This window comes from Thamnophis elegans, chromosome 5 (assembly GCF_009769535.1).
Source record: "Thamnophis elegans isolate rThaEle1 chromosome 5, rThaEle1.pri, whole genome shotgun sequence".
In the NCBI taxonomy this organism is placed as follows: Eukaryota; Metazoa; Chordata; class Lepidosauria; order Squamata; family Colubridae; genus Thamnophis; species Thamnophis elegans.
In genome coordinates, this window is record NC_045545.1 from 22,141,824 (window position 1) to 22,384,219 (window position 242,396).

Genomic DNA, 242,396 nt, shown 5'->3' on the forward strand with positions numbered 1-242,396 from the left:
AGAGAAAGATACATTTTCCCAAATGCTAAAGTTGTCCTGAGCTATTTCCTTGTCATTCTCAGCCACTTATGTGCAATTTCCCTGACACTGGCAGTTTGGTCTGCTGATCAATAGGGCACTTTAATATGTCCTTCTGGCCCCATTAACACTTTTTTCTAAACCCTCAACTTAAAATTGAACTCATAAGTATTTTCTTCAGCCTGGTGTACTCCAGATGTAGAACCTTTGCATTTGGCCACCACACGTCTGGTCTATCATCACATTTCCGTTCTTCTAAAGCAGTCCAGTTAATGGATACCAAAGCGACCTACCACATTATAGTATTTTCTAGTTAAAATCTCACCCTCTGCTGCCGGCCATATACCATTAACTTGAGACTGATGCCAGAGCTACACTTTTTGCTTGCCCCATTGCCAATAAAGGTCACTTGCCACTTCTTATTGTGCCTTGGAAAAAATGACCATGTACCTGCATATGAAACAAATGAAAGCCAAGGAAGCCACTGCAATCATCAGTAGCATAGATCTTTCCTTCCTGATATAAAAGTGGAAAAGAAAGGCTCAAGTATTTTGCTTCTAAAAGTGCTAGAGTTCCCTAACTTCAGATTCTGAATCACGAGATATACTAATCAGAAATGAAATATTGAGTGGTAAATGGCATGTTAATTATTGTTTGCATGTGAACTGTTCTTAGATTTAAAAACAGCCCTGCCCTTCACTAAAGTTGAGAAAGAATATGTCCCTCTTTAATAGGCTCGATTAAATCCTCACTTTTGCTGCCTTAAGAATGCACTGTTGTTTTTAAAATTGCTGGGGCTGTACTTATCTCTCTCTTAAATTTCCAAACAATTATCTTCTGTATGAGTGTTTCTCAATCATGATGAATGTATGTTGCTTATTACTTTTATTATATGTGTCTACGTTATTGTTTGTATTCCCCCTCCCTGATTTTATGTGAGCCGCCCTGAGTCCCCTCAGGGAAAAGGGCGGCCTACAAATGTTAATAAACATCTAAACATGGCAACATTAAACTGTGTGGACTTCAACTCATAGAATTCCTCAGCCAGTATTGCTGAGGAATTCTGGGAGTTGAAATCCACACAGCTTAAAGTTGCCAAGGTTGAAATACACTGCTCTTGTACCCTGTAAACCAGGACTGTCAAACTTGCGACCCATGGACCGGATGCATCATGCGCTGGCCATGCCTGGTTTAACAAAGGGGAAAATAAGTCCCAATACATCACGTGACGCCACTGTGACAATGTGAGTTTGACACCCCTGCTGTAAACTAATATTGTATTTCTTTGTTTTCCCAGAATGCTTTGGGGTTGGAACTTCCCATCTCATCATTGCTGCCTCAAGACTTGGTGGAAACACAGACTTATTCAAGCATCTTCTTATATTCTTTTGATGCTTGCTATCCATCTTTTCATTGTTGTTCTGATTACCATGATCATTTAGTAAATTTTTTCAAGGAAATCATTCTAGATCGGTGCCACCTGGGGTAACAACTGCCCTCTTTGATTCCTTCACACACATCTGCCACTATGCACCAGGATTGCTCCAGACAAATGAAACCTTATCTAGCCTATTTCATTAATAGCATTCCTTTATAATTCTGAAAATAATAATGATGAGGCCTCTATAACAGCTGCCGCACATTTCTTTTAAAAACAAAACAGAAATATTATGTAATGGGAACTTTCCCAAAATCAACCAGCTAATTCTGCTGCACAGTAAGAGTCACTTGAAGTCTTTATGTAGAACAATAAAACACCTGCAAACAGATTTGAACATTTGTATGTATTTTATTATCTGCCTTCTTCCCTTTGTATTTTAGGTCTCTTCCCCCTTTGCCAAACCAGGTGACACATCTGGGCTGCGGGCTGCAAGTTTGACAGCCCTGCCGTAGTAGGTTCATCCTAACTTCAAATGGTGGCTAGGAAACCAGTAATAAGTCAAGGACTACTAATAATTGAATTGACGCTGTATGCAGTGTGCTGCTATAGGAAAAAGCAAGGATAATTCAGTCATGTGACATTTTATATCTTTCCACTGCCTTTTGTCATGGGCTTGGATTCAGACTGGGACTTGCTTGAACAGATGGTGTGGGGACTGAAAATCTCTCATTTTGTACTGGGTTTTACCCATGGTTCCCAGGAATCCAGCCATTGTCTAGCCAGGTTATATCATTTATCAGCACAGCTGTCTTGAAAAGTACTTACTGTATTTTTCAGAATATGCCACTTTTCCCTCAAAAAAGAGGCTGAAAATCTGGGTGTGTCTTATACACTGAATACAGCATTTTTTGCCTCCTGAAACCCCACCCCCTTCACCAAAATGGCCGTGCAAAGCCTTTAGGAGACTTCCAGAATGCTCCTGTGGGCTGGGGAGGGCAGAAATGAGTGAAAAACGCTCATTTTTGCTCGTTTTTGGCCCCTCTCCAGGAGCACTCCACAGGCCTCTTAAAGGCTGTTCATGCCCTTTTTTTGGAAAAAAAACAGGCCATTTTCGGGAGGGCTGCAGAGTGCAAAAACTTTTTTTAAAAATTTGCCTCTTCAAAATCTTGGTGCGTCTTATACTCCAGTGCCTCTTATAGTCTGAAAAATACAGTATATATGATAGACTCTAGATTCTACAAAGCGGTGTTGTGCAGAAATACCACCTACATCTACTCCCAAAAAATTCACAAGAAAAAGAATGAGAGAGTGTGAGAGAAAAGATCTCTGACTGATCCCTACATTTTAAACTGAAAAGCTGAAGAGAAAGAGTGATGCCAGAATACCAAATCTATACTGTTACCAAATCCATCAAGGCAAGACTGTTTCGGCAGTCTGCATTTCTCTCATAGTTTTCTTATTGACTGTTATGAACCCTGCAAGTTTAATGTATTGGCAGCTGGTCTTTCAACACTAATAACTATTCTGATTAAAGCTCTTTAATTTTTTCTTTCTAAGACTGTAGCTTTCATCCAGTGATGAAATTCATTTTTTTTTACTACTGGTTCTGTGGGCGTGGCTTGGTGGGTGTGAGGTGGCTTTGTGGGCGTGGCTTAGGGGCATGGCACGGGAATGATACTGCAAAATCTCCATTCCCACCACACTCTGGGGCCAGCCAGAGGTGCCATTTGCCGGTTCTCCAAACTACTCAAAATTTCCGCTACTGGTTCTCTGAACTACTCAAAGTTTCCACTACCGGTTCTCCAGAACATGTCAGAAGCTGCTGGATTTCACCCCTGCTTTCATCTCAGAAAATGGTATGCTATTTGTTTAGAAATATTTTTTTCTTTTTCAGCATTATAAATATTTGGGGGAGGGGAATGACAGAAGCATGACATCACAATGCAAACTAAATTCCTTATGTAATTGCCTGTGATATTGGGATACAAATACAAAAGGCACATTTTGCCATTGTTGCCTGAACAACTGTGGTTATAATGGCATAAGTCATACATTGTTCTAAACCACACTAGTTTCCTTGATTTGGGCTTAAGGTAATGTATGACTCTTATGATGGGTTTGTAAACCCTGGTTTACGGCTTTAGTAAGTTGTATGAACCCAATCACCTATGATATAGTCCATAAAACTTGATTAAATCAGGGGTAGTGTTAATGTAGCATTTCAATCCAGCCAATTTAAGTAGAAAAAAAAATAGCATTAGATTTCATGAGTACCAGAGTTTCAGCAGGTATTTGCCTTCTAGCTGCACGCTTCCGTTTATTTTTGTCTAATTTCCTGTTGATACGTTTGTGAAATAACAGAGAAATTGGAGTAGGGATTTAAGGAAACCTTTGTTATTACATGCAGTGATATTAGTGCCCATCTAGAAGGAGATTATTCTGCTGATAAAATGTCCTGTTTTCAGTCTCCTTCTATTCGACATACTCCAGAACACACTGTCTTGCAGCACAAGTCTCACCAAATCTGATGGATTTGCTTCCAAGTAAATAGGCACATTATTAAGCTGTGTGTCATTTAACCATCTGCTTGGCAGCATTTATTCTGAAAACTTGCCAACATACAGTTGCCAAAGCAGCACATATTAATATTTGAGAACAAAAATGATAGTTTAATACTGTTTCATTTCATGTTTAGGGAATTGATTTCCATTGCCTTATTATAGATTCTATATTCGGATTTTATACTATGGTAGCATTGAGCAGAATTCCTGTTAGTCATGCTAAAAAACATGTACCTTGGGGCAGCTAACGGCCCCAAAGGGACATATTCTATTTATTTACTTATTAAATTTATATGCTGCCTATCTCACTGTCGAGTGACTCTTGTTAACAGCCACGGTATAATGACACATGCACACATACCCACCAAATAACAAATGGTACTGAATTTCATGAAAATCTGCAATGGGATTTTGTTTTGCTTGCTCATCCAGAGTTTTGATTAACAAGACATTGGTTTGAGTGACTACAAAGTGATAATGTTTATTTTTATGCTGTAAAATGATTCATTAGATTGCTGCAATCCAGCCTTCAACTATTGTGGGCAAATGTTTACGGTTAGAGAGATTACACACAGTTTGAAATTTAAGGCTGACTTGTCATTGACTCAAATGATGTGATCAGATTTGATCTATGAAAATTCTAATGGATGGTGCAAGGTTCATTCTCACTTCATAGTGAGAGCTCTAATCCATATTTTGTGCTATGAGTACAGATGTAATGGAAAAATAGTTTCTGTATGCTTGCTATATGTTTGTCAAATTATTTTGTAAAAATCATTTTCTTTGCAGAACCATGCCATTGTTAAACTGAAGCATGCATGACATACCTTTGTTGAACCAGCATTAATATGTGATTTGATTTTCATTTTTTATATTTGTGGATCTTCAAATCATCTTAGCAGACATAAAATGCTCAGAAAATTATCTTGCCTTTTTCACTTAAATTAGTGATATTGCATATGTGGGAATATGGGCGGTCAACTGAAGACAGCTCCACAAAAGCGGATCCAACTGCTTTACAAGTATAATAATTTAAAGAATCTGAAATAAAAAGGGAAATATTTTGTTCCAATAAAGCAATATATAGACTAAAGATCTAGATAAAATTGAAATAATGATTTTTTTTAAAGAATAAGATTATGGAATTAATTACAAAGTACAAACAACTTGTCATGGGAAATCAATTCTGTTTAGATATTTAAAAGACGTAGATAAAGAATTTTTATGATTTGAAAAACATTAGGGGAGAGTAAAGATTTTAGGTAGAAGAAAGATATGCAGCTCTGTACAAAATGTAATGACAATAAAAATACCAAAAAAGACTTTTGAAGAATGGAATCAGAAAATAGTACTTGTAATATCAACAACGAGAGTAATGGTGTCTGCTTCATGGATAAACTATGTTTAAAATATATTATTGAAGAAAAGTAACTTGTAGAACAAAAATCTGACAAAATAGAGATGATATCAAAACTAGATTTATACCTTGCAGACCAAGGTAATGTATAATAGAAATTGGTTTTGAATTTACAAAAGGGGCTTGTTAAGAAGACTATGCAGTGGGACAAAGAAATAAAGGGAAATCTAATCTTGCAACAATATTTGAATAAATTAAAAATTAGGACTATTAGAAATGAACGGAAGCAATATAAAATTGATATATTTGATCAAGGATAAAATAAGATATGTTATTTCTAGCAACTATTAGAAATAAAAGGAAGGAATATAAAATTGGTATATTTCATCAAGGGTAAAATAAGATGTATTGTTACTTCTAGCAACCCTTTATAAACTTTGTGAGAGAAGATCAGGACTGAAAGGACGATGCTGTATGGATTTATTTACAGATAAGATGGGCTATGAGATGAAAAAAAAATCAATGTAATTTTAAAGAGGGTGAAGAATTTCTAAATTGGTTTATACTCGTTGAAATAAAGGTTGCAAGTCACATTTTATATATTTCTTTTTCTTTATTATATTCTTATTTTTCTTTTTCTTCTTTTTTCTCTTTTTCCTTTATTTCTACTCTGCTCTATTTTCTTTTCTTTCTTTGAGTTTAGTTTGTATTAGATTTTAATATTATAATAATAGTGGCATTTCAGGTAATGTGTGTTCTCTGTCATGCTTTATGCAATACATTTTTTTAAGGTAGAATTTTCTTTGTGGAAGACAAATCGAAGCATGTTTGTTTTTCACTCAAACAATATATTTCAGTGTATCCATCATAATATATAGTCCTTTTTGTTTTTCCCCACTTTTCAAGGTAATAGCTTTGTTTCTCTATTTTTATGGGAGGAAAGTCTTTATACTGTAAGTTTATATACAGATGAATATGTGTGCATAGTATACAATCATATAATTATTTTATTTTTTATTTATTACATTTCTATGCTGCCATCTCACTGTTATAGTGACTCAGGGTATTTACTTGTAATAAAATTACAAGTTTAAAAAAAGAAAACAATTAAAATTAGAAAAAAAATGAACAGAAAAGCTAAAAATCAAGATGATGGACCCCTTGAGAATGAAGATTTTTATTTGGTCAGTCATATCAGAAAAGGCTGTTCTCCTGGATCTCACCAGTTGAAATTCTTTGCCTATGGAATTTGAAATAGGCCCTTTCTGCTGGCATGAGTGTGGAAGGTTAATCCCATTGGGGTGAGATGGTTCCTCAGATACCCTCAACCCATGCCATAAAGGGCTTTAAAGCTGCTGAGAAGTCAAAAAGAGCAAGGATGAATACCAGAGGTGGTATTCAGCAAGTACTGGCCAGTTCTGGAGAACTGTTAGCGGAAATTTTGAGTAGTTCAGAGAACCGGTAAATACCACCTCTGACTGGCCTTGCCCCCATCTATTCTCTGCCTCCCAAGCCCCAGCTGATTGGGAGGAAATGGGGATTTTGCAGTATCCTTTCCCTGGAGTGGGGAGGGAATGGGAATTTTACAGTACCCTTCCCTTGCCATGTCCACCAAGCCATACCACGCCCACCAAGCCATTCCACGCTCACCAAGCCACGCCCACAGAACTGGTAGTAAAAAAATTGAATCCTACTACTGATGAATACATTACCCCAAACCTGTTCCCGCCAAACACATCATCTACAAGTGCGACCAATGCCATCTCTGTCCCATAACCAGGTCTGAAACCTGACTGAAGGGGGTCTAGATAATTTGTTTTATCCAGGACCCTCTGAAACTGCAGCACAACCACTTTTCTTCCATGTCCCCTGAAACTGGATGGAAATTGTCCAGACAGATGGGATCTAGTGAAGATTTCTTATGGAGGGAACAGACCAAGGATTCCTAAAATGGTGCTGGGAATATCCCTTCTTGCAGTGATGTATTAATTACTGCTTCGACTCACCTGTAAGTCACTCTTCTGGAGACCTTTAGCAACCAGGTGGGGCAAGGATATAATAAACAAGTAGTTGCAGTAACAGCTCAAAGGACCCTATCCACTTCCTCAGGTCCAACACTCTGCACTTGGAGTCCAACCCGAGAGAAAGAATACAAGTAAACAGAGTCCATACAGTAGTTCTAATTAGGAGTGGACAAAGAGGCACTCAATCCTATGCACTAATAAATATACTGGACTATGAAGTGCTATTATTGATGAAAAAGAGTAGTAATCTTTAGAAACTCTCCATAATGTTGTTGTAATAACAAAATCATTGTGAATCAAATCAACTTTGGAACTACGTTTGTGCAGTAAGTCACAGAACTGGCAGATATTACAGATGATTAACATCAAAGCTGATTGTTTTTTTCCCCCAAAGCCCATGGATGAGTCACCAAATGCATTTTAAATTTGAAAGTAATTAAATTAAGAATTCCTCAGTTATAGAGTTCATACATTCAGATAATGCATTTACACGTTATTGAAGTTTTTAAATCTGAAAGGGACAACACTAGGTTTTTAGCTTTTCTATTTAATTCTTCTAATTTTAATTGTCTTGTAGGACTTTTTTTTTAACTTTTTATCTTATTGCAAGACACTACATCAATGAGATGGGCGGCACAAAAATTTAACAAATAAATAAAGTAAAACACTCTGGAAGAGCTACTAGAACTTGATGAATTGCTCATCATAGTTGTCAAGATACAATTTAACCAGGGGTGGGATACTACCGGTTTGACTAGGAGCTCCAATGATCAGCTTGGAGCAAAATGGTTCACCCTGACAATCAGATGGGCCCACCCGCCCACTTGCACTATTTTCCTATCTTTATCTTTTCAGCTGATTCGTGCGGCAGAGCTGATTGTCACACGAATCAGCTGTGTTACTCCTCTGAAGAACCTGGGAAGTGAAGAATTCGTCAAACTGAACATGGGCATGTGAACGCGCAAATCATGTGATCACCAAACAGGTTGTTAAAATGGGGAGGATCCCACCACTGAGTTTAAACAATTGCCAAATTTCAAAATCTTTTCCCCACCAACTAATGTGAAACGTGTGTAGAGAGTACTGGTCTGAGTGAATATTCTGCCTTCTTGACTGTTTATTTTTTAAATGTTGTATAATAAACCACAGCTCTGACTTTCAAGGTTGCCAACAATTAGTAATGATGCTACAGCTACTAGTAACTGAATGAACTTGAAAATACCTTGGTGAAGGTATTCTCTCTGTGTCTCTGTCTCTCTCTCCATGTATTTCAAATATACTTTATTTCTGGGAAAGGGACAAGTTTAATTTGACCTCAGCAACAACACGAGGACCCTGTGCTAGAGTGGATTTTACATTTTGATTCTTTAAAAAAATCCTTTTGAATTAATAACTCAGCATTTCTTAGCAGCTTGTTTTCCCTGGAAGACCTGATATTCCTTCTATAGAGACCAATTAACTGAGGCAGTGTTTTCCTCTAATAGCCAATTATATTAATTACCAGTAAAACAATGTGTTTGCTTTGCTTGAATCCAACCAGTTGGCTTTGTCAAATGCTTTGCATTTCAAACTATGAAAGTCTACCATAACAACTATCTAGAATCAGCAAATGAAACAAAATTCCCCTGTGAATGTAAAGGGTCATATGCTGGCACTGGATCAGGCAATTAAAATAGCTTTTTCCTCTTGCTGCTCCCCTTGTTCTATTTCTAGTCCTCATTAATTTCTTACACTTGAGTGGACCTGTTAATGGAGATGCATTGCAGAGATTTGGATATTTTCTTTCTCTCTTTTTTCTTTCTTTTCTTTCTTTCTTTCTTTCTTTCTTTCTTTCTTTCTTTCTTTCTTTCTATCTTTCTATCTTTCTTTCTTTCTTATTCTTTCCCCTCTCTCTTTTCCTTCCTTCCTTCTTCCTTTCTCTCTCTCTCCCTCCCTCCCCCTCTCTTCTTTCCTCCCTCCCTCCCTCCCTTTTTCTTTTCCTTTCTTTCTTTCTGGCAGGCTTCCACACCATTGTTAACTGATAGATACCAACCCAAAAAGTGAATCCTGTTGCAATGACTTTATGTCCTGAATAACTGAGTCGATTTCATTTTTCATATGCAAGCAAGTTATGAAAAATATGAATTTATTCAAGCAAATATAAACTGGGCTGCAATTAGTATCTTTCTTCACTCAGAGTTTAGCCTTTATTTTTAACAGTAGCAATCATTGAGAAATTCTCTTGGGGAGAACTATAGCATGGAACATTGTATCTTTTTAACCACCTACCTGTCACGTTCAGCATCCAGCCAGAAACGTTGGTGCCTGATGCAGTTTGTTGTGGAAGAGAGCCGATATATATATAAACAGAAAAGAGAAAAGGACTTTAATAAGGTCTTTATTTTCCTCTTTAATAAGGAAATGAGCCTTTTTCTTCTGGTGCATTTCTTCCAGCAATGAAACCTCTTGATGGAGATGCTTGTAGGGCACTGGCTCTGATGCTCTGTTAGCCCCATTTCACTGGTATGTTGCATTCACATACTGATTTGCTGCACCAAATCTGATGAGTAGCGGACTCTACCATTAGGCTGATGTAGGCTGTTGTAGACAGCTGAGATGAGAAGGGAGCAGGTGTTTGAAGGCAGAACAATGTCAACTAAGTGCCCTGACTAGCCTGGAGAACAGTTTCTCATAGCTAATGTCAAAATCAGATTTAAGTGCTGGTCCAGTCAGCTTCAATCCACCCTTGTCACCTTTTGGTCAGACCTTCTCTGCTTAAAATGTATGCAGAAAATGCTCTTATTTTGATGGACTCTCCTTGTTTTCCCTTTGTGAAATATAAGATCCGATTTCTCACCCCTACTCTAGAGACTTGCCATCACTCCCTATACACCCCTCACTTTGTTTTCCACTGATGTTTCTTCCTCACCATTATTTTGGCATCTCAGATGTTTCTCCCCGACCTGCAAGCTGTCAATGAATTCGTGGCTGCTCCCTTGCTCTCCTCTGCAGAATTTGCTCATTATGGTGAAATAGGAAAGATCAGAGTTCACGTTCAGCTTTCTGCATCACATGTAGGGGTGTCTTAATTGTGCTTCTTGTGCTCAGTGATGCTCAACAGGCAAAAAGAAGCTCGGAGAAATGGAGAATATGAGAAGGATGAACTTGCAATAATAATTAAAAAATCCACAATTTTTTAAAAAAGAATTTCCTTTTTTCTCCACAAAATATAGTTTCCGGAGTAGTAGTTAGATTAGTCTGCTACAGCAAAACAGCAGAAAGATTTGATTATGACACACATTTTTACAGATCTCTGTTTGCTTCTTTATATGCACAGGGTATAATCTTAAGAATAAAGTGTAGGGAGAAGAAAGGGGTGGAATAAAGGTTACAGATTGGCATCCATTGTCGTTTTCAGCCAAACAGTCCTATGACATAACACAATCTTACATTCACATTCTGTTTAACAAAGGTTGGAAATCTTTCTACTTTTCTGGTTATCAGAAGTAACTATTCTGACCCCCCTTTTCGCTCGTTCACAAATGACAGTCAGACAGAACTTCAAAGGAAATATCTTTATCAGTCCTGGCTCAAGTTGGCTGTGAGCCCAAAAATAAATGTAGATAAAGTCTCTGGCAAAAAGTTACACAGCAAAAGCAAAAACAAAAAGCTCTTACAGCAAACCAGGTTTACAGAAAGCAAATCACTTATCCAAGTGCCTCTTTGAATCTTGAAACAATGAACCACACACGATGAACAACGAACCACGAACGTTGACTTCTGCAACTAAGGCGTGTCTTTTATCTGCAGAAAATGACCCTAACGAGCAGCAGCTGCCCATTATTCCTGCATCCCGACGCAACTCACAGCAAGCTTCTGCTGAGTCGCAACAGGTAACTATATTAATACAAGGAGTCCACAGATAACTTCTGGTGGTGTTATTGACACTGTTTCATCGTTGACGTAGGTCTGATGTAATCCATATTATATTAAGAGACATGGTGGCTCAGTGGCTAAGACGCTGAGTTTGTCGATCAGAAAGGTTTGCAGTTTGGTGGTAACGAAGTGAGCACCCGTTACTTGTCCCAGCTTCTGCCAACCTAGCAGTTCGAAAGCATGTAAAAATGCAAGTAGAAAAATAGGGAATACTTTGGTGGGAAGATAACAGTGTTCTGTGCACCTTCAACATTTAGTCATGCCAGCCACATGACCATGAAGGTGTTGTCGGACAGCGCTGGCTCTTCAGCTTTGAAACGGAAATGAGCACTGCCCCTAGAGTCAGGAATGACTAGCACATATGTGTGAGGGGAACCTTTACCTTTAATCCATATTATTGCATTTCACCTCTAAGCCACTATTTAGCTCATGAAGGGATGAGGAATATCTTTTGGCACTGATTTGTGGCCTTATTGGCTTGCATCTACTGTTTTGAAAGCTTTGGTCATATGAACAGATAATAACATTCACTGTACTGAATGTTCTGTTTTGGATCATTCTCAGTACAAAATGCTGCACATCTGGCCAAGTGGTTTATGATTCACAATGTATATTGTTGTTACAGTAAGCTTTCATCTTGAGGGTTTCATGGTGTTCATTATACTTTTCATTGCAGTGTAACCCATCAACGGAGCATGTAAACTGTCCGCTGAGTGGATGATGGAACAGAATTCCCAGCTTAGCATATTTTTCAAGGTTGACTATGAAAGCATTTTAATACTTTGCATTGCATTAACCTCTGGATTCTGAGACACTTAAGCCTTTGCTACAGCTCATGAGTTTAACGCCTGCAGTTTGTCTTGCTTATAAAACAGTGATATGAATTGTTTGATTTCTGAATCCAAACATTTAGATCTATATCTGTCTCCACAGCACATAAAACCTGGAGGAAACAAAAGGGCTTTTTATGTTTAGCTTGTTTATTTGCAAATCCAACAGTCCCTGGGTCCTAGTCTTGTCACATCTGTGCTTGCACACATATGTATAAGCATGGCACCCAGAACAGCAAAATATTTCTGAACATGGTTTCCCCCTTAGGAGCACTAGGTGACACTGTGGAGCAGTATTTGTGTCAGCTGGACAGCCCTGAGCTTTTAGGCTTTTGTGCCGCTGTATTCTGAAGAGGTCTACATGCACAGTCATCCTCATTTCATTCTGTATTGTAAAATCTTCGGTCACAAAATTACCTGTTGGGATGCTCAAACCTGACTGCTCCTTTGTGGGTGAAGGCAGTTTGCATTTGATCAAAATACATAAATAGAGGGAATCTTCTTTTACCAACTGCCTTCTTTAATGATCGTTCACAGTTACTACGGTGATGAATTGTGATCAGTTCTTGCATTTACAAGACCTGTCGTTACTTTTAAAGCCCTACATGGTATTGGACCTGGTTACTTGAGAGACCGCCTCCTGCCAGTCACCTCCCAAAGACCTATTAGATCCCACAGACTAGGCCTCCTCTGAATTCCATCTGCCGGCCAATGTCGGCTGGCGACTCCCCGGAGGAGGGCCTTCTCTGTGGCTGCTCTGGCCCTCTGGAATGATCTCCCCGTTGAGATCCGGACCCTTACCACCCTTCCGGCCTTCCGCAAAGCAACTAAGACCTGGCTGTTCCGGCAGGCCTGGGGCTGTTGAACTATCCAGCCCCCTTCGAAGTTATGACTGTTGTTGTATCTTAAATTTCTGTTTTCTATTTTTATTTTTGTACCCCTTCCCCTTCTGATTGTTAGCTGCCCTGAGTCTTCCGGGAATAGGGCGGCATACAAGTCAAATAAAACCTAAACCAAAAACCTAAACCTAAACCTTTGCAGGCCTGTAAAGCAAAGGAAAGCTGAAGTAAGATCATAAGCATAGTCATGGTTTCACCTCATGATTGCTTTGCTTAACAACCAAGTTGCACTTCCCAATTGTGGTCACTAAATGAGAATTACATGTAGCTTTTTTTAAAAAAAGTAATCTTGATAACACAGGTCATTTCATTTCATCATGGCTGCCTTTTTCACTAATAAGGTAACATCCAATCCCACACCCAAATATACACATACACAGGTAGACATTTTTCATCAGAATGTATTTCTGGTGGTTTTACATATTTTCCTCTTCATATCTTCTTTTTTTTCTTGCGAGAGGCTAATGTCAGCTACAAAATTTACAGAAATCAATCAGCTTCTAAAATGTGTAGGTCTGTTTATAAGAAGGAGGATAAAATTCCCAAATGGTATCAAAAGCATTGCTTATTGTCTTCTGAACTACATTAAGATCCTACACGTGGGCAGCTTTAGGAACTGACTAGCTTGTTGATGGTAGAAGAAACTGATTTCAAATCTGACTACATCTTACTGCAGCCTTGGAAGCAAATGTTTGGACAACATTCAAGAAAAGCGACAAAGATCCGGTTCTCTGAATTGCATCCCCCTACAAGTCCATTAACACTAGTAATTATTCAAGAGAATATTAAAATAAACGAATAAATTACTCACTTTGAACAGAGCAAAGGAAAATAAGCCTGGACATCTCATATTAATCAGTTAACAATTTTGAACAGTATCACGTTAATCCACATTACATTGCAGTTTTAATTCAAATTGTTTGTAACAAATTAGCTTTAAAAAAAAAAGAACTTCTGGCTGATCTATCAACATAGATTACGCAAACGAGAGCCAGGGAAGATATAAAGAAGGGCAGGTAATATAAATTAGAAGGGCAGGTGATGGCTGACAGCAGTGTTTCTCAATCTCAACAACTTTTAAGACTTCTGGACTCCAATTCCCAGAATTTTGGGAGTTGAAGTCCACACTCTTAAATTTGTTGAGGTTGAGAAACACTGATCCGCAGCTTTGGAAGAGATACTGCGGAGCCCCCTCAGGTGATGGATGAGATCAAAGAATGCGTAGGTGAAAAGGAAAATGAGCAATCCTACAGGAAACATGGAGCCATAAATTTCTTTACTACCATGAAAGAAAGGAAGTGAAATTTTTCCACCATGGGGAGTCCTAAGATTGCGATTTCCCACAGTGTAACAATTATTTCCCTCTCTTCATGCTTGCTAGAGAAAATATATACCAGGCCCACTAATTACTTTTACTGGCACCACGAATACAGTACGTTCCTGGGTGAACAGCCTCTCTCCTAAATTCTGCAACTTCACTGATTTATGTTTCCTCACCTTCTTTAAATTACTGGAATAGGAGGGGAAAAAATGGTGAAGGAGTAATTTATTGGGGAAGCATTAGCTAACAGTAAATAAACAAGCTGGCCTAAGGCTCTTTGCTGTAATGTATGATGCCTGGGAACCGTGGCGACAGAGGAAGAATTGTTGCTGCCAATTGGTGGAGAGTCTCGCTGCAGGTAGATGGTTCCTGCTGTCAGCCACTGTCTTCAAAGCTGCCACTGTTGCTGCAGGAAGGAAATCGCAGTGTACTCATGGGATCCGACACATAACCTGTGGAAAACAAAAAAGAAGAAGCTTGGGTACTCATCGCAAATGCTGCTCAGCCTAGCTAAAGCACCTTGTCTCTCTTCTTCCCAGCTTCATCAAGCCTCTGTATACAGAAAGCAAGCACAGAGGGCTTCCCTGGTAGCAGAAATGCACAGATTTGCTGCCAAATATAAAGATCTGCTTCGGCCGCATCTTTTACGACCCGAAGTCACCCCATTCAAAGTCATTTCTTTTCCGGAAAACGACAGAGGTGGGATCTGACAGACAGACAGGATGCCATTTGTATTCACAATCACGCTAGCCATTTAAGATGATGGCCGATAGGAAAGTGGGAAACGTTAACACAGAAGTCTCACACTTCTGTTTGATTTTTAAATATACATATCTTGACCCTGAATGGAAGATTCGACTGGTCAACAATAAGCTGTCTGCCAGAAATAATTATGTCCTTAATCTTGGATTATTACTGTTACAAGTTTATACTATAAGTACCTGTTTGCTTATTAGAGCATTTATCATCTGGGCCATGGGTTAAATGTCATTGCTTCAATTATTCCTTTTGTGCAATATATGACTGTTTAGCCTAGTCACCAAATCTCTGAACAAAGACCATCATGGGTGAAGACTACTTATAACATAAACAAGATTTTTTTTTGGGGGGGGGGGGAGGAAGCCCAGCAGTGGTGAAATTCAATTTTTTTAAATTACTGATTCTATGGGTGTGGCTTGGTGGGCATGGCAGGGGAAGAATACTGCAAAATCTCCACTCCTACCCCACTCTGGGGCCAGCCAAAGGTAGTATTTGCCAGTTCTCCGAACTACTCAAAATTTCTGCTACTGGTTCCCCAAAACCTGTCAGAACCTGCTGAATTTCATCCCTGAAGCCAAATAACAAAAAAAGCCCTCCTCTCTAATTGCAAAAGGCAAGATCCCAATTCTTGCTGATTTGACAAAGTAAATGATTTCTCTCACTGCATCCAAATGAAGTCCTGAGACAGGCTGCTCCATTTCTTCTGGCTCCTTTATCTAAAGTACTGGTGGGAGTGTCTTTTTTTCTATATGGGCCCAGCATGCAAAGACCATCAAGTAAGTCTGCCATAAGCTCCAGATTCAAGGAAAATTTGAGAATATGTTAATATTAAAGTGCTATATTTCTTCCTTGCCTAATCTTAATACCAGAAAACTCATTAGTTTAATTCATGAGAATATTGCCTTACTTTGGAGCTTGTTAGATGGTACCTAAGACAACTAGCAGTACTGTGTCAAGGTTCTGGTAAGTCCTGGACATAAGTAATGCTAAGTGACCTCAAAGGTGGACAGGCCTACTTCTTTAGCAATTGCCTCAGACAATGATCATTCACAGTTTTGGCTGGTGAAAAAGTAACTTTATTTAGCATAACAAAAGTCTTCAGTTGAAACAGATCAAGGTCTGGTCAGTTGCAGGCAGCAGCTAAAGTTCTAATCAAGTAATTAAGGTCACAGAGCTGAGCTTGCAGTTAGCACTTTTTAGATAAGTACTGCACTGCAGAGAGAGAAAAAAGCAGGTCAGGAGGAGATCGCTTATTAAAGGAATCTATCTGGTCTGCAAAAAGGAGAAAAAGAAAAAAAAAACAGACGAGACACAGGACATTGTAGGAAAGAACTTTAGTTGAATTGGATGGCAATGGTCTTTGCAGCCCCACTCCCCTCTCTGTTACAGGGTTCATCTAGAAACTGTCATTTACCAATTGTTTCACAGAAACCAATTCAGGCACAAAAAGAGGATTACCTGTATTTAGCAATAGCAATAGCAATAGCAGTAGACTTATATACCGCTTCATAGGGCTTTCAGCCCTCTCTAAGCGGTTTACAGAGAGTCAGCATATTGCCCCCAACAATCTGGGTCCTCATTTTACCCACCTCGGAAGGATGGAAGGCTGAGTCAACCCTGAGCTGGTGAGATTTGAACCGCTGAACTGCTGATCTAGCAGTAGCCTGCAGTGCTGCATTTAACCACTGCGCCACCTTATTTAGTTTAACTTTAATTAAAGCTAAGCCACTTGAAGGTATTGCACAGCTCAAAGAGAAGCAACTGAGCCGTGATGGCGCAGTGGTTAGAATGCAGTATTGCAGGCTAATTCAGCTGACTTCCAGGAGTTTGATCCCCACTGGCTCAAAGTTGATCAGCTTTCTATCCAAGGTTGGTAAAATGAGGACCCAGATTGTTGGGGACTACATGCTGACCAGTGGTGGGATTCAAACTTTTTTACTACCAGTTCTGTGGATGTGGCTTGGTGGGAGTGGCATGGCTTGGTGGGCAGGCTTGATGGGCGTGGCAGGGGAAGGACACTGTAGAGATTTAGAGATTTTTTTTTTTTAGAGATTTTATTAATATTTGTAGGCCGCCCTTTTCCCTGAGGGGACTCAGGGCGGCTCACATAAAATCGGGGAAGGGGAGATACAGACATTAAGATAAGACATATAATAAAATAATAAACAACATACATTCATCATTCGGGAGGGGAACTATCCTTGTCCCCAGGCCTGACGGGCGAGCCAGTTCTTCAATTACCATTCAATTACCATTCCCTCCCCACTCCAGGGGAAGGTTACTGCAAAATCCCCATTCACTCCCAATCAGCTGGTACTCAGGAAGCAGAGAATAGATGGGGGCGGGGCCACTCAGAGGTGGTATTTACCAGTTCTTTGAACTACTCAAAATTTCTGCTACTGGTTCTCCAGAACTGGTCAGAACATGCTGACTATCACCTTTAATGCTAACTCTGTAAACCACTTAGAGAAGGCTGTAAAGCACTGTGAAGCGGGATATAAGTCTAAGTACTTGGCTATTGTTATCTCCTATTAGCACCATTGCTGATTTCTTATTTCTGGATGCTTTAAGTTTGGAGGATCAATTTCATTCCAAAGAAAACACCATCAGTCCATTAATACAGTTTATTACTATTGAAGAGGACTCATATTTTACCATTTTGGTCAATAGGTGAGCATTGAAAATTTCTTCTCATCTCTTCCAAAGAAAGGCCTTGAGAAGACTGCTGACCAGTGCTGAAAATTGTAGAAAAGAGAAATAGTGAAGAAGAGTACCATTTAGAGCTTGCTTCAAACCAGTATGATTTAAAAACAAACTACTCTCATTCAAAATATGAGGATGCCTTTTACAATACAAGAGCTGCACTGTAATAGTGGAAGGAGGAGGAGGAGAATATGGTTATAGAGAGAGAAACATTTCTGGAATAGCTTGTTTCTGACCTTGAGCTCTGCCCCAACGTCTGAACTACTTTCAGTGTTATTAGCAATCTGAGGTGATAGGTCCAGCACACTATAAATATTTTATTTACATCTGTACTATCAGGTTTGTGCATGCTAATTTCTTTGCTAAACAGAGCATTACCCTTTTGTAGCAAATCCCAATATTATTCACCGTAAACACATTCCTTTATTCTTGGAAGTGATCAGATAGAGCCAGCCTTTGCCAGCTGCTCTCAGTTGATGGGCAACTATCATTATCAAGTATTCCCTGTGAATGAAAAAAGAAGCTGCCCAACTGCCCATTAATAGCCAGGTAATTTGTAGAGCACATCTGTGCTGTGTCAAAGTCAGGAATTATTTGAAGTAATTTCAAAGAACAGTGTCTTCAAAGAACCTTTGGTGAAGTTGTGGCTGAAAGAACAAATTCAAGATTATTTCCAGCAATGCATCATCCAGGGTGATTTTGATCACAGTAATTTCAAACTGATGGCAGGTAAGAATTTCATAACTTCAATGGCTGGCTTCACACTATTGGATAAATAACTTAAATGTTTATTCTAAAGATGCCTTTCAGGAAATAAATCCCATTGAAACACAAGTGGCTTAATAATAAATAAACATTAGCTATCTATCGGAACCTTTACAGGCTATTTTTATAAGATTCATATTGTTCTTTTTCTTGTTCCTAAAATGTGCCTGCTTTCCAGTTAAATGAATATATAGAAATATATATATTATTATATAATCAGTTTGTGTTGCCTTGGGTATTAATATTTCCATCCGTTTGTCTCTATACAATCTGTCTCTTACATATTGTTTATCCATCTGTCCATCCATCCATCCATATCTGGCTTTTCTGATAATAATGCCAATGCTGAGAAATAAAGGATTAATAGTTGTTTACTGTCAGACTATATTTAATTAGGCTCGGATGCCAAGCCCAAACTTGTTGCTTTGAAAGAATTCTGTGGATCCTGTGGAAATATTTGAAAACTTTTGGTAAATGTTTTTGGGAGTGTTAAGAAGTATTTTCTGCATTGCAAGAGAGATGCTTTTTAAAGTGTATTATATTGAACATATTTGAACTTATATATTTTTCTGTGTTTACCATCTGGAATTTTAGAATGAAATATAGGCTAAATTACTTTTAATACTTGAATATGCAAATAATACATGAAACTAGCATCATATTAAAACCAGTTAATAATATTTGCTAATAAATATTCAACCATTTCAAAGCAAAGACTATTCTGAAACAAGTAATTCTTCTTAATAGCACCATTGTCCAGATTAGCCACACTGTTTCAATATCAATCTTTATTATTCTAAAACCAAATATGCTTGCAATGGAATATGACTCATCAGTTGAAACCCATCCATATCCTGCAAGTCCTGCATCTCTACTCTGTGGGTAGTAGAAGAATGAATTCGTGTCATTAGTGTTGCCAGGTCTCTACTGAATTGAAATGGTTTGTTCATTTATTTACTTAATTCAATCCATTTATTCTTTCTTGCTATTAGAGAAGCCATACTTTGTCTATGTCACTAATCCGACTTCACATTTACCTAAATTAAAACTAATGTGTAGTTACGAAAGTGTGCCCAGGCAACAGAATCTAATGAGTGTCAAGGTCAAATGCAAAACTCAGAAACACTAATATTATTTAAAATAGCTCTCAGAGTTGACATTACCTCAGACTCTACCAACACACTTTCCACTTCTTTTCAGAGAAGACTATTTCTTGGTGGAGAGATATTATTTAGTAACATTATTTGGAGCCGTCAGGTTAGAATGTTTATCAAAAGAGAAGATAAGATGTAGCTTTTAAAAAAATGGTTCAAACCCATGGCCCAAGTTAGTTACTCAGTTTATAGATGTATCAATTCATCTATGGCAGGAGTGTCAAACTCAAGGCATGTGGGGCAGATCCGGCCCACAGGGTGCTTAGAACTGGCCCATGAGTGCACCCTGGAAACAGTGAAGTACCGGCTTGCAGTGCCTGTGCCTTCACTGACAGAGGATTGCAGGAGGCTGTCCCAGCCAAAAACGAAGCTCAGGAGCCCATTTTTGCTGGTAGAGCATTCAGGTCACCACAGGAACTCCCAGACATGAGTGATGTCAAGATGGCCATGCCCACCTTGGCCACAATCACCCCAGCCCCACGAGGTCAAACACAGCTCTGATGCGGGCCTCAGTGAAATTAAGTTTGACACCCCTGATCTATGGTATGGTATTCTGGAGTACACTTTGGTGTTCTCTAAGCTTGATTGTTGTTTTGAATTGAATTTTGAATTGAATTTATTATATTTCTATGCCGCCCTTTCCCCAGAAGGGACTCAGGGCAGCTCACAACCCAAGTAAGGGGGTGGGGTTAGGGGATACAAATAGGGAGAGGACCTTGAAGACATTTCATTACCATCAGATGGCTAACATCATCTGATAGGTAAAGATGGTAACCAAAAACTGCTAATCAAACATTCAATGCGCACATATTTGGGCAAGTTAATAAGCTTGCATCTTAACATTTCTAAAATACACCACAAACAAATCATAATCCCAATGAGATTGCTCTCTGCCAGATATTTCAGTCTTAAGAGGGCAAGTATGTTCTCAGAGAGATGTAACTTTATCAAGGTGTTGGTTAATTTACTAGGATTGTTACTGACAGAAATGCAAATAATTTGTTCAGAACATGTTCAGTAACAGAAGGTGGAAGACTGGAACGAGTTCAGAACTAAGAAGGTGATGCTAGCTTCTTTGGAAATGAGGCTTCTGGATGTATTCCATTTAATTAGACTAAATAAATAAATTGGAATGTATTGATTTGGGATCCTGCTGATATTGTCAGAGCATTCTGTAACAAGAGCCAATTCATATTTCAGAAGTGGGAAAAAAACAAGTATGAAATAAAATCATCACTGCCTTGGTGTTTCTACTTTATTTACCAAAGGTGGATTCCAGTTGGTAAACATCTGAACAGAATTTGTTATCTCCAGATTCTGGAACCTGAGCATTTCTCCTTTATCAAGTACACCTTCTCTTCAGGTTTTCTTAGGTTACTTCTCCCCCATTTAAATTATTTTTCCACACTATTAAAATGGTGCCTTAGTTTCCAATAAGAGAAGCCATAAAACCATGCAATTAGTTACCAATCTTTTTAATCAAAACCAATGAAACCCTTCATAGCAAAGCCTCATAACTGAAATTGCTTTATAAAAATATTTTTTTAAGACTTGCAATCTTCATTTAAAAGTTATCAAATTTTATTGTCAATCATACTGAAAAAAAATCTACAGAGGCATACTACTAGATGCTGATTGTTGCCTTTCAAACACGTTTTCCTATGAAAAGCCTTATGAATTACAACGGCTATAAAAAACTTCCATATCATGATGGATGGATAACATAAAGAAGGACAGATGTAGCTGCTCTAAGAATATTGGAGATGGGCTTTTAAAATAATTATTTCTCCAGAAAACATATTAACAGTTATATGACATTTATTTAATTAAAAAAATTAATCACATATATAATTTTTATAATGTTTCTTCTCTCTGTCATGTCATAAAGTAACCAAAGAAATCCATGTAACTAATTGCACGTTTGGAAAACAAAAAAATGCATCACCAACTGTCAGGCATAAAAGGCCAGTCCACGTGTGAAGGTTAATTTAACTGATTTATTGCTAAAAGCATATGCACATGAATCTTCTCAACTAAAGATCAGTATCTGGTTAGAGGTAGATAAGAATCAGTGCCAATCAAAGAGGGGCTGGACTTAGTCCCTTTTCGGTTATGTAAGGATTCTAAACTGAATCTTCTTTTTAGTCCACCCTCTGGCTTTGCTATTCCTCCTCCTACACAGGGGTGTCAAATTCACAGCGTCACGTTGCTGTCATGTGAGGTATTGTGAAGATTTTTCCCTTCGCGGAGTGGCGTGGGCGTGGCTTGCATGTGACGCATCTGGCCTGAGGGCTGCCAGTTTGACACCCCTGTTCTACAGTGTCTGAAGACTTATGTAGTAGCTCATAGAAAATAAGACCATCAGAAAGTCACTGTAGATCAGCCTGTTTCCCAAACTGGCGGCCTCCAAAAGGATGTCCAAATGAGACAGTAAGCCTTGAAATTTATAAGATGGGCCAAAATGACATTTTCCTAAAATATTTTTCAAACATCTGTATGAAAAAGAAGTTGCTCAACATTATTTCAAAGAACAGAACTTTAAAAGATTTTGATGAAGTCATCATAGCTGATGTTCAGGCCTTTAGGTAGTTATGGAATGCCAAGAGGTTAAAAAAAAATTCTTGTGACTTTCAATGTACTTCCATCTCTCCACCAGTCTATAGCTCTCTGCTTTCCCATGTTTAATTAACACCCTCACCCCAAAAATACTCTACACAAATTTCCATTGGTATGTATGTATGTATGTATGTATGTATGTATGTATGTATGTATGTATGCATGCATGCATGCATGCATGCATGCATGTTGCCAATAAGGGAGAACACAGAAGATTTTCTTCTGTTTTAAAAATCCAAAGAAACCATTCATCCAATTTCTCTGGCAAATAGAGTGGATTAAGTTATAGACACAGTCAAATTCAGGATTATTTAAGAGAAGAAGGAAACTAAACATACATTTAGACTTTTTAAAAACTTGTTATTGTTGCAAATATATTTAGCACAAATAGTATGTGAACATTCAAGATATGAATTAATGTGAAGTAATATATGATAGAATCCCAACCACTGCATGTTCCAGATTGTAACCTAACACTTATCTTAAAAACGTCTGCTATTATATCACCAATTCTCTTCTGCAACTCATGAAGTTGTTCCTCTTTGTATTGTGTTTGGAAAACACAACAGACTAGAACATTCCAGTTTTCTTTTCGTGTATATTGTTTTACATGCTGTGCAAAGTAAAGAATTACTTGCTGAGTGGTGAACTGTTTTTAACATTGAAATAACCGGCCCAAACTCAAAACACATGGGGGGAAAAGTTGACACCTGCATATTTGTGTTGAAAAGATGCTGAGACATATATCTTGGGGAATTAATTAATGGTTTCAAGGCTAAACCTGGTTCTATAAGCTGTTTACTCTGTCTTTACTCTCAAGCATTAAAAGTCTACTCATTTTTTCCCATTCACTGGAATGAAAATGACAGACTACCTTCACTTTATATCAAATTTATGCTACTTCATTATCATTGTTATTCAGCCAAAGTTTGCAAATCAGTTAGGAAGTATGTTCATTCCTTAGATCAGGGATGGGGGAACTACGGCCCTTTTATCACTTGTGGACTTCAACTCCCAGAATTCCTAAGCCAGCCAGTTTAGGAATTCTGGGAGTTGAAGTCCATAAGCCATAAAGGGGTCATCGTTCTCCACCTCTACCCTAGATGATCAGGTAGTCTCAGAATTCAGAGATGAGAAATGGGGATTTGTGTGTGGGAGCACCAAAATGAAATTCCCATTTGCTGCTTCAAAAGGAATAGATGATGTGAAAAAGCTTTGTTGGAAATCCGGGAACACAGCTTCCCAAGACAATAAACAGATTAGAAAGTCCTTTCTCATATGGGTTATGCATATTTTATAGTTTATCCTTACATCAAAGATAGAAAACTGTCTATCTTCTCTATGTTTTCACACCCATATGTTGAGGCCTATGCCTAATAGACCTACATGAAGGTCCTTCTCTTTTGACTGAAGCATTGGCAAGGGAGCATCTGCTTTATGTCTCCAGATCCTCTAATCCAGTGGTTCTCAACCTTTTCTTCACTACAGACCCCCCCCACACCCTTAAATACCTTTTGTGGCCATGAACCATCAAGACTTAATTCAAGTTTTAAATCACAACATTTCTTCAAGCCTTCGTGGTCCCTCTGTGATGATATCGCAGCCCCCCAGGGGTCCACCTGCCACAGGTTAAGAATCACTGCATCTACGTCCATGTCTATAGACAGAAAATCATAAGGCTACACTGGATGCACAAATGAAACCAGCTGATGTTTTAATTCTCTATTGAGAATTTGATAACAGATTGGGTAAACAATCTACAGTTCCCCCATTCCTATGATTCAATAATGCAATAGGTTTTTTTTTTTAAGGGTACGGTGTGTGTTAGCCAGGGATCACCAAAGCGGCTGGCTGCCTCTGTGAAAGGAATTTTTTTGGGAAGTGTTGTCTTACCTAGAGGATGCCTGAATGCCAGTAGGCAATCAAGGGAGGCTTCTTTCCTGTCCCCCCATGGTTTATTCACTCACAGGAATCAAGCCACCAAGCCTCAGCAGTGTGCAGGCTCAGTGTTTTACCACATGAGCCACCACAGCCCTCTAATGCAAATAACAAAACTAGAGTGACCTGGATAACTTTCCTACACTGGACTTACAAGACAGACTTGTTAAAACTTGGAAAAATTCTATGAGAAGAGACAAAGACAACATAGAAAGAAATCAAGTTCTAGGGCACCATTTGAATGGATCAAATATCAAGATTGTTAAAAGTAAAGGGAAGGAATACAAAGCTGAAGAAGCTTCTTGATGAGAAGCAAAACATCTTCAAAGAAAAACCAGAACATCCTGTTTGCCTCTTGAAAAAGCACCTTTGGGACAACCATGACCTGGATGACTGAGAATCTCCATAGACATTAAGGAATATAAAGATTAATTTGATCAAGGATAAAAGAGATTTGTTATCTATGTTACCCCTTAATGGACTTCTGTTGAACAGGACTGTATGGCTTTGAGGATTTAGATAAGAATGGGAAGAACAGATCATTTGTTTTATTTTAAGAGAGGGTTATAAGTTACAAAAAATTAGTTTATACTTGTGATAAAGGGAGGAATTGTTTCTTTATATATTTATTTTCTTTTTCTTTTCTATATTCTTATGCCTTCTTTCTTTCCTATTTTTCTATTTTTTTCTTTTCCTGAATTTTCTGTTTTTTCTTTTTATCCCTTTTTTGTAATTTATATTTTTTAATCCTTTTAGGGATAATTTATAATGAAATTATTATTAAAAAGGGGAAATAAAAATTCCACTGTGTAGGTATAGTTAGAAAAGTACAACTCGGTCTCCAGTGTTCTCAAAGCACACCCTGAAGTGTAGGTGAAATATAACGGAAAAGAAACTCTAGCTGGGGAATAGGTAATCCAATATGCCAAAGGGTTCCCATAGGAACATCGCATCTTTTATTTATATCTGCTTGGAAGGGCTGCCTCATTTGGAGTCTGACTTGTTCAATGTGCAGGCGGCATCCCCTGAAGTGGGGCTGCTGGAAACTTGTCTCCTGCTGCTAAACTACTACTTGGTGCTCTGAGCCTACTGTCATTCAGTGGTTACTGGCTTCTCATGGTTCATTAAAAACCTTCATGCAACATTTTTAAGGCTCAACATAAAAAAGCATCTGCTGAGAAACATACTTCCCTGCCTCCTGTCCTTGTAAAGCTATAGGCAAGGGCCTCAGTTGGCTTGAAGGAATGGGAGGGTTGCTGCAAAACCCCAGAAATGCTGCCTTTCTAAATATTGTAGCTTCCTGGCAAGGCTCCTGGGCTCCAACTCGGAGGCAGAAGCGTAATGACGTGACCGCCCCCAGATTATTCTCCTGAGAATAGGGCCAGTGGCTGTGACTCCTAGATTTGAAGGAGCAAGAGGGTTAGCGAGCTTGTAGTGATTCCTCCTGGGGAAGCCAGGCCTGCTTTGCTTTTCTAAAGTTTACCTGTGCACATTTTGGAGAACATCTTTCAGTACTACTCTTTGGTTTGAGGCCCCAAAACCAAGCATTTATTAGAAAACCAAGTATTTAATAGTGATTGCCATACCATGTGCATGAATCTTACAAGTGGCAAGAAAATAGGCGCAGTCAGGCATAACACAGGTTATGTAGACAGTAAACACAAGGTCATTCAAAATGGACTCAAGTGTCTATTTACCAATGCACAGAGTATGAGGAATAAACAGGGCGAATTAGAAATTCAAGTAAAAGAGGGCAGATACGCTATTATTGCTATTACAGAAACTTGGTGGGATGAAACCGACAAATGGAACATACAGCTAGAAGGATTTAAATTATTTAAAAGAAATAGACCAAGTAAAAGAGGAGGTGGAGTTGCACTATATGTAAGAAATAACTACATAACTACATCTACAGAAATAGAGCACAACAATGATGAGAACTATCTTGAATGCATTTGGGTCAATATTAAAGGTTGGGGGGAAATGACATTGCCATAGGTCTATATTCCAGGCCAACCAACCAAGCAGAGGAAGTAGATGAACTTTTTGCTAGTCAGCTAACTAAGGTATGTGGGAAGTACACCATAATAGTAATGGGAGATTTTAATTACCCTGACATCAACTGGGAAACAAACTCTGCACCAAGTGGAAGATCCAACAGGCTCCTAACAAACCTAGCAGACAACTTTGTTTCCCCAAAAGTAGAGAAGGGAACAAGGGGATCAGCCATAATGGACTTAATTCTCACTAACAGAGAGGAAATGATAGAAGGTGTTGAAGCCACAGGAACCCTGGGGGCAAGTGACCATGCAATATTGGAATTCAACATTATGCAAACACAAGTAGTAGAACAAAGTGAAACTAGGGTCTTGGACTTTAAGAGAGCTAATTTCAATAAACTTAGAGAGAGCTTGGGGAAAATTCCATGGATGAGAATCCTCAAGGGGAAAACAAATAAAGAAGCTTGGGTAATTTTGAAAAATGAGATTACAAAAGCCCAGTCTAGCACAACACCAATGAAGAAGAAAAATAACAGCTCCCAAAAGAAACCAGCATGGCTGCATAAAGAACTCTCTAACAAATTGAAAGACAAAAAAGATAAGTATAAAAAGTGGAAAGAGGGGGACATAACTAAGGCAGAATATCAGCAAATAGCCTGAGCCTGTAAAGATGAAGTGAGGAAAGCTAAGGCTCACAATGAAGAAAGGCTTGCCACAAAAGTAAAAATTAACAAAAAAAGCTTCTTCCAACATGTTAAAAACAAGAAGAAAGTTAAGGAAACAATTGGTCCATTGCTAGGAGAAAGTGGCAAGAAGGTGACAAGCAACAGAGAGAAAGCAGAACTATTTAACTCATGTTTTGCATCTGTCTTTACACAAAGAGATAAAACAGTCCAACCTATCAAAAACAGCACCACAAAAATCAGATTAGGAACACAAATTGAAATAAGGAAAAAAAATGGTGAGCACCTGTCTACACTAGACGAGTTCAAATCACCAGGACCGGATGGAGTACACCCCAGGGTTCTGAAGGAACAGGCAGACAAGATCTCAGAACCACTGAATTATATCTTTCAGAGATCCTGGAGCACCGGGAATTACCAGATGACTGGAAAAGAGCTGATGTGGTTCCCATCTTCAAAAAAGGGGGAAAAAATAGATCCAGGAAACTACAGACCTATCAGCCTGACCTCAATATCAGGAAAGATTCTGGAAAAATAATCAAGCAATGAATTAGCGAACACCTAGAAGCAAACAAGGTAATAGCCAAAAGCCAACAAGGGTTTGTCAAAAACAGATCATACCAGACTAATCTTATTGCATTCTTTGATAATGTGACAAAATTAGTGGACCAGAGGAATGCCGTCGATATAGTTTACTCGGACTTCAGTAAGGCATTTGATAAGGTAGACCATAACCTACTACTAGATAAAGAATGTGGGTTAGACAGCATCTCCACCAGATGGATTCGTAACTGGCTGACCAACTGCACTCAACGTGTAGTCCTCAATGGAACTGCATCTACATGAAGGGAAATATGCAGTGGAGTACCCCAAGGCTCTGTTTTGGGCCCAGTATTCTTCAACATCTTCATCAATGATTTGGATGAGGGAATAAATGGGGAACTCATTAAATTTGCAGATGACACCAAGCTGGCAGGAATAGCCAACACTCCAGACGATAGGCTCAAGATACAGAAGGACCTTGACAAACGTGAACATTGGGCACTATCTAATAAAATGAAATTTAATGGTGAAAAGAGTAAGGTTCTACATTAGGCAACAAAAACGAAATGCACAGGTACAGTATAGGTGGTACCTTGCTCAGTAGTAGTAACTGTGAAAGGGATCTTGGAGTCCTAGTGGACAACCATTTAAATATGAGCCAGCAGTGTGCAGCAGCTGCCAAAAAAGCCAACAAAGTTCTAGGCTGCATAAATAGAGAGATAGAATCAAGATCACGTGAAGTGTTAATACCACTTTATAATGCCTTGGTAAGGCCACACTTGGAATACTGCATTCAGTTCTGGCCACCACGATGTAGAAAAGATGTGGAGTCTCTGGAAAGAGTGCACAGAAGAACAACAAAGATGATTAGGGGACTAGAGACTAAAACATATGAAGAACGGTTGCAGGAACTGAGTATGTTTAGTTTAAGAGAAAGAAGGACTAGGGGAGGCATGATAGCAGTGTTCCAATATCTCAGGGGTTGCCACAAAGAAGAGGGAGTCAAACTATTCTCCAAGGCACCTGAGGGTAAAACAAGAAGCAATGGGTGGAAACTAATCAAGAAGAGAAGCAACTTAGAACTGAGGAGAAATTTCCTGACGGTTAGAACAATTAATCAGTGGAACAGCTTGCCTCCAGAAGTTGTGAATGCCCCAACACTGGAAGTCTTTAAGAAGATGTTGGATAGCCATCTGTCTGAAATGGTATAGGGTTTCCTGCCTAGGCAGGGGGTTGGACTAGAAGCAATGTTCCCTCTAAATTTTTTTCAGTGTGTGCGGAAAAGTATAGTATTCGAGTGGCACATTTTCATGCCTGAGCACCTGAATTTTTTTTAGCCATAATTGCCATCAGAGCAGATGTTGGGAGGGGGCAAGGAGGAAAAGGGTCCCCTCCCTCTCCCTCAGACCCCCAGGAAGGGAGGGAGGGAAAGGGGGGAAAGGAAAGAAAATGGGAAACAAGAAAAGGAAAGGAAAAAGAAAAGGAAATAGAAAAGAAGGAAAGGAAAAAGGAAAGGAAATGGGAAAGAAGAAAGGAAAGGAAAAGAGAAAGGAAAGGAAAAAGAAAAGGAAATGGAAAAGAAGGAAAGGAAAAAGAAAAGGAAATGGAAAAGAAGGAAAGGAAAAAAGAAAGGAAATGGGAAAGAAGAAAGGAAAGGAGAAAGGAAAGAAAAAAGGAAAGGAAATGGAAAAGAAGGAAAGGAAAAGGAAAAGAAGGAAAGGAAAGGAGAAATGAAAGGGGAAGAGAAAGGAAATGGAAAAGAAGGAAAGGAAAAGGAAAGGAAAAGAGAAAGGAAAGGAGAAAGGAAAGGAGAAAGAAAAGAAATGGAAAAGAAGGAAAGGAAAAGGAAAAGAAGGAAAGGAAAAGAGAAAGGAAAGGAAAAAGGAAAGGAAAGGAGAAAGAAAAGGAAATGGAAAAGAAGAAAAGGCAAAGAGAAAGGAAAGGAAAAAGAAAGGAAGTTAGAAGAAGGACAGAAAGGAAAAGGAAAGAGTGGAAAGGATTGGTACTACTCAAAAATCAAGTCTCAAGATCCCGTGGACCCCTTTGGCTCAGGCAGTCCAATACCACGCTGCTTCCTTCTCTCCCCAAAGCGAAGGGATCGCAGAAAAAAGGCTGAGCCCAGAACGGGGCTTCAGATGAGGCAATGCCTGAGAAACCCCGGACGTGCAGAGAAACGCAGGCTACAACCAGCGAATTCCATTTTCCCAGGAACTGACGAAGCCCCAGAGGACCAATGGGAATTCTCCCTTCTGCAGCGTCATCTATCTCCGGGCAGAGTTTTCCTTGTTTTCACCAATCACCAGATGGAGGAGAGATTTCGGTGCAGAGAGAGAAGGGAGGGAGGGGGGATATTTTTAGTCACATTTAAAGACATTAAAAAACACTGCACTGCAGTTTGAAACTTGTGCGCGGTGTTTTTTGTTACCTGTGTGGCCACGCATGCGCGCAGCTTAGAGGGAACGCTGACTAGAAGACCTCCAAGGTCCCTTCCAACTCTGCTATTATATTGTATTGTGTTGTCTTGTATTGTATTATTGTATACCACACACTTATTGAACATTTGATACCTTTGCAAGAATTGGAAATTGGAAGAGACATCCAATTTGCAGAAAGCATCTTGGCGTTTTCCCTCCAGAATCATCTTACAGCCTGGAAACACTTATCAAATTTCTTGTACAACAAGCTTGCTTTATGAAAGAGATTGATGTACCACTGCACACATGACAGCATAGAGCAAATCAAAGAATTGTGAGCTTGCAGACCGTTCAGCCATGTGAAGAGATCAGGCAAGAAGGAGTAGGGATGGGTTATCAAAACGGAGAGGAAAGCGTGAATCATGAGCTGCAACCTGTAGGAAAGGCTGTACCATCCTTTGCTTGGAAGAAGAGAAGTACAGTAGCCCCGTTTCATATTTCCGACAGCTGAATAATTTGGGCAAACTATTATGACAAATGTGTTCTTGGTGTTGAGATGCTTAACTAGCAAATTTAAAGTTTCCTGGAATTAAGACATAATGAAGTCAATGGGGTTAGTTTTGGAGCATAGACAGACTGATTTAGGAATAAGCTGCAGCTACTAAAAAGGGGAATGAAATTTTAGTCTGTATTGCAAGGCACAAGGAAATAATTTTGCATTAGGCAAAATGACAGCAGGCATAATTTAAATTCTGTATCTAATTGTGAATATTGTTCATTAAGAATGTAAACAAATTGGAATGAGCGTACAAGAAGACGCACAGAATGGCGGCGGGACAGTTGATCTGTGATTGGGAAAGAAGAAAAGAAATAGTTGGAAGAGCTGGATTGTTGAAGGAAACATTAGGATGAACATTTTAATAAGAACAATTCCCCAATGGGCCAATTATCTTGAAGGCCAGTATCTTCAAAAGAATCTGGATAGTATCTATTGAGAATTTGATAACAGATTGGGGTAAACAGCCTACACCCCCCTTTCTACTCTATGATTCAATAATGCAATAGGTGAGTTCAGATTTTACTTCTCTGTGTAAAACTTAGATGGTGAGTAAGTTGCTTGTATGGGATGTGGTGGCTCAGTAGCTAAGACGCTGAGCTTGTTGATCAGAAAGGTTGGCATTTCAGTGGTTCGAATCCTTAGCATTGTATAACGGACTAAGCTCCCGTTACTTGTCCCAGCTTCTGCCAACCTAGCAGTTTAAAAGCATGTAAAAATGCAAGTAGAAAAATAGGGACCACCTTTGGTGGGAAGGTAACAGTGTTCCATGCGCCACATGACCACAGAGACATCTTCGGACAGTGCTGGCTCTTCAGCTTTGAAATGGAGATGAGCATCACCCCCTAGAGGTGGGAACGACTAGCACATATGTGTGAGGGGAATCTTTACCTAAGTTGCTTGTATCATAACCACCTATGGTGGATTATTCTGATTCTCAGCAATATGTAAAATTGAATTTTTAAGATAATATAAAATGTCATCTAATAAATTATTCCATGAAAGTAATATTATAAACAAGACCTGGCATTATTCATATCTGTGTATATGTGCCTATCCTTACGCCTTCATTCACAGCCTCCCTGTAAGTTAAGTGACAGCTCACAACTTACTTTCTTCCTTAAATATCAGTAAGTTCACAAACCTGGCAGAATATTTCTTCTTGTGCTTGAACTCCTCAAAGCATAAATGCCAAGCTACATTTATTAGACCAAAGTGGGTACTTAATGGACAGGATAAAAAGTGGCTGTTGGCTTTTAAGTGTTCCAGAAAAATCTCAATTGAGTTCTGTAAGTTAGAAAACATTTTTCCCCATTTAGTTTACCTTGAATAAATTTGTTTGTATCTAACCTTGAAAAGTTAAGATTAAAAAAACCCCTTTCATTATTAGCAAGTGATTGATACTCTTTTTAAAAAGGTGCATTGGTGAATATAACTGTATGGGAAATTAATTAATTATTGTGTATATTATTTCCTTCCTAAAATCTGGAGAAAACAAAGGATTTCACCAGCACAGATACAGTAAATCCTATAGATGTATTTTACTGTTGCTAGGATCTTTTTTTTTTTTAATTAGAAAAATACTCTCAGGATCTTTTTTGGTGGAACTTGACAGGATAATAGCATTAGATTTGTTGAATTCTACTAAACTGTAAAGTGACGCGTCATCAGCTTCACTTACTTCTCAAATATTTTTCTGTAGTGGAGCTCATCCATCTACCTCTGCTCACACATAAAACCATGAAAGCAAAAGGGCAAGTCAATCAGTTATCTAAGAGACAGAATGTTATACATTTAGCAATGATTACAGACTATGACTGGCTCTTCTGGGTGGAATACAGACTACCTGTGCAAAGGACTATGGTTGCTCCCCCCCAAACTGGATCTAAATATTATTCCAAGATTCTTTCACGTTAGCTAACATGACAATGTTTCACTTAAAGCAGTCATAGTGGTGAATATCTGTAGCCCGGGTGTAGGATGAGGGTGAAGGTTCATTCTCCGAGTTTGTGGGTTGGTTTATGAACATTTTGTTACCAGGTTAGGTAACATCTTCAGCAGAGTTTAGGGGATGTCAGCAGTGGTGGAATTAAAAATGTTTTACTACTGGTTCTGTGGGCATGGCTTGGTGGGCATGGCAGGATACTGCAAAATCCCCATTCCTTCCCCACTCCTGGGGGAAGGATACTGCAAAATCCCCATTCCCAGCTGGATACCACCTCTGGATGTCAGTGTTCTGTTGTTTATAAGGGCTTCAGGTGAGCTTGCCGATCAGGGAAGTCGGCAGTTCGGCAATTCAAATACCTAGTACAGGTCTCCTGCATGAGCAGGGGGTTGGATTAGATGACTTCCAAGGTCCCTTCCAATTCTGTTACTGTTTACTGTTTAGGATCCTATGATGGGTCTTGTGATGAGTAAGGTGTGAGTCATCAGTGAGAGTCTTGTGATGGATCTTGTGATGGAGAAGTTACATCACATGAGGGTCATTGGGAAGTGAAGTGCTGGTTGCGGGGAGCTTGTGTGGATTAGTTGAGGGTCGGTGCTATCTCTGTTTGGCTGTGTGGTTGATTTGGATTCTAAGAGGTTGGTAGGCTGGTTGTAGGTCAATCTGTCTGTTGATGGAACTGCTTGTGGAGTGCCAGACTTTGATGAATACACAAGCATGGTGAGTGGTAGCATGGCCGATGATAAAGCAGTCATCCCCAACATGAACAAATTTCCAATTCTACTCCCCTTCTGCTTGGGTGAAGTCAGTTCTGCATCCATGAGCTCTCTTTTGAAGAACCTTTTCATGTACAATAATGTTTCTTTTAACAACATTAACCCACCATTTCTGAATATCTCTGAAGATAACAAGCCAAGAGTCTCATCTTCCACCTCTTCTAAACACATCCATATGCTAAGCCAAACTGGAAAGTTTGCAGATGGGTCACCATCACCATCTGTGCCTATAAGTTCTTATGGGGCTCGGAAATTGTAGGAATCTGGATGGTTGCACTGGACTAGACAATCTTTGTGTGTTCTATCTTGCCCCTTTCAAAAAAGAGACCAGCTGTAAGAACTTTCAGATCAGTGCTTGGATGAAGGCAATATTGTGAGGCTAGGGGTTTGGGGAAGGAAAAAAAAAGGGTCTGAGTATATTTGAATTGTGGTCAGATGCCAGACAGGAATGAACTACAACATGAGTAATCCAACAGAATCATCCACACCCTGTTCAATTCTCAGGGTTGGTATAGCATCAGTAATACCATAATAAAATTGGAATATGTGGATAAGCATATATATGCACATGTGTGCTAGTACATTTGGCAGAAGGAGACAACTGGGATGCATTTCCATTTTGTGTACGCTCAGTTCATCAGTCAATTTCTCTTTCTCTCCACATACTGCAACCACATCCCAAGGAGAGGCTCATGTGCTATTGGGCCACTGTAAGTTTACTAAAAAAAATGGACATATTTACAGAAGGATGAAATAAGTAATTTCACACCTCCTTAACTCTATATGTGGGTTTTAGGCACACAGGCAAACATCCTTCGTCATTGTGTGCAGCCTTGTAGTTTGTCCAACTCAGATGAGCTCAGAGAGGCAAAGGGTGTAACAACATACTGCAACAGTTGTGAGCACACAGCAGAGTCACTCCTGTTCTCAATTTGTATGTTTTTAAAAAATTAAAGCCTGGAGAAACCATTGTCATTTGAAAGCTAAGTCATTAATCATCTCAGTATGTCGTATAATTGGAAAAAAAAAACACTGAATCTGCAGAAACCATCTTCATTTTAGTTTATATTTTGCCTCCGGGTAACTCTTTCAATGTTTTATTTATAGGACTGGAGTTAGTTAATTTGTATTGCATAGCATTTGAGGGGGAAACTCTTCTGCAACCCTTTGGGTTCTGCAGGAACCCATTTCAACCAGCTAATGAGCTTGGGTGGCGCACTGTTGTGAACATTAAATTACAGTAGCAGGGAAGCTGCTGTGATAACTACTTTCTTCACCCTCTTGGGCATCCACAGTATAACCTAAATGTGCCACTTGCTTATTCTTTCATGCAAATCTATTACATGCTGCAGCATGAAAGGGGAACTAATATAAAATCCTCTAATACTCCCTGAATCTTGTTGCTTTCCTCACAAATTTGTTGTTGTTCTAGCCTCTTGTGTGATTATCAAAAGGAGATCCTCCCCCAGATCCACAGACATAAAAGCTAGACTGCATTTCTTCATGTACGGCGTATAATTTTGGATTTACTTCAAGTCGAACGATATTATGCTATGATATCGATGTTTGACTCATGCTCAGAGTACATTACTGACACTGTAGTACTAGCACATGAACTAAGGGAATGAAATGGTTTGGGATCATCACTTGAAAAAAGGTGGCAGATGATTCTTTAAAGAAGAAGTTGTGGGAGCTTCATCACTGGAGGCTTTCAAGAAGAGACTGTTGTAGGGTCTCCTGCTTGGGCGGGGTTGGGTGGGTGTTGGACTAGGTGACCTACCAGGTCCCTTCCAACTCTGTTAATCTGTATCTATATTAAGACTAAATTATATGTCTACCTGGGATCTTCATTGCTAGGTATTTCAGTAATATCAATATAGCACTTAATGGGCTAAAGAGACTCCTTTGTTGACATAGTTAAAGTTAAATTCACTTTCTCCTGCCCCAGGAAATGAAAATTAGGGCATTAACATCTCCCAAGGTCCACAGTGTTATGCAACAAGATGTTTCAGCAGCTGGAATCTCTGAAGCACAGTGATATTGTTCCCCGCTCTTATTCAATTGGTTTGTTTAGATCAGGGGTGGGGAACGATGGCCCTTTTATGATTTGTGGACTTCAACTCCCAGAATTCCTGAGCCAGCCAAGCAGGCTCAGGAGTTCTGAAAGTTGAAATCCACCTCTGGCCTAGATTGATGTGAGGCACTGAAACAGCATGGGGTCCACCATTGAACCCCTCAATACTTAATCAGGCTACTTGTCTTCTTCTAACTCAAAACTTCAAAATTAAAAACTCTGCTTATGCTCTTTCACCTAAAGAACAGACATAAAGAACATATTTCTTTCTGCTTGAAACACAGGAAAATAGTTTTTTCGCAAGTAGGAAAACTGGGTGGGCAGTTAACCACATTATCTTAGTCATAGAGCGCAGTTTAGGATAATCAAAGTTCAACTTGTAAACAAGCTATAGGTTAACCATATTTTTAGCAATATATCTGAGTGGCGTTCTGACTTTTCCTCTTTCTGCATGAGTAACTAAGATTCACTTCTCTTTTAGTTTCACTTTACTTCCCTATTGTGGTTTGGGAATCATGTATTGTAATTTTCCTTAAATATTTGTAATTTACCCGAAATAACCTTGTGCTGACTTAGGTGAGAAGTTATGACCTGGACTAGTGCACGCCTATATGACGTCTATATGATTTGTAATAACCATTTCAAAGGTATAAAACCTCTGTCAAAATGTACCTAAGGCAGATCAGTTAGGTGGAAATCTACTGGTCTCTTGAATGCATTCAATAATAATAAACCTTTCTTCTCTGGAAAAGGTGTCGTCTCCTATTCTTACGTAAGTAGAAAGGCAGACCCTGATTTTGCCATTACAGCACAAAAGCCCACCAATTCCTTTTCCAATGCAAATTATGGCACTGTTACGAGGGTGAAGAACATCTTATATAAAATTCTGTAGTCATTTATGTCATTACATAGCAGGCTTTCTAGATCTATCATGAAAAAAATATATATTAGTTTCACTGCTGTTGTAGTAACCAATCTAAAAGCACAATTACATTTTTAAAGGAATTTTAAAGAACTGCTTTCAAGAATAGATTGAGGCCATTGGAATTGGTGGAGCAAAAGCAGGATGATAAATGGTAAGTGAAGCTAGAGATTATTTTCCTACTTGTGACTTAGCATTTTCCAGAGTCATTCAACTACCGAGGCTTCAAAGTAACAAGAGAAAAGAGTAATGAGAAAAAGCTTTATATCACTTCAGCAAGAGAAGGAGGATGCTATGAAGATACTTTTAATTCACTATTTGGAAAATGTCCAGAGTCAATGGTAGGTATAGCATCTTAATTCTGGTTGTGGCTTTTATCCTTTTCTGTTATAATGACACCAAGAACACTTAGTAAACAGCTTTAGCAAGTTATAACATTAGGACTAAACCAAGGTTGACATCATAGGACAGCCATTTTGGCGTACTAGTTAAGGTGCTGATCTAGAAAACAGGAGACTGTGAATTCTAGTTCGGCTTTAGGCATGAAAAACTGGCTCAATGACTACAGGTCAGTCACTTGCTCTTAGCACAATTTACCTCACAGGGTTATTGTTGTGGGGAAAGTATGAGGAGGAGAGAGTGTTATTCATTTTCAGCACTAGAGTTATTTATAAAAAAATAAAGGTGGGATAAAAATCTAATAAGTAAGTAAGTAAGTAAGTAAGTAAGTAAGTAAGTAAGTAAATACATTATTAAATAAATAAATAAATAAATAAATAAATAAATAAATAAATAAATAAATAAAAACTCTGTACCGATCTATTTGAAAGACATGAAGCAACAATATTAGCAAAGTCTCCAGTTCTGTCAAAAAGTCAAACAAGTTAACAGCTTTCCTTTTTTAAAAAAATAATAAAACCTTGCTTTCTCCATTAAATTCCCTGAAAACTGATTCCTATCTTCAATTGTCCCAGGATGGCCAATTTCAAAGAATATAATCTCTTTCCCCAAAATTTATACTATGCTAATTTTTTGACTTCTGGAGTTAACTCTTCCTTTTCCTCAACCACTTTCTATTTGAGATCCTGTTCAGCTGGTGATTTGATTTTCAGTCACTTTCCTTTCTTCTCCTATAAGTTTCTCTCTACTTCTTGCCAGCCCCAGGCCTTCCATTTTGAATATATTTTTCAAATATCATCCTGAATTTTGCTTGGTCTTATTTCTCATGGAAAATTGACTGCTTTGAGCGCCAACAATAAGAGCAAATAATATCACACAAATTTTCACGGTATGTGGGAATGACCTTGTCAGATGAATGGTTGATTGGAATGGGCTAAATGATGCTGCCTAGACAATGAACAGATAAGAGAGGACATGGGCCACATCTGCCTAACGAGGAGAGAAAGAAACTCAGAAACAAATCTCCCTAATCTCTAGACCCATGATGGTGAACTGATAGCATGCATGCCACAGGTGGCACGCAGAGCCCTCTCTGTGGGATGTGAGCTGTCACCCCAGCTTAGCTCCACCATGCATGCGCATGTGCCTCTTGCCAGTCAGCTGATTTTCAGGTCTCTGCTGCGCATGTGTGGGGGCAAGGCGCATGTGGGAGTCACACATGCATGCGCAGGAGGTACAGTGCACCCCCCGTGGCTTGTTTTTGGTCCCAGAAAGTTGCAGGGAGGCCTGCTAGGCTCAAAAAGGGGGTCACACATGCATGTACGGGGATCGTGGGGGGTCATGTGAGAATGCACAGGGGGCAGGGCACGTGAGGGTGTTGCACGTGCATTGCATTATGGGTGTGGGCACACTGTCACACGCTTGTGCTTTCGGCATGTGACAACAGAAAGGTTAGCCACCACTGCTCTAGACTATAAAACAGATGGAGTGAGATTTGTACCTTCAGACGTGCAAGATTCTGTTAATGTAGCCTTCTAATAAAGCAGAATTAACTCATCTGATCCTGTCTGCTCTACCTGAGGAGGCTGACATCAATCTTACAAGTTTGATAGTACCAATCTCCTGTCTCCCAAGGTCATTTCCATATACCATACATAAATGGCATAAGATGATTAGGGGCATTACAGAGCAAGGCAACCCAAACATAAACAGCTATGACCTGATGGGCTTCTTTGACTCAGTCAGGGCAGAATCAAGACATGTCCCTTCCCTATGGCTTTCCAGAGAAGAGGAAAGAGGAATTTCTTATACAAAGTTTGGGAAGAAAGAAAAATGAAGATGATGTGCAAAATGGAGTTATGGGAATGTCCAAACAAACAAATATCTAAGGACTGACTGCTTATGCAGAAAACCTGGGAGGGAAGTCTGAGCAAGAAAAGCAGGAAGACATTTGGAAGACCCCCAGATTTAAAGCTGATTTGTTGATAGAATGTTTTGGACCTTCTAGCTTACAAAGGAAAATTACTACCGAGTGTTTTGTTTCTGTGATGCTTTCAAGCATCTTGTTCCTTAATGGGGGTGCTAACAGCAGTTTGACTAGTGAAGAATAGGCCAGACAGTTCTTTGAATCCCACAGACTAAGGGAGGAATCCATGTGGTCTTCATGCTTACCTTTGGGACCACGTCCCATGAGCTCTTGAATTCAGGGCGTATTCCAATTCAAAACGGCTACGCAAAGCAGCAACATGGCTGCGTCCAGGGCATCCCCGGGTGAGTAGGCAGTCTGACGAGGAGGATGGTGACAAGGAACCACTGCTGTTGCTGGAGGCTGGTGACATCAGCTGGATATAAGGAAGAGGACATTATCAGTACTTATTTATGACAACCCCAAAGTCTTTACATTCCTCCTACGTGTCATAGATGCTTTAGATAATGTCCTCAGCTATTTCCATTCAAACTAGTCGTGCTAGCTTTTAATTGTCTAATGGAGGAGGGCCTTTGTAATCTGGGGCTTGGAAAACTTTTTGCTGTATTTTTTTTTGATCCAAAGATTTAAGTCCTCTCTCTTATTACACCCACAGAGTGTAAATCACTCTTCTTTGATCAGCTATTTTTAAAAAGTATGGTTTCTTTGTGATGGACGTAACAGTATTGCTATATTTATTACTGCAATGAGATCATTTCCCATATCATTCTTATAGCAATATATTTAAAAACAATGGCTTCAGTTTATTGGATAGTTGGAAAGTGTATGGCAATTACATCAGAAAGAGTGAGGCCAATCATTAGAATAGGCAAGCCCAAATGTTGATTAAATAAATAAAATAATAGAGCTGCAACTTTTTAATGCTTAAGTTAATACTAGCATGTCATGTGAAGTTTCTTCTGTAGGGATGAGAAAATGTAATTATTTTTTAAAAAAAATTTTTTTTTGCCATCTACCAACTCAGTTTCATGTAAAGTTAACCAGAATGAAAGAAATTCTTAATTTAACAGAATAATGGGATGGGTGTCTGTTAAATCTAAATGTACAATAAATTGGAAGGAATTAGTTCTATGTGTAAAATGTGTTAAATGCATGGCAAAGTGTGAAATGGGATTTTACACAAGGATAACATAGCTTTATGTATGTATAAAGTAGCAAATGGAATTTTACTCATGTATAAAACAACATTTGACATGTACGTTACACCTGAGAAAGGCAATGCTCTAGGTAGTATAGCACTAAAGGGAGGAAGGTGTGTGTATGGGTGTATATAAAATTTACTTATTACTCATTTCTTAAAAAATAAAAAGGAAAAGGAACATGCAAAAGGGAAAACACAGTTGCTACATAAATTTAATATCAATAAGTAGAAATTAATGAGATTATATAGTTCAGTAATGATTGATGAGAAATTAACTAAAAAACCTCCAAAGTATATTAAAATTATTTTAACAATGTGAGAAAGGATTGTATTTCTGAATTGAGTGCTGAAGTCTCTACTCTTTGTTATTTAAGAATATAGAAAGAAAGAAAAAAACTAAACTATTATAAATATTAGTTTCCAAATTCCCTTTTGTTATACTCCGACAGGAGAAAGGAATTAATTGCATAGAGTATGTCACTTTCTGCTAGATGCTTAGTAGACAGGAGAGATTAGAGTGCTTTTATGGTGCACAAAAGCATACTGTGCCCCCAAAGAGATCAAGATTAGAGTCACTGTTAAATAAGAGGTTAGAGTATTTTTATTGGATGTTATTTTATTGATTGATCTTATTTTTTCATTATTTTTATTTATTATATATTATTTATTATATAAATTATTATAAATAAGAATGTCTTTACTTTTATTGTATTTGTATTGTATTTGTATTTATTGTATTTATTTGTCTTGTATGCCGCCCACTCCCGAAGGACTCCGGGCGGCTCACAATAGACAAGGGAAGGGGAAATAACTAGACAAAGACAACACTTTAAAAAACGCAACATTCACAGTTTCAGTGGGGCTGGATGTTTTACAAGCCCCCCGGCCTGCTGGAACAGCCAGGACTTGGTGGCTTTGCGGAAGGCCGGGAGGGTAGTAAGGGTCCAGATCTCCACGGGGAGGTCATTCCAGAGGGCTGGAGCTGCAACAGAGAAGGCTCTCCCCCGGGGAGTAGCCAGCTGACATTGGCTGGCAGATGGAATCCGGAGAAGACCTAACCTGTGAGATCTAATCGCTCTATGGGAGGTAATCGGCAGGAGGCGGTCTCTCGGGTACCCAGGTCCGATGCCATGTAGGGCTTTATAGGTAGCGACCAGCACTATTATTATTATTTATTTATAATAATAAGGTGGTGCAGTGGTTAGAATGTAATATTTCAGGCTGAACCTGCTCACAGCCTGGAGTTTGATCCTGATGGGCACAAAGGTGACTCAGTCTTCCATCCTTCTGAGATCGGTAAATAAAGACCCAGATTGTTGGGGATAATATGCCGACTCTAAACCACTCACAGAATGCTATAAAGCACTAAAAGCTATGTAGATCTAAGTGTTATTGCTATTTATTGGATGTTATTTGGCTGGTTGTTTGAAGACCCAATAGTATTTTGGGTTGTTCCTAGACAAGATGCATCCTTTGTGGAACACTTTGAGCAGTCTCATGCTCAAACATTGAAACAAGATGCTATAATATTATTTATACAAAGTGTATGTGATCCAAAATCATACTTCTTTACTACAATCACTATTTACAAGATATGATTACCCATCTAACCAGCGATGGGTTCCACATTTTGTTACCACCAGTTTGCCTCGCATGCATCTGTTCGCTTTGCAGGTGCATGTGCCCCTTCTGCGCATGCACTTTGCTCATGTGTGTGCCTTCCGTGCCTAAATAGGATGGCATAGAGCCAGGCCAGGTTGGTGGGTGGGCAGGCCCACCTGTGATTTCCACTACTGGTTGGGCTGAGCCGGTCCAAATCGGCTGAATACCACCTCTGCATCAACACATGCAGATTTGGGGATGGCTGCTCATTGTTTGGAACTATAACTATTTTGCTTCCAGTCATCACAAAACCAGTCATTTCCTCCTCCCAATGATGATATTTAAGTAGACATTTAAGTGAATACAAGGCAACCCATAACCCAATGGGTTTTCCTTTTGTAAATATTGCTTTACATTAACAGGAAAACCAAAGGACCATAGCAAAAAAAAGTACTGCGAGTGGGAATGACTTTTGACTTCCAGCTTGTGTTGCTTGTAGGAAGCTGACAGGGAGAATCAGAAATCATTCCTTCTCCTTGGATGATCCACAGACCTGCTTGCCACTTTGCTGAGTGAGTGGGGGAAGAGTAAGGCACTGCAAGAAAAACTGTACTCCTATTCCCCATCCTGGCATGTCTCCAAGAGGAGGGTATAGGGAAGGTGCTAGACAAGTTGTGAAGGGTATCAGGATGCGTGAGAGGTGCCACATGGTGCGAGGAGGGCACACAGGGTTGCAACATGAGTCAGGAAGGTGGAAGGCAAGAACTGTCAAACAAATTGGGGAGGATGTAAGCGGTCTGGCACAGGTCAGGAAGGATGCACGGGGTATCTGAAAGATGCTGTGCTGGTCAAGGAGAATGTATGGGCATAGGGTGAAGGTTGGTGGGGGCTTAGAGGTATGCAACATGGGTCAGGAATGATGTGTAGGATGTGAAAGTAGCTGGCATAGGAGGAGCACAGAGGGAGGTAGCACAGGTGGAGGGAGCATTACCTGATCAACCTGAGAGCTTGTTTGAAGTCTTCCCCATTGCTGACGCTCCCTGCCAGCTTCCCACAGTGAAAGATTTTGCTTGTGGGAAGTTGACAGGGAGCATCAGCAATCATAGCCAAGCTTATACATCCTGCTGGCTTCCCCACTGACTTGTGAGAAGCTGGCAGAGAGTAATGGAAATGACGATCATGTGACTGTGGCTGACTATGGCAGTGCTGAAGTAGCAACAGCACAGCGGCAATGAAGCAGCCATAACTTTCCTAAGTGTTATTGCCATGGGAGCAATGGGTCCCAGAATTCTGTTAGCCACCTGAGCTACCTTTCTTCAAAAATTGTTGCCTTGTGATGCACTGTTTCACCCAATTGAAGGTTACAGACGAATAGACACAACAGATTTAGTAGTATATTATTTTAGTCTAGATAACACTTAAAGGTAAAAGTATCCCCTCGTACATATGTGCTAGTCATTCATGATTCTAGGGGGTGGTGCTTGTCTCCGTTTCAAAGCCGAAGAGCCAGCGCTGTCCGAAGATGTCTCTGTGGTCATGTGGTTGGCATGACTAAATGCCGAAGGCACATGGAACGCTGTTACCTTAACACCAAAGGTGGTCCCTATTTTTCTACCTGCATTTTTACATGCTTTCGAACTGCTAGGTTGGCAGAAGCTGGGAAAAGTAACTGGAACTCACTCTGTTACACAGCACTAGGGATTCGAACCGCCGAACTGCTGACCTTTCTAATCAACAAGCTCAGCATCTTAGCCACTGAGCCACCCTTTTAGATAACACATACATGACCACAAACTTCTAGATAATTATACTACAGCATGAATAGAGCAATTTTCTTTCCATTGGGACTGATATTCTATACTCTCCCATCCACAGGGCAAAGAATTGTAATTTGCACATTTTCTTATTAAAAAGATAATTTCTTAGTGAAAACCTGTTTTTTTTTTTTTTAAAATCCACTTAATGTCAAAGAGATGACTGCCTAAGCAGGAAAATCAGTGAATACAGCCTCTTACCTACATTATTAAAAAGATTCTGTAGGGTGGCAATAATGGATAATTTAATTTTTATACTTGTATACCAGAAGGAAGTTTTTCAAATATAGACAATAAACACATCAAAGAAGTAGCATAAAACTGCTACACTATGACACAGCATTTTTTTAGAAGCAATATCAAAAACCACATTTTATTTCCTGAAAAGGAAGACACAAATCCAAAGAATCTTCATGCCTCAGTCCACATGACTGACTAAGATTCTGCTTAACACCCCTTGATGTGACATTGGAACGCCATCTTGCATTCTTTCATTAACATAATACCTGGCTAGCTAAATATTCCTCTTATTTTGCCTTGAAATGTATACAAGCTCCCCTCCTGGATTGGAATTCAGATGAATGGTTGTCAGTGTACTAGAATAGTGAGCTGTTTTTAAGATGGCAGTTGAAAGTGAAATATTGCTTCAATGAGCTCCAACCAAGAAATACATACTGAACTCTCCCAATAGTATTTCCATCCTCACATAATATGACCTGAGTATTTTACAGCATCCAGACCACATCCGGCCCTTGGGCTAACCCTATCCAGCCCATGTGAGATCAATTAGAAATTAGAAATCATATGTAAGGTAGTGTACTGCAGGGGCAAGTGACGAAGCCAAATTGGGTCTAGCTTTGTGTTGTTGTCACGTTGCTCTTTCAGTCAGCTGGTGGCAGAGGTGGGTTCCTACCAGTTCGCACCTATTCGGTAGAACTGGTTCGTCAAATCTACCGAACCGGTTAGAAGAGGTTCCACCAGTGGACCCGGAAAGCAGGCCACACCTACAGAAGAGGTTCCAAATTTTTTTGAAACCCACCACTAGTCCTTGGATATGATTATTCTACACTATCATGCTCATATTTATAAAACTCACTGCCTCTGTGAAAGGTAAGGATGACTACTGCAATCAGTGCAATCAGAACATTGTGTTGAAGTTGTTTTAATGCAAACCAAAGATGCCTTTTAAAAAACAAGTTTACATCATATTCTTATGCATGCCAGTGCTGTGTGTGAGGTAATTTAAGGTGGTTCTGACAAGTGTCGACGGCATCTTCATATCCATTCACATGGGCGGAAAGCCACTCCCATCTGGTCACATGGGTGGCAAGCCACTCCCACAAAGGAGACCACACCCACAGAGTAGGTTTGAACAATTTTTGAAACCCACCACTGGCTGGTGGCCACAGAAGGGTGAGGAAAGAAAGCACTGTTCTGTACCCATACAGTGGTTGCTCCTCACCTGGAGCAGCCTGAAGAGATGGCAGAGGTAGTCATTGTGTGAAGAGACCTGGGCTTGGCCACCCACCACTGCCTTGGTCAAAGCATGGCCTGGCAGTTCCTCATGTGATTCCTTGGGAAATTAATTGCCTACTTCTATATTATCACCTGCTGCTGATAGAACTTGAAAAGTAAAATGGATACTGGGAGCCAGCATTCTGATCCTCCCACTTAAGAATGGTGAAATTCCTTGGAAACATTTCTAATGAACATACATAGGTGATATTTCTAGGAAGTGGTTGCTAAAATTGAACATGCTTAATGTGCACCAATATTTATCAGTCATACACTGAAGTCAACTTTGGCCAGCTCAACCATTTGTTTTAGAAAATATTCAATCCATTTTTTCCTTCCCTTTGCCCTAGTGAAAGATATCCTTCTCCCTGATGAAATACGAAAACGTGGGTTCAAAATCAAGAATAATAGTAATAGCAATAGAACTTAGACTTTACAGCCCTCTCTAAGCAGTTTACAGAGTCAGCATATTGCCCCCAACAATCTGGGTCCTCATTTTACCACTCTTGGAAAGAGGGAAGGCTGTGCCAGTGAGAATCGAACAGCTGGCAGTTGGCAGAATTAGCCTGCAGTATTGTATTCTAACCATTGTGCCACCATAAAGGAATAATAAGGCCTTGGAAGGGAGCAACTTTGGTTAAAGGCCAGGATATAAATGGGAAGATCATGCATTCTAATCTTGCCTTAGACAAGAAGATATAGCCCCAGTTCTACATGTCTGAAATTAGGAAAATAGGGCGCTGATGTCAGGCTCCAAAAAGCAAGAAAGACACATGAGGTTACTTTTGAGCCATTTCCATTATTGTTCCTCACCTAGAGACAGAGAGCAGGGGTGTCAAACTCGTGGCCCTCGGGCTGGATGCATCTCATGCTGGCCATGCCCACCCCCAGTTTAGGGAAGGAGAAAAAAGTCACGATATGTCAGTTATGACAACGTGACACTGAGAGTTCAATACTCCTGAACTAGAGCAACATTTTGCATCATTAAAGATATACTCTGAGAATTCTAGAGAGGAGCTATCTTGACCCTCTGTCTCCCAACCAAACTATGTAAACTTTGCTGTCTATTGCTCCTCTGGAATGCAGCCGCTTTGTCCTGGGAATCCAGGTTACATTCCACCACACTCTAAACAGAAATTTAGAGATACAGTACTTTCAAATACACCAGTTTTTTTTAAAAAAAAGCTTACTGTGCTTCTTACGTATATCATTAAATGATGTAATAACAATCAGAGGCTCAATAATTTTTGCTAGTTCCATGCTCAGAACTTCTGCTTTATGATCTGCAGTTCTGATAATGTTCCAGTGGTGTGGAAGAAGTGACTCTGGCACCACAGAGCTTGGCACTTTGATGGCATTGCTGATTAATTCTAGTTCATTAACTCTAATATTTGGATTCTTTCATAGTGTAATCCTGAAAGCAGATACTGCATACAATATTTTTAAAAATGGAATACTTTGAATTAAATTGCCTGTAAGCTCTCCTGAAGAGATGCAAATATACCTTGCTTGTGCTAATTAAATTACATTAATCACATTTGGTTAATTAAGCTTATTTAGCTAGGAGCTTCGGTGTGGTCTAGGGGATTAACTGGGAAAAAACTTTCTGCTCATGTACTCATGTCCACGCTACAACGTTAATCCAAACTCCTATCTCTTGGATCACTTTAGTGGTTATAAGGATGAAGACTGAGGTAAATGTAAGACAGTTTAGTCATCATGATGTAGCATAAATTATAGATTTATCTGTTTTATTTCTTGAGATTTCATTTTAGAATGATTTTCTACAGAGATTTGAAGACAAAGGACACATTTTATCTTAACTTGATCTAATTATTCCAGTATGCTTCTCCCATAAAGTGTTTTTCTGGTGAGACCAGTCTGTCAGGGCAACCTGGTCTATCCAACTATGGGACGGAGCATACTGCTTCCACTTTCGCCTTTCAGCCCCAATCCAGGAGCCTTCGCAGGCAGTTGCTTCTGAGACAAACTATTTTGTGTTTGTAAATTTAAATTTAACTCCCATAAAGTTATTCGTGAAGAGAGGGCAAAAAGTTAAATAGGTATAAAATGCATGAGTTAGATTTTTATTCCTAGTAGATTATAGCTGCATTTTGTTACATCAGTCTTGTAACAGTTATCATTACTCTGACTGCCTTTTGATTTCTTGGGATGTAACCAGAGAGGGGATTCTGTCCATTTGTTGAACATTTTGAGAGAACATCCTTAATTATATCTGGTCTACCATACTTGGTCCTCTTTTCCTGTGTTGCTGTCACTGACTTTTTTTTTTTTTTTTTTTTTTGCTAATAGGGAATTTTCATTTGTAGCAAGTCACACAACAGGACTGATGGCATTGTATAATATGACTATATGAAACCATTGGAGACAAAATTTGATTCAGTGCCTTTCAACTGGTCTTCCAGTCTAATGGCACCATGCCAGACTGACTGAAGAGGCATTCTGTAAATAGAGAGTTGTCTTGTAGACATATGGCAGAAGGTGGATCAATAAGACTCTTTCCAATTTGCTTAAAAAAAAAACATGCCTCTTAAAATAAAGGGACTTTTTTTTAAAAAAAAAAAAGTAAAACTGAAAAGCGCAAGGATTTCTAGTAGCTGATCACTTATTGGCTAGATCAGCAGAGGAATCAGATATTGGCCAAGAAGGGTACATTCAGATTGGCTGTTTTTTCCCTGGTTAAATAACAATATTATTATAATCAGCAGGGAAATATATACAGTATGGATGCCTGGGGTGTATACTCTCATTTTCCTAATCATTGTGGTTAAAAAGTTATTTAGGTTTTTACAATGCCTAAGAAACCTGAAAAAATGTTCATACAAAAGTGACAAAGGGATTTAAAAAATAAGATTGCTAAGAACATTAGAGAAAATGATTTCCCCCGAAATCCCCTTCAATTTTCAGAGTTACTCCTTGTTTTCAGCCAAGAAAAATAATGAGGGTTTTAGGTATTTCCAATTATGATGACCTAGCTTTTCTCCCCTTTGTTATAGCATTTATTATACTTCTTTTTCATCAAATTGCTTAGATTGCAAAGAAAACAAATAGCTTAGGTTCCAAAGAAAACAGAGTAGAATATCTCAAAAGTGTATCTGATTTTTTTTCAGTAAACAATTGATGAATCATTTATTTTTCAAAATTAGCCATTCATATTTAGTAACAAACAGATTTTGTTCTTACCTCTATGTTGCACAGACATTCTTCTAATTTGGACACTACTTCAGAAAACTCAGGTCTTCCCTGCAAATGCAGCAAGGCAATAACAATATCAATGTTTGACAATGCCTTTCATATTTTGCAAACTGATCTTTATAATTTTGAAGACTACTTGCTTGGATCTCAAGGTAGCTTAGCTTAAAGAAGTTAAGAAAATATTCTTGTTATCGTCTCTATCCTGGAGGCATTTACAAGTCCCTGGGAGATTGGGTGGGTGAATTGTTTCCCTGAATTATATGAGAGCAAGGCAGAAGAGAGTAGAACTGCCTATTTTATAATCCAATATCATTTTTGGTTGATTCTTTCTTTCCCATCAACTCTATAGTCTTCTCCCACATTACTTAGAATAGACCATAATTTTCCATAGGAACTTTTTAGTGATTATGGAAGGATGTATCTTTCTGTGAACTTCACTAAATGATCTTTCAGTTCAAACTACTGAAAAGAATTGTTTTACAAGATCCATGGTGACAGTGACCTGAAAGAAAATGAGAATGTAAAATACACATTCAAGCAAATAGCCATAACAGTGTAATTTTACACATGTATGGATGAGTCCCAGTTGTCTATAACACTTTGCGATAAAGGGTTTAGAAATAGGCCCTTGAAAATATCAATTTGCTTTGTAGAAGTGGCCAAAAAGAGGAAATTCTATGTACTGGTGATTATTAGAAAATTGAAGGAAAATAAATGGATAGGAACAGATATAATTTATAGTATAGCATTGTAGTGTATCATTCTTGTTCCTTCATTTCAAAAAGAATATGGAAGACTTGGAAAAAGTGAAGAAAGCAGCAATCATCTATAAATCATCTATAAAGAAAGATTGAAGTGTTATGTTTGAAGACACAACCATTATGTTTGAGATAGGGATAGGAAAAAGGGTTAAAATTATGCATTGTATAAAAAAAAACACGGAGAAATTGTGCTCCTGCTCTTATAATACATTGGGCATCATCTAATGAAATGAATTGGAAGACAAAATAAAACAATTCTATATATTTTAGCCCATGGATTTCATATACACAATATATGATGATGACTGTTGGCTTAATTGATTTTAAAACAAAACAGACAAGTACCATTCAGCAAAATAGATAGCTAGAGGAAGCTTTCAGTATACGACATTGTAAAAGGTCCTTCAGTAAGGCTTTGCCTTCACCTTACACTGTAGTACAGTGGTGGGTTGCTCTTACCGTTGCTACCAGTACACTGATTGTGGTCTGTTCGTGCACGCGCCGAATGTGTGCTTGCACGCATGCGCAATCCACTAACCCTTCGACAACCAGCTTTTTGTTGGGGCTCACGCAGGCACCACACGCTGTGCACGTGTGCACACTTTGCCGTTAGGCATAAAAACAAGCTATAGAGCGCAGGCAGGCAGGTGGACCAAACGAGCCACCGTACTGGTACAGTCTCAGTTGCTCCCGGCAACTACCGGTATGTACCCGCAGCAACTGCTGTACCCGCAGCAATCAACATCTGCTGTAGTCAGATGTGGGTTGCTCCCGGTTCAGCCAGGATTGGTAGTAGCAGCGGCGGGAGGTTCTGCCCCCCTGCCGAGACACTTCTGCGCATGCGGAGAAGTGTCGAGCACGTGCACATGCATGAGCAAACTGTAGTAAAAAAATGGAAACCCACCACTGACTGTAGTCTCAATTTTTAGGAGAAGCTATATATTAAAAGAATTTAGAGTAAATAAACCCATAGGCTTTTCAAACAGGTTTTTTTCCCCTTACGTTTTTAATTTGCTCAGTTTCAATGGTCTGCTTGAATTTGTGAATAATATTGCTCCTTTATAAATAAACATAATTTTTTCATTGTTTAAATTACTTTTCTATCTAAAATTTGATAGCACCTTAATGAATGTTAAAACCACCTGGAGTCGCTTAGACATGTTATAAGCGGCATATAAATTTAATAAATAAAAAGAATTTAAAATAAATAAAATATGCTTTATTAAATGCTTTTTTCAGCTCCTAAAGCTTTCTTTCAGTGAAGGGGGGGAAGAATAGCATACTTTAACTATCATATATTGCTCCTCTTAATGCCAAATTGGTGAATATCCAACTGTAAGTGAAAGAATGTTTCACATATTCATAGTTCAAAGCTCACATAAATGGAAATCTGATAGGTTCATGTCTAGAATTTGACTCCATTTTCTATTGTGTAGTCTGGTTGTCATTTAAGATACTCCAAATGGAAAAATATAGTCACGTTTACCCTACCAAACTGACTAACATCTACTTTTTTCAAAAAGGGATCTTTAAAAAAAATGTTGTGATTAACTTTCATTGTGGAGCTGCAGGGATATAATGATCAGAATAATAAAAATGTCAACCCTGCATTATATTTATTTGTTCTTTCTGTTTCCCTTCTAGGTGCCCTGCTCATTCTACTTGCTATGCTGATTCACTTAATATCCCCGTGCCCCTCTTCATGCATGGTATGCTCTGAAGAAGTTACTCTGTGCCAAGGGTTAACATATATACTAGGTAACCAAGTCAGACACTTTAAAGAGAACTCATATTTATTCTGTACTGTAAGTTCACCCAGCCCAGCTGTAATTGTATTGACTGCTTCTTATGCCTGCTGCTGAGAGGTAAATTTTCCGAGAGCTAGCCTTTCACATTTTGACTGAAGAGTGATAGCATTGTTTCATTTCTTTTTGCCTTGGGGCCTTATCCAAACTATTCCAAGCCCTTCAGAGGTAATTGAAAACCTTTGTTACCGAGAACAGTCATTTCACTCAGCCAAACGCTTTAAGAAAAACAAAATAGATCATTTTAATAAGTTTTGTCCACATTTTGTGCAAAGTTCAAGCTGTCCTGGCTAAATGAGCTATCAATTGCCTGATAACCCTGCCAAGGAATCTTTCAGGATTAGCAAGATTAAGTGATGTAGCAATGATACAGATTAGCATCATAAAGTGCATTATAATTCTGAAAAGAATGTCTTTCTCGTCTCCTCCCACCTCTTGATGCTAAATGATCTGTAGAAATGCTAACAAGATACAGTGGCTGTGTTCATTATTATTGCTTGTCCAAGTCAACAATTTAATCAGACACCTGATTAACAAATTTAAAGTAGTGTTTGGTTTGTGTACTGATTCTTGGGAGGGGGGGAATGAGCAGAAAAAATATACCTTAATAGTGGTTAAAGTAATAGTTAATTAATAATGTCATTATGTATTTTTATAGTTTAGATTTTCCCCTCTCTGTCAACAGAACCCTCAAGAAGGTCACAGTGCTTTCTTTTTGCCTATAATGATGTTAAATATAAACTTAGTAATATCCAGAATTCTAAAATGCTCTATTTAGTCCACGGGTGGGTTGCTGCTGGCATTACTGCTGCTTCGATGCCTCAAACTTTTTGCACTGAAAATTGTTCTGCACATGCGCAGAACCAAAAAACATGATGGCGGCCCCATAGGAGAACCAGTTCAGGGGTAGCTGCTGGTTCCAGCGACACAGGCCGGCAAGTTACTATTGTTCGAACCGGTCCGAACCAGTAGCAACCCATCTCTGATTTGGTCCCTGCTTTTCATTACAAAATTGCCAATGAAACTGCCTTTACACAGTAAAACATTGATCTTCCCAGTGATTCAGAGCAAAGGGACAATACAGAAAGGTTCCACTAGATTTGCTCTGAGCATCCTGATGTTTTGGTTTTATTTTGATCAGCTTTTTTTCTCTGGGTTTGCTGTCACTATATTTGCTGGTCCATATTGTCTTAATTTTCCACAGGTCTATCTTAGCTGTGTGTTTTGGAGCTCCTGCTTCCTCCAGAAAGATCAGGTGCTTGATCCAAGATCTAAGTATTAAAACAGCACTGCAAAGTGATCTTAAATAAAAACATAAAAAAGGATAGCACTGTATCTTTGTATGCAAAAGTGCGCCTGAGTAAGACTGTATGTAAGAGGGAAAAAAAGATAGATTATAGATTAATCATGTCAGATGTGGGCTGCAAAATATCTGGATGACTGCTAGATTGCAGCAAGCAGATACATGTTAATTCTTTATTACACTACTAACAGTTTAACAACCACCTCATCAAATATGCCACAGAAAATATAAGCAAAATCCTGGACATGGCAATGGTAGGATCCACATATCATTAGCTGCTGCTGTTGCTGTTGCTCCTCCTCCTCCTCCTCCTCCTCATCATCATCATCATCATCATCATCATCATCATACTTGAGATTAGGCCCTCTCCTAAGAAGAGGAGAATTGATCCTAGTCTTTGGGGAGAATGTCCTCTTTTCAAATAGAAATGGAATGGCAAAGCTTTTAGGAGAAATAGGGAAAAAAGAAACACCAAAATAAGATCATAACTGAGGACTGGAGAAGTGCTGTTGACATTCTGTAGATTGGAATGATGAGGATGTTGTGACAAACCTCCAATGGCAAAAGTGCATTCATTGTAGTCGGGACTTAATGGAGTCAAATCCTGGGCATCTTTGAAATTTTGGGGCATATGGGATCTATCAGAATCAAATGTTGTCCAGGAAGGAATGTAAGTTGTCTGTTAGACTCAGATAATTAATTCAAGGTCTATATGGCATTCAGATCATGTTGACATATGAGAGCTAGAAACATGAAGAAACCAGGCATATCGATTATAAAAACATTCTGTGTTAATGGGCACAGATGAACAATCCTTATAAAAGATTCAATAAGCCAAGGCAACATTGCTGGTCAGTTATAATTTACATTCTTCTTTCGGTCCTCCAAGCAAACCACATAGGTGTACAATTTGTACAAAATATATTCAGTACATGTCCTTTAAGATGGAATCCATTAAAAGGGATCATTTCCCTAGAACAGCACTAAGAAAAAATATGTAGGTTTTCAAGCCAGTCTATGGATTGATCAGAATAACTGAGGTCTTGAAAGGCCCTTTTATTCAAAAAATTCTTATACAGCTTTGTTTTACATCTAACATTTTATGATAAATCTCTAATATTAAGACCACAAAGAGGCAAAGACAGTGGTTGTGTCTGTAAAAATTTACCTGCTATATAAGATCACATTTTCCACTTGAGTCATTCTATACATTTGTAGAATTAGCAGGACAGTAATCAATAGGCTAGGGGGCTATTGGCATGTTAATTTCTTGAAATAGAAACAAATCTCCTTTAAGATGTTGAGCATTGAAAGAACATGTATATGAGACAAGGCCTTACCCATGGCTACCATTGTGCTTGCTTTAGTCTTAATGAAAAGCTAATTTGGCTGTGAAGATGGAAGGACCCAATGATTTTAAACGCTAATCAAAATCAATACAAATTAAACTTGTACTTCCTAAGATGAATTCCCTGACTTTGAAAGCTGTATGTGGAAGAATTGATACCAATTTAATTAAAACACACTGTAATTGAAAGCTGTGTGAAAGTCACTGGTTTCCAAGGAATAATGTAAAATTTTTCTTTATCTGCTCTTAACATTTGTGAGTTCTCATTCAAGATTGTGCTTGAAAGGCAATTCAAAGCAATGTTGAAAGTATTCTATATCATCTTGATTGGTCATGCCAAGAAGCATGCAAAATTGTTATTGCTTTTTTCCTCTAGGATTGCTTCATAAAATCAGAGATTGCTAGAAAACTTTCTGAGGGTGATAGGAATAACTTCTAGACTACACTTGATAACTAAATAGTACAGGCAATTTGATAGTACAGCCAGTCTAATGGTTAAGGCACCTGGCTTGAAACTGGAAGCCTATGAATTCTAAACCCACCAAAGGCACACAAACCAGCTGGGTGACCTTGGGCCAATCACTCTCTGTCAGCCCTAAGAAGCTGGTAATGGCACACCATTGCAAAAAAAGAACATTGAGAAGAAAACTATAAGGGACATGTCTAGACTATACCTGAATCAACATAACATGAATTGACATCCCTCCCCAACAATTGTGCACATCTTCACAACAAAACATGTATATGTCTGCAAACGTGAACAGCATCTTGTAGAAATGTGCTGAACAAAATTGCTAGGTATAAAATATGGTTCAAGACTAAGAAAAATTGCAAGATGGAGAATGCTATTCAGATCATAGAGCAAGGCTAGGCCAAAATGAAAGGTCAGATAATGAATAGATTAGATACAATACAATATGTACAGACGCACCAAATAATGTAAGAAAGGAAGACCTGGCAAAAGAAAGAGGAATATGCTGTAAAAGGAGTGATTCATTCCACTTAAAAAAAAAACCAACACTATAACAAATAGATATATACTCACAGAATGTAAACAAACTCCACCAGCCCTGCCAACTTACGTTTGCTTTATCCCACCTGTAATAATACACCCAAGACACACAAACTCACAAATATTATCCCATTTTAATAAAGGACTTTAATATTTCATCTTTAACCCAAGACTATTGGCTTCTTGTTATAATTGTTTATCTCATCACTATGCAATCTCCTTGGAGGCCAGCCTGGTGAAATCCTCCTCACTTTTGTGTCATTTTACTACTTTCAACTTTTTCCACAAGTTGTTGGATGGGTAGGTGTATCATAGTTGGCTGCAAAAAGAATTCAGATAACTACTAGATCAAGAGGGTGGTGAGCTATGTAGGCTTGGTATGAAATGGATTATCTGGATCATTTTTTTAATCAGGCCGGACTATAGTACTGAGACAGTTTAGTCACATTTGTGTATGATTTTGGATTATTTAAATGAACAACCAGCTGCATTGTATAGCTTGGTTTCTTGTGTAGTTTGATTGCTTGTACAATGCTTTGTCACAAATAATAGTTAATTAGCAATAACTAATAGTTGCTATTTAATTAGTCTTTTGTCTAAAGTCTTTGCTTTAAGCTTTGTGGCTGGACTGTGTATTATATTAGGCAACACTATTAATCTAGCAAATACTGTAATCAAGTCTTGCAGCCTAATGCACCAACATGCTGGAATTCAAGGTCTTGCATCAGCAATCAATCAAATTATTTTCATTTTCAGTGGGCCATGTGTTCTGCTAATACTTTTATAGTGTTTAAAAGCTTGTAATACTTGGATTGTGGAAAAGAGAATCCTTTATCTGTTCTAAGAAACAATTGGCAGGTGTAAGAGAGGCTTAGTTTTACTCCAAGTTTCCTTCATGCTCCTGTAGATTTCAGAGTCCAAACTTGGTTATATGATAAAGGGACATCACAAAAACAGTGCTGTTAACTCACTGTAAAAACCACTGTTTGGCTTGCTAAAATGGTTACTCATTCAACAGTAGCGCTCTAGTCATCCATCCATCATGCTTGCGCTTGTGTGATACACAGGCTAAACTCGGCTAATCTATCCTCCAGAGGACATGATTGAAAGCAATACACATCCCAGCAAGGAACCATTCTCTAATGCATTAATGAGAAACCCAGGGGAAATCCTTCAAGGCATCAATAAACGACAGCATGCTTCGTCCTCCGTCAAGTTTATTACTTTTACCTGAGACAAATAAATCCATATTGTAAAGGGAAAACAGCACATGACCTCCCAGCACAGATAAACATTAGCAGCAGTAAAATGCCATTGCTACACAGGAGAGGTGCCTTTCTGAGAATGTTTGAGAGCTTCAAGTCAGGATTGAGGTGGGGTCACCGAACAGCATGTGGGAAGCTTGTATGGTGCCTGCTTGTCCTATGCTTGAATGAAAGCATTGATGGTTTCTCACATCCTCAGGAAAAGGGGGACTTTTTAAAATATTACAGCCCGTCATCCCCTCCACCAAATGATTGTAATAAGCAATGCATTAACTTGCAATGCCTGGTGAAACAGATGATTTTCTGTTTTCTGAACAAATAGGTCATGTCGGAATACCGTGAAAGAAATTATGAATTCCTGGGTAAAGAATGAATGTTACATGAAGGTTTTGATGAATCTAAGAGAGGGTCTGAACAACTAGGAAGCTGAAAGAGGACTGGTGGTGGCTCAGTCCTGAAAGGAAAGAATGATTGATCATGTTATTCAGCCAAGAGAGGTTGAATGAAGAGATGCCATTGGCATAGCAGAGTGAGGCCATACCGATTAAGACATTGGTCTACTCTAGACATCATATTTGTCTGCCCTGGATGTATTATGGTGATGTGGGATATTTTATTACAAGATTTTCAGGGAGGGAAATATATCTGCCTGCATTTTCAGGGTAGGGAAATATATCTGCCTGCATGAAAGTGTTATTATCCCAGAAGACGTTGATGGCAATGCACCTTTTGGGCCTGCCATTTATTTATTGGGAAAGTCTAGAACTGTATAATCAACTCATGAAGGCAACAAGGCCTCAGCCAAATTCATTCCACAGCCAAACTGAAAGATCATAAGGCATTCTAGAGATTGTGTCCATAATACTTTTCTGCTTGTAATAGGTTGTATAAGCCAAAGATACAAGAGAGAAAAAGAATAATCACTCACCCCTTTCTATGAAATACTGTAAGGTCAATTATAATCTTACCTTAAGGGGAAATGGGGATCTCATAAAGGACATCCATCCAGAATATGTTCTCAAATGCTCTGCCAGTAATGTTAGATGCACAGTAAAATCATTACAAGAAATAAGCCTGTGCAATACTCTGATTTTAGACATCTGTCTCAATAACTGGATAGTGGAAACATTATTTATTTAAAAAAATCCACTTTTATAACATCAATACATTACAACTCTCATTCCAGATGTAAACATTTGGTATAAGACTGTAAAACTGAATATAGATTCTAATTTGAACTAGTTCTATGCCAACATTCTTCAACACAGATGAAAATACTGCTTTTCAGCAAATAGTTGAAATTTAGATGGCAATTCCAAACACTGAATATACAATGTTATTATTTAGCAAGGCTCTTCCTTTGTGACCCAAACTCCTAAGGTCCTTTCAAATGTTCACTGAAATGTATTATGACTTCTTGTTGATTTGGGTACATTATAAATAATCTTTCATTCATCATTTGAACAGCTTCCATAATTGTCTCAATGTCAAATTTTCTACCCATGAGTTGAGGATCCTAGCTATAAATTTCCTTATATTTCCCCCTTTTTAAAATAAGGTGAAAAGGAGTTATAACATTGTTATTTGATTTGAAAAATTAATTATTTATGTGATCTATTTTACTGTGTTTTATTGGCCTCTGTAAACTGTTCAGATTACATAGCAAATACAAATTTTGAACTTGATTTTACTAATCCTTTCATTCGGGGTTGGTTTTTTTACATTTTTATACTGTATTTCTAAAAAAGATATAAAGCCTAGAAATACCATGTTTTAAAAACAGCATTTTTATAATTATGACATAATAGCATGCTGAATGTTTATAGGAACTTATTTGACCATCTTGCTCATTTGTATATGGTGAAGCAGGTTTTTATCCATAAATTATTATTACTTCTCAGTTTTGCTATTAGCTATTCATCGTCTTCCTTTAACAAGAAATACAAGAAATGACTAGTATTAAAACAGAGGATGTGAATTACAAATTTGTGCACATATAGAAATTTAATTATGCTTCTCTCCTCATAGCTGCTCCTGTATCTACCCAAGCTTTGATTATTACTGATGGAAGTATCACTTCAGTAGAAGGGTTTAACCTCTCCTTCCTACTTAATGCAACTTTCCTAAGCCTCAGTACTAATGGGATTAAAGCATTTAATGATGATGCCTTCCTTGGACTTAGAACACTGAAGACTTTGCTGCTGGACCAGAACCAAATATCAAGCTTTTCTATCACATACAGCACATTTCATGAACTTCAGAAGCTTCAGGTGCTGGTGCTAAGCAACAATATTTTAAGTACCATTCATGGCACCTGGTTCAAGAACACGAAGGCTCTTATTAGACTCCATTTAAATGGAAATCAGCTTACCAGTATAAATGCTGACAGCTTTGAGATGGCAAATCTTGACAACCTCAGAATCCTGGATCTATCAAACAATTTCATTAACGCTATTGCAAAGAGAGCCTTCCATGGCCTGCCTCAACTGATGGAAATAGACCTTTCTAGAAACAGGCTAGCTCTTATCCCTGACACATTTTCTCCCCTTGGTCAATTAAAACTTCTTAGCCTGGACCAGAATTGGTGGAACTGCACATGCAAACTTTATGATCTAGCTCCTTTCTAAGACAATATGTGAATTCATCAAAAATACTCAGAATCCTGAAAACATGAACTGCACAGCTTCTGAAAACCCATCAGTAACAAATCTGCTTCAACTCACAAAGATCAACTGTAAGTCTGCATTGAAGCAACCATCCAGAATTTTTAAAAAAGGGAGAAAGAAATATGGGCGAGACATTGCATTGGTAGCACTCTTCTCCTTTGTAGGTAATGATTCTCTTAACGAGGTGTTGCTTGCTCAGTCCCTAGTTTATGTTTAAATTGACATTCTTCACTGTTTATGAAGTTAAAGGAATCACAGAGCGAGACATAGACTCTGACAATGATGAAGATCAATCTTCCCTAACCTGATTTTCATTCAGATGTGTTGTGACCACAACTGCCAAAAGGCAAAGCAGCTTTTGCACAATCTTTTTGCATTTAGGGAAATTTGATGGGAGGACTTTGCCCATTCAGAAAATGGCGGTTCAGGGTTGGGGAGAATAATTACTCCTATAACGTGAATTTGCTAGAAAACTGGCTGCCACTTCTAGAGTTCCCTTTCACATATAGTGTTCTAAATTAGGTTTGCTTCTTTTGTGGGCATGTAGAGATACTTGTAAAAAAAAGCACTCTGCTGCAACTGGCCATAATTGAATTGTCCAAGAAGACCTAGAAGGCCCATTTTGGCCCATCAAGCAGAGTTGTCAAACTCACATCATCATGACATTACATGACGTATCATGACTTTTCCCCACTTTGCTAAACCGGGCTTGGATGTGGCTAGTGCGTGATGCATATGGCCCGTGGGCCGCGAGTTTGACAGCCCTGCCATAGAGACATAGATGATCCTGGAGTCTGCCATTTTGCAACGTGTCAGCTTTTGCCTTTGACTGCAAAGCCAGCCTTGACTTTTCAGAAACCTCCCCCCTCCACCCAGGCATTATTGCTGAGGCAACAAGCTGTCTGCAGCTAGCATTGGTTTATTCTGTGTAGATTCTCTCCCATCCAATATTTCTGTTTTCCCATTGTAAAGGAGTACTTGTATCCTACTAGTACAGTTTATTTTAAGAGGTTTCCAAATATCAATTGAAAAAGTTCCATGCAAATTAATTATTGTTAAAATGTTGTTGGGGGACATATATATATATATATATATATATATATATATATATATATATATATGTGTGTGTGTGTGTGTGTGTGTGTGTGTGTGTGTGTGTGTGTGTGTGTATGTATATGTGTGTGTGTGTGTATGTATGTATGTATGTATGTATGTATGTATATATATATATTATATATATATATATATATATATATGTATATATATGTATATATATGTATATATATGTATATATATGTATATATATGTATATATATGTATATATATGTATATATATGTATATATATATATATATTTAAGTATATACCTCCCACCCTGGCTGGCTGATAAGGAGTCGTTCTCTGTAGCTCAAATGGTTAACTCCCTGCCTGGGAGGCAATGGAGCACAGGTTCGATTCCCAAACTTGGGTATGGCTAGCTGATGAGAGCTAAATAGCTTGAAATAGATCTATACTAGTCTCCCTTTATTTATTTATCAGCATAAATATAACTATATATATATATATATATATATATATATATATATATATATATATATATATATATATATATATATATATATATATATATATATATATATAATATATTATATATGAGGTGGGTTCCTACCAGTTCGCACCTATTCGGTAGAACTGGTTTGTCAAATCTACTGAACCGGTTAGAAGAGGTTCCACCAGTGGACCCGAAAGCAGGCCACACCTACAGAAGAGGTTCCAAAAATTTTTGAAACCCACCACTGGTCCATGGATATGATTATTCTTCACTATCATGCTCATATTTATAAAACTCAATGCCTCTGTGAAAGGTAAGGATGACTACTGCGTTTGTGGTGCAATCAGAACATTGCGTGTGTTGAAGTGTTTTAACGCAAACCAAAGATGCCTTTTAAAAAACAAGTTTACATCATATTCTTATGCATGCCAATGCTGTGTGTGAGGTAATTTAAGGTGGTTCTGACAAGTGTTGTCGGCATCTTCATATCCGGTCACATGGGCAGCAAGCCACTCCCACAAAGGAGGCCACACCCACAGAGTAGGTTCGAACAATTTTTGAAACCCACCACTGAATATATGTGTGTGTGTGTGTGTGTGTGTGTTCACAACAAGTTATTTTGATGAAGTCAACACTGTGGATTTGTTCTTCTGCTCTTGAGAGTTACAATTTCTCATTTCATAAGCTGAGCAGGAGAGTTCACAGTCTCCTCTTGTGTTACGCTGTTCACGTTATAGTTGTTCATGTGGTCTACTTGTCTAAACAAGATATTTGCAACTGTTGGTTTCCAACATGCTACAGGAATCAACTGTCCTATGCTTACTGAGCAGTGTCCTCTCCTGCGCCTGGTATAGGTTGTATTTCATTATTTTGGAATGGTGGATTAGTTGCTTCTTTGATATGACCCTCAGCACTGCTCAGCTGACAATACAATAATCTCTGTCCTTAAAAAAACCCTGCTAAAAATGTATCTATATTTTGGAATTTAAATGCTTGCCTGAAGCTATATCATTGCCTGAAGCTATACCATCTTAGGCTCTGATCTTATTTCATTTCACAAACTAAGAAATATTAAACACACATCGTGTGTGAAAGAGACGGCCAAGGAAAAACAAAAGCTATGAGGATGCCGAAAGAATTGATAAATGATATTTTTCTGCCTTCTGGAGTCAAATAAAAGTGTTAGTTTAGTAGCTCTTTATTTGAAACAATCTATATCAGAGGTGGTATTCTGCTGGTTCACCCAGGTTTGGGTGAACTGGTAGTGACAGCAGCGGGAGGCTCCGCCCACCCACCCAGATGTCATCAAGGACATTCTGTGCATGCGCAGAAGGTTCTGTGCATGTGCAGAAGGGCTGCACGTGCATTCCCAGTTCCAAACTGGTAGAGAAGATGCTATATTGCTATTGCTTTAAAAAAGCTGAAGTTCCATAGACATTTAAACTCATCCTGGGTTTTCTTCCTTTTTGCTTGTATTATTTACTTCACAATCTTATTTATACATTATTGGAACCTATACATAAGCTCAAATTAATTGGAATGCTTAAAAAATTGTATAAAATTAGCAGGGTGGAAGATTGTTCCATCGCCATGTAGTTTTATGCATTGTAGATTTCATGTAATTCTTGAAAAATATTCCAAGCAAAATCATTGACATATATAGATGTAAAAATATGAGGGGATTTAATTGGCTCCCTATGCAACTCTCCCTTTCAGCTACGTTCAAAAATCTCATATTGCAGGATAATCAAATTAGTTATGTTGTTCTATTACAGCTGCATTTCAATGTCCAATAGGAACACTTTTACTGTTCTTACTGTAATACCTTGATAAACTTTCTATTTGTTACAGGAGGTGCTGGTCTAACGTGCCTAGCTTTGGCCTTCTTTAACAGGAAACTTCAGTCTCACAAAGCAAATGGAGGCCCATCAGAAAATTGCTGTTGCCGAGTCCTAGGTGGATCTCAATGTGATCATGAGCCAAGTAATTACCTCACGAAGGGATACTGTAACTGCCACTTAACTTGGGAAAATGAAATAAAAATTATGTCGAGGTTAGGTGCTGGTGAGAAAATGCATATTTACGGACAAATAGTTATCAAGGAACGATAAAACCAGAGTGTAAGTGCACAGGCCCAAAAATTCCATTTGGAAGCATTCAAAGTAAGGATGAACCAACAAAAAACAAGCATTTCTTATGCTTTAAATGTAAACCTCAAGAAGCTTCCCAGAATATAGAAGTACCTCATAAACAGAGTTACCCTTGCAAAAATATTTCCAAAGAACTCAACATTCAGAAAACTCTGGGCAATTTGTGGAAGATTCATTAAACACAAGATTAAAAGATGGTACAACTTTCAATCAAGGTAAGTAATCTTCCAGAAAGAGAAAATGAAAAAAAATTCCCTTCACTGAATATTGTCCTAGTTGATATCCTAGACATAACATATTGCAACATAGAAATGAAAGTGGAGACAATGGGTCCCGGATCCAAGAATATTTGAACAAGAGAAGTTAATCAGAAGTGTAATTAAATCCCATGCCAATATAGCCTACCTGAAACAGAACAATGATTTTGATGTGTGGGACAAAAAACATTGTTAGTAGCTACACAGATATAAAATGAAGTTTACTACAGAGATGTGGAATACAGTAGATACTGTATAATGAGTATAATATACACATTCAGCCATTTTCTTTGATTTTGGATCTCTGATAACAATACCACAAAGATAGTGGTAGTTCCTGGCACAGAAAGTTTGAGATGAGGTCAGAGGAAGAAAGAAAAGCACTTTCAATTGGGGGTAATAGCTCTCAATCATATCAATGAAGGTGATGACTGATAATTGAGTCACTTTGCAGTGAGATGGGTGGTAAATGAATTTAATAAATAAAATAAATAGTGAATGGGAAGGACAAAACCCAATAATCTGTGGCACAAATTGGTATAAAAAGGGAACAACGAAATTTGACATGGTTGGTTGAAGTAAGAAAAAGGGAGGAAAGGGAGGGGAAAAAGCTCAGAGGTATAGAAGAGAAGAAAAATATATGGTGGGCAGGAAAATGGAGTGGAGAACAGACAGTTCAGAAACTTATTGATTTTACCATCATAATATTTAATGAATAACAACAAACTAGGGACATCTTTGGTATCCAGAAGTTATCATATTGTTATCTTACATAGCCGATACATTAGAGTTCCCCTTTTTGGCTTTGTGGACTGGTGGATATGGGGGGGAGAGGGGATGGATCTGCATGCGCGGCAGGCAAGCTCATGCACACAGGCACAGCGACATTTGGTGAAGAGGTGTGTGCTCCAATCTGTTGCTCATGTAAATAGAGCACAAGTACCTATGCTTGTCTGCTGCTTGCACAAGTGGAAATGTGTGTGTGAGCTTGCACGAGTGGGGATGCACATGCATGAAAATGTTCGCCTGCCACTTCTGGGCCCCGTTGCAAAATGCTCAAGGTCTGGGAGTGGGCTGTGGCTGGGGGTGGTGATTATTGAACCCTGCTATACATGATAATTACTTCTGGTCAAGGTCAGTTTTTTAAATGCTAATCATTCATTTCAGATGATAAATAAATGTTCCCTCTGAATGACTGTTAAAAGACAGCACTTCTTCAGTTGATTATATTTGGTATAGGAAGAGAGAAATGAGCCAGTTTGTTCAGAGAAGATATTTTGTGGGGATGGGCATCATTGTTAATGTGGTTCAAACATCTGTTTAATCAGTGTATGAAAACTCCCTCTACATGTGCTAGTTTCAACATTTGCTATTTAGCAGGAATCAGAAGTGACACATGGCAAGGAGGACGTCCAAGGCCTGCCTGTGCTTTGGTACAGGAGAAGCTTGGGAACATTTAGCAAATGAGTTGTGTCAGTCTCTTTCTCAGACTGAGTGTGATGACTGCTTCAGGCTTACAAGCAAGGCACCTAATTACAGCCTTGTCATCGACAACAGAAGAGTCCAAGGAACACTGTGTGCAAGCAGCATTAGGACACGTATAGATCAAAACGTGAATTCTTAGCAAGAAGCAGGAATATTTCTCCACAACTGGACCACTTCCTTATCTCTAAATGCTTCGCTGTGATAAAAATCAAATTGCCCAAACGTAATGGAAGTGAACTATGGCAAAACCATCAAATTGGAGACAGAACAGAGTGAAGATAAGGGCACAAGATCAGCTGGCTGCCATATGAATGCTGCAAATATACCTTTATCACCAGCCATCAAGAAAACCAAGAAGCCCAAGCAGGTTAGATTTTACACACCTGAACTGGCAACCACAAAAAGGGCAAATGTGACAACTAGTGGTTTAAGTGGAAAAATATTTCCTCAGAACAAACAATGGCATGAGCAGACTCAAGGAAACCAATCTCCTACTTGGGCAAAACTGTTTAGTGATTCAGAAGCAAAAAATTAAAGAAAGGCAGCCATCTTCTTCCCATCTCATGGATCCTCCTATAGAAAAAGAGAACGAACCAATTCAAAGGACTAAATAACACAAAAATCCCACATTCATTGACTGTCCAATTAAATTTACATCTTTTCAGGAAAGGAAAAATCCATCCGAAAGAACTTCATCATCAAAAAAGCTTAGAGCAACCCTCACACTCTCAACCCATGAGATTGTTATCTACTTCCCAGATGGAAGAGAAAAAGAGGAAAAGAAAAAAGAATTCAGAACATTCAACTCAAGAGAGGTTAGAAAAGGGCAAAGATGGTATTTCTAACAAAGCAGTGGTTGAAGAAGTGCCGGAAGAAAATGGCAAGGATGGAGAAATACCCACTTCTGCTTCTTTCATAACATGCCTGCCTTAACTATTATCAAGGATTCCTCATCAACCAAGCATTTAAAACCTCTAACTGCTTCACCTACATTCTCAGATAATGTTCCCATTACCTCCCCATCTGCCACTCACCAAATATTGCACCAAATGTAACAAATACTATTTCTACACTGTTGAGTTCTAAAAAGCTTAAGAGGGGCACTTCAGATGCTGAAGTCTTGTCCTTTCATCAGCATTCTCCACAAAAGGAATCAAAAGAAAAATGCCATTGCCTTTCTTCAGCTCCTTTTAGGCAAGCAGACGGCCTTGACTTTCAGAAACCCAGCAATGGAGATTATATGCACTCTCAGCAAATAATGGAAAATAAAATGCATAGTGTGTGTATAGATCACTTCAGAGACCAACCTTTAAAAGGGCAGAATGGAAATTTCACCAGGAAAGATGAACTGGAAGGGCAGGAAAAGGTTAGTGAATCTGAATCTTTGCAAGAAAATCTATCCGGTATGGAGTCTCAAAATGTAGTGGAAGTACCACCATCGAATGCACACCAGATTATCTCCAAAAAGGAAACAGATAGACTCATACCTCCAGTTCACTTGAGTAGCGCGTTGCCTGATTGTCAAGCCTTAAAAGAAGAGCTACAAATTAACAACCAAGAGGAAGATGAAACCTTAACACAGCACTGAGATCAGATTTTAAAACAGAAAGCAACAGTGAGTTGATTCCAATATACCATTGCACTCACCAGGTCTGAAAGAAGAAGCAGCACAATCTGGGGATGATGGGACAATAACAAATCCAACACACTGCATAAAAATATTGTCAAGGTAGCCATTATCTCTGATACATTCAGCATCCCGAGTTCTTCTGAAAATGGAAGCCTATATCTAAATAGAAAGGTGGATCCTCAAAAGAACCATAATGTGCATATGGATAATGACCACAATTTGCAAAAAAAATCTGGATAATCCATTTGATGAAGACAGCACAAAACATAAAGAAGGTAAAATGCCACTAGCTACACATCAAGAGCCTCCTTTGTTAGCAGAGTTTAAAGACGTCAATTATGAGTAACGAACTGAGACATCTTCACTTTCCTGCAATATAAATAAAGCAGAAATCTCAGTTCCCATGCCTACACCGTCTCCCACATCTATTGATTATAAAGAAGAATTTCCTTTGCAAGTGGAACAAAGCAAAGCAAACCTTTCATAACACTTGTATTCTTCCTTAGTCCTCTTCAAAGACAAAACCACTTTTCAGTATGAAATCCACGCTTACTGGATCAGAAATTTCAAATGTTACTGCAATATTTTATGGAAAACAAAGAGCTTGTAAAAGTCAGACCAGAATTGAAAACGAAATGATGTGCGGTAAGTTTTAGAGCTGTGGCATAAATTAGAGACAATAAGCCACAAAATATTTTTTTTAATGTTCAAATCATCAGATAATATATGAATATATTAAATTATATAGGACTGACAGAGGTAACTTGAATGTTAATGGATCTTTATTTAAACTAGAATGCTGAAATCTAACGCAAGTCTACTCCAATTCATACAAAAATTGGAGAGTTATTCAGATTTGGGAACTCAAATTCTGTGCTTCTTCAAGGAAACATTGCTGTTGGAGAGTTTAGATTGTTTCCAAATGCTATATCTGAAAAAGATGCTAGAAATATTCCACCCTGCACTCACTGACCCACCCACAGATTCACAGCAAAAAATTCACTGCAAAAGAATCTGTTAAGAAGACTATTACATGTTCTGTTTGGGATACTATATTTCTCCATCAAAATTTCAAACATTAAAAAAATACTCTGCGAAATGAAGGAAGCCACATGGTTCCTCTTGATAATATATGTGATTTTATGTATCCTATACAATAATGAAGACCTCTGTATTGAAGTTGGCTGTTTTCTCTCTTTTCTTTGAAAAAAGTCATTATCTGTTAACTCAGGTATCTGCAGAATTTAGAGGCTCATTGCGCTGTTTTTTGTTTTCTTTGTTGTTCTAGTTTTTCCCTCAAACACAGTTTATCTAAGTATTTGTCTATATCTAAACCCTTAATTTTGTCCCCTTTATACAATTCTGTAAAAAATTCCCGAATGCCTTTTGAATCTCCTCCTGTTGAAACACCTCCTTCCCTCTATAACTCAATTTGGTTACATTTTGAATTTTCCTTTTTTTCCTAATCTGATAAGCTAACCATCTGCCCGGTTTATTTGCGTTACAAAAAGTGTTGTGTTTTGCATATAATAAACTAGTGGCTACCTGGTCAGAGATCAACATATCAAATTGGGATTTTAATATGGTAATTGCTTCCTTAACCTTTGTATCGCCTGGATTCAATGTTAACTCCAACTCTTTCCCTTAATTTCCTCTTCCAATTCTTTTCATTTTTGCCCTTGTTTATGTCTATGTATTTTCTTTATATTCATCAGTACTCCACTCATATACACTTTGCTTACATCCCATACAAATTCCATGGGTGTACCCTTAGTCATATTCAGAACAAAGTATTCAGATAACAATTTTTACAATCATTAATGTACTTTCATAACGTACCCCAAACTCAGTTTAGATTGTATTGTTTTGTAACAGGAACACACAATGTTAGGTCGAACCTTTTAAGAAAGCAGCAAGAGGTAAGTCTTTGGGGTGGGGGTGGGGGGAAAGTATTATGAAATGCTTAGAACATTTTCACTGATGAATCTCGGGGTAACTACTACTACAATTTTGGAAGCATTTAACAGTGGTTCCAGAGAATGTAGACACTTGGCCAAATAGCAACCTCCATCCTTCTGTGACAGAATAGGGAGAAAAGGAAGCTTATCTGCCACTTTGAATATAGACTGGTTGGTCAATACCATGAAGAAGTGGAATAAGTATGAGAATAAAAGGAAGTTGTATCTTCTCCACTTATATAGAATGGCAGTAGGAAGAAAGTGAGTAGTTTCTAAGCTTGCCCTCCACTGTGGATTTGAAAGGTTAGCTATGCTTCTGAAACCAGCTTAGTAGAATTTAGAATAGAATTCTTTATTGGCCATGTGTGATTGGACACACAAGGAAATTGTCTGGTGCATATGCTCTCAGTGAACATAAGGAGAATAAAATACATTCATCAAGAATAAAAAGATACACACTTAGTGATAGTCAAGGTTACTAATAAGCTATCAAATCGTACTAGGAAACAAATAAAAACAATATAAATTGAAAGATACAAGCAACATGGTTATAGTCATAAGATAGATACTAGGAAGGAAGAGATGAATAATAGTAATACAGTCTTAGTAAATTATTGACAATGTTGTGGAATTAGTTGTTAAGTAGAGTGATGGCATTCAGGGAAAAAAGATAGAGGCAGAGCCTGTGTCTTCAGGGCACATCAGAGACATCCCTTCATTAAGGACAAACACATTTGGATCAATGAAAACCAGAGCATCTTATAATTTCAGGAACTGCATACAACACTACGCACAACACAGAGAGCTCTGTACATTTCAAAATCTCATGCACCGCACATCCCTCTATGCCATAGATATATTTCTCCCCTTGCACCTGAACACACTTCTTGGTCATCTCCCATTCCATTATTCAAAACAAATAACATCCTCAGTTCAATCCAACAGGCTCTTCTATTGGGAAGATTTTTTTGTTAAAAAACATCCCCCCTTGTTATTTTTCCAGCCAGCAGAATCATTCTGAGAGGGAACCTAATGCACCCTTAGCTGTTCCAGTTTTAAATTAGACATTTCCATCTTTCTTGACACAAGGGTTGGCATGCATAAAATCTATGTCACCTCATGCATAATCTGATGCTGACAATGAAGGTGAGGTCTGCTATCTGCTGAACTTGTGTTGGCAGACTGAAGCTCCCCTCCCCTCTCCTCCAGTCACTCACCACTGCTTTTCATGGCTTTTTGGCGGGGGCTGAAGGAGAAATTGGACACCTTGTTTATGTGGATGCATCAGCTCATGTACACCTGACCGTACTTTAGAAGCATAATTCAGGCAATACCAAAATGTCTGATATACACTACATACTCTGGTATTCTGGCGGCCCAATGATTAACATGTTGTTGAATCAAGCGGTCCAATATTCAACATGTTGTTCAGTAGATAAGTAACCAATGTGTAAGGGAGGGAGGGTAATGGTGGTGATGGGGCACTACCAATCAAAGGGGGGGAAATGTATTTCATGTATTGCTGGTTCTTAAACCCAAATTAATGCATTAAAGATGTTATGCTGCTTTGGCTACAAAGTTTTTTTGTGTGGCTTCTCTTTCTATTGCTTTTATTACTTTAAAAGGGAAGCACCACCATTTTGTCCACCCTACTGCAATTTGCATATGGGATGGATTACTTGTAGAAGCTGTTATCTGCAAATACGTTGCCACTAATCCCAATAAACCTCTGTGCAAAAATAGCTCAGGATAGGTGGGATAAAACAGGAGAGTGGCTTGAGGTGGAGCTCGAAGGAGTCCATTCAATGCACTTTGAGAGTTTTTCATGCTTTCTCTTGCATTATCCTCTGTCCACTGACCAGTCAGCTGGGCTTTTTTTTGGAACAGAGGTCTATTGATCTTCTAGAAGAGAAGTAGATCCATATTCAGAAGTGACAAGTCACCAGACAGCATTTGGTGATCAGACCATTTTACAAGTAGCTGAAGCCTCCAATCTCTGCCCATACTTGCCCAAATCTGCCCGATACATTTTAAGGAAACAAGGTTGTAGTTGTTTTTTTTTCTGCCAGCTGACATTAGGTGGGATGGGAATATAAGGACTGCCCTTAAATTGTCATGCAGCAAGTAATTTTTTAAATTTAGTTTTTAGAATATATTTTTTGCTCTGCCTTCTTTACTTTGTAAATAGATCAAATTGGTTTTTTATCAGGGCAGGACAGATTACAGTTTGGCCCTTGAGGCAAATTTTGTTAGCATATTTTTCTACTGACTCAAGGGTTTGAAAAATGTACATGAACATGCTGAGAGAAAGGATCCTATGATTCAAATTTGGTTTGTGGAGTATATTAAATGGCAAACTGAAGAAGCAAAGTATCTTGGATTAGTTTCTATTGCCTGTGACCCAAGGAGAATACTTTCCTAGATGTGATGACTGACTGCTCATAGATAGTTTATCATTTCTATTATTAAAATTATTATGAAGGGAGCGTGAAAATGCAGATAGAGGAAACAGAAAAGAAATATGCCTGATTATATAGTGTTTTGTAGAGAAACTGTAAAATTTTAACCAGTAGATGAGCTATCTATTTTTGTCCCTCATAAATTTGAAAATATTTAACCAAAGTAGTGTAATAATCAATTTCTGACAAGTGAAGGCTTTAAACTAACTTAAGGTTTTGAGAAATAAATAGTATACTACCATTTTAACAACATTGGACAATCTCTTGAGCAACACCAGATATATCCTGGGTTTATCCTTCCTTCCTTCCTCTCTCTCTCCCTCTTTCCTTTCCTTTCCTTTCCCTCCCTCCTCCCTCCCCCTGAGATGAAGCAATAGGAAGGATATGACTATAGTATTTCCAGAACATAAAGAAAAGAAAATCAAATTGGCAATTTGCTTAATCTTCCTGATTTCCTGCTAAACGATTCAAGCCTCTAACCAGGGGTGGTCAAACTTGCATCATCACGCCATTGTCATGTGACATATCGGGAGTTTTCTCCCCTTCGCTAACCCAGACATGGTGTGGCCAGCACGTGACACATCCAGCCCATGGGCTCTGAGTTTGACAGCCCTGCTCCAAACTGGTCTTCTTGAAGAGGTGGGGTATTAGGAGATATGAAGAATGGTGACTTCTTATGCATTTTATACATAGAGATGCAGAAATTTAGCTATGAAGCTTTTTCTTATATCATACAAAGAAAATTTCAGTTAGTTGAAAGGCAGCTTTTTAAAGTCATAGAAGGAGAAAGGCCCCAAAACAACAACAGGATGTTCCTATTGTCCTTTCTCAGTAAACATTATCAGTATGGATTGTTAGATTTGTAAAAAATCTCTATTTTTTTCTTTAAGGTTTTAATTCTCTTTAAAAGTGGGGATTCCTTGAGCCACCCATCTTGTATAATGAAGCTGATTTTACTGTAAAAAGATCAACTCTTGGTGAATTTGCTATTTGTATTCAGACATCAATTCTGAAATATAATCCTTATTGTTTTAACCAATTAAAATGTATGTAACGTTGTAACATGTTATATATTCCTTTATTAATGTCTTAAAGGAAATGACGAACTACGGTATCTTTCTCAGCTTTAATTCTAAAAGCTTTTTCTTCACACCATGTTATTCAGAGTGAGGTTGGCTGGCAGCCCGAAGCTATTACAGGCCAGTGAAGTAGCAGGATCTTCTATTTTATATAGGAAAAAACACCAATTAACTTCTATCAGCATATGGAAAAATCTGTTGCAGATTGTAGCCCTATATTTTTTTCTTCCATTTAATTGTTTCTGGTTCTCAGAGACTGCCTGGAGAAGCCTGGGAACTTACATTGGGAAGGTTTTTCAGAAGTGTTCGCCATTGCCTCCTTCCTAGGACAGAAGTCATCCAGCTGGCTTTATGCCTAAGGCAGGACTAGAACACGGTCCTCAGTTTTCTCTCCTCATGCCTTAATAGCAGTAGCACTTAAAACTTATATACCATTTCATGGTGCTTACAGCCCTCTCTAAGCGATTTACAGAGTCAGCCTATTGCCCCAAACAATCTGGATCCTCATTTTACCCACTTCAGAAGGATGGAAGGCTGAGTCAACCTTGAGCTTGGTGAGATTCAAACTGCCAAACTGTGCAGTTTGGGAAGCTATGACACACGTGTCACCATGACATTTTGGTGACACACCAGTATTTACTAACACCCAACAACAACTATTTTTGAAAGTATGCGCTGTTCTCACTCAATTTTTGGAGACTGTGGAGCAGGGGTGACTGTGAGCAGAACCTGTCAGAACCTGTCAGCAGGTTCTGATAGGTTCTGGAGAACTGGTAGTGTAAATTTTGAGTAGTTCAGAGAGCCGGCAAATACCACCTCTAACTGGTCACAGAGTGGGGTGGGAATGGGGATTTTGCAATATCCTTCCCTCAGGTGTGGGGAGGGAGTGGAGATTTTGCAGTATCCTTCCCTTGCCACACCCACCATGCCACGCCCATAGAACCGGTAGTAAAAAATGAATTTCACCCACTGCTGTGGAGGACATGTGAGAATGGGATGGGCTCTTCTGTGGCTGAGAAGCTCAGAAGTTGCACAAGAGGTCCATGGTCTTGTGCAGCTCCTTAGCCTCCCAAAATTGCATGAGAACAGGGTATGTTTTCACGAGGCTGCAGAGGCCATTCAAGCAGCATTCTCTGAAACTGATTCTGGAATGAAGAGCTTGTGGAGTCGGAGCAGTCGTAGGTAGGTTGCAGGCCCTGTCAACAGAGAGAGGACAGTGCCTGAAGGTAAGGGGTGTGCAGCAATTGTGCTGCTCCCCAAGGCTTGTGTTCCTTGGAGAATAGTGAGGGGTCTGCCTTTTTGAATGACAGCTGTGGCATCATGAATAAATTTGAGGCTGCTGCTGATTGCCATTCTTCAGGATGGCCTAGAGAGAGAAAATTGTTTCTCTTTTGTTGAGGGGGGGATGAAGGGGGGGAAGACATGCCAGCAGACTGAGGTTTGACATTTTTCAAATTTTTGCGTCATTACTGCCTTAGCCACCAACAAGCTGGCTCTCCAACTTCAATCAAACTTTTGAAAAATCTTCTGTGCAGATTATAGCTTTCACATCATACAATATGGTTAACACAAAGGCTGAGCTCAAAAGAAGTAAGCGGGCAGATTCATTTAGTACATAGATGAGAGACTATCAGGAAATTGTCACTGCATTAACACTATTCACTATTCTTCTTAGCTTTTCTCCTTGCTAACAATCCTTGCTTCCACTGCATCTAATAACCACTTTATACATTTCCTTTTGTTTAATTTTTCACATTGATTTTTGAAGGAACTCATTCATTCTATCCCACCAACCATTATTTTCTCCCTCTCTCTGCCTCTCAACACATTTGTTCTTCCATCATATATTTGTTTTGCTATTCAAACCTTATTCACTCTCTCTGCGTGATGGAACCACTCCAGATGCTTCTTTTTTTTACTCGTCACTCACTTCTGCATTCTATTCATATTCATTCAGCATCTATAATCCATGCTTGACTCCATCACTCCTTGTGGTACCAGATGCACTTTCTAAGTATTTCAGTGCATTTCCTACATTTCTCTTGATGTAGGGAAGAGTAACAACATTCTTCCAATTATCAGGTGCAGATTCAGTCTTCGTACACAAATTAAGTAAGATGCACAGCAATTGCACAAGAAATCCATATACATATATGGACTGTATATCTTCAAGCCTTAGAATTTTCAATAGTCTGACAACATTTATGATTTTATTTCCATGTATTTTTTTTCATAGACATTTTCGGTATAGAATTTATTTCAATTGCATTATTTGACAATTTCTCTCATTCCCATGCGAACATTTCAATTCTCTTTCCAATCTCCCATTCCCCCATGGCAGTTTCGCCTCAAAATAGTTTGTAACTTTTATTTTTAATCCATTCTGTCGAAGGAGCCTATTCATTTTCTCTTAGTTTGAAAATAATATTTTATTTCTATTCAAATTGCTCTGTAAATGTCTCTGGTTCTTTTAATCCTAACTGGCATTTGCTCTTTTTCTCTGCGGCATTTTCTTTTGTCTCTTTCTAACGTTCTACAATATCTTTCTATCATTCCAATTTTGTTTCAATTTGTACCATTCTCATGTTTGTAATTTAGTACCACTTTTATAATGCCTGATAAGACCACACTTGGAATTTTGTATCCAGTTTTGGTCACCATCAAAGAATGCAGAGGAGGGCTAGAAAGATGATTAAGCAACTGGGGGCTAAAACATATGAAGAATGGTTGCAGGAATTAGGAATTTCTAGCTTAATGAAAAGAACTAGGCATGATAGTAATGTTCCAATAATTATGGGGCTGCCACAAAGAAGAGGGGATCAACCTATTCCTCAAAGCAGCTGAAGGCAGAACAAGAAGCAATGAATGGGAGAAGGCAGAACAAGAAGCAATGAATGGGAACTAATCATGGAAAGAGGCAACCAAGAAACAAGGAGATATTTCATGACAGAACAACTTGCCTTCAGAAATTGTGGGTGTTCTATCACTGGAGATTTTAAAGAGATTGGACAATCATGTGTCTGAAATGGTATATGGTCTCCTCAGCGGTGGGTTTCACATTCTGTTTCACCCGGTTCACTGCGCATGTGCCCGCTCACTTTGAGGGTGCATGTGCCACTTCTGTGCATGTACCCGGCCTTCTGCGCATGAACTTTGCTCATGCGCAGGCCTTCCGTTCATGCACCCAGCCTCAAAACGTGCCTAAATGGGACAGAACAGAGCCGGGGTAGGTGGGCATGCCTACCCATGATTTCTGCTACTGGTTCGGGTGAACCGGTCTAAACTGGCCGAATACAACCTCTGGGTTGCCTGCTTGAGATTAGAAATCTCCAGGTCCCTTCCAACTCTGTTATTTGGATTGATTTTTATATTATTTATTACTTCATTCATTAGCATATGTTCTTTCAATACAGTTCTTTTACCTTACAATTTCTAAACTTCCTTACGCTATGATCATCACCAGGCAGACCAATAGACATTTACTTCTACCACTGATCACAACTTTGATCAATTGAGACTTCCACAAAATAGTTTAAAAACTATTTTAATAAGATAGAGAAGGTTACTAGTACTTCAATGCAACATGCAACATTCCCTGTTAACAGTAAGGCAAAGATGCTAACTTGACTTATTTTGGTATTATGTCACAAGAACCACCAAACCCAGGGAGGAGGAGCCAACATCGCAATGTTACATTGTGCGGATTCGACTGTCCAAATCCACTGATGACAGTTTTGCCCCTGGACGGTCTGGCAGGACCTAAACCGTCCCGAAGAAATGGTGACCGGGAAGACAAGACCTTGCTGGTTGCAGGGACATCGCAAAGTCGCTGACCGACCCAAGGGAAGCGCTTCCAACCGGCAGCAAACAGGCAGCCCCCGGCTGACATAGTTGGAGACAGCTCCAGGAAGAGAGAAATGAAAGTATTTCCACCTGGTGAGGTTTTTTTTTCTTTTCTTTTAGAAGATTGCCCTAAGAAACTCTTTTCTTAAGCTTAATTAGTCCATTAAACAAGAACAACGTGGCATATTTAATCCCTATTGGACTGCCTTAGAAATTTTTTGCTCTTGCCTGTAATCTTTTGTGGATTGAGTGATTGCAACACTTCCGTTTTTTCCACTTGAGGTGAAGGGATCTTTTTTTTCCCTATTTCCCTTTACTACTTTAAATTTTTGGCTTAAATTAAAACTCTTTTTACTTTAATAAATTTCTTTTTCTACTTGTTACAATATAATATTAAGATACTTAAGGAAAGAGGTTTTAAAGAGTTGAATCTGCCACTTGGAAGCCCAAGTCTGAAGCTTTTTCTCCTTTGCTGTTGTAACAATGTTTCCTTTGTTCACTCTTATCTGACTATACTGACCCAAGGTCACAAATAGTGGTGTGTGGAAAATATTTTGACAAGAATTGGAAAAGGAAAGAAAAACTTTAGAACCTTCTTCTTTGAAAAAACATAAAGAACATTTGTCTAAAATAAAAATAGATATATTCTTCAAAATCTGTGATAGGCTAGAGTGGAAGATAGTACCAAATTCTTCTTTTTGCTTTTTCTTTATATTTTTCCTTACTCTAAAAAATGGAGCAATACTCAGATGAAGAAAACTTGTTCATTCAAAACATTTGGCTGGACTTCAAAACATCTCAGAAGGACTTGAGAGATTTGACAAGACATGGGACAGACTATGGGATATCACAAAAAAAGATGATGGGGTTACAGCCCCAGAAATTAATGAAGTGAATGAAAATACAGAAAACAAAGATAAGAACTCAGATGAACTTATAAATGGAGTAAACATGAGTGAAAGTGGAAAGAAGGGAAGCTGGAAAAGTGACTTTGATAATTTGGTGTTCCACCCCAAACTCCAAGATGTAGGAGAAAAAGAAAGAGCAAAAAAGATGGAGTTAATAAGACAAATCTATTCAGAAACAACCTGACAACCAAAGTTAAGCTTACATTAATAACAACTCAAGGGCAACAAAACTACATGAGAGATCGTTTAAGCTTCAAATTGCAGAGAGAAGTCTTAAACCCTGGAAAGGTTCTGGATACAGAATTGACGCACAACTGGCGAGAGATGAAAGACCATTTGTTACTGGAAAGATACTGGTTAATAATGCCAATTGATGGAAAAAAGCTAATTAATTTTTGATGATTATTAAGTAGAGATTTTAGTACCTTATAGACTGTTTTAGATTGCCATTGAATGTTTATCCATTAACATTAATTTACTATGATACTAATAGAGAAATAATAACCCTAGTTAGGATAAATAACCAGGCCATAGAAATGCTAATGTACATTCTGGGTGATTGTCAAGTAGAAATGTTAATATCTCTTAGATTGTCTTAGATATTGAATGTTTATTTTCTTAGCACGTAATTAACTAGTTTGGGATTGATGGAAAAGTCCTATAAATCTTATTAATAAATCATTGTTTAAAGATGGTTATAAAGTAATAATATTGTGTGGGCCTGGAGAGGAGAGGTGAGATAATCAGTAAATAACCTTTAATTAACTACAATAAATACAATGAAATGTTAATGGGCAATATTAATGATACAGGTGTGTTATGGGGGGGGGATGCTTAGATATCTTACTTAACCGAATTAATTAACCGAAATGTCATAAAGGTGCAATGGTATTGGAGATCTATTGAAATTGCAAATGAACGCCAGTAGGTGGTTGTGTCTTCTAATATAATGATTCTAGATAAAAACATGTTTAAACAATGGTAACCAAATGAGAATTATGGTACAGGGATAGTAAAATACATAACTTTTCTTTCTTGACTTAAAATGTACAACATGATTTGAATGAAGTATATGTAAGGACTGTGGAAGAAATGCACGGAATATATTTGTAACCAATTGATACGCTTTCACAAGATGTAACGAAAGATGATTTTTTTCTTTTTTCTTTGTTTAACTAAAACAATAAAAAAAAATCTCAAAAAAAAAAAGAACCACCAAACCCAGTTGAATTCCTAACATGCTCATACTGTTTTAATTTAGGATCTAGAGCAGGGGTGTCACATTCAAGGCCTGGGGGGCAGATCTGGACTGTGGGGTGGTTAGATCTGGCTCATGGGGCTGCCCTGGAAACAGCAAAAAAAACAGCTTGTGGTGCCTCTGCCAGTGAAAATGGAGGTCAGGAAGGCTGAGTGTGGCCCTCCTGAGTTCCATTTTTGCTGGCAGAGGGTTGCAGGAGGCTGCCACAGCCAAAAATGGAGCTTGCAAGGGCCAAGTTCTGTTTTCACTGGCAGAGGGATGCAGGAGGCTGTTGCAGCTGAAAATTTTGCAAGAGCCACAGGCAGCACTCCCAAACTCCATTTTTGCTGGCAGAGGGTTGCAGGAGGTCTTCACAACCAAATGGAGCTCAGGAGCCTGTTTTCACTAGCAGAGCACTCAGGCCACCGTAGGTGCCTCTGACATGAGATGTCAAATTGGTCATGCCCACCCTGATCACGACCCCAAAACCGCAAGGTCAACACAACCCTGATGTGGCCCTCAATGAAATTGAGTTTGACACCCCTGATCTAAAGAATATATCACAAACTACTGCTGCCTACATCCCAGCAAATAGGAAGTACATGTAGAGTATTGGTCCATGCTGAAATACAAGCAATAGGCTCGTTGATCTGCCATTTCTCCTCCAGAGAGAAACTATGGCAATGTTGCTTGAGAAGGACATGGAGGGAACCTACTTACCTCAGGACATGCATTCCAGCCCCTCATTAACAAAGAGGAGATAGGCTTGGGGATTGAATAGCCGATTGGAGGTCTGATATGATGATAGGCCATATCAGCTGCTGCAGCGGCTGTAAATAAGAACATGATGAGACTGAATTATTGATCATCCCCAAAAGCAGACTCAGGATATGAAGCCAACATTTAAAGGTTAGTGAACTGAAATTATATTAGCCTTCCAAAGGCTTAACATACCTAAGCAGTAAGTTTTCTGCTGAAAAACAAAACTGTTCTATTTTAAAGTAGCCTTATTTCAGATCCCATGCCTCAGAGATGGAAATCATCTAGGCAGGCCAATCCAGTGAATAGGTCATCAAATCTGTTTTCATGACTCTTGCAGGCATAAAGTTTTCCCCATTGGGGAAAGCTCCTGGCTACCTACTTTTAGTCTTAGTTTTGGCTTGGCTTTAGTTTTAGTTTAGGGTCTATCTCTGTAACAAGGAAAAGGAGAATTTAGATAAAGTATGATATGGAATGGTCTGTTTCCCTTTCATTAGCGATGTTCCTTTTATAATTCTTAATATTTCAGAATAAAAGTCTTTTCTAAGATAGGATCACAAATCAAATTAATTAGGAAATAAGAGAATGACATTATGAAATAATGCTCTGGTCATATTCGTAGAACGTATTTTTTTTAAATCCTGAGATATTTATTCTAATGATTCATGACTTTTATAATGTAATCTTTGGTCATTCAGGAATAAATAGCATTATATGATTTCAGTGGGACTTACTCCCTTGAAATAATTAGAGATGATCCCTAACAATCTTGCATCGGATTTCCAACTGTATCTTCAATCAGTCAACACAATACATCTTCAAGAAAAATAAAGAAAGCTCAGTTGCTTTTGAAAAAGCACCTGTGGGATAACCATGACTTGGAGGACTAGGAATCTCCATAGATATTTAACACAATAGAATTCTGAATATAAATGCTATAACACTGCAGTATTAAAATGTTTGTAATGTGTTGATTATCATAGGAAGACTAAATAATACAGTTTGATGCTATATGACTTGCATTTACTGTAGATGTCTCAACATGTGTATGTTAGAAATTTATACTATGTTTTACATATCATACCCAAAGGGTAAGGATGTATACAGCGTCCTGCACGCAGGCCATACTCCCAAACCTTTCCTGGGGTGGATTTTAAAGACATGACTTATTGTAAATATCTGAAACAAAGCTTCTTATGTATCCTGTAATGTGTATAGTAATCAGTACAATGTCAAGTGTTACCATTTTTTTAAAAAAAAATCCAGAAGCTTTACTGTTAAAATTAAGTAGGTTGTCATCTTTTCTTAAAAATAATACAAAATGGGAGATGTGTCAAATGTCGGTAGTTCCAGCTAATTTGTGGTTTATATTCTAGTTGAGAAATTAAAGGAGATACCATTATACTATGTCTTTTCTTTCATCATCCCTTCATTATATAAATGCACTTCTGCTGTAATATTTTCCATTTACTTGGTTCGTGCTATATTTAATGTGAGAGAACTGCTTTCTGCCTCCATGTTATGATAGAGGTATAGGCTGTAGTTTAGTTTCTGGTAGTTTCTTAATTAATCATGGTGAATTGCAACAAGTCAGCCTTAATGGTTAAATTTGCAACTCCCTAGAAAATAAATTTCACAATTACCTTCTGGAATTGAATAAAGACACTGAACATTAACTGAAGTACAAATCTGAGCAGCAAATTTGCCCTCTGAAGCTAAACTCCACCTTCAACTTCAATTGGAATCTATATTTATTAATCTTCATATCCTGTTCCTGTCACTTAATACCCCAGTGGATTTTCCTAAGCAACCACTGCAGACAATATAGCAAAATGAGATAAAGATCTCCATATTTGCATAGCCAGAGCTATGCTTCTCTGGACTTCTCTGGTCAGTATGACCTCTTATTCCCAATAGTAAAAGGAAGCTACTACAACAGCCCTAAATGGTATATTCATTCAGATTTACATTGGCTATTAAGTGTAATTCCTCTTCACAAAGATCTTTTCCTCACAGCCTAATTGATAAACACCATTGCAGTAGTTTAATTGTTTGGCAGTTATGCCTTACGAAATGGATTTTTACCTTTTTATTTCTATTACGCTTGTATTATAAAACCTAAGCAGTTTTTCAGCCAATCTTTCATTCTTTGCAAGATGCTTGCCTTCCACCTTTCTATATTATCTTTCTGTATTATTTAGCCTTATTTTAAAATTCATCATAGATTAATAGTCAGGCAATTTGCCTTGCTTTCCCAAAGAGAGTTAAAAGATTGGGGTCAAAAAATGTTCAGGAGGCATTGTTTGTGTTTTTTGTCATCTCTTTCTTTCTTCCTAACAAAGAGGAAAACACACTTCCTTGCTTCTAGAGATTTTGTAAGGGACATGACCCTAGAGGAGAATATGGAATAGCTTGCAAGCTTTTAACAACTGGAATTATACCTCTTAGAAAAAGAGAGTTGAAAGAAGACAGCCAAATGGAAATAAAGAGCTGAAGGGAAAGTTATGTATTAATGGCTACATGAAATAAAAGTTCCTTTTCTGAGTGTTATCCGCTTGATTTTTACTATTTGCAGAGCTTGACTTAGACAGCGGTCATTCTGACCTTGGCACAGTAATGTATGTGTCTCAAAATACCCTGGGCTGGGACAAAGACATAATGTCTACTTTCTTTTCTTAATCTGAATGCTTTGTTTCCTGCACTCTCCATTTACTATGACTAGATTATTTCTAGGGAGTTGTGAAACTCATTGAAACAATTGTTCAAATGCAGTGAATTGAGCTAATAGGACTGAACCAGCCATTATGAATATAGAGGTTTACTCTGACCACAGTTCCATCATAATGATTGAAGAGTCCCTGGATAGTTAGATGGGTGATTTATAAATCTAATAAATAAATATTTTATAAATAAATGGCATTTAGGGATCTTCCTTTCTTCATTGAAATATTTGACAGTGCATATCGTATCAATTTGGTGACACTATTCAATATCCATTCTATGACAGGAACCCCAAATAACTTAATAACTTAATAAAATTAGCTCGGTCACATAACATGCATCACTAAGGCAGAGAAATGCCTATCGAATGCATTTGAACAGCAGGATCAATTCTGACTAATGTTAACATTGTTTAGGTCTTCTGTACCTTAACATATGTTTCATACAACATATTATCCTAAATTAATCAATTTTTCTGGGTTCATAACATGCTAAACCATAGACTAACACGGCTAGGGTTGGGGTTAGTGTTAGTCTATGGTGTACCATATTGTGAATTCAGAAAATGGATGCAGGTTATGTTGTGTGAAACCAGACAACATGTTTAGAAATATGTTAGATCAAATGGTGAAGAAAGAACTATGTATATTTTGTGGCAGGATCTGAATGACAATATGTACTAACTTAATTTCAAGAAACACACAAACCTAGTAGCATGGAGAATTAAGAAAACCTTGTGAGATCCAAAAAGGGGCAAAGCAAGAATTATTTTGTTCATTCCAGCTTTTGAAGTATTGATAAAATATAAGGTAGGATGAGAGAATTGCTGGAATGAAGAGTGAAAGGGAAGGACATGTGCTGATGGTATGGTGATAATCTGAAGAATTCCCTAAACTCTTTAATGGAAAAATTAAAAAATTTTGGTATGCTAGCTGGTTTTAAAATTAATAGTCAAAAGATAAAGATGTTAACCAAAAAAAGAGAGACGCAAATGGAAGACCAAATATAACAGATGGAAAATAGCAATAGCAATAGCAGTAGACTTATATACCGCTTCATAGGCCTTTCAGGCCTCTCTAAGCGGTTTACAGAGAGTCAGCATATTGCCCCCAACAATCTGGGTCCTCATTTTACCCACCTCGGAAGGATGGAAGGCTGAGTCAACCCTGAGCCGGTGAGATTTGAACCGCTGACCTGCTGATCTAGCAGTAGCCTGCAGTGCTGCATTTAACCACTGCGCAAAGGGGGAGGGAAGGATTTGATTATTAGAAATGCTAAAATATGAAAACACACCACAATCTATTTTTAGGGAGGATAAGATATAAATATATGTATAAATGCTATAAAGAAAATTGGAAGCCACTTTTTAATATATATTTTTCTTTCTTGTCCTCTTTCTTTTCTTTCTTGTTTATTACTTTTCTTTTAGTTTACTTTTATATTTCCTTTTCTTTAAATTCATATTGCTCTTATTCTGTTAACATTTGGTAAAATTCATTTTAAAAAGTGAACTTAGTTGCAAAGCTACTTCAATGGCCTTCCATACTCTACATCAAAACTCATTCCTCATGAATAGATTTAACAAATTAATGCCAGGAAGCCCATCAATTAAAAGATATGATTTGTTTTGCTGAAAAAGGAAAAAAGAATGAGAAAAAAATAAAGAATTGACTAAGGAAACAATAATAATTCCATGAAATCAGAAGAAATGTAAAACTGGACTTAATAAGTTCTCAGAAGGAAGGGTAATAAAGGAATCTTCTTCAGTTCTCACCAACAAATATAAGAACAGAAGTTCAATAAATATGTAGTTTTAAATGCATTGGAGGAATAATGATGCTGAAAAACTCAGCAAAGAAGAAATGGAATGGAGAGCTTTTGTACAAGACAAGCAAAGCTAATTAGTGAGAAACAACAGATATATGTTAAAACAGGAAGATTCAGGGAAATCCTTCAGCAAGCTGGTTAGTGTTTAGAAGGCTGCTAGCACTGTGAAAGCATTTGGCTGTTAACAGCAATAAGGAAAACTCTGGAAAAAGTCAGTAGGGAGATGCGAGTCTACGACAATTTGCCATGGCCAACTCGCTGTGGCCAACTCACTGCAGGACAACTCTCTGTGGGACAAGAGTTACACTAAAATATATATCTAAATACTGTATTTTTCAGACTATAAGACGCACTGGAGAATAAGACGCACCATGATTTTGAAGAGATAATTTTTTAAAAAAAGGTTTTTGCACTCTGCATGCCTCCCAAACCCTCTGCATGCCTCGTTTTTTTTTTTTTAAAAAGGGGGCATGCAGAGGGTTTGGGAGGCTTGTAGAGTAGTCCTGGGGGCTGGGGGGTGGAAATGAGCAAATGGTCCATTTTTTGGTCATTTTGCCTTCCCCTGCCTCTAGGAGTATTTTGCAAGCCTCCAAACCCTCTGCACGTCCATTTTTGCAAAGGGGGTGGGGTTTCGGTAGGCCAAAAATACTGTGTTCAGTGTATAAGACGCACCGAGATTTTCACCCCCTTCTTTGAGGGAAAAAAGGAGCATCTTATATGCCGAAAAATACGGTATATAAAATAGTGGAATAGAATCATTAAAGAAAAGATGCAAAAGGAGGTACAGAATGAAATGTGAATGGCAAAAATTAAAATTAATTTATTTTTAATAATTAAATAGAATTGTTAAATATCCCGCAGCAAGTTGGTTGTGACAACTTGTTCTGCAGTGAGTTGTCCATGGTGAGTTGGCTGCAGTAAGTTCGTTGTGGCATGTTGATCATGGCAAGTTGGACACAGCAAGTTGGCTATGGCAAGTTGTCCCCTTCTAGGAAGAGGCAGCTGGGAAGAAGGAAAGAGAAGACACTGTGTTTTCCACAGAGATAGACCTTTTTCTGCCTCATCCTTCTTTGTTATGCTTCTTGAAAAGTATAAATCATAGAATCTATTTCCAGTACAGATCTTCTGTGGTTACTATAGTAAACTGACTCCTTCAGAAACCTCTTTGGTTTAGGTTGTATTTGGTAGCAGCAGCCAGAATTTGGATCCAAATGAAGTTAGTGAAATGCACATGGTTTCCTTTCATCTCTCTTTTTTAAAAAGAATTAGATTCCACCAAATCCATATGAGGTCACTGATCATCTTCCTTCCACCCCCAAATCTTGAAAAGAAAGTTAAAATATCTTCTCGAATTGGCAAATGTTATGCATCCAGATATAAATCCTGAGCTGAAGAGTCAGCTAGAAGATTTCCAGGGTCCCTTTGAAACTACACAACTCTAAAATGCATTAATTGAGGCTGGATTAATTCATTTAATTCACAGTTTAGCTATGAAAGTTCCCCAGCATATGCACCTGGCTGTGAGGTGGCTACTTTTCTGCTTTCTGGTATTTTTTCATCAACATATTATTATCTTTTAGGCACCAATCCTGTAGTAAAAGAATATTAAAATTCTAGTAATCCTGAACTAGTTTGGAGGAAGTACCTAAGGGCCTAAATGTTATTATCAGCTATTCAGTTGCCTGTATGTTTCTTTAAAAAAAATGAGATCCTGATTTCAATGAGAACTGTAGCTTGATTGCAACACCTTGTCTCTAAAAGCCTCATAATATTAAACAGAACAAATAAATAGACAAGCATTCCTCTAAAATCAAGTTGAAATTATTCACATGCAGAGCATTGCTTTATTGGGCAACAAGCTTGATGTTAAACTGGATCAGAGTCTTACCTGGCTTCAGGTGAGCAAATGGGATTTCTCCTGTTAACAGTTCCCAGAGACACAAGGCATAGCTGAAAACATCAGCTTTTATGGTGTACCGTGTACACTGTGTGAATACTTCAGGGGCCATCCAGCGCAGATTCTATATATCAAGACAACATCAATAATGCAATAACTGTATGTTATGTTTCTTCACAAGGGAGCCCATCTCTTCTCTGTTCTATTTCTGTTTGTTTTCTGGCACTATGCTAGCGAAATAATTCCATAAATGAAAGGAAAGAATAGCGATTGGGTTGTTTCCATATTAACATGCAGCGAAGGCATTACAGATTGCATTTTGAGATTCATGGCCTGCAAAATACCAGAACAATTTTTGTCGTACATGTTTCCACTCTGAAATACAATTTTACTGAAGACTGCCTGAAATCCGTTTTGCAATATGTCTGGGTACAGAGCAGTAACATGTATTCTGTGACAAATGTCGTGCACTAATAAGCACTGAATTTATCAAAGATTGAATTCTATGGTCTCTCTTCTTGTATGCGCAGCTTACTGAAGGTTCACGGCCAGTTTCAGGTTTCTTTGTCCCTTTACAGGCCTTGGAAAGGGTGACTGTGCTTCTGAGCAGCTTAGTACTCTGAATAAGCCTCTGATGAGATTCTTTGCAATTGAGGATGGAGTCAGCAGCCCCATTTACAATGAGTAAAAGTGGTGCGTGTTTCATGACCGTTCATTTAGCAATCATTTGAAGTTACAACAATGCTGCATGAATGATAGTTACCCCAGATAGATCCTTGAAGTTATAGTTGTTGCAGTGTCCATGGTCATGGAATAAAAAATTGGATAGTCTTCCACATTTATGACCATAGCATGCCCTTCAACTCTTATCACGCACCTAGCTCCTGCTCATCTGTGCTTTTTTGTGGACAGATGGACTGTCAGCTGCAGTTGGTGAGGGTGGCAGAGGGCACAGAAGTCAAAACAGCAGAGATTGAGAGAGATACGCGAGGGGGAGATGAGCAAGGCAGGTCAGGAGAAGCATGAAGTCCTTGGCTAACAATGCCATGGTTGCAAATCTGGCCAAATGATCACGATCCTGGAAACTGCTGTCACTAAACAGTGTTGTGTGATGTTTTGCCTAATGACAGGCTTCACTTGGTGATCAAACCCCAGTCCAATTAGGATCATTAAGTGAGGACTACCTATAATGGCAAAGTTCGTAATTCTTCGGATTTGAAGGAAGCCCTAATAAAATATTTATATAGTGATAGAAATGAGGAAATTTTTAAAGAGTTCTGGCTTAGTGAATTGGGCTAGGAAAATTTGGAAATAATACCCATAGGGTATTAACATGCTTAGGGACCTCTTCATTAAGATTAATTTGTGGGGTTCCACCAACTACAACTCAGATCTTCCCTCTCAAGCAATAGTTTCCGATTCTATTTTGCAAAGACAATTTGAGAAAAGGGACTTTCCTCAGAATGGCACTAAATTTGCAAGCTCTCTGAGTATTCGCAGTATAAAACTCAACTTTTGTCTCATAGAGTTCTTCATGAAAGCTTGGAAATGATAAAACAATTACAATATAAGCAGGAGTGGGCGGGAAGCTAATCCACCAAGAGTTACCATTTGATTCTGAACTAAAGTTGCTAATAGAAGCTAGTATTAGGGTATTCACTGACACAGACTAGAAACCCATTGTTGCATGCAAAGCAGAAAGAACATTTTTTGCTCAATAATCTTTGTTGCTCTCGAACTGTCACCAAAAATTAATGTGGACAAGAAACAATGGAACACACTATCAATATACTGTAACTTGGACTAATACATGGTATATGCAGCAGTGTACTATATATAGAACACACACACACACACACACACACACACACACAAATGTTAAAGAGGAAAAAAGGCAAACCCCAGGTTGCTTTGTCATATTGTCCTCATCCAGAGACTGCAAAATCTTGATTCTAAGATTAAAAATTAAAGCAAAAAACAAAGGGAGGAGAGTATTTAAATCAATATCACTTAGGAAGTGGAAAAAAGGGTAGTGAGTAAGTAACTATATGGAGACAAAACAGAAATGCAAGTACTACCATAGCTGAGTATCCAGGTGATCGGTTCGTGACACATAACAATAATGTTATAAAAACACATTTTTATTTTGAATACTTCAGCAACAAAGGCTTCAGCCTGCTTCCAAAGAGTAAAAAAATAGGAGTTTCAATTCCTTAACAATGCTGCACATGGCAACTTCTAATGCAGAAAATCCTGTATAGGTTTTTTTCTTTATTTTTTGCATGTTTAAAGGCTTTTTGCTTTAAGCACAGGGCTCTTTTACACAAACACCTACAATTAAGAGTTGCTAGATGGAAATATTGTATCTTTGCAATCCTGAGCCAATCAGAGGACAAGAATCAGTGGCATTTTGCAGACTTCGCTTTTTCAGAAATACCATTTGAACCAACCCGTCCTGTAACCAGACTGGATTGGAGGTTCATAGGTGCATCTACAAAATATCTCCTGCTGCTCAACTGATGACTCACCCAAAGCCAATTATTTATAAGTGACCTGTGACATGTACTCAAAATTCCATCCACCCATGCAAAGTCATTATGTCATCTTGTTTTTTTTACAGAGCATGAAAAAATGCACTGTGATTTTTTTAATCCATTTTTTTACCTCCAAAATCAGCAACAACAGCATGGCCATCTTCATACAAGAGAATATTGTGACTGTAGAGAAAAAAATATTTTATATATGTTTGATTAGACATAGAGAAATATAGAAACAATCTGTGCAAGAGATTATGTCGTGCTCTGATATACTGTATTCTGTCTAAGCATCCTTTTCTTTAATCAAGTAGCCCTTAGGATCTTGCTAATAGTTATTACTGGAAACACACTATACAAAACCAACACGTAAAAACATTGTGTGTTTTCTGTATCTGATTGTATATACCCACCCATACACATACATGAAAAGTTGACAACTTAGGAAGTCCAAATGTCAGAGTAATTCTTTAATTAGTAAGTAGAACAAGTATATTGCCTAATTAGTGGAAGATCATCTGTAACAGTCTTATCAATTATGTGACAGCATTACCTAGAAGGAATGAAGATGCTGACATTTGGGGACTGAACTCAGTGATAACATTTCAATAAAATCAGAAGACCTGATTATCCTCTCAGTTAAGCTCCACTCAACTAAAATGAGCCACTCCTAATTTACAATGGCATAAATTGAGTGCAAGAGAAAAATGGGTAGAATCCAGCTGTGAGCAGACTACTGCCAACACCTATAAAAGCTTTTTAAGGAGAAGGCTATTTAGAGCTATTTTCAAAAGGCTAAATTCTCTTTGAAAACTTGACTTAATTTCACAGACTCTCATCATACATTCCTGGTATTTTTCCCTACCCACTCCTCTTTGTATAAAAGAACTATGAAGGATTTACATGGATGTTACCTCTTCATGACAAGATAATCTTTAAAATCATTACAGCTACCACCCTGGGGAGAATAGCCTTCAGAAGAACTCTGGTTTGTAATGATGGAACCTTCTCCAATACGTGCAGAAATATTTTTTAGCTCTGGAATGGCTTGATTGCATTAGCAGATGCTAGAAAGAATATTGTGCACTTGTCTACTAGATGTCATTCAGTGCATTATGTTCTCCACTGTGAGAGAATATCAAAATCTCGATTGTGTGAAGAAGAAGGAAATATTCATATCAAAACTAAATCTGCAATAGATCAATATATCAATCAGGACAAGATTCAAATTCTCGGAATATTTCAAACATTTGCAAGTGAGGGAAAAAGACCAGTCTTTTGGTTACCTGCACACCACCAAAACATGCAAACAGCAGCATAACATATTCATAAGATGGATAAGCTGTGAGAGTTTAGGGTTACCCAGAATTTATGCAACTACATCAATGGAATTCAAGGAATGAACCTAGTCCTTCAATTCTATTGCATTTATTTCTTCTCAGATGTTTTTATTCCATATATTCAGATACAATTATTTAGCTGAACAGTAAAATAAATCCCTGCACTATCCTTATCTCCACAAAGCTGAAAGTCTACAGGGCTGTAGTTATCCCTGTTCTTCTATATGAATGTGACTCCTGGATACTGAACCAAAGACACATCAAACAACTTGGAGAAATTTCACATGTGTGCTCTCTGCATTACTTTCAGCATTGGTTGGAAAGGCCAGGTCTCCACCTGGAGGACAGGGACGTGCAGTCAGGGGAGGCGGGCCTCACCAGTGTCATGAGGAAAAGAAAAGAAAAATTAAAAGGAAAAAGGCTAGGTAGTTGGCTGCCAGACTCCAGAGTCACAGTGGATGACTCTGAGTCTGCTAGTGCTAACTGCAGGGGGAGGTGAGAGAACTACGGGCCTCCTTTGCATAAGAATTTTTCGCCTTTTTACCCTTGCTCAGAGTTAAGCAAGGGTTAAAAGGTGAAAAATTCCTTATGCAAAGGAGGCACCTGTTCTTTGCCTCCTATCTGGCAGCAGCAACTCTTGCCTAAGTTGCCTTTTATTTTTACATTTTTTACATTTTCATTCATGGCAGGGCGGACAAGAGGAGAGTTGAAATCCACAGCTGGAAAAGGTATGTGGATCGGAAGGAGGGAGGGGGGGAATTCAAAATTGTTGTAATTTAATTTGTAATTTTTTATTGTGAGTAATTTGTGTGTGTGTGTCTGTGTGTGTGTGTGTGTGTTTCTTTCTTCACTTCTCTCAAACAAACTTCTCTCAATTTGAAAGAGAGTTTGTTTGAGAAGAAAGGGGCAGCACTCTCCCCCCCACTGGGAGCCCCGTCCTGCTCCCTTCTCCTTTTCCTCCTCCTCCTCCTCTCCACTTTCTTTGCTGGCTGCCGCCTCACCCCCTGCCTCCTCCGACCCCTCCGCTGTGTCCGACAGACCAGGTGTCACGCATTTATGTCCGCCATAAACGCGAGACGCCTGGCCTGTCGGACACAGCGGTGGGGACTTTGCTTCTTGCCACTGCCGCGCTCTTGCCTCACCAACCTTAATCCTCACCGCACGTCACTGCTGGAGGACTTAGACCATGCGGGGTCCACCAACATTGACTCCCTGTGTCAGAGTTTGCAGCAGCAATCATATCCAGAAAGCACACACAGGTATCTGATTCAGCAGGATTCAATAACTCTCTTTATATACATAATAACACATAAGGCATATATTCAATACCCATGATGGTTCTTCCAATGTGGTAGCAAATACAAGCAAACACAAGCAAAGGAGAGAACCATTTGAGTTTCAGTCCAGAGCAGCAGACTACCGTATTTTTCAGAGTATAAGATGCTCTGGAGTGTAAGATGCACCTTAGCTTTTGGGGAGGAAAATAAGAAGAAAAAAAATTCTGCCTTAGCTTACCAGCATCCATTTTATTCAGCTGGCTAGCTTCCTGACTTGGAACACATGGTAACAAGGTCAGCCAATGAATAGGCATAGCAACTAAGTCAGCCAATGAGAGCTGTTTGGACTCTGAAACAGTATTTGCCATGCGAACAACAAGGAAGACAGGAAGGAGTTTGGCTTAGCTGAGAACTGAAAGTGAAACTGCTTGTGTTTTGCTTGTATTTACTGCTACCTTGGAAAACCTGCTTTTGGTATTGTATTTTATTATTATTATTTGAATAATAATAATTTGTGTGTGCTTTCTGAATGTGTTTGCTACTGCAAACTCTGACCAGCCAGGTCAGCTTCAGAACTTATTGCAGCCTGATTGGCAGGTGGATTGGACTGCCGGAATACCCCCAATCAGCTGTTCCAGGCTGCAGGGATTGCCACAGACCACAGCTGCCTTCATGTCTCACATTTTTGGCCTCTGGGGGAGTGAGTGGGGCTACATTCGGTGTATAAGACACACCCAAATTTCACCCTCTTTTGGGGGGGGGGGAAGTTGCATCTTATACTCTGAAAAATACAGTAGTTTTTGAGCTCAGCACAGACTCAAAGCTTTAGTACAGAAGTTAAACTAAGACACGCCCAGGCTCCTAGCTATATCCAGCACATATTCTTTCAGTTTCCAAACAGCTCTAATTGGGTGATTTAGTTGCTTTGCCTGTTCATTGGCTGACCTTGTTACCATGTCTCTGCCAGGTCATGAACTCTCATACACTGACACTCTGATTATCAAAACATCATCAGAATGGATGACTGCCATATGCTTTGCCAGCTGTTCTATAGTGTACTGGAGTCTGGAAAGTGATCTCAAAGTCAACCATGGAAGCACCAAAAAGCCTGATGGAGAAACCTTATGCCATTGTGTTATCCACAGGGGAACTAGAAGCTGCAGCTGCTGACAAAACCCACTAGTGAGCTCTGTGCTATGAAGCCTACACAAGCTTTGAAGACAGACCATCACCACAAGTGATAGGAAACCATGAGCATCACAGAATAACACCCACTGTATTACAACAATGGGCATTCAGTGCCCCCACTGTGCTAGAGTCTACACTTCCAGACTGAGACTGTAGAGCCACCCCATGCCCACAGAAGAACTGCATAACAATGTATCTTCTTCAAACCAGTGGTGTGTTCGGGATGATATGGCCCAGTACGGTCATACCAGTAGTAGCCAGGAGCAGCGGCCACCATACCGGTACGGTGATTCGTTTGGCCAACCCACCCGCCCGCTAATTGTGCACACACGCTTAGCGTGTGGCACCTGCATGACCTCTGCCGAGCAGTTGGCTTTTGCAGGGCGGTGGCATGTGCATGTATGCGCAGCGTGTGTGCCCAAGTAGGATGCCCAGCCCCATGCATAGCATGCCAGTTGCGATAGGATCATTGCTTCAAACCCAAAAGACTACCATATAATAAAGTACGGGCCCATTTTCATATCACATTTTTCAGGAATGTCTATCCCTAGTCACTCTGAAATGCACACAATTTGGCAGTTAAATCAATTTAAAATACATTTTATATTGAGTCCTGTCTTCAATATATCCTAAATCAAATATTTCCAATATATTGTGATTCTTGCTCTTTTGTCTGTCTCACTCACCTCTTCCTACTGAAACCTAAAATGGCATCTCTGCCACCATCTATGTTTGATGGTTCAGATATTTGACAAATGTTGCCTTCCTCATTACTTTCAATTCCTAGCTACGTTTACTGCATACATATCTCCCTTTTTCTGTTTTAAATATATGGCTGTTTTTGAATGCTGTCCCTCAAAAGTTTCTGACTTCAGATCTTCCCTTGTCCTTGATCACGCATTCTGTTTACTCTCCTTCCTATTAATTGGCCAGCTTGACAGAACACAGATATTTAATATTAGCCGAGATTCAAGCTTCTAGTTTTGATAGGGTTTTGGTAGCCAAGGAGACTGCATTCTGACTGGATGCATATGTTAGCTGCAATATTGTAGAGACGAGAGGCCCCAAATAGTTACTTGTAAAACAACTCCCACCCTACTTCACGATTGCCGAGAAGATACTGAAATGAAGCAAATAAATAGAAGATGTGAACCATGGCAGATCTCACTAACATGGATGCTTTTAAAGATAAACCTAATCACCACAATTCAATATGGGAAAGGCACAGCTTCTCCCTGATTAAATTTAGCCTATTTTTCTAATGCTTCAACAAGGTTTGTTCTTCCCTGCCAAGTTATTCTTCCCCTCATTTCCAATTTTAGTATTCCTCTTTCTTTTCCCTTCTTGGTAGAGCTTCACTTCTTGAGACATGTCGTTTTAAAAACTCTTCTAGAAAGAAAGGAAAATGCAAGTGTATGTATGTGGGTGCTTAGGTTTGAAAGTGCCTTCTGTGACAGAATAGTTGCTATGGGCAATGGTGGGGATAGAGAATTGGCTGGGGCTGATTCTCCGACACTTCACTCTTGCTGCAGCTTCTTCCGGCCCTTGTTGGTGCTGGATGTGCTTTGGTCACTTGGGGAGATACAAAACGTGCTGTATGTCCCAAGATACTGGCCCGACCCAGCTGCGACCAGTGCTGGCTTCACTAACAAGAGGGCTGGCGGGGTGGGAATGGGATCTGAGAGGAAGACACAATGAAAAGGGGGATGGGCCCGCATTGCCCTGCTGCAGGGGGAATTTTACCGCCTCAAGGACACTTTTCAATGAAAGCTGGCAGTGGCACCAGTGCTGGAGGAGTAAAGTAGCTCAGGGCAGCAGGAAAAGGGAGATGGCCCCACTGAACCTTGCACGCTTATCCTTGGGGTCAGGCTCTGAGAAAGCCGGAGCACCCTCACCAATGACGATCACACATCGCCATTGACAATCACACATCGCCATTGACAATCACACATTGCCATTGACAATCACACATTGCCATTGACAATCACACATCACCAATGATGATCACACATCAGGGTCTCCCCCTCTCTGTATCTCTCTCTCTATGCTTCTCTCTCTCTGTCTCTCTGTGTCTGTCTGTCTGTCTGTCTGTCTGTCTCTCTTTCTCTCAGAAAGCCGAGGTTGGGTCAACCTGGTGAGCTCTCCTTGGAGCTCTTTGCTACTCCTTTTCTTTCTTCTTGGCAATTTTTTGGAAATCCAGCCTGGCTGAAGAACGAGTGTGAGCCACAGCAGAGGCTTCTCTTTGAGCGACTCTCCACCTCCCTCCTCCTCCTCTTGCAACCACAGCTGGCCAAAGAGACAGAGAGAGAGACAGAGAGAGAGACAGAGAGAGAGAGATACAGAGAGAGGGGGTGGATAGAAGGGGAGATAGACATAGAGAGAGACACATAGAGAGGGTCTTCACAAAGATAGAGAGGGTGAGAGGAGAAGACAGACACAGAGAGGGAGAGAGAGGGGGGAGAGGGAGAGACACAGAGAGGGGGAGAAGGGAAGATAGAGAGAGGGGGGAAAATATACACACACACACATACATACAGAGAGACATAGAGAGAGGTGGCCAGAGACACAGAAGGAGAGACAGAGGGAGAGAGAGAGAAGAGAGGGGGAGAGAGAGATACAGAAAGAGAGAGAGGGGCAGACAGAGATGTCAAAAGGGTTTTGTGGTTCCAGGTGTTTTTAACAACTGGTTCTCTGCCCTAATGACTAGCTGGGTAGGTGTGCCTAGGGGGGATCATGTGACTGGGTGGGAGAGAGTGATGTTGAGGTGGCCACACCCATTCAGGTTTTGTGGCTTCCAGTGTTTTCTTTTCTGTGGGAAATGGGTCCAAATGGCTCTTTGAGTGTTTAAGGTTGCAGACCCCTGTTCTTGGATAAACAGTTCTCTGTTTCCCATTGGACATTTTTTATAGTTAAGGCTTTTTACAAAGATTATTTTTTAAAAGATAAAGTTGTATCATTGATTCCATGTAACTGCTTTTTTCTCTATCATAGTTCTTTCCCCCCCAAAAAAAAGAATTGTCCCCAAAAAGTATATAGGATTTCCCTGACATATTGAGAAACTTCGGTATCCAATGAAGTGGGATCACTTTATGAGGCACTACTGAAAGCAATTAACCTGTATGGGTGAGGGGCTCCTGGCACATTAGGAAACCCTCCAAGGGTTAACAATTCTGCAAAAATTAGAATTGATTTTTAATTTCATCACATTATTAAAATATTAGTGTATGAACACACTTGCCCAAGATAAGCTCATTCAAAAACAACTGAAATCCAGGAGATATGTTTGGTAATAGCCTCAAACACTAGGAAATCTATCATTCCACTTAAAATTCCTGCCCACTTCGTTCCCTGTCTTATATTCCCTTGTTTTTTTAGACCAGCTGATTCAATAGCAATAGCAATAGCAGTTAGACTTATATACTGCTTCATAGGGCTTTCAGCCCTCTCTAAACAGTTTACAGAGTCAGCATATTGCCCCCAACAACAATCCGGGTCCTCATTTTACCCACCTCGGAAGGATGGAAGGCTGAGTCAACCCTGAGCTGGTGAGATTTGAACAGCCGAACTGCAGAATTGCAGTCAGCTGAAGTAGCCTGCAGTGCTGCATTTAACCACTGCGCCACCTCGGCTCTTCACAGGGCAGAGCGGATTACTGCCCTCAGCTGAACTAAAAAAAACTGCTCACCAGTGCTGAGACCAAGGGGGATGAGTGCAGGTGCATGAAGCGCTCTCTCATAGAGCCGCTAGGAAAAGATTTGGAATCCCACCACTGGACCATGCTCTCTAGAAATTATGGGAGCAATAGACACCTAATTTTGGAGTGGGCCAATGCTATATAAGAGAGGATTAAATAATATGATGGACAACTTTTCATGACTAGATGGTAAGCGTAACAATTTGGGTCTGGCTATGGGGGCATGAAATACTATATTGGGTTTGGCAATAGCATAATGATGCAGGCAAATGTGGGCTTTCAAGGGCAATATTTGGGAAAAGGCTTTCTTTGGGTGGAAAGAGGGTAAGAATTTAGTTGTTTGAATGAAATGGGCACTATATAACTTTATCATTGCTAGAGACTAGCAATGCAGAACGTATTTTGATAAAGTTTGCAAGAGCTATTCTCAGTGATATCTACAAGGAGGGCCAAAGTAAACAAGATGGATGCACCAATACACTACTAGAAAGGGGCGGGGCCTCTATCTTGATGCCATGACTGCCCGTTTGCCACCTTCCTTCTCACCTATGAGGCTGCTGGCTATTATTAGCAACTAATCTTACCTTAAATAGCATCTCTATATTTCAAATTTATGAATCCTACAATAAAACATTACATGAGAATAAATTGCTTTTGTCCACTTTGATTTTCCACATTTCTACCTATATTTCTAGGTAACCATGCAAGAGAGTTGGAAAGTAGAAAGACAGAATCAACGTCTTTCTGCTATATTCTTTATACTTTTTAATTTTATAAAATTCTCATTCCTTGCATTAATATCCTAGTCCATTTTCATTTCAGAAAGTGCTTCTATCTCTAATACGATAGCTTTTTCCCCGCATATTTTCCAATGTCTCTATATTTAGCAAGATTTTATTAGAGATCACCTTTCTGACAGTAAAGTTATAGGACTTCATTGCTCTTACGTCAGTTTTTATTTTATTTTTTTTAAGCTACATGTCACTTTGTCCTTCCATTTGTTTATCATCTTTCCCACCATCAGAATTTCACTTGAAAGCTCCAAACATATTGTAAATAGCATGAGTGGAAACAAATGCATTAACCATACAGAGTGAGCAAAAACAAAATTGATTTCAATTAAATCTTTGAAACCATAGCAACAAGAAGCTCCTGTAAAGGTAAAGAATAAGAGAACCCTAACTTTTTGTACACCTGTCAGTGCAGGTATATTTAAGGCTTACTGCTAAATCTAGTGGATTTGTCCTGTAACCACTGGGACCGAAGAGGTGAATTATGATATTTGTTTTGTGGTTAAACCCATTTATTGAGGGTAACATGAACAAAAATGTTTTCCACTTTGCTTTTAGTTTACTGAACCCTGGGGAATGCAAAAGGGGGGACTTATAATGCCCAGGAATAAATTTCATGCATTCCATTAATAATAGCATATCTCCAAAGAGACTCATAAGTCTTGGGAAATAAGCTGTAGAGAGACTTCCCACAAAAGTCTTGGTCCTTCTTGGAATATGGGGTTAAGAAAAGTACATATACAACAAACATAAAGTTTGTACTACTTTAATAATCCTAGCTACCTTCAAAAATCCCAACAACTATAGTTGAATGAAGATTTCAGCAAGCCTTATAGTACTTTGCTTCCTTTGGATGCAGGAGTGTAAACACCTCTTTACATTGACATGCACAGCAAATCATGATACCAAAATGGACACACATGAGCAGTTATATTATGCAAATGCAGTCATCACAAATTTCCATCGCAATCTCTGACACAAGTACAGAATTCGTGGCATTTGCATGACATGTTTGCATTTGCACATATTTCATGGTTTGACCCACTTCTCACTCTGCTAGCAAATGTTCTGCCTCTTTATAAATCTAACTTGGGGGTGGGCAACCATGGGAATTTTACAAACTGTGGACTTCCTCCCAGACTTCCTGAGTCAGGAATGCTCAGTAGTAATAATAAAATGTCCATATTCAACTAAAAGGTGGAATTCAAAGGTGTATATTAGCCAGGTGAAATATTACCCATGTATTAGAAAACAAAATAAAGTTTACCTCTATTACTAGACTTCATCAGGTTGTTGTTGTTGTTTTTTAAATGAATAATTACTGAGATCTACCTGGGTTTATTTTCATGTAAGCATGCATACAATTTCAAATTTTGTGTACTTATTTCTAAGATTTCTAAGATATATTGGCTAGTAAATATGACTATATTCAACCCAGAGGTTGTATTCTTGCAGTTCGCACCACTTCGGCTGAACCGACAGTGGCAGCAGCACTGACATCATGAACTGGTAGTGGTGGCCAAGCTGATATCACACATGTGCATGCCCAAAAGTGCCACATGCGAGCCGAGCGAGATTCTGGGTGCGCGCACTCCCGCTACTGAAATGGTAGCGAAGAAAATAGGATTTCATGCCTTACTCAATCCACTTTCAGTCATGACTTAGTTCACCCAAACGGTCATTTTATAGCTAAATGTATCACCAGAACAAGAAACATTGAGCTAAATCACAAATGTAAGGATTCTCTCCAGCTTCCTCAACTCAAAGATGGCTACATGCAGCAGAGGGTTTCACATTTTATTACCATCAATTTGCAGCCCGCCCATCCACTTCACATGTGTGTGGCTGCTTTGCAGGTGCACATACCCCTTCCACACATGTGCCTGGCCTTCCACGCATGCACCTGGCCTCAAAAACATGCCTAAATAGGAACAGCATAGAGCTGGGGTGGGTGGGTAGGCTCACCCGCAATTTCCGCTACCGGGAACCGGTCAACTGGTTGAATACGAACTCTGGCTACATGGATGTATCCACATCTACTTCCCAGGACAATAAATGAAAATAGCTAACACGTACAGGTTCACCTATCAGATTGGGGAGGGGGTGTATGTGTGCTACTGTGTGCTGTTACAAAAATAAAACTAAAGTTGTGCTAACTTTCTGTTGCTTTGCTTAACCTAGGCCAGCTCTGAAAAATAATGTCGGGCATTTTGAAAGAAAGACAAGTGCCAAAACCCTCTTCAGCCTCACAATGGAACCCTTCATGCATGAGAGTGGCAAATTGTTAATGCATCTTCTGAAAGGACAAAATCCAATGTGTAAGATGAAATTACTTAATTAAGTTTCAGACGTCCCTCATTTATTATGACAACTGAATTTGCATTTATTTACATGCTCTAAGGCACACACCTGTTACAAAGGTTATAATCCCATCCACAGACCAATTCTTAACCCTCATTTCTATTTATTGGTTTTATTTATTGATGCTAAAAATAATACAAAAAAGCAACTTTGAGTATGTGGAAAGCCTTTCCTTAACACCAAGAAACTGGAAGCATCCAACAAAGGGGAAAAGTGAAGGGAATAACTTGCAGGAGTGATGTTTGTGGCTCATTCACCTCCATATGTTCTCTCCCCTCTCATTGTATCACCATCATACTATCTCAGTTCAGATAATGAGTTTTCTATTCCTATTAATTAAACTTTTTTAAAAATCAGACCCATCCCCTTACCTCTTCCATAGTTATATAGTTTTAGCAGTGGCCCACATTCCACTTTAAGTTATGGGTCTGCTGTTGTTGCATCAAGCTTCAGCAGTAAGGGTCAGTAAATGAATGTTATATATTTTAAAATAAATTGCCTTTTTGTTTTCTCTACAATTTCTTCACTGGTTATTAGCCTGTGTAATTTGCTTCTGGGCATGTCAAGAGGTAGCACTGAAAGGTCTAGCTCAAACTACATAAATTTGATCAAGCATAATTAATGTCTGGTGAGTTTGCTTTGAGGGTTCATGTGGCATTTCAGGTCAGAATTGGGACTTTAAATTGTACTGATTCTGTGCCAGTATTTACCTGCTATGGTACCTAGTTAGTACTGTTCGTTTTTCAGTTCTACAAAACAAAACCTGCCAGCAAAACTTAAGAAGAGGGAAATAAACGGTGTTTCCAGTTATTTATTTATCTGGGCCATCTATTCTGCTAAGTATGCCACTTAAACGTCCAAGGCCAGCGTTGTGCATGTCATAACAATCACTTATATCTGATGTGACAGAGAAGACAGAGTGAGTTTGGGCAAAAAGGGAGAAATGAGTGTAAGTAAAGCAAAGGCAAAAGGTCTAGAGAGGTTAAAAGTATAGAAATAGGGGGATTCAGATAATATACAGACTTTTTTGTTGTTGTTGAAAAGACACAAGGGAGTCAGGAAGCTTCAGCATCAAATAAAGAAATGTTCCACCTGCAGAGCTGTTGCTGTATGAGAAGCTTTTATTTACCCAGAAAAAGCCTTGATGTACTTCATCGCAAAAGCCTCATCTTTTGGCAACTTTGCAACACAAAACTGGACTCACCCTATCTCTACCAAACAGAAGCTTCAAGGATGCATCTCATGAGCCTCCAACAGTCTGAACCGATTTGTATCTGAGGATGCATTGAAAACTGGTGCTTAAAAGAAGGAGAAAAAAAGTTCAAACGAAATCACAGCAGCTTAGAGATATTTGTTTCTCTCATCCTCGTGGGCTGAAATGTACACTCTCTTTTCATATATACATAGCACCTTCACAAAATAAACTCCTACTGCAGGAGTTTAGAACAACTCTGCTACAATGTCCTACCTATCAATGACTACTTCAGCTTCAACCGCAATAATGCACAAGCACACAATAGATACAAACTCAAGGTAAACTGCTCCAAAATTGATTGCAGAAAATGCAACTTCAGCATCAAAGTGGTCAATGCCTGGAATGCACTACCTGACTCTGTTGTTACATCCTCAAACACCCATAACTTTAACCTTAAACAGTCTACTATGGACCTCACCACATTCCTAAGAGGTCTGTAAGGGGCGTACATAAGCGCACCAGTGTGCCTAATGTTCCTGTTGTCCCCATTTACCTGTACCTATTTCCTGTGTTCCTATTTATATTTATTCTTATTCCTCTAATCTTGTACATGAGTGACAAACTAAATAAATAAAATAAATAAATAAATTAACTTTCAACTTGCATTTCAGCTAATGAACTGATCTGAAGACATGCTTATAGTTCCTCGACCATAGGATGGGGTAATGAAGAGCTCATCTTAACAAGGGATTATGCTTTGTTTTTGTTTTTTTCACTTTTGTAGTATGGATAGGAGGCAGCTTTTTACACTCAAATTTTAGAGCTTTTTGAACTTTGTCAAAAGTTTTCCTTTATTAAAGAATTACAGACTCCTGCATACATATTGCAGGCTGGGATAAAACCAAACAAGAATGACAAGGAAAGAAATGCAATTGTTTTATACGGGGAAGTAACTATCTGCAATCATTTAATAATATTTTAGAAATGAAAAACTATCTATATTATATAAAATTACCACTTCTGATGATGTTCTGGTATTAAATTGGCATCATTTCATGGTAAGAGGCATGTTTATATTGTCTTTAGAATAAGTTATATGGCAAATTCAAAGTATATCAGTGCAATCTTTCCATGGAGAAATATTGTATAATGACACTGCTATGGATTCTACTTTGAATGTTAAGATACATCTCAAATATCTCTGAATTTCTAAATCATAATGCAGAATGATTTGCTTTGTGGTGATGATAATAAATATCAGATATAGGAAAGCAGGTAATATATTCATCTAACTATTCTCAGCAAAGAGCTTACTTTTTGACTACACCTGCCATACTGTCTTATTCGTAGCTAAGATTTTAATAAACATAGAATTTTCTAATGACTCAGGAAGTCATCAGATTTTATGAGAGCTAATGATAATGAGATATATTTTTTTATGGGTGCAGAGATATATTTGGAGTGCTTGAAGGCCATCACAGCCTTAGTAGGGATGGAAGCCTGGAATTCTTCTTTCTAGCAATCTGATTTGAAGTGGCAGATCTGCTACTTCTCAAGACTATATGTCAACTTGTACTTCATTTGCTGTGCTTGAATTTCCAAATCTCTCTTCTTCAGAGGAAGCCAAATGTGGAGAGAACTATTTCTGGGATTCCTTATCCTTTCATAAAAATAGAATGCATAAACCTGCATAAAGCATCATTTTGCCTGGATTTTTTGTCAATTTGAATAATTTACCTATAGATTAAAAAAAAACATGGTGATTCATACATGGAGGAAAAATCGAAGTATTTTTTTAATAGCAAGCCTCCGTATGCTTATGTGCAATATCCTCCCTAATTTACTTCTGGTAAATTAGACCCAGTGTGGGAGGCCTGAAAAAGACACAGGGTGTATAGATTCTTTCTGGTACAATTAGATAGTGCCATTGATGTAATGAATATGAATTTGGATAAACTCCAGGAAACAATGGAGGACAGGCGTGCAGTGTTCCATAGGGTGGCAAAGAGTCAGACATGACTTAGCAACTGAACAACAAATGCATATCACTTACAATGGTTCTTCACACAAAATCTTTATCTATTAGAACTGATTAGTAGCTTTATGGGGTCATTGAGAAGGGTTCAGTGATGAGGTAATTTGGGGGTTTCCTGATTAGATATGTGTTATCAGAGATGGAATGTATCTCTTAATTGGACACTAGTCAACCTTCCTTTAGAAGATGCCTTTCACTTTTCTGAACATTCCTTAAGGTAGACTGTAAAAAAGAAAAAGAAAAAAAAAGATACTGTATATACTCAAGTATAAGCCTAGTTTTTCAGCCCACTTTTTGAGCTGAAAAAAGCCACCTCGGCTTATACTCGAGTCAGTGAAAAATTTGCCCGAAATGGAGGAGAAAAAGGGGCGGGGCCATGCCGCTGGGTGACGCTCGTGAATGGCCCAGCGCCCCTGAGTTTCCCCTCCCTCTGTGTCAGTTTGCCGCACAGCGTGCACCGCACCATCCCCCCTCCTCACGTACTAATGCAATGCAGGGCTGTCTTACGATTCCCCTTCCTCCCCCTCCTGCCGCTCTGCAACGATGTCCCACCTCCTCCTTGTTATGGCAAGCAGCCACATAGCGATGTCCCACCTCCTCTGGTACAGTGATCCAATGATAGGAATCACTGTGCCGTGTGTCATAGGAGGCGGGACATCATCATCACAGCGGGACATCAGCATCATGAGGTGAGTGAAGTATTTCATTGAATACACCAGTATTGTGTGATAATAATTTGTTATGCAGAGCAAATTTTTACAATGGCTACTGTATATTTAATGGGCACAGGCAGGCTGTATATGTTATTCAATGGGCAATGGCATTATTGGTATCTATTTTTATTTTTGAAATTTATCGGTAGCTGCTGCATTTCCCACCCTAGGCTTATACTCGAGTCAATAACTTTTCCAGTTTTTTGTGGTAAAGTTAGGTGCCTCGGCTTATATTCGGGTCGGCCTATACTCGAGTATATACGGTATGTAAGAAGAAAAAAACCCTCTACCAAACCTAATGAGAATTATATCTTAAACAATCCAATCCACAATTTTCTGTGTATTCTGGAGCCAAAATCCTACTTCTACAAATATATGTAGCTTACTTATATAGACTGGCTTGTCTGATTTTCTTTAAAATTCTATGTGGGATCACTGATTTCCCTTAGCATCTTACATGGTCCTATTTTTACACCTGGGGATTGGGCCGTATTGTTTACAAAAGAAATTTCTCATTAAACTTGTTCTCAGAATTTTACATTCTGAGAATGCAGAATTCGGTCATTGTTCTTTTAGAATTCTGGACCCAAAGTAGGAAATTCCAAAGGATTACACGGAAGGAAATGATCCTTAATATAAAGGTTTACAGCCCCCCAGCTTTATAGACTAGTGCAGTGATGGGCAACCTTTTTGGCGTGGTGTGTCAAAAATCGGCAAAAAATCGAGCATAACTCGCGTTGTGTGTCACTTCGACAAAAACATAATTTTGCGCAATTTATAGTTTAAACTACAAAAATGTATAATTGCAATATATAATTGTATTTAATAAACCAAAAACAAATTATTTAACATACCTGCTTAGTAACTTCTTTGTTCATCAGTCGATTTCGTATGTTGCCCTTGATATTATTGAACTTGTTTGGGGTGCCGTGAACCAGGGCTGTGGAGTCGGCTGCTTCCAGCTCCACATCCTCATCAACATGCCGCTCCAGCCCGCCCCTGCTATGAATATTCCTAGTGACGCGAGGGCGAAGAATATGAATATTCATAGCGGGGGCGGGCCGGAGCGGCATGTTGATGAGGACGTGGAGCTGGAAGCAGGAGTAGACTCTCTGTGCCGGCCTGACTGGAGAGAGGCGCGCACTGTTCCCATGCTCCTCTCCTGCGGGTCCTCCCTCGCTGCGCTGATGACGTGTGTGCTCACGGCACGCATGCCTTACCAGCAGCCCCTGCGCTCAGAAAGGGGCGGTGGCGATACAGTAAGTGAGTGTCGGCGGGGGAGATCACATGTCCCCCCCCCCGGTTCCTCCAGCACAGATTCTTTCATCCTCGGCGGCCGTGCAGGAGCCGAGGATGAATCGCATGAAATCCTGTGCGTGTCACCCCAAATGGCTACGCGTGTCAGCACTGACACGCGTGTCATAGGTTCGCCATCACTGGACTAGTGTGTGCATCAAAACTGACTGCATGCAACCAATCAGAATTACTTTCTGTTTGAGGAACCAAATCCACTTGGATGCTATTAATGAGCTGTGTGTTGTTAGGGAGAACAAGCAGATCTTTAAAACTCTTCTTATGCTTCCTAGAGATAATTGTGTCAAATGATTGGATCAACTTATGCCATTCATTGTATTTCAGCGTCTATCTTGTTTTTCATTGCCAAGGGCATGCTCCATTAATCCATAAAGATACAAGGTTTCCTTAAAGGCTAATTGCAAGTAGATACCACACTGATTCATCTGCATTGTGGCCACTGATTCCGTGGATGCATTTGGGCATGATGCACGTAGGAAAGCTTTCATATAAAAGAGACGAAAAGTAAGAAAAAGCATCACGTGATAGTTTTACTTTGCAAAATGCTATGCTAAATAATGACATGAAAACTTGTTCAGGGAAACACTAAAAGGTTTCCTTTTTAAACAGAGGTCTAGCCATTACAGCTATTATCTGCAAGTGAACCTTTCAGTATCGCAAACATTTGTAATATTCTCAAAATGGTTTGGCCCTGAAAGAGGCTCAAACTAGAAATTCAGACTGGTGGGATATGAAATGAAATGTTGTGTTTCCACATCCAAAGTAAATAAAAATAGTTTCATTATAGTATATATCAGTGATGGCTAATCTTTTTGTCCTCGCATGCCGAAATCATGCGCTTGCATGCTATTGCTCATGCACTCATGCCTACACACACAATGCAATGCCCCCTACCCCCTGTGCATGTGTGCATGACCCCCCCCCCGGTGCATGCACATATGAGCACACACACCCCACTCTGGCATGGCCTACTCAGCCTCCTGCACCACACTGTGCTTGTGTTCCCTCAGAGAGGGCTACACGTGCCACCTGTGGCACATGTGGCATAGGTTCCCCAACACGGGCATATATCTTCTGGACCACTGCACTGATGAAGCTTTGCAAGAATGAATCACAAAGATCTGCAGTATTCTACCCCATACTTATCCTTCTGAGTCCTAAAAGAATGTACTTGGGCTTTCACTATCCCAAGAAAACACGTATCTTAATTCCTTAGTAGGGCATATAGACTGTATTTGTTTTCCCAAAGACTTAAGATGTTTTCCCCCAAACATTAGGCAGTAAGGAAGAACCCTTGCAAAACTGAGTGGCTCAGATGGGCAGTTGTGGTAAGAAGAGCATTTTGCACAGTTTTGCATTATGCTCCAGTTGTGCACCTTTCTAAATCTACTCACTGTCACTCATGACCTGGTTACCTCCAGAATGAATTACTGTAATGCACTCTACTTGGGGCTGCCTTTGGGAGCATCTGGAAGCTTCAGTTGGTGCAGAATGGGATGGGATGGACAGTTATGTATGCCCCTAAGATGGTACATGTTACATCTCTACTTGTTGAGCTTCATTGAATGCTAGTTTGCTTTTGGATGCAATTCAAGATGCTGTTTTTGACCTTTAAAGCTCTCTATGACATGGAATCAGGATATCAGGTTCCTTGAGGGACCAGCTTTTCCCAGCTACATCTACTCTTCCATCAAGGTATGCTCTGGATCCTGTCTAAGGGCACTAATTCCCATTAGATGGGAATTACGGGTTCCATCTGCCAGGACCAGGGCGACATGTCTTTTCTGATGTGGCCCCTCTTTTCTGGAGCATCATTCCCCTAAGGTAAGTTTAGTTCCTTCCCTGCCCTTAAAATGTGCTTCCTCCATCAATCTTGTGGATTCCATAGCAAGTTGGCAAGGTGCCTGAATCCGGTTAAGTGACTCTTGTGCTCTGCAAGCTTGTGGTCCCAAAAGTGCTTCTTCAAGAGGCAATTGGACTTCTTTGTTTTTCTTTGAAGACTTCATTTTTCAAAGAAAAACCAGAAAGTCCAGTTGCCTCTTGAAAAAGCACCTTTGGGACAACCACAATCTGAATGACTGAGAATCTCCATAGCTTGTGAGTTTTCATGTTTTTGTTTTTATTTATATTGAAGTCTCATCTCAATAGCAGCAGTTTCCCCAGGGAACCATCTCTTTCCTCCTCCTCCTCCTCCACCTCCTCCTCCTCCTCCTCCTCCTCCTCCTCCTCCTCCTCCTCCTCCTCCTCCTCTTCCTCTGATCTTGAAGAAATAAGAGGAGAAACAGGAAAGGAATAAGTGGAGAAAATTGGACTGCAAAAAATGTTTTATCTCTTGGTCACTGTCTAAAGAATATTTGGGTTTCTTCAACTTGGATGAGAGGCTTGCCTTGAGGCCGAGCAAGAATGTTCTTCTTGCCCCACTGAGTCCAATTATTCTGGCTCAAAATATTCTGATAATATTAGCTGGCAATGTCTAATGCTCTTGGATTGTAAAAATGAGTACCAAATTGGGTGAAGATGAATCCCTATGTTCTGTAGAAGCCATACAGTATATCTAAATTTTGCTGTTGAAAAGAAAGCATAAGGGAAATTATCTTGCAGTATGGAGATATGAAGAAAACTTGCTATCAGATAAAATGAAAGAGGGCAGAGTGAAAAAGTTGAGTTGAAGTTAATATTATAACAGAAATTTGTTTTGTACCACAAAACACCTTGAGAGTATTTTTTTTTCTCCTTTTTCTAAAGTAATTTCAAAGTTTATTATTATCCTCATCAAAATAATTACATCTCATCTTGAGTTTCAAATGACTTTTCTAGCATTTCCATTCCATATATTTTTATTTGTAACCACAAACCAGCACTCCACCTAAATCATATTTTCATATCCTGACTTTTCCATGCAATGTATGCATAAAATTATAACATTATGTCAGTAACGTTCCCTGAAATGCTTCCATATAGAATTAGAAATTTAAACAAGAAATTTATAAAGCTACAATTCCTACATAGAAAAATACCTTATTACTGATAGTCAAGTTACTAGCGTCAGCTTCATATACTATAATAAAATATAATATAAAATCTAAAAGCTGCTGATACAGTTCTAGACAGAAATTATTGAGTCCGTCATCTGCACCTCTATAACTGTCTGGTTTGGTTCTGCAACCCAACAAGACAGACACAGACTTCAGAGGATAATTAGAACTGCAGAAAAAATAATTACTACCAACCTGCCTTCCTTTGAGGACCTGTATACCGCACAAGCCAAAAAGAGGGCTGTGAAAATATTTACAGGCCCTCTCACATCTTGGACATAAATTGTTTCAACTCCTACCCTCAAAATGACACTATAGAACACTGCACACCAGAACAACTAGACACAAGAACAGTTTTCCACCGAATGCCATCACTCTGCTACATAAATAGTTCCCTCAACACTGTCAAATTATTTACTAAGTCTGCATTACTATTACTATTAATCTTCATCACTCCTATCACCCATCTCCTCCCACTTATGACTGTAACTTTGTTGCTTGTAACCTTATGATTTATATTGATTGTTTCCTAGTATGATTTGACTGCTTATTTGTACCCTATGACTATCGTTAAGTGTTGTACCTTTTGATTCGTGACAAATATATATTTTCTTTTATGTACACTGAGAGCATATGCACCAAAGACAAATTTCTTGTGTGTCCAATCACACTTGGCCAATAAAGAAATCTATTCTATTCTATCTATCTAGAAACTGCAGTAGGGAGATGACAGAAGAAACTAAAAGAATATAGCCAACCTGAAAAGAAGTCTCTCTGATCCGTAAAAATAATATTGTATGCTATTTATCAAAAGCTGATTTTTGTTAGACCTCTGTAGGCTCATTTGGAAAAGCATCTAAATTTAGCCGACTGCTGTTTACCAGCTTAGAAACAAGCACGAAATTCTAGCATTTCTGGAAACTTCTGCCTGACCTTCTGAATTCAGAATTTTCCCTGAACTAATCTCCTTTCAACAAAACAGTGTCAGGGTGTACTTGATGTGCAGTTCCAGCATTGCAGTTACATTCCCAAATGGGTTTCTTCTTGAGCTGTGATAGGGAGGAGAGCATGAAAACATGCGAGTACTGAACCATTGCTAAATTTATATCCCAGTCTAAAATACACAACTGCCATGTTTCCAATTAATGTAATGACATTTTAACCGTCATTCCTGCCTTTGTGTTCACCTCATGAGTGTTCGAGCAGTCAAACAATTTATGGAATGTAAATTGCTTCATAGACTATAAGTGCCTCCTGTTGTTAATGGGTAATTCAATAGATGTTGCGAAATGGACTGTATTACATATGGGTTCAACTATTAATATGTCTTACCCAGAAAAAAAGAAACTCCAGTTTCAAGTATAATTGGAACATAAACATTCAAAATTAATTAGATATGACATAGATCAAAACCTGGTTGGTGAAACAATTTTGTTTTGTTTCTCCATTGGCCCTGTACAGTATGGATCCAGTGTGACAAAGAATTGTTGGCACTTTTACGGATATGAATGAAAACCTGCATTTCTTTGCTGCTACAACTAGTTGTCTGAATGAGTCCCCCCCCCCCATTATAGTACTTCTATACTATGCAATTGAGTTTTTTTGAAGATGAGACAGGAGGGAGGGAGGGGGGAGAGGCAAAGAAAATCCAATGGGCCCCTTCTGTCTGTAGGCCCCAGGAGGATTTGCCTCGCTTTTATATCATGATTAGGTTTATCTTTCAGTTGGGTCATAGACTAATTACTTATTCATTTTGAAAGATGTAAGATTAACAAGCCTTGGTTGACAACTTGTCTAGTGCCTTAATATGACAGACACCAGCCAGAGAAAATCTGTCTAGCATAGCTGCATTTTCTCAATGGCACTGTTCCTTGTGGGAACTGCATGGAGTTTACTCCATATGGTCTGACTCTGTCTGTAGATACACAATTAGAATGTGAGTACAGGCAACACAGAGAATGACAATTATCAATATCAATCAAGAAGAGCCAGTGTATCTATTTGTTCTTGAATGTTTTGCCAACTGTCATTAATTAAGGCTGACAATACAAATATTATAAAAGGCAGATACAGTAACAAAGGAAATCCTGGTTCAAAAATTCACTAGTCTAGGTAATATAACTAGGCAAATTTCATTTTCATTAGAATTTAAGCTATGCAGTATCAATGCAAAACATAGTCACATATAATTCTCCATATATTACAATATAGTCCCCCACAAATATAGAGGCTCCTTAATGCAAATATTTGCAGAGAGAATAGAGCTTAGTGAGCCATAGTGCATATTCTTTTACTTCTTTCACATTTATGTAAATTTTAGAAGATCTGCCGTATCACAATCAAACCAGAAGTGATGCTCATATATCCTTCCCTCCCATGAGTAGCACTATGTCTAGAATGCTTTGGGAATTCTCTCCTTGATAAGGAAGACTTAAATATAGTACATTGACTTTACTAGTCTTTTTAAACTTCATATTCTTGAACTGTGTTGAGATTCTAATTTATCAGATCTCCAAGCAACAAAGGTGGTATGAATTGCTAGAATTTTGAAATGCAGTATAGTTAGAGTCTATTGGACATTACTGCATATGGACTATGATCAGATGATCTAATTGATTTCATTAGATTTGGAATTTGAAGCACAGACTTTTACATAAAGGGCAAAAAAAAATTAAGAATGTGAAAGAGAATAAGAATCCCTTGCTACATTATATTTACGTAAATATAAGTAGGATGTCAGCGTTCTAAGTACTGCACCCATAGAAAGCAGAACAAGGCAGGTAGATTCCTCAAAGAACAATGTATTGGATACATCATATAGGCACAACTGGTGAAAACTGACTCAGAGTTCCCACAGTTTTCCATAAAATTAAACATGAAAATTCCCCCTCCCCCCAAGTCATCAGTCACATTCTCCAATAGAGGTGCTTGCTGGTTGCTTGGTTACTCCACTCCTCCTTTACCCAACACCTGTTGGAATGTCCTTGGTTCCCACAGGAAAACTTTTAACAATCCCCAACTATCTATTTCCCCCCTCCCTATCTCTTCTTCTGCCTTTGACAACCCTGAGGCTCAAAGATGGCCTCATCCAGGTTCACTTCAGGGTTAACATAGGAATGCGGAGAAATAACCAATGTAATTGTGGGAAATGATGCCTATCTTTTAATGTGTTACTGCTTTTATTTTGCTATTCATTTTCTTGATTTTAATTTTAAGTTGTTAATTTTAAGCCACTGAATTACCACTCAAGTGTAAGCGGAAATTCAGAAATAAATTGGCTTATAAGCTGAATGAATAAATGAATGAATGAAAGAAGTTGAATCCATCTGTTTTCTTTGAACATATTTTCCATTTGTCCTACAGCTGCAGAAGACCACAACAGATCCCAGGAAACTGAAATGCCTTTCTTCCAAAATGCTGCATAGCCCAAGGAAACTCTCACAAGTTTAGATGTTTAATGTGTAGTTGATCATATATAGAAAAATTAACTGAATAGCATCTGAGAAGCAAGCTAATAGTACCACTAAAAAACACTTTAATGTTCCAGTGTTGTTGCAATGTTCAGCAGAGACCAAAGTGCTTATGGATTCATGCAAATATACCTGCTCAGCCTTAGTCTGAAACTATCTGTATCATGCATTTACTAAAGATGGAAAATACTGCATATATTTCCAACATTCAATTCATAAAACTGAATTTGATATAAAATAAATGTTTTAATTCATATTCTTGCCACTACCACTACCAAAACTCTTACTAGAACCATGGTGGCACAGTGGTTAGAATGCAGTACTGCTTGCTACTTCTGTTGATCACCAGCTGCCAGCAGTTTGCCAGATCGAATCTCACCAGGTTCAAGGTTGACTCAGCCTTCTGTCCTCCCAAGATGGGTAAAATGAGGACCCTGATTGTTGGGGAAAATATGCTAACTCTGTAAACCACTTAGAGAGGGCTGTAAAGCACTGTGAAGCAGTATATAAATCTAAATGCTATTGCTATTTCTACTTGCTTCAACATCCCCTTGGAAGGCTCTACCTGTTGGCTGTGTCATTTTAAAGACACTGCATCGCTTCAATGAATTGAAGCTGCTCTGCCAAGCAATTCTTCCTATCTCCCTTCTGAGTGTAAAATGAAATCTTGCTTCATTCTTTTCCATAGATAAAGAAGATGGAAAAGTGCCTTAAGATATTTTTAAAATAATAAAAAAAACCCTAATCATCATCATTTTAGCAATTGTCTATCCATTGCAGGATGAAGATCACTTCCACATGTTTCCAACCCATATGATTCTGGCATTCTTTTGGCAATTGGGCCCACCATACTTGCTGATGTCGTCAATCCATCTTGTCTTAGGTGTCTTTTGTGGATGCTTTTTATCAGGAGAGAGCCATTCTATGACTGCCTTGGTCCCCTGCCATCAGTTCTTCTTGCTATGTGACCAGCCCATTTTCATTTCAATTCTTTTACTCTCATGATGATATCTGATACTTTCGTTTGTTCTCTAATCCATGTGCGGGTCTTTCTACCTTGTCTTGTAATGCTGAGCATGTATCTTTCCATGGCTCCATGCGCCACTTGCAGTTTTTGTATTGATTGTGAGGATAGGTTCCATGTTTCACCGGCATATGTTAGAACAGGAAACACACACTGATCAAAAACTTTTCTCTTCAGGCATAGAGGGAGGTTGTTCTTGAAAATTATGCTTATCTTGCTGAATGCCTCCCAACTACATTTAACACACTATTCAATTTCTTTTATTGTTTCACCCTCCATTGAGATTCATTAGCCAAGGTATATGTAGTGGTCTACTACATCTAGTTCTTCTCCAGATATAATTTTCTTTCTTTCTTTAGTGAATTTATTAAACATAACCTAGCTCTTTTTCAGGTTTATTTTTAAGCCAAATGGTTCTCCTGCTTCGTGCAGCTCTTATATGTGTCTTTGTAGCTCTTCTGGGTCTTGTGGAAGAGAACAACATCATCTGCAAATCTTGACTTAAATAGGTGCCATTGATTTTTATTCCTTCTTTTATCCGGTCTAGTTTGTGTAATCCTTTTTCAAGGCAGGCTGAGAAAAGGATAGGTATCATTGCGTCGTACATCTTGTTCTATGTTGATTTCCACTTTAAGGTCATTAAGGCAAATTGTCACCATTGTTTTTTCATATATTGATTCTAGTAAGTTTATGTAAGCAGTGTCTATGCTTTGGCTAAGCAATGCATTAATTATTGCTCTCTGGAATACTGAGTCAAACACCTTTTCGTAGACAATTAAAGCCATGCACAGAGGCATGGTGTACTCATTGTACATGGTGTACTTCAATGAATTGCTGAAAAACCTAGATGGGATCAATTGTGCTGTAGCGACTTCTGAATCCTGCCTGCTCTGTTGTGCATCATTTAATATTCTCAATATTCTGTAAAAACTAATACAAACTAATATATAGTAAGGAAAAAGAAAGGGAAAAATCAAAGAGAAAATCAAAAGTGCAAGAAAGAAAAATAAAAAATAAAAGATACAAAGAAATAGCTTCCAATTTTCTTTACAGCAGTTATAAGTATAAGTTTACCTCTATGGTTAGAAGACACTTCCCTTCTTTCTATAACACATTCTATATACTGTATTTTTCGGAGTATAAGACGCACCTTTTTCCCTCAAAAAAGAGGGTGCAAATCTGGGTGTGTCTTATACACTGAATACAGCATTTTGGCCTCCCAAAACTCCACCCCCTTCACCAAAATGGCTGTGCATAGCCTTTAGGAGACTTCTACAGTGCTCCTGGGGGTTAGGGAGGGCAGAAATGAGCAAAAAACGGGCTGTTTTTTGCTCGTTTTGGGCCCTTCAGCCCCAGGAACACTCTATAAACCTCCTAAAAGCTATTCATGCCCTTTTTTGACAAAAAATAGGCCAGTTTTTGCAAAAAATGGGCCAGTTTTGCAAAAACCCGGCAGATTTGGGGAGGTCTGCAGAGTGCGAAAACTTGCCTCTTCAAAATCTTAGTGCGTCTTATACTCTGAAAAATATGGTAATTGTCACAAGTTCACTTTTTCTGTTTCATGCAGGAAGTCTATAAGGGATTTTCAGTCAGCAATAAATGTAGATATCATCTTCTCTCTAATCAAAGCAGTCAATTTGTCCATCTCAGCAAGTTCCATCATTTCCTTCAGAAAAAGCATTTTGATGGACAAACCACGTTGACTTTTTATCTCAGATAAGGCAAACAAGAGTCACCTTTGCAGCACCCGGTACTTTGTTGATACAAATCAAAGTCACCTTGCACTGCCTTACTATTTGATTGCAGAGCAAGTATATCACAAGAATTCAAACGTCTATACAAACATCATAACCAGAGAATCAGCTGCTGCAATTCCATATTAGTTTGTACAAATAGAATAGAAAACTTGGCCTATTTTGAACTATGCCATTTTTACCCTGTAACATTAGGCTGCAAATAAATGAATGTTCTCTTTACCCCTTTAATAGATTTTCTGAGATAGCTAAATCACAAACTTATTATCCAACACCTTAAGGTTTAATTAGTTTGGACCAGGGCTCCCCCTTTCCCTTCCCCCTGAATTTACAGGTTCAACAAATTTATAAATTTTAAAAAAATAACATGTTGTAAAAGTTAGAGCAATACTCTTAGGAAAGGTAACAGGTGGACATCTCTGCCATTATGTGATAAAGAATTGTGTAAAAATTACAACAGTCAAGTTCCGATGAAAGGAAATTTTGATAAGTGACTTAAGAAAATTTGCAAGCCTGCACAGATAAAATTTCTTTGGAATTATTCTTTAATGCAGACATGAATTGTAGCACAGAAATAACAGCCCAAGGTTGCAAATGTTGACATTAAGATCAAAATCCTGCATTCTAACAGTATGGAAAATTGCTCAAAATGAAGCAATAGAAAAATCTCACTGTACAAAGATTATCTGTGTTCCCACAGCAAATGTCTCCTTAGTTACTTACCCATGATATATTCAATTGGCCCAATTGTTGGGCTTTGTGTGACACATTGACTCATATACTGTGTTAGAGACTGGGGATAAAGATTAGCTATATTTCAAGGAAGTAGATCAGAAGTGGATTCCTACCGGTTCAGACAGGTTCGGCCGAGTAGGTAGTAACTTGGCCTGCCACGCCTCTGAACTAGTTCTATCATCGTCAGCGCCATCTTGATTTTCAGTCCTGCACATGCACAGAACAATCTTCATTGCAAAAATGTAATTCCCCTCCCCTTTTCTAACGCTGTGCGCATAGACAGACCTTTTTAAGTGCAAATGCACACACATGTAGATTTTTTTGCATGCCAAACCGACAGTAATGCCAGTAGCAACCCACCCCTGATGTAGCTTAGCTTTACATTTATGTAACCTTTCAATTACATTTATGAGCTTAATTGAACGTATTCATTCTCAAAAGATACTATAATGCTAAGATGTGGTGGTGAAGAAGAACAAACAGTAGCAGGTTGGAAAACCGTCTAGGTAGATCGTACCTTTTATATGTTTTATTTTATCTTAAACAACATTATTATTTCCTCAGAATTTAAAAAAGAGAACATATTGGCCCACACTTCTGACACTGGCTTTCTGAACAGCAAGTTTAACTGGACAATGGATGCTCAGTAGGATAACTGCAATTTCTTTTTTTAATAAAGAAAGTCCTTTAATTTTCAAAATATAGGAAGATAACGTGAGACTCTTTTGGTATGACAGTCTCTTAATCCTCACAGAATGCTAGTGACCCTTGAGTGAAATCAATCTGTTTGACTCTCTTGGCTGCGCCTCTCAAAGACAGACACAAACTGTGATTGCTTAGAGATATTGAGAGAAATGCAATACTTAAGTGGGGTTAAGGAACCTAACAAAAAATATCTTCATAAGATCTGGATTTGCCTTATAACGCAACCTTATTCTGTCCTTTAAAAGTACTAGGAAACAGATACTTGTTCTATTATTTGTCTTCAACATGATGCTTTCTTACTGCAGGGGAGGGAAAAAAAAGAGAGAAAGTGGTTACAGATCACGACCATGTTCATTCCATCTTAAATTTCTTTCAGGAGCTTCAGAATCTTGTAGATTAATAATAGAAGACACAGCAGTAGATTCAATTTTCTGTCAATTGAGCTGACAATAGGCTGGGAATAAAGGTTAGCGGCTAGCCTTTAATAGTAATATCATTTTTATATTACTTTTAAAATTAGCCTGCTGATATTCAACATATTACAAGGGAGCAGAATGTCTTCTAGAGGGTGAGGGAAGAAGGGAAATGTCCCATTAATATGTTGTCATTTATGTGGCAAAGAAAATGAAGAGGCTGAACCTAAATGACAATATTCTATCTGTATTATACAGTGGATTTTTTTGGATTCAAGCTGCCATAGATTTTTGAGGATTAATTTTCATTTTTTTGTACAGAAATTGTATCAGTTTACACGCTAGGATTTACTTTGGTGAAAACAGAAACCAGGGATGAAAAGATTCTAGCCCTAGGACACATGTGGCCTTCTAACTAATATTGAAAAGGCCTTTGCAAACATACAATATGGACTTGGGACAAGCAACCAGTCCTTTCTCTGGCAGTTGCCTGCTGTATGAGGAAAAACAGAAGAAGAAGAAGAAGGAGAAGGAGAAGGAGAAGGAGAAGGAGAAAGAGCACTGAGAAAAGAAAAGGGAGAACATTGGCTTAGTATAGAAAACATTTTGTTATTATGACTTCTGTGGCAACCTGTGACTTTTACCCAGCCTGGCATACTTGCAAATAATGCCAGAAAGGGAATTATCACATTAATGTATGTAACTTAAAGCATAAAAAAATAGGTGAAGGTTAAGGTGTTCTGTGTGCCTTTAGTATACAGCCATACTGGCCAAATGACCATGGAAGTTGTCTTCGGACAATGCTGACTCCTCAATTAAGAAATGGAGATGAATACCATGCCATAGAGTTGGAAATGACTTTCAGGGGAAACTTTTCGTTCTCACCACTCACTCATTCAGTGTTTAATACATCTGTATCAGGGGTGGCTTGCTCCCGGCATTACTGCTGGTTCGGTGCGCACAAAAATCTTGCCAGTTCGGGGGTGTGGCAGGCCTGGGTTGCTGCTGGTTCAGTGGGTTGGTAGTGGATGGTGGGAGGGCCTTTTGACTTGGTCTTTAAACTGAAAAGAAATATCACATTTAGGGAATTGGATGCTAAAACACATGAAGAATGGTTGCAGGAATTGAGTATGTCTAGTGTAATGAAAAGGAGTAGGGGGTGAAATGATATCAATGTTCTGATATCTCAGGGGCAGTCATAAAGAAGAGGGGGTCAACCTATTCTCCAATGTAACTGAAGGGAGGACAAGAAGCAATGGGTGGAAATGAGTCAAGGAGAGCACCAAACTAGAACTGAGGAGAGATTTCTTCACAGTTAGAACAATTAATGACTTGCCTCAAGGAGTTGTGGGTTCTCCAACTGGAGGTTTTTAAGAAGAGATTGGACAACCATTTGTTTGAAATGGTATAGGGCCGTGATGGTGAATCTATGGCATGTATGCCAGAGGTGGCACACAGAGCCCTCTCTATGGGCACATGTGCCATCACCAGATGCTCTTTTGGTTCTGTCGCACACATGCTGCCAGCCAGCTGATCCAGTGCACATGTGCACCAGCCAGCTGTTTTCTTCCGGGTTCTGGCACATGCATGCATGCCAGCCAGTTGGACTTTGCATGAAGATGCGCATTGTAACCCAGAAGAGAGTAGTTGGCCTTCTGGGTTATAGGGCTGCGGCACACATGCTCCAGTTTCGGGACTCAGTGCCAAAATGGTTAACCATCACTGGTATAGGGTTTGCTGCTGAAGCAGAAGGTTGGACTAGAAGACCTCCAATGTCCCTCAACTCTGTTATTTTGTTAAATTTTAAGCACCTCCCTCCCTCCCTCCCCCCTCTCTTTCTTTGGGCAGGGAAAGCTAGAAGTTATTAAGTAGAGCTTTCATAGGGCCTGTTTATAGCCACAACTTGGGGCAATATCAATATTTATACAGGAAAGTTGACAATTCTGATTAATATCCAAATTTACATTTTTATACATGCGCGCGCGCACACACACACACACACACACACACACACATTGGCAATCCCACTCTCCTTATTCACTGGTAACTTCATCATTTTCTAGTATGACAATATTTGACTGAAACGAATGACAATACATACTAGATTTCAGACATCCATTGGGATGCAAAAAGGGTTCCTTCCTTTTTTTTTTAGTATTACATTTGCCTAGTACAATGTATCACAAACTGGATAACTGGAATAACTGCACAACTGGAAGGTTATCACATATTTCTTTCCTTTTATTCATAAAATCCATCCTATTCCACATCTCCTTTATCTCGGCTGAGCATGTATGCCTAGATATGCCCTGTTAAAACATTTTCCTTTTTGCCATAACTGGTTCCTTGTTTCACTTCATCACAGCTGATACAGATCTCTTGTTGGCAACAAAGCCTCTTAAAAATGATTTTGTGCGCCTTTTTGGATAGGAAAGAGAAAGGTCTCATCTCAAATGTTATGTATTCTTTTTACAGATACCCGATAAATAGAACGAGGAGGTTTATAAGAAAAAAAAGAGGGAAACTTAGGTATACAGATTTTGGAGGAAGGGCGGACTGTTCTACCTCACTATCAAAGCTGTATTTATACTATAGGGAGACATTGCCTTTAAATACACTTTCCTTTGAATTTTATCCTTTGAGTCGGAGAGATATAAAAACCATGCAAGCTGAAACAAGCCCTGTTGAAAAGACAAAGGAGATCAAAATTTAAAAAAAAAATGTTTAACCTAGCTGATGGCTTAGGCCTGGCAGAGCTGACTTCTAGGATATGGTTTTATATTTTTTTAATAAATTATATACAAGAATTTAATTTGCCAAAGAATTAACCCATCTTTAGTATTAATCTAAACTTCAGCAACACTTCCAATATTTTATTAAATGTATAAAGAAAATGATAAGATGATAAGACAGGTAGTCAAAGAATTACTCTTCTCTGTGGTCATTTCTCCTTTTTGTTTGATGAAAGGCTTCTTACTGACAATACGACCAGTTAATGTTGTGTGAACATTGTGGAAGAAAAGAGCCTGCCCATTCCTGAAATATTAATGGAGACATTTTCAAGAAAATAAGAATAATTGATCATCAGCAAGGTCTCCTCCCCCCTGCACAAGTTTTTCCAACTCAGAGACAATAAAAACAAAAAATCTTCCTAGCTTCCCTTGAATGCTGGAGCCCTAATTCAGTTCAGCATTAATTTATAATCTGTCTGCAGTCTAAGTATACTTTGCACTTAATAATGCAGTAGATAATCATAGCTGATGGCCAAGATAGTAAGTGGTTACATTTCCCAAGTAGCTTGGACTTAATAGCTTATTACATTATACAGACCACTGTAGATCAGAAAGGTTCCTATTGGTTTTATCAATATTTGAATTACATTCTATATAATATTGATGCTCCTGCAGAGTTATGCATGTGAGGCCAGAACAATATTTTTAGGAAGTTTCTAAAAGAAGATTTATAGCATCACAGGATTGGAAAAGACTTTAGAGTTGGAGGAATCTTCATACCATTAGAGAAAACTGCTATCCAATCTTTTCCTGAAAATGCCCACTAATGGAGCATCTCCAGCTCCAGAAAGCAAACTGTTCTATTCTATTCACAGATAGGAAATTCCTCCTTATTTTGAGTTTAGATTTGTCACTCTAAAGAATAGAAGAATAGAACAAACGTGCATTAGATATGATGAAATGTTTGGAAAGATTTTATCCATCTCAAAGAGAACCAGGATTTTTTTCAAAGTGATCAGAAGTAAATCTAGTACTTTTTAAACCCAGTGGTGGGATTCAAATAATTTAACAAGCAATTTTCTGCCCTAATGATTTCTTCCAACAACCAGTTCACCAAACTGCTCAGAAAGTTAACAACTGGTTCTCCCAAAGTGGTGTGATCTGAATGAATACCATCACTGCTTAAACCTCAGCTGGTGTTCTGGTGTCTGAAAAAAGACAGACAGTAAATCTGCCCTATCTGCTTTTCCTTTAGTACTATATATTGAAAATTGCATGATAAGCAAAACAGAATCTCCCAGGAACCCTTGAAGGTGAATTCAATGACGTGGGAGAAAGATTTGCTTTTGGAGTCCAAGTAGTTCCATACAGGAAATAAAACACAGTTGAGTTTTGGAGAAGTAGCAGTGCCAATAAGGGACTCCTCCAAGCCTCTATGGGACATGTCTGGCACTCCTGTCATTTGTGCCTTCCTTACAATGAGATCTTTCCCCCAAATTCACCATTTCAATTGGCAGCAAGGCACAATGTTGAGTTCAAGAGTCAATCAAAATGAGAAAGAGTTGTGCTTTCATTAGCCACATTCTTGAGGGATTTCACATTCATTCTTATCTATAAATTCTGAAAAAAGATGTCATTTTCATCCAGCAAGAAGATGTTATAGAGAATGTTGGTTATGCTAACCAAGGTCTATGAATGGACTTAAGGGCAATGATGTGGCTAGACTAAGATCTAAATGTCCCAACAATCAACCAAAACTTCATTTGGATGGAGCACTGATTTAAGAGAAACCAACTGACAGTCTTAATTAAAGCAAAAAGGCAGAATACTTGGAAAAAAACAAACCCTTTCTTCATAATATCCTTTTCATTCAACTTGTAAAGTTACTTTGCAGTAAGATGGATAGCCAATAAAAAGAAAGAAAGAAAAAGAAAAAAAGAAAGAAAGAAAGAAAGAAAGAAAGAAAGTTTGTTAGTTCCAAGCTACTATCAAGTTATTTCAAATTTACTGAGTAATTTTTAGGAGACTTATCACAGAACCCCTTACACCTTATTTCCTCTAACGTGGTCATTTCATTGCACAGATAACTCTCTGATATCACATAATTTTTCCACCACATCATAGGAGAAAGTAGTAGTTATTTTTAATCTACTTTAAAACTATAAATATGTTTCTTGCATAAAGCATCTGCATTTATCCACCTGATATCTGGCATGTTTTATTTCACACAATGCAGTCAAGCTGGGAAGGCTTTGGGAAACCATTACATTGGACTGTCTGACATTTTTGTTTGGATGGTGTAGTTTCTACAGGTTGTATTTTATGAGTGCCTAGTTCTATGATTAATTGTTTCATGGAAAGACTGTTGACGCAGTTCCAAGGACTTTACTTCTGTGAGTTGAGACTGTGTAACCGTGCCAGAGAAACCATTCATTATTAGGAAATGAGAGCCAAGGCACAGGCAAACAGGAATGAACAACTGAAATGTCCATGGGGAGAACTCTAATAGAGCCTATGCTGTTGTTCACATGTCTGTAGATAAGTTATCCTTGTCTTAGCTTTGGGTGAAAGGGTGAGCTAATAAGGAGATATTACTGATTGCCAAAGCTTCGCTTGCTATTTGCAGAGGGGGAAAGAGTTTAAAGAGATATGCCTCTGGGAAGATTTAACACAGCTGAGTACCATTTCAAAGCATGGGTCCCGTTATGCAAGCTGTTGCTAACCTAGTCCTCTTTCCTTTAACAGAAGGTCATAAAATATGCATCTAATTCATTCAGCAAACTCTTTCATCCAAGGAAGAGTACACTTTCTCTCTACTTCTCCACATTTCTTGTCCTATATTCCAGATGAAGTGTGTGTGTGTGTGTGTGTGTGTGTGTGTGTGTATAAGCTTTTAAACTTTTTTTAACCTTCGTAATCCTTAACGTTCAACTTTTGTCCTCCGCTTTTTAACTCTGTCGCTTTTCCCCATTTTTATTTGCAGAGTCTCACTTAGTGCTCAGAGTCATGTAGGTAAGACAGGAGTTGTAGTTTGTAATAATATTGTTTTATTGTGGTATTGGTTTATTTTGTATATACGTTTGATTTGCATTAGATTAATCTGTACTACACTGAATCATAAACACCCATGAAATAAAACTATTACTATTTTTCCTCAGCAACTGTCTACTCTGTGAATAGTATTCAGTGTTGGTAGTTTAATTTCAATAAAATTGCCCCTCAGCTTGAAAGGAGGAGTGCTGGGTCAACACAACCTAATATAGAAGGAGAAAGCCAAACCATTTGCTGTCTCTCATTGGGGAGATCATAGAGAAGTCAGAGAAAGGACTGGCAAGTCCCCCACAAAAGCTTAGTGTCTCCATGGTGACTGAGACAGGCTAGCCTGGCAACTGAAGACAAAAAAAGGACTCTTATGAGCAACAATATACTTGAAAAACAGTTCCATTATTCTTTCTGCCTATATTTTCTACCTTTCTTGGCTACCACTTATAGTGAAAAGCCTTTAATTAAAACCAGGGTTGGTGTGTGAATCTACTTCCAACTTGGATAGCATCTGCTTTCTACTTGTCCATCAATTCCGTTTACTTCTTCAAGTGCAACTATGGCCCCTTTACAACCTGCGGACTTCAACTCCCAAAAATTCTTAGCCAGCATGGCTGGCTCAGGAATTCTGGGATTTGAAGTCCATAGGTCATAAAGTGGCCATAGTTGCACAACCCTGTTCTAATGTCATCTGTTCTCTTTTTTAAGCTAAGAGCTGTGGTGGCACTGTGGTTAGAATGCAGTATTGCAGGCTAATTCTGCTGACTATTAGGAGTTCGATTCTCACCGGCTCAAGGTTGACTCAGCGTTCCATCCTTCTGAGCTCAGTAAAATGAAGTCCCAGATTGTTCGGGTCAATACGCTGACTCTGTAAACTGCTTAAAGTGGGCTGTAAAGCACAGTGAAGTGGTATGTAAGTCTAAATGCTATTGCTATTTAAACTCCTTTCATGGCCCCTTCAATACCTAGATTGCTATGTTTTAAACAAATGAATCTGAAGCACAAAAGATATATCTCATCAGGTAACTGTTTGATACCTTACACATTAACAGCAACATTTGTTGAAAATCTCTTATTTCAACAGACCATCACATAAAAATGATTATGGAACATTCTGGCAATATGTGGAAGTCTTCTAGGAAAGCTTTATCCAACCTCACATTTTTGGTGCCTCTAATTCCCAGTCATAATGGCCATTTGTATCAGTTTGGGGAGGATGATAGATTGATAAAGGCTGTTTTGGGATATACTTACAAGTGATATTGAAATAATGCTAATAATAATACCCTCAGTTGAATATTAGAGTTGCAGAAGAAGCTACAATAGAGCACTTTCATCTAGCTTCTTTTTTTCATTCCACAAACTTTGAGGAACTGATTCACATTGATCTGTGAGAGTCCTCATTACTGTTGTTTGCAAAATAACACACCCTCTGGATAAGCTGACTACTTCTCTTTCCAGCCTGGCCTGCCATCTTCATCTTCATTCTTAGCTCCCCTAGCATTTGTTTTTATGTCTGTTTACAGACATAAAATGATATGATATTGCTGTGGGGGGCAGTGAAAATTTTTTCTTAATTTAAAAGCTATGTGAAACAATAGTATTACAACACATTTTTTTTACCTAAACAGGGAAGTAGTGGGGAATGGAATGAAATAAATCTTTTCTACCAGGGAGAAACTGCTAGCGTCCAAGCTCCTGTTAACACTATAAACCTATATTCCCAAAAATTTCCCAAGAGGCATACACAGCTGCTAGTGGGATGATGATGCTCTGGGAGTAGCATCCCTCCCCATAACATACATTTTTGTTGGTAGCTTTGACTAGTGTCCAGATTTTCAAATCATTTTCCTAGCAGAACTTTACATATACTAGTACATCCATTTTTCTAAAGATTTAATATACGATACAGTTACAGTACATTGTTCTGTAAAATTTGGAGAAAATGCAAACCTTAATTAAATTTCAGCTTGTGTATTAGTTTGATAATGCAAAATTAGGCAAATTTGCATTATTAGATAAAGGAAACAATTTCTCTCAGTCTTTACATCGAAGGAACTATCGTTACTGTTAATTTCATTCTTCCTCCTAATCGCCCATGAAATCCAAGGGAGTCATGATACTAGGCCTAAGCCTGTAGGAAGTTTGTAATTGCTCAGTATCGCCTATTATTTTCCATCTTGCCAAATCTAATTTATAAATTGCAATCATACATAATGCTATAGTACTTGTTTTGCATACTGAAACTTGACAGTTTCAGTATGAAGTTTCTGGTATCTGTAGATTTGGCTTCAAAATCCGAAGACCCAAGTAGCTGCTTAGCCCAGGATATCAATTAAGATGGGACTAAATAGCCAAATCAGTAATAGTCAAATCAGCAGGTTCATCACTAGAATCCTTCACGTTTCTGGGTTCTATACTTTTCCAGGATTTGAAATGGACACCTAACATTAGAACCATCATTTAAAAGGCGCAACAGAGCATGTTCTTACTGCTCAATTTAGGAAGTTCAGATGCCCCAGGAGCTTTTGTTACAGTTCTACACAGGAATTATTAAGTCTGTCATTTGTATGTCTATAGTTTATTGGTTTAGTACAGTAACTAAACAGGATACAGGTATATACTCCAATGGATAGTTAGGACTGCAGAAAAAAACAGTTACAACCAACCTGCCTTCCACAGAAGACCTGTATATTGCGTGGATCAAAAGGAGGGCTGAGAAAATAATTACTCTCATATTCAGGATATAGACTGTTTCAACTCCTCCCCTCAGGATGCCACTATAGGGCATTAAATACCAAAACATTTAGACACACGGACAATTTTTTCCCTTGTGCCATCACTCTGCTGAACACCTAATCTCACAATACTGTCATGTCTATACATACACATTGTATGGCTGTATGATTATTAGTCTGTTGCTTTGCATGTACTGGAGACAAATTCCTTAGGTGTCTAATCATACTTGGCCAAAGAAAGCATTCTAATTTAAAATAGTTTGATACAACAGGGACAATTTCCTATGACAGAAAGGCTAATTCTCAGAAAGACATCTTATACCACTGAAAACAAATTGAACATCATCTCCATTGGTAGATGAGACACTTAGCAACAGGTACACCCATCTTAGTTTCACGTGAATTGTCTTCATCTCATTGCTGATTGTAAGTACTAGTTTTGCACCTCCACTGCACTGCCTATCATAAAAACTGGGTCATTTAATTAACACGGCTGTCACACTTCTATATCATCCTCTGGCTCTTTTTGGCATCTTTCACTCTATTAATTGTATTTCTTTCATCACACACGCTCTATTGGCAAGTACTCAGAAATGAATGTGTTTATAGCTGATCCTCGGACACCTCATTTCATTGGCCTTTTGTGAAAGATAGGAGTCTAAATATTATTTACTGCCTGAGAAAATAGAATCCCGATGGTCCAGTTTGCCCTGCAACATCTCTATTGTTGGCAGTGATTTAATGCTGAGTTTGTACAGATGGAATGAAAGTCAAACAGCAACATATTTTAACTCTCCTGGGCAGTGCATCAGTCAGAGGCCCAGTGAAATGCAATTGCATTGTGAGCCACACTTTGTCATCTATTCAGTCAGAGACAGGCCCATTTTAAAATACTCTAAGGTAGAGCAAAGTGCTAAAAGGGGAAATTATCTGAAAAATGCCTTCATGGAAGATCACTTTCTTTTCTTCAGCATTTGGACTATAGAAATGGAATTAATGGTTTTACGGAGGTACATATTTTTTTAAAAAAATATAGAGGGTGACTGGATAAGAAATAAATAGGCAAATTTGATCATAAATACTGATTAGCTTGGTTACAGGAAGCAGTGAATGGAAATGGTGTTTGGGATGAACTTGTTCATCATAACAGCACCATTACTGAAACATTTTGTGGTATTATGAAGAATAATTATTTCACTTGGGTTTTTATATATACTTTATATATTTTATTCTGGTTTAAGAAAAAAGATACATATTCCTTTCATTCTCTTTTCATCATTGCATTAATGAATCAAAAGGAATTTCACTAGTAATTGCAAAACTGGTTAGAGTTATTATGAATAGAATTGTCTCTTGACTTATACTGAAACACCCATCGCAAGTGTCCCTTGTCTCCTTTAATTTTCAATTTGGTTTCTGAACCATTGGCTTCCTCTATTAGCGGGTCTTATGATACAGAATAACTTCTTATATATTAAGGACATTATGGTTATTTTTATGAAGAATATTATCTTTATATATGCATAACTGCAATTTCAATAGTTATAAATCAGTGTTAAAACTTCCATTATCACTTTGGGGCAAAATTAATATGATCAAAATGAATCTTACATTGAGATTAATGTATGTTTTAAGAGGGATTCCAATGTTAATCATTTTTAGTTATTTTACAGAGACGAGTAAGTTAATGATAAATTTTTTATTGTAGGTTAAAACACTGAAATATCTGTGGCCAGATTAAAGTTTCTATATGATAATGGTGGCCACAGCCTACCAATTTTTCAAATAAATCACTGAGTTTTTACTTTGATGTGTACAAATATATTACTTTGGAATAAGACACTTAATAAATATTCTTTTTAGAACTATATGGAAAATATGTTATATTACTTGGCAAGTTTTAAGGTTGAGATGCATTAAATAATTGTCTTTGTTTTCAGCATTGAAAGTTCTATGTTTTCAGCCCAAATTATAAAATTTTGCAGTAATGACAAAGATTTTTACTGGAGTGCTTGGGCTAAACAAGATCTTCAGTGTTAAATTACCTGATTTCTAATAATTCTATTAAATACTTTGATAGATTATAGGTTGAAAGGGTAATACAGTATGTACAATTGAAGCACATAATAAACCAACAATATTATCCAGACACTCTAGCAACCTTCAAGGTATCTTCAGGATACCAAGACAGGCAGCATTTGTATAGAAACCAGCAACTGAATTTTCAAAGGAACTAAAAAATAATATGAAAAATAATATTATTTACTCCTCTGAATTGTGGAATGAAGAATTGGAATACTTTACCAAATTTTATAAAATCAATGAGTCAAAATATTAAGAAATGTAAAATATAATTCTTATGATTTAAAAATAAATTAAATCATTATAAATGATTTAATATTTAATGGATTCTTTGAAGATATTTTTAAAAATAATTAATGTATAGATTTTCTGTGTGTTGAATTGTTAAGAAATTTAAAGGCTCCTTAATTCATATGACTATGTCTGGCTACGGCCTCATTTTTGTTTCCAATCATTAAACATATGAGAACAATTTTGAAAAGAAATATCGTATGGAACTGTTGCTTCAAGAAAGGTGCTTGAAGCTTGAATTGTTGCTTTGGGTCTCTTGAACATAGGACTCAGATAATTTTACTTAAAGAGGATAATTTTATTTAAATGGAAATTAATTTATTCTCCTGACTTTAAGGAATGAATCCAGGTTATGAATTATTTTTCTTTATAAGGTCTCTATGTTTTAAGAATAAAATGATGAAGCAATATGTTTGTATATAATCTAACTCAATAAATTTATGCATTAAATTATTTTTTTATTATGTAGAATTCCTCTCTCTCTTTGGTTAATGGTTTTATTTTTTTCACATTTATTTTAATAATATTTTTTTATTTGCTGTATAACTAATTATATCTCTTTTGTCTTCCTGTTGGTGTTATAATATATTTTTAATTTCATTTAGAAATTAAATTTTAAAAAAACCCTTGTAATAGTGAAAACACTTTTTTCTTTAAAAAAAAACACTGTTATATTGGTAAGTTTTATTTTTCCTTTGATCTAAATTTCACTTGATAATTTTAATGGGGAAACTGGATTTTTTTTTCTTAGATGAAATACCTAAATTTTTGTCCTTTATGAATGTCTTGGTGGTATATTTCATAATGTAATCAATGAAGCAGTTCAGGAAGATAAGGTAGCAAACTGTCCTTAGTCTAGATTGCTATATGATAGCTCTCAAATAGCTGTCAGTAAAATGTATTAATAAAAAATGTTCAGCCAGCATCCATTGGTCTAATTCATTGTGTGCGCTTGATTAGACAAGGTATGAGGTGCAATGACCATTAGCACAAAACAATAAGTCTTCTCATATAGACAAGAAATATTATGCCTAAGAACCTCCTCACCATCATAGGTAATCTCAATTCTCCATTTTTCAAGTGCTCTCTGTTTATCTGCTAGAACAAAGAAAAGAATCCGACAGCTTGGTACTATCCAACAGCCTTCTTTGTCCCAGTAAGGTTGACTTCAAAGTCATCCTGCCAGCAGGTTTTGAAATCCATTCTTGCTGCACTGAGATTTAGTGAGAAATATTTTCACTTGCTTAAACCAAAATAAAAAAGCGTGCTAGCTTGACTATCTTCAGCTGAAGCAGGATTGCTGTGTGTGGATGTCATATGCAGCCCTCTCATCTTGAAAATCTGGTTCTAATCCAGTCACAGGTTGTTGGATTCTAATGTGTGGGTTAACATTAAATGAACAATCAGCACATCTGGCATCAAGCAATAGCTCATTTTTCCCATTCCCATTTTCCATATATATATGATTTAGCTCATGTATAAATGCACTCATGGAGAAGACCCTACAATATTCAGTATAACTATAAAAGAGGTTCTCCAAATGGAGTAAGCACTGATTTTGATTTTGATTTTCATAAAGGAAATACAGTATCTGCTCCTGCACTGCTCCCGAACTGTACAGTACTAATGCCAGCTGACTCTGAGCAAGTTTGAGAAAAAGCTTATCTATATTGGGATATTCTGTCAACAGAAATATGCAGAATTGCAAATATACATGCACACACCCAAATATATATATCCAAAATTAAATTATATTTATATACCATTCAAGTATTAAAAAGCATCTATATACAAGCATAAAAAATAAAAATTCCTTTCTTCCACTCTGTAGGTCTCTGATGCCTTTCAGAAATAGTGCTATATAGTGGTTATAAATTTGTTTTGTAGACAGAACGTTGTCTGTTCAAAACACAGGAAAACCTGTATTATTATTTTTTCCCTTCGGCTACCTCTCCTGCCACTGGACTTTCCTATTTTTTCTTTTTAATAAGACAACCAGTGCACCATTTCATCATTTCTTTAATGACTTTATGTACACATCCAGTGAAATGATGAAATGCTGTGTCTGTCAGCTGGTTTTTAAAAGTCAGGTTTTGAACCAGCCATGGTCTATATGCCAGACAAGTGTTATAATAACTTTGCTATTGTACTACCATTGTTAAGACCAGCTCTGGAGGATAGTGGAGACCATAGCAACCATTGAATCAGCTGAGACATGTTCCTGTTCCTTGATGTGGTTGATCAAAGTGCAGGGGTTGACAAAGAAGAAAAAAATATGCCCCAGGCAAAATGGGTAGCAGCTTTTGAGGTAAACGAAGCAGGAAAACAGAACTTTGAAAGTACAACAGAAAAATCCATGTGGATAGTCATTCTTGCAAGGGATGTGGAATTTGTAAAAGACAAGGTCATCCAGTCCTCCCATCCGGAAGTAGTTCCTGATCTGTACCAGTTTGCTGCATAAGCCAGGGATCACTTTTGGATGGCAGGATTGGATAATCTCATCTTCTACTCATTCTACCTGGAAGTGCAGATAAAGCCTCAGGCACTTTCCTTATTCATTAAAGCAATTTGGCTTTTCTCTTATGTGCATTCTATCTTAACAATACTGAATATTTGTGAGTGACGCCATTTTGTAGTTCATTTCTTTAAAATGGATCTTGTCTTATAGAGATATGAAAATCATAGCATGCGCTCATTATCTGCACAAAATGTCTCTCTCATTCTGTCTCTCTCTGTCTGTCTGTTTCTCTCTCTCTCCCTCCCTCCCTCCCTCCCTCTCTCTCTCTCTCTCTCTCACACACACACACACTTATAAACAGAATTTCCATGTATATTTAAATAGCTGAGCATTTCAAAAATATTTCCTTAAAACATTAATGTATGTTTTAAGAGGGATTCCAATGTTAATCATTTTTAGTTATTTTACAGAGACGAGTAAGTTAATGATAAATTTTTATTGTAGGTTAAAACACTGAAATATCTGTATATTACTTATAAACAGAATTTCCATGTATATTTAAATAGCTGAGCATTTCAAAAATATTTCCTTAGAACCAGGATTCAGGAACCAAGATTGTGACAAAAGATTCAGAAAGTAATGCCCTAAATTTTTTGACCACCTTATAACTCTACAGGGTTCAAAACACGGTTTTACATTGTAAAATGTATGTTTATGTTATGAAAAGGTTTTTGTGTCCTCTTACTGTTGTGTCCTCAGAGATACGACCAGCGGCTGCCGAAGAACCAGGAAGAAGCCCTGATTGGTTCAGACACGCTTTCCGGCCGGCGGAAAAATAGCAACCCTCCCATTGGTTCCCCACCTGACAGCTCCAAGTATACATAGCTGTCAGGCGGTTTTTGTGGTGTTCTGTTTACTAAGCTTGCAGTTGTGAATAAATAGTTAGTTGAACCAACTGTCTCCTCAGTCATTCAAGCGCCGCAAACTTAAAACTTACTGTATTGTGTGTTCAATTACATGGACTGTGAAGGCAAAGCACATTAAAAAATAAAGTAGCATGAGTATACACACAGCAATTCTCATCCAACATTTTGTCAAAAATATTGTCCAAGCCAAAAGATTTAGAGGAGAGAAAAGTATTTGAAAAGAAAGAAATGAAGTAGTTGGCAGGAGAATCTGTGATGAAGGGAAAATGCAAAGTATACCAATAGCCTTTTTCAAAACACACATTCTCTGTATACTACTTAGATTACAAGGAAAAATGTTCAGCTTGGGACTTTGTTTGCCTTTTTGAAACAGTTAAAATTAAATTTCCCTAATTAGGAGTTCCAGAAATCAATACCTTCAAGATTTTTCTATCATGTTAACCAAACCCACAGAATATGATAAACCTAACAGTAAAAGTGTTTAATGGCTTCATGCAATAAGTATTCTTTCAGTTCCCAATACATCCAATTTTGGCTTCCTATCTTTTTTTTATCAAAATGTTTAGACAATTTGAATATGACAAGTTGAATGATTCTGACCCATGCATACACTCACTGGTCGAGAGAGAATATTAGGTTTTATTTAAAATATTAAAAGTTAAAAATATTCAGCGTACTACAGTATGGTTTTTCGCTGATAATCCAAGTACTAATTCACTTGTGTTCCAAAAGGAAAGCTGTGATATAAAAGATGAATACTAAACATTTTGATAAGATCCTTAAAGCCTGTTTTATCCTTTGCTGGTAAAGATATCTCACAATTCCTGCTCTGAAGTATATCCTTAACAGAATATGACATAGTGATAAAAACATTGTTATTATGTACCTTATTAGTTTTTGGAGTAATCTCTATGAGATGTTTATTTTGTTTTGGTCTTCTTTAGTACAGCCATATGAATCTTTTTGGACTCAATATGTTTGAGAATCAGCCTCATCAATTATTGCAAAGGCATATTTATTAATATTAATATATTTCAGTCAGCTACTTTCATCTGTATTACATCTCCCCATTTTTTTTTTATCATTTACATTCATATCTAGAAAGAAAATAGCCACCCTAACTAATAGAAACAGAGCTATAAGAAGCCTCTCTAATGTCATTGTAGCTTTGATGCACTATAAGCTTTGGAAAAGAATGCAGAGAAAAGTAGATTCTCCAGTCTCCCATTCAGGAAAGATAAGGGGGAAAAATTCAGCCCAGCCCAGACAGGGGTTAATAAAGAGTTCATCAGATTCAATACGAAATTGTCTTGCTCTTCAAGCCATCCCATCTGAAGATGGGTCAAGAATACCCTTTCCCATTACTTCTATGAAAACAGTGGAAAGAAAAAAAGAATTAGAAAAAGAATTAGAAGACGCATGTAATCAATCTTCTCCTTTACAAAATCCAGTAGTTCTTCAGTCTGCCAGACACTGCATCTTTCAGGGCAAGAGACAGGCAATGCCTATTAAATGTGTTTTTCTTCTCCAAAGAAATGGGGTCAGTAAAGGATCCTTCTAACCTTAATACACTAAAGCTTTAATGAAAGGCAACTGCTATTTTAAGATTTTATGAGAGGATTTTTTTTTATATGTGTAACAAAGAGTTGCAGACACCTGTACCCATTACTACAGAGTTTCAACAGACTCTTTTTATCTGAATCTCCAAGCCAGTTCTTATAAACTTTTACAAATCGTTAGACCCATAAATGAGGCTTAGTAATGAAGAAAGCTAGGTCTTGACATACTCAACTGTTATACTTTAAAATAAGACTGATATGCTACAGTATCTTTCTTTTTATTATGGTGCTTTCATTACCCTATGTTCTCTTGACAAAGGAGGAATTTTCTCAAAAGTTGATACAAATCAACAGCGTTTGTTTGCTTTCAAATCCTATAACATCAAGACCACAAAATTACACTAGAGTCGTTCGAATGTACATTGAATGAATGTATACCTGCAGAAACCCATTTAATTCAGTCTGTTTGATTGGCAAATTTCATCAAGTATAAGGTAAGGAACAATGTTGCTTCAATAACGTGAACTTTAATTGCCTATAGTTATATTGTTCCTCTTCATTGACAAGGAAGGAAAAATACTTATCATTAGACTCTTTTGATACAGCTCTATCAAAAGAGTCTAATGATAAGTATTTTTCTTTTTTTGTACAACTTTGTACAAGAGCTGTACAACTTTGTTGGTGCCACTGACCACAACTTGTCTGTCAAATGAGTCATCCTCTAAAAGATGGGTGGGGCCAGAATAAAAATTAAAGTTTATTTAATTGAAATATAAACTTAAAATTAATTCAAGATGTCAATTTGATTATGACATAATTTTCATATATATTTAATGATTTCTCTCTTCCATTACATTAAAAATATAGTTTGGTTAACCATAAATTGCATCATTGTACAAGATAGAATTTTAGAATATTCAATGTAGTGAAGTACAGTGCTTTTGCAAATGGATTGCATTTGCAAAGTTTCATGAACTTTGTTAAAGTGGTCCTTGCCATATCATTATTCAGCTGCACAGCCACTTTATCTCAAAAAAATATTTGATGATAGGTAATTCTTCCAAGCTGAGGTCTTTATTGTTTCCACACCTATAGGCAGAATCTTGCCAGACTAAGCACTCCACTATCTGCATATACCATATACTTTGAGAACTATTGGAGAGGACTTGTTTTCACCCTCATTGTCTCACATAAAATATCTGGATTTAACTGTCTCTTATTCCATTGGAATGTATCTGCTGCCTCCTGGGAATCCAGCCTACCACATTCCATCACATTGCCCATGCTTTTGGTATTCCATACATAGCACGTAAGCAATACATCTACCAAAGAGACCATGTTTTCCAGTAAGGTAATTTGTGAACATTCATCTTCAAGTTGAGTGCTCTTGGGATTAAATCTGGCTGATCATTTGCCTCACATGCTCACATTTGCGGTAGACAAGGTAAGTGAATACTACTCCTGGATATAACGTGTGAATGTCTGTGTACCTAGAAGGTGCATTTAAAGTTATAAAAATACCCAGGTCTTTCTTCGTGTTATTGCTTCTTTAAGAGCCACATTATGAGTCAATTCCTTGCAACTATGTGGGGGAGAAAGCAAGGGACTACAAGACTGTCTGGGAAACTGTCGTGGAACATTGAACATGAAGATCACATCATAACAAGAGCTGCCCAGTAGTGAAGCAGCAGCTAATAGCATGGAAGCATCCACAACTTCCCCAAATTTAATTCCTTTGGGAATCATGGATCCTAGATTTTGGACGCATCCTGTAAGTTAGCCCATTTGAAGTACCTTTGTTCCAAAATTATTGCCCTCGTGACAATGGGAGTTTTAGTGGTGTATATTTCAATAAATCAATTTGATATGCAGATGTTAAGAGATGACTAAAGAATTAGAGGTTCCCATGAGGACTAGAGAATGAGAGAGTGTCTTAATTTCTATGGCAATAATTTGAATTAAGAGCAATGACTTATAGAACAAAATTAATATTTATAATGTATTGGACTCTACTATATTTGTATAGACCAGGGCTTTTTAGGGCAGGACTTTGTTGGAGATGTAATAAAAACAACACGTAAAAAAAAAACACCATGTGAACATTTCAGTTTAAAGGAATCAGTATATAAAGCAAGAAAGTAATCATCACTATCATTATTGTCTGATTCATTACTATTTCTTGCTAAGGAAATCTGAGGATCTTGCAGGCATGTTGAAAGGCAACGGCACATTCTTTTAAGTCTTGTAAGGACTTCGCGGGTAGCATCCACTGCATATTTTATACTACAATAAATACTTAACACAGCTCCTATTTTCGCTGTCAGGTGCAGGAAGTCTAGTTATGAATTGTTGAGAAATGGTTATTCAAAAGCTTAATGACAGGTTTTCCACTTTATTTGATTAATGAACTATAATTAGTTACAAAAGGCTGTTCTTGGGAATGCAGATTTGGGTCTCCTGAGACTGATCCTCCTCGACTGCAAGAGCCATTAGTTATATTTGAAGTCCAGACTCATATGTTTCAGAATACTGCCATTTATTAAGCATTTCTCTAAAAGAAGAGTATTCCTATAGATGAACACAGACACACATAAATTTCTGCATTTATATATGCAAATATTTACACACATACACACACGCGCGTGCACACAAACACACACACATCAGATAATTGTCACTGTTTTGTGATGGCATTCCTCTGAGATTAGTTTTATTCAGTGCTGGTATGGGGGAGAGGTCTAATTCTAGGCTCCTTCTATGTGTGACCCGACAAATGTGCGCACGACAAAAGCGCACTGATGAAACCGTGGCGTGAAAACCGCGATGTCATCAGCGTGCCCACAACAGCGCGTCAACAACAGCACGCCGACAGAAGCGCAATTTAAGTTAAGGCAAGGGTTAGGGTCAGGGTCAGGTTTAGGGTTAGGGTTAGGGTTAGGGTTAGGGTTAGGGTTAGGGTTAGGGTTAGGGTTAGGGTTAGGGTTAGGGTCAGGGTTAGGGTCAGGGTTAGGTTTACGGTTAGGTTAGGGTTAGGGTTAGGTTTAGGGTTAGGTTTAGGGTTAGGTTTAGGGTTAGGTTTAGGGTTAGGTTTAGGGTTAGGTTTAGGGTTAGGTTTAGGGTTAGGTTTAGAGCGCGCTTCTGTCGGCGTGCTGTTGTCGGCGCGCTTCTGTGCTCATTTGTCGGTGCGGTTTAGAACTCGCGGTTTTCTCACAGCGGTTTCATCAGGAGTGCTTTTGTCGGGCACGCTTTTGTCGGTGAACCCCTTCTATGTATGGTACCTCTGGGTTGGACTACACCACTCCTATTTAACATAAACATTTTATAACATATTAGAACATTTAACATGAAATCAATGGGTGAAGTCATTCATCAGCACAGAGTGAAATATCAGTATGCTGATGATATTCAATTATACCAATCCACCCTTGGCTGGTCAAGTGATGCTGTCTAGGTGCTTACTCGGTTCCCGCAAATTATGATGGTTGGTTGGGGATAAACAAGCTGTTAAGGCTGAGTGTCTTTGGGGTTTTGAGTACCCTAAATCAGGGGTCCCCAACCCCAAGGCTGGTGCCTGGTACTCAGCTGTGCAAGCGGTGGGCAAGTGCACAAGCATGCAAAATTGCATTTGCACAATCAGTGTGCGCAAAACCATTCCATCTCCCCTCCATCATTACCATCACCGATCCACAGAGCCAGAAAGGCTGGGGACTGCTACCCTAGATGTAATGGGAGAACACTCATCCAGACAGAGGCGCTGCACAGTTTTGAAGTCTTCAAAAAGTAGTGGGGCTTTTGAACAAATCCTAAGTGCCTGCTCCTAGATTAGGAGACCATGATCACAGTCACTCTCCAATTGGATAACTGCATTGTGCTCCACGTCTGGATGTCCTCAAAAATACTTGAAAGCTTTAACCAATTGTAGTAACATCTATAGTTTTAAACTTGCCCTGTTCATTTGGGTTACACTGCTGTTGCTGTTGTTGGTTCCAATATGCTTCTGGATCAGTGGTGGGTTTCAAAATTTTTTAGAACCTCTTCTGTAGGTGTGGCCTGCTTTGCGGAAGTGGTTTGCCAGCCATGTGACTGGGTGGGAGTGGCTTGCCGACCACGTGACCGGGTGGGAGTGGCCAACTTGTAAAATGTGGTGAAACTCAGTTAACAATGCTCTTGCTTAGCAACCAAAATGTTGGCTCAGGAACTCTGGCATTGAAGTACGCAAGTCTTAAAGCTGTCAAGTTACAAGACCCTTGCACCCCTAACCCTTTAGAAAAAAAACCCAGGGGTGTTCAAACTTGACAGCTTTAAGACTTGTGGACTTCAACTCCCAGAATTCCTCCTCTCACTCTTCATCTTGATGATGTGCGGATGGGCGGGGGGAGGAAGCTGGAACCGGTTCTAAATGGCACTGTAGATTTGTGGAACATCTTCTATAGAAGAGGTTAGAACTGGCAGGAACCCACCCCTGTTCTGGATATAATTCAAGGTTTTGGTTATTGCCTTCAAAGCCCAGCAGGCCAGGTTACTTGGAGGGACCACCTATCTCCAAAAATCTCTGCCTGTCCCATTAAATTTGACACACAGGTGTGCACAAGGCTTCTCTATTAAACAATACAATATAATACAATACAGTAGCAGAGTTGGAAGGGACCATGGAGGTCTTCTAGTCCAACCCCCTGCCTAGGCAGGAAACCCTATACCGTTTCAGAAAAATGGCTATCCAACATCTCTAAGCGCAGCTTAGAGGGAACAGTGGTAGGAGAACCATGATTATTGTGCTCACTTGCATACTTGCAATATGTTGAAACTTGCTCTATTACTGCAGGAAGCTTCTACTTGCATATATTATGGGATAGCTAGCATTTAATAGCTTTAACTGAGTGTTTATATGAATATCAATAGGAGCTTGTGATGGACCACTTGATTTAATGCAAAGAAAATAGAGACATATTAAGTGAGGCTAGGACACATCTCTGCATAATTTTACCGGTATTAATTATAGACACTCTTCTGTTTGTCATGGCCACGAGGCCCAGGAGGCCAGTATGGCTTTATCTGATTGCTGACATCCTATTAGCACCACCCAGTGAGCATCACGTGTAGCTTAAGGGATGCTACAGAATATGTGCAATGTCGTATATAATTACATGGATTGTGTGAATATATTTATTTCCCTTTGTCATATTCTTATCATATCTTAAATAAAAAATAAACAGTATTAAGAATTTATATTCAGACATAATAGCAAAAGAAGGCAATTGTGTGCCAATTAAACCTTCATTTTGCAATTTGTTTTGGGAATCATTAAACACATGTAAGTAAAAAAGTTAATAATCTACATCATGTCAGCATCAAGTCTTCTATGCAACTATACAGACATGATGATTATTTTTATCATATCCCTAGAGAGCTGACTTTCCATTTTTGTTCTCCTATCTTGCTAGAAGTGCTGGCATACATACAACAGATTTAAGCTAAAAACAGAATGGAAGTCTCATATTGATCTTAACATGTAATGAAATACACTATACCATTCTTAATACTCTGTGGATATAGGAACCTGAACAGCTATTGTCAGCCACTGCCACTACAACACAGGCTAGAAATGCAAGACATTTCTGTTTCTGCACAAAGCTTCAAGAGATAAAATCCCATTTCATTCCCTGACAAAGGAGCGACTAGCCCTGGAATCTTTCCATGCAGCTAAACGTATTGCAAAGCTTTGAGCTTGCTACAGATTAATAGTCAAAGATGACAGGCTGTTGAAAGGGGGGAAAGGTCCTTTAATACCATTTTGTTTATTATTTATCTCAACCAGTGAATTTGTTCGAAGCAATATTCTTTCTCATATACACATGGCAAGCAAATATAAGTTTGAGTTTAATATCAAATATCAATAGTAGATGTATACAGCTCTAATTTAAAATACCATGAGCTTTCCTATGGAGCTTCCACTGAGTTCATCTCCAGATGTGAGACAAAAATGTACACAAAATAATTATTACAATGTCACAGCAAAGTGGGTAGTTCTAATAATCCTGTACATGTCTGACAAAATGTATATACATTTGTTTGTGTGTATATATATATATATTGTATATATATAAAATACAAAATGGAGGTCACATATATATAATGGCAGACCTAAGAGTGATCCAGGGAGTAGCTACAAAAGTGAATTTCTCTGTTCTTTGTTCAGAAAAGCCTAGCCTGAGGTTTTGGATATCTCCCTGAATGAATTATTCATCTCCAATTTCTCCAATTCCATCCCATCCAGGTAGTCCTACCGAGTACAGGTAGTCATCAACTTACGACCACAATTGATTTATGTTGCCAAGTGAGAAATTTTTAGGTTAGTTTTGGCACATTTTACAACTTTTCTTGCTACCTTTGTTAAGTGAATCACTTCGGTTGTTAAATTAGTATCATGATTGTTAACTGAATCTGATTTTTTCCACTGACTTTGCTTGACAGAAGGTGATCACATAACCCTGGCACTCTGCAACCATCATAAATGTGAGTTAGTTATCAAGCATCTGAATATAAATCACATGACTCTAGGGATGCCAAAATGGCTGCAAGTGTGAAAAGTGGTCATAAGTCACTTTTTTTCAATGCCATTGTAACTTTGAACAGTCACTAAGCAAACTGTTGTAAGTTGAGGACTACAACAGTATTTCTCAGATACTGCTGGGAACTTCTAGTTTTATCAAATTTCTTCTGCAATTATGAGTAACTCTTTGGTTGTGAAGAGCATTTTATTCTTTTAATTATGTTTGTTTGATCTTAGTTAATTCAAGTTGAGGTGGCCTGAAGGGAAAGTATTTTTAATTTTGGAAAAATGTACCTTTTGAAAGTGAAAAATGTTATTTTTTAAATTTTAAAAAGAGCAAATCAGTAAAACATAAAATCAAAACTTTTGTTTCTTTGCAAAGAGTACATTTTGGTTCCCTTACATATCAGATTCAATAAATGTCTGTAATACAAAGCAGGTTGGTAGGCTGCTCTAATAATAATCACCTGCACTCCCACTGAGTTAATAAATCAGGATGGATGAATTAATTACTTCCAAAATTATCTCAAGCATGAGAGACAGTTGATGTCTTTCAAATTAGGAATTAATTATTACAATGAAACTCAAAAGTTGCAGGCGGTTTTAAGAAATGAGCTAGGGAAGATTACTTCCAAGTCAGTGGGTTACTTCATCCCCCCCCCCCCCCAAATAATTGGCAGAGCATGCCATCAAGAAAGGATAAGAGACATCAAAAGTATTTATACAACTATTAAGCAACAAGCATAAGACTTCGCCATCAAAGGCTAAGGGACAGGCTTCGTCTGCTTGAAGAAATTTAAAGGGATCAATTATGTCCCGATGCTGAATGAGTTACATCCCAATAGGAGATAAACAGATTTGATTCGTTTCTTCAACATTTATACATACTTCCTACAAGTTGTTGACTTTCTATTGCTCTACCTACCTTCTGTTCCTAGCAGCGGTGGGTTTGAAAATTTGTAGCAACCGGTTCTCTGCTCGGTTGCTGGGTGGGCATGGCCATGGTGGGTACTTGGCCTCCTGCACCACAGCGGCGGGGGGGGAGTGTTTTTGCCCTCCCCAGGTTCCAGAGACTTTCGTTGAGCCTCCGGGAAACGGCCTCCCCTGGGCTCTGGAGGCCCTCCGGAGGCTGGAAATGAGCCAATTTCTGGACTTCTGGGACTTCTGGGAGGCCCATTTATTACCCTTCCCAGGCTCTGGAGGCTTTCTTCAAGCCTCCGGGAAAGTGAAAACAGCCTCTCCCAGGCTCTGGAAGCCCTCCAGAGGCGGGAAATAAGCCCATTTTCAGACTTTCTGAACTTCTGAGGGGAGGCCCGTTTTTCAACCTCCCATGGCCTCTTTGTGGGCCTTGCACTTATCTGGCATCCAAAATGGGCCATGTGAAGACTCATGGGAAAGGCAGGGTGGGCGGGGACAGCCAGTCCTTGCAACTACTGGTTTTGCAAACCAGATGTAAAATTAGCATCCGGTTTGCCCGAATCAGTCTGATCTGGCTGAATGCAACCCCTGGTTCCTAGTCACCTGCACTCAGAGACATGTAGTGAGAATGGCGATGGACTATTTATATCACATTTTCTCCCTGCTGGTTTCTCCTATACTTTTTGATAAAGGAATCATGATGAATACAAAATACAATTATGCAGAACTGTTACTCTGACCAAATGCCCTAAAGGCCAACAGGGCAGATCTGAGAAGAGATACCTAAGTATATTTTCACTCTTTTCCATTTCTAAAGAGTTTCTCTTGTGCAGAATGAGAGAGAATACAATAAGACCAGTTGGTTGGTCTCCTCAGTGCTACTCAAGTCATTACACGTCTTTCAATCTTTGATGCAAATAATCATAAAGAGTGGTGGAAAAAGAGGATGCCATGTTGGATTTTTTTCTAAGGATGCTAAGCCAAAGTTTAATATCAGAATTAATCAATCCGATGGATGTTGTCCATGGGACTATAGGAGTATGGATTAAATAATGTTCAGTTCTTCATTTTGGAATTCTTAGAACTGACATATTCACCAAAAAATGCCAGAGCTATGATCTTTATTTCATTTTAAGGAAAAATTGGAATATGGAAGGTTGGTATTCCCCATTTTTTTGTATGAGATGATGGGGAAGGGGTCAAACATGTCATTAGTCATGAGTCTCTGAACACCTGCAAAAGATCTAAGTTCAGCCACCTCGAATGCCTTTTTATTCCCGCTCATTTTCCTTGACTGTTAGTAGTTCAGATTTTTGTGGAGAGCTTAATCTTGCAGTAAATCTTTATAGTCATTTGAACTGCCTGAATCTCCTGATTCCCCTGGCGCTTGACATTTTTTTTAACTTCACCTGAATGTGCATTTTCAGGTACTCCTTAAGTCTCTTCAGGCCATTGTTAACAATTTGTCCTTTTTCTGAGACAACATTGGCCAGTTTTGAAAGCATTATAGGTTCAATTATGAAAGTGCTTCAATCTTCAGATAAAAGCTTCAGCATTTGACTCTTGAAGATATTGCCATATACAGACATATATTTCAGAATTATGCTTAATAATTTCAGCATCATCAACAACAATGTACCTGTTTAAGTCACGATGTATAATTGGCTGGGTAAGATTGTGAAGATACTCCATACCTTTAGCAACATCCACTGCAATGATTAATTTGGACTGCAAGTCGAGGTTTCTGCAATGAAAAAAAAAGACTTGCCTTCATCAAATTAGAGACAGGTGAAATGAATTTGTCAGACCTCCTGATTAGTAAGTAAATTGATAACTAGTATTTGTCATAAGCAAATCAATTTGTCTCTTTAAGGAATTTAAAATGAGAAATTATCTCTAATTTGCAATAGGTTTGTTCTTAATTAGAACTTAGGTAAGTTATTCATTTACCTATTATTCTATCTACTCTTCTAATATCTTCCAATGATAGATTTGATGGTCCAATAATCTTTAGAAAAACATGGTGGAAAAGACAAGGTAGAACATATCTCATGATGAGCGTGAACATTCATTACTACTAGGATGTCAAAATGATGACAGGTGTATTGTTAAAAGGATGCAATTATGTAATTTGTGCCAGTTAAGGCACAATGTCTGATGCAAGGATGTAAGTAGCATCATTTGTGAAATGATCTCATGATCTCATTATTTGCCCACCTTGCTACTTGTTACAATTCATGTTGTTCCTGGAATTTATGCTTGTGCCTTACTAATCTCATGATAAATGGAAGCTCCCCTGAGGCAGGCGTAAAAGGAATAGATTTGTTATTTTCATGGAGGAAGCCTAAACCCAATCGTTATGCATAATCCTTTCCTGTATTTATCAGTGTATTGCAAATTGTAATGTTTCCGAGACAGAGAGCAAAATCAGACGGCAAACATATATATTAATCAATATGGAGAGAATAGATGGGCAAATGTAGAAACACATTTGCTTAAGATTCAGGCTTTGGAGATCACCGCCTTCATGTGCCCCATTTTTGGCCTCAGTGCACCCCATTTTTGGCCTCCACACATCCTGTTTTCAGCCTCCACATGCCACATTTTTGGCCATTTTCATCCCATTCGCTGGCAAACAGGATGCACAGAAAATGGGATGCATGGAGGTCGAAAACAGGATGCACGGAGGCCAAAAATGGGGCACGTGGAGGCAGCGATAGATGGTGGCAATCCACACAGCCTAGAACAGCTGATAGTCGGTATTCCGGGAGGCCACTCCAACCGCCAATCAGCTACTTGTGCTAAATCAGGCTGTTTGCTGCAAGGAAGCAAATTGCTGGGACAGAGAGGCCAAAGATTGGAGACCAGCGGGTGGAGAGAGCTTCAGCAACATTCCCTCTATAAGACGCACAAATATTTCTACCCATTTTTTGGGGGGAGGGAAGTGCATCTTATAGTCTGAAAAATATGGTATACTTCATTTCTATAGACACTCTTAGAATCAGAAAGATATGATCATTAGGAATTTTTAAGTAGTGGTAATCATTTAGAGGCAACTTGAAACCTTAGCTCAAGTTTTAAGGATAAATTTTTGCTGACGCTATAGCTTCCTGAACCCTGCTTGACAATGTCACTGCTTCTAAGGAATGTCACTCTGTCTATTTTATAGCTCTCTGTTGTAACATGCAACCTCCTTATGGTCTTGACTTACTCTACTTTCCAAGCTGTTAGTTCTGCCTATACTTTTGCACTGTACATTTTACTTTTCTCTCACTTTTTTTCATGCCAGTGTAACGTACCAATTCTTTTCACCTCCTTCTGCAGTCTTTTCTCCATTGCCATCCCTTTTCTTCTTCTTTCTTTTTCCACTGGATCACTAAGGACCTGAGTGTACTTTGGTTATAGATAGCTAACTATAGATAGGGTCACTGTGGGCTTTGGGCAAGTTCATGGAACTCATGCAAGCTCTCCTTGAGTATGGACCTCTGGCCAATCCACTCTGCCTTAATTAACATGATTGCGAGTAGCTACTTACTTGATGTAGGTCAATTTACCTTTTTTGCTCATGCAACAGTGAAAAGAGAGATCCTCCAGATATATATTGAGTGACTATGGCAAACTGACTTGGATCGTCCAAACAAGCACCAACAAATTGGATAACACAAGGATGATTGAGTCGGCACAGAATGGAAACTTCACGGCAAAACATATCGACATCTGATTTAGAGCAATATGTATTGGCTCGGTAACTGATAAAGAAAAAAAAATACATATTCTTGTGTGTGTGTGTAGATATAAGCTTTAAGGATGCAATTTCAAAATCATGATTCATTAATAAAATGATTGAATAGAAGATACTATTACCGTTTGATTGCAACTATTTTATTTCTGCACCTTCCTTTGTACACCTTTCCAAATGATCCTGCAACAAATTAAGAACACACTGATAAGTATATGTGTACATACGTTAAAATGCACATATTTTCCACTTGCCTTTACCTGAGCCAATAATTTCATGGAACTCTAGGTCTGAGAGCTGGAGGTGAAAGTGGGATGGCAAACCAGCACGAAGTAGGAGAACATCTGCCTTTTCTGTAAAGCAAAAATGTGTACTAAAAGCCTTGAATTTAGCAGCAAATAAATAAATTACCTACTACAAAACGAATTTTCACACTATGAAACAAATAAATAAATTGTCATCTTTTTTATTGTACATTAGTTGGCTAGTATCTCAGCTCCTCTTTGTTTTAATATTTTACAAAGAGTCCACATAATAAACAAATACTCAACATCCTATCCATCTTAGAGCTTTTTGGGTTTAGAAGCTTATCACTAAAAGAACAGTGCTCCAGTTCGTATGCATGCGTATCATGTAATGGCTGCAGAAAATCCTTTACACAAGGAATTAGTTCCTTTTCTGTCTAACAGAAACTTATGAAGCTATTTCAATTGCCATTGCGATCTACTGTTGAGTGACTCCTGGAATAGGATTTGATACACAACTTAATTTGCAGATTAACTTATTATTCCACGTGTTTTGCTCTAAGAGGTCCATCCAAACATTTCTGAATATGTCTCTTGATTACATGGGCAGAATAAAACTCTAACAGAACTCAGAGCTTTTATTTGGGAAGAAAATTAAGAAAAGACATGAATTAAGAGAATGATTGACTTGTTTTAGCTTTACACACATAATTTTAAAGATTCTTCTAAAATTAAGGCACAAATTAAATCAAACGAAACTTAGACTTGCGCTATTATCATCACTAATTTTGGAATATATAAAAAACAAATCACAGTAAGAATGATGTCCCAGTGACATAGGAAGTATTGCAATAATGTCAGCGAATACTTCATGCTCTATGCACAACTTTTCTCAATTACACTTTTTACTGAATTTAAGCCAAACTTCCAACCATCCAAACCACTGAGACTTCTTTTTAAAGTATTTCCACATGGCACTTCTCCCCCAGGGTCCCTACGAAGGGGCCCGAGAATATCCCAGGGACAACAATAGTTCATGATGAGGCCATTTTGAGTTCCATGGCACAGTTGACAACTGCTTCCTCCACCTGACAATGCACAAAACACAAAGATTTACACAAGCTTGAGTCACAAGCCTGTGTCATCCTGAGTCTTCTCTATACTATTGCACCAATATAACAAAAATAAAATCATTATTCCTCTCATTTTAAAGAGAGCAGAGAGACGGTGGTGTGGCACCAAGCTATATGAACTGTAGTATAGGAGTCCTTGATTAACAACAATTCATTTAGTGACCGTTCACAGTTACAACAGCACTGAAAAAAGTGGCTTATGGCTGTTTTTCACTGTTACAACATTTGCAGCATCCCCATGATCAATTGATCAAAATTCAGATGCTTGGCAACTGGTTCATAGTTGCCTTAGACCATTGCTGTGTCCCAGTCATGTGATCTCCTATTGCAACCTTCTGACAAACAAAATCAATGGGAAAGCCAGATTCATTTAACAACCGTTACTAACTTATAAACTACAGTGATTCACTTAATAACTGATGAAAGAAACATCCTAAAATGGGACAAAATGCACGTCACAAATGTCTCACTTAGCAATGGAAATTTTGGGCTCAACTGTGGTCGTAAGTCGAGGACTACCTGTATAGGAAGGCAGCATGAGAATTCAGGGGATGGGAGAAACAGAATTTCCTGCCGAAGGAAAACTGCCTCTGTTCATTTGAAAGGTTCTCTTTTGACACCCATTCCTTTAGCTCAGCAGGAGAAACTTCAGTTAATCTGTCCAGAATGAATTGAATTGAATTTATTTGATTTCTATGCCGCCTAATTAAAAAGAAATTAAAGGAACTTAAAAACAATAGGACACACGAAGTTAAAAGGAACGCAACAAACACCCAATCAGAAGGCCTGCCAGAAAAGCCAGGTTTTAATGGCTTTGCAAAAGGCCATGAGAGTGGGGAGGGCCCGGATCTCCGGGGGCAGCTCATTCCATATGGCCGGAGCGGCAACAGAGAAGGCCCTACTCCTCGGCGCCACCAGCCGGCATTATCCTGCTGAAGGCACCCGGAGAAGGCCCATCCTGTGCAATCTTATTGGTCTAAGGGAGGTATGTGGCAGGAGACAGTCTCCTAGGTACCCAGGTCCTAGGCCATGTAGGGCTTTAAAGGTGATAACCAGCACCTTGAATCATGTTCGGAGACCAATGGGCAGCCAGTGAAGCTTGCGGAGGATAGGTGTGATGTGGGTGTACCTTGGCATACCCAGTATCGCTCGCACGGCTGCATTCTGGACCAGCTGCAGTCTCTGAACACATTTCAGGGGCAGCCCCAAATAGAGCGCATTACAGTAATCCAGTCTTGAGATGACGAGGGCATGAGTGACTGTCTGAAGTGCCTCCCGGTCCAAATAGGGCTGCAATTGGTGCACCAGGCGAATCTGGGCAAAGTCCCCCCTGGTCACAGCCGACAGTTGGTGTTCCAAGGTCAGCTGCGGGTCCAGGAGGACCCCCAAATTGCGAACCCTCTCTGAGGGGGGCAAGTTTTCTCCCCCTAGGATTAAGGATGGACTAGATGGACTGTCCTTAGGGGGCAACATCCACAGCCATTTGGTCTTGTCAGGATTGAGCGTGAGTTTGTTCACTCCCATCCAGACCCTTACAGCTTCCAGGCACTGGCACATCACTTCCACCGCTTCACTGAGTTGGCACGGGGCGGACAGATACAGCTGAGTATCGTCTGCATACTGGTGGTATTTAATCCCGTGCCGGCAGATGATCTCACCCAGTGGCTTCATGTAGATGTTAAATAGGAGGGGGGACAGGACTGACCCCTGCGGCACCCCATAATTGAGGGGCCTAGGAGTCGACCTCTGTTCTCCGACTGACACCGACTGTGACCTGTTGGAGAGGTAAGAGGAGAACCACTGCAGAACGGTGCCTCCCACTCCCACCTCTTCCAGCCGTCGCAGAAGGGTACCATGGTCGATGGTATCGAAGGCCACTGAGAGGTCAAGGAGCACAAGGACAGAGGAATGGCCTATGTCCTTGGCCCGCCAGAGATCATCGGTCAGAGCAACCAAAGCGGTTTTGGTGGAGTAACCAAGCCTGAAACCAGACTGAAAAGGGTCTAGATAATCTGCTTCATCCAAGGTCCGTCCGAGTTGGAGGGCCACCACCTTCTCAACAACCTTCCCTAAAAAAGGGAGGTTGGAGACTGGATGATAATTTTTAAAAATAGCTGGGTCCAGAGAAGGCTTCTTGAGGAGGGGTCTCACCACCGCCTCCTTAAGAGGACATGGAAAGGATCCCTCCATCAAGGAGGCGTTCGTAATTCTCTGGAGCCAGCCTCGTGTCACCTCCCTGCTGGTTGAGACCAGCCAGGAGGGACACGGATCCAGTAAACAGGTGGAGGCACTCATTGCTCCCATGGCCTTGTCCACTTCATCAGGGGTGGCAAGCTGGAACTCATCCCAGAAAGTCTGAGCAAGACCCTCCCTCAGCAACTCGGCTGGTTCTGTCCAAATGGAGTCCAGGTCTGTCCGAATCTGAGCGATTTTGTCCAACAGAAACTTAGCAAACTCCTCGGCTCGACCCTGTAAGGCATCACCCGTTTCCCCCCCCCCATTGAGGAGGGAACGGGTTATCCTAAACAGGGCGGCTGGGCGCGATTCTGCGGATGCAATGAGAGCGGAAAAATGTGCACATTTTGCCGCCTGTATCGCCACGAGATAAATCCTAATAAAGGCTCTTAGCAGTGTTCGGTCAGATTCGAAGTTACTAGCCCTCCAGCGTCGCTCTAGGCGTCGCTTTTGGCGCTTCATCTCCCGGAGTTCCTCAGTAAACCAAGGAGCCCTCCTGGATCCACTGCTGCGGAGAGGCCGCATAGGCGCAATCCAATCCAGGGCCCCAGTCGCCGCTGTGTTCCAGGCGGCGACCAGGGACTCTGCCGGATTGTGGGCAAGAGAGTCAGGTATCTCCCCCAGTTCCTTCTGAAATCCCAACGGGTCCATCAGGTGTCTGGGGCGGAACCACCTAATCGGTTCCACCTCCCTGCAGTGGGGGAGTAGCTTCCAAAAATCAAGCCTCAACAGGTAGTGATCCGACCATGACAAGGGCGAGATGTCTATTGCCCTTAACTTGAGATCATGTCTCCACTGCCCCGAGAGAAACACTAGGTCAAGCGTGTGTCCCGCTCTATGAGTCGGACCCTGGATTACTTGGGTCAAGTCCATGGCTGTCATGGAAGCCAAGAACTCCTGGGCCCCATCAGAGCGTTCGTCTAAGGATGGCAGATTAAAGTCCCCCAGTGCTAACAGTCTGGGGAACTCAATCACCAGCCCGGCTACTGACTCCAGGAGCGCAGGCAGGGCTGTTGTGACATAGCTAGGAGGTAGGTACGTCAACAACACGCCCACTTGAACCCCTAGGTCCAACTTCAAGAGAAGGGACTCACACCCAACAATCTCCGGAGCAGGGCTCCTGCGAGGTACTAAAGATTCCCGGATAATAATTGCCACTCCCCCACCCCTTTCTCTGGTGTCGTGGTTAATGGAGCACCTGAAACCCTTCTGGGCACATTTCAGAGAGGGGGACTCCTCCCTCATGGCCCAACCAGGTCTCAGTAATACATGCCAGGTCTGCCCCCTCGTCAAGTATTAAGTCCCGGATGAGGGGAGCTTTCTGGATCACAGACCTGGCATTTAGCAACAGCAACCTGAGACCAGGGCCCTGGCTTTTCTTGTCATCTGGCCCTAGAGTTGAGCTTACAGGGCCAGAACGAGGGATCGCTGTGACGTAGCGAGCCCTCCTTCCCCGGTAATGGCTAGCCCTGTAGCCCCCATCGTACCTGCCCCTCCTTAACATGACCGGAATGCTCCGGCCCGCCCCCATTCCAGAGGGTCCCTCCCCCCTCCCAGGGCCCATGCTCTACCTGGCAGGACACATCTATCACTCATTCTAGGATGAGGGGTAGACCTGGGCCCCCCTACCACTTCTGCTTGTGCACTCAGTGGGGGAGGCACCAGGTTGTACCCTCAATCCATTTAGATGCACTCCCAGTCACTCTCACATACATATCCCACAGTCAATTTAAAACATATAAAAATACAACAGTATAGTAAAAAAAAAAAATTAAAATTAGGTGGGTTCATTTGTCCAACAATCATACCATACACTCCCCATACACAAAAATTGCGCAGATCTTAACAGAGGTGCCACTCAAGTGGGATAGTGCAAAAAATCGCAGTCGGAATCCGATGATGTAGAAAGAAAAGGAGGGAGAGTTCTACAGCCTCTCTCCCTCTTGTAGGTCCAGAGATGGAGGGGAAGGGGGGGGCAGGGGCAAAAGGTCCAAAGATCCAGAGTCCGAAAATGGCTGGAGTGGTTGTAGGGGGTGGTGGACTCTTGTTAAAATCAATGGTAAGATAGCAGTTTCGTCCCCCCCCCCACCTCACGATGATGGCCAACCCGGCCTGGGGTGCGGTCGTAAAAAGTCTTCTTGAGGAGCAGCAGATGGCGGATAATGAATAGAAAGAGAGGGAGGAGGGGGGGAGGCCTGAAAAGGCTGTTGCAACAGCAACAGCACAGGCCAGCCACCCAATCCTGGCAGACATGATTAATAGTTAATCCACTCACCACTCCTCCTTGGGACCCGAATACAGCACACTAATTCCAAAAGTCCAGCAATCCAGGTCTGGGGGTTCAATAGGCCCAGATCAAAAGCTCATGTCTTTCTAAACACACCGCTCAAGCGCCATCGCCCCTGCCACTACTATTCCCAGATGGTTCACAGAAGGTTTCAGTCTCGCATTCAGTGCCAAACGCAGATGGATTGATAATGGCATGTGAGCATGAAGCTTCACAATTAACTTGGAAATAGTGGAAATGTTGTATAAGTAGTGGCTGTTAAGGAGCTATGTTAAACCCTGATCATTGCACAATACACAATACTCTTAAACATTAGCTGCTAAATATAGTCTATCATAAAGCAACTTTACAATTTGCTTTGACATTCTTATATATTCTATATCACTCCATATTATGATTTGCCTCCTCTATACTTTCCTCTCTCTTACTGAAATTAGTCCAGGGTGGAATTAGGCAAGAAAATGTTATCTATAGCAGTGACGTGCAGTCAGGGGAGGCAGGGGAGGCAGAACCTCACCACTGTCATCATGAAAAGAAAAAAAAATGTAAAAGGAAAAAGGCTGAGGGAGTTGCTGCCAGAGTCACTGTGGATGTCTCTGCTTAGTGCTTAACTGTTTTAAAAAGCCTCTAAAAAAGTGCCCTCTACAGGAGGAGACGGGAGAACCATGTGCCTCATTTAGTCTGACTTTATGATCAATCGAGCAGAGTTAAGCAAGGGTAAAAAGCCGAAAAATTCCTTATGTAGATGAGGCACGTGGTTCTCTTGCCTCCTCCTGTAGAGGGCACTTTTTTAGAGGCTTTTTTAAACAGTTAAGCAGAGTCATCCATTGGAGACTCTGGCAGCAGCTAACACAGCCTGACCTCATTAGCTCTTGTCTTTTTCCTTTAACATTTTCATGATGGCAGACAAGAGCAGAGTTGAAATCCTCTGTGATTGTGAAACAGCTGGAAAAGGTATGTGGGTTGGAGGGAGGGGGAGGAATTCAAAATTAATGTAATTTGTAAGTAATTGTAAGTATTTTGTGTGTGTGTGTGTGTGTTTGTTTGTTTCTTCACTCAAAAAAAACCTCTCTCTCAATTTGAGAGTTTGTTTGAGAAGAGAGGGAAGGGGGTAGGAGAAGCAGGGAGGGCAGCCCGCCAGCTTTCTTTCTCTGTGCCCGGGGCAGCCTGCCAGCAGAGGCGGGTCTTTTACCTGCCTCTGCTGGCGGGCTGGCACTTTCTTTCTTTTGCCCGCCAGCAGAGGCAGGTAAAAGACCGACATAGAGGCGGGCCGCCTCTATGTCGGACATAGCAGCGGGCAAAAGAAAGCCAGCGGTGGGCTGGCACTTTCTTTCGCCCGCCTGTCAGAACTCAGGCGGGTGAAAGAAAGAAAGCGCTTTAGACAGTGGGATGTCAGGGGAGAAGACTGGCTCACCAGCCATAAACCTCACCGCACGTCACTGATCTATAGGTGTGCAAAATGGTTTTAAATACAGCTGTTTCAAGTGAGTCATATACAGAAGAAAACATGCCTGTTTGATGGTGGTATTTTCTGGTATTGAATTTAGACCAAAGTATGATTGATCTGCATATAAAGAATATTATGTTTTTGTTCTGTTTTAGGTGATGTAATTGTTGTTCTCTTGTCTGCCTGGACTGGTGCAGCAGAAAAGGCTATCATAACTCTGGGGTTATTGGTTTAGCCTTTAAGTGGGATCTGGGGGAAGTTTTGGAGTGAAACAGCAAGAATTTAAAGAACAATTGTCACAGTGAGAGAACTATTCAGGATCTAACTGCCATTGAAGAGAAACTGAAGAATGAGTTATGAGCTAATATTTGTTTATTAGGCTACTTAACTCCAGACAAATCTGAGTGGCTTGCAACATTGCAAACAACAACAACAATACAAAAAAATTAAGGATCAGAAAAGACATATAAGATGTCCAGAACAGATGAACATTCAACTCAGTAAAGAAAATGCTATGATATGCCTGGGGTAAAAACCGTGTTTTTAATGACCTTTAGAATGAAGGCAGGGCAGAAGGCATCAATATCTTTGGGATAATGTTGTTCTAGAGGCACAGTGTCAGAGAAGCCCACTTCCTGGATGCCATCAGAAAGGATTGTTTGACCACATCATGCCAATTGTGTCTGACCAAAGAGAAAGGGCAGAATTTATTGAAGACAGAAAGTCCCTCAGATAAGCAGGCCTATGCCACAAAAGGTTTATAGGTGATAACCAACACCTTGCTTTATACCTGGAAGCTATCTTATAAATCAAAGGGTAACATGGGTGTATTTCAGTAGTACATATTCAAGGTGGCCAGGACATGAGTGATTGCCTGGAGGTGCTCTGGATTCAGGAATAGGCACAATCAGCTCACAGGATCAGATGGTTGATTTGGGTCAAGATATACAACTGAATACCATCTGCATGTTCTGACCCAGCCTTTGCGAGCAATGAGAAACCACTTACTCATGAGTAAAAGAATCCCCATATTTTAAAATAGGGCAGGAACAGTCTTTATTCACATTGGATAAACAAAACCAAAAGTAATTAGTCACAAATGAAAGTCTTTTTCCCTTTCTGAAACTGGGCAAGAACATCTCTGTTCACATGAGAACTCAAGATAAAAAGTCCTTTCAATGATTAAGCCAAGCAGAAACAGTCCCTATTCACACCGGCTGAGGCAAATTCACTCCCTGTTATTTCCAAGCAGGGAGACTCAGTTGGCACCTCAAATACATAGCAATTAGTCCCGACAAACCTGATTCTGGCAAAGGAATCTGACTTGATTGATGTACACTGGAAAACAAACGGTTGTCTGCAACAACAGGCCACTCCCAAACCCCTACTATTTATTTCCCAGCCAGAGAGGGATTGGCTAGCATCTTCTTTTCCTCGAGAGCCGGCTTATTGTCTTCCATTACTCTTCTCTCCTCTCGATGCATATGTGTATCTGGGATGGGCCCCATTTATTCCTCCCCCGATTCAATTCAGGGAAGGCCCCAAAGACAGCTACCTCTCCACCTGGGTGTCCCTTGGCTTCTGTATCTGCCTCTGATTCTGCTTCCTCATCAGAGCCTTCCAAAGGCTCCGAAGCTGGCCTAGGCTCTCCCTCAACCCCCTCTTCATCTGATTCTGCTGCTAGTTCTGTTGGCAGCTGACAGGCCACAACGCTACACATTGATGATACCTTACTCCAACCCAAAAGCTGATCCTACTAAGTACTTGCATGTTATGTTAAATTATGGAGTGAGTGAGGGTGTGGGAGCACATGAATCCTTGTGATACTCCACACATCAGGGGGTTTGGCTAAATCCCTCCATTAACACCAGTTGGAACTTCCAACAGAGAAAAGAAAACCACCCCAGCACATTATGTTCTATTCCTAACCCTCATAGGTAGTCTATTCTTTTTAAATTTAAATTTTTATTTTATTCAATGGAGCGGGTGATAATTTAATTAGATAGAGAGAGGATGAATCCATCTCTTCACTTTCTTGCTTTTCAAAGCCTCCTACTAATGTAAAAGAATATTCTTATCTCCTAAAAATCCACTGCCCCTTTAATAAGCCCTGTTTTCTTATTTGGAGAAATAAGAAATCAATTCTTCCAATTTTATTTATTTTTTGGTCTGTGTGGTAGTTCTGCTAACAATGCTAGATACCCATTCATATGCATTTAACCGAGACCTTTCTTTTTCTGCTTTTTTTAAAAATTTGCCTTCGGAGTTTCTCTCTTAGCCTTCTACTCCAGTTTGTTTATCCATTTAATAATATTTATTCCATGCCCCGGTCAAGAAAGACTTGGGAGGGATATTGAAAAGTCACCAAAAAATAAACAAACAATATGACATGAGCCTTGTTATCCTCTGTTCCCAAAAGAAATATCCCATAGGTGCCTCAATATTATATCTATTCATAGGGTCAAATGTCTGTTTAAATAGCACTCCTCTGGCTGTGCTTAGTCTGAAGGATGCCCAACGGAAGACCTGATTGATCATTCCCCTGCTTCTCGCCCTTTCCATCTGCGCAGAGCTAATTGTCATAAAAAGCTATTTAGAGCAATTGTTTGGGGTATAGCAATCTTCAGAATTGGACTGATTGCAGCCAGGAAAAATGACTATTGTTGTGTATGCACATTATATTGTCTGGATAACAAGCTGAAGCAAGAAAGAGGGTCAATTGACTGCTTCCACGGCAAACGAGAAATCGACCATTGTGCCCGGAATGCTGTTGTTTCTAACTGCTGCATACAAGGTACTGGTGTTAATTGAAACTCTTTCTGAAAATTAGCTTCGGTTCCAACCTTAAAACTAAACGAAGGACTTTTGGCAATTCTGCACTGCTGCCTAAGCTGCTTTTCTGCCACGCTGCTCCCATCTGTTTCTTAAGCCAACTTCAGAAATCACAGCCTGGATTGAGTCGGTTGGCAACAAGAGTCCAAGAGCTGATTGGCTATTCCTCTGTTTCTCACCTTCCCATCCATGCAAAGGAAAACAGGTCTCACTGATCAACTCGACTCCCATGTAGACTGGAGCACCAATGCCTGCCTTTTCCCTTGAGAGATTGTGCCTCCTCACTATTCCCCTTGCTTTGCCTCTCCTTTTTCCAGGTATTTACACACATGGATGTTTTCAGTCTTCCTTCCAATATTATCAACTCTTTCCTCCCCCCCCCCCTTTTTCCCCTTTGCGGTACAGGGAACAGATTGTTATTTCATCCTTACTGATAATTCAGCTTCATAGCAATGGAGAGAGAGGGGGGGGAGGGAGGGAGGGGCAGGAGGGAGAGACACAGAGAGAGAAAATAAACAAGGAAGGGGAGGGAAGAGTGAGAGGATAGGAAAGGAAGGGTACAATGTTTCATTCATCCTGGGCAGATATGAAAAGAAAGCCCATTGGGAGATGTAAGGGTTGAATGGACCATGACGATTAAGGCTGAAAATAGTTTTATTAAAGGGCCATTGCTAAAACAACTTCAAGATTATATGTTTCAAAAAATTAAGTTCTTAATGAGTTGATTGGAATGTAATACTTTATGCCAGATTCAGCTCTGGAACAGTTTCTTGATCTGAAAGCATTGCATCTTGTATGAGAGATCAGGAACACAGAGTTCAGTTGAGGCACATTATTAAGCTACAAGTAGTTCTCAACTTACAACCATTCATTTAATGACTATTCAATGTTACGATAATGCTAAAAGAGGGATTTACAACTGGTCCTCACATTTAAAACTGTCACAGCATCCCCACGGTCATGTGATTGTGATGTGAGTGTTGGCAACCATCTCACATCTACAATAGTTGCACACTCCCAGAGTTAACATAATCATCATTCATAATCATTGTGACCTTCCCAGCTTGCTTCCAAGAAGCAAAGCAATGGAGGAATTGGCAGGGAAAGCTGCAAATTGGGATCACATGATGTCATGCTTAATGACTTGGCAAAAAGGTCATAAAATCAGGTATGGCCATGTAATGCCAGTAATAGCACACACCACCTAACAATAAATTTTCGAGTCCTAATTGTGGGCATAAGTTGAGGACCGCCTGTTAAAATATTTAATAGCTAGAAAAGTGAAGTGGATAAGGGCCAGAACACAAAATGGTCGTTTGATTTGTTGGGGAATGCTGGCTCATGCATGAGGTAATCTATGTTATGTGTGGTTGCTGGGTGAAAAGGGCTTGTTTCCTCCCCCCCCCCACCTTTTTCTTCTATGTGCTTGTTTGCTGTTCTGTGATTTATCTGGTGATTTACCCCATGATGTAGTGATGTGCCTAACTATCTTGGTGGTGTATATATAGATGTAAAATTATATATTTAAAGTCACAACCCCTGGTATGCCCAAATATGGGTGGAAGTTCACTGCTTCCATTCTCTGTCCATCGGCTCGTCACAAGAGACCATCCAGACAGAAACCCAATATTTTTACTGTTGCCTTTGTTACATTTGTGTTGTATTTGTGCTGATAAATAAATACAGCCCAGGTTCGAATCCCAGTAAGGGTATGACTAGCTGATGAGAGCTAAATAGCTTGAAATAGATCTATACTAGTCTCACTTTATTTATTTATCAGCACAAATACAACACAGATGTAAAATTATTTATATAAAACTACAAGTACGTGTAAGCATCTATGACTTCATTTGGACACCTTCTGCAAAATTACCTGGCACTACCTGTATCCTGAATTCAAGGCAGATCAGACTATTTACCCTACCTGAGCCACAAACATGATGGCAAGCTTGCTACTTTGCGGATCTCTTTGTTGCTATGTAGCAAACATCCAGATTTTTTGCTTTCCAAGACAGTTTTGAGTCTTCTTAAACAATTTTCTTAAAATTGTTTGAGGTTTTGTGTCAACACAACACAGAACAGCCAAAGCTGAGTTTTTTTTCCCATCAAACCCTGGCAAGCTCAAATTCAACAAAACTCTTGGATTGTACTGTTTTTACTACAGGTTTGAAATAAAATGCATTTTCCATTTTGGCCTCATCTCTGGTGTTACCAATTTTCAATATCGCTGAGCTTTAGTGCTTAGGTTTCCTGGCTTATTTCTGATAGCATTTTTGTATCTTAATAGCTTCCTTACAGGGGAAAAATTGTAGAAAGAAATGGCAGCTGTATTCCCCACACACACACACAGTATGGAGCTGTAGCCAAGAGTCTGCCTGTTAAATTTCTTGCAAGCTCTCAAATACAGGGACAATTTGAATGAAAAAGCTGGCAAGCCTTACTTGAGGAACAGATTGTGTAGATAGTATCCCATCCAAGATAAAAAGGCTCAGAAATTCTCTCACTGTTTAAGTGTGCCTGTGGATATGTTGAGAAGATGAATCTAACCTACCTCAGCCTTAATAAAACTTCAGCATAAGAAAAAAAAAGCGATAAAGATTAATAAGCCAGTTTCTCAAAAATTTACCCTACCTACAATAAATGTATTTTTTGATAAGATATTAAAAATAAAATTCTTAGTAATCAACATACCTTTAGTCATACTTTTAATCTTCCCTAGAGGAGAAGGAACTGACACATATGATCCATCTGAAATTTTAAACAAGAAAGTAAACTTTACAAGTCTTTACAGAACATGTATAATATTGTAAATAATTTTCTTTTGACAAATTAAATCCTAATTATTTACTCATTCTTTGAAAAGAAACGATGATGTCAATAAAAAAATTGAAAGATATATGCAACTCAAAGATTTCGAATGTTTTACTAAAATAACTTTTAGTGCTATGTTGGTGCTGATGCTAAATATAAATATTTTGAGATTCGCTAAATGAACCCCAATTAATACCTTTGACCATCAAGATTGGGTTTTAATGAGATTTAGATAATATAGATGATCCATTAACAAGATACAAAGGGCTGCTTTTAGCTATTTTACATACACCAGGTATGGTACAGAAAAAAAGCTGATGGTACTATTTAAGTTTTTATTAATTCTAATAAAAAGTAGATGATCTCAAGAAATAATCATGTTTATTTCAAAGAAGAAAGACATTCTGACCTATTTGCTCAAATCATTTGATGTATTACACCAGGGAAAGGAAACCTTCTAGATAACATTAATGGGAGAAAAGTATTACATGCCTTGAACAGTTCTCTCACTGAGTACTGCAAAAGAAAATCTAATGTCATCCCACTAGTTTGAGAGATTTCAAGATTACAATTACTCTCAAATGTGAAGAAAAATACTAATTTTACTGGGTGCTATTTCATTAATTGGTTTATAAGAAAGGGCCCGACATTACTCAGTAATGAAGGCTGTTCCTAAACACAATGGAGTACCTATATTTAAAGTAGGATTTTAAAAATCACACTTCTTGCTTATAATCATTACTTACAAGACAGATTATTTACTTATCTAGCTAATGGATTCAGACTCTGTGGAGGACATTCACCGGCTAATTTTCCCTATATTACACTTGGCTCTGTTAAAATCAAATTTACAACGAACCACTGATTACTTCAGAATTAAGACTGAATTCAGTATTGTCCCTGCATTAGCTATTTTCTTAGTAAAGTTTATAATTTGAACTTGGTATAATGGAAATTAATTTGCTTTAAGCAAATGTTTCCTTGCTGATATTTTGTGCTAAAGTTCTATAAGCAGGGGTGGGCTATGGGGTTCGCAGGGGTTCAGGAGAACCTCTAGCTAAGATTTGGAGAACCCCCAAATTCCATTCCTGGCTGGCCCCACCCACCTTGCTCCTCCCCTCCCAGGAGTCACCACACTGTCTGTTTGGGGTGGAGGTAAGTGCAGGTTGTGCAAAGAGGCTCAGGGAAGGCAAAAAACGGGCCTACTGGAAGTTTGGGAAGCCCCAAAATTGGCCCATTTATGATCTCCAGAGGGTCTCTGGAGCCTGGGGAAGCCATGTTTGCCTTCTCAGAGGCTCAAAGGAAAGCCTCTGGAGCCGAGAAGGGCAAAAATGCCCCCCTCTGCCGTGGTGCAGGAGGCCAACTAGGCCACGCCCACCTAGCAACTGGGCAGAGAACCCCTTGCTAAATTTTTTGAAGCCCACCCCTGTCTGTAAGTCTTTCATATAATTTAAACCACTAAATTTCTTCATACCATGTGCGCAGAAATCTGCTTGGTCAGAAAGAAATAATAAAAAATATCAGAAAACAGATATTTGAAACCAAAGAAAAATGTCTACATCTGAATTCTAATCATTTGTATGCGGCTTGTGATGGGAAACTAGAATGCCAGTGTTGGAAACATGAAAGAGGAAAATGTATTTGGACTGCATGGCTTAAAAATCCAAAATGAATCAGGCAATTGAATAATCAATTTCAGGCACTCCAATGTCTCTTTATAGCTAACATTATCTTCAAACAACCAAAACAACGGCTTTGTACATGGACAACACTGCATGGAGTGTATAAAAATCACATTGACTATACTACTACTAAAAGGATCTGGAGGAGTTCAATTATAAATCAAAGACATGGGCAGGTGTTGACCATGGAACAGACCATGAACTGCTCATGTGCAATCTCCAAGTTAAGCTAAAGAAGATAAAGACAGCCAGTCAAGTTCCCCAATATGATCTTGAACATATATCCATCCATTTCAAGGAGAACATCAGGAATCTCTTTGAAGTTCTAAACTTTATTGATAGTGAAAGTGAAAAGAGATTGCCAAAAAAAAGAAAGACAAGAAAGCAAACTGGAATGTCAGAACAAATTGCAGAAATTGCCAAGAAAGTTAAAAAAAAAATTCAGAAAAGAATTTAACAGTTTCAGAGAACTGTTAGAAGAGACAAACAGCAGCATTATAACATCTGTAAAGACAACAAAGGTGGAAACAGAGATGGAAAAACAAGGATAGTCTTTCAAAAGATCTCTAAACAGACAAGAACGTTCTAATTTCTAGTTGATATGCTGAAAGATAACAATGGACAGCTAGTAACAAATTCAAAGGAGATCAAAGGAAGATGCCAATTTGAAACATTATATAGTACATATGTCAACATCCAGGATACCTTAGAAGATATTCCTTACTTACAAGTACCTCTACTACTAGGAGATGAAGTTAAATTAGTACTCCTGTCATTACCAAGTTGGAAGGCTGGAGGAATTGATGGAACACCTACTGCAATATTTCAAGCCACAGAAGAAGAATCAATCAAATTTCTAACCAGGCAAAGCCAGAAAATCTGCAGAACAACATAGTAACCAAGTGATTGGAAGAATATTCGAATTCTACATTATAATACAAAAAAGAAGACTTAATAGAGCATGCAAACTATTGTGAAATATCCTTAACTTCACATATTAGGAAAATAATGGATGGAAGAAGAAATGCCAGATGTTCAAGATTGCTTTACAAAAGGTTGAGAAATACAAGACACCATTGCTGATGTTGCTTGCCTAAATGAGGACATCAAGGAATACAAAAAAGAAGTCAGTGTGTGCCTTGTCAATTATAGAAAAACCTTTGATTATGTCAATCATGTCAAGCTCAGGAAAAATGGGAAGCCCAGAACATCTCATTGTGCTCATAGTAAATTTAAATAGAGGTCAGAAAACCACAGTATAGACAGAATCTGGTGAAAGAGATTGGTTCTATGTTGGCAAATGAGGGCTATTTCCCTGCCCCCACTTTACTCAATCTATAGTATATTCTGAATATGCTGCATATTAAGGAAAGCTGGACTGGAAAAATATGGTCATTTTTAAAACTGGAGGAAGAAACTTCAATTACCTACTCTATACTGATGACTCTACCCTTAAAGCTAAAAATGCAAAGGATCCAAAAGCCCTAGTATGAACAGTCAGACCACAGTGAAAAAATGGGACTAAAATTAAGTATAAACAACAACAAACAAATGATAACAAGAGTACAAACAGCCTTAGAATTCATAATTAAGTTATCAAAGTTTTGGATAACTTCCACCTTTTAGGATCAATCATCAGTAGTAAAGGAACAAGCAGTCAAGAAATATGTCTCAGACTAACACAGAGATTAGAAATAGCAAATATGCCATGAAGTCCTTGGAAAAGATATTCAAATTCAGTGATGTATCAATTTCTACAAAGATCAGAATTATGCACGCTATTGTATTCCATTGAATTAGAGGTGGTATTCATCAGGTTCTGACCAGTTCTGGAGAACCGATAGTGGAAATTTTGAGCAATTCAGAGAACCGGTAAATATCATCTCTGACTGCCCCTGCCCCTATCTATTCTGTGCCTCCCGAGTCCCAGCTGATTGAGAGGAAATGGGGATTTTGCAGTAATCTTTCCCTGGAGTGGGATGGGAATGGAGATTTTATAGTATCTTTCCCCTGGGTTGGGGTGGGAATGGAGATGTGTTCTGTCCCCCCTTCACGGCTCGTTAACAAACGGCGAGCAGACAAACTTAAAAGGAACTTTCTTATCAGTTCTCGGCTCAGACTGGCTTTGAGCCCAAAAATAACATAAATACAGTCTCTGACCAGATAACTGAATGAAAACAAATCTTTCTTATGGCAACACACGTTGAACAAAACAAAAGCAAAACACTTCTTCTAAAGTCTCTAAGAATCAGGGTTACAGAAATCAAAGCACATCTCCAAGTGTATCTTCTTGAATCAGGGTTACAGGAAACACAAAGCACTTATCCAAGTGTATCTTACATAAACCACGACTGATGATCAAGCAATGTTGTACGAACCAAGGAACGCACGAAGGAACGTTGACTCCTGCAACTGGGGCGTGGCAACATCTGTCCTTTTATCTCCAAAACCCTACTAACGAGTCCCAGCTGCATCGTTAATCTTGCATTCCGAAAAGACGCAGAGAAGACTGCTGCTGAGTCACAACAGAGATGTTACAGTATCCTCCTGCCATGTCCACCAAGCCACACCCACCAAGCTATGCCACACCCACCAAGCCACACACAAAGAACCGGTAGTAAAAAAAAATGAATCTCTGCATTGAATGCTATGAAGTGAAGGTTGGACTTTAAAGAAGCAGGGTAGGATACAAATAATATTTCTATTCTAATATTCTAAGAATGTTAAAGCCTTTGAATTTGGTGTTGAAAAGGCTCCCTGAGAATGGAGAGCCAAGAAACAACCCAATGGATCATTTAACAAATTAACCCAGAGTTCTCACTTGAGGCACAAATGACCAGGCTCAAATTACCTTGAATTGGACATATTATGCAAAGACCCAGCTTTCTGGGAAAGGCTCTAATGCTGGGAAACATAAAAGGAAAGAGAAAAGGAAAGAGAAAAGGATGCCAAGTGGATGAACTTGGTTACAATGGCAAACAAGTTGAAAGACTTGAAAGAACAAATTAGAGATAGATCATTATAGAGGAAGTCTATCTATATAGTCACTAGGAGTTGAAGTTGACAAGGGTATATAATCAATCATTAAACCATATCATTCTTGTTTATGACATATTTATCATTGGTTGCTGCAAAACAAACTTCAAAGAATCGGCTGAAGCTCGCAGTCATTACAGGCAATATCCTTCAATTTTTTGAAAAGCATAACAGAAAAAAACCAGTCACAAAATGGATTCCCCCCCCCCCCCCGTAAACTTACACGTAATATGTAATGGCAAAATTGTTTTCTTACAACTAACCTTGATTCAATAATACTCAAGTTTATTGCCTGTTTTATATAGACTATGATATATAATATCAATGGGACACAGTCAGACCTGGTAGATCCGGGGAGTCAAACTCACGTTGTCATGTTGTCATCACGTGATATATCATAACTTCCCCTCCCTTTCGCTAAACCAGGGGTGGGCGTGACCAGAGTGTGATGCATCTGGCCTGCCGGCCACGAGTTTTACATGCCTGTACTAGATCAATGACTAACCCCTGCTGCGTATAATTGATAGTTTATATACAATTTACTATAAGGGCATAATGCGATCAGATCCTTCTCATCTTCCTTTGCTTATTGAAAGAGGAGATAGACCCCCTAAGTCTATAATTGCTCATTTTCTGTGTAGTCATTGTAGGAGGGAAGCCAATTCTTAAATAGTGTACTGACTCTGATTTCTGTTTTACATCCTTTATAGCTTCCATTTTCTTAGCTCTTCCTAGGATTTCCTTACCTTATGAACTATTGGCAATCCTGTTTTTATTCACTTAGGCTCTCATTTCCTGAGCTTCTCTTATCCTCTCAGCCTACGGCCTTCTGCAAAGCCCCCACATTTCCTCTCCTTCCTTGTTATAATCTTCTATTTCTCTAGCCTTTTCTTTTCTTTCTCAATGTCTTGCTTGTTCTCCAGGTATATTAAAACAGTCTCCCCCTAAGGGCCTGATCTCATCCTTCTCTCCTATCTTATTATTCCATCTGGCCCCTAAGAAACTGATTAGGTTCTACAGCCAGCAATGATGTCTGCTTATGCTATTAACTCTTGCTTCACTGTTTTGAGGCTGTTCACATTGACTGGCCTTACAGCTATCTAGTTCTTTTTTGGGGGGGAGAGGGGGCAGCAGCTATTAAGGTTATTTTTAGCATGCAAAGTGAATAGTTTAACAACACCACACCTCCTCCAGGTAGAGAGTATTCATTACAAGGGGATTCATCCTGGGGTCTTTTGTAATGTTTCAAAAGGGTGACAATAGCATCGTGTCCTGAAAAATAGCAATTGCCATTAGAAGCAAACAAGAACAACACAAAAGTACCACATTGCTAACAAAGAATCTTAGAATGCAGTTCAAAAGTACATCATGAAATGTTGAACAGTATTGTTGTTGAATAAAACGTTATCTTGGAATTTAAAAGCACTATAAAACATCTTGTATTCTTGGATATATTACACATACCATCGCACTAATATAATATATTCATAGTCACCTACAACAGTTCATTTAGTGACCTTTCAAAATTACAATGGCATTGAAAAAAGTAACTTATGAGTGGTTTTCACACTTATGACCATTGCAGCATCCCCATGATCATGTGATCAAAATTCAGATGCTTGGCAATTGATTTATATTTATGACGATTGCAGTCTCCCTGGGTCATCTTTTGCAAACTTCTGAGAAGCAAAATCAATGGGAAAGCCAGATTCACTTAACAACTATGTTACCAACTGCAGTATTTCACTTAACAACTGTGGCAAGAAAGGTCATAAAATGGGGAAAAACTCACTTAACAGTTTAACAACTCTCACTTAGCAACAGAAATCTTGGTCGTAAGTCGAGGATTACCTGTAACTCTGAGAGAAAACATATACACACATACACAAACACACATTTGTGCCCCCATTCAAAGCCAGCTTTAATCTCTTCCCATATTATAAGGCATTACATTCTTTTAGGATGTCTTCTTTATGATAATTTTTTTTTAAAGTAATGTTTTCTTTTTTCAAAAAAACATAATATTTTGAATGTTTTAAATATTGCAATTTTGTTTAACCTGACTGAATGTTGCTCAGAGGATAAAGCAGTCAAGTGATAAAGAACTGGCAGTTCATAAAAACAGAGGTTATTTCTAATGTACTGGTATATTTATAAAGCAAACTAATCCCAACTAAAATGCATTTATAAGCAACTTGGAATTCACTGTGAATGACATGCGATTACAATCTCAAATGTATAACCCATAAAAATGTCACACTCAAGAATAGTTGTTGATGACTTCAGAATGAATAGAAGCTTATGAGAATTTGTGCACATTTTCATGTCAAAATATATTTTGGCTCAGCGATGGATAAGCATGAAGGAAATAGCCTCCAGAGCTCAACAATTTTCTAGATGAGTTTAGAGGAAAAAGAGAAGTAGAAATGAGGTATTATTAGACCAGACCTACAAAATATATAATATGCAGCGGGGTTTTTTTTGCTGGATTTCTGCAGGAAATCAAGGATAGCTCTCTGTCTTTAAAAATGGTATCTGCTTCTGCCCTTTGCAGTAGAACCAAAGTTTCTTTCTGCATAAAATCAATAGTAGTCCTTGACTTCGTAATGAACTGCATGGATAACTGTATTGTAATGCTGTCTGTGAAGCCTTGTTCGGTGATAATAGAGTGGGGGGGACTTTTAAAAAAGTCTTGTCTATACTTTACAGATAGATATTGCCTTTTCTGAACTCAGGCATACAATTATGGATTTTTGGATTTTTATTTTATAGGAGTTGAGAAAGGTCAAGATTGAATTGGCGTGGAATTCAAACTTTGGCTATCGGGTTAGCATTTCTGAGAGCATAAATCCAATACTTGGTCTTCTACATTCTTTTAGTGTCAGAAGCAGATGCATATGGACAGCCATTTTCAAAATATTCCTACATTATTCTGCTTTTTTTAAAATTTGTAATGCCTTCTTTTTAATACACAAAGAAGAATACAATTCAGTTCAAACCTTTATTATCAGAGTACAACATGTATACAGTGAAATTGGCTAAGCCTCCCTTCGTGTACCCCTCCAACACAATACAACTCATAGTGAAAGACAAAAAAAATACCCCCCAAAAATACTACCTTTTTCATAGGCCCACATCAAACAGGTTTGTTCATCTTTTTCACCGCTGGATCTGCTGGCGTCAGAGGCTACTAGATTCATATCAGCTCCATTGTCCAGCAAAAATTGGACGAGGCGGATATGGCCATGATAGCAGGCAGAATGTAACCCTGGAGGAGGAGGAGGAGGAGGAGGAGGAGGAGGAGGAGGAGGAGGAGGAGGAGGAGGAGGAGAAGGAGGTGGTGGTGATGGTGGTGGTGGTGGTGGTGGTGGTGGAGGAGGAGGAGGAGGAGGAGGAGGAAGAGGAGGAGGAGGAGGAGGAAAAAAAGCATTGTTATAAGAAAGATTTTCATAACAATATAAAGAATAATACAATGGATTTAAAGGATATAAGAAAGGGTAGACTTGTTTTAGTTGAGCTTGATTTCAGATGATTACATAGATAATAACTACTACCACAATGTCTTTTTAACTTCCCAGCCTAGACTATTCTCCTGGAGAAGATTGATTTAAGCCTGGATTAGACTTCAGCATCATTGCATGTCAGGGAATGTATGTCATTCGGAGACAGTTGCATTGCTGTTGCATTTATTGCATTCATAGTTCTTTGAATGTTAATTCTCTGGCCTAATTATTGGCTGGTCTATCACAGAATAGTTTTTCTAATCACTGTTTTGGATCATATACATTTTCTTTCCGTAGTTCTTGCACAGACACAACACAAACTAATCCTTAGTAATTTACCTGTATGTCCATCTCTACCCTGGTGATTCAGACTCATTACATTCTGATCAAGAAGAAACTTCACCATTTCTATGTTCTTGCCATAGGTACATGCACTGAATGAATTAGAAGAATTTTTGAAAACAAAATCAAATCAGTTATTGACTTTATTTAGTCAATAAAGTATAAGAAACACAAATACATAAGGTTAGAAAAGTTTTCTGTCTGTTTATCTATATGATGGTTCACAAAATTGATATTAAAGAAATGAATCTTTACTCCCAAATGCCTCTGTTGAGTCATATATAGTATGCATGCATGCATGTATGTATGTATACATGTATAAATTGACTGAAAGAAGCAATTCTTTGAGCAAAGAACTAACTTCCTATTTTTGCATTGTTTACCCCATAGATTTTTATTGCATTTCATCCCAGACCAGTAAATTCTAAAAAACGTAGTCATGTAAAGTTTTTTTTTTTTTTTTTTAAATACAAATATTTTCAAAGCTTCTGCTTATATTGTTGATACAATTCTAATATTGTTAAGTCCTGTTGCTTTTCATTTTGTTTGCACAAATTACTTCTGGTTTTTATCTTTAAGTTCTGGCTGTTGTATGTGTGTTATTTCATTGTTTTATAGCTTTGGCCACCTAGAATTTTTCCTCACTAATGATACAAATATGAGACTCATCAGATGTGTTTTACAGCAGATGTATTTTGCAGTACGGAAAACGGTAAATAAGACTGCAAAAAGGAAAGCTTGGGAATGAGACCCCGTGAGTATCTCAAGAAAAGGAGATAAAATTGGGTTTACCAATCCTTTTCAGTAACATTTTGAGTAACCAATCAAATATCTGACAGACCGAATGATTCAGTATTTTTTTTGACTTGGAGAAAGGGGGGGGGAATCAAACATAAAATAAAATACCTATGAAAGGCAGTTTCACTAAATATATTTTCCTTAGTGAGACTTTCTGTTCCTGAAAGTTGGATTAACTCCTTTACAACTTCAAATTTTCCATTGTAGCAAGCCCTAGAGGGAGAGAAAATGATCAAGACATTGTTTTTAGTAAAGAAAGGTGGAAATTAGTGCACACTAAGGAGTGGGGGGAAAGCCCAGCATTGCTTGTTACTCACAAGTGTAGTGGTGTATCCCCATAAATGTTAACCACATGGGATTGGACTTCAAAATTACTTTGGAGCAAGAACTTGACAATATCCTGATGTCCAAATCGAGAGCAGAAGTGGAGAGGAACATGGTCTTCATTGTCTTGAGCATTGACTACCATTCAATCAAAGGAGGAAGAAAAAAAATAGTAGCTATAATTAAAGCTTTATCAATGATCATGGATGTGATGTATACTGTAGATTATGAAATTTCATTGGAAAAGGACAGAATCTGACAAACTCAAGTGGTCTTCTACACAATTTGATCCCATAAGGCAGAAATAGACAACCATTGATTCCTCACATATTTTCATTCAATCCAGAGGAAAATTTGCCCAAAATCAGCAAATAAAAGAACACAACTTTCAACACTGTCCAAGAACAATGAACTAAGCATAAGTACAAATGAAAGCAAATACATACATGACCAAATTAAAATCATGAACAATCTGTGCATTTAATTGAAGGAGTTGTAAATCAAGACAGATGATTTAGAGCAATTAAGCAAACTAATTTATCTGAGAATTTCCTCTTTGGGTAGAAAGGAAATATTATCTTACCCAAAACCATGATAGGAAGTCCTCTCTCTAGCTGCTGGTCCAGAAGAAAAAGGAAAATCTTCAATCCAATTGAGTTGCAACTGAGAAACCACATTGAAACCTAAAGCTGTCCTTCAAAATCCATCCATCTGAACATTAATTTAGTGAAATGGGAACTTCAGGAAACTGCACCTCTCTATTTTTCCATTTTTTTCCATTAGTAGGAACAGTTTATCCTCACTTAGTGTCCATCATGATACTTCATGAGATGCAAAGGGCTAGCCATTTTCATATCCTAGCTTTGTTCTGTTCCCAAGCATTGTTCTGTTCCCAGGCTTGGGTTAACTGTGATTGTAATATATTGGTGGGGCATATTTTATAGTTTTATACTATTTATGGTTGCAGCTATTTTAGTCTGCACTGCCTATTTATGTGGGTTTAAATTCTATTTACTTTTTTTTCATAAGCCACTCAGAGTCTTCTGGAGTGGGTGGCCATAACACATTTAACACATTAAATTTAATTAAATTTAAACCCACAAAAGCTATCCTGCCCTAGTCCTTAAGGAGAATAATCCCTTCCAGTTTGCTGTGCAACCAATCCTGTGTAATGTTTTCCCTATGGAGATGATGATTCCAACCTGCATGGATGGGACGGGGCGGGGGGGGGGGGATTAAACCCTTCCAAATAGCACTTTGCTCTCTCATCTATGTTGGGAAAGAATATCCATTGCTTAAGCTGCTATAAAAGAAGATAGAAAACAGATTGGGGATCCAATTATAACATCAAGTTTAGCTGCAAGCCCAAACAATAGGTGTGTCTATAGGTTATAATGTCAAAATGCAAAATGGTGTGATCAAAGATCTGTCTGTATTTTTGAGTTGTATGTGTAATTCACATTAAAAAAAAGACAGACACAGCTTCAATCACATTGCTGTGGCCACCATCTGGACTTTTATTTTAACCATACACTGCAAACACCCCACCTCTCCATACACTGTTTCTCAAATATCATGATTAACTGATAAAGGATTTGTACCCTACAGCTGACCTTTAATGCCTTTTTCCTGTAATTGCTTAGAAACCTGAGACCCTACTGTAATCAATTATTGCTGCAGCTATATTTGCTGAGTATTATTGTGGAGTTTTCAGTCAAGGAAAATAAAAAAGCTTCACTGAGTTAATGACCTTTTCACAGGGATCCTGCTACCTTACATATTAAGCATGTAGAGCGAAATTATGACCCAAAAGGAACATGTTAAAGGAAACAAGCACCCAAGTTATTATACGAAGAATGAGAAGCAAAAATTATTCAGCATAAGGAAACAATGTTCTATGGCTTGGAAAATTCATATTTTGTTTAAAATACATTAACGCTCATGCTGCGAATCAGCAAGAATGGAAACCTATGTCAAAGATGTATTCAAATCGGAAAGGTAAATTTAAACATATGTATGAAGATAAGTACTTCGGAGTAAGAGCTGAAATAAAACTCTTCTAAAAATGATCTGTAGAAAAACTGAAAGTTTTCTAGACTGATTATTTGCACATATAATTGACATTAACATTCATGATTAATCTGAAGCTCATGTTATTTACAATTTACTCCTTTCCCATCATCAGTCTAAAATAATATATTATTTGGTCTTTGCCTACCAAAAGTAGAACTCTTTCCATTCTTATGTGATCTATAATAACAAACAAAACATCTTTCATAATAATAGTGACTTTGGCATACATGTGTTGCTTTTATCTGTCTTCCATGCAAATTAGAACTCTGTTTATTGAGTTCTTTTCTTATATGTTTTTACTGCTTTTTAGAACCAGGGCATTATTTTTAATCTGAGCTAATGTACCTCAGAAACAGCATTGCTGTTAATTTTTAGCAATGTGTTAAACAGCTGTATGCATTTTAAAACTGGCCTCCGTGTTACTTTGTGTACTCGATTTACTAGAAAAGCAATGAGATGGAATCAGAGGAGCAAAAATGTGAGAATCACACAAATGTCCATCACTTCCAATGCCTCTTGAATTGTAAATTCAAAGTTTGTTCCAGTTGACATACAAGAAGTAGAATTTCACAATTCTATCAAGAGATATCATTGGTGTGATACCTCATGAAAAAGATTAGATTCATCTCCTGTGGGGATTTAATCTAGTTAAGTATTTATAAAGAATATTCAGGAAACAGCATGCCCTTCTTTTTGGCAGAAATTTTCCAATTGGTAGCTTGCAGTGATGAGTTTTTCACTTCTCATAAATGCAATAATTTACTTGAAATTGATGTACAGAGGTCAGAAATGCTTCTGAAAGACATTACTGCTGCTAAACAGTAGTGTTTAAAACACACATTTCATTTCCAATCAATATTTTGCATCTCTGTCCCCTACTCCAAATTGTTTGGGACACTGAAGTCAATTCAGTGAAAGTTTACCAGATTTCAAAAGCTTATAATTAAGTAGGCTGGATTTTATCCGAATTGTAACACAGTGTCCAAAGCAGAGTTTGGGGAAAGTACTGCTTTTATCTTTCTGACTTACATTGGTAAGAAAAATATATCTGCATGGAATCCAGCTATCTTGCCAAAACAAAAATGGATGTATTATTTACTAGCAGTACTAAGAGTTCGTAAAACTATACAATACTTTCTTCACATAATCCTTTACTTATATAATGGATTAAATTTTAAAAATGTTTTAGAAAGCATTTTAAATAAGAACATTCTCATGAAATTAGTTGTCTTAAATAACATAAATATATACAACGTGAAATGAACAAGCATCATAAAACTGAATTTAGTTAAAATATTTCTTAAAAACAACCATCCACGGAAAATGTGCAGTTCAAATAACACCACTTATAAAGAAGTGGTAAGAAAGCAACACCACAATAATTAAAAAAAATAACATCTGTGCTGTTCATCTGGCAATAAGTGTACATCAAAGTATTGGAGATTTGCCCATGGTCCTTTGCTGGATTCATGCCGTATTTCAGTGGCAATCAAAATCCCAGGTGCAGTTTTGAATACCTTCCATCTCTGACATATTTGTTTATGTGAAAATAGAGTAGATGAAGAAAAATATATAACTCATAATGGATCCCCATTTTAGCAGAATATTCTCAATAAATACCTACTGTAAATGTTATCTGGAAGAAAGAAAGAAAGAAAAGAAAAAACAAAAGAAAAAAAAAGAAAAAAAAAAAAAAAAAAAAAGAAAAATAAAAAAAAAGAAAAAAAAAAAAAAAAAAAAAAAAAAAAAAAAAAAAAAAAAAAAGAAAAAAACAAAAAGAAAAAAAAAAAGAAAAAAAAAAAAAAAAAAAAAAAAAAAGAAAAAAAAAAAAATAAAAAAAAATAAGAAAGAAAAGAAAGAAAGAAAGAAAGAAAGAAAAAAGAAAGAAAGAAAGAAAGAAAGAAAGGGATATGAGACACAAATTGTCATCGCACATACTATCTGGTTGCCTAAAGGAAATTGTAACTCAGGTCCATAATATGAATGTGAAATTGAAATATGGGCCAGCTAGGAGAGAATAAAGGGATGCGTAGAAGCTTGGAGAATGTTTGTTTCAAAGGGATTAGTGAAAAATAGTTCAGCATTGATTTATTAGGACTGCCCAATCTGGGCTGCAAAACTCTTGAGCATCAGCGGAAAAGAGATGTAGAACAGTTGAAATATTTTGCTGGCCTTGAGTTTTCAGGGAAGTTCTAGAAATACTAATTTATATTACCTAATTTCAGATTGAGAGGTGATAGGAACATGTGAACATCTCTGTACCAAGTTCTCTCTATCATAATTTTTATCATCACTATATCTGAAAAAGATAATCAAGTGATGCATAACCAGTATAGTACTCAGATTGATTAATTAATTGAAAATATTCATCAACAAGCTTCCCTTTCACTATACAATAGCTTATAGTTTCTGAACTTTATGCTTGCCTATATTTAGTTATAGTGTGTGGAGGAGTCAGCTGATAACTGTTTCCACCATCAAACTGTCTTATAGCTTTGATTTTTTTTCTTTTAACATTTAATCAGAAATTACCTTCCCGTATCTTAAATTATTATTCTTTCCCAGTTGTTTATTTCCAATAATATGAACATTAATGTATAGACAATTAATTTTATGAGCCAATACTTTTTTATTTTAAATTGACTGATGCCTGGTTATAGCAACACACTCATTTCCTTTCAGTTTTTACTTGAGGTTCTTCTTTAAAGGTTTTTCACCACCAATTTGTTCATAGCCTTTCTGATCACGCTTACCATGTACCATTCCAATCTGTTTTTGTTAGGTGCTATCAATTTTTTTATTAGCAATCCATCATTTAGAAAATTCAGATCATGGTTCTAGAAATCAGTCTTGCCACTCCCATTATTTATGAAGCTAATCATTCCCTTGTAATTCTTTGTAGTCCTTTTCTATGCATTAGAAGAATCTCGCTATCCAAGCGCTAATGTGTCCTTCCTAAGGATTGAAAATTCATCATGTAAGAGCTGTTGAGAATATCATTTTGCTATATGTATCCGAAAGGTTAATTGTCAGTGGGCTTGATCAGTGGGCATGAATCGGTTCTATGGTATCCCCATTCCTTGCCCTGGCAGTCAACACTCTTCATGAGGACATGTGACATTTGCCCTTGTTCATAGTGAATCATCGACTACTGTAAATTTTCTTTATCTTTGTTATAGAATGGTGTATCTTCCCTGTTCTTCAGGGATCAATTTACCTATTTAACAATGTGTTTTCTACCACCTCTTTCTTTTTTAAAGGCCTCAGAGTAGTTTCTGAATTGCAGTGGTGCATTACATCTACATATGTTTTGGTTGCCATTCTTGCCTATTGGGGAAGATGCTTAGACTCACTTCCTTATGATGCCCTTCATATGTCCATACTTGTTTGGTTTAATCAATCTTTCTCCTTTCTTAGGGGTTTGAAATGTGGCTGTTTGTGACTCTAATAATTTTATATTTTCTTCAAACTCATCAGACTCTTGCATTTGTTGCCAAATATGCCAGACTGTTTTCACGCACGCACACAACATGCCACAATGCATGGCATTGGCAGATCATGACTGCATCATGACTGCATGGCATTGGCAGGTCACAATGCATGCATGGCAGATCATGACTGCAGGGTGATGTTAATTCAACTTTCCTTCACTGTTGTAGAGAACATCAATGTTAAAGGATGAAAAGACATTCTTCTGGTAGCAGGAACTCAAAGAGAGAACATGCTGCCTATTATGAGGGAAAAAGTAGTCAAAGATGTTCTATTCTTTATCTTGCTAACTCTCCTGCACATCCTTATTTGTTTGCTGGGTGCACACATTCCTGGAAACTAAATACTTTCTCTATCTTCCATAATGTCACTGATTTACGTTTCTCAAATATTTATTGACTTAATATTGGGTAAACCTATATGAATATCTGGCAAAAAAATTACACTAAAAGTGTATAGATAAGGAAACACAGTGTGTACATAATGTTGTATGTATAAATGCTTAATTTGATACAATGATTGAATACATGGATTCCGACACTGATGAGCTGTAGGCTGATCTGTATCTCTCTTGCAATTAGGATGCTGCGGCAGTCTGACTAGATTGGTTTCCAATAAGAATGTTGTGATTCTCATGTGGATAATTACCTGAAATCCACATTTCTCTGATTCTATCATATTTACTTTCTATTAAAATATTGGTAGTAACTAAATATGCAAGCGTTTTTGCAAGCTAAATGGGGAGTAAAATGGTGATGTATGCCTGAATGCATATCCTATTGAAAGAAGCTGATAGCATCTGAATTCTGATGCACATTTAATTTAAGCCTACAATACTTAAAAGTAAAGATTTGCCTGACATTACATAGAATATGGATTTTCATGACCATAAAAATGGAAATGCAAAACTCTGGGACAATGACAAGATAGGTTTTATACATTCCTAGCTGTGCTTCCAATCTTTTTTTTAAAATCTGATAAAAACCATCACAGACTTTCATAACCTGAAAGTTATATTACAGGAAAACCTTCTATAGGAGGCTGCTCTGACGCTTAACCAGGCCTGTTTTTTGAGGAATCTTCAAAATAATTAAAATTATTTGTGTGACTTTGGCAGTGATTCTTAAGAGTCTTCTATATCAAATTTCAAGTACAGGTTTTAACATTCAACAACTTTTATGAATTGAGTCCAGGTATAGAAAACAACAGGCCCATTCATTTATCTTTGAGATCTATTGAGATTCCAGAATATATGATTCAGATAGTCCTCAACATATGCCCATAATGGAGCCTGCCCATTTTGGTAGCATGTTGTATGCAATCAATGGTTGTAAAGCAAATACCACAGTTGTTAAGTGAATGCCACGGTTGTTAAGCAAACTAATGATTTTCTGTGGGCATGATTTGCTAAAAACTGGAAAAGCTGGTTTTCAACAAACTATTGTCAAATGTGATCACTTGATTGTGGGGTGCTGCAAACTGCAGAATATGTGGCTCTGTTGCTGACTGTCTGAAGTTCGGTCATGTGACCATGGAGGGGGAGCAATCATTGGAACCTTGAACCCTGATCATCAGGGTTCAAGGTTCAGGCTGGCTGTAACTGCTCCTAAACTGAGGACTGCTTGTATTCCCTAAATAAGAACGTATAGTATTTGTGTTAGTATATATGTAGAATGTAAATTACAACATATACAATCCCTAAATTAAAATAATTGTTTTATGTAAAGATTCAGTTTTGGTGCTCTTTTTGCAATTGTATAGCGGAATATATAGAGGTTCAGCATTATCAGATTTGGAAAATATGATTAAGTTGGAACTGCTAGTAACCTGGATGCAGGAACAGAGATCGCTACAGATTCGATGCAATACACTCCCATACGTAGTTTCTTAAAAGTAATTTACACTTAGTTTGATGAGATTCTTCAAGTAAGTGAATATAATTGGATAATCTTAATGCCATTTTAAGGAAAAATCAAATTATGTCTGGCAGCTCCACTGGCAGTTAACTATATGCAGAAATTGAAGCAACAGCAACAGGGTCAGCTGGACATATCACATTTTATACAAAGAGGACACTTTATACATTAAATATTAAAAAAAATATTCGGGAGATATATTCCATTTCTTCAGATACTTCCTTTGTGGGCTTATATATACAGGTGGTCCTCAATTTATAATAATTTGTTAGTGTCCGATCTAAGTTACGCTGAGATTCAAATAAGTGACATGATCATTTTTCACACAACCATTGCAGCAACCCCATGGTCAAGTGATCGTAATTCAGATGCTTGGTAACTGACATGTATTTAAGACAGTTGCAGTAATCTGGGGTCATGCGATTGCCTTTTGTGACCTTCTGACATGGAAAGTCAATGGGGAAGCCAGATTCACTTAACAACCATGTTGCTAACTTAACAACTGCAGTGATTCATTTAACCATTATGGCAAGTAAGGTCATAAAATGGGACAAAACTCACTTAACAACTAGCAACATAAATTTTGGGCTCAACTGTGGTCATACGTCGAAGATTACCATACATTGTGTAGTCAATTTATGGCAATCAATGAAGGAGTTTAGTAATGGTGATACATCTTCTGCAGCAGAGTTCTCCAACCTTTCCGGATTTGTAGACCATCTGGGGGTCAGGAGAAGGGATGGTTCCATGTAAGCAGCAGGTAAGTACATATGTGTACACAGCTTCATTTCCACAAGCGGCAGGTATGTGTACTCGCAAATGGACCATGCATGCCTACGCTTGCTTGCTGCCCACGCAAACGGAACATGCACACCCACTCTTGCCCACTGCTTGCACAAGTGGGGATGTATGCTTACGCTCACCTGCCACTTTAATGTCCCGATTTTGAAGAGCAGGAACCCCTGCTCTTCAGCAGATGTAGTTTGCATATAGTACAATAGAACATGAGCTGAGAGTTTTAAGTAGCCCAGTTTTATAAGAATACGTGGAGGATTCAATGCAGAAACATTGAAAAAAAACCTCTAACAATCTTGTTTTTCCTGCCAGTGTTGTACCTCAGCTGTGTAGGTACGTATAGCCTCAGGACAAAAGGAAAACATGTTGACTCACTTAGCTCTTTTCTGACACTGATAGGATGACCCCAAGTACCTCTGGGAAGGTAGTGCCAATGTTCAAGTTTCATAAGCCCAAGGATATGCAGAACACAAAATAGCAGAAAAACTATCTTTCCAGAAACATTCCAATTTACTATTGGACTCCCCACATGGGTAAAGATTTTAAACATGAAACAGCACTGGCAGCATTTGACCTTAACTTGAGAGAGTTCCTATTGTGTATGAATAAGACAGCCCGCTGTTGTATAATGGATTTCACAGAATCCAATATTGAACTAAACAGTGACATTATACTGCACTTCACTTATAACATATGGGGTTACAAGAAACAGCTGCTTGTAACGAGTAAGAACAGTCAAATGTGTCATAGATAAAAATTAATAAAGGACTGCTCTTCTGATCACCACAGGCAAACTGAATTAACACTACCACAAATTTAAGAGGAAAAAAAAGGGCACTATTTCATGGGAATAAGGTCCAAAGTTCGTAGTTGCATCGTACCTTTATTAGAAGTGACCAAAAATCTCTGCAAGTTTTCAAGGTTTTAAAAAGAATAGAAAGGAAATACATTCTATGTATTTGAAATATTCATGTGTTCATATTGTGAATCCCTATACATTCACGTGCATGTATAAGTATAACATGTGAGATGTATATTGAAAATTTCCTTTACTCAATTGTATGACTATTGACTATTATTCAATATACTGCTGCTCTGATATCTTTATTATACTGAGTTCTGTCTGATTCTCATGGAATTTTGAAAACAAATGTAGCCAAATTTGGTTATGTGTTGATAATATTAAGGGTAAACAATCAATTGATTGTTTTATACTATCTTCTATCTTATCTGAATTTAGGAATTTCATACCTATTAATACTATATCAATTTGATATTGCTAATCAATATATATTGCTAATCAATATATATGTGTGTGTGTGTACACACCACACACACCACACACACACACACACACACACACACCTATATATATGATTTTTACAACCCCTGGTAAGCCCCAATTATGGGAGGAAGCTAACTGCTTCCATCATCTGTCAATCGGCTCATCACAAGAGTCCATCATGACAGAAACCCAATATTTTTACTGTTGCCTTTGTTATATTGTGTTTTTTTATTTGTGCTGATAAATAAATAAAGGGAGACTAGTATAGATCTATTTCAAGCTATTTAGCTCTCATCAGCTAACTATATATATATATATATATATATATATATATATATATATATATATATATATATATATATATATATAGTTGAATTTTAATCCTGGTGACTTCAGGTTTCTCTTATAGGATTAACATTATGGCAAAATAACATGCCTTGAATTCTTTGAAGATGAATTATAAATCTAACCAATCAATAAATAATAAAGATCTCAGCACGTGCCATATTTTTTTAAAAACCACTAGACGGTTAGATTAAACCCTTCCAGATCAGATCAGATTAGCTGGGCAGATACTACAGAATATCTTGTGAGGTCCTACAAGTAACTAGACCCTATACCATGTAAGGCTTTGTAGGTAAGGACCAACACTTTGAATTGTAGCCAGAAGCAAACTCCCATTTCATGCAGTTTGCAAAACAGAAGTGTTACATGGCCATACCATGGCATTCCCATCACTGGCCATACCACCATTATTCTGGACCAGTTGAAGATAGAAGTCAAATGCCCTTAATATCCGCATCTGAACATTCTTCTTTCTTTCTCAAGATCAGACTTTGAAGCACTCTTGGTGGAGTAATTTTTAGTTGAAACTCCCAAATATCATACAAAATGGGTGGCCAAGGATCCTTAGGATTCTTTCCCAAGAGGAAAAAGAAAACGAAACCCTTGACATTGCTTTTCATTCAGCCAGTGTTTAGCTCCATTTGGCAACATTTGGACTTTTTTGTTCTGTCTCAATAGCAATTGGTCCTATTCTTCAGCTTCCTGGATCTGAAAGCCTGGTCTTAAATGGCTGTTATACTGGATAGGTCAAAGTATTGAAGCAATGCGTGTGGATTTCAAAGGCTAATTGTAAATAATGAATTATTTTTCTTCACTTAAAGCTTGCAATTTTGTCCTCAGTTGCCATGGAGATCTGAAGTTTCAAATGTGAGGCTTTGAGAATGCAACATTTTCATCTTCTAGGGTCCTAGCTTCATTCTACCTTGTTTCTTTTAAAACACATCATCTGAAAAATGTTCTGATTTCTTTTCTTTAGGAATACACTGACAAACTGGTAGTAAGACTTTAAAAAAACCAAGTATGGTGGGAAGAATGTATCTTCTCTTCTTTCAGTCCTCCTCCATCTCCTGGTATTATAATTATACTGGTTCAGTGCACACACATCAAGCTTTAATATCAAGGGCTTTTGGTGGGGGAAAAAAGAATAACTTACAAATCTGACTCATGCTGTTCCTACCATTTTTAATGAAGGAGTAGGAGGTATGTAACGTATTCATAACTCAGAGAGAATATGTTAAATTCATACTAGTGATACTATGGAGTAGGAAGAGAAATAACAATGACTTCCAACCTAACATAGCAGAATCATACTGCAGAAATAAGGAGGAAGAAGAATGGGAAGACCAAAGCTTTGCGGTGGTCTGCGAAAAACTGGAAAAAATATTTTAAGAAAATTTAAAGAACCATCTAAGAAGTGGCAAGTTTGATTAGTTCTTGGATGGGAGACCTTTGCAAAATTCTGCAGTTGCAGACTATACTGAAAAGTTAAAAACAGCTGAATGTCTGTGGAAATTCTCAGTCATCCCAAGGCATAGTTGTCTCAAGGGTGTTTTTGAAAAGATAAATGAACTGGGTTACTTTTCCTTGAAGAAGAAAGAATTCACTCTTCTGAAGACAGCAAAGTCCACATTCTGGATAGAAAGGACCATGAAGGACAGGAAAAAGAGGCCATTTATGTTAACACTGAGCAGTCCTCTCTCAGCAGAGGGGAAGGATAAGGCATCACCTAACCTTCTGTCTACAATTTAGTCCTTTCAGTAGTTCCAAAAAGATTCCACCCCTATTTGCACTCTGATTCAGGTGACCCTGAGGACACAGATAAACCTATACATGGCCTCAAGAACTCTCAGAAGAGTGCCAAGACTGCAAATAAATATGATCCTTACACACACATACAGCCATCCTGTCAAAACTATTGTATTTTTCAGAGTGTAAGATGCACCAGAGTATAAGACACACCAAGATTTTGAAGAGGCAAATTAAAAAAACAAAGTTTTTGCACTCTGCAGACCTCCCAAAATTGGCCCGTTTTTCGTGAAAACGGGCCCGTTTTTCAGGAAAATGGGCCAATTTTTCATCAAAAAAGGGCATGCATAGCCTTTAGGAGGCTTATTGGGTGCTCCTGGGAGGGGGGCAAAAAACGGCCCATTTTCCACTCATTTTTGCCCTCTCCAGCCCCCACGAGCACCCTGGAAGCCTCCTAAAGGCTATGCATGGCCATTTTTGCAAAGGGGGCAGGGTTTCAGGAGGCGAAAAATGCTGTATTCAGTATATAAGATGCACCCAGATTTTCAACCTCTTTTTTTAGGGAAAAGGGAGCATCTTATACTCTGAAAAATATGATAATCCTTCCATAGCCCCCCTCCCCCTTTCCTGCCATAATTGATGGATAAAAAGCAAATGTCTTCTTTGTCCTCAAGGGGGGGGGGGGTAAAAAAACAGTCCAGGTGCCTTTTGAAAAAGCATCTTTGAGTTAAAAACATCTAGAAGAAAACAATGAGAATTGTATTGTCCCTAAGAAAATTACATGGGGGTCACTTCTACAGGAATCTTTATCTTTACAAGATATGAATCAGCATATTTAACATAAAAAGGGCATTTGCTAATGACTAGCTTTTTAAGTTATGAAATTGTCTACTGAGCAAGTGGTTGAAGGGTAGAGGCAGTGGTGGGATTCAAATAATTTAACAACCGGTTCTCTGCCCTAATGATTTCTTCCAACAACCAGTTCACCAAACTGCTCAGAAAGTTAACCACCTGTTCTCCCGAAGTGGTGCAAACTGGTTGAAACCCCCTACTGGGTAGAGGTTTCGGGGTATTTTTTTTTTACTCGATGCTTTTTCAACAAGCATGGCTTCAAGGAGCAGAAACTGAAGGCTGCATCCTCATTCCAGAGGCAAGTGCATCTGATCGGTGTGTTTTTGCTATGGAAAGAAGTCCAAATTTACATTTTGCTCTTTATTTCTGAAAAAAATATAGTACCACAGAAGCAGAATGGTAATCCTAGAGGTCATCCCCACCATCTTCCTTGTTAAAGATTGCTGCCAATTCTCCACTAATCCTTTTGTGTCCAGAACTACCTCTCAAGAAACTTATTTGTGATCACTTTTGTCTTGTCCTTCAAAACTTCTCTGAAAAGCCAACTTTTCTAACTTTTGGTTAAACCATTTTTAATGCACCCTCCCAAGGGAAACAATTAAAGCGCTCTTTCCTCCATTTTCCCCCTCTTCAACCTAAATTAAATCCTACATCAGTTGAGCCACTCCTAGCATCTGACAAAATCAGCTGCAATACACCAAAAGGTTATGCCTTTTAATAAAATACATCAGTCTGAAAAGGTGCTACCAGACTCCTCCTGACTTGTGGCCCCTCCAGAGAAGAGATTGCTCAGGGATACAGCTTATGTTTTCTTTACAGAGGATTCCTGGTCAATCCAGTTTAAAAGGATCTTAAATTTAGCATGTAAACTTAGTCTAAGAACAACCAAAATAGATAACACTGGGCTGGTGGATCAATGATCTAATCTGATATTGTATTTGGGCTATCATCTGGGATCAGTTAAAAAAAATTGTATCCCTTTCAATTTTTCAGCCCAGATCTAATAGCCCTAAATATCTTCTAAATAAACTATTTACTGAATTAAGTCTGTATTTTTTTTAAATTTATTTATAAATCAATCTAATGTGCATGTCTGCCTATCCCATGAATGTGACTTTGACCAGCATACAACAATCATATAAAACAACAGACATATAAAACAGTTGTAAAATATAAGAATCAATATTAAAGGTTAAATATTATAAAAGCAAAATAGACTTGGCTGTATTTATCTTGATTATCATTTTCTTATCTTCGACTAATACTTTATCTATCATTGATGTAATTCTGATTGCAATTTAGAATTTTGAACACCTGCTTTGTTTCCTTGTCTTTTATAGTATATTATTATTGGATAAAAATAAGTCAATAAAGCAGGAATAATTCAATCCCAAATATTTAATACCTCAAGGAATTTTGCAGAGGTCAGGAGGTTTGGTGATGATGATATAGTTGTCCTGGTTTTCACTCATATTTGGTGATGGTGATATGGTTATCCAGGGTCTCACCAAAAACACAGTCCATGGATTGCCATTGGCTGAGTTCTTTTGATTAGAGCTACCATATCTCACTTGCCAAAATCCAGAAAAGCACTAGATCGCAGCAAAGAGGAACTGATAAATCTAACTTTGCTGCATATTATGCTTCTGGGTTCTAGTCTGGTCTAACCTTTTTTTTTCCTGTTATCTTGTGGTTCAGTTTCCAGAGAAAACAAATCAGATAGAACTTAACGCAATAACGCCATCAGCAGAAAGTCAAAAAGAATAGAAGGTGGTCAAGAAAGTGGAAAGAAAAGGACTACAGGAAAGAAGTAGATGGCCAGGACCATTAGTGAACAGAAATACTGCACATATAGGTTTAAGTAATCAGATACATTACAAATTGGAGATCTCCAAAGGACAACATCGAGGTTATATTTTAATACTTTACCATCTGCTTTGGTTCCTTCTCCATCAAAAGCTTTGCAACATTGAGAAATCCTTTGGCAGAAGCTAAGTGAAGAGGTCTATCTCCAACTTCTCCACTCACATTCAAATCAGCACCACATTTCAATAAGAGTCGAGTTACCTGATAAGATTTATTAGTCAGAATGAAATTTTAAGCTACATTTCAAGCTACATTACATGTTCTACTAAATCAAAGGAAATATATATTATGACAAGCCCTCCTATTATTCTATTCTATTCTATATATTATTCTATAACTTAATTATGATGAGATTTCAAGATTGGTAGTTTTGAGTTATAAGGAAATTGCATATTGACAGACTTTTAGGTGGAGTTCCCATTCCTTTTTTTTTTAAAATGACAGTTAGTAAGAGCAGTCAACAGCTATTAGTTTACTTACTGATAGAAATAGCAAATAAAATAAACTGCCCAGAACTTAGCTGTAGTTTACATTCCAAAGCAAAATCTTATCATGAAAGCACCATATGCATTTAGCATAATTTCACCAACTGTGACTATTGTTTCAAAGCAACTTATACCAAAACAAAGTAAATCAACATCAAAGTCCTACACATAATGATTTTTTCTACTGTAACTGTATGAGTGAATTATAGAAATCTCAAAGAGAAGCATTCCAGAAAAGCAAATATTGCATATACCATTACTGTAACAGACTATATGATTAGGTTCTTTGTTGGTTCCCACTTTTCAAATTACTTCTGGAAGTGGTTCTGTTTTGTTTTGTTTTTTATCTAGGTAGAGAAATATACAGTGCCTAAAGAACATGCTTGTTTGAATAGGCAAACAAGGTTTGGGGATATACTGAGTACCACATTCTTCTTCTAGCTTAAACACACATCATAAAGAGTGAAACTTCATTAGCAACAAGACCAATTAGCAGTGGCTGTCACTATCTATGCTCTATTGTTAGCACTATGGATTGGGACCCCATAATAATGGAAACAAGAGGCAGAGTCCACTCCTACTAACTGAGAGCAGCTATTGTGACAATATTTTAGGAGTTATCTGTGGAATCCTATTTCAGAACTTCAGGGACCCAGGATCTCTTGAACTATTGCAAGAAATGTTAAAACATTGATTATTTCAACGAAACTATTGGAATGCATGTGTGGGAAAAACCCACAGCCACATCATTTTCCCTTGTTTATTAAACATAGTGTACATACAATTTCCCATCTGTGAGCAAGAGTGACAACCTTTGCCATACCTGTTCATGACCATAATATGCTGCAATGTGTAAAGGGGTAAAAAAGACTGCATCTTGAACATTAACATAAGCACCATGTTGCAGAAGTATATCAACAGCCTAGGAGGGAAAGGAGATATTTTAGTTAGAATACCTATATAATTGCATTTTGTGGAATGTTACTTTTTGAATGCTATATTTGTATTAACTGAATATACTGCATTGCACCATAAATACATTTTTTTTAGTCAAGAGAAAAGTTTTCACAAATTTCTTCAAACACGTAGAGATCTTTATCTTCTATTCTTCCATTTGAAAAGACCAATATTCCCACAATATTGAGTCTTTTAAACTATGTATAACTTGTTGTTAAAATGATTTTAAAAACCAAGGAGGTAAATAGAGGATACTGGAATATTTGCTGAAAAGTAACATATCTCTGATACTGAGACATGAATAATATTTTATAACCACCAACTGTCAATGCAATGTATAAAACACTAGTTTTCTATAGGGCCATTAATTTCACATCAAGTTAAATGTTCAGAATATTCATTGGACTGTACATAAAATAGACTATAATATGGGCTTCAGGAACTTTCATCCCTGTATGCCAAGACAAGTGGTTGAACCTACATCTTTTTGAAACACGCTATAAATAAAAGTACCTATTTATGATCAAACTTGGCATAGTAAAGTATTCAATTGCAGTTAAGTAAGTCTAGTTGAAATAGATTCAGGTTCATAGCAATAGCAGATTGCTTTCAATATTCACAAAATCCTCCCAGTCTGGAATTCCTCTGACATCCAACCAAGGAGGTCCTCGTGATGTCTCCTTCAGTGCTCTTCGCAAGCAATCCTTCCCAGCTTGGTACATTGGCAATTTGGAGAGGTACAGTAGGTTCTACTCAGTTTTCTCCCATAGCAAGAATGTAATAAAACAAAATTCAGAAGCAGAACAAAGTGAAGCATGTTGGTTGCCTCTCTTTGTTTCACTCTCGGGGGAGAGTGTGTTGTTTCACCAAGGAGGAGACTGTGCTCATCTCAAAAGAGACGGGGTTGTTTCACCAAGCAACTTTCAAGGTTCCTTTGTCTAAGCCTTTGTTGATGCAAAACATTCCTTCAACCTTCGTATAGTCCCAACAGCTGATAATGCAGAACTGATCATACGGAGTTTGGAAGCTATTTTATATCCTTCCCAGGAGATGCTTCTGCTGTGACATCAATGAACAAGTATCATCCATCAGAGCTGCACATTCATCTTCACAAGGGTGCCTTCTCGTATACTTGAGCTAGAACTATTGAGCTGAAACTTGATACTTTCAGGTTTTCAACTCACCTGGAATCTTCCTTAAATATACTAACACTTTCTACTGCAAACAATCTTACTGTGCTTCTGATAAACTCTTCAGTAATGTCACCAGGACTTGGAGATCATCTATCAAGACTTGCCTTTCCAACAAATTCAGTTCGTTTCATATCACAGTTTTATGCATATATTTTTTAACAATGTTATTCTAAGTTGTGTAGTTCAGCTGAGAAATTACACTACTTCTGAAGCTGATTTTATCTCAGTCATGAAGTGGTAAAAAGAGCCACTTTCTAGACACAGTCTTAAATTAATTATTGGAGGAGGCAGTGGGTTTAGGATGAACTTGTCTGTAATACTTGATTTGTGCATTTCAAAATTATCAGGGTATGCTGTGCCAAGGGATTAAGCAATTTGCTTGTATTTAATAGGATTTGTATGCCTTTCCCCATTACAGGATAATATTGTAAGTTTCATACACAAATGAAGAAATCTTCTTGGAAACTCTGGTTGATATATCCATAAATATGGTAATAATTTAAATGGATGAGGCAAAAGAGCATGGGTATTTGCAAATCTTTCTTAGTGAAACAACTTGAAGTGGACTTCCCCAGATCAAAATTCCTTTCAATAATTACTGAACAAACATAGCAATACAGTCAAACACAAACCATAATATATAGGCAAACAAGATAAGCATGCAGTTGAAAATATAATAAAGATATCTGGAGTGCAATTAAGATATCAGGATTCAAAAGATACAGTTCAGACATTTTTCTTTGCAAAACAGAAAAAGAGCTTCCATTGGCTGGATGAATTAAGCAGAATATATTTGTTAAGTAATGAATATAGCCATTTTGAGTGTTAACTTGCCTCTGTTTTGGAATAAATGATAATGTTTATACACAAGAACATGGTTGCAAAATTAACTAACAAATTGAAAAATCAGATTCCTAAAGACTCTGGGCCACCCATATATTCATAATGACAGATCATGGGGTTCTCCCCTGCCAAGAGTATTTTCAGAATATCTGAAAGATAAATGTAGAGTTTAAAATCCTTCTAATATTGTTTTTTGTCCCATAAATGTAGTATAGATGAGTGGTTATACCAATATGATAAATAAAATATAAATTAATATTCTGCAGGAATAAATAGTATTCCTGTAATTCTTATGCTGTCTCTTTCTTAACCTGTCCTACACTGGAGGGCTGACAAAGACAGTGGCATGGCCAACGCATATTATTTTTATTTACAAAATTGTCTAAATTAAAGTGACCAGATTTTAAAATTGGTAAAGTGGGACACCATTGACTGGGTGTGTGTGTGTTCTTGATTAAAATTTTTGCCGCCCGGCGCTGCGGCTGAGTTGAAGCTGCCTAAGCTCCCACTGGCGCCCCTGCCCGTGGCAGCGGTGATACCGCCTCCCCCTCCGCTCGGAGCACCTGAACTGGGCACCGCATTACCCCTGCCGCCACCTCCTCCTCCTCCACCATACTTTTGAGAAGCCATGGGGCCTTTTTTTTCCTGCTTCCACCCCCTCCGCCACTTTCCTACTGATTCCCATGGCCTCATGGCTCCTCAAAAGCATTGCGGAGGAGGAGGGGGCAGGGGTAATGCAGTGCCCAGCTCAGGTGCTACGAACAGAGGGGGAGGCGCCACTGCCACAGGTGGGAGCGCCAGCGGGAGCTTGGCAGCTTCACCTCAGCCACAGCCCTGGGTGGAAAAAGTTTTAATCAAGAACACCACCACCCCAATTCCATTCCCAGGCAGAAGAAAGAGACTCCAGGGAGGAGAGCTTGGCCAGTCATTGGAAGGCATTTGAGAAGGAGAAAAGCAGGCAATGAAACTTCTCAGGAAGTTCCAGAGGCAGCTGCTTCTCCTCTGGGCTGGAGGGAGTGGGGAAGAAGGAAGGAAGGAAGAGTAGGGAGGTAGTGAAGAAAAGAAAGAAGGAAAGAAGAAAGGGAGGGGGGCAAGAAAAGGAATGGAAAAGAAAGAAAGTAAGGTAGAGAAGGAAAGAAAGCAGGAAAGAAGTAAGGGAGGGAAAGGGGAGGGAGGAGAAGGAAGGAAAAAGGAAGATAAGGTAGGAAGGAAAGAAGGAGGGAAGGGGGAGAAATGGAGAAGAAGGAAGAAAGAAAGGAAAGAAGGAAGGGAAGGTAGATAGGGAAGGAAAGGAGGGAAGGATGAAGAAAGGGAGAAGGAAGGAAGGAAGGAAGGGAAGGTAGATAGGGAAGGAAAGAAGTAGGGAAGCAGGAAGGGGAGGAGGGAGGAGAAGGAAGGAAAGAAGGAACGGAAGGAAAGAGGGGAGGGAGGTGAAAGGGAGGAAGGGGAAAGGGAGGAAGGGAAGAGAAGGAAGGGAGGGAGGAAGAACCCGGCTTTCCCGAGAACGGTCTGCTCCGGGCTGGGGAGGGCAAACCAAGAAGTTTAGACAGGACTTCGCTGGCGGTTGCAAAGCAGCCTTCCCCCGATTGCCTTCCCCCAACATCCCCCAACCCTTTCAAAAGCCACCCCCATTGCTGGCCTCTCCCAACCAGATCCCCGCCTGTCTCCCCTCACCGGGGTGGTGAGGTCCGGGATGACCTTGCCATCTACCTCGCCCTTCTCGTGCATGATGACCAGGTGGGAAATCTGCTGGGCCACTGGCTCCAGGATGCTCTTGATGGTGCAGGTGTAGAAGACCGGCATGGCTGCAGGGAGAGCGGCGTCCAAGAGAAGCGGGCAAAAAAAACTTCCGACGGCTGAGCCGCTTGGCCTGGGACCGAGCACTGGGGGCTTAGGGGAAGCCCTTCAGACTTTGGGGAATGAAGCCGCAGCCAAGGGTGCTCGGGAGCCGCAGCCGAGCCAGGACTTCCCCCTCAAAAAAGAAACCTCGCTTCGCCCAGCTCAGCCCTCCGCTCCGCAGACCTGACCCCACGCCACTAATCCCCAGTTCTATCCGCCTGCAAAGGACCTCTCCAGCTTCCGGAGCCTGTGACAGTAGAAATCACTGTGGTGCAGTTGCAAACTGCCGCACAGTGTTTCTTGCCATGTGCGCTGCCAACCAAAAAATTGGGACTTTTTAAAAACACCGCGGGATGCGGGACAAATTGTTCAAAAGCGGGACCGTCCTGCCAAAAGCGGGACATCTGGTCATCTTAGTCTAAATACATGAAAGCATACACTAACCAAAGTTATTAACAGTCTTTCTTCTATTTATTTATTTAGACTGGTACTTAAGCATAAAGCTGTGACTTGGCAAAGCCTCTTTTTTTTCCCTTTCTTTTTTCCTTTTTCCTTTGAGTTGGTGTTGACTCTCAGTGGCTGCCTAGACATGTTCTTGCAGTTTTCTAGGCAAGATTTCAGAAATGTGTTTGCCATTGCTGGCTTCCTAAATCTGAGGTAAAGTGACTGGCTCAATATCATTCAGCTGGCTTTGTGCCTAAGATAGTATTATTTTACAATCTTCCAGTTTCAGGCTTGGGATCTTAATCACTAGACCAAACTGGGTCTTCAAAGTATTTTGGGGTGGGGTGGGGGGTGATTAAATAAATATCAGCTTGATCTAACCAAAGTTAGAAATTTAACTTGACTTTCACTTGCCTCACTGCAATTAGTGTCTCCAGCATATTAATCTCTCATTTCTATTTATTTATTTAGATAGGTCCTTAAGCACAGTTTAAGTAAAGTTAAAGCAAAGTAACGGCTCCGAAAGAAAAGGTCATACATAATAGGACTATCACATTAATTAGAAACTAGCTCAAAAACTAGCTATGTTTCAGTTTCTCTTCACCTAACCAATTTATTTTTTATTAGCAGCATAACCTTTGGCCCTTTTCTCATTCCTGCTTTGTTAATGACTCCACAGAAAATTATATCCAAAGTCTTTGAGCCAAATTAAGTCCAGTTCTACAAGAGAGCATCAGTTAAAGTTTATTTAAGTGTTAGAGAGTCTTGTCCACAAATGCTAATATGTTAGATAAACTACACTTTTTCTTTCTTGCACAAGGGTAGCAGAAAGATTTCTAACACAATCTGATCAATTATTATTGCCTTTTTGGAAACAAAATTAAAAAGAGAAAGATAACAATTAAGGCCCCTTGGTTCTAAAACTGCTATATGTCTCTTTGTTGCAACCTTCAAAAATATGACATTTTTTCTGAATATCATCATCATTTTCTTTTAATTAAGCCATCCAAACCAAAACAAGATGAATTTTGAATACTGCCCCAATTACTTCCAATTTAATATACCTTAATACAATCATGTCCTCTAGGTACAATTTATTCACATTGGCAATTTTTTTTCAACTCTAAGCTGCTGTGTAACTGGCTAACTAGCAGATAGAAGATATATAAAAAAAAAATTATAATTTTGAAATTCTAATAAACGATTGCATATATTTTTTTCTTAAGTGTACTAAGTCCCAGATATAGGGCTACAAATACACATGGTTACAAGTGCTGTTAATAAATACAATTAGATAATGGGTATATTCAATATTAAAATATGTAAACGTTTTAAATATTCCAAAATATAATGTTTTCCCAATTTATGCTGGCATCTGAATGAGTTTGCTAATATAATTAATCCTCAGAATGTCTAATTACAGTTTGCTTAATGGAGAAAATATCACTATATATCTAATGTATCTTTCATCTCTCTTAATTTCCATAACATTTCTGTCATATACATCAACAGTTTATTAGGTCTAATAGTCTTTTTAATTTTGCTTGTTAGTGCATTGCTGAACTATGGGTTCATTCACAATAGTAATTTGTGTATAATGCAATCTCTGTATCTTGTTTTCATGCTGGTGTTCCAGTTATACCAACCAGAGCATTCAATTTAACTTAAGCTCAGTTGGGCACCTGATGTTAGACAATGCTCTAAATTTTGAAACTAAAATGAACACCAGAATCCAACGGAAAGCATTTGGAAAATGCAGACAAAAGGGAAGATAACAATATTATGTTGTGGTGCGTTTATAAACTGCCAAGGCAGCCAGACAATCTGGATAATGACCTCCTATATCTGATTATAACATTTTTCAGGAAAGAGACATGTTTATAATGAGATACTTTAACTTCCCAGACATCCGTTGGAAAAATAACTTGACTAAATAAAAGAAGTTCCAAATATTTCTCAGTGATCTTCCTGTCTTTTTCATATTCCAGTAAACCAAAGAAGACAGAAGGGGATTGACTTTCCTAGATCTGATCTCTGACAATATATCCATACATACTGTACATACCAGTGGTGGGTTTCAAATTTTTTACTACCGGTTCTCTGGGCGTGGATTATTTTGTGGGAGTGGCTTGTGGCCATGTGACCGGATGAGAGCCACTTGGCGGTCATGTGACTGGATGGGCATGGCCAATTTAGCCAATTTAGCAGTCTATTAAACAATACACAACAGCTCCCTTTTCTATTCTTTTAAATACTGCATGCAGTTTTTGCTCTAGGTTTTTTTTTTTACTAGGGGCGAGAGGTTGGCAATGCCTGGGGATTTCTGGGAATTTCTCCTCTAAAATAACCAAGATGATATAAGATCTCCTGCTGCAGCAGGGGGTTAGAGTAGATGACCTCTGAGGTCCATTCCAGCCCTGGATTGCTATGCTGTTTCAAAGCATCCTCTGAAGCTGCATCTAGTGCCAGGTTTGTGGTCCTTCCTTCCTTTCCTTTTTCTCTCTCTCTCCCTCCCTCCCTCCCTCCCTCCCTCTATCCATCCATCCATATCTCATTCACGTTCCCTTCCCTTTTTCTCCCTCCCTCTTTCTCTCTCCTTCCTTTCCTTCCTTCCTTCCTTCCTTCCTTCCTTCCTTCCTTCCTTCCTTCCTTCCTTCCTTCCTTTCCCCCTGTGAAGAACCCCAGGTGATTTTTAATAGGAGGAAGAAAAGCCAGACATTTTGAAACTGAGAACATGCCCATTGATCATCTGGCATTCTTAGAGCTCCACTATTGCTTAGCTTAGCCTGAGCAAGGATAGCTAGCCGCACTTTCAATAATCTCTCAACTCCATGCCAGAGGTCTTCAAACTTGGGAAGACTTTAAGACTTGTGGACTTCAACCACCAGAATTCTCCAGCCAGCAGAGCTGAATTCTGGGAATTGACAGTTTAAAGACCTCTCTGCTCCATGCACTTGGGGATCTACAAACGGTGAGGATTTCTTTCTTTCTTTCTCTCTTGAAGCCCCACCCCCTGCTTTTGCTCCCAGGGGGCTGCAGGGAAACTTGCTAGCCCCTTCCATGCTCTATTTTGGGCCTAGCAGGCCTCCCTGAAGCCTGCTGGGATCCAAAATAGGTGCAGGCCCCCCGCCCCTGTCATGTTCTGAGCAGGCGCCAAAGCAAAGAGTTTAAGCGGGAAGCAATTCGACATCTGATTGGCTGATCGTTTGACAGCTCCTGTATAAATAGGGAGCTGTCCAAACGAGCGGCGGCGCATTCCTGTTCTAAAGCCGGTTCTGAACTGTTAGCTTGTATGTTTAGGGAATAAACTTGTTAGCCTTTATTCCCGTCTCCACCTCAGTTCTTCAGGCAACCCACAGGTCTTGGTACACACCACTGGCAAAGAGGATGGGATCGCCAAACTGAGGTGGCAGAGCTGAAGTCACTCACTGCTGAAGTCACTCGCTGAGTCGCTAGAACCGCGCTTTATTCTGTCACGACGAGACGTCGTGTGTGTGTCCTGACAGGAATGGCCACGTTAAACTTCGCGCCATTCAACTATGGCTCTGAGACATGGGAGTCTTACACGGCTCGGTTTGAGTGTTTTTTGGTCGCGCATGACCTCACCGAGCTGACAGACGAACGGAAATGTGCATTTTTCCTGTCTGTCTGTGGCACGGACGTTTTCCACACTGCCCAGGCTCTCACAGCCCCGGAACTCATCAAGGCCATTCCTTGGCCCGTCCTTATGGCTAAACTGACAAGCCATTATGCCCCGTCGCCGTCGAAAATAGCCCACCGGCACGCTTTCCATCAACGCAGCCAAGCTGAGGGAGAGTCAGTCAGCGCCTACGTTGCTGCACTACGATCGGCCGCTCTTCACTGTGAGTTCCGAGATCTCGATGAAGCTCTCCTCGACCGCCTTGTGTGTGGCCTCCGAGACCTCAAACTGTAGAAGCGGCTGCTAACCAAAGCAGATCTTTCGTTTCAAACCGCATTTGACGAAGTTCGGGCTTCCGAAATGGCTGCTGCTTCCCTAGCTACCATCGCGAAGGCCCGGTCTGCCGCAACAGCGCAGTCTGCCAATGCCTTTAACACAGCTACCTGTCTACCAGACTCTGGAAGTGAAGATTCCGATTCTGAAACCCCTAATGAGGACATTAACCGCCTTTATGAGGCGAACAGAAAGAGCTGGCCTCGGCGGAAAGGCGACCCTAAATCTGCATGTAGTGGGTGCGGAGGCAACCACGAAAGAGCTGAGTGCAGATTCAGGCAAGCCCTCTGCCAGCAGTGTGGCAGGAAGGGCCACATCGCTCGGGTGTGCCGAGCCGCGCAGCCCATGTCCTCTTCAGAACTCCAAGCCGAGCGGTCTCGACAATCTCGGACCCGGACAGAGGGTCCCAAGAAAGCTAGGATGGACTGCCATGCCATTCTCCGCATCTCTAACCGGGGCCTCTCTTGCCACCATCTTCAGAAGAAGATCCAGCTGACGGTTACTTTAGAAGGAAAGCCCTGCGAGATGGAGCTGGACACCGGTTCTGCAACGTCCATAGTGTCCTGGAGCACAATTAAACGCCTTTTGCCTCAGCTGTCAAAACGCCAATTACAAGACTGTAACCTCACATTACGGGACTATCAGGGCAACCTGATTCCAGTAATTGGCACCCGCAAAGTCAGAGTGCAGTTCAAGGGGTTTGACGGCTGGTTACTCCTCATCATAGTCGAGGGACGGCTGCCCAGCCTTCTCGGTCTCGACTGGTTCCAGTCTCTAGGTCTGCAGATCAGCGGCATCCACCACCTCAGTACAACTGCACTCGATTGCCTGGTCAACGAATTCCCGGCTGTATTTGATGGCACCTTAGGCAAATACACAGGCACGCCGGTCTCTTTCAACCTCGACCCGTCAGTGCAGCCGGTGCGAATGAAGCCACGCCGCGTACCCATCGCACTCAAACCAAAAGTGGACGCCGAGCTGGACAAACTCGTGGCTCAAGGCGTCCTTGAGCCAGTGGACCATGCACGATGGGAAACGCCCATCGTGTTACCAATCAAACCGGACGGCAGCGTGAGGATTTGCGCAGACTACCGCTGCTCCATCAACCGTGCCCTGCCCTCCAACGCGTACCCAGTGCCAGTGGTCCAGCACCTTCTCCACACTCTTGGTGAGGGGTCTATTTTTGCGAAACTCGACCTCGCACAAGCGTATCAACAATTAGTGGTGGACGATGAAGCAGCTGAGGCGCAGACGATCATCACGCACCGGGGCACATTTCGTTGCCACAGATTGCAGTTTGGGGTGAGCATTGCCCCTGGACTTTTTCAAAGCTTGATGGAGCGTTTGCTCCAAGGACTCCGAGGCGTCGTCCCCTATTTTGACGACGTCCTCATCTCTGCAACATCCTTAGAAGAACTCATGGCCAGATTGCGGATGGTTCTGCAGAAATTTCAACAAGTGGGACTCAAAGTCAAGAGAGACAAGTGCCAGGTTGCGGTGCCCCAGATAGAGTTCCTTGGGTTCCTCATTGATGGCAGTGGCATCCACCCCACTGCTGCCAAGACCAAGGCCATCCTTGAGGCCCCTGCACCTACTAACAGAGCTGAATTACAGGCCTTTTTAGGCCTACTCAATTTCTATGCGGTATTCCTGCCGCATAAAGCCTCTGTCGCTGAGCCACTGCACCGTCTCCTCGACTCGGGTGCTGCCTGGGTCTGGGGCCAACGGGAAGCTTCTGCATTCCTAGCTGTCAAACACCTACTAATCTCCAACGAAGTCCTCATCCAATACAGCGAGCACTTGCCTCTCGTGCTCGCCTGCGACGCTTCACCCTACGGGGTGGGCGCCGTCCTTTGCCACCAGTTGCCTAGTGGGGCAGAGGTGCCTGTCGCCTACTTTTCCCGTACGCTCTCTGCCTCAGAACGCAACTACGCACAAATTGACAAAGAAGCCTTAGCTATTGTGGCCGGGGTGCGGTGTTTCCATCACTACTTGTACGGCCGCCCATTCCAAATTGTAACAGATCACAAACCATTGCTAGGGTTGCTCGCCGGCGACCGCCCTGCCCCGCAGGTTCTTTCTCCCCGAATGACACGTTGGTTTGTGTTCCTTGCCTCCTACGACTACCGGCTCCTTCACCGCCCGGGGAAGCAAATTGCTCACGCCGATGCCCTCAGCCGTTGCCCCTTGCCTGAAGCTCCAGAAGACCCTGCTGCTGCGGCCCCCATCTTCCTCATCGATGACCTCAACCTTCCAATTTCTGCCGCCGACATCGCCCGGTTGTCCGCAAGGGATCAGGTAATATCCCGGGCACTAGATTGGGTTAGGCGGGGGTGGCGAAGGGACCCCGTAGATCCTGTTTTCCTTCCTTTCAAATCACGACTGGCGGAGCTCTCCGTCCAGCGCGGCTGTTTGCTGTGGGGCCACCACGTTGTGGTGCCTGCCTCACTGAGGACTACCATCCTGCAGCAGCTACATCTGGCACACCCCGGCATTGTCCGAATGAAAGCCCTGGGAAGAAGCTATGTCTGGTGGCCTAAGCTGGACCAAGACATAGCTGCCTATGTCGCCGGGTGCCCGCAATGCCAGGGCGCCCAAGCTTTGCCTCCCAAAGCTGAGCCCCGGACGTGGGAACCACCATCCTCTCCCTGGTCTCGAGTTCATATTGATTTTGCGGGCCCTATTCAGGGCCGCATGCTATTGATTGTTGAGGATGCCTTCTCGAAGTGGGTTGAGGCCATACACATGTCCTCCACAACGGCGGACGCGCTTATCGCGACCCTCCGCCACTTATTTGCCACCCATGGCTTACCCGACGTGTTGGTGTCCGATAACGGGCCACAACTGACAGCTACTAAATTTGAGGCCTTTCTCGCTTCCCAAGGCATCCGACATGCCCTTACCTCTCCCTTTCACCCCTCTAGTAATGTATTGGCGGAGCGCGCAGTGCGGTCCGTCAAGGAGGCCCTCTCCAAAATGGATCACCTGCCCTGGCAAGAACGCATTGACGCATTCTTGTTGGCCCACCACTCCACACCATCCCCAGACTCCAATACCAGCCCAGCCGAGCTCCTTATGGGACGGCGGCTGCGAACAACCCTTGACCGGTTGCACCCTGCCTACTCCACCCCAACGCCTTTGGATTCTACGGGAGGGACTCGATACTTCGGCCAGGGGGAGGCAGTGTATGCCCGTAACTATGGAGGGCATCCCTTGTGGCTACCAGGCATAGTAACTGACCAGACCGGGCCCTGCTCCTACAGGGTCAGGCTCCACGACGGCAGAACTTGGAAACGCCACTGCGACCAGTTGCGGAGCAGGCGCCCATCGCTAACCGGCCAGCAGCCACCAACCGACCCATTGATTCCAACAGCATTGACCAGCGACGCGGGGCCCAGAAACGAGGAGGCCGCAGGAGATCCAAACCGAAACGGCAGCTTACCTGGTGGGCCAGCACCCTCCTTTGTTCTTCAACGACCCGGGCCATCACCATCATCCGACGCAGGGTCCTCGGCCGAGCAACAAGGGTCTCCAAGCGGGGCAGAAGGTCCCCGGGCCTCCGCCCGGATCAGGCAGCGGCCAGCGTATTTGCAAGACTACGCTTGCGCGAACTTAGAGGGGAGGGGTGTCATGTTCTGAGCAGGCGCCAAAGCAAAGAGTTTAAGAGGGAAGCAATTCGACATCTGATTGGCTGATCGTTTGACAGCTCCTGTATAAATAGGGAGCTGTCCAAACGAGCGGCGGCGCATTCCTGTTCTAAAGCCGGTTCTGAACTGTTAGCTTGTACGTTTAGGGAATAAACTTGTTAGCCTTTATTCCCGTCTCCGCCTCAGTTCTTCTGGCAACCCACAGGTCTTGGTACACACCAGCCCCCACACTCTAAAGCCTGCTGGGAGCCAAAATGGGCACGGCCCCTGCCCCTCCCCATGATCTATTTTGGGTCTAGCAGGCCTCCCTAAAGCCTGCTGGGAGCCAAAATGGGTGCAGGGCCCCCAGCCCCCACCCATGTTCTATTTTGGGCCTAACAAGCCTCCGTAAAATCTGTTGGGAGCCAAAATGGGTGTGCCCCCCCCTCTATTTTGGGTCTAGTAGACCTGCCTGAAGCCTGCTGGGAGCCAAAATGGGGCTTGTGGAGATCCAGAAAGGGGCAGGTGAAGGGAAGGTTGTGAGCCCAAAGGGGATGGTGGGGGGCACAGCAAACTTGGGAGGGCAAGCGAGACTTTCCTGTAGTCAGGAGGAGGAGGCAGCTCAGTTGGGGTGCAGGGCAGGCACCACATGGCAGCTTAGGTAGGGAAGCCACCCGGGAGGTGTGGAGAGACTAGGTGGGGTGGGTGGGTGGGGCATTTGCACTTAAAATGTTCTGCGCATGCACACATTTAAAAAGCAAAAAAAAAATTCAATGAAGATTCTTCTGCACATGTGCAGAACAGAAAACCAAGATGGTGCCACTGAGGATAGAACTGATATGGTCACCTATCCACTGGAGGTACTATCTCTTTGGCCGAACCATACTGTACCAGTAGGAACCCACCTCTGATACATACATACCGTATTTTTCGGAGTATAAGTATTTTTCGGAATATAAGACGCACCTTTTTTCCTCAAAAAAGAGGCTGAAAATCTGGGTGCATCTTATACACTGAATATAGCATTTTTGGCCTCCCAAAACCCCGCCCCCCTTTGCAAAAATGGCCATGCATAGCCTTTAGGAGGCTGCCAAAGTGCTCCTGGGAGCTGGGGAGGGCTAAAATGAGAAAAAACAGGTCATTTTTTGCACCTCATCCCCCAGCAGTGCTCTATAAGTCTCCTAAAGGCTATGCATACCCTCTTTTTGACCCCAAAACGGGCCGATTTTTGCAAAAACTTTATTTTTAATATGGCTCTTCAAAATTTTGGTGCATTTTATACTCTGGTGCGTCTTATATTCTGAAAATACGGTGCATGCATGCATGCATACATACATACCCTCTGGCAATGTTACAGCATCAAACCCTCACTGCTTCAACCTCAAACTGTCTACTGTGGACCTCACAACATTCCTAAGAGGTTCGTAAAGGGGGCATGCATAAGCGCACCAGCGTGCCTACCGTTCCTATCTTATTGATCCATTTATATGTACTTATTTCCTTTGTTTATGTTTATACCTATACCTGCTATCTTGTGCATGTTTGACAAACAAACAAACAAATATAACATTGGGAACTTTTGGGAGGAAGGGCTATATCATCCATGGTATTCGAGAAAAAATAATTGGATCATAGAGTGGCAGAGAGAGACAGAGAGAGAGGGAGGAAGACTGATACTTTTCAGGGTGCAGGACAACTGAGTGAGGAAGGAGATGGAAAGAGTAGGCAGCAGAGCAGAGGAGTGACGGAGCTCCGGGAAGGAGAAATTTCCTGCCCTGCCTGATCCTCAAGCGTCAAGGGTGGACAGGAGCTGGGATCAGCGCAGGGCAAACTGACAGCTTGGGGGGAGGGCACCTTGGCCTTCATCATAAGGTTCATCTGGAGAATAAGATTTAAAGAGGGGTGGCGAGAGGTGTTTTTTTGGGAACAAGCCTTGCCTTTTTTCAGCCATGCTTGCAGCATTAACGTCTTGCCACCTTGTCTTACTGTGCTTAGCCTTGTTTGCCTGGGTTTGGCTTGCTTTGATTTGCCTGGCCTGACTGTGGGCAAATACTCAGAGACACAGCTCTGCTTCAGGTTGTGTTTCAGCTCCAGCGACCCTTCTGTGCAACAAGGACTCCCTGGAACCAAGTTTCCTAAACTGTGTTTGCTCTCAGAACTGGCTACTTCTCTGGACTCACAGCTGCCAGGAACTAGTGGAGGTGCATGTGTGGGTTTGGAGCGTTGCTCTTAGACTTACAGTGAACTGTGGAAACTTTGGGGGAAAAGTTGGAGCAATAAAAAGGAATTAAGCTTCCCTGTGACTGTGTTGCTTTCGTGCCCAGCCCCAGGTCATCACAATCACTTTGGGCCAGTCACTGTCTCTCAGTCCAATCCATCTTGCAGGGGAAAATAGGAGGAGGGAAGAGTATTATATTTGTTTGCTGCCTTGATTTACTTATAAAGTAAAAATGGAGGAATAGAAATCTAATAAATAATAATGATTGTTATTCTGTACTGAGAACAATTTTCCCAACCCACTTACTTCTAGCAAAATTGAATTTCAAACCAGAGACATTATAGCTATTTATCCTACATAATCATCAAGATTAGAATTTTCATAACAATTGGTTGACAGAAGGTAAATGTTGATAACTTTGTGGGGATTTTTTTAAAGTAGGGTCTATACCTGAAAATTATATTCCTTGTGTGGATAACTGAAAGAAAGGAAGGCCAGAAGGGCAAAATTGTAAATGATTTCTTCCTTTCTATATCATGTTAAGAACATACTGCAATTTAATTGCTTTTATTAAAAAGCCTAGAAGCAAAAAGATATATTAGATTTCAGCTTGTTATATTTTAATAAAACATGAGGTTTAATTGGGTCATTTTCACCCTGCAACTCCTCATTTTGCAATTAAAAATTAAAGCTGAAACTTGTATATTGTCAAATCTTCCCAGAATCTGGAAATTACCAATGAATTTGTCTTGTTATCCCATATCAAAATTATTAGCAAAACTCACATACATTCACTAATTATGATTTAGGAAAAGTGATATTATGGAAACGGGCTATATTTTTGAAGTAGATTTGATGGCAAGATGCAAATATCAATCTGAATCTAAAGTAATATAAATCTGTAAATTAAAGCTACTAGTTTTCACTTTATTTAATACAATTGGTTGCTCTTATAAATTCCTTCAGGAGTTATGTCACTTTCCACAGGAGGCTGGTTAGGCCTTGTGTATGCAAAGATGATGGACACTGTAGGACCTTTTAATATACATGGCCAAATATATCAAATTGATTTCCATAGTGTTTTAAAAAAAAAATATTAAAAAGTTTTACAAATAACATAAAAACTAAAACAAACTAATAAAGAATAAACCACTAAAAAGGGGGATTCGACAGGAAGTTCTCCAGCTGGACAGACGTGGTGAATGTGAGCTCTGAAGAGCCTCACATGAACCCTGTCTGACAAACATACTCAGGTGATCCTTTTTTGGATCAGAACCTTCCTGGAGGGGGGGGCAAAGAAGGTAGCATCTCATCAGATCCAGAGGGAGGCAACAGGTCCCTCGCAGATTGGAGATTTGCCTTATGAATTGGAGTGGGGGCGGGAGCCTGCAATATGGCTGTTAAGATGCTGACTTCCCATCTAAGCAAATGAACAGGAGGGTGAGGAAGAGATGAAAGACCAGTAAGAAAATTTATCTAACCCATAGCCATAAATCAAAACTGGTAAAGGCAAAAACATCTTGAGAGCATAAATAATATTGATGGTCAGACTGGATTTTCTCCAAAGAAAAAAAGAAAGAAAGAAAAGGAAAATGGAGGGTTGAAACACCCACCCCCAAACCACCCACTCAAATATAAACTCTAAATTTGGTTTTGGGTTTGAAATAGAAACCAAACATTCCAAAGAATTTACTTCGCTTTGAAACAACTCCAAAAAAAATCAAGAAAAAAAACCCCTTCTTCTCACTGGTAAATGATAATCTAACCTTGACTGTGCGGGAAGTTTTAATTAACCAGATTAAATCAGAATTTGGAAAAGCAGGAGGCAAAAGAAAAATGTACCTGAATCTGGCTGTCCAATTGATATGTTTTGAACAGCTGTCACTGACCGGAGGAGAAAGAATTATTACAAAGTCAAGAACTGAGAAATGCAAGGGTTTCTCCCCTTCTTTCGTCCTTTTTTTTTTTCTCTGCAAAGAATAAGATGGCCCCGGTTTCTCTTCCGGTCTCACAGTAGTTGAAATTTAAGATGGACCAGAGCCTCAAAATAAGACTTGTAAGACTGCAATTTTTGACATGGACATTAAGGAAGAACAAAAGACCAAGATGGCTCCTATCGCTCTTCCCCTCAGCAGTTTAAGTAGATACATTTAAGGTGGATCAGAACTCTAAAATAAGAACTGTATAAGTAACTGTGTCTTTGGAACTGGACATCATGGAAAGCTGGGAATTTGAAGAACTAAATGAATTATAAAAACTATGCATAAATCATTAAATTATTAAAATCAAGCCTCAATAGAATTCTGAACCCAGAGAAGCAGATATCTAAAGAAGAAATCAAAGAAGAAAGGGGGCAAGACAACAAAGGGGTAGAAATGGAGAGAAATAAAAAGCAGACAAAAAACTCCATTAGTCTTGGCAGTCGTATGGGAAAATTGTAAAAAGAGGAGGTGTCCCAACAAAAGGGAATAAAAGCAGAAAAAAAGGTTGAGGCTGTTAGTGGCATAAAGAAAATTGAAGTAGGAGATTTTGCCCCAACAAAGAGAAATATAAATTATCCTTTTGATGGGTGACTTGGGGAAATTGAAGAGAGTGGATGTGTCAAAACAAAGAAAAGGGAGAAGGACAGGAACAGAGAAGTGGGACAAAAACCTATAGGAAAAAATTAGACAACTAGAAATTTTATATGGAAATATAAAGCTAAGATAAGGGTTTTATTCCTAATATGACAATAAAATGGAGTTGCTAATTGGTTGAATATATGGAAAGATAATTAAACAAAGGTTAAAATATATGAAATATGGATATGATACTGATATGGGGAGGATGTAAAGCAGAGGTTTGTGATCACTTTTATACATGATAATTAAACTGAGTTGTGAATTGACTGAATATGACAATAGAAGGACAACTAAATATGGGTTAAATATATGAAACATGGACATATACTCGAATTTTTAAGATGATGAATAAAGTGAGATGTTTACTGCTATTATTCTATATAATAGACTAAGGAATTGTAATGAACATTAAACAGTGAGTATTGCCAATTTATAGGACAACTCAGGGTAATCTAATCTAAGATATGGAAAATGAAGGGGGAACATGAAATACACCTACACTGGGAAACTATTGAGATTTAAAGACAGAATCACTAACTGGGGGCATGCAAGGATCAGAAGGTGGGTTCCTACCAGTTCCACCGTTCGGTAGAAACGGTTTGTCAAATCTACCGAACCGGTTAGAAGAGGTTCTACCAGTGGACCCGGAAAGCAGGCCACACCTACAGAAGAGGTTCCAAAAATTTTGAAACCCACCACTGGTAAGGATGTATAATTATATAAAGATAATGATGAGAATAGCTGGGAATTGTAACCAAGTCTGCATTTCGGCCAAAATTAGGCTGGGCGGGGTGGGTGGGTTTAAAAGTACAATGACTATATATGTATAGTTTTTTTGTTCTATTTTTTTTTAAGGAGGACGATACATATTAAAATTAAATATGTATATTGAAAAAGAATTATAAATACCATCAATAAAATGGAGCTTGCTCAGAAGTTGAAATACACCAAGTAAATGAGATGAAGAGTGGGAAATAGAGGAGAGAGAAGGACGAAGAGGGGGATAGGAGGAGAGGGCAAGGGGGGAAGAGGAGGAGAGAAATGTGGAATGGAAAAGGGAGAGAGGGAGAAGAGAGAGGAAAGGGGAAAGTAGTAGAGAAGGGAATGATGACAGAGGAAAGAAAGTAGGAAGGGAGGGGGGAGGAGATGTGTGATGGATAATGTACAATATGGTGCATGAAGAGCAGAAGGAGCCAATAATTGTTTTGGAATTGATGGTAAGATGAATCAATGGTAAACATTTAATAATACAATATGATGTTGGCTATGTAATAGTATACGTCATGTGATTATATGTTATGAAAATGAAAAAAAATAAAAAACTTTATAGGCAAAAAACCAGTAAAAAGGTGGGGGGGGAGAAGAAAACAAATTTGCAGAAAGAAAGAATAAAATGAATTGCAGTTTCCAATTTCCTTTGCACAAATATAAATACTAAATATCTCTTATTCTGATTACAAAAAAGCTCACTCTTTTGTATTATCCATTTTTGTAACCACAAATCATAAGTGCATTTTTTTAAATTTCAGGCAAAAACGTCTATAAGAGTTTCCAGTTAGCCATAAATATATTGTAGATATTTATTTTTTTCTTTCTAAAATAGAAGAGGTCAATGTAGCCACCATCTTTGCAAAACCCATTCCTCCAAATTGACTTCTACAATTCTAACAATTTTAATGTTATCAAAAGTGGTGTTTACTTCTAAATAAGTAGAAGCATTTGCTATTTTCAAATATGAATAATTACACCTATACAATGAAATCTTCCATGTGGCATATAAGCAAAGATTTAAAAAATGTTTTCAACAATAGAAATTAAGTTTGTAAATTCCACAAAATGATCCATGTTTTCTTATATTTCCTTTCCTATTCTCCTTATAAAGTGGCAGCTGCTGTAACAAATTTTTTTCCATTACATTTATTTATATTATATACTGTATAGATAGATAGATAGATTTAAAGATATAGATATGTCTCTCCTCTCTCTCTCTTTCTCTCTCTCTCTCTCTCTTTGTGTGTGTGTGTGTGTGTGTGTGTGTTGTGTCAAACTCAGTACCTCATAGTGCAGAAACTTAGAAGCTGTTACATTCTAGCACTTAAAAAGTGAATATTACACATGGACTTTGCTAAATTACCAGACCAGGCTTACAAAAATTCAGATTACCAGTAGATGACAGTAAGGAGGTGCAAAAATTCCAATTCTTTGCTCCCATATAGAGTTGTCCAGATTTCTGCAATCCTTATCCAGTAACCCTCATTTCATCCTCGTTTCAGGTATGAATCATTCTAACCAAAGTAACAAGGACCTCATATCCTTTATATAGCTATAGAGATTAATCTAGATATAATTTCTATACATGAAATACATTGCAATAGATCTTATCATAATAAGCACATTCATAAAATTTTGAAGTAATTGTTAGGGCCAGTGGTGAAATCCAATTCCCCTCCTCCCCAGATTATGTGGGTGTGGCTTGATGTGACTGGGTTGGCGTTCATGTTCATGTGACTGGTTCATGTTCAGGTTCATGTGACTGGGTTGGCGTGGCCAACATTTTTTTCACTTTTAAAAGCATTTTTTTCCCTGCCGGTTCGCCCGAACTGGCAGGAAAATATGCTTTAAAAAGCGGGGAGGAAAGCTTCCGACAATCGCAACCCTCACAGCTGAGCTGTGCGATCCTTGGAAGCTTTTCAAGCTTTTCATCCTTGGAGGGCAATCGTTCCTACTGGTTCGGCCAAAGCGGGAAGATTTTACTTCTGGTTAGTGCTCTTTAACAGTTCTCCAGAGGTTTATTTTTCATGAGTAACTTGCTCACTTTCTGTTCTTTTTTTTAATCTTAAAAAAAAAGACAGAAAATGAACTGGATATTTTTGCAAGTATGGGACACTTTCATAGAGAAATATCTTCAAGGCCATCACTATGACATGAAGAAATCTCCAATCCAATCCATTCCTTTATTACAGTAATTGACCATCATCTCTATCCCATCTATTAAAATCATAAGATACAAATAGAGACTGAGACAAGAAAAGAGAAATACAAACATGTAGATGGGTATATAAAAATGCAAATAATAGGCTAAAAATAAAGTGAATACATGCAATACATTACCAAAAAAATAATAGCTGTACTGAGCTGCTTTTAAAATATACTTACTGAAATGCCAAAACACTAAAAATATTAGAATGGTATTTAAAATACTGAACTATAAACTGATAATCTTTTAATACATTTTATGGCAAAGTCACTAGGTTTCATAGAATCAGTAAAACTTCAAGAACATAAAATGGCTTCAGATATTCTACATCTTACACTCTTTTGTACAACAGAATTACAGGTCACACAGTACAAACTAGCAAGGACGTGCAGTCAGGGGAGGCAGGGGAGGTGGGGCCTCACCAGTGTCATGAGGAAAAGAAAAGAATTTTTAAAATAATTAAAAAGGCTAAGGTAGTTGCTGCCAGACTCGGGAGTCACAGTGACTCTGAATCTGCTTAGTGCTAACTGTAGGGGGAGGCGAGAGAACTATGGGACTCCTTTGCATAAGGAATTTTTCGCCTTTTAACCCTAGCTCAGAGTTAAGCAAGGGTTAAAAGGCGAAAAATTCCTTATGCAAAAGAGGCACGTGATTCTCCCACCTCCTGATCTGGGAGCAGCAAATCATGCCTTGGCAGCCTTGCCTAAGTAAGTTGCTTTTTATTTAATGTTTTACATTTTCATCATGGTGGGCGGACAAGAGAGTTGAAATCCACAGCTGGAAAAGGTATGTGGATCAGACGGAGGGAGGGGGGGATTCAACATTATTTGTAATGTAAGTAATTGTAATTTGTTTTTATTGTGTGTGTGTTTGTGTGTTTGTGTTTTACCCGCCTCTGCTGCCGCATGGGCTGGCACATTTTTATTTTTCAAAGCCATGCCGCCTCAGCCCACCATAGAGTGAAACATGTTCTGGTTTGTGGCCAGGAGGCACACTGGCACTTTAAGTGCATGCTGCTGCCCGGCCATACAGCGGAGCGGCGGCATGCACTTTAAAGTGCCAGCGTGTCTGTGCGCCATAGAGCGGGCTTGTTCTCTGCTTTAAGGGGGCTTTGCATGGGAAGGGGGGGCTCTGCTTGGCTTTCCCCCCTCTCCTCAGGTGCAGCTGGGGTGAGGGGCTGATGGCGCATGCATGCGCACTATTCCAGCTGTTGGGGGTGAGGCGAAATGCCACAAGGAAAATTTTGGCGCTCGAGAGTGGGCGGAGGCAGGGGGCTCTGCCAACGCCAGCCGCTGCTGCCCCTCCTTGGTGCTTCTAGTGTGCGAGGCTGCTTGGGGAGATTATTCATTTCTTGCGTTCAGATGCTTGGCTTAAAGCCCCCCGCCTCCCCCCTCACCCAGCTATAGCGAGAGAGTGCAGGCTTGGAGAGGCAGGCTCCGAGAGGAGCCCTCAAATCCTTATGCGGTGGGGGAGATGAACCCCGCAGCTTGTCCTACCCCCCCTCCCCAAGCGGGTGCCTTCAAAAGCAAGAGGTGGGCAGGTTTTTTTTTCCGGAGCGCTTGGAACCTGCCTAGATTGGAGGGTGGGGGGGGGAGGGAATATAGAGGTCCTGCCCGCTTGCCTCACCAGTGGTGAACCTCACCACACGTCACTGCAAACAAGGTAGGAATTAAATTATGCTCAACTGTCAGTCACCAGTTGATGTGAAAACTAATCTCAGTGTTGTCTCTCACGGACTCTATATGCAGGCACGCCAAATTTTGGCGCAGTTTGTGTGTCGGAATTCTTTTTGTTTGAAAGAGAAGTAAAGAAGTGTAAAATTTCTCTGAATGGTGTGGAAACTGCAACAAAAGAGGTGATGTATTTGATGCCACACTCTCTCTAGAGCAGTGGTGGGTTTCAAAAAATTTTGGAACCTACTCTGTGGGTGTGGCCTCCTTTGTGGGAGTGGCTTGCCAGCCATGTGACCTGGTGGGAGTGGCTTGCCAGCCATGTGACCTGGTAGGAGGGCTTGCCGGCCATGTGACTGGGTGGGAGTGGCCAAAACAATGTCACTGAATTCTTTGCCCCAATGGATGAACTACAATAAGATTAAAATAAGTACAAAAACAATAAAAGAGCTACTTACAGAACGAAGATGACTGTTCTTGCCAGTCTTCAATATCACTGACTCCAATGAATGGGCTGCACAAAGAAGAGACACAGAAATGAACTCTTTCATTGCATGCACTGCATTGAGATGAAACCAGAACACAAATAATAGAAAAGGAAAATTACTCTCCTTTTTTGCGTCTTCTGCACCACTACCTCACCACCTTGCTCCAATAACCTGCACAAAGGAGAGACACAGAAAGCAAGACTTTAATTGCTTGCACTTCACTATCTCAAGGAGGAAGACAACACAGAGCACACCACACCCAGCAATAAAGACAGCTACTTACAGAGGAAGCATCACTGGCTTGCTGGTCTTCTGCACACCACCTTATTAGGTTTAGGTTTAGGTTTATTGGATTTATATGCTTTACTTTGCTTTACTTTGCTCAAACAACCTGCACAAAGGAGAGACACAGAAAGCAAGACTTTAATTGCTTTCTGCACTTCACTATCTCAAGGATGAACACAGCACAGACCACGCCACCAGCAGTAAAGACAGCTACTTACAGAGGAAGCATCACTGGCTTGCCGGTCTTCTGCACACCACCTTATCAATTTACTTTGCTCAGAAAACCTGCACAAAGGAGACACACAGAAAGCAAGACTTTAATTGCTTGCACTTACACCTTACATAAGAATAACACAATGAATGAGATACACTCAAGTACTTACTTGTGTTATTGCTTTTTTTGGTTCTTGATATCTCCATACTGTTCTTAGGCTTCCAGATTCCTCTGTTGCAGCTTTCCTCATCTTTACTCGTGGATCATCAGCCGTGTGGTGGTGCACTCTGAGCCAAACTTTCACTGTAGGAATTGGGTCCCATCTCTTAACAGGTATGCCAACAACATTTATCATCATCAGATTACTTATGTTTGGAATAATTAGGTGTTCTTTACTCTGAACTTATGAGGTTCTTTTTTGAGAACCCCCTTTCCACCTCTGCTGAACTAACAGCAATTGTCCTGACAATATCTCTAGCTTTTCTGATACTGTCAGGAATTTTGTACTTCTCTGGATTTTTCAGCACATTTTCCAAAAAATCTCTGTAGCCATTCAAATTAATTTCATAATTAAAAATACTGCCAAATGCAACCAATGCTTCCTCTGCCTCAGCCCATGGAACAACTACATCTTTCATGTTCCAGTAATCAGGCTCCAAATATGTGATAGAGTGTAACTTGTTTGCTGCTGGCAATAGGCTACCTGTTGTTAGATGGTCGCAATCCATCAACCTTTTCTTTAAATTGGTGATGATGCTTTCCAAAAGTTTTTCACGAGGAAGGGCAACAATCGTTGATTTGGAGCTAAATTGATGTTTTTGAAGGCTTGTGTTTTTAGCAATTCCACAAGTTCTTTTTCATATCTGCCCTTTTTCTGTCTAAGCACTTCAAAAGCACTGATTGTTCGCAACAAACTAACTTTTCGGCCATGATGATATTTGTCTCTCTTACCTGTAGGGCATTTGACAGAACAGAAATCTCATTTAGGACCTGCAAAATCCTGCAAAAAATTTAAATTTTCAAAATGGGAAGCCATGCCTGGGAACCTTTCATCACCTTGAAAAAACTGATGTAGCGCTGGATAAGCATGTCACGCAGCCATGGTTGCCCTTAAACTACAGGCAGCCCATCTTGGTCCCAAAACTCTGCCAATCTTCACAATTTCTATGCCCAATTGCTCGGAGATTTGGAAGAGGTCATTCTGGCTCTTACAGGATTTGTGGAAGGTGGTGTGCACTTTATCCAGGAAGATCTTGAAGTTGTTGATGTGCTTCACTTCTCTTATTGCATCATCCAGCACAAGTTGCAGGCGGTGGTTCAAGCAGTGCCAGATGATGATGCTTGGGAAGTCTTGAGCTATTCTGGCATTGACTCCAGATTTTCTTCCAAGCATAACATTGGCACAATCGGAGCAGAAAGCGATTAAATTCTTCCGTAGATATTCGGTGGTAAATCCAACTTTATGCAAGCTTTCCATTGATGCGGAATATATGATCTCCGCATCTTGTCTCTGTAATTCCAGAAGCTCAACAACAATGGTTGCTGGGCATTCTGGATCCTCAACTCTAACAAAAATTATCAGCACTGCTCTCATTGAAAGTGTTGAGGCTTCATCAATTATTAGACACAGCTTTTGATTATTTGCAATAATCCTTGAAAACATGGTGGTCTTGATTTGGTTTGCAATGAATTCAACGATTTTCACTGCAGATCTCCGTGAATGCAAGCCAACTCCCACATCCACTCCAACCGTATTTAGCAAATTTACTTGCGCTTTGATGTCTGAGAATGGATTACATCTTGCGCCAGATCATAAACAGTAGAAAATATTGTGCAAGTACTGGATAAATGTTTCTCAGTTGTCTTATCCAGGAATTTGGTTAAAGCTTCCTGCTCCTGTTGCTTACTGCTCTCCACACAAATAAGGTGTGCCTTTGATTGAAAATGTTCCCTTAATTTTTTTCTGACTGATGCTTGTTGTATATCCTTGCTTTTCCCTGCTGGTACCACCTGGAAATGTTTCCACTCTTTGGAAACATGAATACCTTTCTCTAACAAGAACATGGGTTTTGCACAGTACTCACAACCCACCTTCTTGTTGGATACTGCCAGTCCATCATACTTGTCCTTGAAGTGTCTGTATTGCTGCAAATTCCAGCAGTCAGGAAGTTGTGGAACTGCAGTGGAATCGATGGACTTGCTGCTTTCTCCGACCTCAACTGATGATAGTGGTCGTACTGGTGTGCTGGTGGTGCTGGTGCAGCTGGCGTGTGCTGGTGCGACTGGCAGTGCTGGTGTGGCTGGTGGTGCTGGAGTGGCTCGCGGTGCTGGCAGTGCTGGCGGTGCTGGTGCAGCTTCCCCCATGAAAGCTAGGCCGCCCTCCCCCCGCCTTCAGCCGTGTGACGTATGCCAGCCCGCGGCTTTCGCAAGGGAAGGCCTGAAGGCCTTCCCTCACGAAAGCTAGGCCACCGCCAACCGCCACTACCACTTCGGTAAGCTAGCCTCCAGAGTCCAGCCCCCCCTAGCCTTAGTAGCTTACCTGAGGGAAGCAGCAAGCTCCTAGAAGGCGAAGGGAGTTTTGAAATGGAGGACCCAGTCAGCAAGCGCAATGTGAGGCGTCTTGGGAACAAAACACTCTTTTGAAAAGAGAAGTCTCCAAAAGAGAAAGACTGTTTTTAAAAGAGGAATGTTGGCCGTTGACGCCATGCTTTTAAACGGTTCGCCTCCAGACCGCTCACTGATTGTGGGTGGCAGGCTGGGCTAGCCTAGTTTAGTGCGGACGGGCGGGGAGTGAGTGAGCGCGCTGCGACAGGATGGCAAGGGCGATATTGAGTGACAGGGCCAGTGCCGGCATTCCCGGAAGTTACTTCTGGGTCCACTGGACCAACCGGTGCGGACCAGTAGAAACCCACCACTGCTGTAGAGGTACAGGATGATAAAACATACACAATATTTTCTATCAGTCCTAATTCACAAGATCAGATATTCTCTTGTATAGCATATTCCTACGTGACCCCATAATACTTGCCTATATGAAAATATTAAATAAAGCTTCTACATCTACTACACTTTGGAAGCAGGAACAAAAAAACGTGTCTCTGAAAAGGATAACCCTTTTTCTAATTTTCTCTGCAAGGGTGCTTCTTGTTAGTGATTGGTAACCTCAATCCATTGCTCCTACAACTTTCTCATAACTCAGGGATGTCAAACTGGCAGCCCGTGAGATGGATGTGTCACATGCAGGCTACGCCCATCCCAAGCTCTGCGAATGGGAAAAATGTCATGAAACATCATGTGACAGCAAGGTGACATGGCGAATTTGACACCCAAGTCATAACCTATGCAAAATAAATATTGAGAACAAAACACCAAGGGAAGGCAATTTTAAAGGTATGGTCTATTTTTACCTGAACTTAACATTATTACAAAATATATACGCAAGTAAAACTTTTGGAATGTTGTTTTTCCTTTTGGCAATAATTGGTGACTGCTATACACAACCCCTAGTAACATCCCAATTGCTTCAGTACAGAAAAAACAATTCAAATTGGCAACTACCGTAACATCCTCTGAATTATCCGTCTTGCAAAATCAATTTGAACAATCTTGCAAAATCAATTTGAACTTTCATGCATTCTAAGAAGTAGTTAGGGTTTTAAGATACTCAAATATATACTAGTTGAAAGTCCAGTATTGTAACTCAGACTTTATTGACAAAGATCATTACTGTGGCTTTTTCAATAATTTCTTTGTGTCTTTTTAGTATATTTTATTAGGTAATTTATAAAAAATAAAAAAGGAAATAGGGGAAGAAAAGGGATAAAAAAGAATAAAATACAATGATTAAACAAGGAATTTACAAATGTCATAGACATAATAATTATCCACTATTCTTCTTCATTCACATCCACAGTAATTGTGAGTAACTGACTATTATTTCTAAAAGCTTGAATATTGCTATTAAGCTCTAAGCATGTTGTGAAGTTATTATGTTTTCTTCCTTTAAGATTCCCTTTGTTTCACTCAGCTTTTTTATTCGATAAATCTACCTGTGCACTTTTGTATTGTTTTTTCCAATCATTTGAAAGATACTCCAGATCACATGTAGCTACAAAAACGAACTGGGGAAGCAGTAGACTTACTAAAGAACTCAGGAAGCTCAGTCAAAGCAAAAAGCAAATGTGTAAATAAGCAAGATTCTGCTAAGTTTGAATTCGAGAAAAGTTCCTTGTACTGTGGTTTTTAAGTGTTTTAAACATTTGTATTGTTTGTAGGGTTGCTTTATTATTTGTTTTTGTTTTAGTACAATTTATGTTTTCATTGTCATGAAGATGGGTGGCTATATAAATGGAATACATCAGGGTGGTATTCAGTCAGTTCTGACAGGTTCTGGAGAACAGGTAGCAGGATTTTTGAGTATTTCAGAGAACCGGCTAGTCCCACCCCTCGCCTTCCAGCCTCCCAGATGATCTTCTTTTGTTGCTCTGAACAGGAGAATGGAGCTGGAAAGCAGATTAGTGGGGTGGGAGGGAATGGGGATTTTGCAGTAACTTTTCCCTACCATGCCTACAAAGCCACCCACGCCCACAAAGCCACGCCCACAGAACCAGTAGTAGAAATTGTGAATCCCACCACTGGAACACATGCTGCGTACGTACGTACGTACGTACGTACGTACGTACGTACGTACGTACGTACGTACGTACATACATACATACATACATACACTGTTGGAAGAAATATCCAGGTCCGGTTCCAGTCTGGGAAGAAGGCACTGGGGACAAAATGGCGGCTGGAGGCTGATTGGAAAGAGAGTCAATTTATAGATGAACAGAAGCACATGTTTGTGATTCTGGTGTGGCTGACCACATGGAACCGAGAGTGGGGGTATTTGTACCTTCTCTTGGGCTTTGCACTTGAACTTCCTATTCCTGTGCAAGAACATGTATTTTATTGGCTGTTGTCAGACTCCCATAGGGCCATGTACAAATCGTAGGAGTTTGTCTGAGCTACGTTTGGTTGACATTTGGGCTGATGTAATGAAGGGCTTTGGGCAATTCCTATTCTAGTTGAAGCATAATCCTACCTTTGTTAAGACATTGTTCAGGTGAATTTTTTGCCTATGAATAGAGCTATCTATCACTTAAGTGCTGACATCTGAGAAAGAAAGGTGGGCTGCTTTTTACAGTACATACCAGAGTTGGGGTTTTACCGTTCAGCTCAGATCGGGCAAACAAGTAGTGGTGGCAGTGGGAGGCTCCGCCCACCCACCTGGATGCACGCGTGAACCGGTAGTAAAAAAAATGGAAACCCACCACATACATACAAACATATAAAAAATAATTACAAGCACCGAGCTACTGAGAAATACCTAAAGCAGTTTTTTTCCCCTTTACCTCTGTGCAACCAGTAAACCGCAGGAGTTTGGCTAGAACAAAGTACAGCAAACAAACTGAGCATCAATGAGGCTGCATTGAGACAGGTTTCATGTGAAAAGTACTAAGCTAGAAACTAGGAGACCCTGATTCTAATCCTACCTTATGCATGAAAGCCAGCTGGGTGACTTTGGGCCAGTCATTCTGTCAACTCAGCCCACTTCACAGAGTTTGAAAGAACTATAGGAGGAAAAGGGAATATTAGGTATGTTTTCTGCCTTGAGTTATTTATAAATATAATAAAAATGGGATATAAATAAATAAAAATCATGATGGGCTGGATTCAAATAAAAGTAGACAATGTTCTCTGCTGGCCTTTATTGCTAAGAGATATATCTGACAGTGCCAAATTCCCTAATAACCTTTTTATGTTGGTATATGCTAATACCAGAGCAGATTCTGCTAGTGAACCAAACTGATGCAATTTGACACTATCCCGAACGTTCTTGTCTAATAATAACTAGGACTTTCCATATTTCAAATTAGCTATTTTGTTCAAGCACATTTGAAGAAAACAGGCTAGACTTCAGTTTAATTCACAATTCACAATTTAATGAGTTTATATGCCCCCATCCCGAAGGACTCCGGCGCTTACAATACGAATGAAAAAAATAACACCATAGTGGAAGAACAACAACTTTAAAAAACACAACATCATTTGGCTTATCTGGGAGTTGGAGGGTGTACCTGATATTAAAATCGCAACCCCAGGCCTGTCGGAACCCAGTTTGGTGGTTTTGGTGGAAGGCCACAGAGAGAGCGTGAGGGTCCGATCCTGCTGGTAACTCGTTTCCCAGAGCCAGTAGCAGCTACAGAAGAGGCTCTCCCCCGCTTGGTCGCCAGCATTGTCTGGTCGACGGCACCTGGGATGAGGCCTAGCCTGTGGGTTCTAATCAGACGTTGGGAGGTTGTGTAGCAAGACGGTCTCTCAGATATCCATCCAATTCCATGTAGGGCTTTAAAGGTAATCACCAGCACTTTGTAGCATGTCCGGAGACCAATAGGGAGCCAGTGCAGCTCGCGGAGGATAGGTGTAACATGGGTGTACCGAGGTACACCCGATATCGCTCGCACAGCTGCATTCTGGACCAACTGTAGTCTCCAAACACTCTTCAAGGGCAGTCCCATGTAGAGTACATTGCAGTAATCAAGCCTTGAGGTGACGAAGGCATGAGTGACCATTTGAAGTGCCTCCCGGTCCAGATAGGGCCACAACTGGTGCACCAGGCGAACCTGGGCAAAAGCCCCCCTGGTCACAGTCAACAAATGGTGTTCTAAAGTCCGCTGCGGATCCAGGAGGACACCCAAGTTGCGGGCCCTCTCGATTAACCCCCAGGCTAAGTGATGGAAAATCTGGACTGTCCTTGGGAGAAAACATCAATAGCCACTCAGTCTTGTCTGGATTGAGTGCCAGCTTGTTTACTCCCATCCAGACCCTAACAGCCTCCAGGCACTGGGACATCACTTCCATTGCTTCGCTGAGTTGGCACGGGGCAGACAGATACAATTGAGTATCGTCCGCATATTGGTGGTACTTAATCCCGTGCCGGCGAATGATCTCACCAGCGGCTTCATGTAGATGTTAAATAGGAGGGGGGACAGGACCGAGCCCTGCGGCACCCCATATTTGAAGGGCCTAGGGGTCAACCTCTGTCCTCCGACCAACACCAACTGCGACCTGTCAGAGGTAAGAGGAGAACCACCGTAAGACGGTGCCTCCCACTCCCACCTCCCCCAGTCGTTGCAGAAGGATACCATGGTCGATGGTATCGAAGGCCGCTGAGAGGTCAAGAAGCACCAGGATAGAGGAGTATCCTCTATCCCTGGCTCGCCAGAGATCATCGGTCAGCGCGACCAAAGCAGTTTCGGTGGACTAACCAGGCCTGAAACCTGACTGGAAGGGATCAAGATAATCAGCTTCATCCAAGGACCATCACCCTAATTATTGCATCACCCTCATTTTTCATTTATGATTTTAAAGAGGTAGAGTCACAATAATCAATTTGGATTCAAGTTTTGTATGGATGTACAACATTGTGGAAAGCTACCCCTTTCCTAGAAGAATGTAATATTTTAGGAAATAAAAAGGCAGAATATTATATTTCCCTAAAGGGATAAATATGATTTTGGAGACAGAAAGCAGTTCCCAACTGCTTAATTGCTAAATACTTAAGCAATTAAGTATTGCTTTACCCCAGCAGATGTCAGCACTTAAGAGTTAAGAAATAGATAGCTCTATTCATAAGCAAATACCCTCGCCCAAGATTCAACACAGGAAAAAGCCATTAGCCATAAAAAGGAATTGCCCAACACCCTTTCAGAACATTACATCATCTCAGAGTCCAAGTTTCAACCAAACGTAGCTCAGACAACCTATAGAGCCAGCTACATGGCCCCATAGTAGTCTGATAACAGCCAATATAATACATGTTCTTGCACTGGAACAGGAAGCTCAAACACAGATCCCAGATAGGGTATAAAAGCCACACACTCTCAACTCCATGTGGTCAGCTACTCAGAACTCATGTGGTTCTGCTTCATCATTAAACCATCTTTCTAATCAGTCTCCATGTTTCCAGTATCTTTCTCCTGGCTTGGAACTGAACCAGATGGATATTTCTTCCAACACCATCAATCGTCATAGTCATATGATAGGAAACCTAGATATTGATCTACAATATTTCTTCATGTTCTACAACAAGGGCTTTACATTCTTTTTATTAGAATGCCTATAAATAAATAAATCAGTGGTCTGTTTCCTTACTTGTAGAACCATAGAAACCTCATTCATCACTTCCTTCTCCTTTCCCCAGTTTTTTCTTTCAGCAAAATTTTACAGAATGCAATAAAAATAAAATATACTTATTAAAATAAGCATATACCTATTTAAGAAAATTGAATACTTAGCCTGTTAGCTCTCCTGAAGTTTCTTTTTTTCTAGATCACTGTTTTATTGTATGTTCCTTCTCAAAACTGTGGAGTCCTTTTCTCCAGCTTTTCAATTACTTTGTATGCAGCCAAAGCTCAAATTAGAAATAGGGGGATAGGGGGAATCACTTGGCTCAGTTAATTCTTATAACAGTCTGACAGATGTAGATTCTTTATATAAGGTTCATAATGCTTATTGTTCTTCTTGTAATTCCAGTTGGCAGCTCATTATTTACCACATGATGTTGTTGCTGAAAAAGTGCAGTTCACTCTGTTTTCAGAATTAGACATAGTTGGTCAAGCGTTTCTATATTGTTAGGCAAAATTTAGTCTACATTATGTAGCAATTGCTATACTAGAATATATCCTGAAATAGAACATAAATGCTTGTAGGTAAATTAGAAAACAATTACTGTTCTTGCGTAGAATGCATTCATAGTAGAATGAATATGAACTTTCTTGAATGGCAAGATACTCGCCAAGGGGTGGCTTTCAAAAATTTTAGGTTGCTGGGTGGACATGGCCATGGTGGAAGTGGCCTAGTCGGCCTCCTGCACCACAGTGGGGGGGGGGGGGGCACTTTTGCCTTCCTCAAGCTCCAGACCTTTCCTCGAATTTCTGGGAGGGTGAAAACTGCCTCCCTGGGCTTCAGAGGCCTTCCAGGAGGGCTGTTTTCTCCCCTCCCTGAGCCTCCGTGTGGGCCCTGCATTTACCTCGCATCCAAAACGGGCCATGTGGAGACTCCTGGAAGGGGTGGGATTGGATGGGAGGGGTAGGGTGGGTGGAGCCAGCCAGGGGTAGGATTTGGAGGTTCTCCAAACCAGCCATAATATTGGCTATGGGTTCTCTCAAACCCCGGAAAACCCATAGGAGGCCTCCCCTGTAACTCACTCTCATCCACACATGTTCTTTGAAACACAGATCATATGAATTTCATTTAAAATTGCAGCATTTCCTTGGAAGAAAGTTTTATAAAGCTAAACTGTTATTTTTAATGTTAAAGTTCTAATTCTTTCTTGTTTGGAACTGAAGAAGAAATTCTTAAGCCAAATGATGTGTCTCCATGGTAGTAGGTTTGCAGGGATATCTTGCCTGGTGGCCAATTTTTCTGCATAAGAGCAGTTGGATGTACTTGGAGCTGAAACAAGTCATCAGATTTTCCCACAATGTCCTCAAATCAAACTACTTCAAGTGTACTTCGGGAAATTAAAGACAATGGAGGTTAGCTGCATCTATATCATCCATATACCACCAATTTTGGATCATCTGCATTCAAGTTTTTTAACAGCACTCATACAGGGATCTGTCTATGGAGATTCTCAGTCATCCAGGTCTAGGTTGTCCCAAAGTTGCTTTTTCAAGTGGCAACTGGACTTTTTGGTTTTTCTTTGAAGATATTTCCCTTCTCATCAAAGAAGCTTCTTCAGCTCTGAGTGGATGGTGGGGAATGGAAAGATTTATACCCCTTGCATACAACTGGTCATTTGCATTGTTTTAGCGAGTCGTTAAGGCCATCTGGAGGTTTATTTGTATCACCAGGTGACCTGAGTGGTGCATAGGGGTGTGGAAAAAAAAACAGAAAGTCCAGTTGCCTCTTGAAAAAGCACCTTTGGGATACTCATACAGATAGTTCTGGACTTATAACAACTCCTCTAGAAGCTGTTCAAATGTACAACATTGCTGAAAAAGTGACATGGCTTGTCCTTGCATTTACGAACATCACAGTATCCCCTTGGTCATAATGGTGCTTAGCAACCAGCCTGCATTTACAATGGTTGCATCCTTCCAAGGTAATGACCTTCCCAGCCAGTTTTCACCAAGCAAAATCAGATGGGGGAAGCCAGATTCAGTTAATGACAATGTGATTCACTCAACAACTGCAGTGATTCACTTAACAACCAGGCCAAAAAAGCCATAATATCAGGTATGACTCATTTAACAGCTGCCTTGCTTAGCAACAGAAATTCTGGCCCCAGCAATGTTCATAAGTCAAGGACTATCTGTACTAAGGAATTATAGGACCAAACTAACATAATATCTCTTATGGTTTAGGCAGGCAGCAAAGTTTATATTGTTCTGTTGAAATTTTAATGACATTTAATGATGCTTTCTGATTCCCTTGAATATAAGTGTTACCTTTTAAAGTGTATGCTGTGTTTTGTTTTACTTTATTGATATTTTCTCCTGAATTTTTATTATGTTTGTTTGTTTGCTTGTTTATTATTTAATTTATCTAGTAAGTAATAGCAAAAAGGTTTTAATGTAACAGTCAACATTCATTGGAACAGATTTTGGATAACTTTGATGGTTGTCTGTTAGCCAGAGGTTGTAGCACCATGAAAGTTACCAAAGAAAACTTTAAAACCAGACATTCATTACACACTACACTCTTTATTTATTTGTGTATACATGTTGTGATAGTCACTGTAAATTCTCTATATGCCTTTCCAGCAGTAATACTTTAATGCTGTCAAAAGAACTGTATCATTACTGCATCTTATGGTGTTAGAATTATACTAATAAATAAGGCTGTGAACATACCGTTAACTTCTTCCTCCTCCTATTTGATCCCACAATTCTGAGAAGGGGTTTGCTGAGAAAAAGTGACTGGATTGAAGTCACCCAGCTGACTTTCATACCTAAGGTAGGACTAGAACTTACAGTCTTCCAATTTCTAGCTTGGTACCTTAAGCACTAGACCAAACTGGCTTTTGGGTGCTTTTTCCCCTTCATCAGAGGATGAATAATTTTTGCTAAAATGTTGATGGTGCCTCTAACTTCACATAACTGTTCCTCCACATTATCAGCACCAGGGGTGGTGTACAGCTACCTTCCCTACTGGTTCGCAAATGCGAGCGCGTGCATGCGCAGACCCTTCCGTACATGTGCTTTTGGCAAAAAAAATGGCCTAAATGGGATGCTATAGAGCCGGGTGCAGGTGGGTGGAGCCACCCGCGAGTTCCGCTACCAGTTTGGGTGATTCGGTCCAAACTGGTAGAATTCCACCTCTAGTTGGCACCTTCATTAGGGTATCAAACGTGTTATGCCATTCTATACAACATGCTTTTTGACATTATTGTGATCCTTCCTTGCAAACCTCCTGGGACATCCCTGTCTATACATACAGTATTCTGCTACACTAAAATGATGTATTCCTTTTTTCATCCTGAATCATCCCATTCATGTAATATGAGGGTAAATTGTAGAAAATGGTAATGTGCAATACCCCAGTATTTTAATGAACACATTACATATATTATATCAGCATGCAGATTTGATTTCTCTTTGTAATAAGATGTGAATGTGGAAATAATAATTAATTCTGGGTTAACTGTAGTTCCATTTGGTTGGGCTTGGTTTTTGTATAAAATACAAGCAGAAATACTAAGCATATTAATTATGCACTGGATGGATTTCATCTCATTATTTCATCCAAACCTGCCAAGATGCCAGAGCTGCAGCTGTTACTAAATTTATGATAGCATAAGGTTCTTACACAGTGAATGATTTTATCCCCAGGTAGCACACCACTGAATACATGAGATGAGGAAAATTAAATAATCCCAGAAATTAACTAGAGTTTAATGAACATGCAGTAGGCCAGGATTTAAGATTAAGAGATGGTCACAAGGAAATAAAAAGTATTTTAAATTAATGTAATGTTTCAGTAAAACTTTCCTGTTAATAAAAAAGTGCCACTGTGGTTTAGAAAGCACTTTATCTTAACTGTAGGAATATCACATATAAACAGAAATATAAGTTATGCTGTGACATTACATCTTTGTTGATATATGAATACTAAATATGAATGATATTCTCCTAGTCAACCTTGGCTCTAGCTAGCAACTGAATAAATTGCTTTTTGCATTTCTTAATTCAGAAAGAACATATGCCAAATTTTATGTGCTTTCAGCCTTCATACTTGATATAACATACCTGAATACATTATGCTTAGATATTGTATGTGCCTTCTGTCTGTGTATTTCTGAATATAAAGATAGAAAAAGAATAATCTTTTACTAAGAAAAACTACTAGGTCTGTAGTCCTAAACTCGTTTATCAGGATCTAAGTTTCATTAAACTCAGTGAGGCTTCGTTCTGAGTAAATATGCACAAAATTGTCCTCTGAATGTCAGGCTGACATTCAAATGTAGAAAGGATATATTTCTCAGGCAAAGAAAGATTATTTCAGATACTTGGGATACAGCATACACTGTGATCTCATATAGTATACATGCTGACCTGAATTTGTTTCTCCTTACTATATAATTAAATCTTGAAAGTAAGATATAATATGTAATATATAGATATATCATAATCTAAGAACAAAAACATAACATATGGGCATCTTAATATAGAACCAAGAGTTTTTGGATTTGATGCCTTTAGTATAAATGATTCAAACTAATCTTAAAATTGGTAATTTGATTAGTTAATCTGTATATAACAACATAAAACTGGAGAAGTGAAAAATGTAATTTTTCTACTTCTAATCATTATCAAGTGGTAGAACAGTTTATCACACTACACATCAATTTAGATCTTGATCTATGCAGTCCAGTTCTACCTAGGAATGAAATAGATAATACTGCATATCAATGACAATGATTTACAGCAGTCGATAAAGTTATGCAATCCCCCAGTTCCAGATAGTCACATTTACTGACAATTAGAAAAGAGCAGGTTTCTATAAGGTACGTATATATGTTAACTTTTTACGACAAAAGTTATTTTGTTTATGGCATGTTCAGAAATACAGATAGTCCTCAATGTACGACCACAATTGAGCCCAACATTTTTGTTGCTAAGTGAGAAATTTGTTAAGTGAGTATTGCCCCATTTTATAACTTTTCTCAATAGATTTGTTAAGTGAACCTGGTTTCCCCAGTGACTTTGCTTGTCAGAAGATTGCAAAAGAGGATCACATGACTCTGGGACACTACAACTGTCATAAATATGAGTTAGATGTCAAGCATACAAATACATCACATTTACTTTGCAGCATGGGGACGCTGCAATGGTCATAAGTGTGGAAAATGGTCATAAGTCACTTTTTCAGTGCCATTGTAACTTTGAACAGTCACTAAATGAACTGTTGTATACTAAAAAAGAATATATTGGAACATTTACAAGGCAACGATTAAAGAGACACACAATAAGTGATATGTGCAGCATTATAAAGTTTGCATTGCTCTAAGATTTTGGATTGGTTCACAGAAAAAAACATTAGGAAGGTCAAATGAGTCCTCCAGGAGAACGTAGGTCCAAAGCCCATCTGGATTACTCCAGGAAGGAATTCAGGAAAGTTCAGAATTAGATGTAAAATACATTTTCAAATGATAACAACTTTCTAGTAACTACAGCAGCCTTTGATTCACCCTCAGAGGTTATAACTCAGTGTGTAATCATAAGAGAGACCACAGCACTTTCACAACACCACTTGTTTACAGCTGTAAACAAAAATACAATATGTGAAACTGAGCAATAGATTGTTTTGGCAGAAATGTTTATCTTTTCTGACTGATCAGGCTTTAGATCAAGCTGAGAAGGAAGAAAGAGTGTTACAAATCCATTTATATATTACCATCTGTGCTACAAACTGAACTTGTGGAAACATTTTGCTTATGATTTTAGAAGCCTGCAGCAAGCTCTCATCTATCATCTGTCTGTTATCTATTTCACCTGCACTGTACTTGGATCACAGATAAATTAACAATTTCCACAGTACATTTTCTGACTGAAAACTGAAGTTTTACTGATAAATGTAACAGAGTAATAGGATAACTCTGTTGGGAATATATGTTCATCATAGTTTATAGTTTGCTGTGAAGGCAATTGGTTGTATGAGCTGGCAACTTCCTGCAGCCAGGCAGAGCTTCCCAATGGCCATTGCTGGCTGGTTTTTTATTTGTTTTGTGTTTGTGTTGTCATCTGCTCGTAAGTTCTACCCTCTGTTAGAGACCTTCCAGTTAGAGCAGAGATGTTGGCAGATGAGACAAGAATCCAAAAATGGTAGTTGGCAAACTACACAGGCCTGACAAAGCCAGAGAAAGCTACATGTGCAATCAACTGCATCCATGATATACCAATAAACCATAGTGCACATATCATCTGAATCGGTCCAATGTATAATTAATGACCCATTCACACTGTTGTTTCCACTCTCTACTTCTTCAAAAACAGTTTGAAGTTGACGTGCAGCATAGCATTCCGAGAACATAACAGAGTGTTCTCTCTACCAGATCAATCAGAGGGTCCTAAAAAGGGCATTCAGTCCTTACACTTCAAACATGCCCTGATCTGGTTGGCTCAAACACCCTCAGCCATTTGATCATGGTAAGACTGAATCAGAAACAGATTATTCCCATCCAAGCCTATACAGCCTCCAGGCAGGCATAGATATTTCATGTAGTAAGTATCTTAATTTTGCAGCAGAAAATTACTGTATTTTCCGGAGTATAAGATGCACCTTTTTTCCTCAAAAAAGAGATTGAAAATCTGGGTGCGTCTTATACACTGAATACAGCATTTTTTGCCTCCTGAAGCCCCGCCCCTTCACCAAAATAGCCATGCATACCCTTATGGATGCTTTCAGATAGCTCCTGGGGGCTGGTGAGGGCTGTTTTTGCCCCCCTCCCCAGCAACACTCTATAAGGCTATGCATGCAATTATTTTGATAAAAAACGGGCCTGTTTTCGTGAAAAATGGCTGTTTTTGCTTGTTCCCTGTCTCACCTCCGGGAGCACTCTGCAAGCCCCCACCCCAAGGCTAGTCATGCCTTTTTTGAAAAAAAAAAACTTGCCAATTTTTGCAAAACATGCTGTTTTGGGGAGGTTTGCAGAGTGCAAAACCTTTTTTTCCCCTTTTGGAAAGCTCTAACTGATTGATGAGAATTAGATTGATCAAGTGATGTGCCAGCAGAAACAAAGTCTTAGGTGCTGCAGATTATCAGCAATTTCCTTCTCCAGCACATGGATAATACACCTGAAAACATCTCATCTACCTACGCACTCTCTCTCTCCCTATCAACCTACTGTATTTTTCTCTCTATCATCTATCTACCAACCTACGTACTCTCTCTCTCTTCCCCTACCTATCTACTGAATTTCTCTCTCTCTGTCTCCCCTATCTACCTATGTACCTACCTATTCTCTCTCTCTCTCCCCCATCTACTGTATTTTTCTCTCTATTTCTCTCTCTCTATCCTTCCCTACCAACCTACCTACTCTCTCTCTCTCTCTCTCTCTCTCTCCTTTTATCTACCTACCTACCTACTTACCTACCTACCTAAGTACTCTCTCTCCCCCTACCTAATTACTGTATTTCTCTCTCTTCTCTCCCTCTCTATGCCTCTATCTACCTACCTATTTTTTTAAAAAAAAATTGCCTCTTCAATACCTTGGTGCGTCTTATACTCCAGTGCATCTTATAGTCCGAAAATACAGGGTATATAAAAAAACATTTATACATTAGACATTTATAGATAGACATTTATAGATAGCATTTCTGTTTAGAAAACAGCAATTATTTTTAAGGCGTTTTAAAAATTTATGTTTTAGAAATTAAAAAATATTTCTAAATTCTTTTCATGACACAAACTCTCAATAATATTTAGCAGCACAGAACAATCCCTAAATGAAAGGTTAATCAATAGGAAATCTACTCCTAAGTAAAAGGAGTACTTTTAGATCAACTTCAAAATGGCAGATATTATTGACAATTGAAGCCCCACTTGTTTTAATATGTGATACATGTTTAAAGGGGACAGGGTTTCTAGTCACAACTATCATGTTGATGTTATTGACCATCACTATGGACAACTCATTTAATTCATTTTTAATTCTAATTATTATTACAATATATACATGTAAGTAGGCATACCTCATGATGACCAGCTATTGTAGCAATATGAAGAGCGGTAAGTGCTCCATAGCCAACTTGTTGAACATCAGCTCCACTGTGCAGTAAGGCCGTTAGAAGTTCTGCATTGTCCTGAAATTTGGAAAAGTAAATAATTATTGATTAAAAATATATGGGAAGTGGTAGACCACATGTTTTGTTTGCAGAAACTTCCAAGAGTCTCAGGTTGATCTGAAAAAGGGACTTTTAAGAAAACCTGGGAAACGACAGCTATTGGGTATATTTTGCTGTTTTCCAAACAAGTATATTGATATTAGAATCTTCTACACTGGCTGAAGATCATGAGAGCTAAAGTCACAAACATTTCAGAGCACAGATTGGTAAATAAAAATTATGCTGAGCTAGATAGATCAATAATGTGTTATTGTCTTAGGTGCTGTATTTATGTTATTACAATAATGAAAATTGCCCTTGATTAAAGTTTGTCATGGAATGATAACTGAAAAATGTATCCTCCAGGAAACATGAAAATCAAGCGGTTTTGAAATCAGATAGAGTTAATTAATGTAATCCTGTTTACCTTACTTGTAGCTGCTAAATGCAGAGCTGTAAATCCATTTCTTGTCAGCCTAGAGGCGCAGACCTTTTAGCATAAGGGTCCGAATATGTGTTTTATGTCCTGTGAAATAAATATTGGTCACAGAAGTAACTTAAATATATCAGATACAAGCAGAAAAAAGTGCCCATCCTTCAGATTAGTAATATATTTAAATTTAGAAGTCCAATGAAATTACTTGGACACTTTCCTTATTATCCTATCAGTTAAATAATATTTGGGATTAATTCAATTGCTCCTTTTGACTAGGAAAATTATATGCCAATACAAGAGATTGTCTATACCTCTTGTACAGATATGCTCTGGAGGATTAAGTGATTCAGAGTAGATTCTGAATGTGCATATACAGGTGGAACATCCAAGATGATGAAAAAGATCATAACATTTACAAGACATTCTGTCATACATCCTTGGATGAGATGTTCCCTACTGATATTGTAATATCTGTAACCTATTATTTCTTTATTAAATTTCAGTAACAACCCATTTTCTTTATTAAATTACGGCAAACCCCCCGCTTTTTTTTTACATTAGCAGAAAACTATGGTTGCTTCTTCTCCATGGCTCTGTTAATTTTGTTCTTGTTCTAATTTGTAACTGAGTTTAATCCATATGGCCCAAAACATGACTTTTCTAAATATCATCATCATCAACAACAACAACTTCATCACTATCATTATCCGTATTTCTCTCTATTTTGTTGAAGCAATTTTGCTACTGTCACATGATCACGGTGTATGATTAGATCAGATTAATGCTGAAAATTAACAAATAGTAATAATTTTGATGTGATTTATTAAATTCAAGTAAAAGGATTAACCATAGCAACATGGATGATACTGGATAGAAATACTTACCATTGCAAATACAACTCAGATGTAAAAGAGATAGCCCATTTTCTGTGCGGTAATTTAAATTCACTTTGCTGAAAGCTTCATCAGAGCTGAAAGAAAAAAAGATTTCATAGATAAGTCTAGTTGTCGTATTTTGGTGTGTTTTCATTTATTGTGAAAATTCTAAAAGAGGAGAAAATACATCATGATTTCATAAGACAATGGAGACATTTTGATTATTTATTGGGGGGGATGCATTCTAGTTTAATGCTTAGCATTAAGATTTTGGGATTGTTTCCTATTTAAGAACTAAATGGATCCAATTCTAGGTAGTCTTTTCAAGATCAAACAAGCGTAGTGTGTGTGCTGCTACCTACTATGACACTGTCAAAGTAATGTGTGCTAAATTCAGTTTGTTCACTTCTGCTTGCTATTACACAAACCTCATTCTGAAAATTCTAGAAATCCATCACATTCTATTTTCTCCAACTTTTTCTTCAAATCTTTCAAGCAATAGTATAATAGAATGATGAATTATGAGATTTATATATCCTGTCAGCCTCTTGTTCTCAAAAAAGACTTCTTCTTTTTTACAGGAAAACAAAACTCAATGTGAGAAAGCTAATATCGTCAGGAGGAAAGTTGGCCTAATGCCAACCCTCTTGAATCTGGGGAAACATCAAGAAAGACCATGGCTCGATTTACACATGTTGTAAAGATGGAGCTCAATGCAAGATCCACTCACATGGGCAATATTCATGGAATACTAGTTGAAAAACCAACATTTGAAGAGGCACAGATTGTCTCTTCTAGTTTATTGTTGGCATTTAATTTTTGGCATTCGCACAATGCCAAATTTTGTCATATTATGTGCTTATATGTGTATGTATACACACATACATGCACACACACACACACATTTTAAAAAGAAAACAAAAAATAGAAAAGCTAATATCAAGTAAGAGAGAATAAAGAAAAAGGAAAAAAAGAAAAAGTGCAACAAGTTGAAGAAAAGAGAAAAGAAAATATATATAAAGGAATGGCTTTTGATACTCTTTGCAGCAGTTAAAAGTACAAATATATTTTAACCTCTCTCCACAATGGTACATCGTATTACTCTTCTTTCTATAATCTATCCCAGAGTTTCTCATCTTCAGCAAATTTTAAGCTGTGTGAACTTTAGCTCCCAGAATTGGGGTGGAGTTGAAATCCACAAGCTTAAAGTTGCTGAGATTGAGAAACACTGATCTATTCTGTCTAATCATCAAAACTCTAAATTAAAATTCCTTTTTTATTTTTACACAAGACATTAAACATAGATAATATTTTTTCTGTCCACCGTAGTTTAAAGTAAGTAAGCTCTGTATACTTCTTTAGGAAAAGAAATTTACAAGCATTGCTTTTCATTGTCATACGACTCTTTGTCATGTCATTTCAGTCAACAAACTTATTAAGATCATGCCTTATGAAAAGTTGTTGTGTTTTCTGAAGCTGGGTTCCTAGAAACCATAGTTAATACTGACTATCTTTGCTTGGCAGACAGTATGCCTAAAGAAAGAAGGCAGGAGACGGCCACATGAGCATGATCTCTAACCAGATAAGAGTTTAACAAGAAAAACGATAATAAGAGTTTCCACATTGCTCTTAGGGAAGGCTAGAGGACATGGGAGGATGTGACACAAGTCTTATTCATGTGAATTTTCTTTTTGCTAACTATTGTTTAGCATCACAGAAGCAGAGAATGCTATTATAGGCTACTAAGTCTTACCCCTTGCTCAGCACAGGAATCTGTTTTAAAGTAGATCCTGCCTTTATCTGAATGCATTGAATGTAGGGGAATCCACTACCACTCTCAATAATTGGTTTCATGGTCAATGGCTGTTATTGTTAGGAAGGCTTTTTCTCGTAATATTTAATACAACAATCCCTTCTTGTTAATTCATTATTCTTTCACCTAGGTTCTGGAAATAGAGGGACCAGGTCAGACCAACATCCTTTCAAGTATCTGAAGATTCCTATTATATTCTGCACTCCCTACAGCATTTTTTAAAAGTTAAAACAAAGTTTCAAATTTCCTCATTGGCCTGTTCTGAACTTATCCCAGTTTCTCCAAATCCTTCGTAAAATGTTGTGCCCAGAGCAGGACGCAGGAACAGGAGACCATCCAAAACAGAATAAATTGAAAGATTTTTTTCCCCAGTGATTTGGAAAATATGATTCTTCATCAAACTTATGTTGTTGTGGGGTTTGTTTTTTCGGCAGGCTATTCCTTCCAATATTTTTTTCATAAGCACTTTTATCAAGCTTCTCCAAAGCACTTGAGGGTAGGACAAGAAGAAATGGGTGGAAACTAATCAAGGAGAGAAGTAACTTAGAACTAAGGAGAAATTTCCTGACAGTTAGAACAATTACTTAGTGGAACAACTTACCTCCAGAAGTTGTGAATGCTCCAACACTGGAAGTTTTTAAGATGTTGGATAACCATTTGTCTGAAGTGATGTAGGGTTTCCTGCCTAAGCAGGGGGTTGGACTAGAAGACCTCCAAGGTCCCTTCCAACTCTTATTCTATTCTAAGCTGGCTCAGGACTGGAAAACAGAATCTAGTCTTGGCTTTTCACTAGCTTGATTTCTTTATTTATTTGGTTTTTATCCTGCCTTTATTACTTTATAAGTAACTCAAGGCAGCAAACATATCTATGCCCCTTCTTCCTCCTGTTTCACAACAATGAGTGATATTGGGTGTGCCGAGGTACACCCATGTTACACCTATCCTCTGTGAGCTACACTGGCTACCAATTGGTCTCCGGACTCAATTCAAGGTGTTGGTTATCACCTTTAAAGCCCTACATGGCTTAGGGCCAGGGTACCTTCGAGACCGCCTGCTGCCACATACCTCCCAGCGGCAAGTAAGATCCCACAGATTGGGTCTCCTTCAGATGCCGTCAGCCAAACAGTGTCAGCTGGTGGGCCCTTGGAAGAGAGCCTTCTCGGTGGCTGCTCTGACTCTCTGGAACCAGCTACCCCCGGAGGTCCGGACCATACCCCCTCTCATGGCCTTCAGGAAAGCTGTAAAAACTTGGCTGTTCTGACAAGCCTGGGGCTGTTGACCTCACTGTTGAGGTCCAGCCCCGATTAGAATGAATGTATGAGGGTGTTACTGTTTTTAAACTTTTCTTTTATCGTTATGTGGTGTTTTTTTTCTTATATTTTTTGTAAGCCGCCCAGAGTCCTTCGGGATTGGGTGGCATATAAATATACTTAATAAATAAATAAATAAATAAACAACAATCCTGTGAGGTAAGTTGGGCAGAGAGAGTGACTGGCCTAAAGTCACCCAGCAAGTTTTTCATGCCTAAAGTGGGACTAGAACTCATGGGCTCCTAGTTTTTAAGCCAGCACCTTAACCAGTAGGCTGGCTCTCTAAATGATAATGTCACAATCAGAGCTCAATCATGCCTTTTCTGTTGCAGATATATTAGCAAGGAATGTTTTCAGTTCCTGGTGCCAGGAACCCTGACCCATACTTTTCGTAGGGAAGAAAAGCAATGAGCAGAGGAAATACTAGTTCCTGAGAGATACCTTTGCCCAGTCTGCAACTTTTCCCAAGGATGAGGTTTCCTTACTTTTTACCTTGTGAAGTGCTTCTTTTCTTCCTTCTGTGTAACTAACCCATTTTACTGCCTTAAAACCTTAATAAAGATTAATAAAATTTTCAAGAGAAACAGGGAACAGGGAATGCTTTTAAAAATTCATAAAATTATTTTGGTCTTGCTTATGAAAAGGATGATTTTTTAAAACAGAAATTGTTATCTAGAAACATCTCGAGTCATTCCATTATAATTTTCTATTAATCTGAAGCATAATGATTCCATTATATAGGTATAATTAAAAGAATTTCATTTTAAACAATATTCTATCCTTAAGAAAGAAGTGCTATTTTCTCCATTTTTCCCTCACTTTCTGTACAATTGTACTATACAACTATGCTGACAATTTTTACAGCCACTGAATATTAGGTATGCATTAAAAAATTCTAAGCCCAATTTATTTTTTAATTTTCTTCCACTGTTATTCAACTGGTACATTTTAACAGCCTAAGGATTTCATGGTGCTTCCCAAAGAAGTATATGGATGAAGTGAATAATTAAAAGGAAAGCATTATTAGTAATGCACTTCTAATATTATGACTTTCACCTAGGATATATAGATACGTGATCTTATTAAAAACTGATCTGCAGCATTAGTACCTGTTACACACAGGTTTTAGCAAAAATTCAGGATAGCTAAAATGTTACAGAATTGGCAGTTTTATGATTCATTAACTATACTCCAATTACGATTGTATGCTAGAGAAACAAAACAGGATTCATTAATGAAAATATAGTTAAAAAAACTAATAACAAACTAAATATATAAATCAAACTTCACAAAGATCTTTAATTAGTAAATACATAGAAGCAGCACTTTATATTTAGAGCAGTTTTCATTGGACATTCTCTCCCATCCCTATTCTCTATTGATTTAAGGATAGATTCTTATAGAAAAAGAAACACTTATTAAAATAATGGTGAGCATTAATTAGAAGGCCAAGTTTCAAAATGTGTTTGGAAATTGGATTATAAAAGTGCCGTTTGTTTGCAACATGTCCCATATTATTTTGTAGTTGACAAATAAGTTGTAGAAAAGTTTTGAACCAATTTCCTCTCTTTCTCTTTCTTACATAAGAAAGAAAAACACAGTCAATTCACCAATACATTTGTTTGTGTGCATGTTAGATTTAAAAAAATCCTTAAGCATCTGATGACTTTTCTGACTATTCAAGACTGTAATCTTAAAACTGCATTGTAATTAGAAAGGTAGAAAATTTGTGATGAATGATTTCTGTCTGAGAGCCTTTTCCCAGGCTGATTTGAAGGCCTATCCAGGCCTATTTGAGTAAGCCAAAACCACCACAGCAGCGTAGTGATGGCAAATTTTCTGAGTTTGGTATGTCAAAAATTCAGAAAATGCTTGACTCTGCTGGCATGTCACACTGCTAATACCCAAACCAAAGAGAAGCAATTCTCTTTCTCCCCCCCCTTCAAGCTACTCTGAATAGTCGCAATTTGTGAAGCGCCCAAGGTGGGACTGAATAGCAATAGCACTTAGATTTATATACCACTTCACAGTGCTTTACAGCCCTCTCTCAGTGATTTAGAGTAAGCACATTGCCCCCAACAATTTGGGTCCTCATTTTACCAACATGTTATAGCAGAGGTGGGAAACTATGGCAACTTTGACTTTGATTCCCAGAATTCCTGAGCCAGCATGGACTAGTATCCAGTTAAGAAATATAATCAAAACATTACTTAAGGGGCATTGCTACCATAATAACCTGAAAAATCACCACAAGCAAAATATACTGTTAAATTACTCAGTGCTACTACATACAGGAGCTATCCAGGTCCATAAACATTCCGTCAACCTTAACTGAAATGAGGAGAATATGAAAATCAACAAAGTATGAATCCCAGCTTTACATCACATTAATTTTAATAGCCCTTAGCTAATCATAATGTATCTAAACAGAAAGAATACCTAGAACCTATTTCCTCCCTCCCTCCCTCCCCTCCCTTCTTCTAAAGAGGGATGGAGCCACATGATGGTATAGGATGACAATGGAATCCATGCATTTTGAGACCATTTAATATAAAAAGAGTAATGATAGAATTGCTCTGTGAAGGCTTTATGTTCTTCAAGGTGACTTAGAGTTCACTAACAAATAAAATAAAAATTGGGATGTCTACTCAGCACTTCCTACCTATCAAGAAAAGGTCTGTGCCCCTGCTCTTATATGTCATCTTTTATTACTTAAATTATAGCCCAGATTACTTTACACTTCCAGTTCTTTTGTGATGGCTATGTCATTCTTTACCTACACTCCCACTGTGTGCACAATAAACTTGTAGCAGCCAGGAAAACACAATGAGCAATGATGAGGTTGTGTAACATCCAGATTTTTATTCAGATTAAAGACTAACACTTGCTCTTGCTTCTGTTGGACCATGCTCTCATATCTTAAGGAAAGCTTAGCACACAAAAATGGGTTGGAAACAAATGAAATTGCTAAGCATGACAGTTCTGAAGCCAGTGTCACTATGACTAACATGCTAAAATGATTAGTTTGGCTGCATTTGCTAAATGAAAAGTTTTCTTGTACATTGTTGTATTATAAACCCATATATTATAGTCACGTTAAAAAACGTTAATTTTATTCTCCGCTACCTTTTTTCTACAAAAATGTTGTTCAACGTGCATAGAAAATCTCATTTTTCATGTATGTATGAATTTCTTAATTTTTTTCAGGCTTATTTTGATTAAGACTTGATTAAATATTTGCCCTCTCTTAGCTATTACTTGAGTTTTCACAAAATAAAGAACTTCATTGAAGGTATATTTAAATGATTCCCGCTATACCAATAAAGTCATTGGCAAATAGATTAGATGGAGTGAATTGATATTGTCAAAAGATAATAGTTATGATTCTGTTTTCATCATCATCATCATCACCATCATCATCACCATCACCCATTATCATACCACACCTTTGCATTGAACCCCAGGTTCTCAAAATTAGAATTACTATTCAAATTCTCAGAGCTCTCAGTCTGAAGGGAGTAGCACAGAAGTTTTAGTAATAAATAATAAATACAAATGAATAATACTCACTTTGGCCCGGATTTCTCTCTGTAATGAAAGTGACGTTTTATTTTATTTTGTAACATGTTTATAAGTAAGTTACAGTAAAGTATCTTTGGTCAGCTTTCATTCTTTAAATATATTTCTCAACTAGATTTAGGAAAAACTGCTCCTGAGATGTCAAACCTGGTTTGAGATTCAATTACAGATGTTTTGTTTGATAGCTGAATTCTCTTCTTTTAGGCTTCAGAAACAAAATTCAAACTAACTGTTGGATGGAGATGTTTGCATACATTGTGCAAATCAAGGGATAGTGGTGAAAAATGATCAAATGTGCACAATGACATCACCATGCAGTTTCTGTCTTTAGTGATTAGAATGGAAATATCTAAGCATAACATCTCCCCAATCTAGGATCATGATGTGCATTTACCATTTTGGCCTCATCACAGTTACTGGCATTTTATACAAGGCCAAAGTTCTTTCATAAGCTATTTCTGCAAGGGCAATGAACACACATTTGCTATTTCAAGATTCTTTTCCTTTTCTACTTTAAGGATTAAGATTGTTTACCTTACACGTGTTCCCTCTCTACCCTCAAAACATGCATCTTTCAACAGAATCTAATTCTCTAATCACTAGAGAATTAATTGAACATATTTCAAATAATTCAGATCCTGCCACTGGCCACAATGAGATCACAGCACAAACTTAGATGTATCGACACTAAGCCCCATGAGTTCAACAAAACTTAATCCAAGTGAGTGTATATACATTCCATTTAGCACTATGCAGCTCTATAATAGAATAACGAAGTTGTAAAGGACTTTGAAGGTCTTCTAGTCCAACCCCTTGCTCCAGCAGGAAACCCTATACCATTTCAGACAAATGGTTGTCCAATCTCTTCTTCAAAATCTCCAGTGTTGGAGTATTCATAAATTCTGGAAGCAAGACATTTCACTGATAAATTGTTCTAACACGTCAGGAAATTTCTTCTTAGTTCTAGGTTGGTTCTTTCCTTAATTAGAATCTACCCATTGCTTCTTGTTTTGCCTTCAGATGCCTTGGAGAATACATTGACCCCTTCTTCTTTGCAGCAACCCCTTAACTATTGGAACATTGCTATCATGTCACGCATGATGATGTGATATACAATGCATAGTATATAAATGATGCCATGGTATAATTTAAATTAGTTCCAATAATGTTCTAAATGCACAAACACATTGCAAAGATGGAAAATGCTACTCAGGGGCTGTCTATAAACAAAGTCCAATATTTGTCTTCTTGAACTCAAACATTCCTTTCATACCCAGATGAAAGTCAAAATGCTCCATTCTATCTCTTTCATTCTTTAGAAACATGTTGATCCTTTCTACAGAACTACAAGCAAGAAGGTCCACACTTAGCACTCCGTTTTCTGGCATCCAAGTAGCATCTTTACTGTAAAGCAATGAAGTTTAGACAAACATTCAGTGCTTTTAATACCTCTTATTGTTTCAATCCAATTATCCTGATGCACATAATACAGATAGTCCTTTACTTACAACAGTTCATTCGGTGACCATTCCAAGTTAAAATGGCACTGAAAAAAAGTGACTTACGACTGTTTTTCACACTTATGACATTACAGCACTCCCATGGTCACATGATCAAAATTCAGATACCTGCCTCATGCTTATGAGGGTTGCAGAGTCCTGGAGTAATGTGACTGCCTTTTGTGACTTTCTGACTAGCAAAGTCAATGGGGAAGCCAAATTCACTTGTTACTAATTTAACAACTGCAATGATTAATTTGACAACTGTAGCAAGAAAGATCATAAAATGGGGCAAAATTCATTTAACAAATGTCTCACTTAGCAACAGAAAATTTGGGCTCAGTTGTGGTCATAAGTCAAGCACTACCTGTACAGTCTCAGAAATAGCAAAAGAAAATGGGGAACATGAGGCTCAACCGCACAACAACTCTGCTCCCCAAAATATGATGGGCCCAGTTTGAAAGGCAGATGTGCATAAAATTAAATTTTGCAATTATTAAACAATGTTTTGAAAGACTAGACTGGAAGTTACTGCTACTACCCAACACATCCAATAATTTCCTGCAGATGAGTAGCATAGATTTCCTGCCAAAAATAATCCACAAATACATACAATGAAGACAGATCAGGTCATAGCAAAGTCAAACTAATTAATTTACTATCTGAGGTCCCTTCCCTTTCAATATGCAGCATTTAGCTGTATGGTGAAGCCTCATGTTCCGTGGACTTGCATGTAAATACACTGCATTTTTTAAAACTGCTCAAATCCACAAATAAATGATCAACTTGAATAAAACATAAATGGCAAACAATATGAAAAGCGAGTTTCCTATTTTGAGGGAAATGGAAGAGAAAACTCAAGATGCCTTGTAGTTATAACTGGAGGAGAACTTACTTGATCTGAAGAGGAACCAGCTAAAATTATTATTCCTCCCAGAAATTTTAACCCCTTTAACTTTATAGGAGCCACACCAGTTTACGTGGACAAGCTCTTTAGAAACAAAACTACTATGGCATCTATGGAATTTCTAAAAACTAAGGAAACTACAGGATGTATTGATTAATACAGTAATAATCCTGCGCAGTCCCAAATGTCACATCTGCATGTATATCACTGTGCAAAGGACAAAAAGCCAAGAATTATGTATGCATGTTGTATGCAATACGGTTAGCAAATAATTGTAATAAATAAAATAAAAACAGATGTTTGTGAGAGAAGTATCCGTGCAAAAGAGTAGAGAAAGTCTATACATATTTGGTGAATACATATACAGATAGTCCTCGACTTATGACTGGTTATTAAGTCACCATTTGAAGTTATAACAGTCTTTCCCACAGCTACTTACAACCCAGATTCAATGTTCCAAAGGCTGCTGCACTCAGCAGTCACGTGATTACACTTTGGGTGCTTGGCAACCAGCCCACCTTTATGGCCTTTGCAGGGTCCCATGATCATGTGACCATGGTTTACCTTTTTTCCTGGAAAATGGTGTTTACTTCTGGTTTCCAGCAAAAACATCCATTGTGGAAAATGAATTTGTTTAACGACAGTGGTATTTGCTTAACGCTCTCAGTGATTCACTTACCAACCACTGTAAAAAGGAAGTTAAATTTGTTGTGGTTATGGGTGAACTGCTAAATGACTGGCACAACTTATAACCATAATTCTGGGCTCAATTACAGTGATTAGTTGAGGTATTGCTATTGCTATTATGTAGTGTGAGGTACAGTTAAACAAAACAAACATCAGATTCTATATTCTTTGTATAGTTTAGCTTTCTAAGAGTAATTTGATGGCCTCCTTAAACCTAACAATATATGACCATGGAAGTTAAAAACAAATTTGATTCACTACTGTTCTTATACAATTTAATAAACAACTTTCAGAAAACTGTTTACCTGAAAACATGCCTCAGCTCTGTAAGCTCCTTTTCTTTGATTAACAGGTCATCTTCTAATCTTTCAATGATTACAGCATATGCTTCACTAATTTTTTTCTTCCACTCATCTATATTTAAAAGAGAAAAGTATACAAATCTTGACAGAAATATTTTCAGTTATCTAAAATCACAGTTTTATGTCAAAAATCCCCGATATCCTTTAAATATATATCACAGTTTTCTCTTCCAGGTCAGAAATATATATTCATATTTATTTACTCAAATAATTGTGTTTGATAAATAAATAATTTAATTATATAATAATAGACCATTATAAGCTTATATAAATACTGGAAGCACAAAGCATAAAGTTTTGAAAATTTGTACTTTTTTGTATAGTTTGATTTTTATAAAATCTCAACTGAATCAATATCATCCTGATTCTGTTATCCTTTTAGCTGAAAGGAAAGTCTGTTTCTAAATTATGCCATTCTTCATTTAGGCTATCAACAATAAATACCTGGCATTTGAACCAAGGAGCAAATTAAACTGAATAATTGATAATGCAGTCATATTTTTTTTTTAAAAAAAGCAAAAGAAATTACCAGTACAAGTTTGCGTTGGTCTAGATTTATAATTTCCCATTTATTCAATGTTTCTTCTTTGTTTCAAGAACGTTCTTGTGCTAAGTAATGTGACTCCTTTTCAAGATCACTGACAATCCCACTAAGGGAAAAAAAACTTTGATAGTCTTGTGCCTAAAAATAAACCGTGTGCCAAACAGAATGTCATGCAACAATAGCACAGAGGAAACCAGGGAATAAGCTATCAAGTATCAAACAAAACAATAAAAAGGTATTTATATGTGCTGATAAAATAAACTGCTGTGCTGAAATTACTATCTTTATGTCTTTGTTAAATGCATACATCTGCCAATATGAATCAGCTTCTAATCAGAAATAGAAATGTATGGCTAAACAGCTTTCACAAATTCAGTACATAAGGTAAGCCAGGAGGAGATAAATTTCAGGCTCAATGATTCTAACTTTTTTTTTAATGAGTTTCCAAATATTTAGCAAAGTCAAGTGCAAAACAAAGGCTTCAGTGGAGAGAGAGAATACCCCAATCTTTGAACAATAAAGTATTTATTCAGCATTATCTCATGAAATAATTTAATAACAGTTATAACTAATCCATGCTTGGGTTTTCTCTAGTCATTATTTTTCAACCACCTAATTTCAAAGACAAACGTTTTAATTGCTTCTATCTTCACATTAGAAGCCAGAAAACCATATTCTACTGAGGATTTCCAAGAAATATACCAGTACAATTTCTACTTTACCTGATGTAAACATTTTTGATAGAAACATTATGAATGTGGACAGGGGTGTTTGCAGGGAGTGTTTTTTTAAAAAATGAAGATGACAGCCACAATAGATCAAAGCTCCGCCTTTTTTAAAAATCTGTGTCAATTCTACAGATTGTATTCTAAGAAAAATCTAACCTTCAATTTCCTCTGTCTGGTAAGGAATTTAGCAATCCTGTGAGACTTGATGCTCTTGTGAATAAAAAATCTTCTAGGTTGCCCAGTCAGATATGGACAGACTGTGCTGGAATTTAGAGAAAAAAATTATATTTTACTAACTTCAAAGCTAATTTTTCAGGCATTGCATTGTGTTTTTCCTAATTGAGAAAGAGAGTGATCTTATAATTACTTTTCTCAAACTTGGCAATTTTAAGATGCATGGACTTCAACTCCCAGAATTCCCAGTCAGCATGTTTGGAAACATCTAAGGAGATTCTCAGTCATTCAGGTCATAGTTGTCCCAAAAGTGCTTTTTCAAAAGGCAACTGGACTTAGTTTTTCCTTGAGGGATATATCACTTCTCATTCAAGAAGTTTCTTTATTTCTGACTGAATGGTGAAGGATGGAAGGATTTATATTCCTTGTAGTCATTTGTTTGTCAACATTTTTTTCTGAGCATCATTGAGGCCACTTGAAGGTTTAGTTGTATCCTCAGGATCACCTGAATAATGCAAATGGGTGTGAATAAAAGTTCAGAGGTGAAGAAGCTTTTTGGATGAGGAGTCAAATGTCCTCAAGAAAAAATAAGTGCAGGTGCCTTTTGAAAAAGCACTTTTGGGACATGTTTGTAAAGTTGCTGAGACTGAGAAACATTGGTAACTGCTCCATAGGAACGTGCTCTGTGATCCCCCCTCCTGAAATTCTTTTCTCTGCAGATCCTGAGAATCCATCCCATATTCAAATTCCATGGTGGTGTTGCGTTTTTTTTTTTTTTTGCTAGCTTGCCTGCATGCCCTTACCCCAAATACACATACACTAAATTCTGCTGTTTTTGCAATATTTGTCTTCTAATAAATAGACAGACAACTCCAAGTCCCTTTTCCTCATTTTCACTGTTAGTCAAAGACTACTCCTGATTTCCAGTGTTAAGTACAATAAATTATTACATGAAAGAAGAAAAAAAAAAACCCGTATGTTGTATGATCAAGCATGTGTCTCTCAGGAAAGAAACCTTTTAAAGGTTAAACAAACCTCTTGTGTTTAAAAAAGGTAGTACAATCTCTAATCACACTGATTTCTGTGGGGAAAGAAAGGATAAATGCTAGCTTATTCTTGCTTGTGGCTAGCATTTGTCTTGATGTAGTCTCCCTGGAATAAAAACTGACAAATATTTAGCCTTTTAACATTTGTTTAAATATCAAAACAGAAGCTACAACTTCTCCTCCTCCCCTGTAATTCAAGGAATCAGTAATGTAAGAAGAACAATTCATTTTTTTCTTACTTTATCTAAAGTTTAAAAGAATAAGCTTTGAATAACGAGGAGAGAAGAGGTGAGGTTTATTGAGAATTAATCTTTGCTATGGCTATACATGACTATAATTATGTAGGTAATCAACTAAACAAATTGCCCAGATTAGAGTCATTCATCCCATTAGATAATTTCATAATGAATATCTTCTATTTAAAGAACTGTTCTTTCTCATTTTTCCTCAATCTATTCTACTATGAAATATTCTTTGGTCACGCTTCCTATCCCTTCCTATTTCTTAAATTTAGTTCGGCTTAATATTAGTTTGACTATTTGCAAAACTTCATAGGGTGTAATTCAAAATACCCCCAACCAAAAAGTGGGAGGGGGAAAGTAATTGGGGAAATGACTTTACACATTTAAATGATTTCTATACTCCTGTTACTTGGCATATGATTCAGGTGGTATATACTATCAAGAACAGAATAATCAAGTAAAAACACAGGATTAAAAAAAACATGTTATAAGGGTAATCTCAAAAACCAACACAATCTTACTGCTTTTATGATTATCCAAACCATGGAAGTCTTGCAATTTTTAGAATCCTTGACAAAATATAGAAGATAATACAGAGACCTACCAGGTCATTCTATGTTAACTTCAGATGATTTTAATAAAAACGTGTAGCTATTATTTTGCTTTGTTTTTATAAATTTTATTACAAGCCCACCATATGTAGCTATGGTTCTAAACTAGGTTAATGTAATTTTGGTACTAGCGATGAATAAAATGTAATGAATTTTGTGCACCATATAACATGAACAATACTTTGGCTAACTCTAAAAGCTAGGAAAAAGAATGAATTATAAGGAAGATTTTAAAAGTTAAGCATATATTCTTTTTCATATACGTGGATATCCTGCCAACCTTTAATCTTCTCTTCCTATATGTGTGTTTAGCTATTTTCTTATTCCAATATTTTATTCATTCATTTATGAATCTTTCCTATAGCTATTTCTTATTTCATGCTAGAATATATAGATTAAATATTTAGAATGACGGGGTTAGAAAGCATTAACCTTGAAAGTACCTTGGCATGAAAATTTTCATCTCAGAAACACCAACCATGATAATAGGAGCTTACAACATTATATCACTGCCAGTTGAAAAAGTCCTTCACTCTTTAATAGCACGTTTCACAAAATAAGCAAACCAGCATTTTAGTCAATTATTGCCCGTAAACCAAGATTAACATTTATTTTTATTATCCCCGTGTAGTAGTTGCTTTCTAAACATTTGAGAGGGTGATAGAATGGGAGAAGAAATGTAACATATATTCAACACTGGTCTGTGTTGCTAAGCAACTCGAAGAGCTATGAATCTAGCATCCAATGCTGGTCTATTTTCACTGATTGTATTAGCTTAATCAACAGATTAAAGTGTATTTGCATTGATACAACTGTTGTTAAGGACAAGACCGTTGCCCTTGGCAACTGCTCGTTTTGCAATTCAGACCCCCAAGAAGATCACTAGTCATTAAATTTTTATGGTGGATTTTTTTCAACAGGGTATTTATTGACAAGTTAAATATGTATTGTCTATATTCAGATATTCAGAGACTTACAGCGTTTGATCCAAAGCTTTTTGTATCATTCATTTGCATTATCTTTTGACAGGTATTTCTTCATTGAGCTTCAGCATAACTCTATAGGAAGATCCACAGCAGATATTTCTGGTCTCACTGCTAATGATTATTATTAAAGTAAGTACACAGAACAACACTCTGAAGTAGCACTTGTTGAATATGTTGACAAGCTTCCAAACAGCTATAGAACAATATGATCTATTGAATATAGTAATATCTTGAATTTTTCCTGAATGAATATTAATACCAAGCAAATGCCCTATAATTTTTTCTAGGATAATTCTATTCTGAAAAATATGACAGAAGGTCTTTAAAATAACAAATGATACAGCAAATGCAAAACCAAACCACCAATATCTAAGATCTAGGTCTGGGATCATCAAATGAAATGCAGCCCTAATATAAATATTCATTCAAGGAACAATATTAATTTAACATTTAATGTAATACTCTGTTATTGTTGCAATTATGGTAATTGGATAAAGATGTGAGCATGGTAATGGCTTTTTTTGCTTTGTTTTATATTTATCAAAGATAGAATTTATCTACAATATGGGAAAACAAAATCTAAAATCAGAACATTTTTTATTTTGCCCCCATATCTGCATCTTTTATCACATGTTTTTCCCAACATCTCATTAGTCACAGCTGGATAATGACTAGTAAACCAGAGGGGTTTGGTCTACTTTGACAATGAAAGTGATTCTTCTAAGGAGAATAGAAAGAAAGCCACATAATTATTTTAGATACAGTATTATATATTCACAGGCAGTTTGCAAGCAGTCCTTTTGCCTATTGTTCAAAAGTTTTCTCAATAATAATTTAATGCACTTTAATTAAAAATAAGCAAGAGTATCATTTGGTGTGATTGCATCTTCAAAAGGAACTCACCAGTGGTGGGTTGCAGGCGGTACGTCCCAGTACAGGTGTACCGGAGCCAGCCCTGAGCACTGGATACCATTCCGGTACAGTGCTCCAGAGGGCCCACCCACCCACCTGAGCTCTTTACCTGTGTTTTAAAGCTTCTGCACTGCCACGCACACTCATGGTGTGTATAGCGCCTGTGCAATGCTCCGTGGAGAAGCTGAAGCATCACAGAGGCACTAAGATGCATGCACATGCGCTGTGCATGTCCATGAGGACGCCACCGGCCCCGTTCCAACTGTACCAGTTGGAACAGGATTTGAAACTCACCACTGGAGCTCATGTATACTACTTTGATAAATTTTTAGAAGTTTCACTGATTGCTGAAAATATATACCTGGGAGATCTAATTTTATAAACAAACCAACTTTAAAACCTCTTTTCAATTTTCATTCTGGGTAATCAATGCTTAACACAGCTTTAGCCAAAGTTGGGAGATAATTGGACTTTTTAGCACTGAGACTGTCTTTATCAGTTGTATGCAAAGGATATGACATTTTCCTTTATTTCAGGTCATCCTCATTACAATCTGATGTACCAAGGATCATAATACTGAAAGATATTTTAAATACAAGAGATCAAGACATTATATAACTAAACAGGTGTTTTCTTTGACAAGGTGATGGAAGATAAAAATAAATATGCAAAATCCCCTTCTGTTATTTGTGTTACTACACTATAAGAATGACATTTGCATGAGATTTGCCTTCCACATGGCATACACTAAGCTGATAGAAAATGTCTAATGATGTTGAAAAAAGGAGAATGGAACAAGAAGCTATTTTGTTGTTATATTTATACTTATTTATTTAAATCAACTGTTTTTTTTTTAAATATTCAACTTAGTTTCATCATTTTCCAAGTTCTCTTTAGCTTCCTCAATGGCTCTTCTTATAGTCCATTTTTCTCTTCTTCTAATAAACTTTTCATAATTCTCATTTTTTTCTTTAAAAAATTACTAAAACGAGTTAAACCATGTGTCCAACTATGTACAATTATATTACAGCATGCCTAAATGTCTGTTTCTTGGGTCATATTCTAAAAACCATTCATGAAAATCTATTTTTATTTCATGACACATATAAAGTTATTAAGTAAAGGAACCTGGCATGAATACAATGTTCAATTTGACTGTATGTAAATCTGAAATCATCTATATAACAATGCTTCATAAAAATGTGACCAATTCTATATGTCTTCTGGATATAAATGTAAATAGTTAGAGAATCAAATCATTATTTCTTGAGGAAGGCAATGATGATAAAACATATGTCCTAATGTTAGCCTTAGTTTGACTGCATAATCTGATTTTATACTAATAATGGCACAAAGTCATGCCTGATTCACATATGTCATGGTTTCTTCATTAATTGGAGAGAGGTATGAACAGACTTTTTTGAAAAAACAATGAATCATACACAAATTCTAATTGCTTTATAATAGCTTTCAATTGCTTCAGTGGGTAGAAGTACCTGTTCAATATTGTCTGTATTCAAAATAATAATAATAATAATTATTATTATTATTCAATTGTATCACAGCGGCCAGTTGTTTCGCCGGATTTGGCATTGGTTACTAGTCGGGCCCCACCCAGGGGCCTAGGATGCCGTAATGTATTTTCGTAATACCCATGCAGATCCAAGCAGTGTGGCTTTTTGCATTTGACTGATGGTGATTTTGTCAATTTTTAACTGTTTTAAATGTAATTCCAGTGCTTTTGGAATAGCACCCAGTGTGCCAATTATCACTGGAATTACCACTGTTGGTTTGTGCCATAGTCGTTGAATTTCAATTTTTAAGTCCTGGTATTTTGTGATTTTTTCATGTTTCTTCTCGGCGACCCTGCTATCGCCTGGTATTGCGATGTCTATGATTGTGACCTTATTTTTCTCAACCAATGTGATGTCTGGTGTATTATGCGCCAGTATTTTGTCCATTTGTATACGGAAATCCCACAAGATCTTGATCATCTGATTTTTGGTGACTTTTTCAGGCTGATGTTCCCACCAGTTTGTTGTTGTTTTAATATTATAATTTTTGCACAAATTCCAATGGATCATTTGTGCTACGGAATTGTGCCGTAATTTATAATCAGTCTGCGTGATTTTTTTACAGCAGCTGAGTATGTGATCAACAGTTTCATCAGCTTCTTTGCAAAGTCTGCATTTGGCATCATCAGAGGATTTTTCGATTTTGGCCTTAATGGCATTTGTATGGATAGTTTGTTTTTGCGCAGCCAGGATTAGTGACTCTGTTTCTTTCTTTAATGTACCTGTTGTTAACCATAACCAAGTTTGTTCACTGTCCACTTTATCTTTTATTTTTTCCAGAAATTGGCCATGCAGTGCTTTGTTCTGCCAACTCTCCATTCTTGATTTTATCACATCTTTTCTGTATTCTTGTTTTGTCTGTTGGGCCTTCAGTAGATTTTTGTTTTTTACTTCGATTAATAGATGTTCTTGACTTTCTTTTAAATAATCAGGTTGGGAATAAACAAACTCAAACAGCATATCACTTCTGCCAGATTAATCTATTGTTTCCCAGTTGACCTTTTACAGTAATTGACAAAAATGACTTGTTTTTTTTCACTCTTCCTACCAACTGTAGCAACAACTTTCATTTAAATGCTTGTTTTCAATAGCATTTCAACAACAATCAAGAGAATGTCTCAGGCATATTTAGAATTAACCAATCATTCCCCTCCCTGCATCTCCAACAATCAGGTCATCATTTTAAAATGAATTCATTCAAAAAAACTCTTAACTGGATTTATAGAACAATGGAAGAGATTTATAAGAGCCAAGGTGGCGCAGTGGTTAAATGCAGCACTGCAGGCTACTGCTAGATCAGCAGGTCAGCGGTTCAAATCTCACCGGCTCAGGGTTGACTCAGCCTTCCATCCTTCCGAGGTGGGTAAAATGAGGACCCAGATTGTTGGGGGCAATATGCTGACTCTCTGTAAACCGCTTAGAGAGGCCTGAAAGGCCTATGAAGCGGTATATAAGTCTACTGCTATTGCTATTGCTATTATCCATGAATGTTTTGATACTAATTCCATACTGCTTATCTAATTCCATATCCACCAGGATACATTTGGAGCCATTTCTGTAATAGCAAACAGCTGCTGTAGATACAACCTTGGTTCCTCACTGTTGTTTTAGTTGTTTTTGGCTGTGCATGAAGTATGGAATGGGTTAATAGTGTTTGCAAGTACTTTTGCTGTGTTCAACATTATTTCCACTCTGAGCATTTAACATGCTTCTCTGCAGTACAGACGTTTTGTAAACACAGCAGTTTTATTTAGCCGGAGGATGTTTCTTAAATCAGACTTCAGGGTTAAAGGCTCATCCCATCTTTGGATTTCCTTTATGCCTCTTTAATTCACACAATTGTTCTGCTCCCACTAGTTAATTTTACAAGGAGAATATTGATGTCTGTAAAAAACACTACAAATATTTAGGGCAAGAGGAAGGAGGGTTTTGTTGATATATTTTGTATGGTAAAAGTGTTGAGGCAAGCCTTTTGTTAGAATTGGCTGCAAAATAACACCAGTTTGTAACATCTTCTAAAGGCACCACTTCTAAAGATGCCATCCCATTGGTCCATCATTTCGACTCTGTGTTGATCATTGTTAGCAATGGAAGGTTGTTTCTGCCTTACCACTTACTCTTAAGTGAACAAGGCTGAATCCATCTTTTCCAGTGTTGAGTCAACAAATTCACTGCTGCCTAATACTATGCCTATGTAGTAAAGTAAATTGAATTGATCCAACCTTTCGTGACCACATGAACATATTAATGCAGTTTTCTTGGCCAAAGTACCCAAATTATTTATCACTAATGATTTCTGAGATCTTTAAGTAACCTGGTTAGCATACACTCCTGGCATTCCCTCCTGATCTCCTGTTCAATTACTAACCAGGTCCAAATCCTGCTTCTTCTTATTATTATTTCTTTTATTCATTAAACATGAAACTCAGTCAATTGAACATTTAAAGATGTGCCATAAATACCACTGACTGATGCTAGTGGTTGATACAGGTTGCTGCCAGCATCCTAGGTATCAACCGAGTAACTTCTTAAAATATATATGATATTTCTAGTAGCACAGTTTTTTCCAGTTCTGCTGGTGTTATTGAAGGAAGCTGTAATTTCTTTATGTATTTTGTAAAATTCTTGGATATGATAACAAGTGCCCCGGTGACAATGGGTATCATTGCTACATTTTTCACTCATAGCCATCTAATTTCGATTTCTGAGATCTTAAAGTAACCAGGTTAGCCTACACTCCTGGCATTCCCTCCTGGTCTCCTGTTCAATTACTAACCAGGTCCACATCATCACCACCACCATCACCACCATCATTATTATTAATACCGTGTTTCCCCGAAAATACGACATGTCCTGATAATAATGCCATGCCACATTTTTCTGGTGGGCAAAAATATAAGCCTCTCCCTGCAAATAAGCCCCCTGGACAACCCCCCACCTTCAGCCAGACAGACCACACCGCTCACCAACCTAGCGGAATCCCGAAAGTGCCAAGCCGCGGGAAATGGGGGGGAGGCAAAGATGATTGTGTTGCTTGGCGCCTTTGGGATACCACTAATTGGGGAGCAGTGCTGTGCCCAGCTGAAGAGAAGGTTGCTGGGCAGCTGTCTCTTGCGAGCGGGCTCCCAAAGAGCTGGCCACAGCCTCAGGAGCGAATGGCTGTGTTGTGGGAGCCAGGCAGCAGTGAACAGGTGCTCCACGTGGCTTGGCAATACTCCTAGGTCAGTAATGGTTCTGAGCCCGGCTGGAAAGGGGGTTTGCTGGGTGGCTGCTTGTGAGTGTTGCCACTATCACAGCTGTTGTGTTACGCTTTCTGCGACAGCGCAACACAGCCATTTGCCCCATGAGGCTGTGCTCAGCTCTTGGGAGTCCCCTCGGAAGAAAGCAGCCACCTGGCAACCCCAAAACAATAAACCATCCCCTCATAATAAGGCCCAAGCCATATTTGTGGGTAAAAGAAAATAAGACCATGTCTTATTTTTGGGGAAAGACCCAGGGGCCTAGGACGTCATAATGTATTTTGTGTAATATGCGTGCAGATCCAAGCAGTGCGGCTTTTTGCATTTGACTGATGGTGATTTTGTCATTTTTAACTGTTTTAAATGTAATTCCAGTGCTTTTGGAATAGCACCCAGTGTGCCAATTACCACTGGAATTACCACTCCTCATTTTGTTCTGCTCATGGAAGTTGGACCATGAAGCAATATTAATATTTAATATCAGCATTCATCATCAACTATCTTTCCAGGTATTAGCAACCTATCTACAGTATTTTATGTAATAGCAAAGGTATGTGAGTGTGCACGGAATGATGTGTTTGATTCCAGTTTTTAAATTTGATACAAAAAGCACTGTAACTCCTTCTTTCCTTTGTGCTTTCTTTTCTTGGTTTATGTAATTATCTAACCGCCTCTGAATGTTAGTCTGACAGAAATATCCAAAGGATAAAACCATGGGACATGATGAAGGAAGAAAGGTTTAAACCTTTGAACGACACATGATAAAGTGTCATTTAGTTTAGGCAATAAATATTGTTAGTGAGACATTACATCATATTACAGTTGGCACCAAAGAGTATTAGGAGAACATTTAGGGGGGAAAAATGAACCATAAGAATTTACTATCTAGGCATGTCACATTCAGTCATAATTTATACCAGGAAGTATTTGTTCAGCATCCTCAATATTACTACATATTATGATTAGTGTGTACTAAGGGTTCATCCACTGTTCTAAGACATGAATGTGATTGCTTCACTCATGCATAAAGCTTATTGGCTGCATTTAAATATCAGAGTGAACCATAACAACTAAAAATAAAATTCTGGCCTATTGTGTTGTCTCAATTTGGTTATTTATGATGTACAGTTAGTAATTGTCAATTGAGTATGGAGTCCCCCAAAGCTTCATTTTATCCCTTATGCTTTTAACATCTTCATGAAGCTGCTGGGAGTGGTCATCCATGGATATGATGGCAATCAATATGCAAATGATACCACACCTTTACTTCTCCTTTTCATCTAATACAATGGAGTTGAAGAACTTTAGGGTGCTTGGCTTCCCCTGCTGGGATGAGTGAATTCACCACTATGGCAGGTCCTGGGCCTTGGAAATTGAGAGGGGGTGGTTGCAGATGTAGCCTTGGGGGGGGGGGAGGCAGATCATAGTATTGTGGTGGCATGCTAAAGAGATATGGGACAGGAGTAGACCAACACAGGGAATATGGGGCCAGTGATTGTAATCGGGTAAATTCAAGCAATGAACTTATCCAATTATTACTGCAAATAGGCTGCAGTATCAAATTAATAATCTGTAACCCAGAGAAGCAAAGATAAATCAATATATTTATCACTAAATAATTTAACTGACATGAATTAGGAACTAATGAGAGGTAATTGGAAACATAACAACAGTTCTCTGTATTTATAGCTTATGATTGCCTCCAAAATGGATAAATACTTAGAGAGTAAGATAAAGAGTTTTAAATAAATAATTACACAGTGTTTAACAGGATGGTGCTTCTTAAAAAAAAAATGAAGGACTAGTTTTGACTCATTAAAGTTCTACAACCCTTAAAAACAATACGTTTAGACTTCCACAGAAGTCTGAAAAAAATATTTGGATTAGTATATACTAGAAAAATGCTGTGCTGTGGTCCAAACAGTTCTTCCACATCTTATCCTTTCATTAAGCTTGCAGACACAAGGAACAAAGGAGGAAGTGAAATCCAGCATGATCATAGCTCCACAAAAAATAACATTAGAAGTTGACCAATGATAAATGTGGCAATTATTCAGAGACAGAAACTGCAAGAGTGACATACCAATCTTTTTTTTAAAGAAGCTTCTAGAATCTGTTCAAGGTCAGTAAGGGATAAGTAGCATGCTCTATGTATTGGAAGATTTCATGTTTGTGAAAGAGAAGAACTGTAGGCTATTTATTGAATTGGTACTTGGTGCTGCAGTGCACAGAAACACAAGGATTTAATCTTATAGAAGAGGTTAGAATGCAGCTGAGAAGCCCTGAAGAATCAAAACATGGTAACTAAACCTGACAAAGAGCAGTAACTAAACTCAAACAAAGAAACCGACAGATCTACGTTACAATCTTAACTGAATTGTTCTGAAGCTAGGAGAGGGTATCTGTATGAGTTCTGCAAAATTGGAAGCAAAAAAGAATACCATCCAGTTTACTAACTTAGAGTGCCATTGTGCAACTTATTAACTGCCAGGCTTTTCAAAGACCAGATGGAATATTTGAGTCTTTTCTTTTTAGCCATTCTGTGTCTCCCATCATACAAAAAGACATGTAAGATCCTAAGATTTCAGGGTAACAATGTGACATTCACTGGCTTTCTTTTTCTGAGCTTTTCTTTTGACCTCCTATAAACTGAGGGTAGGGACTATTTTAAAAATTGTCACCACTTAAGCAGCATTGTATTTTTTGGCTGAAATATAAATAAATAATGCTGAGTAACCTGAAATGGATATTCTTATTATTATTTCATGGCTATCATTAATAAAACTGGCATTAACAAAACTTGGGTATAAAATTAATAAAAACATGAATTGAATAATATTTTAAAAGGCTTAAATTAGAAAATTGAAAAATTCATAACCTTCTTTTAATTGCCTTAATATTTGAATTATGTTTATTGTTAAACTGGGATTTCAGAGGCATGTTAAAATCTAGGTCACTTAATTTATTTACTCCTATTTATATAGCATAACAAGGACTCACAGGAATCTGATGCATCAGTTAGATTCTGTGATGAGACCAGTGCTGATTCAGTTATGAAGTACACGAGTTATGAACCTTGGCTTAGCCATAATTTTTAGCTTAATACATTTTGCAACATTGTCGCAAGAACAAAAAGGAACAAAAGAATGGAAAGCTATCTGTAATAAGACCATGTCCATCTGTGATCTAATGGTGGATAAATGGCCAAGTTTGACATGTATCACTAAGACCTGATTGACTGATGGAAGGCAGTGATGTT

General features: G+C 38.8%; 1 protein-coding gene across 1 annotated transcript; it reads right to left on the bottom strand.

Moving 5' to 3' along the window:
- Positions 1-14,681: 14,681 nt before the first annotated feature.
- Positions 14,682-229,650, bottom strand: LOC116509345 (serine/threonine-protein kinase TNNI3K-like). Its single transcript, XM_032218492.1, is given in 28 exon segments — positions 14,682-14,758; positions 17,721-17,800; positions 38,726-38,895; positions 47,817-47,876; positions 77,266-77,375; positions 83,741-83,873; positions 85,650-85,690; positions 85,693-85,701; positions 86,414-86,466; positions 138,263-138,367; positions 140,178-140,372; positions 140,488-140,545; positions 140,623-140,715; positions 153,233-153,289; positions 159,256-159,342; positions 161,189-161,338; positions 161,913-162,007; positions 162,822-162,926; positions 163,031-163,175; positions 177,468-177,488; positions 177,491-177,605; positions 178,713-178,811; positions 217,482-217,592; positions 218,041-218,095; positions 218,097-218,139; positions 218,934-219,019; positions 229,025-229,133; positions 229,611-229,650. Coding segments are annotated over 28 exon segments (2,502 nt in total).
- Positions 229,651-242,396: the final 12,746 nt, after the last annotated feature.